Here is a 256,651-nt window from a genome sequence, read left to right on the forward strand (position 1 = left end):
CTATCAGAACAATAGCATCCCCCCTTGAGCATCTCATAAACTAAAGGTCATAGGAAATTAATGTGCATATTTACATTGATGTCAATGAGCATAGGGCAATTACTAAGTAAATCAAGGAACTTGGAAAGATAGTACATTTTTTATTCTTTCTTGTCTATATCCTCCAAAATTGTACTTTCTAGTTTCAAAACAAAAATTAGGAGCATTGTGAGTGCATTTAAGATAAAAACAGTGGTATTTTTTTTAATTTCAAAATTGGTCCTTGTTTTAATATATGAGTATTGATTTCATGATTATAAAGTAACATTTTATAAAATTTGAGAGAAACAAGCTCACTTTAATTCAATCATTTATTAATATTTTTATTCATTTTTTTTCTATATATGTATGCATGTATATACCTCATGGGCCCCCAATTTTTTCTCAGGTGCTCATCCACAGAGATGATAGAGAAGACAAGCAGACAATGTGAATTATGTAAAACTCTTCATGCTGAACAAGTCACAAAATGGGATTGCTAGGATTTCTCTAAGCCTCACTATTGGAGCAAATAGAATATAACAAGGAGACCTTGACCCAGTTCAACTGAAGATATCTGAACATTGAGAGCATATTTAAATTGCTGGTCTTTCTCAAACCCAGAAATCCCAATTGGATATACCAAAGTGAAAGGATGTCACTTTGAGACATGACCCAGTAAGATGTCACAGTTTTATGGTCCTAATAAGGATGGACTCATTTTATGAGTCTAAAACCCAAAAGGCATTACTACTACTTGCTAGCCCCCATGACATAATCTGAATGTTATGTCCATTTTGCCAAAAACATACAGTCAGAATGTGTTAAGATAGAACAGGGAACAATGAAATCTAGGAACATGAAGTTGGTTGTCTGCACTAAGATAGCAGTAGGGAAGTCAGAAACCAGGAAGACATTTTTAGGATCTGAAAAGAAAGAAGGCTAACTTGCCCTCTCATTCACGTTTCCTATGAAGTATAAGATCTTAGAAGAAGACCGTCCAAGATGATGTTCTGAAAAGTACATGATCACAACTTGAAATAAAGAAGTTAATCCATGAATCATCTCATCGACCCCATCTGGAAATACCATACCTCCAATCACACCTGAATGGAAATAACTGCTACATATGCCTCATCTCTGTGCTTGTGCCACCACTAAGCATCACCTAACTGCAGTTAATGAAGCATCCAGCCTCGGGATCTGGCTCCCATTCATAATGAGTAAAGGGTCACATCTCCACACTTCACAGCGAAAACTCCCTTTTACCAGTAGGTTATAAAATCGAACTACTTTCATGGAGTTTCTCTGTTCAGGGAATGTTCATCTTTTGTAGATGTCAACTTTGAAAACCCCTGAGGTTCTTCCCTACATGATATGTTCAATCATTTAAGCAATATGCAGAAATGTATTGATCACTTACATATCAATCTTTGTGTATGTGCTAGGAGGAACTACAAATTAAAAGGAATTTTACTCTTTCTGCTTTCCACAAGCTTGCATACAGGAGCCAAGTATATAAGTCAAGGGAATGTGTAATTAAATAGTGCATAGTGAGGAGGCCACTCTGATATACTAGAAGAGGATAGGACCCTGTGGGTTATAGGCAGAGTTGTCTAGTGGAAAACATACTGAAGTCAGAACCTAAGTTCAAGTCCTGGCAGCACTATTTTCCAGTTGAGTGATCTTGGGCAACCTCTTTGAGCCTTTGAACTAGATGGCTTTGTCCTCTTCCTGCCATAAAACGCTATAACTTTCCATGACTCATCTTGAGTTACAATGAAGGTGGAGTAAACTTTGTGTAAGTAGAGTGGAACAAAAGGGCATTTAAGATGGGAACAATGTAAATCAGTAGAGCAATGGATTGTGTCTGGAAAGGAAGACCCTAAGGCGATGACAGTAATGCTTTCTGGATTGAGAGTTAACAAAAATAGACTAATGTCAACACCAGGGCTGCCATTTGCTCTCTTCTCCCAACCCAGGGCCCTCCCTTAAGATTACCAGATCCAGATATCAGAAACCTTACCCAGCCATGCCTAGAAAGCCACCCAGATAGGCAAAAAGGCAAGTTCAGAAGGGCTCTGGTCTGAGAAATATAGCTTTGTCAGGAATCATTTTGTTGTTTATAACAGAAACCCATTCAAACTAGTTTAAGTAGAAAAGGGTTTGTTGAAATAATACAGGAGGATCCTATGAGATCCAACTGTAGAATATAACAACGAGGCCTCACATGATCTAGAAGGTCATCATGCACCTTCTTGGTCCATCTGACTCTCTAAGCCTCATGGTTTCTTTCTCTGCTGGGCATCTACTTCACTCTCCTCTTCCTGTATACCTGTATTCTTGCCCCAACCAAAACATGGCCATAGCATAACTCCATGACTGGAATCTCTCAGGATCCAACATAGTTAGGCTGCAGTTTTTATGACTCATTTCAAATTCTAAGGAGAGCATTGAATTGTCCAATGGCCAGCTGATGGGTTTATCATTTCTCTAAAATTCCTCTACTTAGCCAATGGATAGATTTATAAGTTCTCTAAAATTTCTCTAATTATGAGAGGCTAGTAGAACTTGTAGTACCCGATTCTGGCTCTTCCAGGGCTTTGAGTGGGATAGGGTAAACCAGAAGGAGAATTTAGTTATGCTGAGCAAATCAACTACTGTTTTTGCTACCAGCTACTGTTATGGCTTAGACGTCTTATGGGTTAAAAAAGATTTGTGTGAACAAACCTAATGACCTAACTATCATTTATAATATATAACATAATTTTTATGAGAAAACATGCCTCCAGTTCCAAATTTCAACAAACTTTGGGGACAAAATCTATTTCTAAGTTGGGGGCTATCTCCATACAATGTCTACCAACTAAACATGACATGAAATGAAGGCATTGGTTAGACTGTCTCAACTTACTCCACAAGAACATTCCTTCATACCACAAAATCTCTAACACTCATGAGCACAGATCTATGCCTTCATGTAGAGAACAAAGGCCAATCACTTAGGAAAAGAATTTATTTTTAGAATGGTAGATGAATGACTGAGAAGAAGGTAAGATGGCCAACCTTCCTCCATGACATTAGGCAGATCTTCAAACAAAGGAAACAAACCTTTGTTTTACGGCAGTCATATGCCAAAAACTGTACCCAGAGCTGGACATGCTTTTTCTTATTTAACCCTCATAAGATTTTAAAAGAAGGCTATTGTTAACCCCACTCTCCAGATAAAGGAACTGAGACTCAATGAGGTCAACTAACTTATACAAAGTCATAAAAGTTGTGATAGAGTCAATACTCAATACAGAGTGCATCTGACTCCAAAGGACATGCTCACTCACTTTCTTCACACTCTAATCAGCATAGCGGTTATGAGCATGGGCTCTGAAGCCAGACTACTGGAGTCCTACCCATCTCCATCCCCGACCAGTCCTATGACAGAGGCCAAGTGAACCTGCATCTCAGTTTCCTCAGTAAAATGAGTTATTTAGAACCCATTCCAAAAGCTGTGAGAAGGATTGAGTGAACTTTGAACAATGTGGTAAAATGTTGTTATGGTGGGTGAGCACTTGAGAAAATATTTTACAATGTAAAATGTTTAAATCTGTGAAGTGTTTAGAAAAATTCCTGATACATCTTAAGCTCCTCACCATTCACTTTGGTGGATCCAACTGGGACTCCTGGGCTCGAGGAGGACCAGCAACTTAGGTATGCTCTCAAGGTGCAGATATCTTCAGCGGAATTGAATCAAGGTCCCCTTGAATACCCTATTTGCTCCAAAAATCAGATTTGGAGCAATCCTATTTTGTGGCTCATTCAGCATGCAGAATTTTACATAACTCAGATGGCCTGCTTGTCTTTTCTTCAGCCTTGGTTGATGAGCAATCTGAGAAAGAAGTTGGTGGCCAATGAGGTACATACAGATATATATACATACATGCGTAGAAGTGAAAAATCCATCAAAGATGTTGTTATTATTGCCCCCAGGTTGCTTTGGAGGCTATAATCCATGAGCAGATGATTAATACCATGAAAATCATTTGCCTAGATCTGATGACAAGCACACAACATATTTGCAAACTAGAAAGTATATCTAAATGTTGAAGAAATGTAAGGAAATCCAGGAGAATATACTTACCCAAGGAAACAAGGTGAAAAGCCTGTCAGCACAGACATTTTGGAATGAGGGTGGACCGAATACAGAAGAAGTAGAAGAAGGAATAAAATATGCTATCAGAGTAATCTTCCATGCTGGCCCTAGGGGGATAAACTAAGTAACCTAATAGGTGTTTTCCATCTTTGAATTCTCTGACTAGAATAGCAATGAAGGTTTTAGCTCAGAATTGGGATGCTACAGCGAACTTAGGAGGTCTGCAGAAAGAGGCTTTTATATTACCTACCCACACCATGCCTGGCTTAAACTCGTGCTGACTGATTTCTGTTTTCATAAGTGCTCACCCACCATAACAACATTTCTACACACTATGTGCAATCATTGTGCACACATGCATACAATTATGGCTCGAGATACATGAGCGTTTGTGTATAGATAGATTTTGAAAGGTAATCTTCATCCCTGATGCATTGGTTCTCTGATTTACATTCAATACATAGAGAATGAAAGCATATTTCTTTTAGAAGGGAAAGGGGAAAAAAACAGTAGCTGATGTAGTTTGGAATTTATGGGTCAAATATTAATTCCCTGAATATTTCAGTAAATGAGTATTATACATGTAAGTTGCAATGCTTATCAAAAATGATAGTGTGTGTTGGGGGAAAGAGGCTGGCGGGGAGAGAAAGCTATAACCTCCTTCAGACTTCATTATCTACATTACTTGGCCTACCTATTAAAATTATTATGATTATGTCTTTAAAGGTAAAAATATGCTCATACCGATCACATTAATTTCCTTATGGTGGTAATGAGTTTGAATTACAATGTAAAAATATCAAAACCAAATAACCACTAGTGCTCTTGCAAAGGTTATTAAGAACAGAAGATTTCTCCAGATGGTCTAGAAATTATGCCAGTTAAATCATAGTTAAATAATGTATGGGTCAAATTCCATGATCTCAAATTCAATAAAAGTATTTTTTGTTATACTACTTTTTATGATATTATATGAGATAGGTAAATATAATATTAAATGAACAGATTTTATGTTGTCAAATGAACAGATTATTACCTGGGGCTTTTTTTTTTTTATCTTTTGCAAACAGATATTTGTTGAAGTGGAATCTGACCCACATAAACAAATTTATCTTTATGGATGTGAATCTGATATGACAGAAACCCTTTCAAAGTTCTATGCCACATGTTCTTTCCATTACTAAACTCTTACAAGGATATGTTCTAAGTGCATGTAAAAGTTATTTCCATTGAATAAGGCATTAAATTCTATATGAATCTCAAAATGTAGTAAATTATAATAAAATACTAACTCAAACTGTTACATGTAAAGACACTCATTGTAAAATATATGGGCACATGGAAAACTGTCTGAACAACTATTTCAGCATTTAACTCCCTCAGATTAGAATCCTTAATTTTCAGGAGATGATTATTGCATACTCAGACTTTTTTCACTCTTTCCTCTTCCAAGGTAGTCTAGTGACATTAAAAATAACTTTCTTGCTTAGTCTCCCACCTTGGATTTTCCCCCAAGGTACTTAAGTTTACAAAAAAAGTCTTAGGGCATTTTTTACCGGGGGACTATCATTGTACAGTTTATAACCAGCTAGGATCCTCTTCTGAAGGCACCAGCCAAATGCTGTATTTAGAGTTTGTGCAACCCTCATTCATTCATACATTTTTTTTCGACTAATAGTTATTCATTGTGCCAGACACTGTTCTAAGTGTTTCATGTGGCTAGAGAGAGAATAACAGTCAAGTAAGGAGCAGAGAAGAAATCCTACATTCTTGAAGCAAGGTTCTGATTATACAGTACTTCCTTTGTTAACAATAATTGCTTGTTACCTTACGACACTATCCTTTAATTAAAAATGCCAATACAGGAAAACGTTAACTAGGTCTCGCACCTATTATCAAATGTAAGATACGTCAAAATTACAAGAAGTTGTAGAAATGCACACTCATAATAATAATGATAATAATAATATTATAATAATAGTAACATCTACCACTTATTAGTGCTGAGCATGTACTTGACACCATGACAAACACTTCACATTTAACCACCAGACTGTCAAAGCTCTTAGGGCAGGAACCTTGTATGTGTCTTGTTGGTGACTTCATCCCCAGTGTCATGCAAATTGTAAATATTCAAAAAGTACTTTTGTCAAAGGAATGAATAGATGAAGGAATGAGTCTATTATCTCATTAAGTGCCTAAGAGATAGGTAGTATTACCTATCTTTACAGATGAGTAAACTTAGGGACTCACGAGAGAGATGAAGTGTGTGTGGCAAAAACTAGGATTTCAATCCAGTTCTGATTGACTCCAGAGTCTGTGGTTACAACTGCTCTGCAGAGTGCCTCCTGGCATTGTGGGTCCTGTGTCTCAATTCCTCATTAAATTAAACATATTCTTGATTAGACTGACCATATAATTCTCTTTCATTTGATAAATCGTTTAGATCACCTACTATTTTTTTAAGTTTTTTGTATCATCCCTCTATAAACACTAATTCAGACTTTATGCACAATACCTACAATTAACTTTCAAAATAAATGTTTCTAAGAACAAGTCTTCTCCCTGCCACCCCCAAAATTTAGTGTTTGCATTACCAAAAGCAAGAGAGCCTCTCAGAGATGCACATATGGTTTCAGTAATCCAAATCGCGCTTCTTTGAATTGAAACCTGGTGTAGTGAAGGTAACATGAGTCTGCGTGAGGCAAACTTGGGCTCAAGGGCTCCCTCCACTACTTCATCAGGTGTGTGACCTTAATACTTTAACTGCACGTGAACCTCAATTCCTCCAGTATAAAATAGGAAAAATCGGAAGAAATAATGATACGGTATCTGCAAAGCTCTGAGTACAGTGTGACATAGAAGAGGCAAATTAAATAGCAGATTCCTTCAGAGAACATGTTGAAAGGAAGCAAACTACAACAGCCAGAAGCAGATAGAAAACACTGGTGTGTGGTAGTTATGCCACTCCCCCCAGGCAGGGGAGCTAACCTGGGGAACTCTCTCGAATGGTACCTACTGCTGGCCCTGGCCAACTGATGGGTCAAATGGATGCTTTTCTCCAGGAAAGGTGCCCGGAGTTCAGTCCTTCAGGATGCAGGGTGGAAAGGGAGAATTGTCCCCTGATACTGGGGCGGAGTTATTCTTTTTGAGAGGTCAGTGCCATCTCAAGTAGGGGAAGTCTCTGGAGTAGAAGCTGGTGGAGGGTCTAAGGTTTGAGACTAGATGATCTCTGAGTTCAATCCAGCAACTACATATTAAGATTCAAACTTCTGACCAATTTGCAAAAGTCATCTAAATGATCTCAAATGGCCTCTAAGTGCATCAAAGCAGAATGCCACAGTGTTGAGGAAAAGAAGGGAAAAAGAGATGGGCGCCTGGGTGGCTCAGTTGGTTAAGCAACTGCCTTCGGCTCAGGTCATGATCCTGGAGTCCTGGGATCGAGTCCCGCATCGGGCTCCCTGCTCGGCAGGGAGTCTGCTTCTCCCTCTGACCCTCCTCCCTCTCATGCTCTCTGTCTCTCATTCTCTCTCTCAAATAAATAAAAAAAATCTTTATAAAAAAAAAAAAAAAAAAAAAAAAAAGAAGGGAAAAAGAGAAACTTCACATCACCCAGAGTGCAAAACCTCTCATGCTGATGAAATGATCTTAAATGAAACTAGGAAGCAGAGCCAAACAGACTTCAGAAAGGTCAGTTCTCTCTTCCTCTTCTCAGCACCCCAAGAAAAATGCATTCTGTGCTCATTGAATCTTCCTAAATATATGTGAGTGCAGCCTCAGATAGAATATTCTAAAAGCATACAAGAAGAATAACCTATCAAATTCCACATTGAGAAGGGAAAGCTCTGCTCTCTAGCTTGGCAAGGAATACCAACAATATACTGAATATCTGATCTGTGCCTTTTACTAGAGAGAGTTTAAAAAAAAATAAGAAAAGGTTTTTACCCCCAAAACCTTGTCATTAAGTGGGAGAAGATAGCAACCAACATGGCAGAGTAAACTGATCACTAAGAGGAGGTACAAATAATGTGCTACAGAAAAACAAAGATTCAAACTAAGACACTAGAAGGAAGTTTCATGGAGAAATTGTGTCTTAAATTGAACTTTGAAGAATAAGCAGGATTAATAATAATAAAAAAACAACACAGAAAAAACAACCTCCCTAATTAAAAAATGGACAATGGCCACTGACAAGCAATTTCCTCTAAAATGCAACATAAATGACCAATAAACATGAAAAAAAGAGATTAATCTTAACTAATACCCCAAAGTGCACATGAAAATAATGCAAAACCATTTTTCATCTATCAGACTGGCAAATATTTTGTAAATGATAATATCCATACTGGCACAAATAGGGATATTGTGTATAGTTTTTATGAGGAACCAAGCAATATTTATCAAGGCCCTTAAAAATGTTAATATAATTTCACCCAGTAAATCCAAATCTAATATATGTTCAAAGGGAGAAAAAATCAGAGACACACACAAAGACCTATATCAAGGCATAATTTATAAAAATAAAATATTTGAAACTTTTAAACGTTCAACAATATCTATATAATAAAATGTAATGTATCCATTACATGTATTTTAGAAGAATATTTAAAGACATTGGAAATTTTTCCTTATACATTAAGTGAAAAAGAAGTGTTCTAAATACATGTGTTTCTGTACATAAAATTTGTACATGTGCTTTGAAATAAACACTGGAAGATACATATAAAGATATGATACTATTTCTGGATTATGGGATTGTGTGAGTTTATTTTATACTCAGTAACCTCTCTCATATTCCAAAGTTTTAATCAGACGAATGTTATTTAAAAACAAATTTTTAATGAGTTGAATTTAGGCAAGTAGAGAAGTGAAAATGACATCCTAGGCCAAAGAAATATGAGAGGCACTTTTGGAAAAGATAGAGTAGACCAATAAGGAAGAATGTAACAGTAAATGAGACTGGAAAAGTTGTTGGAAGCAGATGCTGAAGACCTTGACCATCATGCTAATGCATTTTTCCTATAAGTAGCAGAGATCCTTAAGGAGGGTGATTGTGTGATCACATTGGTTTGTAGGAAGACTATTTAAATGGCAATTTGGGGGATGGAGGATGGATCAAAGGGGGAAAATCAGAAGCAGAGAGAGACTGTTGTCTATATGGTCTAACCTAACAGTGGCTTCCAAACTTTTTTAGACCATGACCCACACAGTAAGAAATATGTTTTATACTGTGACCTAATACAGTTATATTCACACACAATTATTCTACATATGACTGAAACAAAGGTTTCATGAAAAAGTGATACCCTTGGGCGCCTGGGTGGCTCAGTTGGTTAAGCGACTGCCTTCGGCTCAGGTCATGATCCTGGAGTCCCTGGATCGAGTCCCACATCGGGCTCCCTGCTCGGCAGGGAGTCTGCTTCTCCCTCTGACCCTCCCCCCTCTCATGTGCTCTCTCTCTCTCATTCTCTCTGTCTCAAATAAATAAATAAAATCTTTAAAAAAAAAAAAAAAAAAAAGTGATACCCTTACCTTATGAAATCTACTCTAATACTTTCTGGTCCGTTGTGTTCTATTCCTTTACAGTCTATAACACTATATTTTTTTTAAATGCTGGTCACAACCCACAAAAATAATTTCAAGATTCATATGTGGCAACACTACTCTGGGATAAATCCAAGTCTCCCTCTCCTCTCCCCAGCTCCATTCCTGAGGAGTGGACCAAGCTCCAATAATGGGTTAAAACCAAGAACCCAGAGCTGGGCCATAATACTAGGAGCTGAAGATTTTGGGGGAAAGAGCAAGGGGGAAACAGCTTTTGATCTCCTGATGAGAAATATTTTGGGATATCTTGCTCCCTTGGCTTCCCTTTTCTTCCTAGGAATGCTTCTTCCTGTAAACCACTTCCCATATAGCCAGTAAGATAAGAAGTCTTAGGCCTTGTCATCACTTCTGCCAACCTACTCCACCCACAGAAAGCCAACAGAAAACAAAGGTTAGCCCAGAAGAAAAGGAGCCTGAAGCAGATGAGCAGCTAGCCCAGACATAAGCAATCCTTTCAGCTGGCATGTCATCCAACCTAATTCCTAATATAGGAATTTGGAACAGAAACCCAAGCCAACAGGAAAATATGGTAAATTGGTGGGCTACTTTTGGTACAACTTTCCTTTGGACACAAGTTCAGAGTGACTGTGGATGGAAGTTGTGCTTCTACCTATCCTGACAGAAAAGAATTCCCTAGTCTTAGTAAGGAATGATCCAGGTCTTACCCAGAACAGTGGTTGTAAGGGATGCAAATGGAAGATACATCAAATGAACATATCTATGTTAAAATCTGCTGGATTTGAAGACCAGCTGGATGGGGAAGGGAGGAATGACAGAAAGAGAGAGAGAGCAAGAGAGAGGTTGGGGGGCGTGGTTTGGCAGGGAATAGCTCTTGGATTTCCAATTTGAGAGGTTGGGATGGAAGCTGAGTGTATTCTGACATCATTAACAAGCAGAGAAATACGAGAAGAGGAATAGGTTTTATGAAGAAAATAATGAGTTGTGTTTTGGTGGAGGTCCATATCAGAGAAAATTCAAATTAATGGGACAGAGGTACAGTATTCTCCTCCCTTGAAGTTGTCCTATTTCCTGTGGAAGAAGACAGAATATGAAGGGCAGTCGAACCAAATAATAAGTCAATTTATTATTACAAGCGTCTGGATTTGGAGCGAGCTAAGGTATATCCCACTTCGCATGTCAAATGCCAACAGCAGCACATATACTGAACCAAGTTTTCTTGTTTACCTGTTCGCCTATCTTCTCACAACAAACCTCACAACTGGGAGATACAGGGGTCATTACTTCCAGTTTGTAGATGAAAAGCCGAGACACAAAGAGTTTAAGAGGCTTGCCTGAAATCACATTTAGTTCTGGCACTTTTTTTTTTTTTTACTACTGCCTCTTTTCCCCTGCAGCCCCCTCTTATTAAACAGTGAGCCTGTAAATTTGATCATGAGAAGAGAGGGGGAAAACGCCAGCTGAAGAGGCCCAAGTGGAAGAGTCATCTCTAAAAGGAATTTGGAATATTCCAGAAGCCAGGAGGAAAAGACATGCCTGACTCAGGTTGTGAAATAGAATAAAATTGTTGAACATAAAATCCAGGCCATTAGAAAACATTTCCATAATTTGATGCTAGTTATGTTATGAAATACAGCCCCAATGAAATCAATCTTAGGGCTTTACAATCACTCAGGAAAATCATTTCAGATAGAGAAGGATAGTAAGGGAATTTAAATGTTTCCTGCTTAGAACACTCTGTTGTATTTTCTTAGGCAGAAAAGGGTTTTCTTTTTTTTTTTTAAAAAGATTTTATTTATGTATTTGACAGAGAGAGAGACAGCAAGAGCAGGAACACAAGCAGGGGGAATGGGAGAGGGAGAAGCAGGCTTCCCGCTGAGCAGGGAGCCCGACGTGGGGCTCCATCCCAGGACCTGACCTGAGCTGAAGGCAGACACTTAACGGCTGAGCCACCCAGGCACCCCAGAAAAGGGTTTTCAACCATTTTTGAAGCATGTTGACATAAATCATACATGTTTCAGCAATTTCAGCAAGTTTGTATATATGAATTATATTTTTATTAACAATTAGTTTAATCCTTTTGATCTAAAATGACTGAGTCATATTTTCCCCGGTAGACCAGTGTAGTGGAAAAAGAACTTCAACATTCAGAGAGGTCAGGATTTTAATTCTGGTTCCCCCACCTACTAGATTGGTGACTGCAACTGGACAAGTTATAGCAGAATATATCTGAGCCTCGATTCCATCACCTAGTAAATTAAAGTCACAGTACCCATCTTACAAAATAGGTGTAAGGATGAAAAGAGAGAAAAATGTATATAAAGCCCCGAGTCCAATGCCTGATATAACAGAAGCTCAATGAATAGTAGCTATGATGATGAAAAACAATGAAGAAAAAAAAGCACTATACATCAGCTTTGGAAAGATGTAGTAATTTTTTTAGTAACTAGGGTAAAATTCTTTCTGCGGGTTTCAAACTTTTAATAAAAAACAATATACCCTTGCAAAATACATGTTTAGTTCAAACACTCATATTTTGGGTGACCCTGGAAAAGACACCTTGTCTTCTTTGGCTCAGATTTTGCAAAACACCAGGATGAGAACACTTAACTCTGACCTTTCCAGAAATATGGTGAATATTTGCTTTTCAAAGATCAGTCATGGTTAGAGGTTTCCTATATCAGAAGTTAGTCCAGCTCTTTTCCTCCAGTAAACACATACCAACTCATAATCATGCATACAAAACCAAACCATTTCAGGCAGATAAGAGGTAAGGCTTTTTGTTCTAGGTTTTCAGAAAGGAAATATGGCCATCTTTCTAGGGAACCCTTCAATGTATTCAGAAATATACACTCTTGGGAAATTCTTCCTTAAAAATAAACAAAATGTCCATGTTTTGAATGTATTTCCTCATGTTCTAGCCTTAACAAAGTTGAAGTATGATTGGTTGCTACTCTCTGAACAACACCTCTTTAAATACTGGAGGATTTATAACAGCTCCCTTTCACTCTTCTCTTCTCCAGGACAAATCATCTTAGTGCCTTTCAGCTCTGCAGAGCATGCTAGAATGCCCTGACTCTATTAAAGTGCTTGGCACCCCATAGACCTTAATAAAATACTCTGGACAAACTGGCTAATGGGTTGACTTTTGCCATAGACCTTATTTCCCAAAGTTCTAAACGTGCTTGTAGCTTTCCTGTCCAAGTTCAAATATAGTCTAACACATCACAAGTGCCAAGAAGCAGGAAGTCCATCACTGAATCTGGCACTAGAGTCCTGGGTGGAAAATACCATTTGTTTCCTTGACAATCTCTCCCTGGTAAACTGGACAATGTGGGGAGCAAAGGGTTAATAGTGCTCCTATGGAAGAGCCTCTACACCCTGCCAGTTCTCTGAGGACAGGGAAGGGTGATAGTGCCTGGAAACAGGTGGAATTCCTGGTGCTGTTCAACAGGAAGTTGGGGAAAAGGTCTAAAGGTCTAACGGCCTCATAATTAAGGGCTTCTTCTCCATGAGAAGTTTATAATCAGGAGTTGTCCTGCAGGAAGAAAAGGAAAGGACAACAAGTGGGAAAGTCACTTTTGCATTGAGAATTGGCTAGCACAGAGGATGGAAGGCAGAAGACCTTTCCAACATGTTAAGAGCCAAAAGAGTACCTTTTAGTGTTTGTTTTGATTATATTTGCCTGTAACCCAGCAACTGGGCCCAGATGCCAGGAGCCCAGAGAACACTGCTGAGGACTGGTGTACAGAAAGAAAAAGAATTCCTTTTGTTTTCTTTTATGGTTCTTCTCAAGGTGAGTGAAAAGGGCTAGTCAGGACCTTTTGAAACTGTTTAGAACCCTTACTCATTTTTCTAACAACAGTCAGGATGATTTATAACACCACATGTTCTCATTGGTGGTTTCCTCTTTTTTATTTTTGAAGACAAGACACAAGTGGGAAATGTGAATCTTGAGCCAGAGTTAAGCTGATCTTTTAAGCAACCAAATGAATTTTCCAGTCACTATCCCCCCCATCTTGAGGCTTTCCTCCCTGAATCACTGAGCTCTCCCTCTTACAAGGGCAATCATTCCTATGCTCAGTGTCACTCTAAACTTTTGGATTTCAAGAACTCCATGTTGCTCAATATTCTAATTTGGTTTTGCCTAATAGATTCTCCTTCTGTGTACTGAAAAGAAAAAGTAGCATAGTCAATGTCTGAAATGTATTAGATCTATTATAAAATCACACCAAAATGATCTCAAACAGCATTATATTATTTCAACAGATATATAGAAAAAGGACAACACAAAACCAAGTCATTCTTGATAATTTTTGCAACCAGTTGAGTCTTCTTTCTTCTGGCTAAATCCCTCCTCTGTTATTATTTTCCCTTGTTACTAACTTTATAGAAATAGGGAAGAGAGAGAGAGTGTGTGTGTGTGTGTATGTGTGTGTGGTGGTGGTGGTGGTGGTTGTGGTGGTGGTAATAGTGGTTTTATTCTTATTTAACCATCATCACTCAGACATTCAAAGATAATTATTAATACAATCCTTGACCTCTTCTTTTCTAGATGAATCAATACAAGTTTTATGATCCTGCCCCCACCCCCACCATGGGTCTTATTTATATATTAGAAAATAACTTGGAATTAAAATACTTCATTATTTCCTAGTTAATGTAAAGATCCTATAATTTCCCATAATGTGTTAATTTAAATGGAAAAATTACAAGTAAATTTCATTTGGCTGACATATTTGGAGAATGTAGTTTTCTGATTAATCAAATATTCTCTATATGTTAATGTTCAAAAATTTGGAAATATATCTAACAATAAAACTATGTGCTACAGAATTTAACCGCTAATGATTCAGATGGCATTTTAGAATCCTGTACTGCTTCCATACCCGTTTTCAAGACTCTGTCATGCAACTTGGTAACCTGAAATCAGCCATGATGGGAGTATTTATAATATAGAAAGCAGTCAATTCTACAAGGAGGCTCAGTTGTTAAACATTCACTAGCACAACACTGGCTTCTGGTCATTATTACAAATAAAATAATCATTACTTATAAAATACTACTTCTAAAATCTGTGCCCTCAAATATACCACAACATAGTAGAATAAACAGAGAAAAAGTGAATAACCAAAGTCTATAATTTTCACTCATGCTTAAAGTCTCAAAAATGCAACCTGATTTTATTTATCTTTACTAATCATTTTCTAAGTTTTTATAACAAAAAAAATTTCCTCATGAACTTAAAAGTGAGCAAAACAGTGATACATGCTGAAATGACAGAATTTTTTAACCTATTTAAAAAGTTAAAGGAGCATATTCTTTACATAGCAATATGTAAAGACTCCTTGAAAATCAATAAGTAAAAGATGTGCACCCAATAAAATTTTGGCAAAGAAATACAAATGGCTACTAATTTTGAAAAAAAAAAAAACCCTACATATTGTAGTAGACAAAATCAAAATAATAATAAGATTCTATTTTATCTACAAAATCGGTAAACCTTAATTTCTTAATAAAACATCCAATGTTGGTACAAGTATGGAGAAACAAGCATCCCTACACTGCTAGTGGAATGTAAAATACCAAAACTTTCTAGAAAACTTAGCATTGTGTGTCAAAAGCCTTAGAAATATATATACTCTATAACCCAGAAATTATCTCTCTAGGAATTTATCCTAAGAAACTAACCAAAGTTTGAAAACAATTAAATATTCAACAATATTAGATTGCTAAAGTAAATTAGATTGTTAGTATTCCATTGAATTGCATCAAGGAGCTCATATAGCATTTCACATTTGCAGTTGAGGTAAAGGATAGGGGGTTAGTCTGATGTCAACAATTTTAAGGAACCAAGTTCAGGGCACATTTGAGACTAGCATAGAACCAATTTATGACTCCAGATTCTTTACATAAAAATTAATATAATTCGTTTTAACTAAGAGCCTTCATTATCAAAAACAAAACAACTAAAATGTGTTGCTCTGTTTACCAAGGCAGGAAACCATGCCTTGGGTCTTAAAGGTTCTAAATTCTATTCTTCACATTATATACAGTCTTTCCTTCTACAGTGTTTCCAATAAACAGTGTGTTTGTCACCCTTTTTTTTTTTAAGATTTTATTTATTTATCTGAGAGGGAGAATGGGAGACAGAGAGCATGAGAGGGGAAGGGTCAGAGGGAGAAGCAGACCCCCCGCTGAGCAGGGAGCCCGATGTGGGACTCCATCCTGGGACTCCAGAATCATGACCTGAGCTGAAGGCAGTTGCTTAACCAACTGAGCCACCCAGGCGCCCTGTTTGTCACCCTTTTAACATGTTTTTATTAAACATATTTAGAGATCTTGCCATGACCCAGACTCTGCTATCATCATCTCTTGCTCATCACGGCAATAGCCTCCTTAATTTGTTCTGTATTGCCCTCGCCCCTCCACAATGCAGACACTTGCCACTCTTAAATACTTAATCCTTAATACAACCCAACGGGATCAAGTTTACTTGCTTGGCCCATAAATACCGCTCTGACCTTTTTCATCTTTCTCACTCCCGTCCAGCATCCTTCCTTCAGCTTCTCCAAGGCACGATGCACATTCTCTTTACACAAGCTGCTCGCTGTGCAGTGAATGGGCTTCTCACTGCCCTCCCCACCCACTGTTGCCTCCATCTCTCTTGATCCTTTTTTTAAATCTTTTTTCTTCAGATCTCACTTCATTGGTTATGCTTTCCTCCACGAAAACTTCCTTGACCTCTCCCAACGGCTGTAAGCTCTCTTGGACTCTTTCTTCAGGGCCCCTGTTAGCCCACCTTTGTGAAAATAACAAAAATTTATCACTCTTCCAGATGCCTGCAGGAAACTCAGCAGCCTGGTTGGTGCTCAGGTACCATGAACCCCTTGGCCTGGTGTTTTGGGTGAGGCCCAGCCTGAGAAACTGTCCTCCTTAACATGTCTCATGGCTGCAATGGAACACTTTTCACGTGGAGCCATATATCTTCCTACTCCAGCCCCTCCTGCTCTGCCCTATTAGAATATAACTCCCAAAGGTCGGTGATACTGTCTGGATTTGCTTACCGTTGTATTCCCACTGTCTAACACATTGCCTGGCACCCAACGAGCACTTAATCGGTATTTACATTTTCAGTGACGGAATCTAATTTTCCTTTCCCTCACCGTCACTATTCTTTCCTCCACTTACCCTTGCCAGTTCCACCTGCGGATAATTCACAAACAAAGATCATCAAAACCTTCCTGGAGGTCTCCACACGCGACTTTTTACACCAAAATCACACCAGGAATGGAGAGACATGGAGATCCTCAAAAAAAAACCCGGAACCACAGTTTTCACAAAAGATCCAATACATGCATTATCATTATTCAGAGTTCCTTTGTTTTTAACGTGTATTTAGTTTTTGTCATTTCTACATTTTAAGTGTGAAATGAATCATGGGATATTTAGAAAATGATAAGGATCAACAAGATCTCAGTTCGGCTTGGCAAATAATCATAAAATACTTCTGAACTACAAAAAAAGGGGGGGGGATTTACAAAAGAAATGACTAGGTCAAAATCATACTAAGAAAAGGAAGATCCTAAAAAATGAAGTTTAGTAGTCAGTCACCAGGTGCACTTAGGGCTGAAGGGGGATTTATGAAAGAATAAAATCTAGTCTGCATCCTGGCAGATTTCCTGGCAGATTTTCATGTTCTGGTAAATATGAAAAAACCTGGATTTCAGCTTTAAGCAAAGAATGAAAAGAATAATGACGTGTCTATAAGCTTTAGATAGATATGTTATAATTTTATAAATTTCTCAGATGAGAAATGAAACAGTAATTAGTTAAGATAGATGGAGAAAATATAAGGCAATAAGTACATATCGGTTTATGCACTTTAATAGACATTCCCCAATGAATGGAGAAATGTGAGAAAGGCAACTTTTGGAGATTAATAAAGATAGTGAAAAGTCTTCCCTCTGATGAACAAGTTATAGCATGTCTTTTATCCTTTCATAGTCAACTTAAGATCATGTGGCATTTGAGTGAAAGGGAGATGAGAGGTCTTGTAGGCCAGCCTCTCCCAATTTACAGCTGGCTTCTTACATCATTCACCACATAGGTGTTGGGTTTAGACAGCCAAAGGAAGGAGTGTGGGGACTGAGCTTAGATCTCTCCAAGAGATCACACTGGGAAGATGATGAGGGTCCAGCAAAGGAGACAGAGTATATGGCTTGTGATATTGGAGGAGAATCAAGAGAATCAGAGGTCAACTGAATAGTATGTTCAAAGAGAAAGCAGAAGAAGACTGAGTTTGAGAGGGACTGAGATTTGATTAGAGGTCATAGGTTAGATGTTCTGGTTCTAACTTCCATGTTTTTTCCATAACGCCATCTTCCCTCCACTCCATTGTTACCTTACCTGAGCTACAGATACGATTCCCCCTCTCACTCTGGGGAGCGGCTTACTTATAATCAAGTTCACTGAAATTTCAATAGAAATGGTGAAAGAGGATGTCTTACTTTGTGTTTTTTTGAGACAAGGATAATCAAGTTCACTGAAATTTCAATAGGAATGGTGAAAGCGGATGTCTTACTTTGTGTTTTTTTTGAGACAAGGATTTGAGGGAGACAGATAGAGGGTGTATTAATAAGCATGTTATTGCTATGGGCAACTGGCTCAGTTTCATAGCGACCCTCTGAGGAAGCATGAAGGATATGCTTCAGCATTGTCAGGAGGTCATGCTGGGTAGATATTCACAGACTCACTGGTTGAGAGTTCCCACCTGGGGGAATAAATATTTAGCATGTCCTAAGTTGCCTTGTGCATGTTCTTCAGTGCTAGCAAAAGTCTCCAGGCAGAGAAACAGAGAAGCATGGGTACTTAAGGTGGGAAGCTGTCTGCATGCCAAGGAATTTTCATCACTGCTGCAGGTGAACCCAGAGGTAGGCTGCGTAAATATGGGCATCTGCTATTGAAGACAATGCACATCTGATTGTGGTAGCACTGTTCATGCACTTGGTAGATTGGCTGGACTTTGTTTCTGTTTAAACTATAAGCTGTTTGGGCAGATGACCAAATAATATTCTTCTTTCTTTTTAAATTTTTATTTTATTTTATTTTATTTTTTAGAGGGATAGAGGGGGATGTGGGGTCGAGTGAGAATCTTAAGCAGGGCTTAAGCTGGAGCGTGGAGCTGGAGGCAGGGCTCGATCTTACAACCCTGAGACCAAGAGTTGAGTCAGACGCCCAACCGACTGAGCCACCCAGGTGCCCCAAGTGGTACTATTCTTAACCACTTGCTAAACTGGGAGAAAATATATACTAGGTGAGAGATTATTTTTTAACAATATTTATCATATCTTGAGAGTAATAAAATACAGCTTGATAAATATTAGAAAGAATAACACTCTGCTCCCTTTTTTGTATTCAGAAATTTCTGGAAAATCAGTTTCTGCTGAAACTGAAAACAGAACAAACAGAAAACAAAGAAAAATATTGAAATATAAATATTATAAATAGCATTCTATTCTTTTTATTTTAAAATGTATTATTTAGATCACCTAGTACCAAAAGGATTTCATCTGGCTAAAATAAATATTAATATTTTTGTGTGTTTTAATAATGTGCAAGTCTATGTAAATAGCTCATTAAAATGAAATCATTCCTAAGTTCATCTAGTAAACTACTGTCATTGTCTCAAGAAGCTATACTTCTAACCATGATAACCAATGGATCTTAATTAAATAGATGATAAACCATTTCTTAGTATAGTTTCTTAACTTTCTATAGAGAACTTATTCACACAGATATACCTTTAATTGGCGACACAGACGATCTGAACTAGGTTCTCACTAGAGGGCCCAGCTATTCCAAACAAATAAAAAACATGGTTGCAAGCAATGCCATTAATAGAGGATTGCCTGAAGCACAAGCAATATATCCTACCCTCTGGTTCTCTGGGTTGTCCTGGATGAGGTCAGACCATGGGAAACATGCCCACACAGACAGCATTGCTTTGGCCCTTCTAGAACTACTCTTATCCAATCAGGATTTGATATTATCCCACTGCCCTACTGAGGGGCTGCAGATAAATCCACAAATGGAAAGGCTCTCTTAAATGTTTAAAAACAAACATAAAGAGACAAAACCTTGCCTTTATCTTCTGAGTGCCTTGTCACTAATACTGTGTTTCACCTGCTCTGGCCTGCCCCAAACACACATGTAGGAAGGAGTCTATGTCATGCATTACTCTATGTTAATTTACCTCTGCTGTGATTACCTGTCTACTCCTTTTTACCCTTGTTCCCATTTCTTTAACTATTTTCCCGTTTTTATTGAATTTATTTTTATAATTTGACCTGAATCCTTTGTATAACTTGAAGAGAAATAAAAAAGAAAGAGGGTAGGTCGGTAGGTGGCTGGGATAAATGATTTGTGAGCATTTAGGAAAGAATACAGTGATTATTGGATCTAGTATGGGTTCAATAAGAATAAATCAGGCCAAATTAACAAGTACAGGAAAATACCATGCATGTAATGTATCCTAATTTCAAGAACATATTTTCTGTTTCTCATAATATAATACATCAGATGCTAACTTAGCTAAGTGAATTCAACCCTGATTGAACAATGATAACAAAGGAAGATTGATTGAACAATGATAACAAAGAAGGATTGATTAATGAAACCTATTCCAACTTGGAAGAGGTCATTAGTAACACAATTCAAAACTCCCTCCTTTGCCTTGAATCTTCAAAGAGATCACAAAAACATTGGGCTTTGAGGATTGAGGATTCCATAAAGCTGGGTGAAATATCTAATAAAATGGAAAACAATATCAAGACTGAAAAACAGTCTGGCAATCTGAAATGGTAGACCAATTATTGCTTTAAAGACTGTATTTAACAAAGATAATAATAAAATCTTGATTTAAGAATTAAATGTAAAAGATAAAAATTCTATTTCACAAATTCAAGACCTGGATGGGCGAATATTTGTTAAAATAAAAATGTGGGGGAACTGAGTGGTATTAAGTTGGCTTAATAGAAGTATGTAACATTATTGCTATCAAAAGCTAGAACCATTATTGCAAATATTAATTGAAGTCAATATTCAAATGAAAGTCAGTTAAACTCCCTCTGTACTACCATTAGCATTACACTGTTTAGGTTCAATACCCCATCTTTTAAGGACAGGATCAAATACACAGTTGGAGAAAGAAAATTGCGATGGAGAGCCTCTGGAAATCCAGCAACAGGTGAGGGAACTAAGGATATTTAGTGTGGAATAACAACAAATTCAGTCAGAAGTTGAGTAGTTTTTATTTAGATGAGTTGGGGGATGGATTTGTTTTCAGACTTTTGGAAGGCGCTCTGGTAAAAAAGAACACACATTTTGTGCTTTTCTAAACAGAAAAAGCAAGATTATAAGCTGTTTGAGGGTAGAAACCATGTCCGAAGGATTTTAATATTCTTGGCAAGTCCAATTATACTGCAGGTGTTATCTGATACTCACTGAAGTAAGGAACTGATGTTATTAGAAGACAGATTCCACGGGCACCTGGGTGGTTCAGTCGGTTGAGTTGCTGCCTTTGACTCAGGTCATGAGCCCAGAGTCCTGGGATCGAGCCCCATGTTGGGCTGCCTGTTCAGCGGGAATCTGTTTCTCCCTCTCTTTCTGCCCCTCCCTCCCCGCCCCTGCTTGTTAGCTCTCTCACTCTATCTCTCATATAAATAATATCTTTAAAAAAAAGAAGAAAAAGGAGAGATTCCAGCACTATATAGAGAAGAACTGTATAAGAAGTAGAACAACAGACTTTCCATATATTGAGTTTCATATCACTGGAAATATCTCAGCTGTAAAAACAGTAGGGTGTAGTGGCTCAGATTAAGAACACGGGGTTCTGGGGTAGGGCTCAAATTTCAGCCCTGTGAATTAGCTGTGTGACCTCAGACAAATTACTTAACCTCTCTGGGTCTTAGTTTCTGTCTGTAAATTATGTATACTGTTAACTAGCTTTCAGTTTTGTTGTGATGTTTAAATCAAGACTACGTTTATGAAGAGTTAGGACGGTATCTGGGACAGTAGTAAACATTCAATAAATCATTATTTTTCTGGCAGAAACTTACAGTCTTCTAAGAATGTTGTGGAAGGAATTCCTGCATTGGATGGGAAGTTGAATAAATGATCTCTTGGTCTTGCTCAGTTCAAACATTCTCTGATTCTGTGATATCTCAGCACTATTCTTTTCTATATCTTTAGCATTAATAAATGTCTCTAGATTTTCATTTATCTCTCTAAACTGAAAACATTAAATTAAGGCAAACTTCAAGCTCCTCAATAGAAAGTATTGGCTCTTGTTCATCTTTATACCCCAAGTGCCTAGCACACTGACATATAGTAAATAACACCATACTTACTTTATAAATGAATGAATGATCAAACAAATGAATATTTAATTCATCTCAAAATGTAGATTTGCCATCTTTCAATGAAAATTTCAAGTACAATGCTTGAAAATATCTGCTTGATCCAACATGCTTCCTTTAAGGCCAAATAAGAAAAGCAAATGATGAAGATTACAATTTATTTATCTCTAACCTTAGCCATTTAAGAAACCACATTTTGAGCACCTACTACGGGCCAGGTATTTTCCTACATAATCTCATGGGATCTGCTAACCCATCTATGAAGTAAGTATTATTTTACCTAATTTGTAGATAAGGAAATTGAGTCTCTGAGAACTTAAAAATATTCAAGTCATAGAACGATTAGGTGATATATACCTAGATTTGAAATTCAGTCTATTTCATTCAAATACTAAGTTGTCCCTTTTAAAACATTTTTAATTGCAAAAGCACATGCTACATGCTTATTTTGAAATTTTTGAATTTAGCAATACACAGATTAAAATATTAAAGCTCCTTTATAGCTTTTTCCCCAACCCTGCCAATCTCTGCATTAATATGCTCTGATCCATAAGAAATCATGTATAAAAGCATCCTTTTAAATACTGTTCTATGCATTTACATACTTATATACTTTCATGGTGTATAAACATAACATTAATACTATAATATGTAATATTAAAAATGTAGCATTTAAAAATAAATACAACAATTTTTAATGTAATGATGCAAATAGGTCTATCTTAATTGTAATGAAAACATAAAAACTTGTAATAGTGTAAATTTATATGCTACAATTTATAAAATAATTCCACTATTGTTGGATATTTAAGTAGCTTCAGATTTTCTGTGATAGGAAACAATACTACACAAACCATGTGAGACTCTTGACTCTGGGAAACAAACTGAGGGTTGCGGAAAGGAAGGTGGTTAGGAGGGATGGGGTAACTGGGTGATAGGAGGGCACGTGATATGATGAGCACTGGGTGTTATATTCAACTAATGAATCATTGAACATTATATCAAAAACTAATGATGTACTATACCTTAGCTAATAGAATTTAAATTTAAAAATTTAGGGGCGCCTCGGTGGCTCAGTCGTTAAGCATCTGCCTTTGGCTCAGGTCATGATCCCAGGGTCCTGGGATCGAGCCCCACATCAGGCTCTCTGCTCAGCGGGAAACCTGCTTCTCTCTCTCCCACTCCCCGGCTTGTGTTCCTTCTCTCGCTTTGTCTCTCTCTGTCAAATAAGTAAATAAAATCTTAAAAAATACATATTTTTTTTAAATTTAAAAAAAGAATACTACAATAAATACCTTTGTACACATATGCAAATATTCTTATAGGATGAATTCTTAGAAATATAGATTTTGGGCCAGAAAGCTATGACTATTTTAAATTTTGTTAGATATCACCCCATTGTCCACCAAACCGCTGTACAGATTTACATTTCCACAAACTCAGTACTTGTATATCCATGTCAACACTGGACAGCACAAGTTGAAAAGATGTTTGACAATCTGATGAATGAAATTATGGTTATTATAAGTTTCACTTCCATGATTATTAGAGGTATAATGTCTTTTTAATATGTATTTTGCCCATTTTGTATGCCTTCTGTGAATTGTTTGATGATATTCTATGTCCATTTTTAAAACAGATTATCTTTTTCTTTTCTTTATTTTTTAAAGATTTTATTTATTTATTTGAGAGAGAGAAAGAGAGAGAGAGAGCACAAGCAGGGGGAAGGGACAGAGGGAGAAGCAGACTCCCCACTGAGCAGGGAGCCTGATGCAATGTGTGAGATGCAGGGCTCAATCCCAGGACCCTGGGATCATGACCTGAGCAGAAGGCAGACACTTAACTGACTGAGCCACCCAGGTGCCCCTAGATTGTCTTTTTCTTAATGAATCATTGGAACTCTTTGCAAATAATATTTATTTTTGTCATATATGTTGAAAATGTCTTCGGCAGGTCTGTCATTTGTCTTTTAACTTTCTTCACCTATAAAATTTATTATGTAAATTAACCGGACAATCTATGACATTTTAGAAAATCTTTTCACACCCAAGATTATAAAAATATTACCCCATGAGTCCCAGTATGTTACAGTTTTGTTTTTTCATGTTTATAATTTTAATCCATCTGGAATTTATTTTTGTACATGGTGTGAGAAGGGAATATAACTATTTCTTCTCAAGTGGAGACATGTTTCCAAAATTAAATCTGAAACAATCGATTATTTCCAACTGATCTGAAATACTGTATTTATTATATACTAACCCTCACACGTACATAGGCTGGTTTTGGATTTTGCATTCTTTATTGTGTTCCATTCTGTATTCAATTTGTATTCAACACTTGTCACTGTATCTGTATGATAAATTTTATGATATACGATGAGGCATTAGGCTTCATACTAGTCTTATTTTTTAAAATGATAATTTCTTCTTACAGATAAGCTTTAGAATTAGGTATCAAGGTGAAAAAGAAAAGACCATTTTGGTTGGGACTACTATGGATTTGTAGATAATTATAAAGGGAATCAACAATATTGAGGCTTTTCATGTAAGAACGTGATGTGTCTCTCCCTTTTCATGTCGTAAGTCTTAAGTTCTTTCAGTAAAATTTTTAAATATAATCACGTGGGTTTTGCACATTTCATTGTTTGCTTATTTTAGCTACATTATAGATGTTTTAAAAATTGTCATCTGTGTGATTGGGATCTTCTATCCCCATTGTATTTCTAAATGGTACAGTGACATACAGTGTGAGTCATCTACCAAGTAGCCCTCTGATCATTCCTTTCTTGCTCATTTTATTTGGGGTCTGCAATATGCCCACTCCCAGAGGATGAATCATGATAAGGTCTAAGCCAGCTATGGCTAATCTAAATGATTGTGCTTTTACTACATGCTCACTTTCTCTAGCACTTTCGCCACCAATGCTGGCCATATTAGCTACTATTATACAGTGTGTGAGGAGAGAAATTCTGATACTATTTACTCCTTGATACAAGTAAAATCCCCTTTGCTCCTGCCCCCATTCTTTCTTCTAACTTTCAATGCTGATGAGCAGGTGTGACACCTGGTTGTGATAAACCATAATGTTGCCATGTGAAGACAAAAAAAAAAAAAAAAAGCAGCATGTTGAGATGATGTAGCAGAAAGATAAAGTGTCTGTCTCGGTCCCTGAAAACATTACTGAGTCACTGAACATACCAATGAACTGATTCCCTTTTCAGGAAATAAGATTTAAACCTTAACTCAGCATTCTCTAACTGAAGCTGAATGCATCCAAATCTATTTAGATATTACTGGCATATGGGAAAATTAATAGATTTTTGTGTGTTTCCCTTGTCCTCGCTTCCTTTCTTGAACTCTGAGTTCCACTCATTTTTAAGAAGATTGTTTGAGAGTTTCTAATTTGCATTCACAAATGATGATGGTTTGGTCTCAATCTTTTTCATATTTATTCTTAAAATTTCTTGAATTATCCCAAAGACCAAGACCTCAGTGAAATGTTGAATTGTATTGGTGAATAACAGGTATTTTCCTTTTTAATTCCTGACCTTAATGAGAATGCTTCTAATATTTCAGTAGTAAGTTTTGCTGTAATTTCTTGGTAGATATCCTGATAATGAAAAAAGTACCCTTCTAGTTGTGAATTACTGAAAATTCAATTTTGTTTTGTTTTGTTTGTAATCAGAAATGGATATTAAATTTTATTAACAACTTGTTTTGGCATCTATCAAGATGCTCACATGGTAATTCTACTGTGTTCAGTTAATGTAATGAGCTACCTCAATGGATTTCCTGGTTTTGAGCGTCCTTGCTTTTCTGGGATAACCTTATTTAGTCATGGTGAATTATTTCTTTGATACACTGTTGGATTTTTATATGAAATATGTTTTTCAGAAGTTTTGCATTTATATTTACAAGTCATATTGATATAAGCTTTCATTTCTGTATTTGGTTTGCTTTTTTGGATTGTGGGTTTATAGAGTAACACTAAGACATAAAGAATGAGTATAAAATCTTTAAACAGCAAAAGACTTATACTTTGACGTCTAAAACTTTCTGTATTCTTTAAATTTTTCCATGAATGTCTATTACTTTATAATAAGAAGAATTTAAAGATAAACAAATAAGTACATACATATATTTTACAAACAGGAATTATCATTTCTATAAGGTGTAATAGTTTACCTGGTGCCTCTGCAGTGGGAGTTGGGGATTTAACTATGCTTTCTGTTTTTCTGTGGTAATTGGTTTATTTTTCTTTTCTTCTTTCTCTTGAGTCAATTTTCATTATTATATAGATTTTTGGAAAATTAACCTTTTCACCTAAGAAATTCAATTTTATTGATATAATATTCTCATAACTTTTTAATCTCCTCTGTAGTTATGTTTCTTTCCTTATCTTAATGTTATATATTTGTGTCATTTTATCAGACTTATCTGAATTTTCTGTTGATAGTTTAATTGATAAAGTTTACTTCTTAATTTTCATAGAGTTCTGCTTTTACCACTCAATACATTCTACTTAAAAAAAAATTGGTGGAGGATTTTTAACTCCTTCAATTCAAAGTGTTTGTGTATTTTAAATATGTTCTGCTTCTAATTAATGCACTTGAAGATATTAACTTTTATTTGACTAAAACTGGGTCACATCACATAAGTTTTCATATGTAGTATTCTCAGTGTTGTTTCTATTTAAATAGTCTGTAATTTCAGCTTGATTTTTTTTTTAACCAAAGATTATTATGAAAGGTATTTTAAAGTTTTTCAGTAGATAGTGTGTGTGTGTGTGTGTGTCTGTTCTTCGGCAGTTTATTTATAGTTTTCTTGCACTCTGTATTCTGCTTTCAATATTTATTGAGATTATAGAGCTTTTATTTTTGTGGCTGAATGACTGGTCATTTTTAATAACTGCTCCATGGGTATTGAAAAAGAATATCAGGAACACAGTTCTACACATATATCTACAATCAAGTTTAATGAGTGTGTTATTCAATTCCTCCATATCCTTTTGTATTTGAGGGCCACTTAATTTGTCACTTTTTGGTGAGGCATGTCAAAAATCTACAATTATCGTTATAGTTTTGTAAACTTCTCCTTGTAGATATAAGAAATTGTACTTTATCTATTTAGAAGCTATATTATTAGGTACAAAAGTGATGAATTACTCCTTTTACCAATTAAAATGTTTTTTTCATTTTAGTATTTTAACTTTGAATTTTATTTTGTCTGGTATTGCTATATTTTCTCCTAATTCCTTTCTTTTTTTTTTTTTTTTTAAAGATTTTATTTATTTATTTGGGACAGAGAGAGCACATGAGAGGGGGGAGGGTCAGAGGGAGAAGCAGGCTCCCTGCTGAGCAGGGAGCCCGATGTGGGACTTGATCCAGGGACTCCAGGATCATGACCTGAGCCGAAGGCAGCCGCTTAACCAACTGAGCCACCCAGGCACCCACTCCTAATTCCTTTCTGATAGTACTTGTCTGATTTCTGGTTACTCCCTTTTATTTCCAAAAATTCCTGGTCTTTTACTTTTACTTGTGACCTATTTATTTTTTATTTTTTTTTTTTTAAAGATTTTATTTTATTTATTTATTTATTTGACAGAGAGAGACACAGCGAAGAGAGGGAACACAAGCAGGGGGAGTGGGGGAGGGAGAAGCAGGCTTCCCGCAGAGCAGGGAGCCCGACGTGGGGCTCGATCCCAGGACCCTGGGATCATGACCTGAGCTGAAGGCAGACGCTTAACGACTGAGCCACCCAGGCGCCCATTTGTGACCTATTTAAATAGCTGTTTGCATTTTTTGTTTCTTAGACCATCATGTTACTTAACACATCTCCTTCTGGAAACTGACAGATTCTGTGACCCTCAGATAACAAACAGGATATAGAGGAATTGTACAACCCATTTAATCAACCTCAATAAAGTTTATGGTTATTAATTTGCTTTAACAGTATGAGATTCTTTATATCTCAATAGAGAAGCTTCGTCCATTAATATTTATTCTAAAAGTTGACACAAACATATTAACTACACAATTTGATTTCTGACTTCTTATTTTTATTTCTGACATTGTGTTTGTGTTTTCTATTGTCAAATCCTCTTGTTTATTTAAATCTTTTATTTTCTTTCACTGTATTAACTGATTTTCTCCTTTCTCTTTCCTTCCTGAATTTTCAAGTCACTGCTCTAACACCTTAACTACTTTCTTAGTGAGATGAAAGAAATTTGAACAGTGAATAGTCGTATAAGATATTAGACTCAGACCTGAATCTATTTTAAGAGCCAAAAAAACAAAACAAAAGAAAACAAAAGAAAAACAAAAAACAAAAAGCTGATGTAAAGTTTTGAATGGACTGGTAACCCAGTAATGGGTCTACAGTTTTGTAAAATGATAAAGGGGCCATATATGAAACAATAACCTGTGTATACTGAAGGAATTTGGACTAAGTTAAATCACATAGAAATTTACACAAATATGTATAAATATGCACATACATATTACACTTATACATTTATACATATAAATATGCATATAAACATTGCATTTATGTACACTTATACATATACATATATACATATAAATTATTACATATTATATAAATTTACACATATATGTATAAATTACTACTTATATATATGGAGAGAGAAATTCTGCTCAAATATTTAATAAAACCTCAACAATATTGTAATCTTTTCCAGTTTACAGGGATAAATCTGATAATAAGAGAGAAAATTAGAACCAAGAATAAAACAGACATGTTTGCTAGAGTAGACAGATAAATGGAAACAAATGGGGAGTCCAGGAACTTATTTTACTACATACAAAACTATAGTGTGTGATGAAGGTAATCCTTCATAAGTGGGTAAAGAAAGGGTATTTTTAGCAATGCTGTGACAATTAGTTAATGATTTGGGAAACAGTTGTTTGATCCCTACTTCATACCACATATTAAAATAAATTATACAGAGGTTGTACAATTAAATGTGAAAATAAAAATCTTGAAATTTATGGTGGAAAAACACCCAGGTAGATAAGTAGTTGTCCCATTAGGGATTTTGAAGGCTTTCCAATATTATACCAATGGTAGAAAGCCAAAAGAAAATGAGTGATAAATTTGAACACAAAATATTTTAACTTCAGTATGTTAAAAAAGCAGTATTATCAAAGTTAAAAGCAAAAAACTAAAAAATATTTTATTCCATATTATAAGGGGTTAATATCCTTATTCTATAAAGTGCTATCACAAGTCATTGTAAAAACACAGACACACAATCATACCAATAAAAAATAAGCAAAGGAAGGAGCACCTGGGTGGCTTAGTCAGTTAAGCGTCTGCCCTGGGCTCAGGTCATGATCCCAGGGTCCTGAGATCGAGCCCCACGTCGGGCTCCCTGCTCAGCGGGAAGCCTGCTTCTCCCTCTCCCACTCTCCCTGCTTGTGTTCCCTCTCTCACTGTCTCTCTCTGTCAAAAAATTAAAAAAATTAAAAAATCTTAAAAAAATAAGCAAAGGATATAAACTATCAAATCACAAAGGGAAAAATAGAGAGGAAAGAGTAAACGGTAGGTCTCTCTGTATTTTCAGACTAGGTATTATCTTATTTTTCCTTTTGTTTAACTTTTCTGTATTTGCTAAGTTTGCCACAATACATATTACTTTTATAATCAGGAAATATAGATATATCAAGAGGTATATATATAGACATAATGCCAAAAAAATATTACTATGTTATATTGGGAGTTTAATACTTGGCAATGAGGAAAGATGGTGCTATCTGAAATCAGAAGTGCTGAGTTCAAGTCCCAGGGCTCATTGAATGATCTTGAGCAAGTCACTGAACTTTGAGCCTTGGTTTCTCCAAATAGAAAACAGAAGAAATAATACTCATGTCATAAATTATTATGAAGAATAGATTTTTTAAAATGTATGTGATAAATGTTTTGTGAGGATCACTTGCAGATGTCAGAGATTCCCATCACTGATCCAGTGTTCGGGCTTTTCCCAGCCTCCAGACAAAATCTGTGCATCTTCTCTTACAAACACCATATCCCTTTGCCTGATGAGGGCTTAGGTTCTTAAACTGAGGAGGTGACACCTGGACATGTCTTGGATTTTGCAATCTCCTCAGTGAATGGGACAGGAACACCTACTAGAGCCTGGCTATATGCAGGTTTATAGTTAAATGAAACTGTAATGATAATCACTATTGCTTTCCTTTTTCCATGTCATTCAGTTTTATCATTCAGTTCTAGTATCCACAGAGTTAATTCAGTTACCAAACTGATAACTACAATTCCATTTATGGAATTCCACATATGGAATTAAACGTTTATGACGTTTAAAAAGTCTCTACTGGGGTACCTGGGTGGCTCAGTCAGTTAAGCGTCTGACAATTTCAGCTCAGCTCAGGTCATGATCTCAGGGTTGTGAGATTTCTCTTGATTCTCTCCCTCCCTCCCCCTCAACCTCCCTCTCTCTTTCTCTCCCTCTCTAAAAAAAAAAAAAATTCTTTTCTGAGTCTAAACCTCTGAAAACCCTTTTAGATTGAAAGATGATAAGGAAAAAGTGGAGAAAAACCTTAAACATTCTCAAGGAAGAGAACATGTTGATATAGGGAGAACATAATTAACTGCTCTGCTAATCCTGAGTTTACAAAAAAGATGAAATGGACTGAAAGACATCAAAATAATTTAGAGAAAGTATAAAAATTATTTATTGGTTGACTAAGCTGTTAATCATTGTTGGGTATGTAAAGTATAAAATCTCATTTCTGGGAAACCTTATGAAGGAAGGGAAGGAGAGAGAGAGGGGGAGAGAAGGGACCGAGAAAAGGAGAAAACTGAGTTTTTGGTTCAATACCAGTTCAAGGAAATCTCTTTTGCTAGGATAGGCAAATTGGATGTAGTTGAAATAGCCATGAAGAGAAATGGAGTAGGTGTGGATCTTCAATAACTTTGATACGTAATCCCAAGCATTTTTTGTGAGACCATTTTCTCATCTGGAATAGATCAGTGGTTTTCAAATTGTGCTCCAGCAGAACATTGCTGATCCAGAAGCTAAACCAGAGAACAGTAGTGGTGTCTATGCAATTTACAGAAAAATGAAGAAAAATAAATTCCCCCCTTTGCTATAGTTTATTTATTTATATTTCCTTTAACAATTCCCACACTGTATGAATTTTTCTGAACATATACAACTGTCCCTTGGATTTGAGATATCAACAAACAAAATATTCTTGATTTTAAGATTTTCTCTTCCATTTTTATTTATTTTTATTTTTTTTAAAGATTTTATTTATTTATTTGATAGAGAGAGACAACAGCGAGAGAGGGAACACAAGCAAGGGGAGTGGCAGGCGGAGGGAGAAGCAAGCTCCCCGCTGAGCAAGGAGCCTGACGCAGGGGCCCTGGGATCATGACCGTAGCCGAAGGCAGACACTTAACAACTGAGCCACCCAGGCGCCCCTCTCTTCCATTTTTAAAAAACCTTTGGCACTAAGGTCCTATGTCTGGTAACCGAGTTCTAGCAAATAAAATGGAACCAGCAAGCAGCAAGTAAATAGTAACAGGAGAATTTAAGTACAATTAATTTGCTTGGGTTTTTTATTAATAATTCTTGTTGATTTTTAAATTTTGTTTCAATAGTGAAGGATTGGTTTTTGACAGGGGTGTGTGTTTTGGTTTTGAATTTCTGGACTAGAGAACCGTCTTTTGACTTTAGAGCTTTCCCTTCAGCTGTGCCATCTCACAGTGAAGCTTTAAGGACTTGGATCATATTAGCTTACACTTAAAAACTCCCCTGTTCTTTATATGCATTTAAAAAAAGCTTCATAGCAAACTTATAAATATTTAATTGTTCTTCTTTTACAGATAGAGAAACTGATGCATGGAGTCCAAGGTCATCATTAGTAAGAGCAGGGGCTGGGAACTAGTAAGTAGATGTACATTGCTGGATTTGGTTTTGTCTTTCTTCTGAACATTAAATCAATAAATACTTAAAACATGCTCCTTGGAATGAGCAGATTTTCAGGATAAACATTAGAAGGATACTTAAGAGTAAACTTGTTCTGCATTTTAGACACTTAAAAAAACATACAACCAATACTCAACTTTTAAGAAACCTTGATCTTAGCAACTTGCTGGGAAATCAAACCTCAGCCCAGTAGATAGGAGAGAGTATGTGTAGATTCCACCTTATGGTGAAAAGGGCAACTAATGTGAAATCTACAAGGGGTCAGTCAAGGGTTAGTGGTTAGTGGATGAAACAGTCAGGTCAATTTAATGCTGGCAGTTATTTTCCAAAACCTGAACATTGAACTCTTGAGTAAAGGCTGTTTAGGAAATCAAATGAATATATGCAAGGACTTCAAGATGTGTATGTTTTAAAATAATGATTAATGAAACCTTACGATTAAAATTTACTTTATACATTAGACAAACATTTGGTTCGGTCAGTGATTATGATATAAGAGAAATTCTGTGCTGGCAAAATTTACTTGCAAGTTCTAAATTTTCTCCTTTCTAACTGCAAAAAAGATATATTCATTGGAGAAATGTTTAAAAATCTGAGAAGTCGGGGCTCCTGGGTGGCTCAGCCGACTAAGCTTCCGACTCTTGATTTTAGCTCAGGTCATGATCTCAGGGTCATGGGATTGAGCCCCACGTTGGGGTTCTGTGCTGGGTGTGGAGCCTGCTTAAAATTCTCCCTCTCCCAGGGAGCCATGAGAGACTCTTAACTGTAGGAAACAAACTGAGGGTTGCTGGAGGGGAGGTGGGTAGGGGGATGGGGTAACAGGGTGATGGGCATTAGGAGGGCACTGATGTGATGAGCACTGGGTGTAATATACAACTGAATTCTACATCTGAAACTAATGACTACTATATGTTGGCTAATGGAATTTAAAAAAAAAAAAGATTCTCCCTCTTCCCTCAGCCCCACCCATCCTGCTCTAAAAAAAAAAAAGAAAAATCTGGGAAGCCACAGTGAAAAAAAATATATATATACCCATAATTACATCCCCTAGAAAAATTATATCACCTGGAAAAAACTACTAACACTTTCATTATACTTTCCTAATCCTTTTTCAATGCTCAATACACACATAAACACACATACTCACATACACATGTGGAATAATGCTATATATATTGTTTTGAAATCTGGCTTTCTCTTATCAAAAAATCATGTAAATATTTCAATGTCATTTAATATTTCTTATAGAATTTGATAGCTATATATATATATATATATATATATATATATATATATATTGTTTTACATAGATGAACATATTTTCTTTAACCAATCACTTGTTGGGTATTAATGCCACAATGAACCTCCTTGTACATAAATTTTTGATGATAGTCATGAATATTTAAGTCAGTTTCTAAAAGTTAAGTTTCTGGGTTAAAGACTTTTAATATATCCAGAAAGACTGAAACTTGCCATAGTCGCACCAACAGAGAACTAAAGGGTCTATTTTTCCATATCCTTCTCAACTGGGAATTATGTATACTCTTAACAATTGGTAAATGTAAATACACACACAATGCAGTATATATTTCTGCCAACTTGTAAGTATAAAAGTATCATAGCTTTCATTTTCACAACTGATGAAGTTGAACTTTATTCATATTAGCCATTAGTAACTTTGTTTTGATAATATTTGGTAATATTTTGAGAGTATAGCAGAATTCTAGATTTCAAAATGCAAGAGTAAGAAGTTAGGAGACCTGGATTTTAGTTTTCTTTACACCACTAGCTTTGGAAGACCTTAGGTTAAATCATTCAATCTCTTTGGTCTTAAATTTCCTGTTGTATATAAAATATACTCAAAATGCCCACTCAAATCTTCCTATTGTCCCTGTGAAAAGCAAATTTGATTATTTTTATTAAAAGCAGTTACTGCGCTGTGAATTATGCAAGACTGTTGAATCACAGATCTGTACCTCTGAAACAAATAATGCAATATATGTTAAGGAAAAAAAAAAAGAAGAAGATAGCAGGAGGGGAAGAATGAAGGGGGGGAAATCGGAGGGGGAGACGGACCATGAGAGACGATGGACTCTGAAAAACAAACTGAGGGTTCTAGAGGGGAGGGGGGTGGGAGGATGGGTTAGCCCGGTGATGGGTATTAAAGAGGGCACGTTCTGCATGGAGCACTGGGTGTTATGCACAAACAATGAATCATGGAACACTACATCAAAAACTAATGATGTAATGTATGGTGATTAACATAACAATAAAAAATTAAACAGTTACTGTACCACTATTTTATTAACAATATTAATTAGCTCTTTGAAACTCATAAATTACAAGACACATAAAAGGAGGTTCTATCATTTAACTTTAAAATGTTTTTAAATACTTAAACAGATAACTGACAATTCAGTTCAAACAAAGCAGTCAACTCCATAGCAGTATATGTGTGTGTGTGTGTGTGTGTGTGTATATACATATATGTATATATGGTTTATATATAATTATATAACATATAGATTATATATGTTCCACATTTTCTAAATTTTTAATGAGAAGTCAACTTACTATTGACACATTGGTATATTTCAAGGTAATTTGCATGTGTGTGCATGTTATAAAAAATAACCAGTGATCATAATTTTGTATCTAGGTCTTTTATCTAGCAGGAGGCCATTTTTCTATTTAATTACAAAATCTTCCTAACAATTTTAAGCTGCCTAATACATCATAGTGGGGATATATTCTTATTTATTTACCATTCCTCTTCTCTTAATCACAGGTTATTTTCAATTACTTACTTTACCTGTACCATTTTTTTGTATAAGTTTTTTCTCCATTTCTGATTGGTCCCTTAGGATAGATTCTGAGGGGACAAAAAGTGTGACCATTTTAAGACTTTAAATATATATTGTTAATTGTGCTAAAATGACTTGTGCCAATTTTTAATTCCTACTAGGAATATATAATGGCAGGGCTTAATTTGGGGGTATAGTAGTCACCACTAGACCATATTATTATTATTATTTTACTTTTTAAATTGTAAAAGTGATTCATGTTTGTACACACAAAAATAGCTCAAACGTTTTCCTTTCCACTTCTCTCACCTCTTACCATTTACAATTTGTAATGTATACTATCAGACTGTACTTTAATCCAAAAGTTTTTTGTTACTTTAATTTTAATAATATATTTACTTTGATATGTATTGAAAATGTATATATAAAATAGCCATCAGACCTGTGATATCATGGGTATTATTTTGATAAAGCTAAATTATTTTAAAGTTGATTTAAAAATAATATATATTAAGTAAATAACATGGCAATATGTAAAAAAAAAAATCTTGAAAGTGATCTGAGAACAGTGACTTCAGGAAAATCCCACAGAGGCATAGCTTCTAGAGTTGACTGCCTCTGACCAGCTCTGTGGTCCTGACTAAGTCATGTCCCCTCTTTGAGCTTTAGTTTCAGGCAAGTAGCAGGAATCTGGAAATACTGGTCTTTCTGCTAGACCCCAGTGGAGTTATAAACTGGAATTTTTTTGGTTTTTTGTATAGTTTTCAGTAAGGAGGACTTTTCCTTTTTTATATGATATACTGTAAATGGGCAATCTTTCAGTTGAGTCTTTTTCTTCTGAATTTTGGTTAATCTAATCATAGCTGAGCTAAGGTTGCTCTCTTTCCTAAAAAGATCTTCTCTATTAAGAAATTCATGTAAAAATATGAGTTAGGCTATTGGCTTTAAAATGAAGTCCCAAAATTTTACCTTAACAAAAATTACTTCTCAATAACTCCATAATAGGAGCAGAAATGTTAGAGTTAATCATGGTCTCCAAATTGGCTAAATTCCTGTATTGCTTTTGAGAAAGTAAAAAAAAAAAAAAAAAAAAAAGTTCTATAACCAAGTAATGTGATTTCAAAGCTAGTGGTTCAACAAGTAGATCATGCATTGAGACTCTAACCTATTGTCTCCTATTCATCTTTGCATCCCTAATATTCAGCTTTGAGTGTGGCACTTTGTAGCTGCTAAACAGATATTCAACGATTGAATTTTACATATGAATGTTCCATATTACGGTAACTAGTTTGATAGAACTGTAAGTTTAACTTGTACTTATGGGAAAAAGACATTTTTTCCTTTTTTGGAATGTTAGAACATTGCTATTGAAACATCCTCTCTGGTATCCAAAGGTATATATACAAATATTCATACAGAGTAAGCTTAATATAAGTTATTGCAGTTTCTCTTCCTTTGAGAGCTGTTCAGAATCATGAATTATCCACCTTTGTCTCCTTTTCATCACTCCTCCCTAGGCATGGACACTAGTCAACTAGTTATACATATTTGGATATGGGTTTATGAGAATATATTGATTTTTCTGTAAGGGCTCAGAAAGAAGGTGTTAGTGACTTAACTTTTTGGATATTTGGTGGATCCATAATTACTGAATTTGAAGTTTAAAAAAAAAACTTTTTAAAGACGAAGTAATTTCCAACGGCAGTAAAAGATCTCAAGGATTTAGAATAACCCTTTGAAAATCAGAAACTCAAATAGTAAAAGACTATATTGAACTGCATGGAAAAGGAGTTTTACATAGGTGGGAAAATACCAAGTTCAAGAGGCCTATCACAATATGGTCAAATGTTTAAAGATGGAATAATTGAGACTTCTGAAAAAGCCATACTCAATTCATTTGCTCTTTGTTTTGCTAAAATCCTCAGCATGAACAGTTTTCCAGCTGGAATTTAGAAAGTGGGGTTATAAACTGGAATTTTGGGGGTTTTTTTTTGTTTAGTTTTCAGTAAGGAGGACTTTTCCTTTTTTATATGATATGATGTAAATATCGTAACAATGACAGAATAAGAACAGGAGTGAATAACTCTTGTTTCAGTTGAAATTCTGTCTTTTTAATGTAGCCTCTGGACCAACTCTTCTTTCCATGATTCTTTCCTGCAGGTGACAGAAGGCCGTTTTCTTCCCATAAACAATTTTGTTTGAGAGATCTGGGTGCCTTCCTTTCCTAAACCTTTAAAACCCAAAATGATTTATAGGCTACCCCTATCCTGCTGGAGGTGGGCACGTAAGTGGATCATATTTGCATGGGTCACTCTGATTATAGGACTCCACTGTTTCTTGAACTTAAATTGCAAGATTTATTATTCTGTTAATGCTCATAAAGTCACTCTTTTGATGAGCCATAATTTCCCTTTATGAAGAGCCTGCATGCCAGTCACCCGTGATAAGGGAGAAGAAAGTCCAGACTTCCAACATGTTCATATTTCCTTATGAACATTAATAAAGTCTTGAAATCCCATATGACCCCGGGGCATAATGGCATGGGATACAGCAACAAAAGGCAAATTTCATGCAGTCAACATGTCCCCATGAGACTTCCCTCACATTGTTGGCTGTGTACAAAACCTAAGCTTTTCCATCTTTAATGCAAAAAATTTAGAAATTAACCTTCCTGGGGAGAAGATACCCCACTAACTAGGCTTGTGTTATCCTTGTGAATATTCTTAAGGAATGACATAGCAGGAGGTGCGAACTTTCTCCTGTTATCTTAATTGTCCGCTAATGGCAATGCATAATTACAGTTACTTAAGTGCCAACTTTATCAAGGTTTTCACTAAAACCTTCAGCCACAGGGCTTTCCTTGACTGACCCAGCTTTTATTTATCCGGTTGCTTTACTATCATTTGAAAGAAAACTGCCCCCAATAAAAACAATCAAATAAAAAGCCTAATCCCCAACCGTGTTAAATTTCTTTGTTATTTTAGTTGGAGAGTTAAGGCACTTGTGACTCCAAAAAGAGTCGAAAAAATTGTGAATGGCATCATTATTTGAAAATTTATCCTTCCTACATTCAAAAAGCAGGGCTTTGCGGGAGTTTTGGAATAGTTCGCTTCACGGCTTGGGGAAGTCAATTCGCTGCTCAACCAGAAGATGGTCTTCTAAAGACTGTCCTGTATTTGGAATGGAAACTTAAGCCATTTTACCTTTCCCCCAATGCACCCACATGAGAAGCCCGAAAGCCACCCATCGGTCTCTGGATCTCCTCGCTGCCTTTGTCCCTTCTAGACGTGGAGGCTTGGAGAGGAGGTTTAGTTTCCAAGGATTGGAGCGTTTGAAGGGCGGGGCCATCTCCAAGTCCATCTCTCCTTTTTGTCCTCTTCTCCTGGGACGGGAGGGAGGAGCCAGGTCCCCCCGCGGCCGGTTCGGGAGCTCTGTGTTTCGGTCGCTGGAGGTGAGTCTGAAAGGGCGGCAGCCCGTTTAATTGTAGCGCAGGTTAATTTCTCGAGTTCGCCGCAGTCGGTCGGCCAGCCGCTTCCCGGGTCTTTGCCAAGTGGGTTTATGAGGTCTGAGGCGTGTTGGGGCGCGCTCGCATTCTCGCAAAAGGCTCCTCCCCAGGGCTCATTCCCCGACTGCGGGCAGCCCTTTGGTGCCCCAGGAGCCTTGGGTTTCCTCTGACCTCGGCGCTTCCTCCTCCCTCCCCACCGCCTGGTTCCGTGCGACCCTGCCCCCGGGGAAGGGCGGCCCCCATCTTAGGACTTCCGACCCAAGCCAACCCAGAAGGTACCTTCACGTCGAGGAAGATTTTTATCACAGCCTCCAAAACCCAGCGGTAATAGGGGCTTTCAACCTGAAATACGATTGTTATTTTCCCGGTGCAGGGCTTGACAGAGAAAGTCAGCTTTTTATTAAAGACAAAGAGGTAAATTATCAGTTGGGGCACTGAAGGGACGGCGGAGACCTGGCGCGCTTCCTCTCGTTGCCACGAGGAATTTTGTGGGGGAGCGGCAGCCGGCGCTCAGACACCCCTGGGGTCCCGGGGGAGGAGCTCGGGGCAGGAGGACTTCCCCCGGTCCCTCCGGGCACCTGGAAGGGGGAGTTCTCCCAGTTCTGCACAAAGCCAGGGGCATTTCACTTCTGAGCAAGCCTTACCGTCCTCCTCTCTCCTTTCTTCTTTCTCTTCTCTTTCTTTGACTCCTGTCTCCCTTTCGCCTCTGTGCTTTCTCCTCCTTGTTCTCCTCTCGTCTCCCTACTTTTTCTCTTCCCTCTCCTCGCCCTCCCCCCTCCTTCCCCACCGCACGCGTAGAGTGTCATTTATTTATTTATTTATCACCCCCGCCATCAACACCCTTTTAGGGCTCCCAAGCTTTTCAATGTGAGTGGGAGGAGAAAAGGGCAGGAAGTGTTGACTGCAAGGGGGTGAAATCGTGCCTCTCGGTGAGAGATTCTGCCCCGGAATAAACGATTGGGAAAAATCTTGGAAAATGAGGATTCGGATCTGTTTATGAAAGCCCGCTATCCGATGGGAACCAACTCCGCGCGCGTCTCCTCCTCCCCTTTATTGTATGGGTTTATGGGTCTATCTTCCCGGACTGTTGTTTGGGGGGGGGGGAGGGAGTATTAAAGAGGACGATCTGATCTGGATCTTCTACACCGCGCCTTCTCCACCGGATGCGCGCTCCCCAATGCAAAGGAATCCAGCAACATCCCCCAATTCAGACGCGGACAAAAGAAACTTTAATTAAGGTCTTTGCCCCGCGCGCTGTGTGTTTCTCTCTCCCGATGCTGGTGATGTCCAACTCGAGGATGCGAGAAATAGAAATGATACAACCTGCCCGTGCCCTTGAACTTCAATTGCTCCTGACTTGCTGTATTGATTTTTCTTTTTTATAGTGTAGGCATCCCCCCCCCCCCCCATCAAATTAAAGCCTTAGGAGACATTCGACCTGGTGAGGGGTGAGGGGGGGAACCCATTCCTTTGCAAAAGAGATAGTTCAGAACCATTTGGGGGAAAATTACACTAAATAAAAATTCAAGGTGTGAAAGCCTCATCTTGGTTCTCTTGTCTTCAACACCATGACACCTTATCATTAGAAGCGCTGATTGTTACTTTCCGAGCCTTTAGATGATCAACCAGAAAGTGCAAACAACGCGGGGCTGGAGGGTGTAAAGTTATTTAAGTAGGCTTTTTTTTTTTTTCCCCCTTTTGGTGCTCCGTCAAAACATTTCACAAGTTAGGAAAATAAAGTGGTTGTTCCGAAGCTCGGAATGATGGGTTCCTTCCCTCCCCCAACCCCCGTTTCCATATCAGAAAAGAAATAAAATGCACAATGAGCCTTTATTTCGGGGGAGAAGACTTCAAAATACGTGCCAGTAATGGACAATTTGAGCTTTTCACTGGAGATACTCACACCGCAAGCTGGAAAGGGATTAAAAAGCCCCACGTGGTTGATCTGGGTTTAGACTTGCAACCTCTAGTTCCCCATGTATGTTCTTTGCAAAGATTGGCCTCTAGATGGATGCGTGTGAGGGACTCTCTGGGGCCGGGGCCCGGCGCCTCGGGCTGGGCTGATGGTGGGAGAGCTATGAGCCGCGGGGCAGGGTCCTCACTGGGGGCTTCCTCTGCCGGCCGGGGCGGCCGGGCGCCTCCGGGACGCGAGCGCGCACGCCTCAGCCCGGCCGCCGCGCTCCTCGCACCGCCTTCTCCGCAGGTCTTTATTCATCTCATCTCCCTCTTCCCCTTCTCCTCCTCCTTTGCCTCCTTCTCCTCCTCTTCCTCCTCCTCCTCCTCCACCACCACCACCACCACCACCACCACCACCACCACCACCTCCTCCTCCTCCGCCGCCACCTCCTCCTCGTGCATCTCACTGGCCTGGCTCTGTGTTGCTCTGAGTGACAAAGACAATGTCCCAGCCTTAACTTTGCAACCACCTTGCCTCCTTCTGGGGTTCAGCCGGGGGGAGGGGGGACAGCAGCCGCAGCCTCAGCATCTCCTCCAGCTTCTCCTTCTGCTCTTCTTCAGCTCTTGGATAATTCTCCCCTTCCCCCCCCCCCCCCCCAGCCCTTTTCTCATTTCTTTCTTTCTTTTTTCTTCCTGTCTCCTGCACGTTGTTGTTGTTATTAGAAAGGCTTCGCGCACCCCCTGGTGCTCCGGCGTTTTGTGTGGCAGGAGAAGATTGTCTTCCTTCTCTCTTTCTGTCTTGCTTTCTCTCTCCCTCTGGTTGCTCATTATTCAGAGAGAGACACAGAGGGAGGGAGAGAGAGAGCGCGCGAGGGAGAGGGAGGAGAGGAGAGAGAAGAGGAGAGAGAGGGGAGAGAGAGAGTGAGAGGGAGAGGGAGGGAGGGAGAGAGAGGGAGAGGGAGAGAGAGAGACGGATATCTCAGGTCATCTGCAGCTGCAGCGAGTCTGAGGAGCCGAGGAAGGCAGGGAAGATGGCGATCCTCCATTGCTGAGACCCGGCAGAAGCACATGAGACTCCCAAACAACTTCCACAACAATAACCCGAGCAGGAAGAGGAGAAAGAGAAAGAGGATAAGGAGGCGGTGGGGCTGGAGAACCCGAAACACCTCCCGGCGCCGGGACGCTTCTTCTGTAAGTTACTGCAATTAACAACCACCTCGAGGTGGTCCGAGTGCTCCGGGGAGGAGAGCGCGGGGCGGTGGAGGCACAAACGCGCTCATTCATTCGGCCAAGGAGGGTTGGTGGAGCCGGGAGGAGAGGAAGTCCCCTGCATGGACTGGCTGTTGGAAGAGGAGAAGAAGCGAGAGAGAAGAGGAGGAGGAGGAGGAGGAGGAGGAGGAGGAGGAGGAGGGGGAGGAGGGAGAGCAGGAGGGGGAGGAGGAAGAGGAGGAGGAGGAGAAGCGAGGGAGGAAGAGGAGGAGGAGAAGGTGGTGGTGGTGGCAGTGGAGGTGGCTGTGCTTTTCCTGCTGGCTGCTCCTTCTGCTGGGGGGAGCGGAGCGCTGTGGCTTAATTAATTTCGTGTAGTTCTATGGAGAGAAGAGAAAATGAAAGATGAGTGAGAAGAGAGCTGGAGGCTTAGGACGGATGCTCCGAGTGTGGGGACAGGAGTAGGGACAGAGAGGGGGGCGGAGGGCGGGAGGCGAGGGGACCTGAGCCGAGAGCCAGAGGGAGCGAGCGCTCCGAGCCGCCCCGACCTGAGCGGGTTGACCTCTTTCTTTCTCTGTCCCTCTCCTTCCTTTCCCCCTCTCTGTCTGCCTGTCCCCAGCCCGATGGCAAAGCCGTGCGGATTGGCACCCCCCTCTTCCTCAGGTATTTGGCTCTCTCTCTCTCTCTCCCCGAAGTTGGGATGCGGGGTCGGGATGTGTCGGGGGGTGGCTGCTGCCGCGGCTGGTGTTGCTGGTGCTGCTGGTGAGGAGAGAGGCGAGGAGCGGGGGGTGCGGGCCGGGTGGGGGGCGCAGGTTCAGGAGCAGCTGAGGAGCTGTCTCCAGGCTGGGGGTTCAGAAGCGTCTGGTGGAGGAGGACAACGGTTTCTGGAGAGGAGAAGCCATTACACACGCTTGGCTCTCTGAGGACGGGAGAAAAGAAGGCAGGGGCCTGGGGGTCGCCTCACTCCTGGTGCAGTTCCCAGGGGTCTGCCCTCCTTCCAGGCACGCGGGGAAGCCGCAGCCGCCCCCCATTGGAGCAGCCCCTCTCTTTCCCTTTCTTTATCTCCCTGTCCTCCATTTGCAAGCTGTCTGCTTTGGTTCCAGTCCAGACTCCAAAACACAAAGCTCCTTCTCACGTTCATTCTCCAGGCTTTTCACCATTCCTGAAGGAACCCTCATTTTCTTTTCATTGTAGCTTCTAACCTACAGAGAGGGAGGGAGGCTGCCTGGAGTTCCTTTTATATTCCTCCTCTACCCAAAGGGGAAAAAAAAAAAAGTTTTATTTTTCAGCACGCGTCTGGGATGGGAAAAGACCAACCAGTTGGGGCTTTCTCCCAGGGCTCCCGGGGGTTGTGTCTGAGTGTCTGTGTTGGTTGTTTGGTTTGCTTTGGTTTTGTTTCTGGAGGTGGCTTGCAGGTTTTTGGAGGAAGTGACTAGTTTGGTTGAGAGCTGGGAACTGAGTCAGGTAAGCCGTGTCATGTTGTAACTCCACCAGAAAATGGAGGAGAGCGGGTTTCCAGGAGACAAAGCTGAGATGAGAAGTGTTTATAAAATTATGGATGTCTCCATTTTGAAGCTCTGTTGGTGATGCTGGAGGAGGAGGCTTGCCTGCCTACTCCTTCTTTTCCAGGGTGAAATCTTGTGGTGGTTCCTCACCATCTATTCATTATGCAAGGAAATGAGGGACTTGTAAGGGCTGCTCAGATTTTTCTCCCACCAAAGGAGTGCTTTCACAAGTTATTGAGGCATTTGTTTCCATTTTAAAGTAAACTTTGGAAAATTTTTTTCTTCTTTTGAGTGGACCTGAAGGGTTTTGACCTCCTTCAGGAAAGGCAAGGCAAAACCTTAAACGTTTTCCACCGAGGTCCTCACCCAACTTTTAAGCTGCTCCAGGTCTCCTGAAAGTCACCAGGAATTGTTATTTCCTCATTGTGAAGATGGTGGTGGCCCTAAAGCTGAGATTTTGGAGTTCTGGGGCTTGGTTATCATCATGATTTGATGCATGGCAAGACTTTATTGTCTGGTTTGGGCTGATTTCTGCAAAAAGGGAAAACAACAACAACAACAACAACAACAACAAATCCTGCAAGATCTCAGAGGAACTCTAAGACTGACTGACCCCAGTTTCTCCAGAGTCCACATTTCTCTTCAGGTTGTTCCATTTGTGTATAAGGCCTTCTTTTAGTTCCTTTGTTTTCCCTCTTCCCTTTCATTCTGCTCTTTTTCTCTGTGTTCTCAAGTACTGTAAGTCTTCAGAAATATCAGATGTCTTCTTAACAATGTCACTATGGAAACAAATTTTTAAAAGATTATGTCTGTGGAGAAAACCTTATGTCCAGGTATCTTCACCTTTTTAATTGGGAAGAATGTAGTAGTCCTACAGGAAGACATTTTGTAAGGATGATTTGAAGGAAGGACCCAATACTACCCCAGTCCACACACATTGATTGGAGTTCTTCACAGATTAGTTCTAGGGAATGTATGTAATTGATCCAGGTAAAGAACAAAATCCTGAAATGCTTGAGGAATTTATAAAAGCCACCCATGAAGATGTTGCTTTACCATTAGGTAAGGTAGCCATCTTGAGGGTGAGGGAAGATGTTGGAAGAATTTTAGGTGGACTATTGATAAGATAGGTGAGGAAGCCTCCACGATGGAATGAAAACTTGGAGGAGATTCAGAACCAATTAATACATTGTAAGGAGGCTGATTGGACCTTGTTTTCAACTAAGGAGAGACATAGAAAGGTACCAGCTTCAACAGAAATAAGGAACACATTGGTGAGCGACTTACACCAGCTTTTTTCTTGCTCTGCTTTCTCATTATGTGTCAGATTTGTGTGTGTGTGTGTGTGTAAAGTTCCTGTGTCTACAGTATTATTGTGCATATTGAAGTGGTTTTAGATTCCAGATGTAATTATATTCTGTTGAGTAGTTTGTAGCATTGTCATTCAGTAAATGCACAATGCTGTATGTGACAACATCACATTTTTCAAACCAAACTGTTGTGTCATTAATTGAGGGTTATTGTTCTTCTGAGGAGTGTGAAAGGAAAGGAGAAATACATGGTTCTTTAGCTGATAATTGTCCATGGTCAATGAAGTAAAACCCTGTTTTTGCAGACGAAGATGTATGGTTTTCAAGATTTTCAGTTGATGTGTGTGCTCATTTAAAAATACTTCTCTTCAGATCTCTGCTTCTTTATTAAAAAGCTGGGCTTCTCCAGGAGCACTTGAAAAATCTTACTTCTTTTATAATTCAGTTTTGAATGTTTTTGATACCATTACTTTTGCTCTTAAGTGGAATGTTGTCAGTGTTAATACTTATAAAATTTGCTAATGCGTGTATGGATGCTACTTGTTCAAACTCGGAAGTTCAAATGCAATGGAATAAAAAGAGTTATTTGGGAAAGTAATTACCAGATAATTTTGCATCTAATTAACCATATTTGTGTATGTAAACAAATACATTATAGGTTGATCTTGAAGCAAACTTCCATGATATCTTTGTTGTTGTTGATACCAGGACAACCGGTTAATTACTTATTTCAGCGGGGGGAAAAAAAAAATCTGACAAACTGGTTGCTGGTCCAGCAGTTTGACTCACCACATTTTTTACTTTGTGACCAAATGTTTTGGTGTCTTTATAGACAGTCTTAGAGTTGAGCTTTCCTGGAGGGAAAAAATTAGGTATCTAAGAGGCATTTTGGAGTTTGAGAATATGTTCTACTGGTTACCTAAGAAACATATTCATCTCTGATGCCCTTCATCAACATGGGAAGCACCTAATATTAAAGATGTGGTTTCTTGCATTTTTCCAAACGTACACATTAGACATGGGACACGTATGTTGGGTAAAGTGCTATGAGAGAAATACAAAGAGTGTCAAATGGAACCTTTTCATTTGATACCAAGGCTCAGAGATTTTTTTGTTGTTGTTTTTGAGACATCAAGTTGATGAGGCTCGTTATGCAAATTTTTTTCCTTAGCTCTAATATATCACATTCTGGAGAAATGTATGTGAGCTATGAGGCACATTGCCATAGAAAAGATTCTTGTTGGATCTTTGTATTCCATAATATTTCTCATATTAGATTTATGTCCATCTAATTTATTGACCATATTCCCTGAGGACTTTTTTCCATACTCCTTGGAGTTGGAAACAACTTTTAGATAGAAAGAAAAAAACATATATGTACACACACACACACACACACACACCACACATACACACACACGTGTGTGTGTGTGTATGTGTGTGTGTTCTTCTTTCTTTCTAATGAGTCTTTTGGAAGATAGTAGGAGAAAAGAAATCCAACCCTACTAATGGACTTTAGAGTATTTGTGGTCAATTTTCCTGAAAGAAAAGAATGGTAAAATTGCCTCAGGAAGAGTTCTGCTCTCTGTATGATGGAGTTTAATAGGGTCTAGTCTGTCTTGAATTCTTTCCTGGTGTTGTGAGTTCTTGGTTAAGGTAACCTTACTCGTCTTCTTTGTGCTACGTGCCTTCATCAGAATTAGCACTCACCGCCTCCTGGGGCAGAGCATTGACAAAGCCGTGTTGACTGTTTTCAAGTTGCTATTACACAATGCCACATTCACAAATTAGGAAATACATAAATGATGAACTCAGATTGCAAAGGATCTGACATGAGTCTATGATTGGATGATTGGTATGTGGAAATTAAGGAAATTCAAAAGAAGTGGAGGAAAATATTTCTAGGGTCTATCATTACAATCCCACAAACTGAAAAAAAAAAAAAGTCAGCCTGTGTGTGTGTGGAGGGGGGGCAAGTATCTTTTGAGGTTCATATAGTTAGGAAGTTGGTGGCTTTGAGAGAAACATTAGCTTGTTGTTGGTGACCTATTAATTGATTATGAGAAAATAGAGAGGAGAGTAGATAATGCTAGAAGAAAATTCCTCTTGTGTGATATGCCAAGACATCTGGCAGATGTTATGTTGGGCCCTAAGGAATGGACAGTTTAATTTTAGCCCTAGCAAGGAAATGGGAAGTTCTGAGCTCTTTTAATAGCACAAGCCTTAGTTTGGGGAAGGTTGCTTAAAAAAATAAGAAAGGAAAAGAGGCATTTATTGTAATATTGAAGAACTCCACGGAGCACCAAGATTAAGCTGAAGTTTTGGGGTGAGGGACAAAAATCTTACTTCCTAAGTAGAAATGAATATAAAAATCACTTAAAAGTTGACTAATAGGTACACCATAAATGGTGACTATGCAGAACTTCTAATTGAGAAGCTAGTTGTTTTGTGCCTTGGAGAGATCATCTACCTCAGATCTCCCCTTCCCCCGGCATTTTATTGAAGAGGAAACTGGCAAGGAGACAGGCAGTGACTTGCCCAAGGTCAGAAGGTTCAGTTGTAACAAAGCCAGGCCTAGTGCTCAGGTCGGCTGACTCCCAACCCAGTGCCCTTTCCACCACCCCACTGCCTCTGGTTGTAGCGGTTTGTGAAACACCAGCTTTCCTCTCCAGAGTCCAAGCTTCTCTGAGAAACTCTGTAATCAAACCCTAGTGGGGCAGGAGTATTGGTTTTTGTTAGTTGAATTTATCATGTTGGGGCTGAGCATGGTTTCATTCATAGAAGTGATACACTCCGGAGGCCAGTTTTGTTCATGGGCCTTTCAGTCAAGTTGTAGCCAGTGGGTTTGAGACTGTGCTTTTCTTTCAGTTGGCCTACTCTCTTCTATAGTTCTGTCATCCAGGGCTTGGGAGTCCTTTTCAAATGCCCTTCTTTGGAGGTTTGTCTGGGTCTCTTGCAACTTACCAAAGTGCCCACAATTGGACTCAGAGGATCTATTTTGCAACATGGTACAGATTTAAATTGGCTTCTCTCAGAGATGCCATTTTGTAATACTGATGAATGGCCAAGGGAGTGAAATCCAGTCTAAAACAATTACCAGTGATTTTCCAGTATTCCAGACTCATCCGAAAATGTGCCCTCCATATTTCTTCTTGGAGCCCGATTCTCTCTTGCAGACCAATAGCTAGCTATTTACCATTCCCCAATGAAGTCATGAAGTCATCCCTAAAGCGAGTTTTCAACAACACGGGGAACATTTAACCAGAGAGAGCTAGAGAGATAGGACAGTACTTTGGGAAGGGTGTGGTGGGTTCCATTTCGGATTCCTCTTGGACAAGCGAAAGTCATTTTGTATAAAAAGAAGAGTGATGTTTGGAAGTTTCCACATTTTCTAAGCCTCTTCCAAACTAAAGCATAAATTCTTAATCCAGGAGGCAGTCTGGAGAAGGTAGTGCTGGATGTGGACTTCTGGCAGAAACACAGTTAACGCTATAAACAGTTGAACCTCAGTGTGGCACTCCTCCAAATGAGTTGACTGTCGAAAATAAAATGTTCCAGAAGAACTGGGAGAACAGGAAAGAAGTTAAAACAGCATGGTTTGCATGCCAGTACTAAAGGAAGAAAAAAAAAAAGTTGGGGTTGGGGGGTGGGGGCATTGGAGAGAAGATAATCCCAAATTGAACTGTCTCCTGGATTTAGAAGACCTGGGAATAGAAGTTTCCAAGTGAGGGAAAATGGATTTTTATGAATTTAGATTGTATTTGCAGTTTACTAGGAAGCTCTTTTGAATCTTTTGTCCCCTTGAACTTTGTCTCTGGAGAACTGCGCACACTGATAAATAGAAAGTCAATCGGAAGTGCTTTGGACTTACATTTTCTGCTTAGAAATACTATCCTCAAATTTGACTACTTTCTAAGGGCTCCTGCCCTTATCGGTTGAAGCATACGTAAGCTTTTTAGCCTTTGGAAGTGTGGCTTCAACTCCAGGTTGGTTTTTTCAGGCCTTGGAAAGACAAGAGGTAAGGTAGGGAGAGTGAATGGGGTAGGAGAGGGTATGAGTATGGTCACCTGCAAATGCATTGTCTTTTAATCCTGGTTGAGCAGATTACGTGGAGTCTTCAAAGCGTTCTTGCCTGATTCCTAGCTGGAGACATTTTTTCATGAGTTATTCTTGGAGGAAAGGTTTCTTTTTGTGCCAGGTCATGGGTATTTTGATATTGATTTCCTTGCTTTCATGTGTTTGCTTGTTCAGTTGCCTGCATGTTGCTTCTGGATATTAATAAAATACTTCTGCTGTGCCTATCCACATCTTAGCCCCAACTTCATTCAGAGAACACAGTACTGCTCTTGGGGGTGAAGGGAAGGTTGGTAGGTACTTATTTGTTCAAAAAATAAATCCTTGAAGATGAAGACGGCTTAATTCAGGGAAGGATTTGCCAGGCTTTCAACTAGACTTTTAACAAAGACCACGCAAGGAAAGATGGGGAAAATTCTACCAGGGACCAGTAGATCCTGATTAAAATGTTTTAGGATCGCTTCATAGGAAATTAAGCATTTGTCCAAGATGAGTAAGCAAAGACTTACCTTTGGATTCAGATTGGTTGGAGCACAAAAGGAGCTGGAGGCCCAGACGAGACAACTGTGTCAGAAGTAATTAAGCCCGGGATTTGTGGAGAGGCTTATCTGCCCCAGAGCCCAGCTGGGGAAGGCCAACCTCGCTCCCTAAGCCCTCATCTGGCCAGTTGAACCAGAACAGGAGCTAAGGCCTTCAAATTTTGGAGTTTCTCTCTTCCCTGTTCAGATTTAAGAAGGTAAAGTTGCCATTATTCAGTTTTGCTCATGTCAGCTGAGTACTCGCTTCTCTCTTGAGCTGGGAAATGCCAGAGGCTTGCGGGGGGGGCGGGGGGGGGGGCACTGATTTCCTCTGAGGGAACATTCTCCCTTTTGACACTATAAATGTGCCTATAACATTGTACTTATTACTCAGAAAATAATTGTGCGGTGGCACAATATGGGATACTTGAAAGATGTTTGCTGCACAAAGGTTCCAATACTCACCTGCAGATTAAGAAATGGGTTTCTAAACCATCTCATTTCTATTGCTAATGAAAAGCTTTGGAAGGCACCTGTGAATTAGAGCTCCAGCTGTTATCATGGTAGGGGAAGTTAGGCCTTGAAAGGATACACGGATTAGCCCGTCAGAAAAGCAAACAGTAGCATCAGCACAAGTAGGAAATAGACAGGGTTGTTAAGCTAACAGAAAAGTAGGCTAAAGCATTGCCATAATTATGTGGTGGAAATTTGCTGGGAAGGAGAGACGGCTTTGGATGGGAGAAGGGAAAGCAGAAGAGAGGCAGGGGAATGATTGGCAAGTCCCAAGTAGAAGAGGTCTATCCACTGGGAAGAGCCTACAGGAAGAAGAAAGGCGTTCCTTTAAAGAAAACAATAAAGCAAGTGGGAAAAGCCCTGGTAATTTGGAACCTATTGCACGTGAGAAATGAAGACCAGTGCTCAGACCCACAGTCTTTGGTCAGTTCTTACTGTAAGGAAAAAAAAAAGAATTGAACTTGGAAGACCGTTTATGTGACTTCAGGGCTACAAATTGGCCTTTCTGATAGAGGACAGATGGACACTTAAAGGAACTGGTTAAGTAGGCCTAGGTGGAGCGTTTCCTGGAAAATGAACGAAGTAGAGAATAGAGCACAGCAGAAAATCCAGAAAATCGCTGCATTATTAATGGGCAGGCAGTGCGATAGTCCTCTCTACACTTACCCATAGAGCTTCTCTACCTACGCTGTGGGGGTTAGAAGGAATGAAGGAAGAACAAAGACACGCTTCTTTCCGAGGGGAAAATAGTGGACTGTGACAGCTACCTGGAGTCCGGTTTGGGATTAAGCCATTTGCTAGAGCCAGGAGTCGCAGTCCGGTCTGTCCATCCGATCCTGGCATTTAAAAATCCAAAATAAGGCCTTTGTGGCCCAGAGTGGTTAGCCATTCTAATCCCTAATTACGTCATCCTTCTGTGTTGTGACCAATTAGTCAGCAATTGAGTATCAGTCACTCAACCCAGATGGGGCCTGGTCTAGGGGTCCTTCCTGTGGGGTAAAATTTGAACACTGGGCTAAAGCCTGAAGATGGCCAGAGATAGATGCCAGCTAGAGATTACGTAAGGATTTCACTAACAAGTACTTATCACCCAGAAACTTTTCCTCTTCAGTGGTTTCTGTTTTATACAGTCTTCTCTGAAGACTGGTAATTGGTACTGAGTGTTGCTAGCTGGGGAGGGATGCTGCGTGGAAGAGACCATTTTGATCTGAACGTCAGAGTTCAGCTGTCAGAACTTCTCCCCCTTCTGCTGTCAACTGAATATCACCCCTTCGGATACCGGGTAAGAATACCATCTATAAGGAGAATAAATGTGATGGCTTCATCAAAAAAATGCTGCCAGCTCATCTAGAGTAGGAATATCACACAGACCTTCCACAAAATGCTCTTTCTCCTTCTGGAGAGACTCATAGTTATTACCAATACTAGGTAGCATTTGTTTAACATTTAATCTGAACCAGGGACTGTTCATATGGTAGAGAAAGCTGAGGTTTGGGGAGGTAAAGTCATACACCCAAGGTCGTAGAGCTGGAAAATGGGGAGCCGGGATTCACACCCAGGGGTACTACCTTCTGGCCCTCAGCTGGTGGGAACTGGCCTTGGGTAGTACTTAGTATGCTAATAGCTTATAATCCTGATGGTTTATCTCTTCCAGTTGCTTATGCCAGTAGTATGTCCTGGTGTTCTAGAAGGGAAATTTGAGCATAATGGAAAATTAATTGTAATATATTAGTTGATATGAGAGAGATAACTTATTGTAATAGCTTGACAAAGTGTGTTTAACTAAAGAGTACCCTGTTTCTGTTTTTCTGAGTTATAGAGGAGGGTGGTGAAAAACAGCAAGAGACCATGTGTGAGGAAATTTAGAGAATCAATATTTTTAAATTGTACTGTGCGAAGCTCAGAATTGTAGTTATACATTTGGATATTTAAAAAGGAACACCTACCTGTTACAGCAGAAAGATACGCTGTGTGACTTTTTCCTTTCTTTTTTTTTTAAGTAAAGGAGGTGTCTTACTTTTTTCCTTCTTAGGGCTCGTGTTAAAAGTCTCAGTGTCCCGTATTGGCTCTGGTTTACTGTAAGCACGAGACATGTTTCCAAAAGCCACACGGACGTATTTGAAAAGTAGTTGCGCTAATGGTCACTTTTGGAAAATAGCACAGACACTCTTCAAAGCATGGGTGCTAGTATCCCCCACGCCTTTGAGTGATCACCATGTGCTCTATTTAGATCATAGAGACATGATGAATGTTTGGGTTTTATTTGCCTCTCCCTGAAACATCACAGTACAGTAAGGAAGCTGCTGTTCATGGATGACCACAAATGCCCTTAATAGAGTAACAAGCTGTACTAAGGGAGATGGAGCAGGTCCAAATATCCCGAAGATCCCCAGGACAGTAGCTTTACTGTAAGACAGGCAGTTGGGATATTAATTGCTGAGTAGACTCTTTAACCTCAAAACAACTAGTCGTGGTTTTTAAAATCTTAACTTTGCTATGGATCTGTTCAGGTGATCTCCTGTTCCCAAACCAGACTCATACCCAAAATCTTTATAGGAGGATAAGCATGTGTCCTGTTTGTAAAGTGTGCTGAGGAGGCCACACAGCCACCCCCCTTTTTTTTTTTTAACCTGCCCTGCGTATCATCTACCAAACTTATCACCACCTTTGTTTTCTTAGATAAAGGTCCTTCATGGGGGGAACAACCTCAGAAAAAAATAACTACATTGTGGAAAAGAATAATGCTGAGCTATACCAAAGCATGTGGTTCTCCAGGTGGAATTTCTGATTTAAGAGCCTTAAGTAGCATCTGTTGGGACCCTAATCAGTAGCACCCAGCCTTCTAAGATACTCCCTCAAACCAGCTTGTCTCAGAGACCAGTTCTTAACGTGGTTCCCCAATTTTCCTCTTACTTCCACGAGGAGAAATCTACCCAGGTTACCCTCAGGAGCTTTGCAGAAAGCACAGGTGAATTGAGTCAACATATCTTTGCAGGCGCAGTGACATCCAATTGGGACGAGGACTTTGAATTTGAGAATACACTCCACCTGAGAGGCGGGGTGGCAGAGGGACCCTTGGAGCATGTCCACGGAGGTAACTGTAGAAAGTCTTATGTATTTAGGCCTAGTGGAGGACTCTCCCATTATACTGAACACAAAAGAAAAGAGCCTCTTCAAAGGCATATCCCACTGTAATATGAAAAAGCACATTGTAGAGATCACATAAAATGGCATGCATTCAGGAAAGCGGAATTGTTATCCTTCCTTCCACTTGCATGGAAGGTCTCATCATGCATTCCATCTTCTTCTGTGGTTTTGCCTCTGATTAGTAATTTGCCGGGGGGGAGGGGTGCTGAGAAGTGACGTGATTTTGAAGAACAGATGTCAGCTGTCCCTGACATTCCTCCCGACTCCTTGGTTGACTCAAGTGTTTTGAGTACTTCACCCATTCTTTCTCTGACCAGTGGCTGTAGCTTGTTAATAATGAAGGAACATCACCCATAGGTCCTGAAATTAGCAAGTGTTAAATGTTATGTGATTATTAGGGGGAAAACAAGGTAATCTAGTCAGTGGGCTTAATTAGGTTGTGATTGCCCAATTGCTGCTTCATGATAATTATATTCATAACCCCGTTTCTAGACGTCAACTACAATTATCAAAATTGACCCTAGCACAGGTAAGCGTTAGCGATCTTATTTGAAGCAGCTACTGAGCGGTGAATTTCCAGTGTTCCCGGGTGTTCCTTTTGCCCCTACTTGCCACGTTCCCATCTTTTAGCATTTTTAGCAGAAAGATAGGTGGTAACATTATTTTGTCTGTGACCGTGTACATATTGTATAGCTGGTGTTGATGTCTACAGAACAATACTGAAGTTTTTAAGGGTCAAATATGAGTAAAAGAAAAAAAGAGTAAAACATTAATAAATCAGCAAATAGGAATCTTGAAGCATAAAGATCCGAAATGGGCTAGATTTTTTTTTTTTTCAGCACGAGAAACCTGTTCGGTAGATCTAATGTGATTCATTTAGAACAGAGCCTTTACTTTATAAGGCATAGTCCTAAAGTGGAAAAGAGTCCATCTGTGTTTGAGGTACTGTCTTATCAACGTGGTCATTAAGGTCTGAGGAACAGAGGGAGAACTTTTAACTTTATATTAACCACACCCTCCTATCCCCCAAATTCATGACATTTGCCACTAGAGTATTCTAGTAGAAAAAGAACATGTCATTGCTGGGGACATTGTTTACTGTTTATCGCCCCAATGAAGGCAGTGATTTCTAGGAAATGCAAACAACAACCTGTATCCGAAGTGGGTATGTCAGTGTGACACCATGAATCATTGGGGCCAGATTGTCACTTGGCAGCTTTCCCTTTCTGACATTCAGTTATATGAAAAAATAAGGCACTTAAAATTTGCACACCGTGGCTAAACTTCAATGCAGTTGAACTGTCTGAACAATAGGAACTTGGTTACTGTATATATAGGTGTGTGTGGGTGTATGTGTGTGTGTGTTTATATATACATGTATATATATATATATAAATATGTAAACATTTATGTGTATATTCTCTCTGGGAGAAGGTGCTTATTTTTTGCTGAAACATCAGGAGTGCAGATTTTGCAGAATTTCTGGGTGAACGTGCAGTTCTTTGTGCAGGGGTCTTCATTAAGAAAGTGTTGTGTAGTGTGTAGAGCAAACTCCCTGGGACTGCATGAGCACAGGATGAAATTTGTCTGTCCCTTCCTAGCTGTGTGACCTTGAATAAGTCACTTAACCTCTCTGTTCCCATGATTTCCTCCCCAGTAAAAGGAAGATAATAATATGAGTCTGTAGAACTGACATAAGGACTACAAAATACTATGTGGATAAGGGTCCTGGTTCATAATGGGCACTTGAAAAATGATAGTTTCTTTCTTCCTCACTGATAGAGAAACTGGGGCAGAGATCTCCCAGGGCTTTGCCAGATATGAATTGTTTTGTCCTTGGTCTTAAACTCCGTTTTTTGAGTCCCGCCTGATTAACTTTGTGCCATGCCTGCCTTAACTGATGAATGGTCCTCAATGCTGTTGCTCAGTCACAGGGAGGTTTCCCAGATTGTGAACCTCTGCTCTGTGGTCCCTGTGGTGCTCCGCATCCGTGTGGGGGTGTTCAGTAGGGATCCGTAAACTACCTGAGGATGACGCCGTGGCCTCGGAATAGTGTATTTTCATGGTGACAAAGGCTATCCCAACCTTGCAGAGATATATTCCCTAGAATGTTATCGGGGAACAATTTTTAATCAACGTGAACTTCCTTGAGCATTTTGGAAGCAAGATGTTACTACTGTTCCTATCGTTTGGCATCATTCTGGCAAAAATGATTTTGTCTTTTTGAGAACGCAGAGTTTATTGTGATGAAAATCGTGCTATGGACACCTCTCTTGTAGCTTCACTCATATGGAGAGCTCTGAGCCAGTTCGACGACCGGCCGGTGGCCTTGCCTAGAATTGCTTTGGTCTTCTCTGTGCAAATGTTTATTTTGATAGTCCATGTGTACTTGGTCTTATTAATGTACTGTAATATCAGATGCTTTGAGATCTCAGGGGGAAGGAAGCTAATTTTAGAGTGCTGTAAGGGTAGATGATATTTCAAAGTGTAGAGTGGTAGGGCCTAACAAGACTTACCTAACCTTGTTTGCTCCAAGTCAGAAGAACATTTATTGGTGGCCTCCGTGGTGACAGCGTGGTGGTTGGTGGTGGCCGGGGCAGAAATGAAGAACGTTTGAGTGGTTCTTTGGTAAAACAGTACAGGGACTTTTCCCCCTTTAAAAGCAAATTACCTATGATGATTTATTATTTATCTTCTTTTAAAATTTTTACATTTCAAGAACTTCCAGAGAGACAAGGGTGTCAATGGACTATTTTTTTTAATTATAAAAATTTATATTTGCCGCCTTAAAATTGTGTCCAGAGATATTTGAGGAGAGAAGACGAGACCATGCATTTATTTACTGGTGTTCAGATCTCTAGAATGATCTCCAGTGGGAGATTTTGGGTCTCCAAAGGTGGAACCCAAGACTAAAGGGGTGGCGGTGTAGCTGGTTCTAATCATGTGGAATGCCCTCAGTAAAATAAGACATACAGGGAGAAACAGTAGGAACTGAAACTAGGACTTCTTAGGATGCCTGAAGAGCTGGGAGTGGAAAGATTTCTCCAATTTCCTTGAGATTTTGGTCAGGGGTGTATTTGGGAGTGCCGTGTTCACATGGGTTGGGTTCTTCACAAGTTGTAAGATCCTTACTCAGCGGTGGCTACAAAGTAGTAGAATAGTGATTGTTTTAACTTGGGTCAAGCTCCTAACTCGTCCCGAGCCTCCAGCTTATCTTTAAAATGGAATTCCGTCTGTGGCAAAGGCTAAGGGGCATAATGTATGTAAAGCACCCAGCACCCTGCCAGGTACCCAATAAATGGCCACCTCTGCAGTTCATTTGCAATGATCAATTAGTAGCCGTCCAGTGCATCTCGTGAAGATGGTTTGCTCCTTGCCATTCATCTGCCGCCTGGCTTTGCACGCCTAGTTAGCAGTTGTGGGATGATGTAGAGTTGGAAAGAATGTAGTGTCTTCACTGCCCTACAGTGTGTTTTATGGATGCTCTTGTATTTCAGAAATGGGTGCCCATCCGTCTCTCCGTTCATCAAACATTTATTGAGCACCTTTTGAGTACCCTTGGCACGCCTGCAGCATGCCTGGGTGGTCGATCCCAGGGCGGGTGTGGGATCTCTCAGCTCTCTCAGTCAAGTTGGGTTCTTTGTTTTGGTAATTGAAATGATTATGATGGAGATGGTGTCCTTCGCCACATTTAAATAGGTTGGAGCCAGGGGCTGGTGAACTGTGGCTTTAGCCAGTGGGAAATGGATTGCTGTTGAGATGCCTGCATTTCTGAGTCTTTGTGTGTATGTGTTTACAATATCATTTGCTAACCGTGTAGTCAGTGCTGCTGGGGTACGTAATCTGGCAGATCATTTAAATATTTACTCCAAAATATCTTGTTCTCTGTTGGTGTGAAGTAGAGTTTCCAGATATTTTTAGGTCATTTTCATCTTAGCAACCCCGTTGGAGAGGAACCAGACACGCTGCTGTAAACTGTCCCCACATTTTGATAGAATTTAATAAAGTAAAGTTTAATGGTTTGGTCCCAAGAGGCCAGCGGACCATCTGGTTAGCAGAAGGTTAGGTCGAGTCCTGCACGGCTGCCGGGAGGGCCCACAGAGCAGCGCCGACGCGCTGGTACCCTGTCTAGTTGCTGAATGCGTGAAGCATTGCAATGGTGCTTTCAGGTCTGCCGAGCCAGCCGCTCTGTTAGCACCGCTGTGACGCAGGAGATAATTCAGCTGGGCAAGCGGCAGCATGGGGGTGGGTCTCCAGTACAGGATGTGTAATGTCAACATGAAGGATTGGAGCTGGCGGAAGTAAGGGAAGCACTCATTTCATGCCAGTGCAGGAAGCCTAGAGAGGTGCTTCCCACCCCCTTGCATCTTGTCCTCTTCTGGAGCTTTCACATTATGTGTTAAATGATTACCTTGTGCGGGGCCCATGGCAAAACTTCAGCTGATTTTCTGCCTCTTTTGGAACCTGCCAGCATAAACAGAGTGAACCACATTCCACACACATGGAGGGCAGGCGAAGGCAGGAGTTAGCTGCACAGCCTGGGAGGAGGAGAGAGGGCCTCGTTAGGCAGGAGCATCTTTGTGCTTGAGATGGAATCCCATTGTCCGGCTCTTTGTGCTCACATTTGAGACTGGCCCGGCCGTTCAAAGGCTGCAATCATCCCAGAACACTGGGCTGCAGCTGGAGCCCGTAGAAGCCCGCAGAATGGTCCCAGAGATTCTGCAGGAGCTTAGCAATTACATAATTGCCATGTAATTGGAGAGAGAGCCATCAGGACTGTCTAGTTCCCCTGGAAAGAAAGCTTCTACAATTTGAGGGATAGATTGTTTTCCCTTGTTCAACCTGAAAGCTGATGAGCAAGGACATCAAGCCACCAGGCTGGAACCGGCTCCTCTCACTGGTATGGGACAGGAGGATGTTCACAAGTACACTTGGCCGGACATGCAGTGGACTTCACAGCTGCACTCAAGGGAGAGAGGGGGAGAGAGAGAGAGAGAGAGCGCGCGCGCGCGCAACTCACCAGGTCTCAAAAAAGTGGATTCTTGTATTAGTTGAACACGGTATCTGACTTGTTTCTAATCTGTGAGGCGACATTCCGTATGCATTCAAGGCGTGGAGTATTCCAGAGCTTTCCTAGGAATGGGACCAGCGGAGCTGCACTTCATCATGACCAAGAGCCCTCTCAAGTTCTGCTGCCTGCTCTGGAGGATTTTCACAGCCTCTCTTGAACGAGCACTTGCCCAGACGCTGCTCGGCGGACGCCCTGCAGGGCCTGACTGTCATCCGATGTTCCTAAATGCTGGAATCCCCTCAACATCAACCATGGTAGTGCCTCGGCCGCCCCAGGGGCTGGAGCAGACTGGACACTTTGTCTGTGAAGCCCTCACAGCGCAGGAATGAATTCCTTCTTTCAGCGACCTGACCACTTGTTTTCCATCGTTGAGGAAATTTTGAGGTGGAGTTGGTTAAACGCAGGCATGAGGGCTGCACTCAACCGGCGAGAAGTCCAGGCTCCATTTCTTCAGATATGAAACAGTCACCGAAAATTAGCTGCATCTCCTGACCCAGGTGTGGACTTGATGTTTGTTTATGTTAAGTAGCTCTGCCCTTCAGCGGTCCTGCCTTTCTGGGGTCGGTTCTGTGGGGCAGCTGGAGTAGAGAGTGGTTTTATCAATGGCTTTCAGTTGGGCCTTTGATCACTATGATCTTCATCTGTATCTCTCAATTGAACTGTGTTTGTAGTCAGAACTCCGCAGAGGGCAAATAAAACATTTTGGCTCCTTTGTGAGTTAAAAAAGGAACGGCCGGCGGGCACTGTAAGGAGCTGGACCTCCAAGGTGGATTGGGTCCACAGACTCCTAGACCTTTTACCTTTAGACCTGCTTTATTCTTCACCTCCTGGGTTTAACTCTGAGGTTGATGGATGCAAACAGTTTCTTTCGAGAGTTTTGATTCCTGTGAAACAGTGTTGGTGGGTTTTCAAGGAGCTGGGCTGTCTCAGCACTGGGCTTTTATTTTGTAGCAATCTGAAGGGGGGTATAGGATCACCCATGGTGACCCTTTCCTGCGTCATTCCAGGCAGGCCTTGGCATGCTCCAGCAGATGAGTAAGGGTGAGGGCAATTGGCAGGAGGACCTGCTGAGTTCATCTTGCTTCGTATCTTAGAAACTGGCCTGACCTTGTTCCATCATCAGTGTTTGGGCACTCTGAGAAACACTGGACCATCTTTCAAGGGTCCTGGAGATGGTGTTGGGAGCAGTGTGCTCTCATACTAGGAAGGGACACTTGACTCAAGTGCAGGACCACGTGTAAGGGAACCCTTTGCTATCAGCGTTGGGAGGTCTGTGAAGACCTTGGCAGTGAGGGCCATGGTATATAGTAGAAAGAACGGAGACCTCAGAGCCAGTGAGTAGCTGTGTGACCCTGAGTGAATGATTTCATCTTTGATCTTCAATTTTCTTATCTGGGGAAAAAAAAATCTGCTTTGTAAGCTTCACATGGGGAATAAATGAGATTGTGAATGTAAATCTCTGGTGTGGAGCCTGACGTATAGTGAGCACATAAAAAATACTAATTCCTTTTTCTCCCATCCTTAAGTTTTCATAAAACACTTACTATAGGCAGAGCACTGCTAACAGTGACTATCTGATTAGGAGTCAGAATACACTTGAGTCCACATGAAATCCCTGTTAGGGGGCTTGTACTGGTGGGACTGAACATTTAACATCTGGGCTTTAGGGGCTGGAGCAATATGTTTTATTATATGGTGACTTTTATTTATTTATTTTTTAAAAAGATTTATTTATTTGAGAGAGAGAGAGAGAGAGAGAGCATGGGGGGAGGGGCAGAAGGAGAGAGAATCTCAAGCCGACTCCGCACTGAGCACAGAGCCCAATACGGGGTTCCATCCCACGATCCTGAGATCATGACCTGAGTCGAAACCAAGTGTCAGATGCCCAACTGACTGCACCACCCAGGTGCCCCATGTGGTGACTTTTAAAAGCCAGTGTGCTCCTCTATGAAACATGACTCTGAATCTGGTAAAGGGGGGGAAAAAAGGTACCTTAACCTCTGTTTGCACTATCTTGAACATTCTGTAATAGATTATTTATTAAATTCCTCAGATGAGGTTCTATTTTTGTTTTTTGTTGTTGTTTTGACTATGGTTGCACAACTAACTCCTTTAAAAGAAAAATCTGATATTTCCCAAGAATAGCACAGATGGGAGATAGTTGGGTGTCCAGAGCCCAATAGACGAATTAATGACCCTCACAGCCTCTTTTCTCTGACCTCTAGCCCAGTGTGCCATTCCTTATGTTGTGTTCCATGAAGCCTTGTTGACTGTTTTCAGGGGAAAAGTTAAAATTTAGCCAAGTCAGCTTCGAAGGCCAACCAGTGGTTTCTCATGATCAATTACTGGACAGGACTTGACTAGAAGCGACAGAAAGGCAGGCCCAGGCTCTCTTCTTTTCCTCCGTATCATCGGTGCCTTGCACCGTGCCTAGGACAGATGTACAGCATCAGTAAGTAAGTGTTGAGTCCGTAAACCAAATCCAACACTTTTTAAAAGGTCCTGTGCCTTTTAAATATCTGTTCCCTAATTACACCTAGATTTTTTTTTAAAAGACAGAACCGTATCTTAGTTTCTTCTCAACAATGATTGCTACTCCAGGTATTACTAGTATAAAGCATTCAACTTGAGTAAATGGAGATTTGGCCCTGACATTTTAATTTAAAAATGAGAGTTAATGTAAGTTCTTAATCAAGGGGAAACCTCCCAACTCTGCAATGCATATTAAATATATTCTGGAAGTAAGAACGACTAGATTGCCATCTAAGGTAAAGAAGCCAAGGAGAGTTTGGGTATTGGTGGTTTGGGAAGGATACTAATTTGAGGATGACAGTTTACTGGTGTGATTCTGAATGACCCCTCGGGGCTTTGTAAAGTTAGATTTTTGTGGAACTGAGTCTGAGACATTGAGAGGAAAAGGTCAAACTCAGGAATACTCAACGGCTCAAGGTCGGTGGTTCTGGAGGAATCTCATTTGTAGTTTTATATGAAAAAGAAAGACACATCTTTTTCCAAGACTTGATTTGACCTATTAAGTCTACATGGATCATGGCATGTTTTTCACGGGGCAAGTGGGTGGTATGGAAGCCTCAAGGAATATAGAAAAAAATGTTAGAGAAAGAAAAGATGAGTATGGAGTGTTTCCTGTCAATTTAACATAATTGGAAGAATGAGGCAATGGAACTGGGATAATAGTCATGCTCTTTGAAGATGGTCAAGCAGGTTCAGAAAACATGCTTCTCCACCTTTGACTTTAGTTCTTGAACATTTCAGTGGAATGATTTAGACCATTGAAAGTCTAGTATGTGCAGAAGCCTTCTAGGTATGAGGTGACCTTGCAGTATTAAAGAAACCCACGGATCCTGTTAGTTCCAACCTCACTGAAGGACATATTCTGAAGAGCCAGCTCATTAAGCAAGCTTTTGAAGGGTGTGCGCTGCAGAGCAGTTTCCTGTTATTTGGTTAATGGTTGACCTAGTTCTATTGCCATATGCTTCCTGGAACGCATTCTAATATAAAGTATGTGTTAAAGCAAGAGTAGGATAATAGCAGGAAAGTCAAAGCCTTTCTGAAGCAGAGACCATGTTAATGCTGGCCCAGTGAGGGCAGAATAGTGTATAGGTGGAAAATGAAAAGACTTTTCTCTTCACGGTCCCGTTTACTAATTCTTACAGGAGTCCTCACATTTCATCCCAGGGCATTCCAAGGAGTTGCCTTTTCCCAACGTACCTTGTATGTATATAGCCTGCATTGTTAGTTCATTGCTCCTGCGTGTTAGACCCAGTTAGATGTTGAAGTACCCTGAGTAAAATTATTACTGCAAGGAAAGATTAGATTAGATTTGGCTAATGGCAGGTGATTTTGTTTTTGTATTATTATTTTTGTATTGCCAACAAGGGATTAGTAAATCTTTTTGTCTGAAGTTTGGATGGAGTCCAGAGTCTAAGACTGAGGCTTCTTTGACTTATTTTTCATTCTACCTGGAATCGGCAGCCTTGGCTGTTCATTTAGATGGATAGGAGAGTCCGCACAGTCATGGGGGCTGCTGAGCAAACTGTACCAGACACACGGTGTTTGTTTTAACACCTTCAGAATGTGAAGAATCTGTGGGTCTAGTCTGCTAATTGCTGGATATTTGGGTGGTGGTAGAGGAAGCTGTTCTCTTCGTTGCACATAAAGAAAACATTTGAGGAACCACGAGTGTGTGGGGTGCGGGTGGGACAGGGTGGACAGTTCCTTTTAAATTCGTTTTTAAAAAAATCCCCGTATTGTAGAATGGGACAATGATTCCTAAACCAGGCTGGTGTTCAGAATCATTCTGAGAACTTGGAAACAAAAAGGAGGTTATTAAAAATAGATTTTTAGGTTCTACCACAGGAGAGGGATTCAGTAGGTCTAGGGTGGGACCCTAGAATGTGTATTCTTAGAAGCCTGATTTAGGAACCACTGGTCTTGGGAATTCAGTATCATTAGGCAGGCAAGGGAGGAGGAAGCAGCCACTGTGCTTTAATGTCTCCTATGCAGGAAGTAGGAAAAGGAAAAGAGATGCTGTCAGAACTTGGTATTTGTAGCTGCTCATAATTTGAGCTATGGAATAGGCTTTCGTCTTTTCTTCCCCAGGAAGTCAGTACCCCCAGGGCACCTTAAGGGTACCGTATACTAAGTGATTTGGGTTTGGGAAATGTCATCTTAGTGGCATGCCACTCCACCACCGTCCCCATCCTCCACTACCCTGTCCTCTCCCTCCCACCGTGGAGACAATGTTAGCAGAGTATCTGTCATTCATCAGTTAAATTGGATGGTGTTTTTTTCATAGTAATACCTTTGGCTGAAACAAAGGGAGATTACCTTATGTTGATTTCTGTATACAAAGAAATTGCTCCTGATCCACCCAAATTCCTGCTTGCTGCTGCTGCGTTTTTTTTCTTTTCTCCTATTAACAATAAAGAGTCCACATGTTGACTGTGGACTTGCTCCATATAGCTGGCCTGGTTTGAAGCTATTGACTCTGATACTGGGCCACAGCTCAATCACCCATTTATGAATCAGAATGGCTTTGACGTCAGGATCACCCTGATTTGGGATCTAATAGTGTGCCTGATAAATAGTTGATCTCCAACGCACAGTTAGTGGATGAATGAATGACTGAACCAGCTAAGTAAACAATGCCCCCAAGAGATAAGAAGTAACTTGGAAAGAAGAAGACTCTGCTTCAAAGCAATGTGTGTGGTCAACAGAACCTTTTTAAGGCTGTTCTCTGCATTCATCTCAACAAAAAGGAAAATGACCCTCTTTTAAAATTTGACAGACCAGACACTTTGGCTTCCTGAGAAAATGCAGGGAAATTATTTCTTTATGTGTTCTCTATCTCCTAAAACAACTGTCACCACTACTACCACCAAAAAAAAAAAAAAAAAAAAAATCAAATCCCTGCACCACATTCAAGAGAGTGGCACAGAACAAATATCATTAAGGCTATTTGATGTTCTTTCTCCCCTTCTTCTTTCGAGCTTGAAAGGTCTCATAAGGAGTCAGAAGAATGTTGTTTTGGAAGAGTAGAAGAGAAGAAACAATTGGGTAGAAAGAAGAGAGTTGAGGAAATTTCTCTTCTTGATGATAATCTGTTGGTAACAGAAAACAGTGGTCATGGCCTAGGAACTCATAGTCATGTCCTTGGCATGCTTAGAAGCTCCAAGAATGGAAGATCGTCTTTTCAAAGTTATTTTGAGGAGTTGGACACTACCTACTAGGCTTCTAATGCTTACCCAAGTTAAGAGGTTGAAGTGCCTCCAAGGCTTTAAGTAGCAGCTGAACATGTGATCTTGTTAACCCTGAGATGTTGTTGAATAGTGACTCAGATCACAGAGGCAAATGATCCTGCCCTGTTCCAGCTGCCCCAGCAGAAATCGGCGTTAGGGTCACCCTGTGGGCAGATGGTACAGAGTTCATATGAAAACTTTAGAAGAAGGACAGCTTGAATTGGCTGTCCTGCACATGGGACTTAGGTTGAGTTGGTGGACTTCTGTTGCTTGGTGTTTTGGACCCGTCTGATTCATAAGTGTTGCCAGTTTCTCCCTCCATCCCTACCCCCATCCTCTCATGAACCACTTGAAGAGAAGGGGAGGATGCCAGAGAGAGTCATGAGTTCTCCTAATGATTTGCTCTTTGGATGTTTCCTCATCTAGATAGACGGAGGCTTTTGTTTTCCCCAAGAAAAGGTAAAGTATGCCCAACGTAGCCTAGAAAATGTGTGATGCCTATTTTGAATAAAATGACAGATGAATAGATTGCATTTTTACTAAATAATAATTAGGAGGTAACTTATACCCAAGAAGCTGGTTTGTTGGCCCTTCTATGAGAGGAGGTAGCTGCATAATGATTCGCTGAACATGACTGATTTAGTACAAAAGGAAAATGGGGGTGGGGTGGTAGGAAGGTGGTTGAGCTTGTTAACTCAACAGACCACTCTTTAAACTTTGTCTGTCTTTTCATGACTCCAGTATGTTTATGTAAATCCAAAATTATTTTAAAGCTTAAAATGTCTTTCTGTTCCGCTGAGTGAATGTGCTGCCTATTTCAAAAGTTGATAATGACTCAAGGGTATCCAGCTCTCAAGATTCAAGCCACTGCATGTTGGCAATGATACTGAATCCCAGTTTTATAAATAAAATGCCGGGGTGCCGCCTTGAAGATCCAGAGAGAGTCTGCAAGCACATTCTAAATCTTGATCCATGGGTACGCAGCATTGTCAACTCCCCCCCCCAAAAAAAATTTCACCAAAAAACAAAACATACACACACACACCCAGAAGAGAGGGTCCAAAAGGGAAGGAGTTACTGTCATCTGCCCTGAACATAACGTTACTAGCTATATTCAAAGAAATGAAATCCCAAGCCAGAATGGATCTGTGAAATCATCCTGTCCAACTCCTTCATTTTGCATCTCTGGAAAGGCTAAAGTGATTTGTCCAGAGTCCACGACGTTAAGAAGTTAGTTAGGGAAGCCTGAAATGCAATTTCAATTTCCTGCCTCAGCCGTCTATGCTTATTCCCACTAGAACGGTGTTGGCAAGGAGCTTGTATTTCTTGTGCCCGTTTTGATTGATTGGTGGAGACTGCCCGGAGCTCCGCTTTGAGGATTCTGCGCCTTGTCGAGGCTTGTTGGAGAGGAACGTGGAGATCAAGCAGAGAGGGCTGCAGTAGGCGGGAGAGGGTAAATGATAGGCGGTGGCACTTCCCCATACTTGCTGTCCCTTACAATTATGTGTTTTGAAATCATAGACTCCACTCTCCACCAAAACACTTTCTCACTTGGTGTTCATGACGTCTTCCTATTTCCAAATGTTTTAAACCCAAGAAGAGGATATTCAGTCAAGAGGTGACTCTCAGGCAGAATAGCTTATCCAGGTGACTTATCCAGGGTCACTAAGTTGTTAGGTAGCAGTTGGAACCAATGATTGGGTGTTTGCGGTGGTTTTTATCCACTAGCCCGAGAGCCCTCTTTCTGCATTGTTCACATGGTCTCACCTTGATACGGGTGAGGGGTCACTCCTCTCCATTTCACTACCACCTTCTTGCCCGTTCCGCATGCTGTCCACAGTTTGCCTTTTATTGCCTACACCCTTTGTGGGCCCTCCTATACCATCTGCTAAATCCTTGCCCTCTGTGGATGGTCAAAAGAGGTCATTAACTTGCGCAGGGTCACGCAGTCAAGTTGTGGAAGGGAGCCAAGCTAGAACCCTGATCGTGATCGTCACTGCTCCAAGATTATTTCCTTAGAGGTTTCCTACCTGCTACAGCACATGTGATTTTGAAACTAGAAGGAACCTTGGAGGTTATTTATTTAATCTGATTTTATAGCCAGAGAAATGGAATCCAAGAATATTTAAGGGACTTAGTTCAGGTAACTAAGTTGTCAAGGAGCACAAAACCCCTCTGGGTCTTGAGGAGCAAAGCCAAACCCATGGTATACTTTTTTTTTTAACTTTCTTTTCTTTAATTTAATGAGAAAAATGAACTTGCATCACAAAGTTCATAGAGGGCATGACTGCCTTGCAACATATTAGAATCTGTAGATGTCATATAGTTAGAAGGATGAAATTGGTTAGAAGAGGACTTTTTGGATTTTCCTTACATGATGTATGTAGTAAATTTAGAAGGAAAAACTTTGGTCATAAATTTCTTATCATAGGACCCTCACAAGCTTTTATGTATAATTTTGGAACCCTTTCAGCTTCCAAAGATAGGCTGATGTGAGGACATGTGAGGGGTATAAATGTGCCTAGCAATCTGAAGGGCGCTGTGAACTTGAGATTGTTGGGCACGGTGCTAGGCGCATGGGGGTTGTTCTGTCACTGTGATTTTGTCTGTCTCCGGGATTTGGAGCACCTACTGCCAGAGCTGTGTCCTGCTTACCGCCTGTATGAACTAATAATACTTTGCCCTGGATAGGATCAGTGTTTGGTGGGGAGGGAGCTATGTTTCACAGGCAGAACAATCTGTTCACGTCTCATGTGAGGTGAATGCCATTGGTAATATATAGAAAAGACTGGCAATTTCCCATGCAGGTGCAGCCATTTACCCCTCTTGGCTCATCTGGAAAACAGAACTGAGGGTCTTCCTATTTTTCTTGCATCTTCAGCAGCAGACAGTTCCTCTTGAGCATGCTCAATGCTACCTCCATCTGTTCCCATTGGACGAGTCATATCTACCCCTCTCCCAACCACATTAGCCCATGAGGAAGGAAAGCGATCTAGATTTCGAAGGGATCTTGGTGCTCAAAAGGGTGTCGACCCATGGACCGCTTAGCAAGGAGGCGAGGTGGCCCACCTTGGAGCCGTGGCCCTCTGCTGGAACATTTCCTTTTCAAGTGCCACCATTTATAGAATCATCAATAAAAACATTTGCCTTGCTCCTTGGGGAACCTCAATCTAACCTTGAGCCTTTTGTTTTGGAAGATAATGGTATCAGTTCTACACAAACCTGAGAACAAGCCACTCTTAATTCCTTTTCCTCCCAGTCAGTTGTTTTAGCAGAATGATCCCCTTTCACTTTAACAAAAAGATTCTCTTTCTTGCTTAAAATATTCCGGATGTGCTTTCACTTGCCTTGGGGTCATAGCACATGTCTTCCAGGACTGATGAGTCTTGTCAGTTGCCCCAGGGTGAAAACTTTAATAAGCAAATGGCACACACCTGCTTTTGCAAAATATTGGCCTAATGGGGCACCTAGGCGGCAGTTCCTCCTTCCACTCTCTGTGTACACACCCTCCATCCCCGCCCCTTTTAAAAGAGAGGCCTCAGAAATTGCTGCCTCTTCATTTATCTTGTAAAACTTTCCTCTTTGCTCGCCTGTTGTGATCGTTAAGGACTCTGGTTGTTGCTGTCACTGCTGCTGTCTTGGATTTGAAAGTAACAGCAGTGATGGCATGTGGTATAGGTATGGGGGAGTCTGGTTAAAAGGGAACAGGGCTGGCGAGCCCTCTGTCAGGCTGTGTATCCCCCTGCCCTGCTCTTTGATTTGCCGCTGCGGCCATGGCCGTTTGCCCAGCCTTTCCCTGCTCGGGCTCTTCTTGGTTAGTTGAAAAAAATGACAGCCTGTTCCTCTGTTTTTAGAGACTGGACACCAGGCTTACCTGTCTCTCACTTCTGTGCATTCATTTGATCATTCATTCAAACCTTTATGGAGCATTTGACTCCTGGCCAGGCTTAGTGCTGAATATTGGGGGCTACAGAAAGGAACGACCCAGACCCTCACTGCCGTCTAGAAGCTCATAATCTAGTATTTACGTCTCTGGTAGTTGGCAGGCGAAACTCACTGACACACCTCACAGATGCATTGTAATGCAGTTCTTTCAGATTCTGTGCTCTCTCATTGCCAAAGATCAGCTTCTCCAAATAAAGCTGTTTGGATGTCTCTCTTGTCACCCATTCCTTTGGATGTGTTGGGGTACCCAGGCGATCCGGATGCAGGATCCCTCCCTTAAAAAAAGCTGCAAGTGGCATTGATGTATATGTATATCCAGACCAACTAATGGGCTTGACCGTTTGAGTGCTTTATGCTACAGACTAGATTCCACATTGATCTCAGATTACATCTGCCATCCTTCCAAGATACATACAGGATTCGTAGAGTAGGCATTTTCTGCACTGGTCAACCTGTGCGTCAGTGGATGACATTCTGCCTAAAAGTTTATAAAATCTGGTGATGGCATTTAGCTCTTAGGCCATGAGAACGTATGGCTTTCCTGGCTTTGACTAGGCTGTGGATGACCTCACTCTTCAAATCTGTTCTCAGCGCCTGTTCCACCATGTATATTCCTCAGAAATTCCAGTCGTCAGCCCAGAAGCACCCGAAGTACTTTTTCCAGGAACACTGGTGATCTTCTAGTCTCTTGGTTTGGAAGAGTTGCCCAAACATCTTTAGAAAAATTCTTTCACGCACTCCTAGGGTCCCTTTTTGAGCATATAAAAAGCCAGCACAGGAAACCACTCAATCATGGCCTAGCATATCTACCTTTGGCAGTTCTTTTTTCATGTCCATAAGCATGGCTGTACATTGGTTGAATTACGCAGTTAGGCTCAACGCCGTTTGTGATGAGACATTTTTGAGGCCTGTCCCTACCCAAGCTGACATTTAGGATGACCTTCCTAGTATGGGTAAATGACTCGGGTTAGCCAGATGTGTCTAGGTCAGAGGGCATATGCTTTGATATGGAATTCCAGAGGTCGTTCCCTGCCTTTGTCCTCTACACCAGAGCTCATGTCACTTGCATCATGCTGTGGCATGAAACAATATTGCATCGCAAGGAGTGCATAATAGACTGTGTTGTCCAATTATCATGAGATTACTGAATACTTTTGCCTGGAAACTTGCCAGCAATAGTGAACAAAGAGATGCCCCAAGCCACTTTCTCACCTTTATTCTTGAAGACTAAATGGCATTCTTAATGTCTGATGGTTTCCTCTGTACCCTTCTTACTGAGTAAAGAATAAGGCAAGCTTTTTTTTTTTCTTTTGACAAAGAATGTGGCTAGTACAGGAAACCAAGATTTTTAGCTAATTTGATGAGAATTGGTAAAAAGTCAAAGGTGGAACAGAGAATACATAGGCTGGAAAAGGAGATGACCAATTTCTAGGAAATGGGAGATTGTTTGATATATTTAGAGTAATAAAGAAAAGTTCTTCCTGGAACAAAAGTATTGCAGAAATAACAAAAAGAGGCAAAAAAAAAAAAAAAGTGCATTTCCCTAGCACACAAACTGTGAAGCCCATGCTTCTCGTTATTGGAAGTTCTGACATTTCTTGAATTCTCCAACTTTCTTGATTTTCAAAATCTAACATTTAATTTCAAAATCTTTATTCATCTCTGTGTTTTCGTTCTCCCTAAGTTATCTGTGTCCTCTGAAAGTTTAAAAACAAGTGATTTTTTTTTTTTCTCATCTCTGTTGGCGGAGACACACAATGAGCTGCCTTTCCCCTTCTCTGTGGAAAGAATGGAAATATGGTCAGGAGCCAGCGGAGCTCCATACGGATTGACATTCCTTGCTTCTGCTTTTGAAGTTAAGATGGTCACGAGAGAGAAAAATATTTTCGGTTCCAAGCCTAAGAAAAGGACATTCCTTTTCGTCTTGGCACTCTTGTTTTCATGGTGTCGATTTCCCCCAGAATCATCTTCAGTCCCGTTAATAAGTCACATCTGAAAATGAAATCACTTTTGTAAGTTCTTTTCCTCTCCACACCCTTGGTTATAGAGAAGGTGACGTTTTCTTAGACTTATCTGAAGTAGCTTAGGATATATTTTCCTGGCATTTTTTGCTCTGGGTGAGTTCCCATTGTTGATCAAGCATATTCAAGAGAGGTTTCCAGAGCCCTGAGAGACCCATCCATGCATTTTGTTCTGTTAAACAAAGAAAAAAATTAGTAAAAGGAAAGAGTTTAGTTTTCACCTTGCTTTAGAGAAGGAAATCTCAGAGGAATCATTTTCCTTTTAGGAAGATTGGGGTTTGTAGGTTAAATTCCACATTATACAAATTCCCTAATGACAAAGAAGCTTCGCGATCAACAATCTTTCTTCAAAATGCATTTCTGTATTGAAAGAGGGGATTCCATTCAAGGCTGTTGATTAAGACATGAAGATGAGGTCTGAAATTGGTGGTGGCCCAAGGTCATTGGTAGAACTAATGGACCATTTGAAAATTATTAGCAGCTGGTTTAATAGAGTTGTAATAACTACAGCTGTGTGAGAAAATCCAAGCACAAGGTACTTGGAATGTCCCCTTTGAGGTCCTTTCCTATTGTTCTAGAATAATCCTGGCATCCATTTAACAAATGTGCAACTTGGACAAAAGATTAGGGAGCTGTGTACATGAGCATGCAATACAGGCTTTATTTGCTTTAGGTCTTTGACCGTATTTTAAAAAAAAAAATTTTTTTTTTTTTTTTTTTGGCATCATTCAGCTTCTCCGGCAACTAGCACATCCCCATGTCCCCACCAGTAGCACCACAGCGTTGGAGTGTTACACTGTTTGAGAATTTTAATGGTTTATCTAAGGAGTGCTCTTTCTTTCCAGTTTACATTTTTTATTAAAAATTTTCATCATATCAAAGGATTTATGGGGTTTAATTTGCCAAACTCCAGGGCAGTGGAGAAAAAGACAACTGAAAGAGATGCCATACTTTCTAAAACACACCTTTTCGTAAAACATAAATGTTTCCGGTTTTCTACAACCCCATAGAGGAATAATTTGCTCAGATCATTGTTTTCATACCTAGAGGCACACATATGCACGCACGTAGGCACGTATGTATGCATATATAAATAACATTTGGTCTGTACAGAAATATGCCTATTTCCTCTGTCTGTCATCGGTACCTTGCTAACCCAGACACTTGACATGGAAGGGAAATGCAGAGAGCATTCTACCCGTTAATGAGTTCCACAGCCATGAGTCACCCTGGCCCCAGGCTTCTCTGCCTCATCCTATTCCTGCTCTCAGAGTCAGAGGTCTGGATCTCCAGTTCCTCACTTTGGAACTGGGGAAGAAGGTGGGAGATGACACAGCTAACATAAAGCAAGAGTCCTCTTCTGCATCTCAGAGCAAATTCCCCAAATATACTACCAAGACACAAAAGGGTGGAAGTCAGGCTTAGATAAATCCCTGCCTTATGTTGATTTGCAAAGCTTTTTATAAATTAGACCAAGGGCTTTCAGTATACATCATGTAAATGTGTTCTCCACAACAACTCCGTGAAGCAGATGTGTTCTCTGTGACCCACAGAGGTCAAATGACTTCCCCAAAGCTACAGCTGGTTGAAAGCCAGGATAAAGTCCCAAATCTTGTCTTCTGACCAGCCCTTTCCAGTACACCATGGATGACTCACCCATGAATGACAAATGCTTTGTAGGTTTTTAAAGGAAGTTGGGGATATTCAGGAGACATCCTCTAACCTTGTGAGGATGTATCATCATGGAAGGAAATCACCATGCTCTTCATAGAATAGTCCTCCTCAGGGTCAGTGGCTGAGATGGCTTGCTATGGCTTATGTAGGATAGATTGGACACAGGTGAGGACACCGTAGAGATTTGATAAGATAGCAGATGTTCCTGAAACAGTAAACAAGACTGTCGTGGTAGTTTCCCTTTGCTTTGACTTCACTCATAAAGGATGTGCTCCAGCTCATCCCCAAAGTCATATGTTCAAAGCAACAGGCTGTGCTGGAGAAGGGGAAGGGGAAATGCTCATGGTACTGAAGAGAGGACAGACACTCTATCTTCTAAGGGCCGAATTACCTACCAGGTTTATTGTCAGATCTTAACTGTATTATTGTGCAGTGGATCCCATTTTATTGTGGCTCCTAAAATGAGTATGAGAAAACAAAGGCTCAGACAGGTTAAGTAACTTGCACATGGTCACATCAGTTAGGTGTCCATGCAGGGATGTGAACACAGGTCAGCTGTGATCTTTCCATTGCTCAATACTGCCCACGGACCTCTCAGATTGTTGAAAAACAGGATACTGGCATTGCTGGAGGAGGAGAGAGGTCTATGCAAATAATGGCTAAAAATTACTGGGCATGCCCAAATAATTTTTATGTAGCACCTCATTTAACTCTTACTGTAATCCTATGAAATAGTGCTACCATTTTGAAACCTGGATTCAAACTCAGGCAAGTGGGCTCAAGCCCATGCTCTTAACTGCCATGCAGGTTACAGCTCCGCAGGCCAACTGCCAGGTTCAAAATAGCCCTTGTTGGCCCAAGGTGTTTTTCAGCTGGATCTTCTCTGGGGTGGGTACGTTATGAAAACGACCCATTTAACAGTTCAGGCAAAGAAATCGTGGTTTGAGGAAGTCCTTTGTATCTCTCTTATTACCGAGATAGCTACCAAGATATTATTTCAATAATCCACAAAGCTTGATGGGACACCTTCCTTGTTGAATGGAAGGGATCTCTAACTGGTTCATCTTTATCTTAAGAAAAATGTAAAGATATTGCAGGGCTGTAAACCAGGGAACAGATGTGATTAGCATTTTTTAATCTCTCACTCCAGATGTTCAGCTGCAGTAGGTGACTACCTCAAGGTGAGTTCCAATGCAAACTCTATGGACTAAGTACTTTGTCCCAGTACTTGAAGTACCTGGCGGTTGTCTAAGTCTATGCTGTCCACTACAGTCGCTCTGAGCCACATGTGACTATTGAGCATTTGAAGAATGCCGGGTCCGAATGGAGATTTTGCTATAAGTCTAAAACATATTGAATTTTGAGACTTAGCAGATAAAAAAAAAAAAGAATGTGTAAAGTATCTCATTAACATGTGTTTATATTGATTACATGTGAAAAAATAATAGTTTGGAATATATTAGGCTAAACAGAATATATTATTGAAATTAATTATAGCTGTTTCTGGCCACTAGAAATATTTAATTTACATACATGGCTTGCAGGATATTTCTTTCTGGTCCAGGTAATTTCCTTGCTATCTAGTTAAATAGAAAATATCTAAGAAGGCCATTATCATAGGTTGATGCGCTATCTCTGAGTACCATCTGGCTAAAGTATTCCAACCTAAGGACTCTTGCTTCTTAAAGTTCTCGGTTGACATTCAATGCTTTCATTGGCACTGTTCTTTTTAAAATACAGTTAAGAATATAATTTTTCATCTGTCACTGAAGAACTAACTGTTCCTGACATTAAAAAAAAAAAAAAAAATTGAGCTCGGACCACATCTCATTGTTTAGGTGGGTCAGAAAGTGGTGAACTGGTTATTAGATAGAGTTCACAGAAAGAGCGTTAGCTGCTCTCCTTTCTCCCTTCTAAATGTTTAGGTTTGACCCCCTGCTCTTCACCTCCTGTGCATCCTCCTAGCCCAGACCCGCTTTCTCCCATCCCTGGACCATCTCAGCACCTGCTTTAGCAGCTTCTATCTCACCACCCTCCCTGCTTGCCCTCCCAGCCTCAGAAGTCCTTCATACTGCTGCCAAACAATCTTGAGAGGACACAGCTTTCATTATATCACATTCCCCTGATGAAGGATGATAAGAGTTCCCTGTTGCTGTCCCAAGGAAGGTAGAGGGGGGAGGATCTGACATTTGAGACTCCATAGATGTTATCTGTTTAATCCCTAGGGGATGGATATTTTTAGCCCCATATTTTTAATCCCTAGGAGATGGATATTTTTAGTCCCATTATACAGGTGAGGAAGCAGTTCTGTATCGTGCCTAAGGTCAAGGGGTAGGCCATAAAGCTAGATCCTGACTGCTAGGGTGAGGTCCTGTTGTATTTCTTTGCTAAAGTCTATGCTAGTTCTACTGACCGTGCTGGCTCCCTAGCTTTTAAGAACATTTATTATCAAACCCACGGACTCACTGTGTTCTTTGCTTTCCTAGTTGTTCTAACCATCTTTGTACTTGGAAACCGTACCGTAACAATCCATGCTTCATTGTAGAGCGTTTAGAATTCTTCATTCTCTAATTTTTTTAAATGTTAGTCTTGTCTATTTTTTAACTTCTATGAGAAAAAACATGACTTTTCCCTGTCTTTTGTCATCCCCCCCCCATGTTTCTTGTTTTTATCTTATGTCTAGAACCATACCAGCTACTTAGTAGGCACTCAGATGTTCAATAGATGGGTGGAATTGGCACATGGTTGCTGATCAATAAATATGTGTTTTTGGCCCAGTTGAAAATGATTTTTCTTTTAAATGAAGGCAGAGAACACCAGGTCAATGACTCCCTCTTCACTAGTCTAGATGTGTGATGAAATGGCCCTTGGCAATGACAAGACACTTCTAAGCCAAACCTTACCTCATTGAGTCTCAGATTTCCCACCTTATCTCAGTCTTGGGATGAGATGGTCATGACTGGTGGCCCATATCTCTCCAGGGCGTAATGGATTATATTGCTTCTAATATATCCTGGAGGGACATTTAAGATGTTCCTACCTGTTTGGGGAGAATTGTTGCCCTCCGTAGGGACTCTTGGAACAAAACTCAACATTAGGTGGAATGGTCAGTCAGTGGGGTCCACCGATTGATTAAGGTTTGTGTTCAGTTATGTGTTCCTGCCCAACTTTGCTTTTTCAAATCGTGTGGGACACATCTGCTCCTGTCCAAAGTTTATGAAGAGAGCTAGCGAAGCATTGACATTTGGTCTGTTTGCTAATCGGCAGTTAGTGTTCTGTGATCAGTCTTGGCTGTACGCCTTTTGTTCACGTGCCCACATTATTGCGTGGACACATATTAAGTCTTTAAAACACCAAAGTGATCACACACCCACATGTTCCCTAAAATGCAGGCTGACTTGACTTGTTGGAACTGGGAAACTTTTTTTTTTTAAGGGAGACCGTTGAGCTTGTTTACTTATTTCTCTGAAAACACTTAAACCTTAAAAAGAATTTCCAGCTTGTAATAACCAAAATATATACAAACATTATAGAAGTTGGAATTCAAAGAAAGTGAAAGTTCTTTTTAACCCCACCCCCAGAGAAAACTTTTTAAGGATTTGGTACATATATCCTCTCTTTTCCTATATTTATACACTAGCATGTTGTTATTACCATTGTCATTTAAATAGCAATAGACTATGCATTCTGCTTTGCAACTTACTTTTACATTTATCTGAAATGTTAAGAACACTTCCTAAGAATTCCTTAAGGAGAAGTGCAGGTTTTATAAGGCGGGTAAAGGAGCTGGATGCCTGGGGTTCTTAACCTTTGGTGACGAGAGCTTTACCTAGCAGGTGCTGAACCTTGGCCATCAGTGACCTCATTCTACTTTCATATGTGGGTCTTTAAAGACTTTTTTTTTTTTTTTTTTTAAGTAATTCCAGAGAAATCAACTGTTTGGAGACCAGTTAGTTCTTTTCAAACCTGACATTTCTCATCCCCCCAAATACACCAGCCTTCTGGAATGCAGTCATGTTTTATGAGTGCAAGTGGTATTTTGTAAGGACACTCTACTTGGTCAGAAATTTCATTGCCAGAGGCAGGAACAGTATAAGGAGCATGGTAATGTGCACAAGGAGGATGAAGGTAGAAACGTATCATTAAGTTAAAAAAAAAAAAAAAACCCAGATCAGCTGGGAAGTCTTAAGACAAGGACAGCATTGAGATTAGGAAGTGGATGCCTTGTGCTTGAGAACAGCGAGGGAAAGAGGCGAGCAGAAGGGTCCTGCTGATCTCCCTGAGGATGGCCTCTAGCCACAAGGCCCCTCGTCACAGCCAGTGGGACTGAGGCTAAAGCCTTTCTCTATTTCTGATCCCCAGCTCCTCTGTCAGCAGCCCCCTTCACACATGTACACACAAATGCACACAGCCCACCAGTCCAGCTTGATTCCTTATTCCTGGGTACTCAGACACACTCTTCTCCACCTTTATAATTTCTCAAAAGGGATGCATGTTACAATTCAAGTTTATATTTCGTATGCATGGGTTTTTTTTCCCTTGAAAATCTGTGTCAAAGGATGTCTTATATTAAGTTTGTTTCCAAGTAGAGGAAGGAGAGTACGTAGGTTCCAGCCATTGGCCAAGGTTGGGATTGAACTACACACAGTCCTAGCTTTCAAGGAACTCACAGTACACTGTGGGGGACAGGCAGTTAAGCATAACTACCTAGTGTTATATGAAAATTATAGTATAGCACATACTACCTAATGCTATATGAAAAATGCTTGGGAGATTTAGGGACATCCAGGAAGGGTCTCAACCCAGCCCTGAGGGACCAGGCAGGGCTTTTTAGAGAAAGTGGTTCTCAACTGGGGGTGATTTTTCAGACCAGTGAAAAACACTGTTGGTTTTGTTACTGGGGTTGTTGGGGCCAGAGGAGGGAGACGTTACTGGCATCTAGTGGGTAGAGGCCAGGATGCTGCCAAACATTTTGCAGTGCCCAGGATAGCCCACCCCCCCACCCCCAACAACAATCAATAATCTGGCCCCTGTACCAAGGTTGAGAAACCCTGGGCTGAATTGAGACGGAAGGGGGTCAGGGTGGAGAGAGTCCACGGTGTCCAGGGGAGAGAGTTACTTACAGAAGAGCGTGGGCTCTGGTGGAGAATGGTATGGAAGTAATGGTTCAGTTAGATAAGGAGTCAAAGTGTCCTTTCATTGGCCCTAAGAAGGCTGCTCCTGACCATAGAGAATTGGTTTTAGCAGAACGCTACTTAGAAGTGCCAGATGTAGAGGACTGAATAAGTGAGGAGCAGGCAAGCAGTTTGTGAAAAGGGGGAATTTATATGTAGTAATGGCGGTTATAATTAAGGCTTCGTGTAGGTCAGAAGCGATGTCAAATGTTTCATGTTCACTGTCCAGATTATTCCACACAACAACCCTGAGATGTGGATTTCTTTGTATGGATGAGGAGGTAGACGTTTGGAGAGTTTAAATAATTGGTCAAGGATTCACAAAGCTCATAGGTCATGGAATTGGGATTCAACCCCAGGCATCTTGGATTGGACCTGTATTATTTCCCGAGGGAAGAAGATAGGCCAGGGACATGGGTTGGGTGGATGTCCTTGTGTGTGTGTGGGGGGGGGGGTGGTTTCCTCTCCGATGACAGAGAGTTTTCAGATGGGAATGACTTGGCTAGTAGTCAGAAACTGAACGTGCCGATGAGGTGGGCTCTTGGATGAAGCAGGAGAGGACTGGATCAGGAGCCCAAGGTGAGGAATCAGCCTGAGAGCGGGGGAGTGGGAGCATGTCTTCTAATTGTGGCAAGAGAAGAGGGAAAGGATGGGTGCCACTTGGGATGAGGAAGGGAGAGGCAGACAGAAGATGGAAACTTCTTTTTCTTCTCAACTAGACATAACGAAGAATGGAAGGCAGGTAAATATCAGACTACGGGGTAGAATTGAAACAAGGAATTTGCAGGGACGCCAGTCCAAGGTCAAAGAGAAGTTGGGAGAAAACACTGATTTAGACAGACCCAAGGTTGAGTTTTTTTCCAGGTGGTTATGAGGGAAAGACAATGAGTTGGGCTTCATACTTTGATTTCAGGAGTTCATTTTCACCGTCTTCCTTTCACCTGCTTAAGTTCCTTTAGGGAGATCAAGGGTAGCTTTTCTTCTCACAGAACTAAAAGTTTTGTCAGTGCATATGGTTAGAGCAACTTGTTGCTTGAAAATTGATTATATGTGGATATAATCAATTACAGATTATCTGCATGACCTCAAGCCTGGAATTCCTAAAATCACTGGATATGGCTCATCTGAGATTATTGATTTAAGGAGTCATTAAAGTGTTCCAAACAGGGTAGAAAAAGGAATGCCAGGGTTGGCAGAAGAGTTAACATTCTTAGTAAGGTGAGCTGTAATAACGCCATTGATCACCAATATCTTGTCACATCACCCCAGTGCTTTACAGTTGATGAGTGTTTTAAATGTTCAAGTAATAAAGTCTTGTTGAAAAAGTTCTAAATTATTAAGTAGAAAATGACAGTGTTGTGCGCCTGGGCACACATCTGGGTCACTTACCTTATTTATAAATTCTGGAAACTATCTCATCTTTTCCAAGTGTTATTTATTTTACTTTATTTTATTTTTTTTTTAAAGATTTTACTTATTCATTTGAGAGAATGAGTGAGCACAAGCGCATGAGTGGGGGCGGGAGGGGGCAGAGGGAGAGGGAGAAGCAGATGCCCCACAGAGCAGAGACCCCCACTCCCTTTATTTCCTTGTACAAATGCATTGCTAGCATTTTCACAACAATGCTAAGTAATTATAATCCTTGTCTGGTTTTTAACTGGAATTCTTTTAATGTTTTATCATTAAGCATGATGCTGAGTTGTGTGTATGTATCCATATATTATCTTACTAAACCATTTTTATTAGAAATGGATCCTGAATTTCATCAAATGCTGTCTAGCCCGTTCTGTATTGATCAAATTATTTTTTCTACTTTGACTGCTTAATGTAGTGCAGTATAGATTTTCTGGTATTGAAATACTGCCTTCCTGCAGTGAATCTCGCTTGATCATAGAGTTATATTCCTTTAATGTGCCCTTGGATTTTATTTGAATTCTTGCCTCAGTATTTATATATATATTGGTTGCTTTTATTAACATTATGATTATTGTTTTGAGGTAAGCTTTGCTATCTGTGTTACACTAGCTTTGGAAATACATTGATGAAACTCTTAATGCTTTAGACTTTGGACCAATTTCAGAAATATCTGATTTACTGATTCTTTGAAGGCTCTCTGGTGATTGGGTTGGCTCTTTGTCTCTTTCCTAGTCTTCCATTGGTATGGTTTCTTCTTGGATTAATTTTGGTGATACATGTTTCTAGACAATCATCCATTACTTTTAGGTTTATAAGTATTACTGAGTTGCACATAGAAATTTCTAAATATAGTTTATTTTTATCTTCATTTACGTTTGTGAATATTTTCTGCTCCTTATCCTTAATTCTCTGTATTTGTGGCCCCTCCCCCCCACACCTTTTCTTTTATTAGGCTAGCTAGAGATTTTTATTTAATACGGTATTAGATTTTTTTTTTTACTGTGGTTACTTGGTCAGTTTTATTGTTTTTTGATTTTCTAACCCCTGATTTTCTATCTTAATCTTAATTAAATCCTTCCACTTTTCTTCCTTTTTCTTTTTACTTGTGTTGGATGTTTAATTCATTTAGTATTATTTCTTTCTTTTATTTAGTATCATTTCTTGATTTTTATAAGAATTATTTCTTCTTGATTAGCAATTTTCATAGAGCTATGAAATTTCCTCTAAGTACAGCTTTTACTAAATTGTGTGTTTTATATACGTAACATTTTAAAAGTCACATTCTATAGTTGAGTTTTCATTTCTGGTTAATCCGGAAATTGTTGAGGAGAATGTTAGACAGAATTTTCCAAGTGTTTGGAATTTTTTGTCATTCCCCCCCCCACCAAGTTTTATTGCATTATAAGTAAAAGTGATGGACTTTTTTTCTATTTGTAATTTATTATCTGCTAATTATGACATGATAGACTCCTGTAAACCTCCATGGGCATTTGAAAATCTTTGTAATGTCCCACAGTTGCTTGAAATGAAAATGTGTTTTCTATACCTAGGATATAGAATTTGAAATGTATCCCTTAACTGAATTCTGACTATTAATTCTTTTCTTAGTTGGCTTTCCTCATTTAATCTATTAAGTGCTTATGTCTATTTCTTCTTTTATTTGTTGCGATTTTTTTCCTTTATTTGGTGATGTTAGGGGGCGTAAATATTCATGATAAATCTTCATTGTGGATTGTACTCTTTTTCATTAAGTGTTCATCTTTCAACTTTTATAATTATAATTTATTTTCCTTTATATTGTGAAAATTTTCTGCTTCTTATCCTTAATTTTCTTTAAAAATTAAAGGTAAGCCTAAAAGCTTTTTTGTGAGTTTAACTTTGAATAATATTAATCATGATCTCTACTTTTTCTTTTCTTGATGTATCTTTTACATTATTACAACTTTCAAACTTTTTTGTCTTTTTGCTATGTGTGTCTCTTATACACCAAATGGAATTAGAGTTTGTCTTTGAATCTACTCTGGGGATATTTTCCATGGGAGGATTTATCCAGATTGCCTTTACTGATATAACATATACACTTGATTCTAATTAATTTCATTACTAGTATATTTCTGTGCAATGTCCTTTGTCCTCGTCTTTTACTACATGGTCTGTGTTGATTAAAAAAATTAAAAGCACTGAGGGTTCTAGAGGGGAGGGGGTTGGGTGGATGGGTTAGCCTGGTGATGGGTATTGAGGAGGGCACGTTCTGCATGGAGCACTGGGTGTTATGCACAAACAATGAATCATGGAACACTATATCTAAAACTAATGATGTAATGTATGGGGATTAACATAACAATAAAAAAATTAAAAAAAAAATTAAAAGCTACATTGTCTGTTTTAATTTTTATTACTAATTAAATTTTTGACTTTAATGTGCTTTATACCTTTATCTGGGGATTTATTAACTTCAGAAGGAAGCAATATCTAGTATTTTTTTTTATGGTCTACTATGAGAGCTGAGAATTTTCCTCCCACTTGTATTTATCCTCTAATGCCTACCTCTTTGTTTCTGTTATTATGCTTAAGGATTTTTCCCAATTCTACGCAATTTATTGTTATTCTATGGGGTAATTTATTGTTATTATAATTATTACATTGAAGGGTTTATAATCTTGTTTTGCAATTATTATGAATTATTCAGTCTTAGTTCTAGATGAAAGAGGATTCAGTGTTCACATCTGTTTACCTCTACATTCCATATTCTTGAGATCTCAATTTTGAATCTTCTCTTGGTTGGATATCTTCCATCATTGAGTAGATATTGAAGGAGAGTTATTAGTAAGTGCAGCATCCCTTGACTCTGCTGATTGGAAAATGCTTTCTTATTACTTGTATACATGGTTGCAGAGTTAGTTGGGAACTTGAATACTAAAAATGCTCCTCTCTTTCTCAAGCCTCTGTAGACATCCCTTCACTGCTTTTTGTCACTGAATGTTTCTGTGAAGAAAAAGTCCTGAATTTCCCCCCTGTAATTGACTAATTTAAAAATATCTCAATTTTATGGTATTTAGTGTTTATTCTTGAAATTCTGTAACTTTACCAATATGTCTCAATCTGATGATTCTCTGTTATATTTTCCCGAAACATCAGATATTTCTTTATTTCAACAAAATTATTTCCTATCACAGATTTGAGCATATTTTGTTTTGCTCTGTTTTGTTTTGCTGTCTACTTCTAGAATACCTTTTATCTTATGTTGGATCTCTGTTTTTTCAAACCTTCTTATCTGTCATCTTCTCTACCTGCTTTCATCTGCTTGTCCTTTTCCTCTGCATTTTGTGCAGTTTTTTGAAGACTGTTTTCCACATCATCAACTTTGTTTTTGGTTTGTGGATTTTGTCTCTTACTACTTTAATATATTTATTAGTTCTGCAATGATATTATTTTTGTTGTCAGTTTCTTTCTTCAACTGCCAGCTCCCCTTTCATCTCATTCTGATGTCTTATCATCTTATGTTTGATCTCTTCTTTCATAGGATCTCTGTTAATTGTTGTATGTAATTTTCTTCTGCATCCTGTTCTTTCAAAATAGATTATTCATTGGTCTTTTCCATACCGTTTCTTTCTATCACCTTTTTTTTTTTTTTTTAACCTGAGTTCATTTTTTTCTAATTTATCTCTGGTTGGGACATAACTATCAGAACTTGCTCTTGGCCCCCAAACTAGGGAGGGTAGTATCTCTTTAAATTTTCTCCTTGAGTCCTGCTCAATTCTGCTTTCAGAGCCTGAGTTTGGGTCTTGATGGGTTGTCTTAACTTCTGTGCCCTTTGAGCAGTCTACCATGGTCCCGTGGTTAGGTTCCTAGGCAAGACACAGTTGATGAATTTTATCTCTGAACTCTGTGTTTCTAAGTCCTGCTTTTGATTTGAGGGCCCCATTGGTCTGTTGCTTTGGTGTTGCCAAACTTGTTTCCCCTTTGTTTTATGTTGTCCTCCTTCTTTTCCTTCAGCCAAGGCTTTGTTTGCATTTTGAGACAATTAGCCACCATTTTTTTCTGGGAGTCCCTTGGTTAGCTTAAAGCACATATCCTTCCTTTGAGGGATTTCCAAACACATCTGTGTTTTCAGATGTTGATTCTTACTTCAGATTTAGCTCTGCACTCTAGCTTTGGTGAGATAATCAAATAACCACTCCCAAGTTTGGAGGTGTTTCCTAATAAGATTTTGTTGATCACGAAAGCCTCCTGTCATGGAAGAATCTCGGGTTTTGAGGATTTACCCAGCTCTTAGTATTTTCTGGATAAAATACTCTTAATTCTTTCCTTTGTGGATTGCCACATCCCACTTTACAAATATCAAGGACACCATGTCATTGAACTGTTCTGAAGTTTTTAAGGGAGATGAATATCAATACGAGCATTGTATTGGCCACAATATTCACTGTTTCAAAGACAGGAACTCTGCCTTTTATGAGTGTGCTCTCCATAGTTTCTGATGCTGGATTCTTCAACTTAGTGTTTTCCCATTAACTGCTAAATAAGAAGTAAAATATTTGCAAACATTGGTCCTTTCTTAGGCTCTTTGAAGACTGCATAGCTATTATTGTAGTCATTCAATCAACAGCATTTAGAAGTAGGGTTCCCTGTACATTGGAGAAGGGGATTTACCATTGTAGCCCTAGTCTCAGGGACTGTTTCATAGGAGGGAAGATTTGAGCTTAATCTTAAGACGTGAGTGGATATCAGAATCTCCCTGAGGGCTTGTTAAAATACAGATTGCTGGGCCCTTTTGGACACATTAAGTCTGGAGAGGAACGTGAGAACTAACTAATTTCCACCAAATTCTTGGATGATGCTGAGGCTGCTGGTCTAGGAACCCCCCTTTGAGAATCATTGTCCTAAATGAGGGGGATTACTTGGACCATCAAAATGTAGGTAAAAGTATTCCATAGGGAGGAAAACATGAACAAACGTAGAGATCTCAGCATCTTCTTGATTTCTAAACCATTCTCTTCGTTACGATAAGGGACCCTTTGTAAGAGACCCTTATGGGGAATATTTGAAAAGTTAAAGATGGATTCCCAGCCTTTTGACTTTTTTGTATCCAATACATGAGTATAGATGTCTACTAGGAATATAGATAAATAGAAGATAAATACATATGTATATATGTATATGAGGTAAAATATTCCAAGCTGTGGTTGTATAACACAATGTATAATTTGAAGTAAAACCTGGTATCAGCAATGTTCTGGAATTAATTGGTCTGAGCCACACACTAGATGTGCCACGAGGAGACTGGCTTCCTTGCCAGGCATTCGTCCAACTGACTGCTCTTCCCCTTCCCATTTTAAAAGAACTGACCCTGATATTTCCAGATACCCCTAAGACTCATTCAGCTGGCCTCTGCAGTGACTTTGTTGGCAGTGCACATTTTCCAGAAGAAACAAGACGGCGTTTCTCATGGGGTAGATTTGGCAGGCGTAAAGCTACTACATAACCTTGTTCCGATTCCATGAGGTTGGATTCTGAAGAAAGATAATTCAGTGTTATAGCTCTTGTTCTTCTGTGTATACCTTTGTCAGCAACTTTCAGTCTTCCAAATGTGTTTCCAAAGTAGGAACACACTGTTTGCATGCCTAAGAAGGTCTTTGAACAGTCACACTGCAGACGATGGATTTTGCACCTTTTCGGTTACTCTCCTGAGTGTAGAATTCAGAGCAGAGGAAACACGGGAGGTTATTCTGGAGTTGGCCTCCCCAGTGAAGAAAGGCTCTTGTTAGTGAGGATATATGGGGCATGGACTTTAAGTGTGAATAGCTGTTAATGAGCTGAATAACATTTATAGAGTGTCTTTACTGCTGATTTCCTTTCCCAAATTATGGAATTGGAAAGATTTTTTTTTTTTCCCGGCTTCAGAGAATTTGTGTTCTAGAAGCCCTGGGCAGGTTATTTTTCATGAGGCCTCAGTTTCCCTACCTAAAAAGTGAAGACATTGGACCAGGTTGATCTGCATGGTCTTTAAGATCTCCTCTCTAGTGGACATTATGAACGGATAGGTAATTAACTTTTAGAGTGAATTCTTCCATTTGACTTAAGGAAGGCACGAGTAATACATTGTTTCAATATTTTTCAGGGACGCAGAGGAGAGAAAATTCTGCTCCTACCTAATTCCGTTATACTTCCCTCCACTGAAAATGTTTATACAGTTTTGAGCTATAGGGGAGAATTTTTCCTCAGGCTTTCCAGAATCCTTGCAAACAAGAATTAAAAGGTTTTTGTGGAGGGAAGACAACCAAATCATCTCAAGAATAGCCCCAGGTGATGATGCCAGGTGTCACATCAGCTCAGGGAAACTTAATGGTGTTATAAATATATGGGTGGAATGATGCAGCCAGAGCACCTTCCCCATGGATGATGAGGAATAGGAAGATGGTCACTTACTCAAATACAAGGACAAGTGAAGACTTAGAATTCCTGGTACCCCAGTAGTTAGCTAATCATTATGATGTGGCTTCTTGAGTTTCATCAGTTGGAGTGGGGAGGAGTGTTGTATAACACTCAGTTTTGTTTTTCTGGTCATTGGAGGTTCTCTGGACTTGCTTAGGTTCCTAAATGTTTAGCTTTCAGTTGGTACCCCTGGCATGTCTTCTCCTGGGAAGCAGGCATGCATACACTCGTGCATACAGCAGTTCTCATCAGGACCACACCTGTGCTGGGCTCTGGGGGTATAAGAACCGAAAGGAGCCCATGGCTTGTCCTCTGAAGAGTGATTTTGAGTAGCCTGGGACCCCACCACTTTGAAAGAAGATAGTTTTACATATTGAAGAGGAGAATATGTGCATGATGTTTTCCTCAGAAATTTTAGTTGGAGGCCACATGTTAAGTGTAGAACTTGACCATTTTTAATGACATTGGCCCCTTACCCTCAAAGCCCATGCCTGGGACCATCAGCAGTGCAAGGGCCTTGTCACTAAAGAAAGATGGACCAGTCACTCACCTTAATCTTACATTTTTTCCTTGAAAAATTTTTAGTAAAATACCCAAATCAGAAAAATAAAACTAAAGACTCGTGATCTATGACCTGAAGACTAGGTCATTTAGAATTATAGAATCATAAAATCTTTGAGTTGAGAGAGAATTTGCTGATCATCTAGGTCAGAGATTCCCTGGCCAGGACCCCATGCAAGGACTAAAAAGGCAGGTGGGTTATATACGGAGACTGAAAATAACCCACAGACCGACCACTTGTGAAAAGGTTTCCAGCCTCTGCGCCATTGACATTTTGGACCAGATCATTCTGTCCACAGTTGTGGGGACTGTCCAGTGCTTTGTGGAATGTTCAGCCACATCCTTGGCCTCTACCCATTAGGTGCCAGTAGCACCCCAGTCTCTGGTTGTGAGAACCGAAAGTGTCTTCAGAAACTCCCAAATATCCCTAACCTGGGTTTTTTTGGTGGTGGTGATGGTGGTGGTGGTGGAGTGGGGTGGTGGTGGTGGTGGAGTGGGGTGGTGGAGGGGTGGGCAAAATTGCTCCTGGTTGGGACCACCACTGCTCTATGCTAACATAGGGTTAGAAGAAGAATCTAATTCTCATGACCACTCTTTTTATGTTTGATTGGAATCTTCAGAAGCTCTGACTCATTCATTCATTCAACACATTTGCTGAACCCATTATGTGAACTGTCCCCAGTGCTGAAGATACCAATTTGAGTAGATAGGCATGGACTTGCTCCCAGAATGCTTATGTTTTAGAGGAAGACAGACCACAAATAGGCATCATGTCAACAGTGAAGGAAATAAAGCAGCGGAATGTGGTAGAGAGAAGGTGAGTGTGGTCAAGGTTGTGGAGAGGGGGCTCGATTTCAGGGGAGTCAAGGGGGTCAGCAAATGTTAGATGGAGTTGTCAGGGAATGCCTCTTAGAGGTTAGAACCTTTGAGCCCAGACTTCAATGATGAGGCATCAGCCATATAAAACTACACATTTATTTGTCTCTGAATAGTAATAAAAGTAAAGGAGTGAATTAAGTCAGAAAAAAAGTCTTTCAGAGATGAGAAGGAAAACTTGTAAAACACTCCCTTTTTGTATAAAAAGGTTGACTATCATAATCTAATGTCTTCATTTAGCAAAATGTCCCAGTAAAGGCTTTGAAAGATTTGCTCAAGGTGAACGGGACAGGCAGAGTCGTCACATCTGCTGGAAACATTCTTTCACTTGCTGGATAGGCATTTCTGTATCCTTGTCATTTTTTCTTTTTCTTTTCTTTTCTTTCTTTCTTTCTTTTTTTTTTAGAGCAACCCAATAGTAAATAAACTGAAAAAACTAAATTTGTTGGGCAAAAATGAGATTTATCATTAAGGGTTTACGGAATATGGGGCTTGGCGGAGTATAGAAGCATTCTAGTGTTTTCACATGGTGATAAGCTCTACTCTTGGGTTGGCAAACAAATGTCTTAACTTTCTGTGTAGAAGTTCTTGGGGTGCAGTGATTTTTAGGAGTAAACTTGCTGAACGTAGATTGGAGATTGCAAGAGAAAAGAAATTCCTTGCCTGTCATTTTTTTTTTAATTCCTAATTCTTGGGTATTTGCCAGTTCCATACATAAATATATACTGTGTTTTCCCTATTATAAGATTCTATTAGTTTGTTGGAACAACCAATGGATATGAATGGGCCAGGTGGTTAGCTTAATAAGGAGGAAGGCCAGCCTCTGATAGCTTCTGCTATAGGTGGAGGCCAGAGGAGAAAAGAAAAACAAACAAACAAACAAAAAACAGCCCACAGTCTCCTTGGGCAGGAGGATCTGAAAGTGTTCATGATCCACACAGCCCAGCCATTGTTTACCTTTCTAGAAAGGAGTCTGCTGAGGGCTTTCATCCTGACAGGGTAGTTAAATCAGGAACCAGGGTCTGGAGAAAGACAGACCCAAGTGCCAGGCTTGCGTAGTCAGTTTTGTCAGATAGAAGAAATGAGGCTGGAGAGGTCATCACAGCATTTGGATCTGGCCCTTGTGCGCCACTGATCTGGGCAAACTTGGGATAATTCTCATCCAAAGGAAGCGACTTGCCTGAATTTTCTGTGTACAGAAGGCAATGTGCAAATGTCTGAGGGATTAGATTGGGATTTTTGTGGGCTTTTCCCCTAAATAAAAGAGTTCTCATAGCAAAACTTTCTTATCCTCTCCACAAGTCAACAGCCATACACCGTTTTTGGTTTTGTTTTGTTTTTTTCTGAGTGGTCATAGAGAACAAGGTAAATTGTTAAGATGGTTTCTGGATCCATTCACTGAAACTGTGGAATTTAGACTTTGTGTGTTTGGCCAGACCTGCACCAGGAACAGTTATGGCCGCGAAGACATGCCCAACGCCTGAGGTCAGTCGGGCTTTCAGACCCACAGAGGAGGTACTACTCGATGCATGAGTTGGTCTTTCATGATGTGAAAGATGAGTTTCACTGGTAACTTCTGCTTACTCTGCGTCTCAATCAGTTCTGTAATGAAGACCCAGCGGTGTATCTGCAACTTCCCTTTAATTTTACAATTTTTATAATGAGGGTTCTTGTAGTGTGAAAGAGTCTGTAGAAACCCAGCCAGCATTCTGAAGAGTCTCTAAAGGAACACCGTGATTTTCTGTCTCTGCCGTTTGGGTGCGGATTGGCCCTCCAGGAGAGAAATAAGTTAATTTCTTGGTCTCAATGCTAGGGCAAGAATGGCTTCAAAGTTTCCATGGAACTTCCTCATGGGCCCATGACATTTCAGAGAATTCACTCAACACCAAGAATGCCTTTCCGTCATTTGAAAGAACAAGATGAGCTGGGATCTCATTTGTCACGGTTGCGTTTTGAGCATTTTAGTGTGAGGAGGCGTCTTGGTTTGTTTTGTTTCTCAAGGAGAATATTGTCAGGACGCTTCTCAGAATTAGACTTATCTAGCCAACTGCAGGTTCCCCTTTCCAGACAATGAAGTCTAAAGCTACTGAGATACCACCCTGCTTCCTCCCTTTCTTTTCTAGTCCCTTCTCTCCTCTTTTATCTCCTTGTTCAAATCACACGCTTCCTTTTCTAAGGATAGGAGAGCTGGCAGGCTGCCGATTGGCTTGTTGGCCTCAATTAGCCTTATATCATTGCAAAGGAATGCATGAATTCTCCAGAAGGTATGTACTATCTCTTTCTGTGTTAGACACTCACTACCTGCTTTCATAACAGGTCACTCAGCCAGAACTGCTTCTTATTTACATATCTGACAGTTTTTTTAGTCACTTAGATTATATCCCTGGATGCTCATCTCATTTTAATGATGATCCCAAAGGCATCTGTTATGAAATACCACTCAACATGCCCTGTAACACTTGAAAACTTGATGCAGAACAAAGCTGAAACAAGAGATAACCTGAAAAGGACCATCTTTGGCCAGAAAGCGAGTGGGTTATTAATCTGTAGATTGCCTGCTTCAGACTTGTGCTGGTGTGCAAGGTCCACAGATGGACCAGGCTGACCACATAGAACAGAGGTGACGCACATTGGCAGGACTCGGGGTCTCCTGGTATTTCTCTGCTAGTATTTAAATCTAGTCTCATATTGGGGGTTACATATGTGATTGCAAATTAATCCTTTCTCTTCTGAAAATTTGGTTTTGAAGAACAGCTGTGTCTCCCTTCTGAATTCCTTAATTATTTATCCTCCCTGATATGTTAAACCTTTCATTAGTGTGGTGAATTGCCAAGAGTACACAGAACTGCTTAGATCATGTAGCAAACAGTATAAACATTTGATAGGACATTTGAAGACACCACATGGCGAGCCAGGATCTATAGTGGTACTGAATGTTGTGGGCTCGATGGAGATAGCTTGTTGTCAGGAGTTCTTTGCTGGTTTATTTTGCTGGCTTATTTTATTTTTTTTTAACTAAACATGGGAGGAGTACATAAATCATTTGTGCTTGTTCAGAAGGGGCTGATTCTGCTCTGATAGACAGAGTCCCTGTCAAATTTGGAATGCACATGCTCATACCTGAGGTCAAATGAAATCAGTAAAATTAATTATTTCATAGAGAGAGAGAGAGAGAGATAGTCTTCGTTTGCATTTATCACCTTGATCCTGCAAATACTGTTCCTGTTCCTGAAAGGAAGTTTCACCTCAGTTTCTTCTCAGTCCAGTCCTGTTTGGAAAGATGCTTTAAATGATTTTTAAATTACTAGAACTGCCACTTTGACCGTGACAAGGATAAGTGATAAGTAGTGACATAGAACACCCCTTGCTGTCAGAGTAGCAACCCACATCCCCAAGTGGCTGAGTTAGTTGTTTTTCCCCCATTTTTCATCCTTGGCATGAAAATTCTTCTTTCCTCCCAATGGCAGTGCTGGGGCTTAGGGTTAGAAGTGCTAACCTCCTAACATGCCCCATAGCTCTTTGACCTCACCCTCTCGGCTCTTTCCGATCTGCAAATACATTCGTAGACTGATCTGCAGGTTCCTGATGTTTCTGTTTTTCTAGCTGAACTATTCCAGAGTTGATGCATTCCACTACCAGTCCTTGGATAATTGGTTTTTCCATTCACTGGAAAGTAAGAAAAGCACAAACAACAGGTGCTAACTAAAACCTTTTATTAGAATTGTGATTCAGGAGAACTGGGGAGCTCGGTGTCTTATAAATGAAACTAGGTTTCTGGAGTGGACAGAGGAAAAGCACCTTATGGTGTTTCTGGTTCTATTTCTCAAAGGCTTTGAAGGTTATAATTAGTTGCCGCTGAATCCCCGTGGCTGTGGCACTTCCCGGCTTTATTTCTGGTCTGCAGTCCTTCAGTCAGAGAACAGGTTCGATCTAGGCAAGGCCTGTATGTTTTAATTCGGGCACTTCCTGGAGACAGTTGGGACTTTGACTTGAAGACCATGTTTATGCAAGCCTGGAGAACCGTGCTCGCCAAGCTGCCCTGGGCGAGGGTTGATGGTGGCCAGGTGGTGAGAACACTGTGAACCATCAAGGGTGCCTCCCCCTCTCCAGGTACGTCTGGGCTGTGAGCGGGAGAAGGACATGCCATGACGCTGCGCATCGCCCCCTTTCACCTTCACTGCGGCATCATGCTCCCTGGGATCCTGAGCACAGAAAGTGGGTGTGCAGGTGGTGTAAACGAGAGAGCAGCCTGTGTCCATCATCTCCCTCTCCCCTTTCGCCTGTGTATATTCCAGATCTTGAGCAAGATCTCTCTGGCTTGTCTTTGACTATGTCTTCAAGAGCTTGTCAGATGTGGAGAATTGGATTTAGGGTTTCTCATCAAAACCCCACCTTTGGAAATCCCCAAACTAGAAATGGAAACGGAACACACCAGCAACGGGTAATAAGTGGTACTGAAGAGCAGTGAATATTCGAATCGTCTCGGGGTTTCATGCGTGTTAGGAGGACTGACCACGTTCGGCACTAGGGCTTTAGAGAAGAATCCATATTCACGGAGCAGGTCTCCTCATGGGTGGTGTTTAGAGTCTAGTCCTTGATGCCTATTTGACCTTGAGGGCCCTGGGAATACTGCCTGGGGGAGGGGTGGTAGGAGATGGGGGTGATTGTTTGATTTGTAGACTCACCCGATGACCTTCTGAAATAGCATTTCTTTTTAGTTAGTTCTAAAGCTTCCTCTTCTGCTTTTGATTTTGCTGATTGGGTCAGTGGGGGGAAAGGGGGGGGAGGTATTGCAAATCTCATTATGACAGTATTTTTAAATGAAGTAAGTAGATATAAGATCAAGGCTTTTAGCCTTAAATCATAATTTTGGAGCAGATCAGTGTCTAGCTGAGTCTTTGAGTGTTGCTGCTCTCTCTGGGTGGATGAAGCAGTCAGATATGCAGAGCTTCTTTCTCCTCTTTTTCCTCGTTGTGAGTTTCTCAGAGGATTACCATCTGCTGTGAAAACCTACTCTGGTTGATGGATGGGTCATCCTCCAGTCTGGCTTTCTTTGTCTCCTGTCCTCCCCCATTCCTTTCTTCTCCTCCCGCTCTTACTTCTTCCACATGTGCGCGTCCTCGGTCTCATAAACACATTGAGTTTCTGTTTCTTTGATTGTTTAGGCCATGCTGGAAATTTGTTTTCCTCTTCTGTCAGCGTCTTCAGGAGAAATGTGTACACAAAGGCAAAATGGCTTTCCAAGGAGGCTCTGTCCTCCTTTACGTGCTTGGTGCCGACATCAAATTGAAGGCCATTCAGCTGTACCTGACGCTGGTTCTCTCAGCAGCCTGGAGATTAACCTCTTCTAAGGCTCTGAGCTATTTTTGAGGTAGAGACTGCAACAACATTAAAGCTAGAACCCATTAGGAAATCACTTTCATCATCTCTTCTTTTTCCAAATCAGTGGGGTTTGGTTTTTTTTTTTTTTTCTGATCTCATGACCCTTTAATCTCCTTTGTAGCAGAACAAGGAGACTGTTGGTTTGTGTTTGCATCCAGCGAAGTTCGAATCCTTGATAACAGCTTCCGAAGACACCAAGATATTAGAGAACTGCATAGAGAGATGAATTTCATGTCTGGGTGGATGACTTAATGCTGAAGGTGCCCTGCTTTCCTTGTGCAGAACCATAATTTTTGTTGATGTTGTGCAAACCAGGCTCAAAATTTCCAAAAGACACACAGCAGAAAGCCTTTTGTTGCATTATTTCTAAAGGCTTGAAGTTTTGAAGGGAAGAGATTTTGTTTTCCTCTCGGGCTACACAATGGAGCTTTCAGAGAACCTCTTTTAAAAGGAATAGCTACAGCCTTTGTGTTGAAGGGTGTGTCTGTTGGCAGGGTCTGCTCATGCAGACAGACTGGCTGGTGATTAACAAAGGTCATTAGACTTTGGAATCTGGCAAGCAGAGTCGGATGGTATGTCTTCTGTGTGTGGAAGGACGACTCCCAAGAAGCCAAGGCATTCTGGAGGTCCCCCCAGCCCACCCCCAAATCCTGCTGTAGAACAGGGTCTGGTCCAGGATCGTCCTGCAATAACCAGTTAGCTCTGCTGGGACTAACGAACAGGCTTATCAATCATGGGATAAAAGAACCTTCGGAGATCTTGGTGAATGACATTTGAGGAGGAGAAAGGTGCTGCTTTTCGGAAAGCAATGAAAACAGTTCATTCTTTGTTGAGGAGAAGAGCATAGGAGGAGCCCAGCCTGTTCTTCTACTGCTCATTTCTGATTGTCAGCCTAGCAGAATCCCAGAGAAGCCATGTTGTGCACGGAAGAGAAGCTCCGAGCTAAAATGGCTGCTCCTAAAGCTCAGAGGACTAGGGCAGCTTAGTGAGTCTTAGAGCTTCAGTGACGCAGGGGCTCCTATCTCTTGAAAGTGTGATAAACACATTCAGCAGAGCTGTGGCTTGTTTGGCTGAGATGAAAGGGCTAGGCTTGGGGGATGGGGAGTGCACACTGGATGATCTGCTTTTTTCTGTGAAGTGTTCTAAATGCAGGAGTCGTCTGCACCATGGAAAAATTTGTTTTCAGGTCTAATGGACTGTGCGAAAGGAGAAGTGGGGTGGGGCCTCGGTGACTGCTGTAATTTGATCCAGAGCTGATAGCAACCTCTTCCACACAATTTGGGTTGGTGCTTAGGCATAAAAGCTTGTGTATCTCGAATATTGAGACTTCGTTAGCTGAAAAGACTCTGGTGCACAGTTCAGTGTTTATTGGAAAAGGATAAATTGCTGGGTGAAAGAAGAGGAGGTACATATCTGTGTCTCACTCTGCAAGCTCAGTCTGTCCAGAGCTGGACTTGCCAGAAGTTATTTTAGCAGGCTATCAGCAGCAGCATTCTTTCATAGAAAATCCGCCCGCAATGGCTCCTTTCTCTACATTTGACATATTACTCGACTTTGTTCCTCCTGCAGAAACAATTTACCCTTTGCCATAAAAAGTATTGAAAGTTGCTGTACAATGAAAGTATAGAGAGATTTGGCTTCAGCTTTAGTTCTTGGACATCTGGTTCTAGATTACAGTGACTCAGTAGAGTTTGTGGTGAGCTCAATGAAGTAACTCACTGATTAAGATAATAACCGGGTATCTCAACTCAAGATGTGTATTGCGATGGGACAGACTACACCTTCTAATACATTCTTAACGGCTTAATGGTGAGCCTCTCCATTGAGTTAGTGGGAAGCTATCTGTGTCTCTCAATCACCTAGTGAAGAACAGAGTGAAGGTACCTGGGCAAGTTTTGCTTTTACCCCAGGTTTATGGCTCTTGGCAGGCAAGTATACACTTCACGTTTGTGAAGGAGAGACGTAGGAAAAGAGAGAGTCACAACTTAGAAGCCCCTCTTCAAAACTGTGTCTGTTATCTTAATGTAAACCAAGGTACCAAGGTGCAACTTTAAACTAGAAACCGGATTGTCATCTGAAGTTGGTGGTTGGAGAATCTCGTGAGAAATAGTTTATGACCTAATTAGATTGGAGAAGCTGTTAGGTTATAATTGGTAGGTAGTAAAAAGCAAAATAACCATTTAGCTTATGAAACACATACACACATGCACGCACGCACGCGCACACACACACACACACAATTAAACTGTTTGGGGAAAGGAGGAAAGAAGCGTACCCCAATATCAGTTAAGATATTAGAATAATAAAAGGCAAAATAAAAGCTCTCTCTACCACCAGTGCAAGATTCAGTACTATTTCACCATTTGGGGATGAAACATCAAAGTTCTCATATTAAAACCGCTAATGATGATTGAAATTTGTCCTTTTTTCTGTACAGACATCCTCTTTACTTCTGAGAAGGTTCTAGTTAAAAAAAAAAAAAAAATTGGGTCCAAGCCAGAATCAAAGTCAATATCGACTTAACAAAAAATTTAAATTCAGTCAAGAAACTCAGAAACTACTAAAACTTTTGAACTGTTATGGGTCTCCTTGACCAGTGGCATTTGGAGATGTATTTATATCAAACTGGAAAATGTTTATCTGGGCCCCCCCCCTTCTTTGAAGTTAGGAACTCAAGGACACTATCCCTAGTATGTCTGGTTGCGTTTCTCTGGCCGGTGTTCCAACTGGCAAAGTTCAGTGAGAGAAATCTGCCGATACTAGACATTTTTCTGTTAATGGACTTGTAGCCCTGTCGACTTGGGATGGGCAGCCAGGGCAGTTCTTCAGACGGTGTGTTCTGACTTCTGTCACAGGTTCCTAATGTGAGAAGGTAGGCCCAGATCATGGAGGTGCTGCAGTGTGATGGCTGTGACTTCAGAGCCCCATCTTACGAAGACCTCAAGGCGCACATTCAGGATGTCCACACGGCATTTCTGCAGCCAACTGATGTTGCTGAAGACAATGCTAATGAGCCACGATCCGGGTCCATGAATGCCAGTAATCAGACAGAGGTGGAGTATTCTTCTATAAAGGACGAATTTGCGATCGCAGAGGATTTATCAGGTAAATCTTCACCGATTCTTGGCGTATCTGGTACATCCTATCACTCTCCTCTAGTTTTAGCCTGTAGCTGTGGGCCTTGGTGTGTGTGGCTTCTTCAGAGTTTCTTGCTCTCTGCGAGCCATCTTTGCGGTTTGGGCGTCATGTCTCTCTTCTTGAGTGTCCTACGTTATTGTCCTTTCGGCTTCCTTATGTCTCTTAGTTTCCTTTCAATTTGGAGAACGGGACAGTATCTTGCAGAATTCTGGGATGAATGTCGCAGTGTGTGAAACGCATCTTTTTATAGCTGTAGGGCACATTAGTGGAGATGAGGTGAGTATCGTTCCTAAAGCTGAATGCTGCGTCTTCATCTGTGAGAAGCGATATGTGTACGTTCATGAATGCTTCGTTAATACTCTTCAGGGCCTCATCTTGAGACGTTAGGACTTTTGAATGTGATGTTTATTAATGAAGAATAATTGAAAAGAAAAATTGATTTGCGTGATGGAATTTCTTAATTCTCTTTTGTTTGCTTTTCTGTTCTCACTTACCTCATGCTTTTTCTTTAGGTCAAAATGCAACTGCATTGGGGACCGGAAGCTACTATGGCCACAGTCCAGGATATTACGGTCAGCATATTGCCCCTAATCCCAAACCAACAAACAAGTTTTTTCAATGCAAGTTCTGCGTACGCTACTTCAGGTCAAAAAACCTCCTCATCGAACACACAAGGAAGGTCCACGGAGCTCAAGCTGAAGGGAGTTCGGCGGGCCCCCCTGTTCCAGGATCCTTAAATTATAATATCATGATGCACGAGGGATTTGGAAAGGTCTTCTCTTGCCAGTTTTGCACATACAAGTCACCTAGGAGGGCGAGAATAATTAAGCATCAGAAGATGTATCACAAAAACAATTTGAAGGAGACCACTGCTCCCCTCCCTGCCCCTGCTCCGATACCAGACCCCGTGGTGCCACCTGTGTCCCTGCAGGACCCCTGCAAGGAACTGCCAGCAGAGGTCGTGGAGCGCAGCATCCTAGAGTCCATGGTCAAGCCTTTGACCAAGTCTCGAGGCAACTTTTGCTGTGAGTGGTGCAGCTACCAGACCCCCCGCCGAGAACGCTGGTGTGACCACATGATGAAGAAGCATCGAAGCATGGTCAAGATCCTTTCCAGCCTCCGACAGCAGCAAGAAGGGACTAACCTCCCTGACGTGCAGAACAAAAACGCCCCCAGCCCCACTTCCAATTCCACCTATCTGTCCATGAATGCTGCAAGCCGGGAGCTGCCCAGCGCTAATGTCTCCAACTTCCGGGGCTCCATCAGTAACTCCATCATGAGACCCAATTCTTCATCTGCTTCCAAGTTTCCACCCGTGTCTTACCCTCAGATGAAGCCGAAGTCCCCTCACAACTCTGGCCTCGTTAACTTGGCGGAGAGATCGCGTTATGGAATGGCTGACATGACCAATTCCTCTGCTGACCTGGAGACTAACAGCATGCTGAATGACTCCAGTTCTGATGAAGAGCTGAATGAGCTAGACAGCGAGAATGGCTTGAATGCTATGGATCACCAGACATCGGGCTTGTCTGCAGAGCAGCTGATGGGCTCGGACGGCAACAAGTTGCTGGAGACCAAGGGCATTCCGTTTAGAAGGTTCATGAATAGGTTCCAGTGCCCCTTTTGTCCTTTCCTCACTATGCATCGACGTAGCATCTCCCGCCACATAGAAAACATCCACTTGTCTGGAAAGACCGCCGTCTACAAATGTGACGAATGTCCGTTTACCTGCAAGAGCTCGTTAAAGCTCGGGGCTCACAAACAGTGTCACACGGGTACGGCGTCAGATTGGGATGCTGTGAATTCCCAGAGCGAAAGCCTCGCTTCTCCACTGACCGAAGGGGTCGTGTCTTACGAGAGCTCAAGCATCAATGGCAGAAAGTCAGGAGTCCTGCTGGATCCCTTGCAGCAGCAACAGCCCCCGCCGCCGCCGCCCCCGCCGCCGCCCCCGCCGCCTGCGTCTCAGCCGCCGCAGCTACAGCCCCCCCACCAGGTGCCACCCCAGCCGCAGCCCCAGCCCCCGCCGACACAGCAGCCCCCGCCGCCCGTGCAAGCCCCGCCCCTGCACCCTTACAAATGCACCATGTGTAATTACTCCACCACGACTCTGAAAGGGCTACGGGTCCATCAGCAGCACAAACACTCGTTCTGCGACAACTTGCCAAAATTCGAGGGGCAGCCCTCAAGCCTGCCGTTGGAGAGTGAGACAGACAGCCACCCCTCTTCCAGCAACACTGTGAAGAAAAGTCAGACCTCAATTCTTGGGTTGTCCTCCAAGAACAATTTTGTAGCCAAGGCCTCCAGGAAGCTCGCTAACGACTTTCCCCTCGATTTATCGCCCGTGAAGAAGAGAACGAGGATCGACGAGATAGCAAGCAACCTGCAGAGCAAAATCAACCAAACAAAACAGCAGGAGGACGCGGTGATCAATGTGGAGGACGACGAGGAGGAAGAGGAAGACAACGAAGTGGAGATAGAGGTTGAGTTGGACAGGGAGGAAGAGCCGACGGAGCCGGTCATGGAGGTGTCCACGTCCTTCTCGGCCCAACAGATTTGGGCGAGAGATGCCGGGGAGCCCCAGAAGGAGCCCAGCTTCAGAAGCGTCGCCCACGACTACAACGCCACCAACGGGGCTGAGATTGAGCTCACCCTTTCTGAAGACGAAGAGGACTATTACGGCTCCTCGACAAACCTGAAAGATCACCAGGTTTCCAGTACCGCTCTGCTGAACACCCAGACTCCCATCTATGGAACTGAGCACAATAACGAGAACACAGACTTTGGTGACTCCGGAAGGCTTTACTATTGCAAACACTGTGACTTTAATAACAAATCTGCCCGGAGTGTCAGCACCCACTACCAGCGGATGCACCCGTACATCAAGTTCAGCTTTAGGTACATCTTGGACCCCAACGATCACAGTGCCGTGTACAGGTGCCTGGAATGCTACATTGACTACACCAACTTTGAAGACCTGCAGCAGCATTACGGCGAACACCACCCAGAAGCCATGAACGTACTCAACTTTGACCATTCGGACCTGATCTACCGGTGTCGGTTTTGTTCCTACACGAGCCCGAACGTCCGAAGCCTGATGCCACATTACCAAAGAATGCATCCCACGGTCAAGATTAACAACGCGATGATATTTTCCAGCTATGTCGTGGAGCAGCAGGAAGGGCTGAATACGGAATCCCAGACACTGAGGGAGATTCTGAATTCGGCCCCCAAGAGCATGGCGACTTCCACTCCCGTGGGTCGCGGGGGCGGTCTGCCAGCTACGTTTAATAAAAACACTCCTTCAAAGACCTTTACTCCAGAATGTGAAAATCAGAAGGACCCCTCAGTTAACACTGTTGTCGTTTACGATTGTGACGTTTGCTCGTTCGCAAGCCCCAACATGCATTCTGTCTTGGTTCATTATCAGAAGAAACACCCAGAAGAAAAGGCTTCCTACTTTAGGATCCAGAAAACCATGCGAATGGTGTCTGTGGACAGGGGCTCTGCCCTTTCTCAATTATCATTTGAGGTGGGTGCTCCAATGTCTCCCAAAATGTCCAACATGGGTTCCCCACCCCCCCCACAACCCCCGCCACCAGACCTCAGTACTGAGCTTTACTACTGCAAACACTGTTCCTACAGCAATCGGTCAGTTGTGGGAGTGCTTGTCCACTACCAGAAAAGACACCCAGAAATAAAGGTCACTGCCAAATATATCAGACAGGCTCCTCCCACAGCTGCAATGATGAGAGGGTCCGAGGGGCCCCAAGGCTCCCCTCGGCCACCCGCCCCCATGCAACAGCTGAACCGTGGCAGCTCTGAGCGAGACGGCCCTCCTGTGGAGAATGAGATGTTCTTTTGCCAGCACTGTGATTATGGGAACCGGACGGTCAAAGGTGTCCTCATTCACTATCAGAAGAAGCACCGAGACTTCAAGGCCAATGCAGATGTGATCCGGCAGCACACGGCCACCATCCGAAGCCTCTGTGACCGGAACCAGAAGAAGCCTGCCGGCTGTGTGCTCGTCGCCCCCTCCAGCGTGGAGCGGGACAAAGCTAAACTGCGAGCGCTCAAGTGTAGGCAGTGCTCGTATACCTCCCCCTACTTCTATGCACTGAGGAAGCATATCAAGAAAGACCACCCTGCCCTGAAGGCCACAGTCACGTCCATCATGCGGTGGGCATTTCTCGATGGCTTGATAGAAGCTGGCTACCACTGCGAGTGGTGCATCTACTCCCACACAGAGCCCAACGGTCTACTCCTGCATTACCAAAGGAGGCATCCGGAGCATTACGTCGACTACACTTACATGGCTACCAAACTCTGGGCTGGGCCAGACCCGTCCCCTCCCTCTCTGACGATGCCCGCGGAAGCGAAGACGTACAGATGCAGAGACTGTGTCTTTGAAGCCGTGTCCATCTGGGACATCACCAATCACTACCAGGCCTTCCACCCCTGGGCCATGAACGGTGATGAGTCGGTGCTGCTGGATATCATCAAGGAGAAAGATGCCATTGAGAATCCCCTCCCCCCCTCCGCGGAAGAGCTGGTGGGTCCTGTGAACTGTGAAAACAGTTTGCCCCCGCCACTCCCCGAGCAGGATGCCGAGTGCCCGGACGACGCGAGGCTTTCCCCAGAGAAAAGCATCCAGCTGGCTTCGGCCAACCCGGCCATATCATCCACCCCGTACCAGTGCACCGTGTGCCAGTCTGAGTATAACAACCTGCACGGCCTTCTTACGCACTACGGGAAGAAGCACCCCGGCATGAAGGTGAAGGCGGCCGACTTCGCCCAGGACATCGACATTAACCCAGGCGCCGTCTACAAATGCCGGCATTGCCCGTACATCAACACCCGCATCCACGGCGTCCTGACCCACTACCAGAAGCGACACCCGGCCATCAAGGTGACCGCCGAGGACTTTGTGCACGACGTGGAGCAGTCGGCCGACATAGCGCAGAACGACGTGGAGGAGACGAGCAGGATCTTCAAGCAAGGCTACGGCGCCTACCGTTGCAAACTGTGTCCGTACACGCACGGCACGCTGGAGAAGCTCAAGATCCACTACGAGAAGTACCACAATCAGCCCGAATTCGATGTCTTTTCCCCGTCGCCCCCGAAGCTGCCGGTCTCCCTCGAGCCCGAGATGACCGCCGACGGGAGCCCCTCCCAGGTCTCCGTTACCGAGGAGGAGGTGGGAGAGGAGCCCGTGTCCACGTCTCACTTCTCTGCCGCGCACCTGGTCTCCCACACGGTATTCCGGTGCCAGCTGTGCAAGTACTTCTGCTCCACGCGGAAGGGCATCGCCAGGCACTACCGCATCAAGCACAACAACGTGCGCGCCCAGCCGGAGGGCAAGAACAACCTCTTCAAGTGCGCCCTGTGCGCCTACACCAACCCCATCCGCAAAGGGCTGGCGGCGCACTACCAGAAGCGCCACGACATCGACGCATACTACACGCACTGCCTGGCCGCCTCCCGGACCATCAGCGACAAGCCCAACAAGGTGATCATCCCGTCCCCGCCCAAGGACGACTCCCCGCAGCTCAGCGAGGAGCTCCGGCGGGCGGTCGAGAAGAAGAAGTGCTCGCTCTGCTCCTTCCAGTCCTTCAGCAAGAAGGGCATCGTGTCCCACTACATGAAGCGCCACCCGGGGGTGTTCCCGAAGAAGCAGCACGCCAGCAAGCTGGGCGGCTACTTCACGGCCGTCTACGCGGACGAGCACGAGAAGCCAGTGGTGATGGAAGAGGAGGAGAGAGGCAGCTTCGAGAAAGCCGCCGAGGTGGAGGGAAGCGAAGCCCCGGAGATGGAGTGGCTCCCATTCCGCTGCATCAAGTGCTTCAAGCTGTCCTTCAGCACGGCCGAGCTGCTGTGCATGCACTACACTGACCACCACAGCCGGGACCTGAAGCGGGACTTCGTCATCCTGGGCGGCGGCCCCCGCTTGCCGAACCCCGCCTACCAGTGTAAGCACTGTGATAGCAAACTGCAAAGCACGGCGGAGCTGACCTCACACTTGAACATTCACAATGAGGAATTCCAGAAGCGTGCCAAACGTCAGGAGAGGAGGAAACAGCTTTTGAGCAAGCAGAAATATGCAGATGGTGCTTTTGCAGATTTCAAACAAGAGAGGGTAAGGATATGTTTTGATTTCCCTTCCCCCAGGAGGCCTCTCATCACTGGTGCCCACACGCACTTCTTCGTTGCCAGCCAAACTGCTACAGGCTTCCTAGTGACTTAGCTTGCCAGAGAGCTCAATAAGTCAATTAAACATTTCGAGCTTGATTATCCCCCGGTCTCTGCTCCCCCTCCCCCACGGCCCCGCTCCCCTCCCTCCCGCTCCTCCCAGGGCTCCCCAGGGGAGGGCCGGGGTGGTGGTTTCTCTGGATCTCCTTCTGCCAAGTAGCCTTATCCAAGGCCTAGTTACACGACAACGCTCGCTCTCTTTCTAAAGCAGCTGTGGGCCGTCTCTCGGTGTCACCGGCACCTCTCAGCCGTGGTTCTGGTCTGCAGTGTCTGCTACGTGAACCTTAACATCTCCAGGAGTAGGTTATTTTTTTTTTTAATTTTTTTAATTTTTTTTTTTTTTTAATTTTTTTGGTCAAGACGTTCACTAATGGCGTAGCTATGCAACGTTTCACCTGCGTAGTTGACGTTGGTTTGAAAACCACACACGACCCGGTGGCCGTGACGATGAGGCTTCTCCACAGAAATCTTCTCTCCTCACAAGTCGTAACACATTTGGGTTCCGGAGACTTTTGCCTAGTAGGCAGCGTGCCACGGCTCTGACGAATTCGTTCTGTAAAAATACTCACATAGCTCTCCCTTGGTTTTTAACCTGCTAATCCGCCTTGAAATAAAATCTGCTAGTAAGCTACGAGCGTAAATGCCGGCGTGCGAGGGAGGGCTCGGAGTACTGATGGCTACCACTGTATTTTACCAGCCTTTTGGTCACTTAGAAGAGGTGCCAAAGATCAAGGAGAGGAAGGTGGTGGGCTACAAGTGTAAATTCTGTGTGGAAGTGCACCCGACGCTCCGAGCCATCTGCAACCACCTCCGAAAGCACGTCCAGTACGGCAGCGTCCCGGCGGTGTCCGCCGCCGTGAAGGTGAGGACCGGGGAGGGGGGAGGTCTGGATGAGCATTCTTGTGTGTGAGCCATTCGAGTTACTGATTAACCCCCGTTGCTCAAAGCAGCTCAGGAAAGGGCGTCCCAGAATGTGGGCATTCCTGAGCTGTGCTTGGATCGGTCTGGCTTGTTTTGATTTTTTTGCAGGTTGGACCCTCTTCTCATCTTTCGTGTCTCGACCTGGTCGCGTTTCGATCTGGTTCCCTTCCACGCGGATAGTTTGGTGGAAACGGAAGATCCGGGCCTCTCGGTACAGGAGGCTTTGGGTCGCCCTTCTGTTCTGCATTTAGTGCCATTAGGTGTTTGCTCTTCCAAGTTGCCCGAGCTCTTGAGAGGAATCAAGTGGGTCCTGCTCCCATCATCTTCTTCTGCTCCTCCCGCTGCCTGACTTCTTAACTGTTCTCATCTGGCTGACGCTGCAGAGAGCCCAGGAGAATCTTTTACTTCTTAGCCTGGGTCCTCTGAGGAGCGTAAGACACGTGAAATCTAACACTACAAGCCTCCCGGTCACAGTAGGGCCCCAAGAACCCCTTGACCTGATTTGGCTCTTTCGTCCCCTTTTCCCCCGTATGTCGCTGACCAGTGCCTTCCCTCCTGCCCCTGACTTCTGTTGGGCCACCTGTTTTGAACATGAACATCGGAATCCCCTCAGCAGCTGCAGTTTCAGTGACCGAGCCACCATCCCTGCCTTCCAGGATATGGCTAAGCTCTGATTTTTGGGCAGAGAACTTAGTTCAGGGCTCAGCTCTTTGTCTCTAGCTACGTGAATACGTTTTTGTCATCGGCCCTTCTCGATCTGGTGTCCTGTTGTGCCCATGTAACATGGACGTAAAGTCTCTGCTTTCCTTCACTAAGACTGAAGCCCCTCTGGCTCTCAGCAGCACAGGGGCCCCCGGGGGCAGCGCCGGTCGGCCCCTTCCACGCCCCCATGGTGTGTCCCAGGCTTGTTTCCTGGAATCGCTCAAGGGAAACGGGGCAGCTCTTCGTGTGTAATCAGTAACCCAAGGAGTCACCTCCAAACACGGGTGTCTTAAGCCCAGGCTGCTTCTTAAGTTTTTCAGTCGATCATACGGCAGCCTCCCGAATGATGGGTGAAGTCACCACATGCAGGGTGGGGAGGAGCCTGGGTGGCGAAGGGCAGGGTCCTTCCCGTTCCTTCATTTCCCAAGGATGGCCCATGGCTCCTAGGTGCCCAAACTTCTCCGCTTTTTTTTTTTTTTCTTCCTTCCTTCCTTCCTTCCTTCCTTCCTTCCTTCCTTCCTTCCTTCCTTCTTTCCTTCCTTCCTTTCTTTTCTCTGAGCCATAACCCTAACCCTGCTTTATGTCAGCTCAGGTGGGATGGCAGTGTGAATGTGCTTTCTAAGATGGGAGCCAAGTGAGTGAACGGTCTTCACAGTGGGAAAGCCCCTCTCTTGTGTTTCCTGGGCAGTAGCAGCCTGAGCCCGGACATGCCCTCAAAACACCAGCACTGCCTGACGAATGGCAGGCGGGTTTGCCCTCCCTCTAGGGGGAGCCCGAGAGGCAGGGGAGGAAGCTTGAACAGGAGATGCTGATGAGTTTGGGAGAATGAAGGGAGAGGAGGAGAGCTGGAGACGATGATGATGGATATTTATTTTGTTGGTGGGGCATGTGTGTGTGTGTGGTTCTCTTAGCAGGAGGCTGAAGACCCTTCCCACTTGTTCCTGGATGGACTGGAAGCAGCCAAAGATGCCAGTGGCGCCCTGGTGGACCGGGTGGATGGTGAACACTGCTTGCTTGATGGAATGTTGGAGGATGAAACCCGGCCGGGGGGATACCATTGTAGTCAATGTGACAGAGTCCTGATGTCCATGCAGGGGCTGCGTTCTCATGAGAGGAGCCATCTGGCCCTGGCCATGTTTACCCGCGAGGACAAGTACGGCTGCCAGTATTGCTCCTTTGTTTCTGCTTTCAGGCACAAGTAAGTGCTGCCGCGTGCTCGCAGCTAGTGGTCGGGAGGGAGGGAGGTGTCGTGGTGGAAGCAGCGAAGCTGGAGCAGCGGAGGCGCGGAGGAGTCCGAGAGCCCCGCTCAGGGTTTGCACCTGCTGCTTAGCTGCTTAGGTTACCTTGGGCCTCAGTCCCCCCGTCTGTCAAAGGGGGTCAAGAGCACGAGATTGCTTAACATTAGACTTGGCAAATACCGGCCTTTTCGAAAAGTGCCTATTTTGGAGGCATTGCTATGATTTACAAAAGACTAGAAAGTAGATGAATTTACTGGTGTATCTGTCAAACGTCCATCCAGAACCTCATCGGCATTCGAGGAAGTAATGGGAATTTGGGAAATTGAGGGGCCTGAGGAGGTAAAATTAGGACTCTTCCGTCATGTGACCAAAGAATCATTGCTTGAGATTTTTTTTGAAAAAAATACCTTGAAAAGTAAGGAAGTTACTGATGCCAAGAGGTGCTTGAAGTACAGGGAGGTTGAGGTGAAGAAGCTGCCTGAGGCCATCACAGCTTTGGAGTTGTAGATTTGGAGTATTGTGACCGGCTTTGGGGGGTGATGGGAAGGGGGGTGGTTCTGAGAAGAAACGACCTTCTGCTGCCTTTCTCTTTGAACTATCTGAGAGAGATACGTGACCGATAATGTGTGCCACCGTCTTGGATGGAGGTGACTGATTGTAAGACTGACAGGCTGTTTATTTTTAGGATGATTGAAAATAAATGTTGGGCTGGTTGCTTCTTAAAAAGACAAAGTGCTAGTTAGTTGTTGAAATGCAGGAGGAGGCAATGCTCTTCCAGTGGGTAGGATGGGTTACAAACCCTGAGTGCCACAGAGCCTGATGTCTCGTCTTTGTCGTCACATGCGTGCACTGATGTAAAGCTTGTGTCGTTCTCGTCAGTTTAAGAAGTATTCATTCCCCAGCATCTATCCTGCTTTCTGACACCCAGTAGAGTCTCAACAGATCCCTGTGAATAAATGGATACTCCCTGGGCTAGGCAGTGTGCTGGGGACTTGGTGGGGGGGTATCATGATTTGGATATAAAGATGAAGAGGCCATGGTCTGTGAGCTAAGGGAGTTTAGGGGCTAGGGGAGTTATAAACAAAGCAAGCACACAAATGAGGCAAAATAAGGCACTTTATCTTTCCCCAAAAATTTATCAGTAAAATGCTATGAAGTTTCAAAGAAGGGAAATGTTACTTCTTCCGCTGTGGAAGAATTGGGAAGGTTTTACGGAGTAGGGAGCATTTGAGTCAGGTCTTAAAGTCAGAAGACAGGACTTGAATAGTTTGGACAGGACGTACAACATGGTGGAAGGGATGAGAGCAGAAGCCTGTGGAACGGAGCGTGAGGCTCGTGGGGGCCCAGCTGGTGGGTCCAGTCTGACTAATCTTTAAGTTATAATGTAAAAGAATAGTGGAAGATAAAGTTCAAAGACTTGAGTAGAGCCTGTATTTGGAGTCTTTGAACGCGGAATTAAGACTTTGTAATTTACATTACTGGCTAAAGGAAGACTCTGGAATGAGTAGTCATCATAATTGCTGACGTTTATTAAGACGTACTATGTGTCACGCAGTGCGCAAAGTACCTTCAAGTATTATTTCATTTTATCCTTAAGTCAACCTTATGAGGTGCGCGCCCACTACCGTCTCCATTTTGTGGATTAGAAAATTGAGGAGGTTTATGTAACTTGCCCAGGCCACGCGGTTTATAAGCAATAGCTGGGATTTGAACCCAGGCTGCCTGACGCCATAGCTCATGCTCTTGAGTTGAAAAAAAAGATGGGAGAAACCAATTAGGAAGCAATAATAGTAGGTGATCCAGGGAGTTAGGATGGAACTTTGGGAATGGTTAAAGGAAGCAGGATCTTCATGATTTGGAAAAACTGACTTTAATGTAGGGGCTGAGGGATGAGAAACAAAGTAGAGGACAAATGACACCTAGCTGTTCGATCTGGTTGACTGACAATGGTGGTGTCCTTTGTAGAAGCAAGGAGATGAGGAAAAGCATCTTTTTTGGAGGGGAAAAAACCAATGGTTTTGTTTAGGGCTGAGTTGAGTTGAGTTTAAGAAAGCTAAAGGACACCCAGAGGGAAATGTCCGGAGGCGACTGAAAGTGCTGCTTTGGAGCTCAGGAGAACATTATATGTTTAAATGGTAAGCAGCAACCATTCCCAGATGAGTCATTTAGAATGGAATCTAGTTCTCTGGGGTACCGGTACAAATTAGAACTCCTTCCCACACCTTGTTGGGGAGATTTATTATTTTTTTAGACTAGTAATTATTATGAAATACTGGGAGCTCACCGTAATTAAATAACTTCTTTATAAGTTGCTCTGGAAGACTGAGGTACAGCAAACATTGTGGTGTTTATCAGAAGGGATGAGTGGCCTTTGGATCACATGACTTCTTTGAAACATACCTGTACGTTGCCTCCATATTTACAAAGACAGAGACGTGACAGCCCATTGCAAGGAGCTCAACTACTTTGAAACTTCCCTTCCCCTCCTGAGTGTTCACCACGAATGCAGAATTGAGATTTAAAAAGAAAGCCCTTTTTAAATGCAAAATTTCTCTAATGCCTTTTTTTGGTGGGGAGGAATAAGTTAAGGGACTATTTGATAGGCACTCCTCACCAACTTGGCAGAAAACTTGCATTCCCTGGTATTTCATCTTTTCTCTTTGGATGCCCTCTTCCGATTATACGTGCTTCTAGGGAAGGGAAAATGAGAGTCTACTATGACCTGTTCCCATTGCCATGTCTCTCAATCCAAAAAGGCTCTCGATCTTTTCCTTCCTTGAGCCTCCCTTCCCTTTTGAGTAGGCATGACCACTCTTGTCATTTTTGTTGTTGTTTTTGGTTTGGGTAAGCACCATCCTTGGGAAGTAACAAAATGACTTTGAACAGCTTCGTGGGATTGCTGGAAAAGGGCAGGGAGAAAAATGTATGTAATTGTTAATCCTGTCGTTTTTCTCTCTCCTTTATTTTTCTTTTCCATCAAGCTTGGATCGCCATATGCAAACCCACCATGGACACCATAAACCATTCCGGTGCAAACTCTGCTCCTTCAAGTCCTCCTATAACAGCCGGCTGAAAACACATATACTCAAGGCTCACGCTGGTGAGTTGGCCTTCCTGATGCATGAGTCCTCTGGATTTGAAATCCTATGGTCCCTGAGCGAAATTCAAAGTCTCTTATCCCGCACATGAGAAGAAGTTATTCTTGACATGGTTGCATGTTCATTTGTATGTTAATCTAATGAAAAAACATAAAGAAAAATTATAGAATCTCCTGAAGCCAAAATAATACCAAGCCCATGTCACCCATGTCATAGTTGATTATGTGCTAACAGGCTTTTTTTTAGAGAAATTTCTAAATTACCCAGCCTTTCTTTTCTTTTCTTTTTTTTTTTTAAGATTGTATTTATTTATTTGAGAGATAAAGAGAAAGCATGAGCAGGGGGAGGGGCAGCGGGAGAGGGGGAAGCAGACTCCCGTGCTGAGCAGGGAGCCCAATGCGGGGCTTGATCCCAGGACCCTGGGATCATGGCCTGAGCCAAAGGCAGACGCTTAACCACCTGAGCCACCCAGGCGCCCCTACCCAGGCTTTCTAATGGAAATGCATGAATTGTTAGCATCTACTGAAGATAATTCCTAACTAAAATAAAAGTATAGTCTTGAGAAGTTCAAAGCGTCAGAGTCCTCAAGACATGCAAGATTTCTCATGAGATACCCTTAAATACATTTCCTTACAGCAGATAAGAAATGACTTTGGGTCATGAGTGTCCAGGAGCTGTGCTGGTCCCTGTAACTCTTGTTCCATCTCCTCGTGCTTCCGTCCTGAGCATCCCTCTCCTACCAGGCTGTGTACTAGGCGTGTTATATTCATCACACTAGTTAATCCTCATGACAGTGCTAAAGGGTAGGTGCTATCCCCTTCAGTGTCAGAGGAGGATACAAAAAAAAGTGCCCTGTTCAAGGCCACATAACCCACTCACTAAGAATTCGACTCCAGAACGAAAGCCTGCATCCTTATCGCTGACAAGAGGCTGCTGGTCTCTCGTTTTTGCATCTGCTGGAGGATGCTCGCGGGTAGCACATCAGAGCTCAGCCAAGAGAGGAAAGAGGTCTGATGCAGGGAGGGTGGTGCCGAGGGACCTGGGGGCCTCTCCGTGGTGTTCTCAGCCACACTCAGAAGCCCAACCCCACAGCACCCAGTGGCCCGCTCAGAGGTTTTGACCACCTTTCCTGATGATGGGTCCTGTCGAACTGGCTTCATGGAGTAAAACTCCTGAAGCCATCCAGCTGCCCCAAGGCCCACTGGGCTGTGGATGGGGATGGGACAGGGAGGCTGGCTGTTCGTCTGTTAGTATTTTTATATTTTCGGGAAAAGTCTACTAAAGGCTATGGAGTAAGAGGCTTCAGGGTTCAGACCGCTATTTTGTAATGTGTGTGGGTATTGTAAATTCTTCAGCTGGGACACCCTCCGTCTTTCTCACAGGTCTCCGCCTTGGCAAAAGCAGCGTAAGCAGTGGGAGTTGGGTAAATGATTTGGCCTATGGGAAGGACTTTAAGAAAGTACCAGAGGCTGCCCGCGGACTCCAGGGCACTGAGCTGACCACACACACGGGCCTTCTGTGCTCGCTGGTTGGCAAGAGGGAAGCATCCAGAAAGAGATGGGGGAGCGATATAATTTGTTTCTCTGCACACCTGGGAACCTTGGTGTCCGTGTCTTGGGTTGGAGAAAGCCAATACATTTTCCAAAACACCTGAGTCATCTTGTCTATGCTAGATGGATTGTTTTATTTTAAAAGGTAAAAGTCACATAGACGAATCAAATAATCTGGATTTGAATTCTCTCTCAGGTTGTGCTACTTGCCACTACCCCACCAGGTTCATGCAGCCAGGCTTGCATTAAAGAATTTAAAAATGGAATAAGAAGGGCATTGGTATTCTGTACAATGATTAATATGTATTGACACATACATTTCCACGTTATATGGTAAATAATATTCTATATATCCATATTTATTATAGTAATAGATACCACTGTTGACAACCGGACTCCCAGATGACAGCTGGGGACTGACTGAGGTTCTTGTTCGGGTCCTCTGACTTTGAACTTCTCTTCCACCTTGGGCTGTAGTTTGTTGCGTCATTCAAGGTTCTCTTCAAGGCTTTCGTGGCAGTACGTGATCTGGGAGTCATCAGGGGGCAAGCGGAGGCTCAGTGCAGAAGCTGGGGTGCTGCGCTCACCTCACATGTGAAGACATTTAGTCATTTTCAGGGTGGCTGGGAACGACCCATCTCAGCTGGGTCAAAGCGAGGGCAGAGGTTTACCTTCTCATTCCTGCTCTGCAGCTCTCTCCACAGTTCCTCCTCCCTGGCCCACAAAACTTTCCTTGCTCAAGGTCCTTCCTGCTCCTTTTTTCCCCTCTACTTCCTTCTCTTTCCTCTCCTCTGGTTTTAAAATTTCACCTTAAAAAGAAATGTTAAAAAAAAAAACAACAACTCCTGCTCATTAGAGAAAATTTGGAAATGAAAGAAGAAATAAGAGTCAGTCACCCCATAATCTTATTCTCTAAAGACCACTGTTGTTAACATTTGATAACACTTCCTTTCAATCATTGCCTCTATAATTATTTTTAACAGCTGTGATTATAATTTAATCTAAAATATATTGTGCCTTTCTCTTTGTTTTTCTGAGTATCACTATTTTATTTTCTGTTATTTTTTTATATTATTACAAGCCCTTCAAGAATTTATTTTAATGAATGATCATTCATCAAGAAGCTGTGTCCACTTTTACTTAATCATTTCCTAATGGCTGGAAACCCTGTGTGTTAAAGGATATTTTCTTTTTTTTTTTTTTTTAAGATTTTATTTATTTATTTGACAGAGAGAGAGAGATAGCAAGAGCAGGAACACAAGCAGGGGGGAGTGGGAGAGGGAGAAGCAGGCTTCCTGCCGAGCAGGGAGCCCGATGTGGGCCTCGATCCCAGGACCCTGGGATCATGACCTGAGCTGAAGGTAGACGCTTAACGACTGAGCCACCCAGGCGCCCAAGGATATTTTCTTAATATCAACCCTGAGCAGTACAGATATTGAGCTGCAAGCATGAGCATTCAAAGCCTAATGTTAGAAAAAGCAAAACTGCTTTCTGAGTCAATCAAACCAGTGTTTGTCCAACAACATAAGCATGCCCATTTCACAGCCTGGCCTTTTAAAATGCACTTAATTTAAAAGCTGACTTAGAGCAAAGGTGAACCATAGTCTCATTTGGTCACTGTTTCTGTGGTATAAAAATAATTAAGATAAAAGTGCCTACTTTTACTGAAATGTCCTGTTTATCAAAGAATATTGGAAATACACACACGTGCTTATACATATACAACTCTCTTTCTCTTAGTTAAAAAAAAGAATGACTTATTTTTACCCATTTCTTTCCTATTGATTAGGTAGGGGCATGGAGTTTTATGCTGAGGTTTGTGAACTGGTCAAAAAAAAACAAACAAATGAGGATGTGTGGAATCGAGGAGGTGCATAGTCAGCAAAGAAGTAAAGAATGAAAATAGCACAATAGAGTTTGCACTTAGTTACCCTGTGCTTGGAAAGCCACTGAAAGGCCCTTGGAATAAGAATTAAGTATATTATATTCTGCAGATGATAAAAAATATCCTTGAATGAAAGCTGACATGGTCATTTCTAGTGGAGAGAGAGAGAATGAGAGACTGGGAAACCTTCCTGAAGGAGGGATCATAGACATTTGGTTTCACTCCCTGTTGGGGAATCAATCCATGGGCTCGTCCCTGTAAGTAGAGCATGAAATGAAAAGGGACCAGGTCACTTGATTATGGAGCTCATCGAAGAGTTTCAATCCCAGAGGAGCATTGTGGTTGTGGGAAGGGGCGGGTAGTTTGTCTGTGAGGCTTCTTAGACCATGAAGCTTCAGAGGCATTTCCCTCGCTTGAATTAACTATGCCAATTCTGTTTTCTACCCCACCTTATACCCTTCCCTCTTTTTCCTGTTCTGCCCCTTACCGCCATCTTTTTCCAGGTGAACATGCCTACAAGTGTTCTTGGTGCTCCTTTTCCACCATGACAATCAGCCAGTTGAAGGAACACTCCCTCAAGGTCCACGGAAAAGCCCTGACTCTCCCCAGGCCACGGATTGTCAGTCTGCTCTCCTCACACGCTCACCACTCCTCCCAGAAAACTACCCCAGCTGAAGAAGTGGAAGACTCTAATGGTAATAAGGGGCTTCGGAGTCCTAGCTAACCACCCAGTGTTGGGGGGCGGGGGCGGGGACGGGCCGCTGGGATTAATTGCCAGTCATTCTTTCTGGAGGAAAATCTAATATAAAACCATGACGGTTCAAGTGAAGGAAGAAACGTGGGAAGGTTGAAACAGTATAGAAATTGGAGTGGGAAGGTGAGATGCCCTTGGTGAGTGCCTGGTGCCGTGGCCAAAACGTCAGTCTGGACTCATGTGAGCATTGCTTATGGAAAGAGCACTCTGTGTGCATGGACTAGTGTTGGAGTCTTTCGTGTGTTTGTGAGCGAGAAAGTGGATGTGATACCAGGCAGATTTATTTCTTTGTTTACTTAATTACTTATTTATAGCCTGTGTTGTTCTAAAAAAAAAACAACAACAACAAAAAACCCGAAAAACAAAAAGACGTGTGCCATGAAGAGTCTGGGGGGGGCCACACTACGCTACACAGAATTCAGAGGAGGAGAGGGAAGGGGGGGGAACGGGTGTGGCAAGTCTGTCTGATTCTGTCGCAATTTAGGGGTCGTGTCGTGATTTCTGATAGCCAAAGGATGTTGAGGAAGCGGCAGCTGGGAAGAGGGTTTAACTGCCGAGGTTTGGAGCTTCAGAAATACAGAAAGCCATGGAGGGGTCTCCTTGCTGACAGTGTACCCAAAGCTGTGGGGTTCGGGGGGAGGTTGCAGGTGTAACTCAGTGAGCCAGAGGACAGCTCATTGTTTTGACCAGACCAAGAAGCAGAAGTGTTTTGACTGCTCAGCTCACCTCAGGGGGGATTGCAGAATCAGGTGCTTAGGACAGGAGGAAGCGTGCAGGTTCTCGGGAATCTCCCTTCCCTGCCCCTCCAGTAACCAGACATCTCCTACCAGCTCGAGTTCTTCCCAGCCTGGGAACGCAGTGTTCCCAAGGTCTACTGTTCTGTTCTCGGGAGGACCTTAGTGGACTGGAAGGAAAGTTCGTGGGCTCTTGGCAACAGAGGATTGGCTTTGAGTCTGACTTCTCTCAGTGCCAGTTGTATTTTCCCGGACAGTCGTGGCTTCCATACTCACGTAGAGTTGGATAACGAGGCGTCTCCACTGACCATCTTGAGAGAGTAAGGAGTAAAGGCGCACATGTTAAATGCCTGGCACAACATCTGACACATGGTGGCTATTGAATGAATGGTCATTTTATTGCTGCGATTCTCATCCTTTGCAGTTTTGGCCTTGGGGGCCATTGATAACAAGTGTGAATTTGGGGTTATTTTTAATGCAAGGGTTTAAAAAGAGAGCCTCTTCAGGTAACCTGAAGATCTGACAGCTCAGCATGTCCACATTATGAGATTATCCAAAGAGTAAATGAGTAATCTTCCTTCATGAGGTCTGCAAAGAGACAGCTGTGGGAGGAGAAGAGAAGGCGAGTCCCGAGGCTAAAGCTGCCTTTACTGAGTTAGGGAGCTTGGTGGCCTCGCCTTTCCAGCCATCAAACGCTATGGTAAACCCCAGGGCTCCTTACCGGTATTCCTGTCGTAAAGGACTTTGGCTTAACAAGGAAGGCTTGTTCTTTGGACTGTGGCTTGTAACGAAGTGAATCTCCTCAACTGTTGTGTAGTAGTTCAAAGTGTAGGAGGAGGCTGGGTGCGTGTTGTTGTTTTCTGGGAAGACTTCGAGTCTCGGAGCTCGGGGGTGGCGGGCCGGGAGCCTATGCAGAAGAGATGCTGTTCATTAGAAAAGATGGGTATAGTGCAACAAAGGGCAAAATGTCATTTGATGTGAACTGTAATATCTTAATTCACATGATTTTTAATTAATTGCTTTCTTTTGAAATGGGAGCTACATCTGCAGAGCCATTTGGGTGAAATTGATGTATCCAACACCAGTTCCAACAAGGGCTTTTCCTGGGGCATTTCTGTCAATGTCATGCCTTTTTTTTTTTTTTTTCCCTTTGCCTTCCTCCCTTGAAAGGTGGGCCTCAGTCACAGGGCAGGGGAATCCTACCAACCACTCACTTGACCTGAGTCCATACTCTGCCAAGAGCTGTGCTCTGCACAGAAGAATCATAAATGAATACAGTACCTTTCTGGTCCTCCGACAGCTTAAAACCAAATATTTAGAAGATGCTGTCACCGTGGGTTTGAACCAACCATAACCCTAAGCCTGAGGTCTAACCTTTTCAGGGGTGATTTCAGAGTCTTGGAAGTGAGACGAGGGTTGGGACCTTGGGGTGGGTGGTCACGGAAAGATGATAGTAGGATGCTAACTCTCTGCCGAACACAGACAGTCTGTCTTTAGTCAACCACAGGAAGATAATTTGCAATATATAAAAGTGTTTTCTGTTCCTTTCTATAGAAAGAACACAGGAACTGCGAAAGCCCTGGGTGGCAACTATTTAGTGAAGCCCACATAGAAGTCCTTGGACTTGTGCTGTTTTTAATGTATATAAATAACCTTTATCAATGGGTCAGCAGTGATTGGTTTAATTTGATGGAAAAAAAAAAAACTTGATTAGAAGGTGGGTAAACAGAAAGAAGTCCTCAAATGGGCTGTTCTCATGAATGAATAATCCCGTGGACAGAATCATGGTTTATTTGTTCAATAAATGTTTTCTCGAGCCCTTACCGTAGGTCTCACTTAGTTTTGGATGCCCAAGAATGACTGAAGGGGTTGAAACTGGGAGGACTATTTGCTAGGGAGCTGAGTGGTGGATTCCTAGAAAAGACTAAGTCTGGGGGATGAAGAAACAGCTGTGGGGCTAGACAGTAGCCTGTAAATCATGCCTCGAATGGTGTTTGAAACACGCATGTGAAATCCAACACATTTTAATAGGGAGAAGCTCTGGGGCTGTTGGCTCTCAGTTCGGGTTTCCCACACTGCAGATGCCAGGACACAGGGAACACAAGCACCAAAAATGTGTTGCAGGCCTGGGGGGAGTAGAGAAGCCATAAAACCAGGGAAATCACCAGTGTGCCCTTGGCTTTCTGATTCCCTAGCGAGGGATGGGAATAAAATGAGTTGATATGCTCACTGCTATGTGCCGTGGTCAAATGCTTGCAGTCTTGAGAGCGAGCCAGTCTTCTCTGGCAGGAGGAAATGGGCTGAAAAAGAAGGTTCTTCCAAAGCTGCTCTCCCTCCCAACCCAGAGGGAAGCACTGGAAGGGGGGGAGAAGAGCCGGGAAGGCAGAAATGAGAAGGTGGAGGGGTGATTTGCCCCCAGCTGCCCGGCCACGCACCTGTTCCGCTCTTGGGCTCTGGGCTGTCCATCTTGACAGGTCTCACCAGCACGTGAATCCTTTCTAGATTCTCCATGATCGGTTGTTGGATGGAAGAGCGACGGCTGCGTGCTGGTGGTTCTGTGTGTAGGATAATGGGAAACGACGCGTAATTGCTATTCTAAACAATGCATTAAGGGGAAATCATCAGGTTGTCAACAAAAGGAAGTGCTCTGCTGTGTTTGTGTTTACTGGGTTCCTTCTCCTGCCATGGAAAATGTAGGACTGCATTTTATCACACTTTTTTCCCAGTCTCTGCTTTCAGGACAGAGAAATACATGGACACACACTTCTATAACATAACAAAGGAACTAGAATAGCCTAGTTTAGTTAGGAGATTTGGTGAGGTCTCAGAAGCTACACGATACACAGGCGGGTGGCCATGTCATTGAAAATTGAGCTATATCCTTTCCACAAAGTCGGGCCAATGGTGACATTTCATTATTTTCCTCCCTTGAATGTCCCCCAAAGAACAGGTTATTTTCTTTCTTCTGTCTACCCAGTTATGCTGCATGGAATTGCCTGCTTTTAGGAAATAGCTACTGTGTTGCGTTTAAAGCAAAAATGAGACGCTAAGACCAGGGACAAAATAAATAAGGTGAATGAGGATAACATAGTTCTATAGTCTATGCCCTAATGGCAACCTAAGGAGAACGCCATGAACTTCTGGTCATGGTACCTTTCTACTCTTTACAGTATAGGTCTCGATACAGCCCACCCAATGAAGAAGTCTTTGCTGTTACGAATTAGCAGAAAAATGTTGTAAGGAGCTTTGTGATTTTTTTTTTTCTGTTAGAATTTTTCAGTTGGTTTTTCTATTCTAAACTCTAGAATAATGCTTGATAAGCACTATTTTTATCCAGATACCTCTCACTAAAGAACTATAGGCACTTCTTGTCATAGCCAAGTCCTGTGCATTGTGTGCGGAGTGTACCATTGGGTCATGCTTTCCCCGTTCCAGAGTGGCCTCGCTAGCAAATACTGATGCATGCTACCATCTCTGTGCTTGCTCCCCCCCCCCACCCCCCGGCATCTAACTTCTGCTTTTCCACTCCCATGCCTTTGAATAGGCTCTCCTGGGAGCTTGGAAGGATTTCCTCCCTGTCTGCTTCTGTCTGTGAGCTTCTGACTTTCACTTTCTCTGAAGACTGACTTTTACTGGCCCAACCCTCTACTCTGGTAACTCTTCTATTCATGATCTTCTCAGGGCTCTCTTTGTACTTGTCGATATGCTGCTGGTTCTGTCCCCTAATTTTCTGATGGGAGCAGTTAGGTGTAGGTACATATGAAATACTAATAACTTCTTTTGAATGACCAAGGATTTCTTGGAGACATCACAATTTTCAATCCAGTTAATTGTATTGAGTCTCATGTCTAACTAACTCCACAGAACCAAATTAAGAGGGCACATTTCTTTCGTTTCCATTTAAGACTAAAGTTCAAAAGGCAAACATTCTAAAGATGAAACCTCAGGGACTGCTTTAACAGAAGTTTCCTGATACGTTCTGCAAGAAGACGAGATCTACCTTGATGAGGTGTCTTAAACATTGTCATTGTTCCCCACATAACAAGACCTTCTGTAGAGATGGGAAACCGAAGGTTGAAACAGAGCATAAGCCTTTCCACCCTCAGAAGGAGACCGAGTGTAGTAGTAGAGAGGTGTCGCGTTACTGAAGTGGTCACTTGTTTGCAGAGCCAAGTGTACACGATCATTGACCCTGGAGCGGGCTAGCTTGTTCTCCATCTCTCTATAGTATTCGGTTGCCGAGTATTCGGTGAAATCCAAATTCAAGGAAGCTATAGAATGAAACTGACCAACAAAACTCATGGATTAATAACATTGTCTATTCTACCTCAAAATTTGACCCACCTGGATTTTAACATAATATATTCGTTAGAAGAGACTCTTTTTATGAGACTTACACCAGTCCATTTCTACACAAATCAGGGATTGGCCAACTTTTTCTGGAAAGGGCCAGATAGAAAATAATTTCCAGCTTTGTGACCATCTCTGTTACAGCTACTCGGCTGTGCCATTGTAATGTGAAAGCAGCCATAAACCCTATGGAAATAAAGGGACATGGAGGTGTTCCAATAAAACTTCATGTACAAAAACAGAGAAGGCCAGATTTGGCTCATGGGCAGTGTGTCACTGACCTCTGCCCTAGATAATTGGGGGTGGAGGGCGGGGATTACAGCCATACCCATGAAATTAATCCCGTCTTTAACAAATGTCATTATCAACCTTTATATTTAACACGGAATACTCCTAGATGCCACTTGCAATGTAACTTGACCTAAATATATTCTTTATTTCATGTATGAAATGTAGGGCATTAGATAGAATTTTTAAAATATTAGCACGTACATTACATTTAAGCTTAAAAGAAAATCTTCTCTAAGAATTATGTTGAGTCTAGCGCCAAACGATCAACTCATTTAACCTTGACTGCGACAATACTTGAGACTTAAAAATTAAGATTTGAGATGCCTGCTTTTCAAAGAGAAGCTTTTCAGATTTCTAAATAGGTCAGACATAAAATTCAACCTTTAAGAGGATCCAATTAGTTGCTAGGGCATCAGACCTTCCACACAGGTTCCAATTGCAATCAGATTTCTCTTGAGGTGAAGGAAAGAAGAGGTGGTTTCTTTAAAAATGACAATAACGAAGTGGAGACTCTAGAGTGAATAATTGTGAAGTACAAAGATTTACATCGTTTCTAGCGCATGGGATACAAGGCATCATTTTAATGGCTTGACCGTAATTTTTCATAGGTTCTGCTGGTCACAAAAATTATCTGACCAGAGAATACTAACCTTCCCTTTTTGACCTCAGAACTTCTACATGAAAATGTGATCTAGAGTTTATTTTAATGCTTGTTATGAAGAACGGCATTTCCACCAGAAAGATGGAGAGGTTTACAATGCCGGCGATGCTGTGGTACGGTGATTCTGGATCTTCTGTCATATGCCCAGCGGTCTTCAGGCGTTAAGCTCGTAGGACTTGGCATCCATGGCAAACACGAAACCCCCAGAATCACCACCACCCCGAAGTCACGTGTCACATGATAGACCCTTCCCAAAGAACCCACCTGCCTGAGATTTCTGTGACTTTTTGAATTAGCCACAGTTTCATGTGCCAAGGATTAAAAAACATTTCAAGTGTAAGCTTTTCGTGTCCTGGGAACTTAGTCAACTAACCCATCTCCCTCTTCTCATGCCAAGAAAAACATTTGTTCATCAGAAATATAAGCATATACTGCTGAACTCACTCAGAGCTAGTTCCTAGCAACACTGGAGGTTTGCTTCCTAACTCCACGTCTGATTTTTGCATCTTTTGGTGGATGGCTTGGATATTACCGTAAGTCTCCTAGAACCTATGGTGTGGAAAGTAACTGAAAGAAAGAAGGAATCTATTTTATTCTTTGGCAGAAAATATTTTCTGTTACTGGTCAAATCATCTAAAACAACTCCTCTCGGTTCTTTTTGGAAAGAAAGAATTTTCCTGGTCTTCTCATTGCCCTCATCAAATTTTGTTTCTCTGGAACTGGAGCCAGATATTTTAGCCCAATTATATTTGAGATAAAATCCTCTTCTTGAGACGCGTGATTCCATAGGTCCTCTCCTTGCTTTCTTTTTTTTTTTTTTTTTTATTTAAAGATTTTATTTATTTATTTGAGACAGAGAGAATGAGAGAGAGAGAGCACATGAGAGGGGGGAGGGTCAGAGGGAGAAGCAGGCTCCCTGCCGAGCAGGGAACCCGATGCGGGACTCGATCCAGGGACTCCAGGATCATGACCTGAGCCGAAGGCAGTCGCTTAACCAACTGAGCCACCCAGGCGCCCCCTCTCCTTGCTTTCAAATATCGTTCTGCTCTAGAGGATTTTACGCAAGCAGAAGGAAGAGTATCGTATCTTGGGGGGACCGGCTTGAGTGAGCCATGATTCAGAGGTGGAGATCCTGGGACAGTCTTATTGGATCCAGCAGAGGGTATGTCCTAAGCAAGTATGAAAAAGATTTTTTTTTTTTTTCAGGTGCAGAGATAGGAAGAAGATGCTAGAAATAATATTTTGCAAACCACTATTATTTATTTTTAGAAATAAATTATATGAGTTTTGATGATACATACCAGGAAAGCATGTCCAAATAACATACAACTTTCCCTGTTAACTCATTCATCATCCTAAATAATATCCTATGGAAAAATCTTGGTTGTGGTGGTTAAATAAAAATGGACATGAGAGGTTCAAGTAGTAGGGTCTGCTTCCTTTTTGCTGGATTCACTCCATTGCAGTCTGTGCCCGGGACGGGATGAGTTCCTGCCATAGGGGCTCTTTACTTTGCAAGCAGTTTTAGAGCCATCTGCTCGACCCAAAGGAGGTGTTTGGCTGCGAGTACAGAGCCCAGCTAAGGTTTTATTTACCAGAACACTACTCTTCGAGAAGTCATTCCAGGGCTAGGTTCTTCAGCTTCCTCAGGGACACAGAATATTCTTAGATGACTCATGCAAGCCACCCTCCTTATGTCATCTTTTATTTTAATGCACTGTGAGCCCTCCACCAAAGTGGCAGTTGATAGCCAGTCGAGCAACAAGGCCTTCTAAAGAACCCTTAATCTAGTCCTTGGCTTTTTAGCCTTGCTACCTATTTTTTCCTCCTTGACCAGTTTGAAAGTCATCCATTCTAGTTTTGCAATAAAGGGTTCTACCTGTCTCTTTTTTAATTCCTAAGCTATAAAATTCATCATTATTTTTATTTTTTAAATCCTGCTGATTGCCTTAAATTTGTCATCTGGTTTAATATGTCTATGAATCAGGAGTACAAATTATTAGTTTCATTTTATAGAGCAGGAGACGAATACCCCGAGGAGTGACCTCATGCGTCTAAGAGTCACAAAATGTGTGTGTGTGTGTGTGGTGGAGCTTGTCTGAATCCGAAGCTTGTGCCCTTAACCTTTGTGTCGTCTGATGGCATTCTTGTAGCAGAATGCACATCCATACATGATCCAGAGTGGCTAAGGGACAACCTCCTCTTCCATGGTTGGGGGTCCTGAAGTCTTCCAAAGGAAACTAAAGTCAAGTTTTTATTATTGATTGATATTTGGACCTTAGGTTAATAGATATATAGGTAGTGTGACGTTAGAACAGACTAGAGTGAAGTGAGAAATTGTGCATTTGGTTTTTAATAGTTATAGCCATGGAGAGGAGAAGAAATTGAAGAGTCATGGAAGGCTTCTTGATGGAGGTGGGGCTCAGGCTGGGCCTTTTAAGGATGAGTGAGTTTTGCATAGGTGGAAGCCCGTTCAGGATGGAAGGAGTATCAGAAGTGAGCAAATATACAGAAGGAGGAATCCTGGGACACACAGAGACCAACCTGGCTAGCGCGGAGGGTGTACGTTAGTGAGAGGACAGTTGGTGAGGTGAGCAGATGTAGAACCAGACCACAGTGGTACTTAGTTACCAGGAAGAGGTCTTTAGATTTTAGAAATGCAGGTTGAACAGGGAAGACCAGCAGCAAGGTCTCTCTCTCTTTTGGAAGGGGGAGGGTACTTTTGAACTACAGGTGTGATAAGCTAGCATCTATAGTCTTTGAGAATGAACATGCATTAAGAACAGTCATGAGAAGTAGTTATCTCCTTTTAAGATGCCCACATATGTTATTCTTTTTGATTACAAAAGTAATACCTACTCATAATTAAAGAACAGCTTTATGGCAGTACATAATCTAAAATGTAAGAGTCACCCTTAATGCCAGGCTTTTTGTTTCAGTACCTGAAATAATCTCTATTAACAGTGTGCTCTACAGTCATCTAGTTGTTTGTTCTATGCATATACAAACATAGGTTCTGTTTTAATATTTTTTTCTTTACAAAACTGGGACCATAGTATACACACATTTTTTTCATGTTTTTGCTCTCACTTGATAAGTTCTAGCACTACTTGACTCACACTATATTTTAAAATATGAGGATCTAGGGGCACCTGGGTGGCTCAGTCGTTAAGCATCTGCCTTTGGCTCAGGTCATGATCCCAGGGTCTTGGGATCGAGCCCCACATCGGGCTCCCTGCTAGGAGGGAAGCCTGCTTCTCCCTCTCCCACTCCCCCTGCTTGTGTTCCCTCTCTCGCTGTCTCTATCAAATAAATAAATAAAATCTCTTTAAAAAATAAATAAATAAAATATGAGGATCTATATCTAAAAAAAACAAAACCTAAAAACAAAACCGATTCCCCTTCATATAATAAATATAGGTGTTTAAAGGCTTCAGTTATTTGTGTGAGAGAGAGAGAGATACATGTTTAGGATGGGATTCTCAAGATTTAGATAAGCCCTTGAAGTTTTGCCAATCAAAAATCCATTAATTGTGTTAATTTTAAGGCTCACTCATTGCCTAAATAATTTCTTAAGTTTTTTTCCTGCTGGTTGAGGCTTAATACATTTGAAATATTGGCAAATTGTCCATAAGTTAAATGACAAAATCAAGATTACAGACTGTCTAGACTGTTCTGAGTATGAGCTATAATGAGATTTTGCTAGGTGATAAATATAAAATATGCTGGGTAGCTTCTGACCCTCATATTCTCTTCCAGTACTAGACTTGCCAAATATTCTTATAATTGTTGCTTATCATATCTGTCTCCCCAGCTAAACTGTGTGCTCTCTGAGGTCAAGGACTGTTTCAGATCCCTAGCGCTTGGCAAGCCATTCAATAAATATTTGTTGATTTGAATTAGGGCAGCAAAACGAACCACACACAAGGAGAACTGGCAGAACAGTAGTTTCTATGTGGAAAAGCCTGGGACTTTCAGTGACTGTGAGCTCAGTTGTGCCACGTAATGTTTGGAAAAAGCCAGTGGAATTGGGCTGCATCAATAGCGTGATGTGCCGTCCTACCCTGATCCACGTTTCCTTGGTCACACCTGTCTCCTCCAGTTAACTAACGTTGGCCTTCTCCCCAATGACAACACCATGTCCCTTTCAACTCTCTATAACCAAAGTGACTCATCTCTTTCCTCCAAGTGGCCAAGAAGAGGGAGCACATACCTTACTCGCTGCCACCTCTTGAGAGTATTTCTGCTTCCTTCATTTAATGGTCCTTCTCAAATGCTTGCTCTCTGCTTATTTCCTCGAACTCCTGATGTTCTGGAATGTTCTTTCACTTTTCTCAGTGAACTCAGTGCTGGGTTCACAGCTTTCCTATTTATTCCAACCGTGACCATCATGCTCTGGAATTCCAGTATAGTAGACTCAGTGATAATGACCCAACAAATAGTTGGTCTCTTCGGGTCGAGAGACTTAACCTCCTTCCTGACTGTGCTCCAACCACCATTCCCCTGTGCTTGAATTCACCCTAACCGCCTCACCTCCAGCATCTCAAGCTCTGAATTCTCTATAAACAGGGCACCTGGGTGGCTCAGTTGGTTAAGCATCTGCCTTTGGCTCAGGTCATGATCCCAGGGTCCTGGGATCAAGCCCCGCGTCAGGCTCCTTGCTCAGCGGGGAGCCTGCTTCTCCCTCTTCCCCTGCTTGTGCTCTCTCGCTCAAATAAATAAATAAAATCTTTGAAAAAAAAAAATAGATTCTCTATGACGTCTCTACCCAACCCAGGCTCTGGGTTCCCCATTTCAGAGGGACTTTCCCCAGCATCCTGTGTCTCTAACTTGCCAGACCCCAACCCTAAAGAACCCTCACTCCACGTCCTCTGATTTTAGCCAGTCTTTCTGGCTCCAATCCCAAGCGTTTCCGATCTGTTTTCGAGGTTATCTTTGTTAACCACAAATCTGATTTACTTTTAAGAATAAAGTTGAGCTTATTCAGATTTCTCCCTTTATAATGCCAATTTCCCTGCAAGTATACCAAGTTTTCTCCTGAGTGAAAGAGCCTGGAATGGAGTCACAACCACTGCGCTGGAGGTTGCTGGGAGCTGCAATCTGTCTAGCCAGCCCTAAAGCTAATAGTGGATAAATGGCGGGAGCAGCTATGTAGTTAATAACTGTGGCAATCACAAATGATTGTACTTGTGCATTGTGATTTTGCTGTTAACTCTGTTTTACAGTTATTTTAAAATTTTGCCCATGGGTAAGTTTTTAATTAGGAATACAGAGAGGGGAAGATGAGGAAATCCACTTCTACCTTGCATGCAAGCAAGAATAATGCCACCAACATGTCCATTAGAAGAGCGAGACCACAATTGTGATAACTAAATCAAAGGCAGTGAGTTTTAAGTAAAATTCCCAACTGACACATTGAAAGTGGTAAGTCCTGTATATTGTTTTGTCAATAATAAGGTCATTTTTCCTAACACAGCTATAGGATACTTTTGCATCTTGCTTAGGTTACTTATGTAGTGAAAGACTGGAAGGAAACATCACTCTTTAAAAATTTTAATTCTATGTGAAAGATAGATTTATTTTTTTTCCTCTTTATTATTTTTTCAATGGCTTTATTTTTGTGTGCCTCTCTACCCCGGTAGCTTAACAGAAAGGTTTATAATCCTTTTCACTATATTTCTCCCTCTTCTAATTTTCTGGGATATTATCTAAATCAAGTTATGCCTTGGGAAGAACGTTAAGAACGTAGATGTTCACCTCTCATGTGTTGCCAGAGTAGCAAAGAGTTTGAGAACTATAGGACAGAAGGCTGGTGGTTCCAGGCAAGTCAAGGACAGGCTTGAGATTTGGTTTATTTATGTATTTATTTATTGGCCATTTTCTAAACTGAGAGAAAGCAAAAAAAAAAGGTATGAGAAAGAAGTTTTGTAAACTGAGCAATATACTGAGCAAATTGGTGGTTTGCATGCTAATCATCATAATCCCAATAAAAGGAGGTGACTCTGCTTGAGCTGGCCACATCAAGTTGAGAAGTGCCCAGGGCCACGGGACTGGACCCTCCTTGCAGACCAGGGGAGTGGCTCTGGGCTTCCGGTGTCCGGAAGGGGCGTGAGGGTTACTGATACCAACAGGTCAGCGACATCCGGTGACACATTGAGCCTGTCCCAGGCCTGCCCGGACATTCTGGCGGTCTTGGCTCCCCTCAGGCACTCACCCTCAGGGGAAGCATCCAAATGTCCCAGGGAACCTCTTGCCCAGCTTGTAACCGTTTATTTTCAGTGGAATTTTGGAGGCGTGCTATGGTACTGGCAGTGAGTGTCGACTCTTCTGTGTATCACGGGGTTCATTTTAACTGAGCAAAGCAACTGGAGCTTGTGAAAATTAGGGGCAAATGATCTTTCGGGAACCTAGTTCTCTGTGGAGATCCTCTTTAACAGTCTGCATGGGAATGTTGGGCCCCTGAGTTTGAGGTCCAGCTTGAGAGCTGCTGTAGGCCCATATCCAGGAATCCATCCACACAGTAGCCCATGAGACACCCACCTGTGCAGCCTTTGGCGGAGGTCCTGTCCACCCCCCTCTTTCCTGAGTGTGCTACGATAAACCATTTACCTTCTCCAAGCCTCCATTTCTCATATGTAAAATAATGATGATGCCTCCTTTGTGGGGTTATTTCAAGGATCAAGTGAGATAACATATGGAAATGCTTTCATATTCTAAGTTACTGTAGGAATATTAGATAGAAGCAAATTTCTTGTCAATTTATAATCAGTTCTCCTCATCCAGAGATGGATAAGGATTTTTTTTTTAATAAGACAGGAAAAAATTTTTCATGTTTTGCCTTAGAAGCTGAATGAAATCTCTTTCCATCATGAGCTGTTTCTTGGGAGTCTAAAATAATTTGAGTGTTTGGAGCATGGTGTTTAATCTGGAGCCCTGTTGATATAAATTTATTTGAACTTTGGGGCTTAATTGAAACCATCCACACAAGAAAGTCCTTAGCAAGGGATGCCTTAATGGGCTGGTGAAATGCACTGATAAGTCCCCGTGTCAGATATCATCAGTTTTGTTATTACTGGCCCTAATCAATACATATCTTTAATTAATGATAACTATTATTTACTGAATGTCTGTTGAGTGAATACAAACGTCATCTCATTTCATTTCATCCACACAGCGATCCCACGAGACAGGAACTTCCATAACTAGCTTCCTCCTGTTTGCAGAAGGAGGAAAAACGCTTAAGGACGGTCATGGTCACTTCCTGGCAGATTTGGGATTAGGCTGCTTGTCCACCTGACTCCAAAGCCCTGTCCCTTATGTCACACCATTTCCTTAAACCTCAGTTAGATGTATTATTTTTCCCGTGGGAAGTCTGAAAAAGGGGAGCTCTCGGAGCCCCAGGAAAGGGCTCTCTGTTTTGAATATTAAAACCATTCTTGTATATGACCCTCTGCCGTTTGATTCTGCAATCACAGTCTTAGCCTCCAGATCTCTTGAGAGAACCAATATGCCCAACTTACACTCCCTCGCCACTTAACTCTTTTCTTCAATGGCTGGAATTCACCGTCTGCCTTCAGCTTTTCATTGAAACCACTCTCATGAAGACCTCATATCGGCTAATTCCAGTGGGAAAGAGTGGGTCCTTCCTTGTTCGCACCTGTCATCACCTCCTCCTCCTCCCTCTCCCCGTCTGGCATCCCCGACACCGTAATGAAATGGCTTGCACAAGGGTTGACGACGACTCCAGACAGACAAGTCCATGGCCTCCACCCTGCCTCGCCCTTCTTTTTTTGACCGTGGCATTTAAAACTGCTGACTTTCGTCCCAGGGGAATTCTCCCGTCGTCTGGGACCTGCTGTCTCCTTCAGGCTCTTCTCCGGCCTCGCTGGTAGTACCTTGTCTTTACTCTGCACCGCTCTTCCTCCAGCTGCTGACACACAGACCTTGGGCCGGTCCTCGGAGCTCCCCCTTCACAAACACATGGAATCAACTCACTATTTAAATGACGCTGCCAAAATCTCAACCTCCAGCCCTCACCTGTCAGGTTCAGCTCCAGACCTTCTTTTCTGTCTGCTTCTCACCTTCTCTCCCTGGGGGTCTCATGCAACCTTCACCTCAGAGGTCCCGAAAGGGAACTCCTTACCTTCTCGCCTGTTTACCAGCGCTCATGGTAGCCAGCTGGACTCGTCTGCGTCTTCGGGTCTTGGCCCACAATCCGTCAGCTGCTTGGCTGCCAACAAAGTCCTGTTGTCCCCTGTCCCCTGATGTCCTCTCACCCCCCCTTCTTCCCCTCCTTCGCACACCCTCTCTTACCCAGGAGCCATCCCCGTACCCCCTCCACCTGCCAACTCCTCCCTTCGTCCACTCCATGCATGGTTGAGTCGCATTATTCTCCTACTCCAAAATCTAACTGCTCTGCATAGCCCGTTTAAAAAAAATTCCTACCCTCAACATTCTCCGTGCCCCTCCCCAGCTGCCCCTCCTGGCTTCCATTCCCACATGTCCACACCCTACTTGTCCTTCAGAGCCATGTGCAAATTCCTTCACTTTCATGATGCTTCTCATGATGTCCCTGATGTGTCAGCTCTCTCTTTTCTGAAATCCTCTGGTGCTATGGCCTGCCTCTCTTGGGGACATGTGTGGTCCATCCTGCCAACTCTGTAATATTGCCAGAAAAGGAGCTCATTAGAGACAGGGTTTTTGTTCTGCTCATCTTTATATTCTAAACATCTGGCATAGGGTGACTTTCTTTCAAGAGTAGATGTCCTATAAATGTAAAATGAAAAGTTGTGCCCTATAATAGCTATTAAATAGTTTAAAGCAGCAAACCTAGATTTAAATTTTTTTCTCACTGCAGAGCCCCATTGTCTTCCAGCCATTCTGTTAACAACAGATCGAAATGTCCTCGGGCATTTGCTCTTTTCACTGGGGGCTCACTCATTTGCTGTGTGGGCCCGGTAGTAATCTCTCGTAACCTCTCCTAACAACCTGAGAGCTCTTGAAATAAGAGATCTGATGATCTTTGTATCCATCAAAGACCCAACATATAGTAGTTCTATTTGTTATGAATAAGTAAACCATTTCTATAAAGCTAACAAATCCAGAAGAATATTGGGTCACTTTACAAAATAATATTTTGACCATTGAGTTGAGTCTAAATGAATGCAAGAAAATATTGGGTCCTTGGCTTGATACATGGCTTTTAAAACTAGGGTAAAATACAGATCTAGGAACATTTTGGATGTTGCGGAGGCCCTGTGTTGGGAACATAGACCACAGGATTCTGCCCGACACCAACACGTTTCTCGTCTTTGCCAGCGTGTGGATGTACCACTCAGTGTCCTGTGCTTCCTTCTTAGTTTTTTGCACATGAAGGGCCAGTAGGGAGCAGAAAAGATAGCCTGTTGAGTTTCTGTCTTTCCTTCCCATAGGTAGGGCCATAATCTATTCCAGATGTCAGTGTAGAAACAGTAGGAACTGAATTTCAGATGAATGCTTACAACCTGCTAGTAAAATCCAGAGCAGAAAAGGTACTACCTAGCTGTTTTCTACTTAACAAAACAAAGTCTATGGAATCACAGCCTTCTGCTGATCTCCCCTCGGCACATAACGTGCCGCCGGTTGGTTTTTCTCACAGTGGGAATGCATTTATCCCAAGCTGCCTTCCCCATCCGAGGTCATCGGTCAAGGGCCGTAGGGGCAATTTAGAGACACAGAAGAGGTAAAAATGTGAAGCCTCTGTCTCACCTGGTTCCAGCTTAAAACCCTCCAGGGGCCATCTCCTTTGCGTTGAGAAGAAATTCCAAGCTCAGCATGAAAGTTGTTTTCTGGGCCCCGCGTTTCCCTCTGGGGTCATTGCTCACCCCTCGTCCTGGCGCGTACCGGCCCTGTGCCCTGCCTTCGCGGACGCCTGCTATCTCACACTGCAGGCCCTGCTCTTCCTTCTTCCCAGAACGCCCTTCTCCGCCTATTTTTGCCCTTCCTCCTCCGCCTATTTTCACCCTTCCTCCTCATTATTCCATTTACTTGGCTAATTCCGGCTCATCCTTGAAAACTTGAGTCTTGTTTCCTCCAGAAAACTTCCTGTCTGGCTGAGAGGCCTCCTTTGTGCTCCTTCCAGATCTTTGAGCTCTCTTCTAGTGACCCGGCACTGATCCTACTCTGCTCTGTCTTTCCATCTCCCCCAAGACCATTGGCTTCTTGAAGGCAAAGGCCATCATTTTATGTTTGGGTCCCCTAGAGTACGGCAGATTCCCTTGCATGCTGTGGGCACTCAAACAAGTGATTTGAGTGACTGAATCTAGAAGTGTCGGTGTTCATGGTGCCACACACTGGCCGCGGCACCCAAAAGGCCGAGAGGTATAGATGCGTGATGGCAGGGCTGCTGCCTGGCACGAGCCCTTAGGTTTCTCATACTGAGTACTGGCCAAACACCCCGGCTCAGCCAAGCCACAGGTTCCCAAGCAAGCTTAGATGTCCTCATTAGTCATGAAATTAAATCCAAAATCCATGCAAGCTGAGAAATTTGAGACAAAATCCCTGACAGCTAGTAGGGAAAACCAGATAATTGAGCGGTACACATCTACGATAGATCAGGTGGCAAGAAGCGCTGTCCGGAGGGGAACAAGGGAAAGGGGAGGGAAGGATGAGGCTGCAGCGTCAGGTGGGGTGGTTTGGGAGATGATCAGTGGTCATGAGGATGATTGCCACCCCTCTAAATCAGATACCCAAGGACCTTGCTCAAAGCTGGAGGTAAGCTTGAAAAAAAAAAAAAAAAATTGAACGGAAGTCAACCCCCAGAAGGCTGGCCAGAAAAGTGTTTAAAGTTTGGAAATGAAATTCGCTCTGACAACTCTTTTTGCAGCAAGTTGATTTGTGACCATGCTGTGTGCATTGTGATCTGACAAAATGGGGCGAATCATGGAGTCTGTGGTGTTATTCAGGTCAGGCCCTGCCTTAGAGCCGCATCCAAGCCCCACGATCACGCCCCTCCCCGCTGCAGCCGTCTCCACCTTCCAAATAAGCTGGTGGGTTGTTGCCAGAAGTACCAGTGCAGTTGGTTCTGCCCAGAATCAGTCAGTCCAAAGCTGGCTGCCGAGCTCCTACTACGTACCTGGAGCTGGGATGAATGTTCGTTACATCTGTTTAGAGCAGTGGAACTCCGGTTAAGGAGCCCAAATTCGTGCGTGGATAGAAAACGCTCCATAAACTTTAGAAGGCAATTTATAATGCAGTGCAAAATTATGTGATGTCGACTTTAACTGCTGTGGAACGGAGACCCTTAAAGCCCTGCTTTGTGCACCAGGTGCTGCGCTTCCCACTCTGGCCTCCTCTGCTTCACTCTGCTTCACACCGTATATGCACTGTGATGCTTGCCGGTGTCACGCTCTCCCGTTTCACCCGTGAGGAAGCAGAGGTCTGCGTAACTACGTGTCTTCCCAGGGTTCCCAGGGGGCCTCGATGCACCTCTGGAACCGCTTGTCCAGTTGCTCCCTTGGTTTTCCCATTTCAAGGTCATGGTGAAGATCAGCAAGAGACCTCGTAAGAAGCCCTTGACACAGGTGCTAGCCCAAGAGCTGGTGGAGACAATAGAGGGTGACCCTGGATCTCACCACCTGTCCCTCTGCCTTCTTGGAGGCTTCCACTCGACACCTGAGCCCAGCCCCACTGAGCAGGCGAGTTTAGAGCAGGCAGAAGACCCGTCTATCCGAAGGGAAGAACCTACTGCTTTAATGGTGATTAAAAAACGTAGCTTAACCCAGAGCCAGGATTTTCTTCCACAGCATCGGAATAGGGAAAAAGGAAAGGAACAATGGTAAGAAACCCACCAGGTTTGTTGGTTAGGAGACTCCCACTGCTGGGCAACGGTTTTAGAAAAACTCTGTGCTTTGAAGTGTGGCTTCTTGTTCTATTCTTGATAAACCATTGCCTTTCTCACCTGATTTCCATATCACTTAGAGCTCTACACGTATCTAAATATATATGCTTATACTCAGATGTGTTCTTTTCTCCTGATTATCTAATCTTTGAAGAAATCGCTACAATTGTTTCCTGCCCGGGCTGACTGCACTGTTCCTAGCAAGCCGTCCATTGTGACCAACTCCTTGAAGTCAGTAGGCATCTTCCCTCCAGTCAGGTCTTGAGGAGGAAGCTCTGTGGCCTTGCCCACGGCCCGCGAGCTCTCAATGCCATCTGAAGTTGCTAGCAAGCTCTCTGCGGTTGAGGCCAAGTCGCTGATATAAAGAGGCTTTTGTACTCCAAGTTTTGCGTTGGATTTTCAGTGTGGTAAAGACATCTATATGATCTAAACGAGCAGCAGGAAACATTACTTCCTCATCACGCAATTCAAAAGAGTCACAGGTGAATTTTGCATTTGGTATTGTAAGAGCTTCTCAATTAACAATGGCAGATGCCACCCAGAGTTTCCTCAAAAAAAAAAAAAAAAAAGAAACATTAGAAAAAGGCTCCATTACCACACATTCATTGTTTCCCGACAAATTTCCAGCCAGCTTTGAGGAGGCTTTTTAAGAACACACACTTTGAGTTACAAATAACGTCTAGTGCGGAAGGAATACCTACAATGTTTGCTAATGACTGTGGCAGAAAGAGAACGTGTTTTTGAAACTGGGGCACGCAGGAGCCCCAGGTTCTCTTCCTGTTTCTCGATGGACTGGCCGGGGAACAGGAGGTCATCTCATCTCCACTTTGCTGAGCCGCCAGAAGTCTCTATGCAAAATGCCTCATCTCTACGCTACATACCTGGGATGAGAGTGCATTCCCGATAGAGGAAAACTGGTAAAACAGTTTGTACGGTGAAAATATAGTGATAAATGTGTGCAAGGAATCCATGAATACTTTCTCATGAATTACAGAGGGCTCCGTTTTCATGGCCGTAGAAGTTGACCGTAGAAGAGTCAGGGTGCATTCAGATACGTGGTGCCAGTTACACCTGTGCATTTTACAAACCTCTGTGCCTCTCACTGGGTGCAAAAAAGGAGGAGAGAGTTGCATATGGAATCAACTGAAGTGCTCCCAGGTAGCCTGATACCAGCTGTTTCAAAGTTTAGACTTCATAGCTGATTTAGGGTCAGAAGCAGAAATGATGCCTTTGGCTTCTTGGGATGGCCATGGATGATGAATCTCATGCCGTCCAAACTCTCAAATGTTCCAGAAGCCATTCTCCAGGTAATTAAAAAAGACCCAAGTTTGTTTCAGTAGAAGTGGGTCAGTGTTTCAATGGGAAGCCTCTGTCAACCTCGGTGTCCCAACGAGAGAGTGCCATTTGATTCATTGGATTTTCCTTTTAAATCCAGTTTTCCAGAGCACTTTTTTCAGTTTGAATGCTCTTTGGATCCTAGTAACACGTTTATTGAGCACCTGCTTTGGGCCAGACCAGGAGCTCCGTTCTGGGGGGATATGAACTTTAAAGAAGTTACGGATGGATGGATGGATGGATATCTTACTTTCAAAGATATCCTAGTTCGGCAGAGGTAAAATAAATTAATCTCATGCCCTGTCTTGGGCACTAGTAGGGATTTTAATACTTGTACCTAGAAAGATCAAGGCAGATCTTTGTCATGATGGCTGATTTGAACTGAGTTGGGTTTTGAAGATGGTAGAAGTTGAGAAGGCTGAAAAGTAGAAGAAAGGCATTGCAAGATGAACAGTGGTGAAAGGAAACACACAGCGAATGTTAGGAGCCCCTGTGTGGGTGTGGGGTTGGGTCGGTCTGGGAAGGTGCAGGAGGGCGGGAGCACCAACAGTGCAGAGTTTGGACCTTTTCCTGTCAGACACGGTGATGGTCATGTTTGCTCTTAGAAAAGAGAGGAATCTTAGGAGGAGAAGAAACTTGGAAACAGAATGCCTGTCAGGAACATTTTGCAGTGGAAGCTGATGCATGCAACCACAGGACCTGAACCAGAGCTGTGGCCATGGAGTAGTGGATGGGTCACAGAGGAAGTGCCGTTCACGAGGTTGACCCAACAGGGCCTTCCACTCATTGACCACATAGAGCGAAAGAGAGAAAGGAATCAAGGAATTGATCTAATTTTGTTGACTGGGTGGATGGTGATGCCATTTGCAGAAAACCACAGCGAGACAAATGTTTTTGTCCCCCAAATATAGGGCCTGGCGAACTGCAAGTCTTAACAGATTTAGGTCAGACTTGCCTGGATCCCCTCATAGAGAGAGAGAACATGAATGTTCATGTAAAATCAGGCCATTGTGAGACCCTTTCAATGAACTTCAATAGGATGGGACACGAACTCTCAAAAAGAGAAGTTGGCCTTTTTATTTATTTATTTATTTATTGCTGTTTTTGTCATTTTGAAGACTAATTTTTTTGTTTTGTTTTGTTTTCTCATCTATTCCCTGATCATATTTCAAGGTTTTGTTTTTACTCATCAGAATGACAGGAAGTTTTCAAAGTGTGTTTCCTTCAAGTTTGGCCTCAACCTTATTTTCAGGATTAGGCGTTTGTTTTTCCATTTGCCTCCATGACAACCAAGCCCAGAATTCCTATATATAGTCATCCAGCGCCCATTGTCCCCCTGGCCATTGTAGCATAATCTTGTGCATCCAGGCCAGAGAGCTTCACTGATGATGGAAGATGAGGAGGTGCTGGAGTCCTTGGCCTGGAGATTTTCAAGGCATAATCAAAAGAAGGAAATAAAATAGTGTGCCTGCCTTTAGAGATTTATGTTCCCCTTTAGACACTATCCAGAAGTAGTTGAAATGGCTCGTGTTCCATAGCTTAGTTTCTAGTTTTCTTTTGGAATGGCCCATAGATGGAGAACATTTTTGAGACTCTTCAAAGGAAATGCTTGGAAAGTTGAATCAATGATTTGTAGTTGGTGGTATTCTTCTGGATGTCAAGTTCTGCTCTGTGTTAATAGCATGAAGTAAACAACAGGTATCTTGAGAAACAGAGGGAGTTACATTGAGTTTCAAAGGGATTTAGGTAGAACCTAAGAAAAATTATTAAATAAGTAAACTTTTTGAGTCTGAGAATCATCTTTTTTTTTTTTTTTAATGTTTTTTATTTATTTATTCATGAGAGTCAGAGAGAGAGGGAGAGAGAGGCAGAGGCAGAGGGAGAAGCAGGCTCCCCGCCTAGCAGGGAGCCTGATGCGGGACTCGATCCCAGGACCTTGGGATCATGACCTGAGCCGAAGGCAGACGTTTAACCATCTGAGCCACCCAGGCGCCCCGAGTCTGAGAATCATCTTGACAGCATATTGTTTTTGTAACTTAAAATGGTAGGTGATGGATGGATGGATGGATAGACAGACAAGCAGGCAGGCCTGGATTTAAGAAAGTTGTCCACAAATTCAATCTAGCAACATTTTCATAAGTACCTTTTTTCATAAGTACCTTTCTTTATGAAAGGACTGTGAGTCTCTGTGGCTATAAAAGCATGTGAGGTACTATTCCTGCCAATCTAAAATGTAAGCTCCACAAGGATTCTTGTTTTTTTTGCACTGATTTATCCCAAGTGCTTAGAGGTGCCTGGCACGTAGAGGCCTCTGAATGAATATTTTCTGAATTAATAGAAAATTCGGAGCAAATATATAGACTGATACAGTAGAAACCCTCTTATTTGATGTGATCAATACTCACCTTCTCGGTTATAGTTGAAAGTTTCTAAATGCAGGGAATCCTTTTTAAAATGTCTTAAGCATTTTATTTTCACCTACAAAATAGATTCATTCACCAGTATTGGGATGTAGGGTCCAGTGTATGTATTGGAGTCCTTTGACTGAAGTTCCCCATTTCTTCTCTTGCATAAACCACAGGCACGTACGTTGTATCATGTGTTACTTCCAGATTCAGCTTCTTTTAAGTGGAGTGGTAATTTAGACATTTGTGGAACAGTCTTAGAGCAGAGTCCTTCTAGATTTTTATGTTCTCAATCTTTTATAGTTGGTCTTGCCAAAACATAATTTGTTGGAATTTTTTTTTAGCAACTTGACTTTATCAAGTCTTTCCAAAGCATTCAATGTAGCTTTCATAGAAATGACACTTTGTGCCCATATTCCATCATTTTAGGTCATCTTAATGACATCAAACAAGCTCATTGGCAAATATAACAGGTACAAAGAAGTCTGGGAGCGAGTCCAGTGGATTGTTGTTAGCATCAGCTCAACTGTTGGAAGCAGAGATGGATGGGCCTGCTGGAGGGTGACCCCCAGCACCAGCCCAGACACTGCTGCCTTCGGTCTTCTTGGGTCAGGATGTTTTAAGGTCAGAGGCATCGATCTGGCCAAATGTGATGGTGGAGGTTGGTTAGGGGAACGTGTGAGTGTAATGTGAGGTGTAATGAGATCAGGGTGAGAATCCCGATGTGTCTGTGCTGACGAAGCACCGAGGAGATCAGCATCCTATCTGGATTGTTGGGAAAAGTCATCACAGTGTAGATGACATTTCAGCTGAGCTCTGAAGGATGGGTAGATATTTGCCAGGCAAAAAGAGGAAGAAGAGAGCTCAGTAGCCCTGGTCAAGGACTCCCAATGATGAAATAGGCAGAATGTGCAACTGGGAATTGGGAACGAGCTAGAAGTGAGGCTGAACGCATGCTCTGGGGCCAGACCGAAGAGCTCTGTGTACTGCACTCAGAAATCAAGACCTCACCTTTGGGCACCGCAGCATAATCCTATCATGACCATGTAAGTGATCACATGTCTGTGATGCGCATGCCGGCTAGACTAGAACAGATCTCTGAGAAAGGAAGACCAGATAGGAGGCTGTTCAAGCTGCCCGTGCAGGATATGAGGGCCTGAATGAACAATGGGAAGGGAAAGCCCAGAGAGGGAAGTGGTTGGAGCTGAGCGTGACACCGGTCTCTAGGACGGGGTACGGGCTCAAGCGCTGCTGCCAAGGACAGTTGGGAGGAAGAATCTCACAGCTGAAACTGGAACGAAGAAGCGAGCCATTCACTAACATTCAGACACGTGGGCAAAGGAGCAAAAGGGCAAAAGGAGAAGTGTGGGCAAAGAGGAGGTCGGTCTTCAGCGCCTCAGGTTTAAGGAGTCCGACATTTTAGCGAGCTTAATCATCTCAGAGCTCACTGGGTTTCTCATGGCGGCAGGATTCTCTCGTCCCCACAGATACCTGGGTCACTAGCACAGACGTGAAGACACGTAGACTATTTTTGTCCTTTGCCCACGTTTATTAGCAGTTGTGTGATAGAGGTTGCATGGCATTCCAGAAGTTTCCCAGCTATTGACTAAAGTAGATCTTTAAGTGCTCTCTTGATGTTGTTAATGTGCCCTTCTCCAGTTTTCTATGATTTCTTGATGGGAAATAATGGGCTGTATTTACAGCATTTCGGGGGTCCCACCCTCACCACCCCCATACTCTGGATATTTACAATCGTTGCAGTTAAATTATCCACAGGTAATATTCTGTTTCTGGTTCCTTCTGCTACCAAACTTGAGTTGCTAAATCACCTGCTTTTCTAAAGAAAACTACAATTTAGGCATTATTTTGAACTTTCTATGCTATTTTAGAAGATTTTAAATTCTCCCTAATGCAGTCTATCCCACTTTCTGGCATACATATTTTTCTGTTCACACTCATCCTCTGATCTTCATTCCTTTTCCCTGTTGGAATTAAGTGACTTTTTCTCATTGTGATAAGAATGGAGTTATTTCATTTCTATTTACGACTTAAGGTGGAAGTGTGGTGAATTGAACGTTCCAGCATCTTCATGTCTAGTGTTGACTTCATTAATGAACACACTAATGCTAGTTATTAGTGGGCACTCAAGTTTCTCTTGACGTTCTCCTCCTTCTCTCTTCTTCCAACATTCCATCAGTTACCACATACTGATTTTGCTTCTTCTCCACTAGCTCTTTATGGATGCCTCTATCAGGACGTTTATTTCTTTGCATTTATCACAATCAGTTATTTACGTGTCCATCTGAGACAGCTGCTTGAGGACAGGAACCAAATCCTATGCCCCAGAACTGACTCTCCTGTTGACTTAGATGCTCAGTAAATATTTGCTGAACAAATGGATATAACTGAAGCATTTGCCCCCCTGGGCACCCCTGATTTGCTTCCCTAAGATCCTTTGTCTTTTATTTTCTCCTGGTACTTGGTTCGCGCCAACCAAAGAGCCTGCCTCCCCAGGTCTGCATGAACATCTAGCTCAAATAGAATTAAGTGTGGTTGCTGGCGCCAAGATCCTTCTGCTACGTTTGTACCTTCACTCACATCCTCTCTGTGGAGCTGTAGAAAATTGAGAATTGATCTTCCTGTACAGCTCCCTTTTCGGATCACTCAGTGCATAAGGGGGCTGTCCTCTGCAGCGCCCACAATTTACTGCCCAATTGATTCTTACTCTTCCTGTGTCTCCCTTAATCCTCCAATAGTTAAATTCTCCTGCTACTGTTCATTTGTTCTCCTTGCCTCTTGTATTCCTTCAATCAGTGGAGTAAGTTTGCCAGACGTGGAGAAGGCTTGTGTTGTCACAACAGCTCTGCTCGCCCCCCTGCTAGACCCCAGCTCTGAGAACGTACCCCTCGTGTCTTCTTGGACTTTCACTCCCTAGAGCCCGCGCATAGCCTGGCACTAAGAGGGTGTTAACTACATGTTTGTAGCCTCAGAATATTCAAGAACACTTCATCCTATCATGCTTATTGTGTTCCCAGAGTTCACTTGTTTGTCATTCGCCTTTATAAAATCCAGTTTCTTGTGATTGTTTCTGTGCTGGCTAATTTTTAGAGAAAGAAGAAGGAAAAAAACCCCTAGAACTGATAGTCACCTGGGTTTGGTTGGCATTCTGGGAGATGGACTATAGCAAGAAGAATTTCTCTGGGAACATGGCTAAGTGAGAGGCCTGGGAGGTTTCATCCGGAACCCAGCCCTTTCCCTGGTTTGAAAGCCTGTCCAAGAGCCACCGGAAAGCATCCGCCTCCCGTCCGTGTACCTTTCTTTTCCCAGCCAGATTCCACCCGAGGAATTTCAGAGCAGTATTACTTGAGGGCAGTTTATCAGGCGTCTATGAAAGCACGGGCCGGCGGGTTCCCGATGCTGGGCATCTGCTGTGTTCTGCTGCACAGCCTGCCTGTGGACTTGTCTCCTATGTGATCCCGTGTTTTCGTTTTTATAAAGCATCTTACAATTTTGGATATTCTTTTTCTTTCCCACGAACCTTGCTGTATTCTTCCCCCACGTGTTCTGAAAGGCTTATTTTAGTGTTTTCTTTCACATCCCGTTCACTGTTACTCCCTATCTGTCCTGTTTCCATTTCTATCTATTCTAATGTTATTTCAATTTTTCTGTCACCTTTTCTCTCTCCTCTCTGCTAAATATTTATTGTTGATGGACAATAGATACCTGATGGGCAAAATTCAGATTTTAGAGTCAGACGAATCTTTGTTCAAACCCAACCTCTGCCTCTTACTAGCCGTATGACCAACTGCCTCAACTACCTCATGGCTAAGATTGTGATGAGAACCTACACGGCACACCGTAGTTGTGAGAATTAATTGCTGGCTGTTCAATAAATTCCAAACCCATTTCTATAAGCACCATGACAGTCCGTGCTAAAATTCTATTTTGATCCTGATTTTACAAAATATAATTATTTTTATAGACCGTTGACAAAGTGGATAGCTACCCGTGACTTAGATTTATCTTACAACTATAACTGTACCTGATAACGTAATTTCTAAAACTTTGCACATGAATATAGTCACGGGTCAGAGAATTAAACCTCTAGACAGCAGGCATGTCTCAGGGTTGGGTTAAGAACGTAGGGACCAGCCTGGTCTCTGCTCATGGTTCCTCTTTAAGGATTACTGGCCATCCAGGTGATAAAGATGTGACCTGGGTGAGCACCTCGGGTTCAGTTTCTCCCCTGAATTCACACCCCTGTGCTTCCGCTGCTGTATTTCTCAGTGACCGCAAGCCCGGCTGTTGAAAGCACAGAGTTTTTTTCACTTTCTGTAAGCTTGGAATGAAGAAAATAGCCTTAATGATGATTTTTAACCTCCGTGACGTGTCCTTCACCACTAACAATCTGTTTGCCTTTCTAACCTGGGCACAAAAACGACCCTCTTCCTGTTCCTCAGGCTGTGCCTCGTGAACAAGCTAGAATGTTCTGTAGCTTAGCAAGTGGGCTTTTTTAAGATCGGTGGAATCATACACGCTCACGTCTTTGTCACTTTAGTGCCCAAAGTGCTAAAATTGTACATTATTCACAAACTCCCAAGTGAGAGAGAATGAGAGACATAGTGTGTCTTGGCACCAGAGAAGAAAGTAAAGCTCTAAGAAGACCCAAACAGTTGTGAGCTGGGCATTATTACCAATGTACTGTAAGCGGTGGGATTTGCCTATTTTTGTAAATAAACCTGTCCATCAGATTTTAACCAGGAAAAAAAAAAAAGGGAATTCATAACACGGTACATACAGCTGGCCCTTTTGCATTGCCATTTACGAGGGAAGGGCGCTGAGCCTCCCTTTCTTGGAAGGCTTTCCCTCACCACTTCTTGCATTTCTGTTTCTTCAAGTTTCATGTAACATATATATACCGAAGTTAAAATTTAGAATTCATTTTTTGGGATGGATGGAATGAAATGCAGTAGACCCTAGAGATAAGAAAAATGTGTTAAATCAAAGGAGACTCCCTTCCCTCGGAGGGAGTCTCCCTAAGAGATTAGTGCAGGTGTGAAGTTGGGGTGGGTGGAAGTTAGGGGAAGATGAATTCACCTGGCTTATGATCTGAGTCGGAACAACGGACTCCTTTGCAGGTTCTGCTGTAAAGGGGTCGAAGCTGTCGGGGGCCTGTGTCTGAGGTGACAGCCAGCCTCCATGCTAGCCTGCAGGACTCGCTGAGTTGGGTGCTGGGTCTTGGAGGGAGCTGCTTTCTGAGAAATGGACTGTTCCTTGGGACGTTCATTTTGGTCTCTGGGTAGATTTGTGGGCGGCCGAGAGCTCACACGCAGCGGGACCCCGCCTTGGCCTTGTTGGTGCCAGGATTTCGCTCCTGTAGAGTGAAGAGCGAACAAGAGGACAGGGGCTTGTCAGGGATGCTGACGGAGCAGTGCTCAACCTGCCGCTCAGGCCCGTGTTAACAAGAGAGGCGGAGTGTGTTTTGTGCTTCCTCGTGCGTGTGTTTTAAGCAGAAACTAGTCTTGAGAGCTTAAATAGAAAACATCTTGAACAATCCATGCAATGGTAAACAAACCTGCTATTGAAAGGAAGAATGAGAAGTTGACAATTGCATTATTGTGATCCTGAGTGGGTTCATCAGCTAGGGTTGAGGAATAAAGAAACCAGAGATAAAAGACTTGAGTAAAATGAATTCGGTTGTGTCATTCCTTTCTTCCTTTGTCTTCAGTTTACACCTGGTAATGAACCCATGGAGGCTTGGAGGTATTGTTCAAGTTTCCTTTTGTTTTATTTTTGTGTGTGTGGCAGGTTTGTTTACAATTTCCAAAGGGGTTTTTTCTCCATCTTGAGGAATACAAATTGAAGAGGGGGAGGAGGAGAACAAGCAGGGAAGGTATTTTAGTATTTTGAAGACGGGAGGTGGCCTCATAATAAGGGAGGCTGCTCTGTTTTTGTTTTTCTTCTCAAAGAGGCCAACGGGATGGATGGTCCTGGTTTCATCAAATACGGGTTTTACAGAATTCCTCCGTGTCCTGCCTCGGGGAATCGTGCTTTGGAAAATTAAGTGTCCATCAAATCAGGAGGCTGGTACAGTTTCTATCCCCTTTCCCACCTTGCTTTTTGAAAGGCTTAAAAAAAAAGAGCCCTTTGTTTTCAAGGAAAGTTACACTGAAATTCATCTGTGGGGTATTCACAGACTTCATTTGCGTCATTCCTAGGCAGCTCTGGGTTGTGCGGGACAATGTTGCCGAAAGCGTAGCCTCTACATTCAAAGCAGCATGTTTGGAAAAGGGTCAAGATCTTTCTTTCTCCCTCTCTCTGATTTTTTAAGAAACCGAGATTTTCCCCCCTCCCATCTAGATCACATTTCTCCACCACATTTCTCCACTGAAGCTTCTCAGGGTTAAGATTTATGGCTGTCATTTCCGACATTTTCCTCCGAATTGCAAACTTTAAAATACCTTTCAGGGAAACTTATTTGGAAATTCATTTTAATGGGATTTACGAATAAATCTCCATCTTAATGCTGACTAAGCTTTAAACATCCATTCCAGGAGAACACTATTAGATCTTTATATTTTAAATTTTAAATCACTTGACTGTGAAGACATAAAACATTTTTGTATTTGTGAGTGCCATGTGCTCGAGCATTTCTGTTAAAGACCTTCTTTCTGGGGGGCGGGGGGTTGGCTTGAATAATTCTGGGCTGCAGAGGAGGAGATACGACGTCATCTGCTTTCCTTTCTCACGTCGGTGCCTGTGTGCTTTCTGTACGTTCATTTATCTCACCTACAGGGACGGGTGGGTACTCTGTGGCAGCCGTTTCCTCTAGACAACAGTTGACTTTCTTTCTTCCTTCACTTTGAAACCTTTCACCTCAGCGTTTTAGTTTTAAATGCCACGAGCCCTCAACGTCACATGAAAAGAAGCGACACTTCCTTCCCACCTGCCCTTCCCCAGATCTGTGTGGTAGGATGTAAATGAAGATGAAAGGTGGATCGTAGTCATCATCTGTAGGGAAAAGAAAAACAACTACTCCAGACTAATGTCGGGGGGTTTTCAGGGGTCAAAGCTCCACTGTGGTTCTCTGTGTCCGGTGTCCTTGTCCCCGTCTGTCCGCAGACTCCTCCTACTCAGAACCTCCAGATGTTCAGCAGCAGTTGAACCACTATCAGTCGGCCGCGCTGGCGAGGAACAACAGCCGAGTCAGCCCCGTGCCCCTCTCCGGGGCCGCCGGGGGTGCCGAGCAGAAAACCGAGGCTGTTCTGCACTGCGAATTCTGTGAATTCTCCTCTGGCTACATCCAGAGCATCAGACGCCATTACAGGGACAAGCATGGCGGGAAGAAGCTCTTCAAGTGCAAAGACTGCTCCTTTTACACAGGCTTTAAGTAAGTGGCGTGAAGAACAGCCTGGAGAAACAAGGTGGCTGTGCCTGCCCCACCCCTCACCTCACGCTTCCCCGTGCTCTCCTACCGGGAGCGCAGGGAAGGCCCTGCCCGCGGGATCCTGCAGGGATGGGGTCCAGTCTTCACAAAAGGAGGCTAGTTCCAGAAGACTGCTTTGGGGTTTGTGGAAGGGGGCTTGGGGGCGAAGCGCTCGCTCTGTCAGAACAAACGAGTTTAAACGTCAGAGCGAATGGGCAGCCAAGGAGTGTGAGAGCGTGGTAAGGGATTTCTTGGGCCCAGTGCATGAAGCAATGAGTGGTTTTTTCCCCTTCGAAAGACTATCCTCCCTTTTTTGAATTTGTCTTTGGGGGAAAAAAAAAATCTGTGTTTTTGAAAGCAAAGTCAAAGCCAAGAGAGAACATCCAGCAATTGTGATTTCCCTGCTACCCTTATAGAAAATTCCTATTTCTTAAGATCATATTGTTGAGAGACACCCAGAGAACCAAGACTCCAGCACTGTGAAGACTAGAACTGAACACTTGTAGAGAGATTGTTCCAATCCAGAAAAAGATAATCCAAAGCCACCTCTGCTCCTGTGTATAACAGAATCGGTGAGCTCAAAGAACAGAGTGCTTCCTATCATGTGCTCTAGACTCTTGTGATTTAATCTCATCCTGTGCAATGCTGTTTAGGTCGGTGGTTATGAGTGCAGAGTGTGGAGTCTGACTACCTGGGTTTGAATCCCAGCTTTGTCACGAACTGGCTGTGTGACTTTGGACAAGTCCCTAAGCTTCTCTGTGTCTCCTGGTCCTTATCTGCAAAATAAAGGTAGTAATACTACCTCACTTACAGGACTCTGAGGAGGAGTAAATGAACCAATATATCTAGAGTGCTCAGAATAGTGCCTGGCGCAAAGGAAGTACTAATTAGTATTACAGTATCATTGAAAGCTATTATAATAATGTAATATTAGATGGCTCTATTACAGGTGTAAAGCTATCATTATCTCTTCCTGTTGCTGTTAGGCCCTGAGCCTTAGGCCACTCTAGTACTTCAAGACAGACTCCACACAGCCAGGCTGGCAAAAGTAGGCTTCATGGCCAACAGAAAACAATCGGAAGAAGAACAAGGTTCTTTTCCACCCACACCTTAGTTGCTGGGATTCGATGGGAAATGTGTTACTTCTCTGACTCTTAATATTAATTTGGTTCAGTTGTTTCTCAGGTAAATACGTATGTGACCTTAGAACTGAGAAGAGGCTGAAGACCCAGATAACAAGGGCCCACTGACAGGTGTACATGTCTCCCCGGAGAGAAGCACTTGAGTTAATAAGAAGGGGAACTTGCCTGTTAGACTCTTGGTTTCATCCATTTTTATGAGACACTGAAGGCTTTGTAAATGATGAAGTTTTGAAAAGGATGGAGGGGCAGACAACAATAATCGCTTTCCTCCTTCAAGCTGGTACAACAGCTTTGAGTTTAGTTTACCTGAGCGTCGGCCGCCATGACGTCCCAGCCAACTTGCCCTCAGAGTCACATAGGCAGCTGGGAAATGAACCTGACTCCAGTCCCTCTCCTTCCAAGCACAATGAGAAAGAGGTTCTCGTGGGGATTTTGGCTTTATGCTTTTAATAGGCAGCTTCTCATCTTCAAGAATAAAGTGTTTGGGGAAGTCCATTTCTTTTCAAAGTAAGCCCTGACCCCGGCCAAGTGGCAGAAATTTTCAAAGAGGAAGTTAGCACTGCATGACAAGGTCCAGTTAGTGGATGAGTGACCAAGGAGCTTGTGGTCAGCAAACATGATGAACAACTGTGCTTTGGGCCCTCAAGCAGGGGCGTCACACACAGAAGCCCTGTAGTGAGGTAGCCAGCAGGGGATGTGTGAGTGACATGATCCCTTGTCACACTCATCACCTCTCTCCCCCACCTCTCTCCCAGATCTGCTTTTACTATGCACGTGGAAGCCGGGCATTCGGCAGTTCCCGAGGAGGGCCCCAAAGATCTTCGCTGTCCTCTCTGCCTCTATCACACCAAATACAAACGCAACATGATTGACCACATCGTGCTGCACCGAGGTAACCTTCCTAAATGTGGTTTTCTTGGGGCAGAGGGCTGCGGGTGGCATTTCAAGGACTCCCCTCTCGAAGTGGCCACTTTGCCCTGGTCCCTGGTTCCTCAGCTTCTGTCCAGGCAGGAAATCACAGTGAATGACCACAGTGATGACAGCCCACGATAAAAACCCCTTCCTGCCACAAGATCTGCTCCACGTGGAGGGAGGCAAAGGTGATGGGTTTAGCAGTGAACACTTCTCTGGGGCTTCCCAGCGTGAGGGATTTTCACATTCTGATTCCTCTGCCCTCACCGCCTTGCTAAGGAAGGAGCGAATGAGACACAGAACGGGTGGGTGAGGACTCATCATAAAATGTCAGGAGCTATCTGGTTGCAGGCAGTTCGTTGGAGGGAGACCGAAATGATGATTTCCAAAGCAGAGCGTGGAGTTTCCCATGAAATGGATGGAGAGAGAAAAATTCTTAAAAATAAAAGTGGTCCGATAGGTATTAGAAATCCCAGAGGTTTCAGATTTAAGTTCTGGTTTTAAAGCCTCCTGTATTGACCTGCTCTCCCATCTGTAAGAAGAGAGGACATGAGCCTATGGAACAATGCGCCAAGTAGACAGTCTGGTGCGTTCCCTGGTGGATGCACACTGGGTGTCGTGTACATGTGGCTTCCTGTTGATAAACAGGGATGGTTCTTTCAAGTCCTCTTTGGTTTTTCTTTCAGTTGAGTTTACTCTTGGCCAATTAAAACACTGTTAAACAACAGGCTTCCTCTGCATTGGAAGGAAAAATATGTTTATGTAAAAACTTTGTCCAAAGAAGATTCGAGCCAGAGGTAGATGGAAAAAGGATGACCAGAATCCTGGTTGCCAGTCTCTTGTGCTGTTTCTGTCCACTGATCTGTCATCTTTCCTTCGTGCCTTCCCTCCCTCCTCGTCCCCCTCTTCGTTCCTGTCTTCCTCCCTTGGCCTCTAACCCTAGGAGGCTTTTCCGAAAAGTCTTTGCCACGTGGGCCTCAGAAACAGTGAGTGTGTCTTCTGCTGTCCTGCTGAGAGAGGTCGCTCACCCTCACATGCTGGATATTTTTGGAGCATTTTCAAAAGTTTCCAGCATGTCCCCAGTGCCACAGTCTCGGGCCATTGCATTTTGTGACAATTTGCCCATCTCTGCTGCACACCCCGTGGAAGGCCCCGCTTAGCGCCCTCAGATTTCCTTCCTCCCCAGGCCGCTCTGAGGAGACGTGAGGTCGCTGCTGGCTGGGACATCCGCCTGCGAGCTGAGAGAAGCAGCATCGGAACATGGAGGCAGGAATTCTTGGCCAGAGTGGTGCCACCCAGTGTTTCACCTCAGTCACCTGGCTTCTGGTCCCCCAGCCCATGTGTGGTGGTGGCTCTGTGCCCCCCTCACAGGGTGGGGAGGGGCCATGAGTAGTGTTGCCACTGAGCAGACAGGAACGATGAGAGACCTCACTTCTGTGGTCGATGCCCTCCGGCTTCCCATGCTGCTGCCTGGTGGGCTCAGAGCTTCAGTGCCTAATGCGCTCAATGATTTTCCTTCCCTGAGCTGGGCTTCAGGAAGAGGATGGGGACACAGAGAAAGAGTAAAGCCAAAGCTGAGAAAGGCCCTTGGAGTGCTACACTTGACACGAAGTCACTCCTATCCAACAACCTCCTAAGGGCTAGGATTACTACCTGTGTTCCTGCTTTGCGTGCGGGAAACGTGAAACTGAGAAAAACTGCTTTTTCTTTGATTTGGTGTAGTTATTTTGTGGCCATCTCACAAAGGATTTAAGCTATCTTAAAGATATTTGTGCAGAACCGTAGGATTAAAACGAATGGGCAATTGGGGCAGATGCAGAATAAGGAGAAACCAGTTGCAGGTGCCCTGCAGGTGCAGAGACGTTCACCAAGAATTTGGTGTCCCGTGAACGCCGTGGGGCGCTGTGCGCCTGGAAGCCGCGGGCTGTGGGTCTGGCCCTGAGATCCCGGCCTCCCGCGGGACAGACGAAAACAGAATCCATTGGATTTCAAGTGTTTGTTAGACTTTTGAAATTGCATTCAGGAGATTTTCAGGAATCCTAGACACCGAAACCTGAGAGGAATTGCTCCAGTGGGGTCTCCGAAGGGGGGACCGTGTGCGATCCGGTGTGTATTATGCCCACCACAAATGCAGTGGGAAGGCCCACAGGGACGATGAGAGCTGGCCAGCGGAACCAGACTCGCCCGAGCGCTCACAGTGCTGTGAGTGAGTCAACTCTGGGCCTCTGATCCCGTGACCCATCCATCATACTGCCCGTCACCGGTTACTTACAGTCTCTGCTGTGTATTTGTAGAGGTCATTTATGTTAAACGAGCCATCTAAATACCGTCCTTACCGGGGTTGGAAAGTGCACGATCTGGAACGAAGGGGCGTTTGAGGATCGGCAGTAATCATGACAACATTAACAACAACAAATTACTGTCACTGAGTGTTGACTAGGACAGGTGCTGTACTAAGTGAGTCCAGTATGTCATTTTATGGAACTCTCACAAAACCCTATATGGTGTGGGTATTACTGTTATCCCCCGAGAACAAGGGTAAAAGGTTCAGAGAGACTGACTGTGACCCAAGATCCAAATGACTAGTAAGTGACCCAGCTGGGTCTGGACCCAGGCTTGTCTGCCCCACGGCCCATGCCTGTAGCCACCAGGCATCACTGCCTCTCCCCTGGGAGGGTGGCTGGTGTCACCGTGTTGAGCGTTCTCGTGGTGTGGCAGCTGCGTCTGAGGACGGAATCACCTGTGGGGCTGGAGGTCAGAGCTGAGGGCCACGGAACCGCAGATGGCAGGGTGTCTCAGGACAGCCGTGTCTGCCATCTGCGTCCTGGCCTGGCTTTGGTGTCCATCTCAACCCAAAATGGCATCTCAGTGGGAAGCTGGTCTTGACAAGTCAGGAGACAGGGCTGGGTGTCTGCCTTGCAATTTCGAGTCGGGGCTGATCTCAAAGTAACAAGACGTGACTCTTCCTGCACCTGGGCTCTCCTTGCTCTGGGGATGAGTAAACATCGTTGGTCTCTGGGGCCTGCAGTAAGAGAGCTTTCTGAGGCCTTGGTTAATTAAAATACTTGGGATGAAAGGGAAGAAAAACAGCTTCTGAACTGGCCCTGAGACTGAGATACTGCTGGCAAGAAGAGTTGCCTTCGCTTTTCATCCCAACAGAACGATATATTTAAATAGGGACGAAAGGGAGGAGAATTCATTTCACTCATGGGAAATCTGAATGAGAAATGATCGTGGGTTTCTGTGGGTTGTGGCAAAAGAGCATACTGTGTGTCCATGCCTGCCCCAAGCATTCATTACTTGCTTGTGCTGCACTCTGCTGGGTTCTTGGGCAAGATGAAGAATATAGAAGACCCAGGACCTGCCCTCCTCAAGGAGATGAAGCATGTGCGTGAGTCTCCGTAAGGTAGCGAGTGATGGGTATCTAGGAGTTTCACGGCGGCAGGTGTATTTGTGTTTGGCGTAGAGAAAGGTGGTGGAGGGGTGGCTTTCAAACTGAGCCAGGATGACATTTCAGCAGGCAAAAATGATTGAAGGTGGGGTATATTAGTTAGCTGGGTAGCTTAAAACAACAATGTGCTGTCACTGCTCTGGGGCCTAGAAGTCTGATATCAAGGTGACAGCAGGGCCGTGCTCCTTCTGAAGGCTCTAGACAAGAATCCTTCCGTGGCCCTCCCTCGCTTCTGGTGGTTCCTGACATCCTGGCCTTGTAGCTGCGTCATTCCGGTCTCTGCATCTGTCCACACATGGCCGTCTTCCCTGTGTGTGTCTTCTCCGTGTCCTCTCCTCTTCTTCTAAGAACACTACTCATTGAATTTAGGGCCCACCCCAAACCACTGTGACCTCATCCTGACTAGTTACATCTGCAAAGACCTTATGTCCCAATAAGGTTCCATTTTGGGGTTCTAGGTGCACATAAATTTCTGGGGGACACTATTGGACCCCCTACATGGGGGGGAGGAAAAATTTAAATCAGTCAGGTAGGTGGGAGCAAGATGTGTTGACAGAGTGTATTCAGGTGTTCTGAGGGGGGCTGAAGGGAACAGGGGGACAAGGCTGGTAAGGTGTGTCCCGGCCAAATTAGGTAGGGCTTGGATACCAGTGTAGGAGTTTGAACTTTACTCAGTAGGCAGATGGGAAACCAGGGTACCTGCTGAATACCAACTTAGCAAAGATTGAAGCCAAGGATTGGTAGACCCAATTCTTTGAGAAACTTAGGTCAGATCAACATTTGGTGAGATTGGCCATGATTGGACCAGTTTGGAAAGGGAAAAATTAAGCCCTGAGATTTTTGTTTGCTGGAGAAGTTTGGAGGTAGGACTTTTGGTGGGTTTTCATTCAATGCAACAAATATTTACTGAACATTCACTATAATGCTAGCATTGTTTTAAGCTCTAGGGGTATAGCCATGAAGAGTCAGGCAAGATCTGGGTACTGAAGGAACTTGAACTTGATAGGAAGGGAGACCGTGAACAGGGAAGAGTTTCATGAGTACATTTCCACTGAGTCTATCAGTTTATCATCATCATTGGAAGCATGATGCCTCGTGCACAAGCTTTGCCTGTATGTACCTTACACACCTATCGTGCACCTGGAAAATTGGGTACAGATTGAATTACAGGGATGAAACACAGTTTTGCCAGATATTTCTATTTATAATTCTGGAACTGTGTAATCCCCGATTCTGGTCTCCAGTTGGCATATTAACTTAAAGCTTCTGCTTCCCAGCCCATAACCCCAATACATGGGCAAACACTAAATTTAACTGAATCCTGCTGGTGGGCATCTTTTGGGAACAAAACTAATCTCCCTTAATTTACCTGATGGTATCGTTTTTCTTAAGGAAAAAAAAAAAAGCTGCAGTGAGATTGCCAGTCTTTCATTTTATTCAGTGAAATTGCACATTCCCTTCCATCCCCACCAAATACTTTTGCCGGTTAGAATGAGAGGTGTGGTTCTTTGGTGCTCAGCTTTCTCTGGCTTGACGGTGGCAGCCTGGGTAACATCAGGATTAATAACGTCTTACCAGGAGCTGTTGTCCTTACGTTTATGTGTGCCTGTTTATGGTCAGGTTTTAGAATAGTTGTTCTTTAGGAACTATTGTTATCTTCTTAATGGCTTTCTAATTCTCAGCTTTTGTCACTCATTTGGCCGAGAGTAATGGGTGGGGCTTTGGTTTGGCCCAAAGAGGGTCTCAGGCCCGGAGCAGGATCATTTGCATACGGAGTTTGTTGGTGTGAATGACTTCCAGACCTCTCCCTGCTTCGTTCAGACTTGGCACGTTGCGGGGAGGAAACCCGTGTGTTGTGGTCTGCCTTTCAGGAAGAATTTTTACTTGGTGACTCTGGACTCCACAGTGATGTGGTTTTTCTCTGTTTTGAGCAGAAGTGACCCTCCGCCCTCCTGGTAGTTGCAGTTTGGCAGCTTTTTCCACTGAGCACCTCAGGAGTTCGACAGCACGCCCTTCTAGGCTCTCTAGCACCTCAGTTCCCACAGGCTTCCGTGGGGCTTTCCCCCTGGGTTTCACGTCCAGCTGCAGCACCAAGCGGCTTTTGAGTAGGAAGAGATGAGAGACACAATCTATCTTGTAGTCAAACTGGTGAAGTCATAATATTTTTGCAGCCAGCTCTGGAAGCTGAGTCACAATGAGTGTGATTCAAGCCTTGATTTCTTACCCAAGGTAATTTTGAGAGGTGTGAAGTCAAGAAAGACCCACAGTTGTCACTGCTTCCATAGAGAAAGTCCTGAGCCCTGGGCTTCTGTAGCCAAGACAGGGCTCCGTCCACACCTGGAAACATTCCAGTCTCTAACTTTATGTCCTTGACTTGCCTCAATAATGAATAACCTCATTCAGAAAACCCTGTTAGTGATTTGCCCACCTTTCCAAGTCTCTCTTGTTTTTTTTATCTTGGTCGTGTTAGCCATGTGTTTAGAAAGGAGAAAAATTAACTTTTTTTTCCTAAAATGAAGATCTTAGTCAAAATCCACATAGCCCAGAGACTGGGAATGTTGGTGATGTCTTCGTTTGGAAATGGGAAGAAGTCTGATGTTTCAGAGTGAGTAAGTAAGCAGGAAATTACCTCTTATCTGATTGAGAAGATACTCGAAAGAAGTCAGAGAGAAATGGTTGCCTTAGACACTCCCGTAGCTTTGGTACTCTTTGGTACTCTTAAACGATTAGGAATCAAAGGCTTATAAATAAACAGCGTGCAGATTGGATGTTCCAAGAGAGTTCTTTTCGGGGGTGAAGGCGGAGGGCCCTGGCACAGGTCAGGCAGGGGACCTGTGCTCCCAGGTCACAACTTTGTTCTGAACCAGAGGCGTGACTTTGAGGGAGGAGTCCAACAGGCCAGTCTTCAGCTTCCACACCAGTAAACTAAAGGTAATAAAACTGACTTTGCAGAGTGTTTCGAGAATAAAAAGTTAACCGTGAGGGTAGAATGCCTAACAGTGCTTGAAACAGTGAGCTCCAGGCAAATCGCCATGGTCATTTCCATGAATTATTATTATTTAAACTCCAGAGTATTTTGAGTGCTCCTGACTTTGTGTAAAATTCACTTAGACACACATAGTGAAATGGGAAACTGCAAAGAAAACTAACCAAGGTGGTAGAGGAATTGAAAGGGAGGCCTATAAAAAAAAAAAACCCCAGTCTGAAAGAAGCGATTCTTTACGGGGAGAAGCGAAGACAGGAGGCTGCTTGCATGGCTGTCTCCAAGGTGTTGGAGGCATCGTCCCAGGGACTGTTATCCAGCTGTGGTCCATCTCCACGGACGTCAGCAGACCCAGAGCGCACAGCACGGGCCAGAGACGGAGCGTGCACGAGGCAGAAATGACACAATCCAAAGCGGGAGCCAACACAGAGCAAAGGAGGGGTGCAGTCTCAGGGAAGGTGCCAGAAAAGTTCGTGTCAGCACAGTCCGTGAGCTCCTCAGGCATGGGGCTGGTCCCAGGGGTTCAGCCTGCACCCCTGTCTTGTGCCGTGGGCGCCGGCTTGCACGCGTGTCTTACCCAGAACGTCTGTGGGGGTAATGCTGGGCACTTGGTGTAGAGCAGTGGTTATCAGCCAGAGTCAGGGTGCATTTGTCTGGAGGCATTTTTGGTTGTCACCCCTGGGGAAGCGGGGTGCCATGGCAGATGGTCGACAGAGGCCAGGGATCCTCATAAACATCCTACAGTGCATAGTACAGCCCCCAGAGTCAAGCCTTATCTGGCCTCAGAATGTAAATAGAGCTACTGTTGAGAAACCCCGGGCTGGAGGAGTTGAACAGCGTAGCATGGGCTTTCTTAAGGCTCCGGCTGGCTTCTGCCAAAGCATTTTTTTCCTCCGATTACACCAAACCATAGAACTGAATGGTTAGAAGACTGTTAAACATTTGCTATTCTAAGAAAATGTGTGGATTACATTATAATCATGTGTTTCTTAGCTGTCTGCTCTACTTTGGTTTAAAAATATTTATATTTCTAAATAAGCGACTGACTCTTTGTATAGGGAAAATAACATATGCATTAGAGCTCCAGGGAGTACGTAGCAGACCTCACGTTCCACGCTCCCTCGGGCCAGCTTCTTGCGGGCCAGTTAATCGCAGTATTCAAGGACTCCCTCGGCAGGGACTGCCCTGCGGTGAGAACGGGGTGGCTGAGGCTACAGCATGGCTTTGGGTGGGGAGAATTCTCCAGGGGCCAACCCCGGCCAACAACAAAGGGAGGGCTCGCAGGGAGCGCCGCATCAGTGCACAAAACACTGATGTCTGGAAACGGTGCTACTCAGTGACTCTGAGACTAAATCACGCTTTCTTGACTTAATAATACATTGCTGTTTCTAAATAATATAAGTATATGTTGTGTGCGTCCATTTGTAAACTTCCAGAGTCTTCCGAAATCCAGACACAGCATGAAAACACACGCTATATTTGATCCTTGCATAAATAGCACAGATTTTAATTTTATCCCAGTTATGGATATCTGGCGCGTGCGCCGATACTCTGGGCAGACTGGTGTGAAATTTAATTTGAGCAGTTAAACACAAGGGTGAGAGAGTGCAAAATAAACAAGCACACGCATTTCCAGCCCTACAGCATTTGGTATGTTAATGGGAAAAGCACCCAAATCCTCTCTCTTTTATTTTTTTCCCTTGTGACAATCAGATTACAGATTGTCTGAAAAGGCACAAATCCTCCCTATCTCCCACGCCACCCCCATCTCTCCCTCCACCCCCCGAATGTTGCCCGCAGCCATTTCATTTGTGAGCTTCTCCTACTAGAGCTGGAGTTTCAGGGAATGAAAACATACAGGTCCTTTGCTTTCAGATTTGTTATTAGAGATTCCCTTGGTTTCAGGAAGAGGAAAACCGTCTCCTTGAGAACATCTCGGAAGGGGAAACAGGAGTGGAACTGGCAACAGTGGGACATGAAGGGTTTGCTTTGTGACAGGCAGGGATGCAGATCGCAGCAGGGCCAATTACAACATCTGTGAGCTTTGGAAAGTTATTAAGAACCCCGTTCCTTGCTTTACTGATTTGTAAAAACAGGAATACCTCCAGCCTAAGAGGGTTGCCAGGAAGGTGCACTGTCGGGGCACACAGGTGCTTGGGAACTGTCCGGTCCCTTTCTACTTAGGGATGTCTTCTAGGTCCAGCCCAACTAGCACCTAGTGAGGAAGTGGGAGGTGCTAATAGTCAGTTATCATTACTGTGGGTAAACCGTGGCCGCCTCCATTCAGGAATGAGCGAGCACCTTTCAGCCTGCCCACCTCGCTGTAAAGATCACTCTGGGGATTAAGTGCACCAAGGGCTGGTGGTCTTACGAACACTTACCTGGGCCAGAGGAAGATGCCGTTTGGGGAACGGAGGGCGGGGCGGCGTGCATGTGAGTTCACGGACGCGGGCCCGTGAGAGGTAGCAAAACCGGCTGAGTTTCTTCCTGTATTCCAAAGAGAGCGCGTGCAGACCATCAGTAAAAATTTCCATCTTTCCAATTCAATTTGTTTCCACAGAAGAGCGAGTTGTCCCCATCGAAGTGTGCCGTTCCAAACTGTCCAAATACTTGCAGGGAGTAGTTTTCCGCTGCGATAAGTGTACCTTCACCTGCTCCAGTGACGAAAGCCTCCAGCAGCACATAGAAAAGCACAATGAACTAAAACCTTACAAATGCCAGCTCTGCTATTACGAAGCCAAGCACACGGAGGAACTGGACAGCCACCTTCGGGACGAGCATAAGGTACCTGCCCGTCTTCCTGCCCCCGACTCTCGGCAGCCCTGTGGGGACGGGCCTGGCGGGGAGCCAGAGCTCAGGGTGGGCGAGGCAGGCCTGCGGGCTAAATGTTGCAAGGGCGCTTCTGATGAAAGAAAGGAAGAGGTCATTTTAGAAAAACTGGAACACAGAGATGGGGATAAGGAAAATCCCCCCTCATGCTGCCACCCAGGTCCACCTGCTTAGCGTTTGTTATCTCTTCTCTGCCCATTTTCCCTTGTTTTACGTAAGTCTGGCGATAGCACACGTGAACTAGTGTGTCACCCTTTTAAAAAAAATTTTTTTTTTTTTTACTTAACAACCTAACAGGAATATTTTTCCTGTTAAAATAATATTTTTTAAAATGTTATTTTAAATGTATCATCACAGAAATTGACCAACTTTTTCTGTAAAGAACCAGAGAGTCAATGTTTTAGGCTTTGCAGGCCAGATGGCCTCATGGTAACCACTCAACTCTGCCCCTTGTAGCAAGAAAGCAGCTTACAGACAAGACAAATGAACGGGCATGGCTGTGTCTCCGCGACCCTTTATTTACGGAAGTAGGCGGCAGGCTGAGGGCCCGAAGTGGCTGGTCCCTGTCCTGATGGCCAGCCACCTTGTCCCTCAACCATGTAGGTCGTTTCCAGTATTCTTGCTAACTACAGAGATTTTCCAAAGCCTTGCTATTTGTGTCTAAACACTATAAGGGCTGTAAAAGACGTGTTTTGTTTAGGGAGGAGGATTGATAACAGATCAGTACCAGACCTAAAATCAAGGGTTTGTGAAAAAAACTTCTCTTCCAAAGGTCTGCTGATCAGAAGGCAGAATCCTATAGGGCAGCTTCAGAGGGCTTATGTGGCACATGGGGGAATTGAGGTGCTTGCTTCTGGTTTTGTGGATTGCCCAGAGTGCAGAGGAACTACAATTTGTATTTGTTTCTTGAAAAAGAAGCCCATTGAAAAGTTTTCTAATTAACCCCAAAATATCGAGGGAGTGTTTACTTAAGGCACAATGAGATCGTTTCCTTTTTCTTTGCTCTGTGTCCTCCTCTTTTCTGGCCTTGCCAAACCCCAAGTTATCAAGACTTTAGTCCAAATCATCTGCGCCAAAGGGTTAGAACTTTTCTTCGGGGTGGGAAGAGAGAGAGAGAAGGCTGAGCTCCATCACCCATCCACAGTGAAAGGGTTTTGTGGTCACTTTTCTGCTTGGGAATGCATTCATTTTCTAATGTGTCTGCCCAAAAATGAAAGCAGAGAAGAAAAGCCTGAGTTCACCTCACTGAAAAAGTTTCATAGCCTGTCTTAGTCAAACTTCCTGGGCATCTCTGCTCTCAAACTCAAAGGATAATCACTCATACATTTCAAACCAAGCTTTCTACAGTTATGCACATGGATCTTATTTATGCACCCACCTCACATCTTTTTATTATAGTGTTCAAGCCTTTGGGCTGGTATTTGGGAGAGAGCAAACCAGGAAGATAAATTCTCCCGTTGTTACACAGTTGCTGTGGGTCACTGGTGAGAAGGTTAGAACCATACACGTGTGGAACCGGGGGCTTCCCGAGCAGGCATGGAAGGTTGGGGCTTCAGGAGACCTGTCAGGCCAATGGGTTGCTCCGGAAAAGAGGGCCCCAGTTTAGAGCTTCTGGAACCAAACACCTGAGTTTAAATCTTCTCTCCACTGCTTACTATACAACTTTAGCAAGTTACTTAAATTTCTGTATCTATTTTCTGGTTTCTAAATGGGAATCGTTTTATCTTTCTCAGAAGTTGTGTGAGATCAAACAAAGTCCTGGTATATCCCACACTTTGATGTGACCCGGTGTGTTCCTCAGTCTACTTACGAATTGAGCTGTGGTACCCATCAGAAAGGTAGTTGGGTTCCCAAAGAACTAAAATATATTTAAAAATCACTAATTATACCTTGCATCTTAGATACGGTCTTTGATGTTCTATTTTCACTATGCCATGTTATGTTCTTTAATTTTACTCTTTCTCGTGGTTGACCAGCTTAATAAGTCCAGTGAGCACCTAATTGAGGCTAAAGAATTACCACTTCCAGCCTGCGTAGCGATTTTCCTGTCGTTTCAAGTGTTAAGTTTCAAGTGTTAAGTTTATGAGACTTGTGCTTGTTACTGACGGCAGCACTTTCTATTTCTTCGTTTCTAAATGATGAGTACAAAATGTATTTCAAATTTTTAAAATAACTATCCAAACACTTCTTTTATTTTTCAAAAGATTTTATTTATTTATTTACGAGAGAGAGCGAACACGAGCCGAGCTGAGGGGCAGAGGGAGAAGCAGCCTTCCCGCTGAGCAGGGAGCCATCGTGGGGCTCGATCCCAGGACCCTGGGATCATGACCTGAGCCGAAGGCAGACGCTTAACCGACTGAGCCACCCAAGGCGCCCCCAAACACTATTTTATAAACAAGGATAGCAGTGCTGCTGAAACGGAAGTTTTGACTGGTAGGCAGTGATATACACTGGTTAAAAACCGTCATTCATTGGGGCGATTTCAGCATTTATGAAAGCAGTATAAGAGTGTCAATGTACAATGAGCTAACGTGAAGTTTGCTAATAATCCAAATAAAAGTCAAGGACCTGGGCACCTGGGTGGCTCAGTCAGTTAAGTCTCTGCTTTCGGTTCAGGTCATGATCTCGGGGTCTTGGGATTGAACCCCGTGTCATGCTCCCTGCTCAGTGGGGAGCCTGCTTCACCCTCTCCCTCTGCCGCTCCCCCCAGTCCTGCTCTTTGCCTCTCAAATAAATAAAACCTTTTTTTAAAAATGTCAAGAACCATAAGGCAAAAAAGAAATTAAAGGCGTAAGAATTGGAAGGAATGAGACCACTTGCATTCACAGACAAGGTGACCTTTGCACGTAGAAAATCCTAAGTAATCTATATATAAAAAAAAAGCTGCGAGGATATTAGTATAGCAAAGTTGCAGGATATAAGGTCAATATGCAAAAAATCAATTCCATGTCTAATACTAGAAATGGAAATCTGAAAATGAAATTTGATTAATTTCATTTACGATAACATCAAAAAGAATAAAATAAGGATAAATTTAACATAGGAACTGTGAAAGCTGTAAACTGAAAATTACAAAATGTTGTTGAGAGAAATAAAAGAACTAAGTTAATGGAATATATACTGTATTCCTGGATGAGAGGACCCACTATTGGCAATTCTCCCCAAATCGATCTACAGATCCAACGGTATCTCTATCAAAATCTTTTTTTTTTTTTTTTAAAGTTGACAAACTGATCCTAACATGTAAATGCAGAGGACCTAGAATAGCCTAAACAGTATGGAAAAAGAACAAAATTGGGAGGACTTCACCCTTTCTGATTTCAAAACTTCCCTTAAAGCCACTGTACTCCAGAGCGTGTGGTATTGGCAGAAGGATAGATGCATGGATCAGTGATGCAGAAGAAAAACTCCAGCAATCAACCCTCATCTAGGTGGTCAGTTGATTTTTTTTTTCCACCCAAAGGTACCAAAGTAATAAGGAAAGGATAGTTCTTCCACAAATAGTGCTTGAACAATTGGATATCCACATACAAAATAATGATCGCTGACCCTTAATTCACTCCCAACACAAAAATTAAATCAAAATGGATCATTAACCTCAGTCTACAAACTGAAACCATAAAACTTCTGGAAAAAGAGTAGAAAAACTCCCTTGGGTTAGGAGAAATTTTCTTAAATAGGATACAAAAGATATGGACATTAAAAGAAGAAAAATGAGTAAATTAGATGTCATCAAATTTTTGCTCTTCAGAGACACTATTAAGAAAACAAAAAGGCAAGCAACAGATTGGAAGCATATATTTGCAAAGAACTTTTACAACTCTATAGTAAGAAGATAATTCAATTACGAATGAGAAAAAAATGTGAATAGACACTTTACCTGTGAGGATACACAAATGGCAAATGATCACATGAAAAGAGCCTCAGTAAGATTCATCATTAGGGAAATGCAAAATAAAACAACAGTAAGATAGCACTACCCACCCGCGAGAACGGCTAAAATTAAGAAGACTGATAGTGCCAAAGTGTTGGCAGGGATGTGGAAAAACTGGAAATCTCATTCAGCACTGGTTGGAATGTAAAATGGCATATTCACTGGGGAGCACTTTGGCAATTTCTTTAAAAGTTAAACATACACTTACCATCTGATCCAGCAAGTTTACTCTCACATAAAGTGGATGGATAAACAAAATGTGCTATATCCATACTATGGGATACTACCTATCAATAAAAAGAAATGAGTCTATGGATACATGGAACAACATGGATAAATCTCAAGACCATCATGTTAACTAGACAGGAGCTAGACACAAAAGATCACGTATTATATGATTCCATTTACATGAAATTTCTAGAAAAGGCAAAACTATGGAGACAAAGCAGGTTGGAGGTTGGGAGATGGATTGCAGAGGTTATGAGGGAACTTCTCAAAGTAAGAGAATTCGTAAACCAGATTGTGGTGAGGGTTGCACAAATGCATAATTTACTAAAACTCACTGAACTATTTATTTAAAACAGATGACGTCTATGGTGAGTAAATTATACCTCATACCTAAAAGATTCAAGTTTCCCAGGACCTGACCCATATAGTAGATCTTCAATAAATGTTAATTTCCTGCAGGCTTTTTTTTATAAACTTGATCCTGGGAACAGATTGATCTACAAGATGCTAGAGATCCAGATTATTGTGTAAACCGCCAAAAATAAAGCGTGCAGTAGACTTAGCCATTGGTTTTAAATTAAGGTTTACTATTTTCCCCCTAATAAGACTGTGTTGTGTGCATTGCTCATTATATTCTTCCACTAATAGCGTGAAGTGATTTTGTGTGGTGGAGAGAATCTATAGAAGAAACTAAGAGACAATGTAGGATGTGTTTTCCATCAAAGGATTTTATAGATATCCAAAGCTGGGCTTCTGAATTCTGCCTGCAAAGCCCGGAGACCTCAGGAATGCCTCTATCAAGTTGTCACACTGTATCATTCATAGACTGGATGGAATCCTGGTACAGCAGGAAGGATCCTTGAAGTCAAGTATACCCTTCTAGTTAAGAACCAGACTCCCAACTGCACTGGATGCATGCTGCCATGTTTATCCTCAGAAGCCCAGGTGAAGTAGAAGAGGGATGACAGCATCTCTCATTTTGTACATGACACACAGCATCTTGTCTTCCTAGACCTTTATCTTTGCACCAGTGACCAAAGACTCACTTGCAATCTCTTGGAATCTAAAGTAAATAGTACAGGCTATTTAAAAATTTATTTTTCATCCTTCAGTTCCATTTTTTTCAATCTTACTAGGTCTTCTAGAGACAGACTGCTCTATGCTTTCAGTCCCTCCTTCATGCCTTCCCTCCCCCCAACCCTCTCTCTCTCTCTCTCTCTCTCTCTCTCTCTCTCTCTCACACACACACACACACACACACACACACTGAAGTCCTATGTCAGTAGCACCATTTATTAGTAATGCTGGTGAAAGATGAAGGGGGACAACATTTTTAAGAACCTTAAAGTCATGAAGAAAAAAAAACCCAAACCTTGCACTTCTCACATTTAAAAAACACATTTTTTTAAAGAAAGTTTTTAAGTATATGTGGTACCTTGTTAGTGTTCTTTATGGTTCTGAAGTCTCTTTGCTAGTTTAGGGAACATAAAAATATATTATCTCTAACTTGGTTTGCTCATAAAATTGTCATGTTCGCTATATTAAATTTAGAAGGATAGTCTATTCAGGCAATACACATTCACTAATTGAATTTACTTTGAAATGTTTTTAATTTTTTATACAAATGGAGCCTCAGGCGGCCGAACTCTAAGGAACTCGTATCTCTTACTCTTACTTTTTGCCAGTTTGGGGGAAGCAGCAGAACATTAAGCTCCGGAGGCATCACCAACATTTTAGTTATGCCAATAAAATTGTTCAGTTTTCCGGACCAGTGAAATCCATAGTGGCAAAAGAGTCACATAGAATATTTGTGTCCGGCAAAGGAAACGAGAAGAAATAAAACAAAAGAAGAACCTTCCCTTGATTCCAAATCATAAAATACACCTCTGGCCACATTTTTGGGGGATTGTGTTTAATTTTGAACCTGAGTGCCAGCAGCTTTATCTTGATCAACTCTGAGGATTTCTGCAAGCCGGAGGTTTCTCCTGAAGATTACGTCCCTTCAGCTCTGCTTTCCTTTATAGTAGTCTTGCTTCTTGGTTTGTCAACCACAGGCCCTGTTCCTTTCATGGAGTTTGGACATCAGAAATAGAGGAACAAGAGGTCTGACCATTTTTCAGAGGGATGTGCCTGGCCGAACCTCGCATGGTATTTTTCAAGTAGACATTTGAAGACATTCTTTGCCTATAACTTTTGCAATTGTCCACTAAATTCTCCAAAGGGACCTGCTCCTGCTTCCAAGCTTCCATAGGACTGTTCTTTCTCTGTGAAGGCACTTATTTCATCCTGCCTAAACTTCCACTTTTAACAAGTCTCTGTCTTGCAATTGGATGCAACGTCCTTAAAATGGAAACCATGTTGTTTTTATGTCTTTTCTTCCAAAATCTAGTCAGAGTACCCTGCATACAGTAAAGTATCCAGTAGCTGTTTGCTGAATAAATCCATGTATGAAATCACTGTTCAAATGGGAAATTTTAAGTATTCTGTTTGTTCATATAAGCTAGATGTGGCAGCACCATCCACATCTTTGCCTCTGGATTTCAAGTTCAAGAGATTGAACAGCTCAGTTGGCAAGCAACAGAGTTCTTTGACTTTCTTAATGATGCCTTTCACTGGGCTTTTTTTGAGTACTTGTGACTGCAGTTATCCTGAAATGCTCAAAATGACTTGGTTTTTGTCTGGGCTTCTGCTAAGTTACGTCTAGCAGAAGCATGTTTTCTGCTTCTGACTCAGTGATTTACAAAAGAAAGTAGATATTCTCCTTGACCTCTGTGCTCTATACCCTCCTGGGTACTTTTCCACCCTTTATTCTTGTTGTTCTTAGAAAGGTTTTTATTTTGAAGAAAAATTCTCAAAAGATTCTACTCCTCTAGTCCATCAAAGTTTGCAACATTATAGTCACAGTACTTTTTTCTGCCACCTTCTTGTGTTCAGTTGGTATCCCATGGGTAATTTTTACATATTTTGTACGTAATTTTGCATTTCTGCAGGTGATTTGCATAATAATGGGGAAAGCTGGAGCCTTGTCATCTGAAGGTGTGAGTTCTAATGCCGGCTTTATCACTTAGCTTCTTTTGCATTGCTTTCCTCGTCTACAAATATGGACGGTAACACAGTTATCTCTCCGAGTGGTCATAAAGGTTAAGTGATCCATGTGAGAATGACTGGATTTTTAGTACATGATAGATATTTGATAAGAATGGAAACAAAATCTTTTAGAAAATGTCCAATCTTATTCTTACTAGCAAGCAAATTTTTGTCATTGGTTACGACATTATGAAGTTCTTTATACTGTATGGTCTCCCATGGTTTTTATGTTACCAGTAAATTCAAACAACATTTACCAGGTGTCAACGAGATGACCAATCTCATACTCTACACTGAGCATATAAAGCTAAATAGGAAATAGTTGCTGCCTTGGAAGAGTTTATAAGGAGAGGACACAAGCTTAAATAAAGAACCACAAGCCAGCATGTTAAGTGCTTGATAAAGGTACCTATGCAATAGGAGGGCAGCACGATGCACAGCAAATATGGTGTCACGGCTTATCTCCCATAGAACTTTAATATACTTAGCTGAATATCCCTTCTAGAAGCTTCTACGGGAGCTCTGATCAGAATGTTCTGATCCGAGAATTCAAGATTTTTACCTGCACCTTTGACTGTCTTCCTTAAGAAATCGTAGAAACAATGCTTTGCTTTCTCCTCCTGATTTCATTCCCATTCTGACTTTCAAAGATAGGCAAAGATCACTGGGTAGACCACCCGATAGGGTAAGTCAGAGGTTGGCGAACTCTGGTCCATAGACCAAATCTGGTGCCCCGCCTGTTTTTCTGTGGCCCACCAGTTGACATTTTTAAATGGTTGAAAAAAATCAAAAGAGAGCTGATTCGTGACACGTGATTTGTCTTGGAGCACAGCCCTGCTCATCCGTTTCCATGCTGTCTGTGGCTGCTTTCAAGATACAGCAGCAGGTGAGTAGCTGTGACGGAAACTAGATGGTCCAGAAAGCCCAGAATACTTGCTTATCTGGCCCTCTGCAGAGAGTTTGCCTGCCTGTGCTATAAGGCCTTTAAAATCTTTGCAGCGCTACACATCCTCGGTGTGGGCCTGAGATGGGCATTTCTGATGTAAAAGGCAGTTTTTCCGTGTTCTTTGGTATCACTTTTTCTGGAAATGTTCACTCTGGCCTTTCTTTTTAACATGAACAGGCAATATTAGGTGATGTGCGCAGCCTGACAGCATGTCCCTTTTGAAGGTACAGATGTTAAGTGAGAAGCGGGGGGAGCTCTGGAACCCTGGAGGGATTCTTCTTGATCACAGTCTCCCCTATTTAGTGTGTGCTAAGTAATCTGAGGACAGGGGTGTCCTATTTCCTGCTTTCATTAGCCAGCAAGTCCACACCAGTCTTTCCTGTAAGACTGGGTTTGCCGCAGTAGTAGGAAAATGCATGTTCGACTTGGTAGTGTTTGTAAATCACAGAATGCTTCTCCCCATAGAATAAGCCTCAAGTATGGAAATTCGTTCATATGCTAGGGAAATTCATTCATTTTGCTGAATGGTTAAAAACCAACAAGCAAAAAGACAAACAGAGTTGTGGAGCTTGAATATCAAGCATGAGCACAGAAGGGTTTACAGCGTCAGCTCTCCAGTGTTAACAGGGAAAGCCTCTTGCTGGTTGTTGGTACTTCATCTCACATTCTTAGGGGCGAGTGGCCTTCACAGGGGACTTTGGATTTGCAGGCAATCACAAATAACTTTCACAAGATATGAGGATCTATATATAGTTTTATAGTCTGAGGGATTATGTATTTGAACAGTCCAACCTTCAAACACATGTATGGTTACTTTTGCCTTCCAAAGGCTGCGAGGAGCCAGGTTCTAAATCTCAAACTCTTAGCCTTGCTGTTTCTCCCTCTCTTGTGGGCCTTTTGGGAAACAAGGTAATACATTTCTGTGCACCTCCAGAGAAAGAAGTGAATTTCCCTCAATATGTCCTCTGCACCAGATACCCACCAATCTCCAGGTCCAGAAAGTAACTTACTGGTATGATCACTTGGGATGCCAACCTAGACATCAACTGGAACTTGAATAAAAGTCTGTGGCCTTTGACTTTGAACTCATAATTTCACATCTGGAAATTTAGCCTATAAAATTAAAGCTAAACATGAAAGAAACTATAATTTATATACAGTAAGATTTATTGTTGCATTTTTAATAGTGAAAAGCCAGAAATAGCCAAAGGTAAACTCATATGGGAGGAGTCAGGTAAACTATAATATTATTTACTTGATAAGATACATATATAGTGATTAAAAATGGTATTTATACAGAGAATGATACTTTTACTGTGCCGGGCATTAAAAAAGCAGGAGACCCACTTGTGTTTTAGTATGATTACAGCAATTAAATAATCTATGCCTAGAGAATAGGATTACGGAAATACAATACCTTGTTGACAGTTGTACGTGTAGGTAGGCGGACTTGAAGCTTTCTTTGCTTTCCAATTATTCTTCGTGACCTGTATCAGAAAGAAGGCTATATTAAGCTAAAAGGAAGGCATGCAGGTGAGCACAGCACCAACTCTAACAGAGACACAGCCCTGGTCGTGGAGCCAGCTGTGAACAAGAGCACCGAGTGTCTGTCTGTCCCCATGGAGCCTGCAGTTCAACGGGGGCGGCAGGCCATAGACAACCACTGAGTGGGAGGAGTTATAAAAGGGGAAGGGAGAGCGCCTGGAAGCACAGAGTAAGGATAACTAACCAACGAGGAGTTTAGGGAAGGTCCCCCAGGTGTAGTGACCGACACAGAGGTGGGGCTGGAAGGCAGGAGTCACCGCATGAAGCAGGCAGTGGAACTTCAGACAGAGAAAGTGGCACGTGCGGAGAAAGGCCCAAAGTCAAGAGCATGGTGTATCCTGGGAACATCTGTCAGTTCGGGGTGGTAGCAGTGGGCTGGAGAAGGTGGGCAAGGTAAGAAGATAGCTGGCCACTTCTAACGACAGTGAGAAATTCAGATTTTATCCTCAGGGCAAGCAGAAACGGACATGAGTAGATTTACATATTTATTTTTACTCTCAGACCACACTGGGGAATAGAGGCAAGAAGGGGCAAGAAGGCATGCTGGGAAAGCAGCGAGGAGGGAGGGGGAGGGAGGCTTGCCTTATTCCAGGTCAGAGGTGGTGGCTCCACGATGCAGCAAGGGGGCACCTAGAGGGTACGACGCTAAGTGAGATAAGTCAGACAGAGAAAGACAAGCACCAAATGATTTCACTTATATGTGGAATCTAAAAAACAGACGAACAAACAACAAGCAGAAACAGACCCATAAATATAGAGAACAAACTGACAGTTGTGAGGAAGGATGGTGGGGGGTGGGCACAGTGGGTGAAGGGGAGAGGGAGATACAGGCTTCTGGTCGTGGAGTGGGTCAGTCACAGGGAGGAGAGGAACCACATGGGGAATACAGCCAATGGTACTCTGATAGTGATGTATAGTGATTGGCAGTAGCTATGCTGGTGGTGAGCAGAGCTTAATGTAGAAAACAGTTACTATGTGGTATGCCCAAAACTAATGTAGCATTCTATGTTAACTATACCTCAAATTTTAAAATCACTTATTATTTTTTAAAAAAATGAATATGATAAAGTTCTACTATCTTTGAGAAATAATTAAAATTCCAAATAGTTCAAAAAAAATTTTTTTTAATGCCACAAGGAGGGCGCCCCTGGGTGGCTCAGTCGGTTCAGCGTCTGACTCTCAGTTTCAGCTCAGGTCATGGTCTCAGGGTCACGAGATCAAGCCCCACATCGGGGCTCAGCAAGGAGTCTGCTAAAGTTTCTCTCTCCCTCCACTCCTCCCTGCACTCACTTTTGTGCACGAGCTCGCTCTAATAAATAAATAAATCTTTTAAAAATAAATAAATAAATGCAGCAAGAAGTCTTCCTTTTGTATTAAGATTAATATTGGATGGCTGATTTGGGGATCTGTAGTAAGAACCCAACACTATAAAGGGTTTTTATTTTAAAATCTTCTAATTAAGGGCGCCTGGGTGGCTCAGTCGTTAAGTGTCTACCTTCGGCTCAGGTTATAATCCCAGGGTCCTGAGATCGAGTCCCGCATCGGGCCCCCACTCAGCGGGAGCCACTCAGCGGGAAGGCTGCTTCTCCCTCTCCCACTCCCCCTGCTTGTGTTCCCTCTCTCGCTGTCTGTCACATAAATAAATAAAAATTAAAATAAAAAAATAAAATCTTATAATAAGATAACAAGATTTTTAGTTTTTACTTTTAAATCTTTTAATTACCTAACAAAGATTTTAGAAATCTTCAGGACAGATAAATCCTGGGTTAGCCCCGCATGAACGTTATAACGTGGAAATGTCATGTACTCTTTTAAAATTGTGCAGAATCCAAAATGTTTCCCAATGAAGGGATGATGGTGATGGGAAAATGGGCAAATACAGGCCTCAAAAAAAAACCCAGAAGGAGGAAAAGAAAAAAATAACATTTGGTTTTGTGACAGATCTCCTTCTGTCACCATGAGTTCCTTGAGAAGCAGGGGCTCCTGTACCTCCCATGGGGCCGGGGGGTGGGGGTGTACTTGTGGAAGGAAGGAAGGAATGAACGAATAAGCGAACAAATGAATGAATACATACTGACTAAAGGCGTTTGAGGATTCTTTTTGATCTTTCTTGGTTTTGTTATTTTCATTTCCTGGCAGGGGCCACCCCTCACGCCTCTTACACACACCTGCTGTGGCCCCGGCAGAGATGGGAGGTGGAGGGAGGTGGTCAGAAAAGGCTCCCTTCTACGTATTGGTCACTTAAGGATGTGTTACTTTGAGCATATTTCAAAGTTAGGTAAATTGGAACCTTGCCTCGTTTTCCTGAAAAACTGGCAGCCCAGAAAACTTTTATTCAAATATTTGTCATAAATGCTATTTGGTTAAAATGTAGACTTTGTGGCTAAACATAACTTCATAAATATGCATTTACGATGCTTGTTGTAAGCGTTTCCAAAAGCCAAAATTGGAAAAGGCCACATTCCCAGAAAGGAGAAGGAAACTACATTTTGGGGAACTATTGTGTTTCAGGTAGCACGCTGACCCCCTTTTACGAACGGGGCATGGAGGCTGGATGTTAAGCAACTTACCCACAATCGTGTGGTTAATGGCAAACTCTGAACTTGAACTCAGATCTGTCAGACTTCAAAGCCCATGCTCCTTGTGCTCTTTTTGCTTTCATGTCATAAAAACAAAGTCAGTATGGGTCTGTAGGAGTGAGGCATAGTAGATAAATCCAGATAAGAAGGTGCTAAAGCCAAAGCTCTTTGAAGATTGTTACTGTGAACTCTTAGGAGGGAGGAATGAGAAAAAAGATTCTGAACTCGACTCTTCCTCCTTTGCACCTTAGTCTATTAATTTTTAATTTTAATTTTACCAATGACCAAAATAAGACCTTGCCTTCCCTGAACGCTTGGCATTGAGATGAACAAAAACATCTCTCCTCCCTCCTGTTGACTTGTTTTCAGAGTCAAGTGTTAACAGAGTCCATGGATTGCATTATTATAGTTAGATCAGTCCACTGTTTCTCTCATTTTAAAAGAGCTCTTATCCTGAGTTTTCTTCCTCCTTTTAAATGCTGCCTACCTTCTACAGGATGTTGTTGGGGCAATATTAAGTCTTTTCACAGGACTGTCTCTTGGCCCTGGTACTCTGAGTCTCTTTCTCTCCCATTTGTCACAGTTGATGAGGATGTTCCCATCTGCCAGGCATATGGAATTGGTGGTGCTCAGCAAATCTTTGTTCCAGTCTGGTCCCAGAGAGTATTTTGGGATTATCTTGTAAATTCTCTCTTTCCTCTCCTGTGCCCTCAATATGCTCTATCTCTACTGTAGCAGCTATGGAAATCTACCTTGGAATCGAATTGATGATGTCTCCTTTCCCTCTTCAACTCAACTGTGAGCCTCTGGAGGCCAGGACTGGGTCTCATTCATCTTTGTGGGTCCCTTTCCTGACCCCCAACAGGGGGAGCACAGCACATTCCACAGAGGACTAAGCCCATAGCTGTTGATTGGCTTGAGACATTTTGTTGGCTTGAGTCCATGCTAACCTGTCATTCCTAATAATTCTATGCACAAATGGAGAGGTTCTGAAAATAGATTAGTCAAGAAGGTGAATTTTGTGCTACTGCCGATGTGAGACCCCTAAACATAGCATCATTATAAAGTTTTCCTGGTGTGGATTTTTATTTCCCTTGGGCATTATTTGGAAGAGAGTGTGGATTCCCACATTATTCTAACCATGTATTACATAAATAAAAATAAGCCGTAGTTAACACTCAGAGGGCTTTTAGGGGTTACTCTAGATTTTTCCCAGGTAATCGCAGCCTAAATCAATAGGTTATGGTCAGCTTCAGAAACAGTAGTACAGTAACAGTGTTGTCTTCATTTATGGAGTCAGGAGTCAGATAGTTGTCATCTGGCCTAAGCTGGGGCAGCCCACAGCCCTCCAGCTTGATAAGATCATGGAGAAGGTTGTGACTCTCATGCTAGTTTTCAGGATACTTACAGAGCCTTTGAATTCAACTCAAAAAGCGTTATTGGACACCTACTCTATACCACAGGCTTTGTGATACTTTGATTTCCTGCTGACTGGAGTGCCTATTTTTTACTGCATTTGGTAAGGAAGGTCCAATGTTCCTTTAAAAACATTGGAACGTAGGGGTAAAGGACAGATCCACCTCTAGAACAGTCCAAGGGAGGAAAAGAGCCTCTTAGGCACTGGTGTTGTTTGGTCCTGGTTCCAAAAACATGGTCAAGGGAAAATGACGGTGGAAAGATCTCTCCCCCAGGGAGAGCCCCGTTTGGTCTGTGGTTCATGATTCTATTATTTGTTTGGACCTTTTTCAGGTGAGCCGTAATTTTGAGCTGGTTGGACGGGTTAACTTGGATCAGCTGGAACAGATGAAGGAAAAGATGGAGAGCTCCAGCAGTGAGGACGAGGACAAGGAAGAAGAAATGAACAGCAAGGCTGATGACAGAGGTTAGTCCCAGCCCTGCCCTCGGAGGCCCAGATGGCATCTAGCACGTCCATGGTGAGACAGAAGGGAGGCAGAAGGTTGTTGGAGGAGGAACAGAAGGAATGATCCTTCTTAGTTAAGTAGCAGAACAGACTGACTTAAGAAACATGTCAGGGGCCATGTCTTCGTAAACTATTACCAGCTATAGGAACTCCAAGGAAAACAGACATTTTCTAACTATAGCTGTATGTTTGTTAAAAAGTATATGGGGGTGATTTGTTTTTAATAAGGAAAACTGGTGTCTAGGGAAACTTCACAGTAAGGACAGGCAGACAGAGGACACTAAAGCTATGGGGGAATGTGAATGAACTTCCCATTGAGCACTTAAGTAATATTGCTGCTGCTGGGGTAAAATTGAGGCTGTGTGAGGAGGGGTGGGCTGCAAAGGACTTGAGCCCTGAGCTTTTCCAGAAGTCCCTCTGCCTGGCCCTTTTCTAAACCCCCTCGCTGCTCTTTTTGCTCTGTAAAGAGGGAGAAAGAGGCCAACAGTTTTCATTCAGCCGTGTGTTTACAGGGACAGGTTTCATGGGATTTTTGTACTATTTTTCCAATTTCCTCTGAGTCTATAATTACTTTCAAAATAAAGTTTTTCAGAAGTATATTTAGCTGTAGACATACATTTATATGGTCTAGAGTTGGTGTTCTGTATTGTTCAACATCGAACGTTGTGGAAATCCCAGGACGGTGCATATAAGCATATGGGTTTGGGATCTGTTAGGTTAGTTACTGTAGATTCATCAAAAGCACATGGATAGGGCGCCTGGGTGGCTCAGTCGGTTAAGCGACTGCCTTCGGCTCAGGTCATGATCCCAGGGTCCTGGGATCGAGTCCCACATCGGGCTCCCTGCTCTGCGGGGAGCCTGCTTCTCCCTCTCCCACTCCCCTTGCTTGTGTTGTCTCTCTCTGTCAAATAAATAAATAAAATCTTTAAAAAAAAAAAAAAAGCACATGGATAACAAACATGAAAAATAGACATTATAGATATGAGAAGAATGATGTTAGTTACCAGCATTGAGCTTCCTTATGTGCCAGATCCAGTGTTGGTGGGTTTTATATAACCCTTTTTTCTTTAATCTTCTATAATGTAAAGGGTTCTGCAGTTGGCTTTCCTGGATTTGGCTCCCAGTTATGCTACTAAACTAGCTGTGACTTTGGGTAAAGTATTTTATCCCATGTGCATTCATCATCTATAACAATAATAATATCACCTACCTCTTAGAGTTGTGGAAAGCTTGAATGAGATCATGTACAAGACTCCAGCCCAATTCCCAGAACATAGTAACCGCCACATAAATGATAACCCTGCAATGTACATGGTATTATTATCATTTTACAAATGGAGAAATAAAGGCCCAGAAAATTAAGAGCTCATTCAAAGGAAAGAAAAAAACATCATACCTTGGAGGCTGAATTTCGGTCTTCTGGCTCCAAAGGCAAGATCTCTTTGTACTACATCCCCTTTCCCCAACCCTTTGGCAGTGGAATGTTCTTCATCGAAGGGAACCTAACCCTGAATGCCTTCAGGCCTCACTCTGAGGTGCACTTCTGCAGAATATCTTTGCTTTTCCTCCTTGCTCCGTCTACAGGCCTATGAAAGCCTATTTGGTGGCCATTTCCCTCGAAGGTTCTCCCTGTTCTTTTTCCTGACCTGCCCCACTTCCACTCCATTCCCACCATGACACCATAGCAGGAGACCACAGGTTTGCAACATGAGGGGCCAATTGGGCCCCTCGATCCCTAGTGAAAGAAAACAGCAGGGACTGCCAACTCTTCAAAACCCCCATGCCCATGGTCAACCTGAAAAACGAACAGACAAAGAACACATCCTACCATATAGGTTGATTGCCCTCGTAAAGTTACAACTTTTATTAGGAGAGGCCACAGTGATCCATTTCTTGCAAGGAAAATGGCTATGATCTAAGGAAGCATGGTTCCCAATTTTTTTTTTTTTTTTTTAACATTTCACAAATATGTTCTTAGTGATGAATTCTTTAACGTCTGTGCACTGTTACCAGAGTTCTCTGGAAGAGGATGCTTTTGACAGAGGGTACAGAGGCTCCTTTTGCTTCATGATGCTCTGTGCCCTGCTGTTCCTCTCCAGGAAATAAATTATTCCTCGTTGGATGCTATGACTTTTTTTAATCTCTGAAGCTGAGCACATATGATTTTAGAGGTTATAAGCATGGCAGAGGCAAGAACCCCCTTTAGTCCTCCCCTCCTCTGTGATTCCTCCAAAATGAAAGCATCGCAAATTAGAAAAATAGATGGCAGTTAGGGATGGGGGGCACCAGGCAAATTCCCTTGCTTGCCTGGCTTGGCTGTCCCCTTCGCTTGGGCACTGGGGCATCAGACCAGTTCCGTTTGACTGGAAAGAATTTCATGGTGTCTGATCGCTTCTCACCAGGAAGTGTAGTATCCACATTCGTGAGCCCTAACCACATGGGGAAAAAAAAAAGTCTTGGGGTGGAGGAGCCTGTATTCCTCTCTCTGAGGGTCGGGGATCTATGTGAGTAACTTCTAGTGATGCTAATGGGCTTTCCAAGCCTACCCCCCCCCCAATCCCCCTCGCCATTCTTGAGAGAACAGCCTCCTTTGTCTCATCTCCTTTGAATCAATTTTCCACCATCTAGGTATATTCTTGCCAGCAAGAAGAAATGGCACACAATAGCCTCGGGGTGTTTTTGCCAGACGGTCTGTCTTCTAGGAGTAGAGCGGGAGGTGGCTTTAGTACAGCTCTCAGGGCTGATGGAGAGCTATTTGATGTGTGACAGGTAATGACTGGCCTCGTCCTTTGAGGATGAAACAGCATGAGCCATTGGAAAGAATAGATGACTGGTTTCATGTTTCCTAAGGGTAAAGGAGCAAATGTGCCAGGAGCATGCCCCTCGTTGGCATTGTAGACTTTCATCAGGCACACTCAGTTCGGGGGGCTCACGTCCTTGTAGCTCCCCCACTCTCCGCGCCCTTTCCAACACGGGAACTGGAGAGGAGACTGACCGCCGCCACGCTGCAGGTCCTGCCTAGGCAGCTCGGAGGGAATTTGAAAGAGAAGAAGCCAGGCATGAAGAAATCAAAATTAACCCAAGCAGAATCTTCCCCACCCCCTCTCATTATGCAGTTGGGAGGAGTCAGGAAGGCATTCTGTTGATTTCTTGCCCAAGATAATCCCTGCTAAGGAATTAATGCGCAGAGCAGATGGTGCTGTCTCATTTCCAATGAAAAGAATCAAGGAAGATAGTCTGTGCAATTATTTTTAATGGCTTGTGTGGTGATCTTCTTAATTTGTGAGAAAATGTTTCATCTTTTGTTAAAACTGGCCCTATTCACATAGCTTTTTGTGCTAAAGATTAAGGCAGCACAGAGACACCTATCCTGTTAACATCATCCTGAGGATTTTATTAGATGGAGTATTTCAACCAGGAGACATCCTCCTGTACCATCTTGTATGTACAGGCATAGAGTGATCAGATATGTAGAGATGATAGACATTTCCTTGTCCACTGCCCTCATTTTGCAGCGTGGCCGCAGGCCTGTCTCGGTCCTGCTGTTATTCCCCACGGGAGGATGGGCCCTCTGTGGTATAATGAAAGACATATGGGCTTGGGACTCAGGAGAACACAAAGGCCATGTGAGCTCTCCTCTTGGAGTTTGCCAGGAGGAGTGGTCTGTGAACAAATAGCTGGCCAGTCCACATTTATCAGACCCCTAGCATGTGCCCAGCGCCATGGAGAAAACAAAACAACAGTCAATATTTGATGTTTACAACAGGCCTGTCCAGAAACGTCTATATCCCCACATTCATGAATACCACCAATTGAGTAGATACCAGGCAGCCGGCCAGGGTCCCTCACCAGCTGAGGACATGCTTTCACATACTGGCCTCCCTGTCCAGGATTCTAGTTCACGCTAGGCTCTTTGCTTGCAGATCTCATTCAGGGCTCGTAGCCACCCTGTGAGGTGTTGATTATGACATCCGTGACAGGTGAGCACAAGTTGTGAGCCCCCGGCCTTACTTGGAACCAGCCAAAACTCTGAGGTCTGCTACACGGAACCTGACCCAGTGCCTCCAAGTTCTTTTCAGTGAGCAAAGATAAACCTGTGTTGGATAGGAAGTGAATAGGTGCTAACCTGGGAGGCACTGACAGAGCATCCCAGAAGTGATGTGGTAGATAAACCTGCTGAGACACCGTTGGAATGGACAGAAGGGGTTCTTTGGGCCAGAAAGCCCCAGATTATTTGTGATGGAAGCAGGTGGGGCTGTGAGGAGGCATGGGGAGGCTGGGGGCCTGGGAACCAGGAGCGGTTCTTGAGAACTAGCCAAGAAACACCCTTAGGTGAGAAGCCAGTAGGAGAAAGAGTAAGGAATCTGGAAATTGCCTTCACAGATGGTCTTACAAGTGAAGGTAGGAGAGGAGGTTTCCTAATGAATGTGGACTAACCTCTTCTGCCTCCTCCCACAGCACACAGGTAACACTTCTGCTTTCTCCTCACAGATCTGATGAGATTTTCCGACCGTGGCGCTGCTATTAATACCGAGAAGCGTTTTCCATGTGAATTTTGCGGACGGGCGTTTTCACAGGGCTCTGAGTGGGAAAGGCACGTGCTGAGACACGGCATGTAAGTTGAGCCATCCCAAGCCATCACTTGCCCAGAGAAGTGAGAAGTGGCAGGGAGTGCAGGTTCTTTTTGTTTTTTCGTTGTTTTTGTTGTTGTTTGTGGGGTTTTGGTTGTTTTTTTGGTTTTTTGTTTTTGGGTTTTTTTTGGTTCCCCTGACAATCCAGAGACCCCTCCCTCTGTGTCACACTTCTGGGCATGGGAGGAGAGGCAGTTGTCAGGAACTAGGTTTTGTTCTTTTCTGTTGGTTTTTTAAATGGTCACCCATACACAAGTCAAATGAGGAAAAAATCATCTTTATGAATGACAAATCCCACCCAAGCCCTCACGTGGAAGTTTAGTGCTATTCTCCAGCCAGTGTCCCTTCAGCTTTCATTAGCGTGACATTCTCTGATAGAGCGTGGACCGGAGTCAAAAGATCTGGCTTCTGTTCCTGCCTCTGTGATGACTCATTCCCTGAGTGGCCTTGAACATGCCCTCGCACCTCTTGGTGCCTTCAGTGCTCTGCCTCGGGGACAGAGCCAGCTTCTGCCTGCCTCCCAGGTAGGTGGGAGCATACCCGTAAAACACTTAAAAAAATCCTTGAACATAAAATCGTCCCCTAGACAAGGCACTCTTAGCCCATGAGACACAGAGAGAACCTAGGAGTTGGTCCTCGGGTAGAAAATGCCCCAGAAACCCCAAGCATCTAAACTTCAGAGAAGATTAACTAAGCTTCCTGAGACCTGGATTCCATCTTCAGGTTTTTGCTCTTTGTTTCTCTGATTTGTTTCTGGACCTGTCCATTAAATCTTCACCTGAGTTCCTCTTTTTTAGTCTTATTAAATATGGCCAATCTCCAAGCTTGTGGGTTCCATGGATGAGCTTGAGTGAAAGACAGTTCTTGCTACTACCACTTGTGACTTATGACCGACCCAGTAGATGAGGGAACATAAAATAATTATGTTAATGTGTCCACATTACACATGGTGTAATTAAAACATAGTATAATAATGGATACTTTTGTAGATTCACATCTTCAATAAGATGCCAGAAAGAAATGACCTAAGCATAACATGTAGCAAGGATAAATCACTGGCAATTTAGTCCTACATTCATGGCATTTATGCAAAGGAAACCCCAAGGTCTTTTTAGGATCAGGGAAATAAGGACACTTTTTGGCTTAATTAGAAAAAAATGCATACTCACCCATCTCTCCCATCAATGTTTTTCCAGGGCATTGAATGACACCAAGCAGGTGAGCAGAGAAGAAATCCACCTGAAAGAGAGTGTGGAGGACAGTATTAAGATGCCCTCTATAGAGGAAAAGGAAGATGACGAGGCAATCGGGATAGACTTTTCCCTAAAGAATGAAACAGTAGCCATCTGTGTAGTAGCTGCTGACAAATCTCTCCTGGAGAATGCAGAGGCCAAAAATGAATAAGCGTTTGGTGAAATTCTTAATCAAACCGTACTTGAACCGTGATGAGAAAGTGGGAGGGCCAGCTTGGGCTGAGAAGGGGGAGGGGGGGGACAGAAAAGAAGACAGAACAAAGCTGCTTTTTAGGACTGAACAATCTATTTTCAAAGCACTGGTACCTGTGTGAGTGAGTATGTAAATTAAAGTTATTTAAATGGTTGGAATATGTGGCTCCTTTTCCATCACTACACCTTTCCTTCCGGATCTTCATCATGGAAGCGTCATTTGTTGTGGAATATGGAAGCACCTCCCGTGCGCACGGTGTGCTCCGTGGCGGTCTTTGGACAGGATGCGGAAACAGAAGCTCCATGACAGTAGAAGACTTCTCTTAGGGGAACAACTTTTTGACGCACATCTTTTGGTGCGTTTTTCTAGTTTTAATACCTTAAGCTTTTTCAAGACCTAACTGCAGCCGCTTTGGGAAAAAACAAACAAACAAAAACCACAAAAAAAAAAAAAAAAAACAAAAACAGAAAACAAAAAACTGCTTTGCATAAAACAGTCACCTGTTTCCTAGTACCTCAAACTTAACCAAGGGAATTCTCTGCATTTGTCAGTACTACCTGTCGTCGTCGTGGTTAAATGTAGAGAGAACTGCTGGGCAAGACGGTGAATGGATTAAAAAAAAAAAAAAGAGTTTTAAAGAAAGGAACACAAATTGTGCTTAAAATCCCCACGTGGGTTTTATTTCTTAAAATACTGTGATTTTTTTAATTATTTTAGTAAAAAACAAAACAAAAAAAAGAAACAGACTTTAATTATTAGATAACTGTTTGTGAATTGTCATCCTTTATTCCAGGTAAGCTGTTTATTAGCGTTCAACTATAATTTAGAATTTGGTAGATTCATGTGAGCTAATTTTACGGTGACTGTGGATTTTTGTTTGCCATATGTTTATTTTCTATCAATTTGAGTGTTACAAACACAGCACAATTCAGTTTTCACATAAATTGTTTTTTGTGTGCGTGTTGTTATTGTTTTAATTTGGGGGGCAAGGGAGATTGAGTTTTTTTTGTGAATAGGAATGTTTTTATTTTAAACATGGAAATAACAAAGAAGTTAACTTTTTTTTCTTAATTTAACTAAAGAACCAAACTTTTTGGCACAGCTATGCAGCTTGTGGGCCAGACGAGGAAGTCCTCTTCACCCTTTTGTTGCTCGTCAAATTAACACGTTATCCGTCTCACACAAATAATTTGTTAGGATGGGCTGGCTTTTGTGTGTGATTTTAAAATGTGTGTTCTGTTTTTGTTTGCATTGTGTTTGGGGGAGGGTTTTTCATTTATTTTGCGGAACAAGGGGATGTGCTAGAATCCCATCCCTTTGGTGAGAGTGGACAAGAAATACTTATATCCTACAAGGAGCCTGGAGAACTTTTTTTTTTTTTAAACTCTAGCTACCAGCTGCTCTGTTTCCCCATATTAGCTTTTTCAGGAGGGAGCAGCTTAGACTAAATCTAAGTCTACATTTATAATATGTTCTGATTGTGAACAAAGGGTTTCATTCCAAAAAAGTAGAACTTTCCTTGAAGCCTAGATTATAGAGAAGCCTGTGTGCGCGTGCACTTGGATGCGTGTGTGCTCGTGTGCGTGTGTGTGAGTCCTTTGGTTTTCATGTTTTGTTTTGTTTTGTTTTTTACTTGGAAGGGTTGCGGGAGGGGGAGGGAAGAAAGGGACAGGGAATTGCTGAGATGACAGTGTCCCACACAGCTTCAAATAAAATCCATGGAAAGATAGTGCATTTGTGGAATAAGTGCTTACTTGAAAAGCATGTTCTTCTTTTATTTTCTTGCTGTTAAGAAATTTTATTTGTAGGGAGTTTAATTTAATTTTTTTTTTTTTTAGGGATGGGGGCCATCATGTGGAAACCAGAAAATGGGGAAAGTGTGATCTAGACAAAGATAACATTTTGTGTCCATATTTGTTTTTAATTGGCCTCATTTCAAATGTATTAAACAGTTGCATACCTGGATTGGGTGTTTGTAATGGTTACCAAAAAAGAAAGAAAAAAAAAAAAAAAACCAAAAGAAAAAAGAAAAAAAAAAGAAAGAAAAAGGAAAAAAAAGAAAATAATTGTGACATGCTTTTATCACTACTTTATTTTTCAAATAACATGTAAATATTGTAATCCATTGGATTTTGTTTTGCTAACCTGTTAATAAAAATATGGGACCATTACCCTTTTAACAGGGCTAGAATGTCATTTTTTTCTGTTTTCAAACATATACCTGATATTTTGTGGCCACACATTTTGGATGCATTATTATAATTCTGTTGACTGTAATGACATAGAATTTACAACATTCTTTTTTGTTTAATTTATACAGAGGACATTTTTTTTCAGAGCTTGAGAGAAGAAAATAAATAGCAAAATGAGAACCTGTTGACTCCAATAATCAGTGTTTCCCGACACTTGATAGGAGAGAGGGAGATTCTGAGTTCTTGAAGCCAAGGGTTTTAAAAACAACAAAAACACACAAGTAGGTTATTCAAGTTGTTTGCAACATACATTTTTGTAATGAAATGTGAGAAATTAATAAAGAATTTTTTTCACATGTGTCTATGTGCATCTGTTGTAGATCATTTACAGATATGACCACAGATATGAAATGTAGGAATAACAGCACAGCGTTGCCTTTCAGTGCATGTACATGAGAGCTAATTCAGGCCACTGAATCTACACAGGTATGGAAAACAAAGGTCATATTAAAGTGAGGTGTGAGCTGGGGTTTTAAAAGTTAGCATTTCTGCATCAGATATTTATCACCAATTGGAATTTTATGGAGGGAAGGTTTTCCATCAAAAATGTGAATCAAAATGTTGTATGAAGCTTCAGAAAGAGGAAGTACTAGTGATTAAATGTCATCTGGGGACCCTGAATCCACGGGGAATTATTTTAAGCTAACTGCAAGACACAACCACTGCCACAAACTTACTTCGCATCCTGCACCAGTAATTATTATCGTTAACATATTCTTTGAGCTATGCTATTATAAGCCAAAGGAAAAATTAATAGTCATGAAAACTAGAGGAAGAGTAAATTAAAATCATCACTGACTGTTAAACTCAGAGCTGATTTATACTGTCTTGTCTTCACCAGGGTTAGGAGAAGAAAGATTCATGGATCTCTTGTCCAGAGCTTGCTCTAAAAATTTGGTTCTCACCCTTCCTTGTCCTCTTTATCTCTTCCACAGAGGAAAGTTTTTAAGACACTTACAGGAGTATAAAACAAAATGGGAAATTAGATAAGTCAGAACCCAAAGGGAAAATGAGGACTAAGTAGCAACATGATTATAGTAGAGAATTGGCAAAAATGCACCCCAAGAGGCCGTGCATAAGCCATATATTTGCCTCAGAGCTTTCTGGTAGGCAAGGCAATGAAATATCAATCAAGAATCACATTCTTAGTAACTTTTTATTACCCAATGCTCAAGAGATACTCAACCTTTTCTAAATCTGCAAATTGGGAGTTTCTTCTGTGTGTTTTTCTAAAGGAGAGAAAGCTATGTAGAACTTGTCCATTGCAAAACAGCTCTTATGGCCGCCATCAAATATTTAATGAACAATGTTTTTACTGAGTTGATGTCTACTCCATATTCCCACTTTGTTTTGTGGAAATGAAGTGGAATTTACTGATACGTTAGTCATGGTAGGGGCTGCAATAAGGCAACTCCTTGGAACCATAGAGGTACGCCTCCATCTGGTGACTCAGGAATCCATGCTCCCCCATCTGATACTGCCATCTCAACACATGAATCCTGGGATCATTGTTGAGAGCTTTGGGTAGTCTACTTACTTATATGCCTCACCCAGGAAGTAGCACACATCACTTCTAGTCTTGTTTCAAAGGCTAGATCTGCTCACAAAGCCCCACCTAATCAGGAGAAAGCTAAGAAGTGTGTGGTCTTGTCTACCTGTGTGCCCAGGAAGGACACATGAACTGACAAACTACCACAATCAGGAACTTAATAGAAGTTTCCTTTGGAAACAGGGACAGAAACCCTCTATTCTTCATAGAGCACAAGATGCTGGTCTCATCACCCATGCCCTTAACCAATATTTTTGAGCAAATATTTGGTGCTAGCCACTGCGTAACAACAAACGATCAACATGGCACCTTTCTCCTGACAGCTCATGAATAATGAGGCCAGAGTTGCAATGTGGGAAAAATGAGCAGCACAGGAGGTTCTAGGGCTTGCTGGACCATTAGCTACCTCTGTGGGTACTGGTAACCCTGGGGAAAGATGGCCTTGATTATGAATGCCTTTTCTCTGTCTAAAATCTCACATTTGATTTAGGGAAAGCATACGAGAAATTGGTTCCCCATACACATTTGGAGGGTCTTTAGCCCTAAGTTTAACAAACATTACTATAGGACATGCTCTTCCCTTGCAACTCTCCCTATTTCAGGGCCAGGGGTGTGACAGGGGACAGCACTCGGTCACAGAGACTGTAAGACACTTCAAGGTACTATGCTCATTATTCCCTGAAAATGTCAGTTCTTTTCCAAACACCCTGCTCTGCACATGCCATTCCCTCTGCCTTCAGTGAACGCCTTTTATTACCCGAAATTACCTGCCCTTTAAGACCCAACCTCAATATAACTTCTGATGCGACGCCTTCCCTGACTCTACAGTCACCCTACTTATCACCTGTCCCCTGCCTTAATAAACATTTATTGAAGACTCTTCTCCCCACCCCCCACCCCAGCTCAGACTAAGTAGCTGAGACACATTGCTGTCAGATGCAGCTAGCCTTTTTAAATTCAAATATATTCCTGTTGATACCAAGTGTTAGTTCTCATCTGATTTGGCATCAATGTTACATTTTCTTTCAGAGCCTGAGATTGCTTTTTTAAATATCTAAGTAAAAATAGGCAGTTCAGATGAAAAACGTCTTTGTCTGAAACTCTAGGCTCTCTCTCTGAAAAAACATCAGAACACTGAACACCAGCACTCCCCCTCAAGAGGTCACTTTGGCCAACCCCCTGCCATCTTGCACCAATGTGAAGAGGAAACAGATGGGGAGGTCTGCTAGGTCTGAAGAGTAGGCATCGGTGGTGCCTGACCAGGGTATGGGGTAGGGGAGGCAGAAGCCAGAACTGGAGGTGTGTGGCAGTAACAAGGGGGTAGACTGTGTGAAGATGCAGAGTAGTGAAGGCAAACCTCAAGGATGGGGAGGGTAGCTCCAGAGGCAGGGTTGAGGGAAGACATTTCCTTGGAATAGGAGAGAGTCGGACATGTTTATCATCCTGAGGGAAGGAGCCATGGTAGCGGTAGGGTAACTGGCAAGCGGACTCATCCTGGGATCCAGGCCACAGGAGGGCAATGGACTTTGCAGATGGAGAGGGACTCTCTCCTCCTGGGGGGCGGCGAAGTAAGAGGAAAGGAACGTGCTCTCTGTTTGCATCCACAGGTGGAAGATGCAGGTGGGGACTGGGTTCATGCTGATGAACCTTGTCTTTGAGGTGGGATCCAAAGTGACAGGTGGGGAATGACCTGGCAGATAGGTGGAGATCTGGAGCTGCTATGGAGGGCCACGTAGAACTGAGGGGAGGGGTCAGGGAAGCAGAACAGAACAGAGCACAGTTATTATGTTCTCCATATGACAGAAACTGCTTACTCCAAGGGTCTGGGGTAATAGATCTTTTGCTAGGACTTCCCTCACAACCCCCACTTCCTCCCCCCCCCCACCCCCCACACACCACAACCACCATCACCACCTAATAAAGAAAGGAAATGGGGAGACAGAGAGAGCCAGAGCTTGGAATCAGAAGGGATACTTCCTTTCTCCGCCTACTTAATTATCTGGCTTTTTGAATTAGCCGTGGAAAGCAAACTTGCCTTGTTCCTATTCACAATTTCTCTCTTGAGTTTGCTTCCATTAATGAAACAGCTTAGTTTGGTTTAGCTAACTGCATGCATGACTTCCAAAAACCACATCACAATGCGGGAGGAATGCAGCCTCTAGCAATGCTACAGCAGCTTAACCACATTGTTTAGAGAGAGGAGCAGGGCAGTGCCAGTGGCTCTGAAATCCATTTAAGATGTGTGAAAACACAAGATTGAAATTCTGACCTTTCCCCGAAGCTGAAAGAACCTACTCCAGGGGGCTGTTTGGATGACTGCGGCTGCAGGCCTGGGCCCATCCACAGCTCCCCAGGACCCTGGCTGCCAGTGGCCCATCCAGCCGGGAAGCCCTGCCTCTCTGTGTCCATCTGTCCCTGACGGGGGCACCGACCTGAAGGCCACTGGGCACTTTGGATGGGGAGATGCTGCTGAAAGAATAGCATTGAGGCCAGAGGAGGAGGGAGGTCGTCAAAGGGCAAAGAGAGGAAACCCTTATCTCAACCCTATGGGTCCAGGTCAATGGTCACCAACTGCCTTTTCAGATTTGCATCAGAGAGGAGATGCTACCCCATGGGCTTGCTGATGCTAACCCAGATGTCAAAATGTTTGCAGCATCCTGGGGCAGGAGGAAGGGCATGGAACTTGGAATTAGTCACATAAATGGTATGCACTTAGCACAGCACATTTCTCATAGTCTGTGCCCAACTGATATAAGCCATCATCATCCTCGTCATGTAGTCAGCTCCTTAATGACTTGGAATCTTTGCTTCCCCATCTGTTGAGGCCAACGAGGTCTCTTCCTTAAAGTGGCTTCAGATGAACGTAGGTGAGAGAGAATGATATGTTTGGCCCCTGAATCTATGAGCTACTGATTTTTCTCCTGCTGGACCCAACAAAAATGTAAAGGGTATGGGTTCTTTAGACAGAATGTGTCGTAATCGAAGATCTTTAGCTCACGGTACAGGCTCTGGGGTCAGAGAGAGACAGGTTTGAGTGCCAGGTCCTTTTCTTATTTGCTTTGAAAGCTTTGACACATTCTCAGCCTTTCTGGGCCTTGGTGTTTTCATACGGTGAAGATGAGCAGTGTGTACTGTGAAAATGCAAGGAGATGAGGCAGAGTTGAGCAGAGGAGGTCCATGTGATGGGAAATACTGCTTCTTGAGAGCAGGGGCTCTCTTCGGCTTCCTGTGGTATTCCTACACCTCTGAGCACACCTGGCCCATTGGAAAGGGGCTCAATAAGAATTTATGGCCTGACTGAGGGATGAGGCAGGAGAACATTGGTGCCAATTTCTGAAAAGAGGCGTGGCCCAAGGGGATCTCTGAATTTTACTAGTAGCTCAGCGGGGTCAAGGCAGTGTTTACACCCTCAAAGCCTTTGGTATGTGCCTGAGTCTTTTTATTTTTTAATGCAATTCTTTTCAAGCCTTCTGAAAACAAAAGTATTCTTCTGCAAGCCTGTGTCCTGCAATCTACCAACTCACTTCTTAGGGAGGTGGTGAGGGCAGATGGTAATACAAACTTTTGGGATCTGAGGGGTCTTAGAATGCTGCCTCCACCATTGACTAGAATTGGGACCATGGGAAAAATTACTTACCCCCCCCACCCCCGCCCCAGCCCCATGAAGGAAAAGTCTTCTTTTCCTTACCTGTGGAATAGGGTGTTCATAAATAAAGCACTGCGGGGGACTAGAGCAAGATGGTGGAGGAATAGGGGACCTAAATTTTGTCTGGTCCCAGGAATTCAGCTGGAGAGGGATCAAACCATTCAGTACACCTACAAACTCAACAGAAGATCGAAGAAAAGAATGGCAGCAACTCTATAAACAGAAAAGCGACCACTTTCTGGAAGGTAGGACGTGTGAAGAAGTGAATCCGAGGTGATATTCGGGAGGATAGACGGCAGGGGTAGGGGCCTCTGTCAGCCGCTACCGGCAAGTAATAGAGCCGCGGAGCACAAAATCGGAACTTTTAGAAGTCTGCTTCGCGAGTTTGGGAGCAAGATGGCGGAGGAGTAGGAGACCTGGATTTCCTCTCCTCTCAGGAATTCAGCTGGATAGGGATCAAACCATTCTGAACACCTACAAACTCGACAGGAGATCGAAGAAAAGAATAGCAACAACTCTCTGAACAGAAAAACGACCACTTTCTGGAAGGTAGGACGTGCGGAGAAGTGAATCCGAGGCGATATTCGGAAGGATAGACGGCGGGGGAGGGGCCTCCGTCGGCCGCTTCTGGCAAGTGATAGAGCCACGGAGCACAAAATCGGAACTTTTAGAAGTCTGCTCCGCTGAGGGACGTCACTCTGGTGGCGAAGTGGGGGGTGGAACCCTCGCGGGACAGTGTGGTCTCAGGACCCTCGGGGTCACAGAAAGACCGGGGGTGCCTGAGTGCGGCAGAGCTCCCAGGTATCGGAGCAGGGAAGCCGGCTGCAGAGACGGAGCCGAGGTGCAGGCTCTCAGCTCGGGGTTGCTATAAACCGTGATCCGCGGCACAGTCGGGCCACTGCTCCTCCAGCAGGGACCCAACAAGCGGCAGATCCGGGGAGACTCACCTTCTTCCCCCGGGAGGAGAGGTGTGGGAGCGCACCGCGGGGATCTGCTGGGTTTGGAGACTCCACCCGGGGTCGGGTGATAGATAGAAAGGCGCGGTCACAGGCCGGGTGAGCGCGGAGTGTGGCCGGAGACCGGGGAGACGGGAGTGACTGACGGCTTTTCTCTGGGGGCTCGCTGAGGAGCGGGACCCCGAGTTCTCGGCTCCGCTGTGGCGGAGACTGGGAGGCCGCCATTTTCACTCTCCGCCTCCAAAGCTGTACGGAAAGCTTGCAGGGAACAAAAGCTCTGGAGAGCAAACCCGAGCAGATTACTTAGCCCGGACCGGCAAGGGCGGGGCAATTTTGCCTCCGGCAAAGACATTTGGGAACCACGGCAACAGGCCCCTCCCCCAGAAGATCAGCAAGAACAGCCAGCCAAGACCAAGTTTACCGATCAATGAGAACGGCAGAACTCCAGCGCTAGGGGAATACTGCACATAGAATTCATGGCTTTTTTACCATGATTCTTTAGTCTTTCAAAGTTAATTATTTTTTTTAACTGTCTTTTTTTCTTTTTTTGAATTTTTCTTTTTCCCTTTTTCAACCAACATCTTATCAATCCCTTTTTTAAAAAAAAAACATTTTTATTTTTCATTTTTAAAGTCATATTCTATCCCTTCATAGTAGTTACCCGTATTTTTGGCATATATATATAAGTTGTTCTCTCTTTAAAATCTTGAGATAGTTTCTTCTAACAGATCAAAATATACTCTAAATCTCTAGTGTATGGTTTTTTTCTACTCCCCTGCCTGATCACATTCTCTCCCTTTTTTCTTTCTTTTTTTTTTTTTAATCCTCTTCTTTCTTTTTTCAAACTTATCAAATCCTTTTTTAAAATTTTTTATAATTTCCATCCTTACAGTCATATTCCATCCCTTCATCATATCAACTCTTATTTTTGTACATATATAAGTTTTTCTTTCTTTAAAATTTTGGGAGGGACATTCTTCTCTAGTGCCCATGGAACATTCTCCAGAATAGATCACATCCTAGGTCATAAATCAGGTCTCAACCAGTACCAGAAGATTGGGATCATCCCCTGCCTATTTTCAGACCAAAATACACCCAAAATCTAGTGTGTGGCACTGATCTATAATCCAGCCTGATCATATTTGATCACATTCTGTTTTTGTTTTGTTTTGTTTTGTTCTGCTTTTGTTTGTTTTTATCTTTATCTTTTTCTTTTTTCTTTTTTTCTTTCCTTTTCTTTTTTCTCTCTTTCCCTTTCTTTTCCCACTGCTTCAGGTCTTTTCTGATTTGTTTAGAGTATATTTTCTGGGGACGTTGTTACCCTGCTAGCATTTTGTTCTCTCATTAATCTATTCTCCTCTGCACAAAATGACAAGACGGAAAAAATCACCTCAACAAAAAGAACAAGAGGTAGTACCGACTGCCAGGGACCTACTCAATACGGACATTAGTACGATGTCAGATCTAGAGTTCAGAATCATCACTTTAAAGATACTAGCTGGGCTTGAAAAAAACATGGAAGTTATTAGAGAAACCCTTTCTGGAGAAGTAAAAGAACTAAAATCGAACCAAGTAGAAATCAAAAAGGCTATTAATGAGGTGCAATCAAATATGGGGGCGCTAACTGCTAGGATAAATGAGGCAGAAGAAAGACTCAGTGAGATAGAAGACCAAATGATGGAAAATAAAGAAGCTGAGAAAAAGAGAGATAAACAACTACTGGATCACGAGGGCAGAATTCGAGAGATAAACGATACCATAAGACGAAACAACATTAGAATAATTGGGATCCCAGAAGAAGAAGAAAGAGAGAGAGGGGCAGAAGGTATAATGGAGCAAATTATAGCAGAGAACTTCCCTAATTTGGGGAAGGAAACAGGCATCAAAATCCAGGAAGCACAGAGAACCCCTCTCAAAATCAATAAAAATAGGTCAACACCCCGACATCTAATAGTAAAACTTACGAGTCTCAGAGACAAAGAGAAAATCCTGAAAGCAGCTCGGGACAAGAGATGTGTAACCTACAATGGTAGAAACATTAGATTGGCAACAGACTTATCCACAGAGACCTGGCAGGCCAGAAAGGACTGGCAGGACATATTCAGAGCACTAAATGAGAAAAATATGCAGCCAAGAATACTATATCCAGCTAGGCTGTCATTGAAAATTGAAGGAGAGATAAAAAGCTTCCAGGACAAACAAAAACTAAAGGAATTTGCAAACACGAAACCAGCCCTACAACAAATATTGAAAGGGGTCCTCTAAGCAAAGAGAGAGCCTAAAAGCAACATAGACCAGAAAGGAACACAAACAATATACAGTAACAGTCACTTTACAGGCAATACAATGGCACTGAACTCCTATCTTTCAATAGTTACCCTGAATGTAAATGGGCTAAATGCCCCAATCAAAAGACACAGGCTATCAGATTGGATTAAAAAACAAGACCCATCGATATGCTGTCTGCAAGAGACTCATTTTAGACCCAAAGACACCCCCAGATTGAAAGTGAGGGGGTGGAAAACCATTTACCATGCTAATGGACATCAAAAGAAAGCTGGGGTGGCAATCGTTATATCAGACAAATTAGATTTTAAACCAAAGACTATATTAAGAGATGAGGAAGGACACTATATCATCCTTAAAGGGTCTATCCAACAAGAAGGTCTAACAATTGTAAATATTTATGCCCCTAACATGGGAACAGCCAATTATATAAGCCAATTAATAACAAAAAATCAAAGAAACACATCAACAATACTACAATAATAGTAGGGGACTTTAATTGCCCCCTGCCCCACTGAAATGGACAGATCATCTAAGCAAAAGATCAACAAGGAAATAAGGGCTTTAAATGACACACTGGACCAGATGGTCTTCACAGATATATTCAGAACATTCCATCCCAAAGCAAAAGAATACACATTCTTCTCTAGTGCACATGGAACACTCTCCAGAATAGATCACATCCTGGGTCACAAATCAGGTCTCAACTGGTACCAAAAGATTGTGATCAGTTCCTGCATATTTTCAGACCACAATGCTTTGAAACTCAAACTCAATCACAAGAGGAAAGTTAGAAAGAACTCAAATACATGGAGGCTAAAGAGCGTCCTACTAAAGAATGAATGGGTCAACCAGGAAATAAAAGAAGAATTTAAAAAATTCATGGAAACAAATGAAAATGAAAACACAACTGTTCAAAATCTTTGGGATGCAGCAAAGGTGGTCCTAAGACGAAAGTATATAGCAACACAAGCCTTTCTCAAGAAACAAGAAAGGTCTCAAATACACAACCTAACCCTACACCTAAAGGAGCTGGAGAAAGAACAGCAAATAAAGCCTAAACCCAGCAGGAGAAGAGAAATAATAAAGATCACAGCAGAAATCAATGAAATAGAAACCAAAAGAACAGTAGAACAGATAAATGAAACTAGGAGCTGGTTCTTTAAAAGAATTAATAAGATTGATTAACCCCTGGCCAGACTTATCAAAAAGAAAAGAGAAATGATTCAAATAAATAAAATCATGAATGAAAGAGGAGATCATAACCAACACCAAAGAAATACAGACAATTATAAGAACATATTATGAGCAACTCTATGTCAGCAAATTAGATAATCTGGAAGAAATGGATGCATTCCTAGAGACATATAAACTACCAAAACTGAACCAGGAAGAAATAGAAAACCTGAACAGACCCATAACCAGCAAGGAAATTGAAGCAGTAATCAAAAATCTCCCAACAAACAAGAGCCCAGGGCCAGATGGCTTCCCAGGAGAATTCAACGAAACATTTAAAGAAGAATACCTATTAATACCTATTAAATGGAAGGAAAACTTCCAAACACATTTTATGAGGCCAGCATTACCTTGATCCCCAAACCAGACAAAGACCCCATCAAAAAGGAGAACTACACACCAATATCCCTGATGAACATGGATGCAAAAATTCTCACCAAAATACTAGCCAATAGGATCCAACAGCACATTAAAAGGATTATTCACTACAACCAAGTGGGATTTATTCCTGGGCTGCAAGGTTGGTTCAACATCGCAAATCAATCAGTGTGATACACTACATTAATAAAAGAAAGAACAAGAACCATATGATCCTCTCAACAGATGCAGAAAAAGCATTTGACAAAGTACAGCATCCTTTCTTGATTAAAACTCTTCACAGTGTAGGGATAGAGGGTACATACCTCAATATCATAAAAGCCATCTATGAAAAACCCACAGCAAATATCATTCTCACTGAGGAAAAACAGAGCTTTTCCCCTAAGGTCAGGAACGCGGCAGGGATGGCCACTATCACCACTGCTATTCAACATAGTACTAGAAGTCCTAGCCTCAGCAATCAGACAACAAAAAGAAATCAAAGGCATCCAAATCGGCAAAGAAGAAGTCAAACTCTCCCTCTTTGCAGATGATATGATACTTTATGTGGAAAACCCAAAAGACTCCACCCCAAAACTGCGAGAACTCATACAGGAATTCAGTAAAGTGGCAGGATATAAAATCAATGCCAGAAATCAGTTGCATTTCTACACACCAACAAGACAGAAGAAAGAGAAATTAAGGAGTCGATCCCATTTACAATTGCACCCAAAAGCATAAGATATCTAGGAATAAGTCTAACCAGAGAGGCAAAGAATCTGTACTCAGGAAACTATAGAATACTCATGAAAGAAATTGAGGAAGACACAAAGAAATGGAAAAACGTTCCATGCTCATGGTTTGGAAGAACAAATACTGTGAAAATGTCTATGTTACCTAGAGCAATCTACATATTTAATGCGATCCCTATCAAAATACCATCAACTTTTTTCACAGAAATGGAAAAGATAATCCTAAAATTTGTATGGAACCAGAAAAGACCCCGAATAGCCAGAGGAATGTTGAAAAAGAAAAGCAAAGCTGGCAGCATCACAATTCCAGACTTCAAGCTCTGTTACAAAGCTGTAATCATCAAGACAGTATGGTACTGGCACAAAAACAGACACCTAGATCAGTGGAACAGAATAGAGAGCCTAGAAATGGACCCTCAACTCTATGGTCAACTAATCTTCGACAAAGCAGGAAAGAATGTCCAATGGGAAAAAGGCAGTCTCTTCAACAAATGGTGTTGGGAAAATTGGACAGCCACATGTAGAAGAATCAAACTGGACCATTTCCTTACACCATACACATGGATGAAAGACCTAAATGTGAGACACGAATCCATCAAAATCCTTGAGGGGCACACAGGCAGCAACCTCTTTGACCTCAGCCGCAGCAACTTCTTTCTAGACACATCGCCAAAGGCAAGGGAAGCAAGGGCAAAAATGAACTATTGGGATTTCATCAAGATAAAAAGTTTTGCACAGCAAAGGAAACAGTCAACAAAACCAAAAGACAACTGACAGAATGGGAGAAGATATTTGCAAATGACATCAGATAAGGGGCTAGTATCCAAAATCTATAAAGAACTTATCAAACTCAACACCCAAAGAACAAATAATCCAGTCAAGAAATGGGCAGAATACTTGAACAGACATTTCTTCAAAGAAGACATTCAAATGGCCAACGGACACATGAAAAAGTGCTCAACATCACTTAGCATCAGGGAAATACAAATCAAAACCTCAATGAGATACCACCTCACACCTGTCAGAATGTCTAAAATTAACAAGTCAGGAAATGACAGATGCTGGCGAGGATGCGGAGTAAGGGGAACCCTCCTACACTGTTGGTGGGAATGCAAGCTGGTGCAGCCGCTCTGGAAACCAGTATGGAGGTTCCTCAAAAAGTTGAAAATAGAGCTACCCTATGACCCAGAAATTGCACTACTGGGTATTTACCCCAAAAATAGAAATGCAGTGATCCAAAGGGGCACGTGCACCCCAATGTTTATAGCAGCAATGTCCACAATAGCCAACCTATGGAAAGAACTAGATGTCCATCAACAGATGAATGGATAAAGAAGAGGTGGTATATATGTACAATGGAATATTATGCAGCCATCAAAAAATGAAATCTTGCCATTTGCAACGATGTGGATGGAACTAGAGGGTATTATGCTAAGCGAAATAAGTCAATGAGAGAAAGACAAGTATCATATGATCTCACTGATATGTGGAATTTGAGAAACAAGGCAGAGGATCATTGGGGAAGAGAGGAAAAAATGAAAGATGAAACCAGAGAGGGAGACAAATCATAAGGGACTCTTAATCTCAGGAACCAAACTGAGGGTTGCTGGAGTGGAGGGGTGTGGGAGGGATGGGGTGGCTGGGTGATGGACATTGGCGAGGGTATGTGCTATGGTGAGCGCTGTGAATTGTGTAAGACTGATGAATCACAGACCTATACCCCTGATACAAATAATACATTATATGGTAATAAAAAATATAAATGAAGGAAGAAAGGAAGAGAAAGAAAGAAAAAGAAGAAAGAAAAAGCAAGCAAGCAAACAAGGAAGCACTGCCTCCCTTACCTCAAAGAATGGACTTCTGAAAACTGCCAGAGTAGAAAAATTGTGGTTTGGAGAAATAAAGACCTCCCAGAGAACTGGGGAGAAGGGAGGGTCCACATTAGCAGGAAACCTATGAAAAGTCTTATAAATATACATTTTTAACTTTTTCTAAAATAGAGTATAAAAAAAGACACAAAATGTCTGTGACATTTAACACATATTAAAACACTAATAGCAAGTGCTATCCAATTAATTTCTATTTACCATCCCTTGCTTGTAAGAAGATTTGCAAGGGCTCCTTCCCCTTAAGTTTTGAGGAGGATGCTGAAAATTCAGATGGCGGTTCAGAGACAGATGAAGGGGAGTCTGTTGGTTGGCTTGTTTGTGTTCATGTTCAGGTCTCCATCCATATATGTATTATCTTCTCTTGGTTTCCCTGGGCATTGTTCTCTCTGTTCCCCTGAGACCCAGGCTCAAGGCACCTCAAAGAACAAGCCCCAGGCACCATCTGTGTGCACAAGGCGTGTTCCTCCCCTGAGGTACCCAGCCACCTGAGGAGAAGCCTGGCCTCTGGCCCTGGCTCCTCCCTCACATCAGCTCCTCACCTTCAGTCCCCAGGCACAGTCGTCCACAGTACAACACCCCTTGAATCCATCTGCCACTTGAACCCAAGTGCTATAGCTTAGATGTCCTTATTTATCAAGACTGCTATGACCACTTCCTGTCTGGTTCCTCCCATCTAACCAGGCCACACGAGGCAGCCAGAATGGGAGGCAAATCCAACTCTGTCATTTCCTTTCTTAATACCTCTCAAACCCCTCTAGCTCCGTCCAGCAGGCCCCTGCCCTACAGACGCCAGTCACAACCAACACTGTGCAGTCAGTCTCCTGGTTACTCCTTGTGCTCTACCGATGGAAGCTCCACACTCGTCCACGTGCAGCTCCAATTGCTTGCAACTCCTCTCTCCCCCTCCAACCTAACTAACTCCTCTTGCCCTTGCATACTCAGCTCAGATTTAACCACTCTGGGCTTCAGGTTTTTATCCCATAAAATGAGCATAATAATGGTACATACTGCACAGATTGTTGGAAGGAATAAATGAATCAATCCATAGAAGGCTCGAAGATCCGTGCCTGGCAGTTTGACAAATGCTAGCTATTATGTATCCTTTCCGGGTAGCCTTGACCCAGAACCACACTCCCCAGGTTATGTGTTTCCATATTGCCCCACACTCCCCTCCTCACGACCCTTAACAGATGGAACTCAAACAATCACTGGAGTAAACATTCCTTGAGATCCTGCATGGGGTCGTATTTATCTCTGTCATGGCTCAGAGTGGGGCGAGCAGCCTTGCAGGGATGTACTCAATGTTAGTTGAATGAATAAATGTTCAGGCCAAGAGGCCCTTTTACCACCGCCTGAAAGTCAACCCAGACGACTTACAGAAACCTCTTCCCACTAGGGCTTCTGACAAAATACCCTGCCCATGCTTGAGCTCCTGCCCCGGCTATCCCTAACAAGAGACAACCTCGTCAAAGCGCTGTGTTGGTGGCATGATAGGCAGGGTTAGCCTCTCTTTCACTTAAAAAAGGAAAAAAACAAAACAAAACAAAAGCCACGAAGAGGAAGATGACTTAGTCATCACCGTCAACCTTGGCAAATAAACATTGCTATTACATACTGCAGAACTCAAGGAGCAACACATAATTAGGCACAGGTTCAATCAGCGGCGAGATGCAGGATGGGTGAGCATGGAGGGTGAGTGGCTCATTTGCACTGCAGAAGAGGTGGGAATGTTGATTTTCATGCAAACACTGTTTCTAAGATTCCCAATTAAATAAGCGCATTAATATTTTTAAGGCCCAACCTAGATGAAATGTTTTTGCTGAGAAAAGCAGCAAGAAAGTTACGTGGCTGTGTTTCTGAGTGGCAGCAGCAGATTTATTAGGACTTTACCTGTTTTTCTGATTATAAAAGTAATATATTTTCATTTTAAGTATCTTTGAAAATGAAGAAAACAATCAAGAAGAAAATAAAAATCTCTAATAATCATATACTTATGGTCCTATCATCCATTCGATTCACTCTATTTCCATTCAGTAATTCACTCAGCAAATGATCTCATTAGTCCTGTGGTTTTAAATGCCATCTTTATGTTCATGATTCTCAAATTAATATTTCCCACCCCATACACTCCAACCAGCTCCAGGCCTAGATGTCAAAGAGACAGAGCCTTGTGGATATTTCATAGCATCAGAAGCTCAGATGGGCCACAGTAAACCTCTTAATCTCTACCTTCTCCATGAAAAACTGTTTCTGACTCTCACCTGCGCCATATTGGTAAATGCCACCCTTATCCACCTGGATGCTTCCACCCAAAACTAGAAATCACACTGAGGAAGGGACAGGTGGGGCTAGGTAGGGAGCCACGGGATCAGGCTCACAAAATTCCCCAAAAATGCGGAGGTGAAAGGAAACCAGAGATAAAGAAACAAATCAGACCATCCTGCCCTAGGTGTCCTAGGGGTTTTGTTATAACAGCTACTTGTGACCAACAAAAAATTATTGGTCCCTAAAAAGCAAGTAAGCCATTAAAGATGTTAAATCACTAATCCTTGCTCAATGGTGATTTCAATAGAGATGTTTAAAGGATTGAAATTCCCTGATTAGGTTTCACTGAAAGACCAACCCTAAAAGCCCCCAGTGGCAACCCTGTCAGGACCCCTCTCACTCCAGAGAGCTTTTTCTGTATCCTCAAGGAATAAAACTCTATCGTTTTACTCACTCTCCTTTGTCCACAAGATTCATTCTTCGACTCTGAGAGGCAAGAACCTCATTCTCCCACTTCAACACCCTACTCTTCACACCCAGTTAGCCCATCATAAAGTCTTAATTCTAAAGAACACCCCAATCTCCCACGTGCCTTCGATAGCCATTGCCATCACCCAAGTGCTGGAAGTCAGTATTTGGCTCGAGGGATAGGGTACAACCAGGGCCCTAACTTGTGTCTCTGCTTTCTCTGTTCTTCGTATGGCAGTCAGAATGATATCTGGTTATTTTCTAAAGCCTGATACCTCAAAAGTAGGATTGCAAAAACAAATAATTTAAGGCCCTGATTATATATATATAGATATCTGAGCAGATTTACAGAAATCACCTCCCAGTATCGACCACTCCAGCAGGGTCTGAGGGTCTGGATTTTAAGATAGCGTCCGTCCCCAGCTGTACCCCACACTTGGCCAAGAGCAAGCTTGATTCTTTTCATTGGTTTACATTTCTCTCTCTGCTACTGATGGAAGCAATGATTACCTCTTTGATCATTTCCTATCTATATAGCAGTATGAATTTTCAATCTATGGCACAAGCAAATCAAAAATACAACTTTTAAAATATTTCTCCTCATAATCAAACTTGGCATCTGTCTGGAACCCCCACGTTGTCTAGTGGCACAAAACTCAAATCTATTTAATTCTAGATAAACTCAATCACTTGCGGGTTTTCTCTGTCTCAAGTTTAAACGCAGTCAGTTTGGATTTTCTCCAACCCGTCTGCTCATGACCTGGGATTTATCTAAATCAATTGGGATTGTGGGATGGGGAGGGGCTTTATAGAAAAGCCCCAGACAGAAAAAAAAGGGAGGTGATCTGGGTACAGCTGTCATCTGCCTTTGCTGGAATCTACTAAAAAGAACTTTACCTTTTGTGAGCTTTAGTGAATCCCACTTTTATCAGCTGAGATGTCCCCTTCACCACTATCAATTCCAGTGTCCATTGGCCCAAGCAGTCCATACCTGAGCCTCTTCGGGTCACAGAGACTTTTCAGACACTCCTCAACGGCAGTCTGGGGCCATGCAAGACAGAAGGAGCTATCTTGGGCTCTCTGTGCGTCTTGAGGCCATTTTCTCTTTACTTCCAGCCCACTATTCTGCCTCTCTTGGGTTAAACTTGGGATGTTCTGCACAGGTCCTTCATGCAGGTTTTCTAAACCTCTCTAGCTGTTCTATCATCTCCCTGCCTAGCGTTAAGCTCAGGGAGGAAAGGAGTAGTGTGGTAGACCTGGAGACCCACAGCTGCCCTGATCCTTCTTTATGGAAGGACCAGCTGCAGGGAGTGAAGCCAGCAGATGTCTCCAGCTCTCAGCTCCTCTCAGATACTCTTCCCACCTGGTGCAAGGTCATGCCCTTCTCAGAGCGGCTTGCACCAAAGATTGACTAAGTTGAGGGTATAAAGTCTGGCCATTCTGCCCAGCAGAATCCCCTTAGTGAGTAATATTTGCTCCAGAGTTCCCTACCAGCGAAGGCTTGTCTCTCGGTTTAACTTCTCCCTCTGCAATCCTGCTTTCTTTCCCTTCCTTTCTTACGTGTTAATTCCTAATCAGCATTTTGCACCCCAAACTTCATCTCAGGGTCTACTTGCAGAGAACCCAATCAGTAACGTTCACTAAGCTGAGCCATATTCAAGGTCCCTTGTCAGAAACACTCACTGCAACTCTCCTTCCCCGTAAGAACCACCCCCCACTTCTCAGCTCAGCCCCTGGAATCTCTACAAATTCTATAGAGCTAGATCATTCACTTCAAAAATATTTTAAATGTTTTTATATTTAAAAAATTTTATATTTCTTTATAGTTTCTATATTTTTATATATCACATTCTCCCCAAATCTATTGTAAATAGCATAGCATATGGCTTTTGGCACAAGAAAAGCCAAGCTTTTGAAACTCAAAAACCTTTTCTATTAACCTGTTTTCTTTGCCAGGACTTTGAAAAGGCTCTTTTTGAAACTCAAGATTGAGAATTGATGCCTTTGTTCTCTTTTGTTTGGCTATGGCCTGCCTTCCTTGAGGCAATGAATTTAGCCGGCCCTAGCTGGTGCCTGCTAGGATGGAGGGTTCCCAGGGTCTAGTAGAAAGGTGGAGGTCTGTGTGTGTGGAATATGGAAAATACTTGGGTTAACTCACAATCTTATCCTAACTTATTTGCCAAATACCTGTTGTCCTCTAAACACCACTGAAGTCAGCTGGAGCTCAAGTCTGTGCTGGTTCTGAAAGCCAAACATGGAAGGTGAAGCCCCATCAAGAGTGCGAGTGCTCAACAATCACAAGTGTCAGTAGTTAAAGCTAAAAGATGTCCTACCAGAAACTTGGAAATAAATTTTCTCCCGAAAAAGATATGCAAAGTCACCTGAAAGGGACCATAGCATTCCGAAGAGTAGAGCTCTGTTATATCTCAATATAGATAGGAGAGATGGTTCAGAAGATGGAGTTAGAAATGTTACAACAGGATCAAGAGAAAGAGTCTGAGAAGCAGAAAGAGGCTGAGAAGCAGTCGTATTGGAAAGCCCTTACCTGTTGTGTAGGCTGATGGATGCAAAACATTTGTAGGATCCTATTACAGGATCCCTCAGTGAAGCTCTGTTTCACCTCTTCCCTTGAATCTGGGCTGGTCCTGTGACATGCTTCAACCCACAGCCAGCAGAAGTGATTTGGTGCCAGTCGTGGGCTTAAGCCTGAAAAGATCTATCAGCTGAGCCCTGAGCCCCCAGGGTAGGGGTCTGGCAACACTGCTGGGGAGACCTATGGAAAAGCCACATGGAAGGAGGGCTCCTGAGATTATATGAAAAGAGAGGAGGTCCAGCCATCCCAGCCTCCCAGCTGAACCAAACCCCCACTGAGCAGCAACTACAAACAGCCACCTGTGTGACCTTCAGCAAGACCAATAGAAGAACTGCCCAGCTGAGCCCAGCCCATTTTGAAGAATTACATGAATCAATATCATGATTTAAATGTTGTGGTACTTTGTTATGTAGCTTTAGTCAACTGCAAGGAAGTTGTAGCTTATAGACCTCAAGTCTTAGAATTATGAAGTGGATTTATTAGGCATCTTAATGCCATTAGGTAATCAATTCATCTTACTCCCTCTGTACTAATTCCTGGTTCACCCAACAACCTTTCAACCCATCCCCAATCCCTCCAGTCCCTGCCCTGCCAAGCAGTTCTGACTTAGGGGAAAGAAATCACTGGGAAAAGACTGGTGAGAGCTTTCTTCCTGGCTTGCAGATGGCTGATGCCTGTCCTCACATGACCTTTCCTCAGTGTGTGCTGAGAGAGAGACAGAGAGAGAGAGAGAGAGAGAACACAAGCAAGCTCTCTATTCTCTTCTTATAAGGACACAATCCTATCAGATCAGTGCCCCACCCTTGTGACCTCATTGAACCTAATAACCTCCTCATCGGCCCTATCTCTAAATATAACCATCCTGGGCATTAGGGGTTCGACATATGGATCCCGGAGACACACATTCAATCAATAACAATGGGTAAAGACAGAGCAGTTAGAAGCAGAGAGAAAGGGAGTTAAAGAAGTTCCTGTTTGGTGGCCATCATCTTGTGACCCAGGACGCAAGACTGTTGACAATGAGTGGTATCAGGAGGTGACAGAGGCCAGAGGGAAGGAACAGAGTGTTGGAACAGAGCAGCGGGCAACAAGGGAAGGAGGAGGCAGAGAGGATTGAGAGCCCTGTTGCAGGTGAAAGCATAGGTTTGAAATGAAGCTAATCCAGAGCACCGCTAAGCACTTTAATTCGGGAGCGATCAACAGTTCAGATGCAAGAGCAAGGGAAAGAGAGCAGTAAGTGTATCCCAGATAGAAGAGCTGTGCGTGCGTGTGTGCGTGTGTGTGTGTGTGTCTGGGGTGGGGGGTGGAACGAGGGCGTTAAATGCAGTTGAAATACAGTCCATGGGATCCAGGCTAGGTTAGGAAAGGAGCAAAAATGAGCTGGGATTTCTTAAGAGCAAAAATTTGGATGGGATCAGAAATATTGGGATAAGAGTAAAGAGGTAGCTTAGGAATACCCAAAAAATAGCCTCTCATTTCACAAGAACTCAGGAAGGTTAATGGTTCCATTTGTGTCTCCACCTGACAAAGGTGGGTCTGGAAGCTGCTTGATCCCCCGTTCCTACTCTGTGCCTTTCTCTCCTTAGGATGGACTGCCTAGCCTGCGTACTCATGCACTGGATCATTTTTATTGCAAAGCCAAAGAGCTAATGGGAGATTTGTATGAAATTGTATTTATAAAGAGAGGCTCCTCAAAAAGAACAATTCTTGACAATTTCACCAAGTCAAAGAGATACATTTCTTCAGCAGAGAGAGAGGATTAGTTGAGGTGCTTGTGATATAATAATTATGGGTCAGTGGTGGGAGACCTCTCCCTGGATTGCCTCCAGTCATGCCCGGAGCCCTGGCATCGTTTAGAGGCCCCTAGCTCTCCCACTCTAGACAGGTGACCTCGGATAAGTCAATTAACTTTCCTAAGTCTGTTTCCTCATCCTGAAAACAATTTCCCTCCCAGGCCTGTCACGTGGGCAGAATGAGATAATGAATATGAACTAGTGCAAGGGTGAGTCGTCATTCCTTTGTTCAAATGGCCAATCCTCATAGGTTTCTTTGAGGCTGATCTTTTTCAGAGCAGACTTACCTAAAAGGATGATGGGGGATGGGTTTTCTGCTTTAAATGAAGTGGCTTCATTTCCCATCCAGATCCACTGACGACCGCCAAAAGGTAGTAGAGTCCGTGAAGGAACAAAAGCTTGGTACCCTGTCCGAAGCAGCTCCTGGGTCGAAAGCAGGGTTTCTCAAGCTTTAACATGCCTCAGAATCACCTGGAAGGCTTACTAAAACATCGATGGCTGCACTCCACCCCCAGAATTTCTGGGTCAGTAGTTCCGGGGTGGGTCCCAAGTATTTCCACATCTAACAAGTTTCTAGGTACTTCTGCTGTTCAGGAGACCACACTTTGAGAATCACAGACCTAAACGAACTACAGATCTGAAACAGTGCGTTGTTCCCATGCTGCCCCTTTCCACAGCAGAGCCAGAGGGAGATGTGTTTCATTTCACAAATTAGTAAGAACGCTGGCTCCTTCTCTCCCAATCAGTGGTCAGACGCTGGCTCTTAGTGATTAAACTCTAGAGCTGGCTTGGCCAGTCGGCCTGGGAAGAGGGTTTCACCACTCACCTAAATGAATGGGTTTGATCAATAATTAAGTGAGCTGTTTCTGGAATGATTGTGTTGGGGCCCCGGTCATGCTGCACAATGTAGGAGGCGGTTAGGAGCGGTTCTGTTTGTTCATGCTGGGTTCAGAGGGGCTTTGGGAGTCACAAACTGAGCCGCCCAGAATAAACACGGTTTTTTAAAGCAGGGAAATCAGCACTACTGACTGGTGATTGGTGAAGGAAATAGAAAGTGTTGCTAAGTGTTGGCTTCTAAACCTCTTTCTCATGCTTGAAAATTACCAAACTTGTGAAGTTGTGTCCAATTCCCACAAAACTAAAAATACCAGTGCTTGCCTCCCTGGCCTTCCCTGCAGTTAGGGGACCTGCTGGGGACTCTGTCCTTCAGTGCACTAATTTCAGACGCCCCCAGAAGTTAAGGACCCACGAAGCAGGTATCATTGAGAACCCACCTGCCAATGGGCGGGTCAACTCTACTGAGTTTCTAGAAGCATCCGGGCAGCAGTCCCAGAGACATCACAAGGCATGCTGGTGGTTTCAGGCGTGCGAGCCATGGCCCCGAATGCCCAGGGAAGGCTGCACCTGTGCATTCACCGGGCCGGGGCTGGGCCCGTTTGGGCGGTGGTATTCCTGCCCACAGAGTGCCCAAGCCTCATGCCAGAGGTTTTTTGGGTTTCTTGTTTTGCTGTTGTTTTATTAACTTTTGCTTGCAGTGAAGAGCCCTGTTCAATTCAGAATAAGTTCAAAACAAACTCTGAAATAAAAAACCTAGCTTTGAATTCTGCTCTTCCATATTGGGGCCATTTTGTGCAAATCTCTTAGCCTGTCTGAGCCATAACTCCTTACACAGTAATAGGGAAGAAGAGGAGTTTTTTGCCTATAGGTAGTGGGAGAATAAAATGAGATAAATATGTGAAAATGCTTTGAAAACCAAATTGTGCTATAAAAATGTATTTTTATATAAATATGGACTGACACACATGGCCTCTCTGAGACTTTATTTTGGCCCTTCCTCAAAATCAGTGGTCCTTTGCTTCTCTGTGTCATCCGTACCTCAAAGTGTCTCTACTGAAAGCATTTTCACAGTGAATTTTAGTGAGTTGTTTACTATCTGTCATCCGACTAGACTATGAGCTCCCCAAGAGTAGAGTCTTACTGATCTTTTATTTTCCCTCTGCTGTCTATTGTTATATAGTAGGTTTACAGTAATTGTCAACAGGATGAAAAAAATAAAAAGTAAAAAATTGCTCGGACCTCCATGCGTGTACCAGGAAGTTTCCAGCTCAGGTGCAACTCTCATTTTCTTCCTTTGCAACACTTTTTGAATCTGTTGCCAAGTGCCCCAATGGACAAGGGAGAGATCAGATGGAATATGCTCCTGGCGAGGCGACCAGTTGTCCTACAGGTGCAAGTGACGGACACAGCAGAGGAAATGCATCTTAATTGGTAGCGTGAAAAACATCTCCCAGGTGCGAGGCTGGGTTGTAAGTGCCATCTGTCCTGCCACAGAGGATTAAAGGAAAGAATACCTTTCTCTGGATTGCAGGCACAGTGTAGGCATCAGGATGAGCTGTTGATATTAACTTGTCTGTGCTCCACCTGGATAACTGCAGGCAAGGGAATCTGTCTAGGGTTTCCATTTTGAAATCAAATGGATGATGCAGTGGCAGGTCTCTTGTTCCCAGGTGTTTGGTTGCATTTGTTAAAGGGTTTTCTGGGGAGAACAAGAATTAAACATTTTCGGTCTTTCCTGGAAGGTTTTATGTCAATATGTTCCACACTATTTGATGTTTGATCTCCCAGTGGCAGAAGAAATGAAATGTACTTCTTCATTCTTGCCCTGTCTTTTCTTAAATAGCCTTTTTCATTCATTTTATTCACCCTACTATTGCTGAGCTCCCATGAAATGCCAAGTACTGTATTGAGTCCTGTGGTCACTAAGGAAGATATGACATTGTTTCTAAAGTCAGGAAATTCACTGTCTTGGATGTTAAGAAACAAAACAGATGAACATAGAGGAAGGGAAGGAAAAATAAAATAAGATGAAAACAGAGAGGGAGGCAAATCGTAAGAGTCTCTTAACTATAAGAAACAAACTGAGGGTTGCTGGAGGGGAGGAGTGGGGATATGGGGTAACTGGGTGATGGGCATTAAGGAGGGCACTTGATGGAATGAGCACTGAGTGTTGTATGCAACTGATGAATCACTAAATTCTACCTCTGAAACTATTAATACAGTATATGTTAATTAAATTGAATTTAAATAAAAAAAAATTTTTTTTTAAAAAGGGTCCCTCTGAGATTGGCTATAAGGGCACTGAGCAAGAGAGGGTTGCCGTCTACTGAGACTGTGCCCTGTAGCTGGCCATAGAAACGGAGAGCTGCTGGAGGCCTGTGTTAGGTAGGACTGGCCAGGCTACATTGTGGTAACAACTTCCAAATCTTAGTAGCCAGTAGCAAAGAATTATGTCCTGTGCATGCTACCAGTCCACTGTGGGTCAGCTGAGGGCTCTGGCCAAATCCCCTTACGTGGGACTCAGTAGCCTCTAATTCAAATTTTGCTGGTCACTATAGCAGAGGAAAAGAAAAGATCACTGGGTGTCATGTGTTGCCAATTAAATGTCCTGCCCAGAGGTGACACATATCCCTTCTGCTTACAACTCATTGGCCAGAACTATTTATATAATCCCACCCCATCACAAGGGGTTCAGGAAATGTAAATCATCCCTGTTCCCAGAAGGGGGGATAATCAGAAATACTTGGAGGACAGAAGAACTGATATACGGGAATCTGTGTGGGTATATATAAATGTACGTGTATATATAGACGTGTATGTATATTTGTGTATATGCATATGCATCTCAACATATATATCTCTTTATATAAATAAATGCATGTGTATATATATGGGGGAAGAATAAGAGAGAGAATGAGAGAGGTGTATATGTATGGACGGATATAAGAGGGAGAAAGATCCCTGTTGGCATTATAAGCTAAAAGATCCCTTTCGGCTGCTTTGGCCAATAAATCCTCTCTTGTCTAAGCTAGTTTGCTTTTGATTTCTCGCATAGGCAACTCAACGAGTCCCGACAAACACAGTAATCACATAAGGTGCTCAGCTAAATCCACGTTTGAGCTTTGGGTTCTCACCTCATGGAGGGTTGGGTGCTCCAGAAACGCGAACGGCAGAACAGCACCACAAGAGAACGAGACGCACCTCTGTACTGCGGAGATGTTTCATACGATGGCATTTCCACTGCACGGTCCGGATGATTCTGAACATGCACGAGTTTGACAACCTCTGCTTTAGAGAATACCCAACTCTTCACATCTCAAGAGTCTCCCGACTCTGTTACTTCAGTACAGCAATATCCTAAAAACTTCATGTCCCTTATCCATCCCACTGACCCTGTGAAAATGTGCCTTTTAAACAAATTTAATCACATAGCCTTGGATTTCAGTGACTGTCAGCTTCTTGAAAGAAGGGCTAAACAATTTATCTCCTTGTTTTTCCTAAATTAAGGGAATTCCTTTCTCCGAGACAAAGGCCGGCACCTGTGGTTGAGCTAACGCTTTTCCCTGATACCCACAAACGGAGGGTCAATGAATAATGAATACGTGCACACAAGTATCACTGCTAAGTTGTTTCGGTTTGTTTTTTGGTGGGAGGGGGCATCATATGCATTCATAAACATCAGGATGTTGATGCCCCTTTGCCTAATCCATGTGTGACCCTCATGCCTTACACCGCATAAAGTAAATAAAACTCAATGAAGAACAGCAGCTTCATCTTTAGTAATGGGAATAAAAATAATAACATCCATTTATTATGTAACTTCTCTGTGCCCAGCTCTATGCTGGGTGTTCATATGCTTGATCCGATTCTGTTTTCAGAGCACTCCTGTGATACGTATGGTCATCCCCATTTTAGAGATGAAGAAACTGAGGCCCCAGAGCATTTAAATACTCTGCTTGCAGCTCGTGGAAGTCAGGATGGGAATCCAGGTGTTTCCAACACACTTACCTCTCTGCCTCTCCAATTCCCCAATTCCCTAGCTCCAAAACCCACTCTCAGAGTGCACTGCTGGGGGTGTGAGCTTCTGGCATTTTCTGCGGTAGGAGGTGAGCTTCCGGCAAGGAAGCTGGGGAAGAGAGGGGATGGCTGTTAGGAGGGGGGCCAGCAGCAGCTGCCCCTCCACGTCACATGGGACAAGGCTGAAGATATTTGAAAGTGTTTACTCCAATGGGGAGAATAATGAAGAAGGGTGGCTGTCCTCTTCAAACATCTTTAGTCTCGCCTACAAGCGCTTTAGAAGGTAAGCCTAGGACAAAGGTGGAGATACCAAGGAGTATCTTCTAACACCCGCGGTGAAGAGAATGGGCTTAAACAATGGGGAGGTAACTCAAGGTGTTCAGAGGGACAGAAAGGGGGCAAGCCATGGGGAAGGAGTGAGCATTCTGCGGTCAGACTCACCTGGATTGATCCAGGTCCGGCACATCTCAGCTCTGCAACACGGGACAGATCATTTAAACTTTGAGTCTCTTTTCATTAAAAATTAAGCCCAGGGGTGCCTGCGTGGCTCAGTCAGTTAAGTGTCCGACTCTTGGTTTCAGCTCAGGTCGTGATCTCAGGGTTCTGATATCGAGCCCCACGTCGGCTCTGCACTCAGCGCAGTCTGCTTAAGATTCTCTCTCTCCCTCTCCCTCTGCACCCCCACCACCCACTTGTGCTCTCTCTCTTTCTCTTTCAAATAAATAAATAAATCTTTTTAAAAAATTAAGCCCAATTATACCTATTCTACAGGATTAGAGGTAATACACATTCAGAACCACCATAGAGCAATGTGAAGAATGATACTCCAAACATTGCCATAGAGCAGACCTGCCTCTCTGTTAGCACAGCCGGTTTACATTTGAGAACCGAACAGGAAGAGTGCAATACTGAAATGTATTACCTCTGGAGATCCCTCGGGGTAAAAGGTCTTTATTAACCACAACTTCCCAAAATGTGAACGATTTTCTTGGTGATTCCAGGACACTTTTGAGAGCCGATGGGTGGGGGTTCTTTTTACAAGAACTTTTCTTTTTGTGTGTGTGTTGTGGGAGAGGGTGGAGAGGTTCCCCTATTATGTAAACCTTATCTCCAGTAAGGGATCAAGTTACTCTTGGACATAACCGCAGTGAGCCTGTTATCTACCCTCGATCTCTATAAAATTCTCACCACCGAGTTTACAGTTGATTGATTGTTCATTCCACATACTATAATTGCTTCATTAGAGGCTTCAGATGGTTCATTGTGTTGGCAACTTCCTATAAAACTGTCTGCACAATCAGGGCCAGACACATGCCACTTGAGTCATCAGGAACTGAAGCGTTTGTTTGTTTGTTTGCGTGCATGTGTGTTTATTTCCAAAAGGCAACCTATGACACGGGATTTAATCCTAAGGCCAGGTGGGATCCCACCAGATGGGGAGCAGCCCGTGGGCATACAGAGTCCCTCACTGCGTGATCTCAGCCACTGCGGGGCGGCAGCCTCCATTCACTTAGCAATGACTCCCTGATTCCTAGCTCCAGCCCCTGCCTCTCCCGAACGTCACACTGAGATAGACGCATACCTTCAGACGATCCCCGCTCGCCCGCCCCCCCACCATCACCTGGATTGCCCCACAGGTGTCCTCTACTCAACATCTGCACTACTGATTGCGTCCTGCCCCCCCTCCCCCAAAGCCTGTATCATCTCCAGCTCCCCATCCCAGGGAGCCGAGCGGTCCTCCACCACTTGTGCACAAGCAGGTGTCTACTCATGGTCTACACGGCCACCTTTCCCTTGTGCTCTGTGTTCAAGTGCCAAGCCCTGTGAACTACTTCGACTCCATTTTTCTCAGTGGGTCCTCCCGCATTTCCATGGTCACGTCCTTGGCCTAAGCTACCACTTTTTCTTCTGTGGAATACAGCGACAGCCTCTTACCCTTCACTTCCCCTGGAGCCACGGAAGGCAGAACCATCATGTGAAGCCCTTCCCAAACTTTCCAACATACTTAGCAAAAAGTCTGAAGAGACCATGTTACACCAGATGATACTTTTTCTTAGCACCATGCATTCCTTCCTCTCCTTCCTTTAAAAAATTCCTTATTTCTCATAACCCTCTCTACCCTGATGTTGGGGCCGCGTCTTTCTCATTCACCTCGGATTAACCTCCGGATTAGCAGGCTTGCAGCCACGGAGAAGGAGCCAGCGACCTACCCCCTGACCTGTGGTCGTGAAGAGCAAGCAGGTGGTATTCCTGTGAGCCAGCTCTACACCCCCTGTGCCAAGGTGACTTCAGGGAGGCAGAGAGGGACACTTTGCAAATCAAGTGGGCAAAACGGAACAAATCAGCCTACTCTGAGAGTGGGACACAAGGCTCCTCACAAATGTGCCTCTCCGGCCTCAGCCCCTCTATCACTGTGCGGTGTGTGCTCATGCGACAGGAGCGTCTCTGTTCCACAAGCACGCCCCATGAACTCCTAGCACTCCAGCTTCCACATATGTTGTTCCTCCGCCAAGAGGGCCTTTTCCTTCTTCCCCACCTGTGGAAATTCTAACCGCGCTCAAGATGTCGGCTCGGTTCTCCTCCCGTGTCCTAGTCAGCTTGGGCTGCCAGAAAAGAATACCATAGATTGGGTGACTTCATAGATATTTATTCCTCACAGTTCTGGACGCTGGGAAGCCCAAACTCAAAGTGAAGACACTGTGCGCTTCTGGGGAGGACTCTTCCTGGCTTGCCTTGTCCCTGCCTCCTCACACGGTGGGAGGGGAGAGAGACCTAGCAAGCTTTCTGGGAGCTCTTGTTACTACGGCACGAATCCCATCATGAGGGCCCCACCCTCATGCCTCATTTAACTCTGCCTCCCAAAGGCCCCACCTAAAAATACCATCACATTGGGGGTTAGGGCTTCAGCATATGACTTTGGGGGGATACACAACATCCTTCTGTCCTACCTTCATGCTCTACTATGTACAATCATTCGAATGCCTATGAAAATCAAGCCCTTGCTATGGGCTTCATGTTCTTTATTTCATTTAATTCCCACTGCTATCCTAAAAGGTGGTGCTTTTGTCTCCACTCTAACTAAAAGTGAGGACAAAGTTTCCAAGTGGATAGACCACTTTCCCAAAGTCACACAACCACCAAGTGGTGGCCACAAGCCTGGAATCAGGAGCTCCTGACTTCACAGCCAGGGTTCATCCACTCTCCCCGAGCGCCAAGAACAGGAGTCTGTGTTCATTGGAGAGGCCCAGGTAGACGATATTTTGGGCTTTGTGGTCCATACATTCCTTGTCACAACTACTCAGCTCTGCCATTGTATGCAAAAGCAGCCATAGATAATAAATAATGAATGAACATGGCTGTGTGCCAATAAAACTTTATGGACTCTAGACTTTGAATTTCATATAGCTTTCATGTGTCACGAAATAGTCTTCTTTTGATATTCCAGCCAACCATTTAGAAACATAAAAACCATTCTGAGCTCACAGACTGTGCAAAAACACACAGCTTGGGGCGCCTGGGTGGCTCAGTTGGTTAAGCGACTGCCTTCGGCTCAGGTCATGATCCTGGAGTCTTGGGATCGAGTCCCGCATCGGGCTCCCTGCTCGGCGGGGAGTCTGCTTCTCCCTCTGACCCTCCTCCCTCTCATGCTCTCTGTCTCTCATTCTCTCTCAAATAAATAAATAAAATCTAAAAAAAAAAAAAAAAACAAAACACACAGCTTGCGGATGGATCCCTGTTCTAAAGAACGACAGTGAACGTGAATAGTAATTATTTTTTGAACCACGTCTCTCCTCTCCAGTATCTCTTCATCCCCTCAAACAGGGACCCATAATACTCTTGCCATGTCTCCAACGGCCCTCTTAACATTTCCCACCTCAGGGTCTTTTCACTTGTCACTCCCTCCGCCTAGAATGTGTGCCCCACGTATGCGTCAGGGCTCCTTCCCCACGATCCGCCCCCCGCCCCATTCGGAGTGGCCTTCTCCGTGAGGCCAGCTGGCTGCTCTGTCTAAAACTGTGGCAGCCCCCTCTGTCACTCCTTGTCTCCTTTATCCTGCTTCATCTTTCTCCTTAGCACTTACCATCATCTAACCAAGCATGTATTTTCCCCATTTGTCTTGTTTATTGTCTCACTCCTGTTAGAATGTGGGCTACCTGTAGGCAGGGACCTCTGCTTTGCTCACTGCTGCAGTCCCAGAAGCTAGAAGGGTATGCAGCACATAGTAAGAGCCAACAAATATTTCATTAATCCATTCATGCATCTAAGCCATTCACGAACATCCAACACGGAGTAGATTCTCAAAAAGCTTGGATGAATAGATTGATGAGGTATGTATCAAGTTTCTCCAGAGATCTTACATTTTGGGTTTGTAGAAAATCTCTCTCATTTTCTGTGGAGTCTGTACTGGGCAGAAACAGAAATACTGGCCTTATTTCTCTGGCCTCCCCCTTAAGCAATGATCTGTGCTGAGATTTCTTTGAGGTGTGAACTCCTGACCCTGATGCTTCTGGAACGTGGAGCTGGAGGGTCTCAGGGAGAAGGCAGGACGTGACTGGGGCCTGGGCATCAGCCTCAGACGGGAGCAGCAGATGGAGCTGGGGACAGCTTGGTGAGGGAGGCACAGAATTCTGGCAGAAAAGGGAAAAGGTATGTGCCAGGGCTCCTGGGCGGGCTGGCAGAGGAGGACGGGCTTCTTGTTAAGTTAATTGAGGTAATTTTTGCTGCCACCTTTTGGATAGTAACAAAATTCTCCTTCTACCAGCCACTGATCATACCTCTACCTCCTGCCACATTCCATTGTAAAGAGACCGTACTCTAAATTTAGCTACATTTATTTAGCTATTCCTTAAAACTTTGTCACTTAAAAAATAATTATAGGATTTCTCTGACAGACCGTAATACATGGAGTGCACCAAATTACAGGTATAATTTGGAGATCCAGCTGAGATCACCAAATAAAATTGACAGCAGGCAGACTAATTCCAGAATAATCCATGGGGCAGCTGGAGAGACTTTGTTCCTTAGGCCCCTCTCCTTCATCTGCATATTGAGCCAAAACGTCAAAGGAACCGGAAGAAACTAAAAAAAGCCGTCTCCAGGCCAAGGAATGGAGCTCAGGGATGGCCAGGCTTTCATCTGCTTATCAGAGCTGAGAAGATCACTCAGTCTCCAGAAAAATCAGATGCGCTCACCCTGAGTGCAGAGAAAGTTACAAAGAGTGACCCTCTGCCTTTCTACCCAGCCAAGGGTTTGACATAGATGACCTCTAGAAGCGGACTTTTTTTCCTCTTCTTTAAAACAAACAAACAAACAAATTCCTTTGCGTTTTCTATGATTGTTAACTGCAGAAACCAAAGTTAGTCTCCCAGGGGGAAAAAAAAATGATGCCCAGGAGGAAAAGAACGGGTCCCTCTGGGAAGTGACGACCCCACTCAGCAGAACCCTGCTGGACATGAAAGCCACAGGGAGATGAATAATTCTGTTTCTGATTCATCCCGCAAACAGCGCTGAGCTCCTGCTGAGCTCCCACTTTGGTACAGAGTCCCCCTGCCCCCACCCCCCAGCAAATCAGAGGGATATGGGAGATCCATTCAATCTGAAACCTGTAGACTCCACAGAAGAAGGGCTTAGGAGGGGCAGAGAGGGCCCAGGGAGTAGTGCCTAGGAGAGCAGTTGGGTCTAGAGACAAGGAACCGGTGAGGACAGAACCACCCAGCTGGTGATCAGTGAGATCTGTGGCTTTCCCCATCTTTAAGTCACACTCCTTTCTTCACAGAAAGTTCATCATGGCTTGCTTTGGGGTAGGAGGGAAGGGCTCTCTGGCCAGGTGTATTTCCTGGGGTTCTGGGTAGAGGCTAGGGTCCAGGGCTCTGACTAGCCCTTCTGAAGTTACCCCAGCCACACCTGGTGGCCCAGAGCGCCCCCAGCATTAAGACTGCCGGCCACACCAGTTGGAAGGAATCTTCTGGGTTTTCTAATCCAAGCTCTGTGTTTGGCGGGGTGGCTGACTCAAGCCTAGAGCAGTTAAGAGACTTGTCAGACCACAGAGCGAGGTGGTGGCCACATCGTGAAAAGAAGGCAGCTCTCTGTGTCTACTATTATTTTTTTTTTAAAGTTTTATTTAAGTTATCTCTATGCCCAGCGTGGAGCTTGAACTCATGATTCCGAGATCCGGAGTCGCACACTCTTCCAGCTGAGCCAGCCGGGCACAGGGCTACCTTTTTACAGCAACTCCTGGGCTTGCAGAAAGAGCACCGACATTGGAGCCAGCTGTCCTTAGGTGTGAATCCAGGCCCTGCCACACAGGCTTGGGTAGGTCTTCCAAAGCTGCTGCTTTCCTCATCTGTAGAGTGGGGATGTCATCCCTGCCAAGCCTCCTGCACACTCCTCCTGGATCGAATGATCCAGCTCTGTAGCCTGCAAAGCGCTGAGCAAACACTGCTCACCGTTGTATTTTCTCATCCCTGGCTCAGATCCCAAAGGGACCCAACCTGCTGACTTCAGCCAGAAAGAGAACAGCACGATGCAGCAGAGGTGTGGTGGCTGGGCGGTGATGCTGCCAGAGCAGCGAAAGGAAGGAAGCAGGTCCCTGCACCATTCCGCCGTCCATCCCTCCCTCTGCCCCTCCTTGTCTCTCCCAGATGGGGCAGGGGTGAGAGAGAGTCACGAAGCTGTCCACTTTCTGGAGTAGCTCTGAGGCCCTGGCTGGGCAAGAGCCAGGAGGCAGATCTTGGGCATTTGACCAGTTCTTTCCTGCCGGTGTGAACATCTCAACTGTCAGCCTTTTCATCTTGACTTTCCGAGGGTTGAGGACATGCAGAGGACCCTGTCTCCCCGGCTATCTGACCCCTATGAAACCTGAAGCTACTCTGGATTCTACCCTGTATCCTGGGAGGGGTAGCAGCCACCCCAGCCACCTGAGGGTCCCAGGTGGGGATGACTGATGGTTGATGACCGGCCCACAGATTTCCCCAGCCCCAACCACTGCTTCCGCAGTCTGTGACCAGAACCACCAGCCCTGCTTGGGGGAAGAGGGGTGAATTGCAGAAATCCCAGGACTCCATGTGGTCACAAACCCTGCTAGTATCTGAGGAAGCAGAGGAGGCTTAGGCTGCCCCTGCAGACAGCCTTCTAACCAGCGACCACCTCCAAGTCCGAGGTCCTGCTCTAACTCGACACAAAATTAATACTCACTGAGCACCGACTATGTGCACGACCACATGGGTCCCCCAGTACCTGCTGAGTAAGACCCTACTCCTCCTGTTTCACAAATGAGGAAATGAGGGTCCAGAAAGGTGCTGAAATCTGCACAAGGTCACGTAGCTAACAGCAGCATTCATAACAGCCACCATGAGTGCTTTTAATGAGCCAAACGTTTTATGCACCTTTCCTCACCAGGACCTCACAGTAACCCTGCCGTGGTCGTTGCTCTCCCTGACTCTCAGAGGAGAGGGCTGGCTTGGAAGCCACCGAGGCCCTGCCCCACCACACAGATAGCAAGCAAGTGGTAGATCTAGAGTCACACCCAGACCCCACTGGTGGCCTCCTGCTCACGTGGGCTGTGGCTGGAGATAGACACATGGCCCCTGACTCTGAGCCTGGAGATAGACACATGGCCCCTGACTCTGAGTCCGGCATTCATGCTACACGGCCAGTCTTTCAGGATTCTCCCTGTAGAATCACCAAGGGACCTTTTTACAGACTGGGTTCTCAGGCTCCACCCTCAAGATTCTGGTTCCGCCGATGTGGGAAGCCCCTGTGAGCCTGTGTCTGTGACATACGCCCGGGCACGACGTTCCCATTGCTGCCTACCGAACCGTCAAGGTCTCCAACTGCGAGGTCTGGTTGGGCTCCATCTTCCATCCTCAACTTCTGTCCTCACCCCAACTGGTGCTGTCCTCGCCTGTCACTGACAGACTCCCCTCGTTGTAAATCCGGGGGCCTCACCCCTTCCAGCCAGCACCAGTGACCACGCCTCCTCTGTGAAACTTTCTCTATAACATCCCTTTTCTCATGGTTTTCCTCCACCACTCTGGCCTCCCCCTCTTGGCCTCTTTTTAACTTCTCTGCCTCCTCCTATCCCTTTAACTTTGCTGTTCCCAGAACTCTGTGCTCAGCCGCCTTCTTTTGTCATTTTCCTTGCCCTTGGTGACCTCATCCACCTTTGTGGTGGTGATGCACCTCACCTGCTCCGAGCTTTAGTAGAGCCCCAAGCCCACGGAGGCCCATGTGCATCCTGACTGTCCACCTGGCTGTCCCACGGGCCCCTGGCAGGTCTGTAATGGAATATACCATCTTCACCTGCTCCTCCTGGTACCTCCTCTCTGCGAAGGATCATTCTAGGTCACTGAAGGCAGAAAACTGGTGGTATTTGGGGTGAGGGTACATCCCTAACTCCTCCTGTGTCCTGCTATTACCAAGGTCTAGAGATTCTAGCTTCTAAATATCTCAGAAGCACCCCAGCTCCCCATCCACATGGCCACCATCCCATTCTTCCTGTCTTCAGTGCCCTGGTGCATGACTCTGGTGTCTCCCTAACCAGGCTCTCAGCCACCCAACCCACTCTCCAGCCAGAAGCCAATTAATTGGGCTATCCCACTTCCTTACTGAAAACCATTAAGTATTTCCCATTACCTTCAGCATAAAATCCGAGCCTTTGATTCCCGCCCCCCCCCCCAAGCACTTCCTAAGGGGCTTTCCTTTCCAGCCACATCTACAACTCCCCACCAAACAGGCCTATCTAGCTCAGGCACTTAGGCCTGTGCATAGTTCTGGGAAAGCGTCAGGGTGTTTTGATTTCTTTGCACATGCTATTCCTTCTGGCAGGAAGACTAGCTCCTTCTCCATGCTCATCCTGCCAGTCTCCCTAAGGAGGCACCTCCTCCAAAAGCCCTCCCTGACCACTGGCTTTCAGCAGGCGGTACTCTCGCCTGCCATAGCACCTAGGCTTAGCTTTTTGTCAGGTGCTTAGCACCAGTCCTGAGCTATCACAGCTGGCCTGCCCCTCCCACCAGACAAGCAACATCCCACCTCCTGCACCTTCTACTCTCCAGGGCCCAGGATGGGACCAGGGGCTCTTAATGTATGCCTGTGGACTAGTAATGATAAAAATAAGAACCACACCATTCACAGAGGATGAGACCGTGATGCTATGCCCATTCATCGTATCACTGAACCTGCACAAGAACCCTAGACAGTACCTAATTTTTATTCCCATTTTACAAATGAAGAAACTGAGGTGTGGGAATATTGAAGGTCACATGTTTAGCCAGTGACAGAGTGGAGACCAGAGCCCACAGCCCAAGTAAATGAATGAATCCATGACTGAGGAAACCATGATTTCAAGGGGCACAGTGATAGAGCCTCTGCTCAGAATTTAGATAGGACCACATTCCAGGAGTAAGTTAGCCATGTAATCTTGAGTATCTCCCTGGGAAATGAACTCTGAATTCACCATGGCAGAGAGAAGACCATTAGCTCTTTAAAACTAATCAGCCATCCCACAACTCTGAGGGCCTAAGGTACCCATATTCCTAGGAGAAACCAGATGAGAAGGCTCTTCCTCATCCGTTCCCTTGCCTGCCCCAGCCCTGTCCTCTGTTCTCCTGCCTGTCCACGTGATTCCCCTGGAAGCAGCACAGGCTGTGGGCTGAGCACCACAGACCCCATTGCTCTCTTCAATTACCCCCAATTCCAGGCTATGCCAGGAACACACGAGGGCAGAAAAGTCTTGAAATCTGTGTGCGGGAGAGGTTGGGAAGGTTGAAGAGAGCAATTTTTGTTTCACATCATTCCTTTGTATAATGTTGTATCCTTCTGACAAGTCCGCATAATACAGCTTAACTTCACCAATTGCCGCCTTAAGAGAAAACAGTGAAGACCTATCTTTAATGTCAAATGAACAATGGGCAACCTTCCAGAGGAGGAAAATGACTTGCTTTGCAGGAGCTGGAGAAGAAAAGTGCACGATGTTCCAGCTTAACGTGAGGGGGGAAGAAAGTCAGCAGCTGTGTGTTGGCATGTCAGCTCCCCGGCTGCAAGACGAGGGCGGCCTCCGCCAGCCTCATCTGTCTGTCGAACCACAGGCTGAGGAGGAAATCTCCTAGCATGGGTGGGTCTAGACAGAGGGCGTTTATTCCTGGGGAAAGTCGAGCTAGCGCCCCTCAGCCCAGGTGTGTCTGTGGGTAAAGGCATAGATGTAGAACTTTCCCTTCATAGACAATGGATACTGGAAGCATAGGGGGAGACCCTGGGGACTTTAGCCCCTGGTTCTCCTTCTTCTGCTAGAGCATTTTGTTTGCACCTGATTCTCCTCACACGTGGCCACTCTCCATGAGGCACTGAGATGAGGGTAGATTCTGACCAACCTTGGCACAAGGGCTTGGCCAACAGAACAGTGTTTAAGTGATTTAAACTCTTGAGGCTTTTCTCATGAGATAGAGAGCATCTCAGGCCACCTTTCTAGATTCAGATTCCATACCTGCCACCTCATTTCTGATACTTCAACCACAGCAAGCTTCTTACAATTTCCTGATGGTGCAATGTCATACGATCTGCTGTATGCCACAGTGCCTTTGCACACACTGCTGTTTTGGGTCTGAAGAGCCCCTGGAAAGACTTACTCATCCTTCAAGGCTCAGATCAACTATTTCCTCCTTTAGGAGTTCTATCTGAGCTCCTCGGTGAGTTTGCCACCCCCCTCCTTTGGGCTCCAGGCTACCTCTATCAGAGCAGACATTACCTTGTATGAAATTTATCAACATACATGACCTCTCCCCTATCAGGTGATGTCTGTTGCAGGAGCAGAGACTTTTAGTCATATATACATGCACATAAGCATATGAATTCACATATATATTCATAACCATGCCCTGGACCTGGCTCAGTGCTTGGCACATAGTTTCTGCTCAATAAATGCTTATTAGAGAGTCTAAAATTCGGCTTCTCAATCCTGGCTGCAAATTAGAATTACCTGAGGAATTCAAAACAAAACCAAACAACCACAGCATCCACAACGACTTGTTAGAAATGCAAAATCTCGGGGCGCCTGGGTGGCTCAGTCGGTTAAGCGTCTGCCTTCATCTCAGGTCATGATCCCAGGGTCCTGGGATCGAACCCCACATCGGGCTCCCTGCTCATCGGGTAGTCTGCCTCTCCCCTTCCCCCCGGCTCATGCTCACTACCTCTCTCTCTCTCTCTCAAATAAATAAAATCTTAAAAAAAAAAAAAAAGAAATGCAAAATCTTGGGTCCAGGTCAGACCAATTGAATCAGAAAGTCTGGAGTGGGGCTCAGCCATTTGTGCTTTTATAAGCCTTCTACATGATTCAGATGTAAGCTAAGTTTCCTTTGTCTAGACACTCAGGGCTAAGTGACGTATTTCATCACCCCCAACACATGATACACAGTGGTAATGAAAGAAAAAGGTAAGTACAATTAAAAGCTCCTTCTTGGATAAGAAGGAAGAAGGGGCAGCACCATAGTGTAATCACTAGTGTACAGCATGTTCACAATAGCATGAATGGGTGGGGGTAATAGAGGGAAGACAGCGGGATCACCAAGATGCCTTTGCCCCATGATGGGGGATGTTCCTTGGCCAAGCAGGCCAGCCTCCCCTGGTTCTATCTTCTGGCAGAAACTCCCTCGTCTATTGACCCTTAGCCGGAGCTAAGGTGGGTAGCTTGCCCTTCTCAGGGCTGCTCACGTTCTCTTAGCGAGTTCATGGGTCTGGGATGGCCCTTGGAGTTGGTCACTTAGTTACAGATTATCATTGGTCAGGCTTTGTGTTTTTCAGGCATCACAACTTTCTAGAACCTTAAGAAGCTCTTGGTTGATTTGCACCCAGTCAAATCCTAAGTCAGAATTACAAGTCCTTGAATCTGGACCCACTGTCTGAAGATTTCTGTCCCTTAGCAGCAGGCACTCCTGTCCTGTCTACTGTGCTAATGATGCACTGAGGTGGGGGTGTGGGTGTAGGTGTGTGTGGGGGCAACACTAAAATTCCTTTTGCTTCCCTCTGCATCCCAGAGGATGGCTTTTTACACTCTAAAGATATTGGGAAAGGTTGGAATGTCGTGCTACTTCCAGGTTCCCATCTTTACCCCCTCTGTGTTTTTACCTCCCGTCACTTCACTTATGCCAAGGTTAGCATGAATAGAGAATTTAGCTTTTCCCAGTCACAGCACTCCTCTCAGCCATCCTGGACAACGGATGGAGACAGTGTGGACTCCCCTAAGAAAGGCTGTTTCCTTCCCACTCAGCTTGCTTTATCCTTACAGGCTATTACTGAAGGCCATAAGAAGTGGCCAATCTTCTTGGGGTGCCTGGGTGGCTCAGATGGTTAAGCACCTGCCTTCAGCTCAGGTCATGATCCCAGGGTCCTGGATCGAGCCCCGCATCAGGCTCCCTGTTCAGCGGGGAGCCTGCTTCTCCCTCTCCCTCTACCATTCCCTCTGCTTGTGCTTTCTGGCTCTATCTCTCTGTCAAATAAATAAATAAAATCTTAAAAAAAAAAAAAAAAAGAAGTGGCCAATCTTCTCCAATATAATTGTATTTTCTATCTCTAGAACATAGTTTGATATGTTCTCAACATAGTACATGGGACAGTTCAGCCCAGCTGCCGTGGAAGACCTGCCTGGGATTTCTGACTCCCTAGCCAAGAACAGAGGAGTTCTTGGTGCTCTGCACCCCACTGTGATTCAGCCAGTTCCACACTTTAGGGTATCATGTATAAAACCCCACTTCCAGAAACCAGTGTCATTATTATTTAGGACTTATTTTGTTATAAGTGGAAGAAACCCAACTTTAAATGGCTTAAGCAAAAAAGGGAATATATTGGCGTACCTGAATGGGAAATACAAGATGTCTGCTGCCTTCATATGTGGTTATACCTAAGGCATGGAATTATGCCATCAGTCCATTCTCTCTTGTCCCTTAAAACTTCAGCTCTGTCTTCCTTTGTATTGAGTTCACTCTCTACTGCTAGTCCCAGGTTGCTATTTAACCAACAAAAAAGAAAGCACCACTTTCCTAATAGTTCCATGAGAAGTGCCATTGCTGACTCTCATTAGCCCAACGTTGTCACAGGCCCATCTTTAAACCAATCACTGGGGCCAGAGAGGATGTAATACAATGACCGACCATGTGCCCAAACTTGGAGCCAAGAAGTGAAAAGAGGCCCAAGCTAAAACACACAGTCTGAGCGTGGGAAAGATATTTTCCCAAGAGAAAAGAGTGGTTCTGTTAGCAGCAGAAGAAGAAATGGTGGGTGGGCAAACAACAGAAGTTCACTTAAAGGATCATGACTGTGCTGGCTGTTGTGTCCCCAGAGCTCAGTACAATGCCTGCCACATAGGGCATGCTCTCTCAGTATTTGTTAAATGAATGAATGAATGAATGAATGAATGAATTCAGACACTACCTTTATATTCCATTTCCTCCTGGGGGAGCTCAATGGACGATGAGTTCTTCAAGAGCTTCCAGGAGTTCTAGTGGATAGCCTAATTTTAATGACCCCTGGATTTGCCCAGTTGGAGAAACAATCCTCTTCTCCCCATAGGGATCCCTTTTCCCAGCATGGTCTCAGAAGGAAAATCTGGCAATGTTCCACCAAACTTAAAAATACAACAGAAACTTCTCTGAAGCAGCTGAGTGGTACACTGATTCTTTTTAAAATTCATTTATTCTGCAAATATTTACTGAGCATCTATTATATGTCAGACACGATGCTAGGTACTAGAATATAGGTATAAAAAGTCATAACCTCTTGCTTTAAGAAGCTGCAGCCTAGTGGAGAGACCAAGTGATCAAAACACTGGAGGCAGCCTATGGAGTAAAAGATTATGGGCTTTGGTGCCTGACCTGGATTTGATATCTGGCTCCACCACTTAATTACCATATAACATCAGGAGAGTTATTAACCTCTTCAAGCCTCTTTTTTTCTTACTGGTAAAATTAGCTACAATAATATCACCAACTACACAGAGGTGTCGTGTGAATTAAATGGTAATACACGTGTACAACATGTAGCTAGAGCCTGGAACAAATGAGTTGATGCTGTAGAAGTTCCGAAAAAGAGCAACTCATCCCGGAGAAGTCAAAGATCTGATGGCAGAGATAAGGTTTGAGCTGGTTATTAAGAATGAGCTGGGGATCACAAAACAGAGGGCCTAAGGAGAGTGCATTCTGAGAGAGGGAATGGTTTATTCAAAGCTTTGAAAACCCGAAGAAAATTGGTCATTTACAGAGCAGCAAATATTTCCTGATGCCTTGTATACTGCTGGGATAGTGACACTCGTGGAAAGATACACAATACTGACATTCAGAGAAAGAATAAGGATCCTGGGACTTCTTTGTCCACTGGGAGTATAGGGCACCTGGGGATCCTTCCCAATTACCGCCAATTATCGGTGTCCTAAGTAAGTGGGTGTCAAAATCGCCAGTATCTCCCGTACACACCTTAAGATGGTGCCTTGCAGATGGTTGGAGAAGTTGAGGGTCCATTTAAGGTTCCTTCCAAATGACTTGCAGTCATTCACAATATTCATTATTCAGAATCTGAGTGAAGCAGGGATGGTGAGTTGGTGGAAGTTGGGGGAGTAGGGGATGGCTTGACTCCTAGGGGAAAGGTTGGGGGGTTTAACGAGATAATATCCATAAAGCACTTTGATCTCACTGAGGCGCCATGCCGTACCTCCTGTTTGGGGACTATGAGATCTGGTGAGATAGTGTTTCTAAGTAGAGATGCCAGAGTACAGGAATGCTAGACCAAACAAAGGGGAAGAAAGATTTGCTCCTTAAGTAGTTTCCCTCATCAGCATCAAGGCTAGAACAAGCCATCACAGAAAGCACAAAAAAATGCCAGTTTGCCAATTCGGGGCCTTGGGTCCAGACACTCAGGCCGTGTAATGGCATCTTTCACCAGGAAGGAGCCCACCCCTTCCTGACGCCAGCCAAATGCCAGGCTCACATCAAAGAGACTGACAGGGCTCTTGAGCCTTCCTTTCAGCTCTGGTCCTGACCCTTTCTCTCTAGCCCAGCTCATATCCCTCGTCCCCACCTAATTCAGATTGCCAGTTGTGACAGAGGATAAGAGGGCCAGCTTCCAGAATTCCAAATTTCTGACTAGCTGGGAACTGATGCCAGAGGTCCCTCATGGTTGCATACCATAGCAAGAACACATGCTTTGCCACCAGGATGGGTGGAGGAGGGTTGGGCTGGGCTGTGTGAGGTAATGGTCTTCTCTTCTCTTACCCTGCTGCGTGCCTCCTTTTTCTAGACCATTCCCTCATCCCTGCCTGGCATTACAGAGACACAGGAGCAGCTCCAGTCCCATGAAACTCTGGATGCTCAACTGTGTGCCCTTAGAGCCACATTCTCACGTCATGTTCCATATGAATCCTTTCAGATCCATATCAGGGCAACTGGCTAGCTCTTCATCCAACCTATTCATGTGTCCTGGGGAGAAACTTAAAGGGTGAAACAGTAAAATATTCACAAGGAAGGGAGAAGTTTAATTCTCTTTATTCCCTCACCCAAAGTTTGCCCCCTTTCACCATGACCCAGTTTTATGTCCCCAATGACTCAATTTGAACAGGATCCATTTTAGAATCCCTTCTTACACATTTCTATCAGTTAGAATGAAACTAACTGCTGCAACAGATGAACTCCAAAATTTCAGAGGCCTGACTTTTCAAAAAGCTTGTTTTTTATTCACAGTCAATGTGTGTGTTTTTCTGCCATTATGGGAGCATGTCAAGGGGCAGGGAGAGGGGGTGGTATCACCGAATATGTCCCCAGCGTCATGGCATTAAAAGATGGGCTTTTGGGTGGTGATTAGGTCATGAGAGCAGAGCCCCCAAGAACAGGATTAGTGCCCCAATAAGAGACACAAGAGAGATGATCTGATGCTCTACCATGTGAGGACACAGCAAGAAGACATCTATCTGCATCCCAGGAGGTGAGCTCTCACTAGGAACTGAACTGGCTGGCACCCTGATCTTGGATCATGAGGAAAAGATTTCTGTCATTTAAGCCACCCAGCCTATGGTATTTTTGTTATAGCAGCCTGAAGTGACTAATACAGAGGGGGGCATGTTTCCTTCAGAAATTCAAGATTGTCACCTTGAATAGCTCTGCCATCTTCATCAGGTGGCTTTCAAGATCATCCTGGGTGTCAACATTCACTTTGCAAAGGGGGAGGAGCATGAAGGATTAGAGATGAGAGACCATTGCAGGCCAGGCCTTGAAGGGGTGCCGCTCATGCCATTCATACCCCACGGACTAGAATGCAGTCACATAGCCCCAGGTAATCACAACAAAGGCAATTCGTTGCTGTAGTCTTGCCACAGCAGCAGAAGCAAGAGTCAATAGGTTGGATGAAGAGCTAGCCTGTTGCCCTGATACAGATCTGCAAGGATCCATATAGAAGATGATGTGAGAATCTGGCTCGAAGGGCACACAGTGGAGGTGTTGGAAGGAGGGCAGCAGCACCTGCAGATCTGAGTTAAACCCGTGGTAACCAGCAAAGATGTAAGGAAGATGAGATGTTAGTCCCAGGTCTCAAAAGCTGCTTGCAGGAACCTTATGAGCTGGGGAGTTGGACACAGGGCTGAGGTCCTAGAAGCCCAGGGCAATGGGGACCTGCCACATGCTGATAGTTCCAGGCAGAAACAAGAAGCGCAGCCACAGAGACAGTGGGACAAGCTTAGGCCTCAATAAAGGAACTGGTTAAAGAGCTCATCCTTGCATATTCTAAGTCTTTGAGGAAGATGACAGACATGTGGGAGGATAAGAGGTCTGTGAGTAGGTACAAAAACCCTCTATGTGTGAAGGGGAGTGGCACGGGGGTTGGTAACTAACATCCCTGGGGTTAGGCAAAGAGCAGTGGGATTGCCTTAAAGAAGGAGGCGCAGAAGAAAAGAGTCAGACGGTGTTCTGGACAGGTGAGTGGGAACGTAGGGGGTCCCAAAGTCATTGATGGTCCTGAGGTGGAAGGGGTGAGAGGGCCTTCGCTTGAGAGGGCCGTGGAGCAGGGCAGCTGCCCAGGGTCTGGGTCCAGGTGGGGCAGTGGAGGCTCTTACAGAGGCCCAGCACAGAGCTCCAAGGGGAGAATGGCCTGGCAGTGGGCCAGGGCTGAGCTGGGTGGGACTTGGAGAAAGTGGAGAGTGCAGGTCCCCAGGTGGACCTTGGGCTGAGGGAGGCCATGAGCCCAGTGGGATGATTGATGCATTCCACCATATGTAAATTACATCGATTTATTAAAGAATGGAATAAAAGCTCCCAAGGGCAATTTTTCAAATTATGTAAATTACATAGAAAAGTATCAGCCACTTCCCCCCAAATGAAGAGGTTTGTGTTATATACACATTTCTGTAAAGGCATAAAATGTGAAGAAGATAAAATTACTTTAAAAATGTATATAAACTGCTAATAGGTGAGCAATAATGAATATTTCAAAAAGACCCGAGACTCAAAGAAACAAATCGTTCTGCTGCTCTTTTTCTCACTCACATTAGGCTTATCCGAGCTGGCAAATGTTTCATCTCAGGTTGGAAATGCCCGACAGAGAAGTAGAAAGCGACTTTCATTGGGGGAAGGAAAAGGATGGCTTCTACTTTAAAGGTTAAATTTCGATCTGGGAGCTGTAACAGCACTGTCAAATAATTATTATTGTTATTTTTACAAATCTATTTCCCTTTAAAACAAGTTGGGAAATTTCTGACTTAGTTTAAATGAGACCTCAATTCTCCCAGGCCTGATCAGCCACCTGAGGCAGGGTCTCCTGCTGGAAAAGTGCTGTGCTGAGTCATTAAAATGGCAGCTCCCACTGAGAGAAATAACGGAGCCAGATTCTCCAGGCAGAGCTGCTGAGCGGTAGGGGGAGGGAGGGAGGGAAGCTAATTTTTCCAGGCAGATCTGAATGCTTCTTTTTCTTAGGCACTCTTAGTCAATATTTATCTAGCTATTCACGGAATTATAACTAATCATTTATCTCTTTTCCTTTTCATTATATTTCTCTGCCTCTTTGTGGTATGCTGAACTTAAGCAACAGAAGGAAGTTCTGGCTTCTTCGTTGCACATCTGAAGACGTCAGAAGTTAAACTTCTGGCTGAGGCATAATCAAATTGTGTAACTCAGTTGGTGCAAGACCTATGAAAAATAAGCCTTATCCATCCCCCTCCTTCTGTGTGTGGATTTATAGAGAGTCAAACTTCAGGAAGTATGATTTGTTTTTCTAGAGCCTTTTTTTTGTTTTGTTTTTTGCCATGATACCATTTTGGGGTGTTACTAGCCCAGTCGTTCTCTGACTTTGGACATTAGAATAGTTTCCCTGGGAGAAGAAATTTTGTTTGCCATTGTGAAGTGCAGCAGGATGCACTGCAGATGTCATCTTGACAGTAAAAGGTCGTCTCAACTTGCATTTCTGTGAGAATCCTGGAGGAGCCAAGGCCTTCGACCAAGCCCTTTTGGGGGGATGGGGGAGACACCGAAGTGCTTGATCATAGTCCCTAGAGGACAAGAAGCCAGAGGATAAGAAGTTAAAGGTGAAGCTCCCCGGGAAACACTGTGAAAGGCAGTTTGTGCACCGATGTTTTCTTGGGAAGGAAGTGAAGGGAGAAGGGTTGGGTGAGTGGAAGGGAGAGTCAAACTGGGATGCAGATCCAGTGGACCCTGGGGGAGCTCTGAAGTGACTCTTCGGTGAGGTCCAAGATGGAGAAGACAGGACTGGGCCCCTGTGTCCCACCCTGACCAGTGATCGGAAGGAGGCTTTCCCAGGGAGGAGCTACCTTGGGAGAGGCAGCTCCCTCTAGCTAAGGACCATTTCCGTAGATGGCAGGCATCACTCCCAGCAGCTGGGGGGAATCCGAGAGGCACATCCCAGCACCCACTATGGGACCACTCCTTCTGTACACGATGTTGACTGCTGAAGCCTTTCTTGGACGCTAAGTGACTCTTCTCTGTCATTTACATGATCCTTCCACCTCTATTGTCTAGTTTCATAAAGCATAATAAAATGCTAGATGGGAAAGGAACATGATCTAATTCAACAGCCTCATTTTATACATGGAGAAACGGAGGTCAAGAGAGTAGAAATAACCTACTCGAGGTCCTGTAGTTGTAGCAGAGCTGGGGCTGGAATCCGGGTCTCTGACTTCCACGCTCCCAAGCTCCTCCCCCTCTCCGGGGCCACTGCTGCCATTTGATTCCCACAGCGCCCCTGAAGCCGAGGCAGGAGAGGCATTGCAGATGGTGATGAAACAGATACAGATAGAGACATATGAAGACGAAGGGACAACAAAGCTCACTCAGCGAGAAAGTGGAAAGATTCCCAGCCAAGTCCGTTTGCTGACAGAGCTGGTTCTCTGTCCACCACAGCACACTGAGGCCTCTCCCAAGGGGCCCCACCTCTATTCAGTTCAGCTCAATGATCTTTTTTTCTTAGCACATGGACATTGTGCTAGGTCCTGGTGATATAAAGATTAATAAGCTACTATGTCAATTTTCAATGAGTTTGCTGCACTTAAGTGGGAAAAAAAGAACAAAACTGCAAATCAGTTCTCTGTCACTCAGGAAATGTTCTGTTAGAACTAAACAATGCGGGCCACTGGGTGGCTCAGTCGGTTAAGTATCTGCCTTTGGCTCAGGTCATGATCTCAGGGTCCTGGGATCGAGCCCTAATGGGGCTCCTTGCTCAGCGGGGAGCCTGCTTCTCTCTCTGCCTCTCTCCCCCACTTGGGCTCTTACACTCTCTCTCTCAAATAAACAAAATCTTTTAAAAAGAACGAAACAATGCCATCAGGGTACGACAGATGACCCTAGCTCAGCCTCAGGGCTTCCTGGAAGAGGCATACCTGACGGTGTGCACATTTGAACACCTCATTTTCCTCACACCTCTCCACCTGCTCTTCCTTGGCATTCCCTAGCTCAGGCAGTGGCTCCATCATCTACTCAGTGACCAGAGCTGGGGACCTATAAGAGGGGGCCAGAGCTTGACTTTCTTCCTCCTTCACCCTACCTGCAACAAGCCATCTGCTGCTGAGGATTCATTAAGCTGTCTCCACACCTCCCACCAACCCTCACCTCTGACCTAGTTTATATACCATGACTTCTTAACTTGATGAGTAAAACCACCTCCTATCTGGTCTCCTGCCTCCAGTTTTGCTCTGCCCTTTCCTTTCTGCCTGTACCATCTTAATAGGGCAAATAGTGTCTCTGCCACTTCCTGTTAAAAATCTTACTGCGGTGCTCGCTTTGGCAGCACATATACTAAAAATCTTACTGCGACCCCACACAGCTTTCTCCTAACATGAAGGCCTTGACACTTCTAGGGTTTCAGATACTGCTCATTTGCCTGGAAAGCCCTTAATTGAATCCCCTCCTGCTCTTTCTTCAACGTGCTCCTCAGACACCACCTCCTCCAGGAAGCCTTCCCTGATGTCCCCATTGCACCCTGTGTTTAACTCAATTGAGCCTTTACCACACCCTTCTGTACTCATTGGTCTAGTTTCACGTCTCTCCCACTAAGCTGTGAGCTCCTGGAAGGTAGGAGGTTGTGTGTGGGGGTGGGGTAGGGAGTGCTTATTTGATGTGTATTCCAAGCCCCTGCACGTGGAAGCGGATTGGTGGTTGTGCAAGAGAGGCAATTTTGGGCAGCAGGAATAGCTTGAGTTAAGGCTTGATGGCATGCAACGATGGTGCACTTAGGTTTATATGACAAATAGTATCATGGTAATGTAAAGCAGGAGACAGTAAATTTTTCCTATCATGGCCAGAGAGTACACATTTTAGGTTTTTCAGGCCAAGAGACAAAATTGAAGACACTGTGTTGGTACTTGTATAACCATTTATATGTAACTGTTCAGAAATGTACAAACTATTGTTAACTTTTGCTCTGGACTTGGCCAGATTTGGCCCGTGGGCTGTCATCTGCCAGCTGTTGCCACAGAGGATGAGTAGATGAGGTCCACAGTGAGGGAAGAGGCTGGAGAAGTAAGCAGTTGCCTGATGTGGAGAACTAAAACAGCAGGTGTAAGACCTCGGATTTGATTCTATCATCGATGGCAAGCCCTCAAAGGATTTTAGGCATGAGAGTGAGCTGATCGGATCTGTATTTTATAAAGGCTCAGTTGTCTGGAAGGGAGAAGGAAGTACCTTCATCTGGGCAGGCAAAACTGCACCAACCCAGTCACCACCTTCTGACTCCAACACGCAGGCATCTCAGATGGATCCCAACACCATCTTGTCTGACTCGGGGCCTTGGGTTGGAAGAACATGTGGAATGGATCACTTTCCTCTGCCCAAGGAGAATGAATCAGATCATTTATCACCAATGGGACAGGGCCCACGAAGACCATTTCCTGTGGATCTGCAGATCCAGTTCTGCCTGGATCTCCTCATGACAATGGTTATGTACCTGACCTTGACTTCACATCAGTCCCAACTCCCACACTTAGTTCCAAAACAGGTCTTAAATCACTCAGGAGCCAAGCCAAGCCAGGCTGAAAGAGGAAACAGCTTTGGCCAGGTCTGTGTTCCAGCACAGTCTACAGACATCAAAAACAAAGACAGGCTAAAATCTAATGAAATCACTCTCAAACAATGAAAGCAAGATGTTGACATCCTCTTCAGGGTCTGGCCCAAATTAAGATAGTAATGTCCACGGATAAGACAGGCAACTGAGTCAGAAGCTTTTCCAGGGGGAGGTCTTAGCCACTAAATCAGATGATGGCAATTACTGGATATTACCCGTTTGTGAGTTAAATGGTTATCTGCTTTGGGATGTCTGTTTTGACACTGTGAGGCCACCCCCAGAATGATTAACTTAACAAAGGCCTCTAGGGTGACCACACCCACTTTTATTGCCTATATTAACTTTCCTTTACACACTTCCCTCTAAGAAAGCAACCTTGAACCTGACTCTACTGACTGGCTGAGGTCGTGGTAAGCATACTTCACCATTGTCTTTCTGCTTCTGCATTCATATTCAACTTCCTATAGAGGAAATGCGTTTTAGTGCTGGTGTGAGATCCAATCTGTTAGCTCCAGGCTACAAGGAGACCAAATTAGTCATTCAAATGCTGAGTCTTCACCAACTCGTTCCCTCCCATCCCCCCTCACTTGATTCAGGTAAAGTGGCTTCCTTAGGGTTCTGCAAAGATCCTCTGCAGGTTATGTCACCAAGGAAGGACAGAGGTCAGACTTGACCAATGTTCTCTCAAGAGCTTTTGGTTTTCTGAGTTCTGTTCAGAATTGGGCTTTAGAAACATGGCTAATATGTATTAAAACTTGAGATTGGCCAACTGCAAAAATTTCAAATTATCTTAAGAAAGCCATCATGAGAAGTGTCTACAATTCTCCCAGAGTAACCTACCCAATATTCTGATGGTCAAATATTTAAGATGAAATATAATAACAAGTTGCTAGGTCCCTTAAGGATCTTATAGTCCAGACCCTCCTATTTTCACATCTAATATCAAACTTTCAAATGGGTATCCTGGTGGGGAATGTGACTGAGAGTTTGAATTAAATGGAATCTGGGTAAAATACTGTGACTATAGCAGATTATCCCACTAAACCCTTGGCTACTTGGTGACCTGCAGAGCATTTATTTATTTTGTGCTGCAGCAAGATTTCTTCTGTACATCTTCAAGGAGAAGACCTTGTCTGACCGGTTACATTTAGTTGGCGAGTCTTTCTCAGAATCACAGGGCTCTGGGAGTGAGAGGTATTATAGGACATTTGTAAAGGATTATTTCTGGATTGCTAAACCACTTAGTGACCTATTTTGAGGTTATCCGGTTAAGACTAGGGTACTATCCTAAGAGGAAGAGGAAGCTCCAGGGGTAAAGATAACCCAGACATCCCCCACACACCACTGCCACCAGTCTCTCAAACCGTTTGAGAACCGGTGAAGGGAGGCTGGTGACCAGGTATTAGAATTCTGCCTTCACAAGATTTTGCTAAGTCCTTATTTTATACCCAGAGGTCAGCTTTGAGGGCCTGGGCATATATTATAGTAGGGTAAAAATGAAGAGAAAAGTCTACAATGCTCACTATCAAAGGCCTATATAAATGAGAGACCGGGTCCCCAACCCACAAATCGGAACTTCTGGCCTTAAGATAAGGAATCATTCATAAGTTTGGGGAATCTGTGCAGTGGGTCATGGGGCGCAGTGACTCAGAATGGGAACCTGCACTGGTTCGCACATCCTCCTGCTTCTGCGTCCACTGGCCGGTAGATGCAAGGAGCCAACACGTAGGAAATACGTGGGTGATGATAATCACTGCACCAGCTATGCCAGGCTCAGCCCACCATCCAACGTCACCCGATTGTAGGAGGGAGATTGTTTTTAGTATGTGAGTTCAACACCAGAATTCACCTGATGCAGGAAAATGCTGAACGCCACTTGCTGGGAGAAGGCTGTCAACTAGAGGAAGTACAGAAGTCCGAGAAAACCCCAAAGTGGAGATTGTGGCTTCTGCCTGGCAGACGCAACTGTGTTGGGCTCTATGGGGGCAGCTCTCCTACCCAGATGTCTGGACGGTCCAATATTTCACAGAATCACCGTGACTTCCCCTGGGCTCCTTTCCTGCCGCTGAACACATGCAAGGGCCTGAGTCTCTCTCACCTGAGTCAGGGAGCTGTCCTCGGCAGTCAGCTCTTTTGTACTCTCTGTGTCACCCCAGATTCTGCAGCAGCACTGGTTCCCCTTTCAGACGTCTCTTGGTGCCTCAGCTTGGGATCTTAACTTGAATGAAGGTCATAACCAAGAGCTCTGGTAGACAAAGGCCCTGACCACGGCCCCACAGACTGGCCAGGGCAGGATGGGCCATTGTGGGAGCGTAGCCATCACTTAGCTTGGCAACTTTGCCGTCCCCCTGAAGGAATGTCGCCAACACCCAATCTTTCTAGACCTTGCAAGGCAAAAATCTAGTCACTGCCTGAGGGCACCTCCAGCTACACCACCTGGCAGTCATCGACTCTGAGGGGCACTGCATCATCTCTTGGTATAGGAAAGAAGCTACACTTTGGAGCTGGCCCGGTTCGCCCAAGTGGCCCTGAGTTTGGAATGGAGGGAGTGGACACAACTCTGACACAGCATGAAGATGAGAAGGCAGGTGGAGAGCAGGGCAGTTCTATTGCTTTCCAATGATGGCAAGCATGTGTCAAGTGTTTAATATGGGACAGGCATTGTCTAAGCATGTAGGACGAAGTCATTGGAGCCTCCCAACAATCAGACAAGGTAGGTACTGTTTTTGTTTCTACTTTATAAATAAGAAAAGTGAGGCACTGAGCAGTGAAAGAATGTGATGCAGGTAGTGAGGGGTCCGTTGGGGAGTCAACCCCTGGCTGGTGGCTCTCGCACCCCTACTGCTACGCGATCCATCCCCCTGTGAGGACTCTATTTCAACTCTACCACAGAATCTTTCCAAGTATTCTAGAGCTTTACTAGCCCCACTTTACACAGAAGAAGTTGAGTTTCAGAAAGGTTAAGTAATTTGTCCAAAAAGCAAACGGGTAGACAGTACCCAAGCAGGGATTTTAATCCCTGCCTCCAAAGCCCACACTCCTCGCCCAGCCACCCCCTACCATACAGCACACTCAATAGGTTCATTTTCCAGAAGTTTTGAAGCCAATGAGGATGAGAGAGAGACAGGGGCGGGGCGGGGGGAGGAAGAGCAACTGAGAAGGGAGGAAAAAAAATGGCTATTTAGGGAACAATTAAATTAATGAAATATTTATTTTTCACACATGTTCCGGATCTGAAGTTATATTGCATGAGGTTGGGGACGTAAAAATATATTATGTGTTACTTGTTTGCAAATCAAATGTCCATGCCTCATTCACTTAATGACATAAAAGCCTAGAAAAGGATTGAAACAAACTGGGACAATTTAAAAATAAGCAAAAAAATAAGCCCCTAAGGGGATGCAAAAAACCCCAAAACATGTTTTCCGCTCATTTAAAAAAATGGTCATGGTTTCTCCTCTTTGGTTGTTAAGGGCTCTGCAGCAATCACAGACAATTTGCCGTTGACCATTTGGGAGAAAGGACTTTGGCCCCACTGTGCAGCCTCCCTGCCTCACCCACAAAGGGTGGCACACTCCGGGGAGCTACTGCCATTCATCAAATGGGATCGGCTTTTAGACTCAGCTTTTAGAGCCACCCCACGGGGAAGAGTAATTGTTCCTCATGGTCTCAAGGGAAGACATCAGTTTGGCAGTGACAGTCCCCGAATCGCATGCATAATTGTTCTGAGGGAAGTATTATAGGACCAACAAAAAAGAAATCTGTGCTGTATTATTTTGCAGGTTCCAACTGGTTGGATATAAAACAAAACAAAAAAGAAATTACATACTTGATGCGAAATTAGAGCATTTAACATTTCTGTTTCTTTTAGACATTTTAATCTATTCCTCCATGAGGATAGCTAATGGTTGTCTAAAAAGCTTTTGCCACTTTCCTACTGCATGTTAAGATGCCTATTTTCTTTAGCTGGTCCTTCAACAAAACCATGTTCATTTTGTTCTTAGGATTTATTTCCAAGGATACAGTTCTTAGAGTAATTTAGGAATTATCCAAAGAATTATTAAAGGATTTAAGAGTCTTAATACAGCAGTATTAATTTACTAAGGGATCCTTCAGGAAATTTTTTTGAAGGTCTGGTGGTGAGAAAAATCTTAGAAAAAAATATCAGAGCCATAGGCTTCGAAATAATTAATAATAAGAGAGATGGAGAAATATAATTGTTCTAAAAAGAAGTTTTTTCATATACAAATGTATATGTGTGTAGATTACACTTACATCAGGCAAATTTCCTTGATAGCATTGGGCTAATATTTTTCCCCAAATACATTATATTTTTCCATCATTATGAAGAGATACATGATGTGTAAGGTGATCCACAAGGAAGGGTGATGGGCTTGCTCATGAACACTTTTTCTATTTACAGTTCTACTCCTAAAGCTAATTCAGTTCTCCTTTGATCCTAGGCCTAATAATAAGAACTATTTGGGTTTGAAAAGTCATATTTAATATCAGAAAACCAGTCTTTTAAGTATTTCCGTGTGCTAGCTACTGCTGAATGAGCCAGATGGTCTTAATTAAACAATCCACTCTGAGCCTAGAAGAGTAACTAGAAGTACAATCTGACACTCTGCCGAGTCTTCTTCCCCCTTGTGCACGTTTGAGTGTTTTCATCCATAACGTATGAGGTGCTTCATCGTCCCTCACATGTCACCCAGTAATGAGCGGGACACAGAAATTCTTCTCCACAGAGCATTTCTATAATCTGCGGGAAAGTGCTGTGAAAGCTATGAATGTGGGAGCAAGAGTCCAGAAGGCATGCTCCAGTGTGAAAGAGGATTCATAACTTGCCTTCGAAGGTGGCAGCTCTGTTACCTGGCCAGCCTTCTCTTTCACAGAACACCAGGGGGTATTTTAGAGATAGCATCTGGGGCGGAGCGGAACTGTGGGAAGAGAGAGGGTGGCTACCTTTCCCTTGATACAAAAGGAGAGAAAAGAAGGACCCCTTACAGGTGGGCAATAGAAAGAGGACCAAAGGGAGGGGAGATGTCTGAACTTGGGGTTCCAGGCCGAATGCTGCTTAATGTATGTGCCAACCCCCTTTGTTCATTACACAAGGAACAGATTGCTCACAAATGCTGTCAGATGTGTGAATTCTACAGAGGAATTCAGAGAAGAGGACAGAGAGCTAATATCCTGGTTACAGTCTCATGAAATCAATACAAGTAGCCATCCCAACCCCCCAGATCTGCAGGCTAAAAAATGAGTTGAAAAGCTGCAAATGGTGTTCTGCTTTCTCAAAAATGAATGGCAGAGTATTGACCCCAGATTCCTTCCCAAGTAACTCAAGAGGAGGATCTATTTTATACTGAAAGTGTTAGAGATTTAAAAAAAAAAAAAGCATATCATTATAAATTTGTTTAAACCCATAGAGTGTACAACACAGAGCATGAACTCGAATCTAAATCATGGACTCTGAGTGGGAATGACATGTCAGTGTAGGTCCATTAAATACACCACCGTGGTGGGGGATGTTGATAACGGCCATGCACCTGTATGAAAAATCTCTGTACTTTCTGCTCACTTTTGCTGTGAACCTAACACTGCTCTAAAAATAAACTCTATTTTTTAAAAAAGCAGCCTCTGCCTTTACCTTAATTGACTTTGTTTCATACTATTTCTCATAGCATTTATATTATGAATGGCTAATGTTTTTATTATTTATTATTTGATTTGTTTTTCTCTCTCTCACTACAATGTAAGAGAGGGACTTTGTCTTTTTTACCATTGTATTTCCAGTACTTGGAAGATGTTTGGTACTTCGTAGGTGCTCAATAATATTTTTTGAACAAACAGATAAATGATAGTAAGACCATCAATATATGTGATCCCAAATGAATGATCTTTGGTAGAATTCAATGATTTGGTAGGCATATGACCACAAGCAAATCACTTCCCGTCTCCGGGCCTCATTTTCCAAGTTGTCCAATAAAGAGTTTTGTCTAAATCAGCAGTGAGAAATCCTTGGTCTGAAGAATACATGTGGCCACCTAGTTACACAGATGATCTAATTTGTGTGTTAATTTATGATAAGCAATATCATCTTTGATCTAATTTACGCATGAAGTTAGAAACTAGAAAGCTGTTTCCTTGTTGCAATTTCTCCAATATGAACAGAAATTAACATCTTAGTGACTAAAAGACAGTGCCAAATTTTTCATTGGCATTTTTCTATTTAATAAGCAGCTAACTTGAGTTATTAAAATATACATTTCTCCACAGGAACCAATAAAACTATTTTTTTTCATTCTGACTGACAGAAAAACTGTGCATACCTTTTTTCCCCTCAGTTGGTCCTGGTGCAAAATAAAAAGGTTGCTGATACTTTGGTAGGCTCTCTCTTTTCGGAGATAAATGACTAAGGTTTATCAAAGTGGACTTGGAGGTGGTATGCAGCCAATAAATCTCAATTAGTCTACAGTAACTCTGTACTACCGTTACAAATCAGGGGCTCCTAACTAAATCCCCTGGAACAATTTGCCTCCTACATTTTGTTAACTGTAAGGTAACGGTAAAACATCTATTCTTCTTTAAGGTGACAGGAAGAGGGGTCGAAGAGACAGTTGGCAGAAACTTGTTTCTTTGTTTTAACTCTATATTTGAAGACCCTTGCTCTGTGAACTTTCTTTATGGATTCTGAACTTCACGTGTAATTAAATCTCCAAAGACTAGAATGATGATTGGCAAGTTGCCACTCTAGAAAATATGGTTGATTAAACAATACATTTCCAATTGTTCCTCTTCCAAGTCATACTAAACACAGCCATCATGATACTCTACCCAAGCCTAGATCTGATCATATTGCTTTCCTGCTCAGACACCCATGAAATCTCCCCAACACCTGGAAAATCCAACCTGGGGTTTTAGCATGGCCTTTGATGCTTCTGGTCTTCACAGAATGAATGCTCTCCTCAAACTTCATGAGGCTCTGAATGGATCCTAGATGTTCCTCCTTCCTTGTGTCTCCTCCCTTGCTCCAGACTGAACATCCCTCTCTGTCCCCTCACCCCTGCCAATACTCCAGAAATTCATTGCAGTGCCCTCCTTTTCTGGAAATCTTCCTATAGACCTATAATCACACATTCACTTAAGTGTTTTCTATCTCTCAGATTGACAGTGACTCATTTTGCCTTATAATAGATGTAATTATTTGTATCTTATTACCCTTTCAAGACTATAGGCTTCCTAAAGCCTGGAACCAAGTCTCATTCATCTGATTCCCAAACTACATTCTTTCCACTGCTCCAAACTACTTCTTTCCTTAGGAGGAGCAGCTCAGCCACTTGGAAGGAGTGTGTCTCCTCGAATAGGAAACATTCCCCCAGTGCTGTAACTTCTCTTTAACATATAGGTGGCCCTTAAGTCTGTCTCCTGTCGTCCATTAAAGAAAGACTGTGAGTCACAAGAGCAAGACCCCTACCCTCCCACCCCCCACCGTGAGGCCAGCACATGGTAAGAATGCCCAGTAAAGACTGTCTAAACCAGCCCATCCCCCTAGCTGAGCAAATGCATTTGCAATCCAGAAAGGGCTGGAGGGGGTCCCCTTGTTGTCCCCTTGGCAATTGTATAGTTTCCTGCAGCTGCTGTAACTAATTACTATGAACCGGATGACTTATAACAATAGAAATTTGTTCACTCACAGTTCAGAGACCAAAAATCCAAAATCAAGGTGTCTACACGCTCTCTCCGAAGGCTAGAGGGGAGTCCTTCCTTGCGTCTTCCCTAACTTCAGGTGGTTACAAGCAGCCTTAGTGTTCCTTGGCTCATAACTGCATCACTCCTACCCATGATCCTCACCTGGTGCTCGCCCTGCATGTCTCCTGTCTCTGTGTCTCTTCTCTTTTATAAGCACACCGGTCATACCAGATTAAACCCAATCATTTCAACTTGATTACATCTGCACAAACCCATCTTCCAAATAAGCTCACGTTCACAATTCCTGGGGGTTAGGACTTGAGCATACCTCCTTGGGGGACACAATCCAACCCACCACAGCATCCAACCTCCCTCCCCCTTGTAAAGCTTACTACTCACAGAGTTATGTACATCATTGTTTGTGGTCTTGCGGATGAGCTTCAATCTCCCACTCTCCACTTTCCTGTCCAGAGACAACACTAAAACCAAAACCTTTGAAGAAAAACAATGATTCCTTTTTAAAAAATAGAGCTATCGTTTTTAGATTATTATCTTTAATTGTGGCAAAATATATATAACATAAAATTTACCATCTCCACCATTTATAACTGTACAGTTCAGGGGCATTAGGTACATTCACATGGCTGTGCAACCATCACCACCATCAACATTCAGAACTCTTTTCATCTTGTAAAACTAAAACTCCGTACCCATTAAACAACTTGCCATTCCCCTCCCCCTTGATGGTTCTATTAAATGCAGAATCAATCACAAATGACTGATCATTGAGTTGCTTTAACCCAAGGTTTTGATTATATATAATATACACAATACAGTGATTATATATATATGTATATATATATACAGACACACATACACTGATTTTATTTATATATACACACACACATACAGTGATTTTATATATATACATATATACACACACACACACACATACAGTGATTTTATATATATACATATACACACACACACACACACATACAGTGATTAGAAGTAAAATAATAGTCTGGTGATAAAGTCACCACTAGAGGTAGGTATAATAAGCTAGACTGGTGCAATTGAGAAGAGTTTTATGCTGCTTGTCCCAGAATGTGACCCAATTCCCTCATTTGACTGACGAAATTATTGCCTAAGCAAAAGTGACTAGGGCCCCTTGGGGATGTTTGTGGTAAGCCCTCATGGGAAGGTCTTACTGGCCCTATTTGAAAGTGCATTCAAATCAACGTTACATTTGTTTATAGCTCTTATCTGTGCCAGACATTACTCTAAGCACCGGGACACGGAAATAATACATTCCCAGCTTCCAGAGCTCAAGTCTTTAGGAGATAGAGATAGTTAATACCAGGAATATCTGGTATTTTTCTTTTTTTAAATACAGCTTTTCTATCTTTAAATATTTTTTTTTTAAAGGATACTACATGTCAACTGTACTTCAATTAAAAAAAAAAAAAAGGATGTTAAAATCTTCCTTTGGGCAACTTCCTCTTCTTTACTCCTCTGCCTCATCAGTCCCAAACCCCTGGTATTGTACTTTTTAAATATTTTTCATCGGGGATCGGCTTTGCAAGGAAGGATGAAGTGTTTGTGGGCATTAAGGAGATGCTGGAAAACACAGATCTGAAGTTCAGGAGAGTTCTGTGTTGGAAGAAAGGTTTGAGAGCAGTTAGCTGGAATTGGTCAGAGGACAGCTAGTGGAATTGTTCCCCATGAGTGTCCTATCTAGTGCTTCTGCAGCTTTTCCTGGCCTGGGGGAGTGTGCACTCCTTCCCAAAAGTGTACCGCCCAGAAGATTGTAGTATACCCTTTTCCAAGAAGCTCTTGGACATCCCGAATCTTCTCTTTCTCTGCTTATTCTTAGCTGTTGATATTCGGTCCTCGGTCCTTTTTTGATGGTCACTTTATACTGTCTTCCTGGTCCATCTCATATAATCCCGTGGCTGAAATTACCGTATATAATCTGATGAGTTCAAAATGTAAATTACCAATACAGACTTCACTCCCCAACCTTAAAACCACAGATCCAATTGCTTAGGGGCATTTTCACTTAGAACTTCTACTGGCATATTCCTTGAGCAAGTCTAAAAGTTACCTATCTCCCACTGCCAGATCTCTCCATCCCATGCTGTGCTCTGTGTATGTGTGTGTCTGTGTGTGTGTGTTATCTTGGTGAATCACACTGGCATCCATGCCTTTTTTCCCCTCTCTTTATCAGTGAGACATGGAGGGAGAACAACCTAACTCAGAGCTTCAGGATTCTCAATGCTTTTGGAATTAGATTGTCTTAAATTCAGGGATATGTAAGAACACATTAAAGATTAACAACACACTCTCCAATTCCCATGCCCTTAATGTTGTGTTCCCCAATTGCAGCAGTGCATCAGAAATTAGGCAAGATTGAGATGTGTATAGACTACCATTCCAAGAATAGGCATGCTAGGAAAAAACAAAACAGATCAATATTCTATACTCCAAAGCCAGGATTTTCAGAGCTGTTTACTAGTGAGGCAGTGACTTTTAGTCCTTAATTTGATTAATGGGTTTTAGCGACTATCTATAGCTAACGAGAAGACCGAGAAAAAATGTCTTTATATAGCTTGCGGGATTTTGTCAATTTGATTCCTTATACTTTTCAATGTTGGATAAAATAAGGCAAGCTGGACAAGAATTATCTGGAGGGGCTGATTTATTTGGATGATGCACTTGTTTCTGGTATGAACTTGGTGGAATGTACCACTGGAGGAAAGTATATCTAATATTGCTCTTTGATATTATTCTGTTTGATCTCACTCAATGATGTTGAATATTAAGTGTCACAAGAACTACCTTAAACAATTGACTCTACCCTTCCAATTACAGAAATTTAAAGATGTTCCTGGAGTTCCATGGAGGAGATTTTGAAAAATGATTCCATAATTATGAAACCATAAATGAGTTTATTCAGAGCTATCAGGTCAAACACCCAGAAGCAATAAGGACCAGAGCCCTGGCCTCTGCATCATCAGACCGGAAGGCTATGGCCAGGCCTTCAGGCCCCTGGTGGATCATTTGAACTTTGTGGGTCCTGGGTTTCCTTTTAGGATAATAAAAATGTTTTGGAACTAGATACAACATTATGAATGTACTAAGTGCCTCTGAATTGCTTACTTTAAAATGGTTAATTTTATGATGCATAAATTTCACCTCAGTTATATGTTTAGAAAGTCCTGTCAATTGATAGTGGTTGAATTCTCCTGCTCCAACAACTTCCTAGTTCTTTGGCAATAAATCCCCAATGCATTACCATGTGTCATAAGACACTACAAATCCAGCCCTGCCTACTCCTCTCACCTTTCTTTGCCCTCATGGCTGCTTGCTGTATGCTAGTCACACGGTGTTTTGGGTTCTTAAACACAGCGAGTTTGTATTCTTTTCTTTTTTTTTTTTAATGTTTTATTTATTTATTTGAGAGAGAGAGAGAGAGAGAAAGAGAGTGCACACAAGCAGGGGGCAGGGGGAGGAGCAGGGGGAGAGGGACAAGCAGACTCCACACCAAGCTCAGAGCCTGACTAGGGGCTCAATCTCACGACTCTGAGATAATGACCTGAGCAGAAATCAAGAGTCAGACGTTCCACTGACTGAGCCACCCAGGTGCCCCTCAGGGTCTTTGCACGAGCTATTCCCTCTTCCCAGGATGCCCTTCCCTTGGCTTTGTGCAGGACCATCATTTTCTTACCACTCAGGTCTCAGCTCAAAGCCACTTCCTCAGAGAAGTGTCCCCTAATGATCACATCTAAATCTGTCTCTCCTTAGGCACTATCATTCCACTTGGGTTTGTTTCCTCTTGAGCACTTACACCATACAAAATTATTTTTCATTCATTTTTTACTCATTTAATATCTGTTTCTCTCCACTAGAAAGTACATTTTGAATGAAGAGGAATTTTGTAGATTCTGTTCATTTCTCCATCCCCACTGACTGACACATGAAGGCATCAAAGATTCTTTGCTGCAGCAGGGCACCTGGGTGGCTCAGTCAGTTAAGCATCCAACTCTTGATTTCAGCTCAGGTCATGATCTCAGGATTGTGAGATCAAGTTCCACATTGGGCTCCGTGCTCAGCGTGGAAGCTGCTTAATATTCTCTCTCTCCCTCTTCCTCTGCCTCTCCCCCCTCTCTCCCTCTCTCTCTCCCTCTCTAAAAAAAAGATCCTTTGCTGCATGAACAATTGAAAGGAAGAAAGGAAGGAAGAAAAGAAGGAGGGAGGGAGGGAAGGAGGGAGAGAAGGAGGGAGGGAGGGAGCAATGAATGATCCAATGAAGGAAGACTGTTAGGTCACACCTAGGTAGGGGTGGCCCAGAATTCTATGATAGATTAACAACATCTGCCATGAGTGCAGAACAGCACTGGTGTGTCATAAAGGCGGTGGTGTGCTGATAAATGTTTAATAAGCAGTTCTCAGAGGGGCTGGGGTGGGAGATGATGTCCTGACTTCTGGCATTTATCAGTTTACATGGTTTAAACATTCTCACCGTGGCTGATTTCAAGCAATCAGTAAGTTGTGACCTGGCTCATGAAATTCCTGGAAATTTAATAATCAGCCCTTATGAGCTGGGACAAGCCAATTCCAGCACACCACCAGAAGAAACAACCTGTATCTGCCGCCCCTGAGATAGTCCTATACTTGCCTTTTACAGAGGGAGAACCTGAAACCCGGAGAAGAAAAACCACTGGATCAAGATTACACAGCAAATACACAGCAGAGGCCAGTTCCTTGTTTAAAGGCTGTTTTTCTTTGTAAAGACCTTCAGATGCTGTCAAAAGAAAAGCACCAAGAGGCACAGCACAAGTTTCTGCCTTGAGAGGGCTTTATTGAAAGAGCTGTAAGGCTGTGTAGCTAAAGCTTCTGGCAAGGACCCAAGCAGGTTGACAAACTCCTTGCTTGCCAGAAGTTTGGCTAGCCAGAGGGTTTTTCAACACTTGCATCTGCTCGGGGAAGGCTCCACAGCACACCTTGAGCTACCCCCCACCCCCCCCAACGCGAGTTGCTTCTTCAGGCCCCATGGACCTCAGCAAAAGGGCTAAGGAGCTGACCAGCTATAAATTCAACTCTTTTATCTCTAGGAGTAAAATTGAGGGACATTCTTAAAAGTTGGTTTTTGTTATTCAAAACAGAATTTAATGCAGAATCCAAAAGAACACCTAGGGAACACACACACATACACAGGGAAAGAAATACCAAAATTCACCCCCCTGCAACTGCATCCCTTATCAAGCCATGCCTCCTTCTATTGTAACACGGAACACGGTGTTTGTTTCCCAGGGATATTCGTGTGGTGGACGGTTGGCTCTTTAAGCACAGAAAACTTTTCTTACTCATCTTTGTTTCTTTCCTCAGTTTTGAACCCTCAGAATCTCCCAGACATCTCACACAGAGCCTGGTTGGTTGACTTGCTGAACCGAGAAACGTGGAACCCTGTGAGCAAGCAGAAGGACACAGCAGGTGGGAGTCCTGGACTATAGCCCCTGCTCTCTGACCTGAACGCTAGGGATTGAGACAACCCATTTCCTCTTACAGCCTCAGTGTTCTCATCTGTAAAATGAAGCCATAGGACTGCAGAATTACCAAGGTCTCTCTTGTCGCTCAAAATCTTGGAGTATGGAACAGTTTTCAGATCGCTTTATTACATTCCCCGGGATGCAAGGTAGTGAGCTAGTTCAGAATGCAGGGAAGGGAAGGAAGAAGTGGAGGGGGAGGAAGATGAGGTGGGGGGGGTGGTGGGCGGGGAGGAAGCAGGTGGAGAGATGGCAGGGCATGGCAGCATCTGGCCCCCTCTGAATGAGAGTTGATGTGTGGGGAAACATGCCGAGGAGGAAGGATCTAAGCCGATGACATTACTTGAGTGGACTCTGGTCACTTGTCCTTGTATTTCAAGGTCAGCAGATAGAGATTCCATCTAGAACCAGCATCTTTTTTTGTTCCTTTTTAAGGTTCTGTTTCATGTGATTTTAAAATTATTAGACCATTCACCATGATGAAGCACAGGAAAATAATAAGAAGAAAAAACCATTATATTTGCTTACAATATTATATTTGCTTATCATTTTTACTCTGCATTTAGATAGCATTACATTGACATCAGTGGGATTACACTCGATGTCATGTTTAATGACTTGCCTAGCCTCACTCAATTAGGAACAACAGTTTCTCTATCAGTAGAAATCAACATTGCCATCCATACGTTCAGTGACTTATTATGATGTCATAGGGATGTAGAAATAATTATTTAACCAGTCCCCATGACAGGGCATTTTGGTGTTTTCACGACTGCGCAGGCCCACAGAAGCACTTTGAAAGAAGTTATACTGCTTCTGCAAAGGCAGCCCCTACCCAAGTGGAGAGGACAGACTCCAGCTGCAGTGAGCCTTGGAACTCTGCTCTTCTGAGCGTCCGGCACTCTTTCTAACCCCGGAGTGGGAGAAGGGCGAAGGGAGTTTCTGCAGCTGCCAAAAATTCTGCAAGAATTTTCTCCTTTTTAATGCCATAGACAAGGAGTTCGCCAAATCCAGCCCTCTACCTGGTTTTGTATGGCCTGGGAGCAAAGAATGGTTTTTACATTTTTTTTTAATGGCTGAAAAAAATAAAAAGAGTAATACTTTGTGACACACGTGAATTACAGGATTCAAATTTCAGTGTCTATAAATAAAATTGTTTTTCACCTAGCATAGTTACCAAAGTTTTATGGGGACAGGGCCATGCTCATTCATTTATGTGATGCCTATGTTGTTTTGTGGCCAGGATGGTAGAGTCGAGTATTTGCAACGAATGTCTTACTGCCTCTGGTGCTTCACATATGCCCTTCGCGTAGTCTGCCAATGGCGGCCAGGGTCTATTTTCTACTCAACATGACAACTTCTTGTGTTCACAATGATGTCTAGTAGTCATTAAAATCTGGGGCTTTATAATAATTTCTAGGTTTGGAGAAATCTTGGGCTGTAGACCCGCTCTGTGGGTCTAACTGATGAATTCATGTGACTCATTTCTCTGCTACCTGCCTCAGTTTCCCAGTCTGTGAAATAGGCAACTTGAATTAGATCTCTAGGGCACTTCATTCATTTCTCTACTCAACAAACACGTTCTTTGTGCTTACTATGTGCCAAGCCCCATGAAAACTCTGGAGCTTCCTGATAATGTTTATGATGTGGGACAATATTCTGTGGTTTTCACTCAAATGTAAATGACTACAGATAAGAAAAGGAAATGTGAAGAAATCTACCCGGAAGAAATCCAGGAGGGTCCCTTGCTGTAAATGCAGGCAAATGACTTCTCCCTGAAATTAAATTTAGAGGCTCAAGGACTTCCAAATGCAATAACTTCTTGTAGGAGACTCTGACGAGAAAAGGGTGTATCTTGTGCCAGGACCCTCTCTTAGCCTTTCACCTGCTCCAATTTGCCAGAGGAGCTTTTCCTGAAAATACAATTGTAAGATGTCACGACTCAAAGGGACAGCTTCATTTGATGGAGAGGAGCTAGAACACACCTCTTGTTCACTGAAGTTTCAGATCTTTGTGACTTGCCGATTCAGCAATCACTAATTGAGCTCCTGGTGTTGTGCACATCCATGGCTTGGGGTGTGCTGTGTCTGGGGGGAAATCCTGATATGGCTTCAAAGCCTAAAGTTTCTAAAACTCTGATTCTCTGTACCCAAACAGGGCTCCTTGGTGGACACCAGCTCAGGCTAAGAGAGAAAGGCTGACCTTTTCTTGATTTCTCAGGCATTATAAACCAAGGACCCTTTGAAGCCATGAATGCATCTTTATAATTATTAATATAATAATCATAACAGCTAATATTTATTAAACATCTATGTTCTAAACTCTGCATTAAGTATGTTATATGCATTTTTGCATTTAATCCTTCTAATAGCCCCCAAGGTAAGTATTATCCATTCATTTTCCAATGAAGAAACCAAGGCTCAAGGAGCCTAACTAAGTAACTTGTTTAAAGATGCTCAATTAGCTGGAGATATACCAGAACCAGAAGTCAAAACTCTCTGGCTCTGAAGTCCTTGTTCTTAATACTATAGCATATTACAGTTTTATTATCCTCTTTCCTTTAAATGCATACACTCCTGATTCCTTCAAATTGTCTCCACCTTCTGCAGTTTGATTCAATTCAATCCAACTAATATTTAAGTTTCTACCCAAGGTTCCAATAAACAGCACACCTCTGATTGCTTTGAACAATTTTCTGCTAAGACTTTTCATGTATATGTCTTGACTAACAGCTGGTTTGCAATAGACACACAGAAGATCTCAACTGAATGATGATCTAGCGTCCCCCATCCACTAGACCATGCTCCTTAACTGCGGGGGCTCCCTTGACTTCTCTATCTGCAGAGCTTAGCCCACTGCAGGTGTACTACACTAGAAAATCATGGTAACGGTCACATCCTTGAGCCCCTCCGAAGGGCTCCTGGACCTCCTGCAGACCCTGCTGAGGGCTCAGCCATAGGCAGCCATGTTTTACGATGTGATCCTCTCTCTTTCATTTATTTATTTTTTGTGGGGGGCTTAACAACAGAAGTTTATTCCTTACAGTTCTAAAGGTTGGCCAATTCCATTCAGGGTGAAAAGCCTCTTTTTGGTTTTCCGGCTGTACCTCCACATGGCACCTTTTCTTTATAGTCATTGGGAGCTTAGAATGGGGTTCAGGTGTGACAGGAAGGCGGGGAGGAAGGAGAGAGGAAGACTGAGAGGAATGCAATGGAGATAAATGTAAAACTTAGAATGACAAGACCTAAATTGGATTGTTGATCCAAAAGATTGGATGGAGAGAGGGAAACAGCATAGCATCAAAATGTAGTTGAAAGGCCTGCTTGTCTGTGAGTGAGAAAAACCAGAGAGGGCCCACAGAAGGGGGCCTGGTGAACCCCCACAGGGCAGAGAAAACCACTATTTACAAGGCCCTAGAAGAGGTGGGCACAGAGCAGTCAGGCTCATTTATAAGGGACAGTGAAATGCATCATAAGGAAGGGGGACTTGTCACCTAATGACAGACTCATTAGATGGACCTGGAGCACTGGATCACTCCGAGCCTCTGTTTCCCTCCTCTGTCAAAGAGCTTCTAGTAATAGTTGCTTGGGGGGTTGCTGTAACAATCAAGAGAGAGAAAGGGCTTGCACCCTGTGTACACCTGCTTCTTGCTTTTTTTAAAAAAATATTTTATTTATTTATTTGACAGAGAGAGAGATAGCGAAAGCAGGAACACAAGCAGGGGGAGTGGGAGAGGGAGAAGCAGGCTTCCCGCGGAGCAGGGAGCCCTACTCGGGGCTCGATTCCAGGACCCTGTGATCATGATCTGAGCCAAAGGCAGACACTTAACCAACTGAGCCACCCAGGTGCCCCAGGCATACCAATTCTTAAGACAAATTCTAAAACAAATTTGTTACAATGAATAATGCGACATCTTCAAAAATAATTTTACAGCAAATGCAGAAATATTTTGAAGATGGCTGCTTTTCAAATCTGCCTTCAACTCTTTCCTCAAGGGGAAGATTTTAAAGAATAATTCCAAACCTTTTGATCATTAAGAAGCTAATGTCATTATCAAGGATAATATGGCCCAGTAGCTTTTACTGGTCCAGCTCCCTACAAGGACAGAACTCAGAATATGGTACAGAACCAACAGAGTGTAGTGCCATCATTAATTAGCCATATCCAACCCTGGATGCACATGTGAAAGATGGGGCCTGGAAATAGCATTTTCTCTGAAGTTTCGCCTAGTAAGGCTGATGTGAAGCCAACATTTAAAAACCTCTGATAAACTATCTTAGCAAAGAAGTTAAGCAACACTCCCAGGGAGGTCAGGTCCTCCCAAAAGGACCATGAAGCATTCATTGTTGGTAGCTAACCTTTTAAAAAAATATAAACATACCCTTGCTTGCCCAGATAATTTGAAAGTGCCACCACCTGCATTTGATGAACCTTGTGCCCCTTCTTTCCACAGTTTTTTCAAACATGAGATGTTCGGGCAGTTTTGCACTTAGAATACCAGCATTGGAGTGGTCATGCTCGTTCATCCTCGAGAACTTCATTCATGCTACTACCCCATCTAATACCTCCTTTTCCTGCTCACCTGACCCCACTCTACCCATTCCCATCCCCCACCTTGCCAACTCCTACTCATCCTTGTGACCTCCATTTATTTTTTTAAAAGACTTACTTATTTGAGAGAGAGGAGCGGGGAGGGGCAGAAGGAGAGAGAGCCTCAAGCAGACTCCCTGCTGAGCACGGAGCCTGACGTGGGGCTCGCTCCATGCCATGACCCTGAGATCACAACCTGAGCTGAAATCAAGAGTTGGACACTCAACCAACTGAGCCACTCAGGTGCCCCGTGGCCTCCATTTAAATGTCATTTCATACAGGAAGGCTTCCCTGGACACATACCTGGACAAGGCCTGCCTACCATTGGCTCCTTCCTGACCCTCCCAAGGACTTGTAACCTCCTGTCTAGAGGTATCTTCTCCACTCTCCTGTGCGCTCGACAAGGGCAGACCCTGTTTGGTCTTCTTCACCCTGTATCTCTGGTGCCCAGCATAAAGCCTGGTGCATCGTAGATGTCTAATAAATATTTGTGGAGCGGATGAACGAATATCTGGCCTGCCATATTGTATACATGCAGAAACTGAGGACCAGAGAGGCACTTACTCAAAGTTCAGCTGAACATCAGTCACAGAGCCGGGACTAGAAATAATGAAGATGATAAAAACGCACTGAGCCTTTGCTAAGTTCCCGGCACTGTGCTGAGTGCTGTTTATCCATTATCTAGGTCAATCCTCATCAGATGACTATGAGGTAGTTCCTAAAACCAGGTGCTGTCCTGGATTCTCTCCCACGCCCTCTCATCTAATCCCTCATCAAATTCTTCCAGCCCTACAAAATACATTTGCATCTGACTCTTCTTTTTACCTCCACCACAGACAAAGCCTCTGTAACTGATTTTCCAAACTACTGCAACAAATAGCCACAAACTGATCTCCTGGCTTCTGCTCTTGGCCCCTCCCAAACTATTCTCCAGCAACAGCCAGAGAGGGGCTGCCATTGCCAGGGAGGCCATGCTCTTCTGCTTAAAACCCTCTGGTTTCCATCATCCAGGATTGAGATAGAAGTTCCTTACTGTGGCCTGTGAGACCCAAGAGGATCTGGTTCCTGCTAGCTTTCTGACCAACTCTACTGCTTTCCCGTTGCTTGCTTCTCTCACCACACTGGGCTCCAGCACCCTGACTTCACCAAACGTGTGCCTGCTTCTAAGCCTGTGCCCAGACCGTGCCCTCTACCTGCAGCTCTCCTTCTACTTTCTCACTGCCCAACTTCAGACCTCATAAAATGTCACCTGTTCAGAGGAGCCATGCCTAACCCACTCTAACCTAAAGGAGGCCCTTACTCATCACATAACACTACTGTTTTTCTTTAGAGTACTCATCACTATGTAACATTTTTCTTGTCTAACTCTTTATTGGCCATCTGCCTCCACTGTCATATTGCCCTCCTGAGTTATTAGCCCCCAGGATCTCATCTATATCATTCACCACTCGACTCCCATACCTAGAACAGCACTTGTTCATTGCTTATTACAAACTTTCTGAATTAATGAACCAACACCCATTTTTTCAGATGAGAAAACTGCAGCTCAGAGAAATCCAGTAAGTTGCTCAAGATCACACATTTATAAAGGGGCAGCACTGGGATTCAAGCACATGCAGCTTCTCTCCAGAAAATTCACTCAACCCTGAAACCTAGATTCTATAGCTTTGAGCCCAGTGTCCAGTTCTCTTCACCATTCCCGATTCTTAGAAGGGAAGACCTATGTGGTTTTTCCCTCTAAGGTGGCTGAGATTCCCAGATGAATCGGGCTTTGGGAAACCATTCCCCTCACCATGGACTTTGAGAGGCATGGGACCAAGGCTCCAGCAACCAATCCCTGCTGCCCAACCCATATGTGAAAACATTTTGATGATCCCCATTGTGCCATTCAGAGAAACAGCCCTCATATAACCCCATGCCTGGGCCTTGGATGGTAGGACTATTTCCATTCTCCCTGTCATGGAGCCACTGGGGAGATGGTGATGTGTATAAATAAGACATGACTCTACCTGAGGTTGCACGGGGCTCTCCCCCTCCAGAACATTCAGGGTGTGGGAGGGCTGGAGGTCACCAAAACAGAGAGGTGAAGTGGAGTGGTGAGTGAGGGCTGTCCTGGGGATGAACTTTGAGTTCCAGAATCCAGGCTCCATTTCTGCTGTCCTGTGACCCTGTGTGGTCACAGCAGGGGGCAGCGAGAATGCTAGTTCCACCAAACATGGTGTTTATTAGCTCAAGAAAGACATTTCACCAAGCCTCAGCTTACTCATTTGCAAAATAGTGATAGCAATCCCCATTGCACAGCCCCAGATGGTGGTTGGCATTCTATTCACTCAGGTGATAAAGCTGGTAGGGAAGAGACAGGAAGGAAAGTTATTGCTGAGGATATATTTGAAGGGGAAGAGAAGATGAGGTGGCAGGAATTTAAATAATAATATTGCACTCCCTGGCATTGCACTGTTGCTTTACAATGCACTTTCATGTCTCCATCTATGTGACGACTCACAGCCTTCTAATATGCACAATACTACTACCATAATTACCCCTAACTCACACAGACAATATCCTCCAAGGAGAAGATACTGAGTCTGATATATAGAATCAGGTAGTAGGAGGTAACCATAAAGAGCAGATATTTGCAGTTAGAAGATCTGTATTTAAATTTGCATTCTACCATGTCAATCCTTGTTAAAGTCTCTGAATATCAGTTCCCTCTTCTGTAAAATGGGGACAATAGTTTCTCCCAGAGCTGTGATCTTGTAGGTGAAATGCTTTAAGATGAATGCCACAGCTCTATAAAGTAATGTTGTAACTTGCCCCCCTGGGGGATGCTGCTGGCTTCCCATCTCTCCTTTTTATGGAGGAAAACTGATTCTTTTGGAAATCAGTACCTCCTGGCTGCCTTTCAGGATCTGGGCGAAGGTTCTAGCATAATCTGGCCTAGGCTGCTAGTCTGGGGGCAGTGTGGTATAATCGTAGCCTTGGGAAGACATGAACGTGAGATGTCAGAAGCCTCCTAGCTACGAGCAGAGGGCCCTGAGTCCCTGCTGGGGCATCCCCCAGGTGTCAGCCTTTGTCCACTTTTGCAGAGATCTGGGAAGACCCAGGGCCACAGTCCTGAAAGCATCCAGAGAAGAACAGCTTTGCACAAAGCCAAAGGACCTGTGCCTCTGCCGTTGGAGAGACCAGGGTTGCCTCTGTGAGCTGAGTCTGCTCATCATCAGGCAGAAGGGGCCAGAATCACTTCTTGTCTGCCCCCAAGGCTGAAGGTGCTGTCTACTAGCCCCACAGCGACTGCTCTGTGCTCAACCTCAGGCCCAGCACACAGTTGCCCCTGACCTCCTCATGCTGGCAACCACTTTTTGTGCTGTTTCACAGCAGTGAGAGGAGCTGTGGCCTGCCCTGCCCTGGGGAGTGTCTGCAGTGAGAGCAGGCACTGAATTGATTTTCAAGATTAACTGTCATCCCCAGCTGGGAAGCAGCACTCACAGGAACTGAGCAATCTTTCTGGGTTTTCTCCTGCTTCAGAAAGCACTTTCTCTGCCAGGTATCTGGGAAGGCAATGGATTGGTGGGTCCTAGGAGGTCTTTTTCTGGCCACTGAAAGATAAAGCCCTCCAATGGTGAGTACGAGGAGGCACCGAGAGAAACTCCAGTAAGAAGGGCTCCCCCTGTGGATGTGAGTTTCATCCTCTTTGCTGTGTGGTCCTAGGCAGATTGCTTAACCTCTCTGACGTTTCAGATTCTCGCCCCTCAAAACAAACTATTCACACTTACCTTATCAGGTGCTTGTGAAAATTAGAGAAAATAGAGATGCACAAAAGTGCCTGGCCCAAGAAAGCACTCAATAACATGGAAGGTGGCCATTTTACAATTCCCACCTCAACCAGGGCTGTTCCCCCAAACTGGGGGGAAATTTTTCAACAGGAACTCCACCAAATAATAAGGGAAGTCAAAAAGGAAATGAACAAATAAATATCTTGTTTGAATTAGAAAAGTATGAAATTTTCATAGTCCAACTTTCTGTTGGTTTCAGACCTTGGTAGCTGAGATCACCCTCCCCACCAAGCTCACCTGCCCATCTCATCTCTACGTAATCCCCAGGTCATTCTGGTCTCCAAAACAGATCTAGAGATTTAGCTTATCCTGTTTCTTGGACCAGTGCCAAAGCTCCTCCTTGTGAATTTCAATCCATTGCCCTTGGAGTCTTGCCCACCCCAGGAACGCTCCCTCTGGCACGAGATCTCTGGTGCCCGAGTTACTTGCAGGACTCTGAGGTCCAACCGTTGAGACCCAACGAAGGTCTGGACTATTAGCCATGCCTGCATGGGATGTCACAGTGTGCTCACTCCTGTGAAAACCAGCTTCCCTGACCCCATTCATAACCCAGCCCTCAGTGCATCTCACCTAAATCAAGATCACACCGGATGCTTGCTAAAGATGCCAAGTCCTAGGCCGCCTCTGGGCCGACCCACAGAGAATCTCTAAGGGAGAGGCTAGGAATCTGCCCATACAAAAAGCCCCCAACTTACTATTATGCCCATGAAAGTTTGAGAACCACTCAAGCACAGGAACAGGAAGGACTTTTAAAATTTTGTAGTCCTCTTCACTTTTATCTGAGAGGAAGAGGGTGTAAACATCTGAGTGAGGCAATCCACCAGGCAGAAGCACCTGCAATCTGTGAAGTGCCCCACATGTTTAAGGAATCGTGATGAGGAACCTTAGGGCAAAGGACTAGTTCCATATTCCATTGATCTTTATATATCATTTCATGTAGTGCAGCACTGGCCAGCAGAAGGCATGTGCTGAATGTTGAATTTTTGTCCGTATGATGGGGAAAGGGGATAGAGGTACTTACTTGATTTTTATTTGAATGTTGCCAAAATGAATTTAGTTTTATAATATTACAGATGACTTGATATCCACAGAGAAAGGATTTGTATATACACGCACACACACGTGCGCACACACACACACACACACATTGGCTAGCAGAAATAAAGACATAGTCTTTCAGATTTATGGCAAAAAGAAAGAAAAGAAGGTAATATTGAGGACCTACTACATGCCTCACATTTTTATAAAATTATCTCATACAATTCTCCCAATTCCCTTAGGTAGGTATTATTAGTTCTATCTTCAGATAAAAAGTGTGGCACAGAGTTGAATAATTTCCCCTCTTTCCTTTTGCTATCAAGTGGCATGGTCCATCTTCAAACTGGAATCTGGCTGAGTTAAAACCCTTGGTCTTCATCCTTTGCTTCTTTCCTAATTTATGGTTGTATGCCTCTTTATACTTAACAAAGTATGCCTAAGGAGATCAGGGTCTATGAGGGAGTATAAAAGAAATGGATGAATATCTATATTAGGAGTTTGACCTGGATTTGTAGAGAGATGTGGTGTAGCAGGGGTTCCAAGGAGGTGGCATTTGCATCTCATTGCAGAGATTTGGGATTGGCCTGGAAGGACAGGAAAGACCGCTCTAGGGGAGAGAGTGAGAGGGCATATCAGCTGACAGGAACAGCATGAGTAATTGTGTGGAGGTGGATACAGCAAAGAGTCTAGATTGATTGGAGCAGCAGCTAAGGCCTCAGGAAGGAAGAAAGCATGGGCTTATAATATGGCCATTGGGGGTAATTTTATATTTCTTCAGCAGTACCCTGCAGCCCTGCAGACTGGAGCCAAAGGAACAACATCGGGACTGTTTAGGTAGAAATGGCCAAATGGCAACACATCATGGTTGGCCGGCAGTGTCCTACTACTGGAACAGCTGACTCTGGAGCCCTGCTTGGGCTATAAAGCAAGGAGGATAGCAGGAGGAGATTGGGATGGATCATGAGAACGTGATAGACTGATGACTTCAAGAGTAGGAGCTCATGAAGTGTTTAGCAATTTGTATGTCTCTAGCTGCAAGGAACAGAAAACTCTAATCAAATAGGCTTTAATAGCAAGGGAATATCTGAGTTAACCCCCATAACGAGAAGTCCATAGGTAGGGCATCACTTGATGAGGACTGTGAGGGCTATGACTCTGCTTCTCTTACAACCTATGGACTCTGCCCTTCTCCAAATATTGGCTCAGCCTCCGGCCAGTAGCTAAATAACCACAGGAACTGCAGAGGTCAGCTTCACAGAGGACAGTATCCAGAGGAAAATGAGGATTGTCTCTTTCTTGCCTCTCTTATCAGAAAGAAGAAAAACTTTCCCCCAAAGAGAGACTTCCTCTCATGTCCCATTAGCCAGAATTAGGTCACCTGCCTGTGTCTAAACCAAACACAGCAGAGGGCGGGAATTCTCATGACTGACATCATCTGGAGTGGAATAGGTATTGGGGACTCAACTAAGCAGCCCCTACAGGGGACAAGGAAGGAACCCACATGTTCCTTCTAAGCCCCTGGATGTTTCTCACACATGCCCTCTTTTAAGTCTCTCCTCCACTCTCCAGGCGTGTGCCTTTTCCGTGTTAATAAGAAAACAGAGGCTCTGGGAGGTAGTCACTGCCCAGGGTCCCACGTCTCTACTGTGCTCCAAAGCCCCTGCTCTTTGTATTACTCTACACTGCAGACTCAGAGTAAAGCAGAAAGACAGAAGCTGTGCTCAGAGAGGGGATTTCAGTGTTAGATACCTTACATGTGGCAACATTTCTTTTGAAGTGCTACATGCTTGGTTGGCTTCAATGAAGACCTCGAAGACTGAGGACTGTGAGAGCAACAGTTGAAAACATCATCAAAACAGACTCCTCAAACAGGTAGTCTTCCCTGGGGAATAACACTGGAAGGTTGGAGACAGCCAATCGGAGTGAGGAGGTTGGGTCATGTTCCAGACGCTGAGGGGTCCCCATGACAAACCACACAAATTGAACGGTGGGTGGGGGAGGCTGCGTGAGGAGCCGACTGGCCTGAATAGGTTGGCTCAGACATCGACTTTCTTTCCCTCCTCCTTTTACATCACACCAAATATGGAAAAGGATACCCGCCTACAATCTGTCCCGGAAGAGATACAGTTCTCCAGTTCATCCTCTGGAAGGTGGGAACCAGATGAGGTGATGTTTTCGTTTTTTCCTGGGCAGTCACAGAATGGGAAATCTGTGAGCTGGAAGCAACATGAGTGGTCATCTAGTCATTTGGAAGTGGAGAAAAATCAGGATCCAGAGAAGCCAAGTTACATGTCCTGGGGTCGTAGCAGAGCTAGGCTTGAACCAAGTCTTTCATCCCCCAGACCCACACCCTTTCTACTGTACTCTGCTGCCTTCCATTGCCCAGTTGACAATCAAAACTGAAAGCAGATGTCTTCTTTCCTGAGAGAATCCCAAGCTCACTGCAGTTGATGTCCCAGTATGGGCGAGCATTCTCCCAAAGTCCCTACTGTATTGACCGTCGACACTTCTTGGGGCTGATAATGGCAGAATATTCGCCATCTCTGCACATGAGCATTTATAGAGCAGGATCTGCATGGAGCGCATTTCACATTTTACTCTACAGTTACTTCCTGTGTTGTGCCAATAGTGTCCCCTCATCTCTAGGAACTAAATATACTTTTGCTCATTAGATATTGAATTTCCCCTACATATTAACAACACAAGGCTAAGCCGTGAGTATTTATTAGGGTTGAAAACATGCAGGCAGAAGTAGCCTGGAATGACAGCTGCTCTTTATTTAGGGGCAAAGGTGACCATAATTCCTAAAGGGCAATGAACTGCATTTTGAACTCATAGTCAGTCAAAACAATGGGAAGAGTGGAAGGATCCTCCACCTTGGATACTAAAACTTAGAAAATTATAGGGGATGTTCTGCCATCCTACACTCATCCCAAGCAGTCGAGCTCCTACCTAGCTTGACTTCGAATCCTAGTGGGTCTTGGTGATCAAAGATGAGCCTGTATTGTAGGAATTACCAGAACAAGCCTTCAGGACTGTTGTGCCAGAGGCTGGTACCTAGTCAACAGGGAAAAGCAAATAGAATTAGTAAAATCCTATCACTCATTTAAGAAGACTTGCAAAATGCTGTCAGGAATATCTGATGTTGAGTTCAATTGAGAGTGACAGTAGAAGGACATGGGCAGAGTTTGGTTCTCCTCTTCTCCCACAGGAACGCTGACAATGTCTAATACTCCTGAAGTCACTTCTTCAGTCAGTGCCCTGTGTAAGGGTTAATAGTAACTCTGTCTACTCCCCTCCTCCTCTCCTCACAGTTCGTCATGCTTCAAGGGTGTTGATCCAAGTTGCATCTATCCTTTACTTTCCCAAAGCACCCTCCAGGGTCTGGACTAGGATGAGGCAAGCCAGGCAACTAGACCACAAAGTATAGGAAGCAGTCACTCTGAGTGCCATTAAATTCTAAGTGCCTGGCATGCCTCACCCTATCCCTTACGTGGTCACCCTCACGAATACGCAGGAGATGAGTAGGGAGTATTTGTTTGCATAGTGTTCACTTCATTACTGGGAATCCTCAAATGTCTCCCCATCGCCTGCGAGACATAGTCCAAATTACTGAATGTGGCCTATGTAGCCCTTTCTCTGTGAGCTGGCTCCTGTCCCCATCCCTGCTTCAGAGACCTATACTCTTTGCCTTATATTACTCTCCAGTGATCCTCAACTCCTGAAGGTCTCCTCCCAGGGGATCTAGCACAGACTTGGTACCCACTGAAAGATTGCCAAATGAATAAATGTATGAGACCTGAAGCACCATGAATACGTTAATGCTGAATGATGGAAGAAATGGAAAACCCAAGGAGGAGGTGTGGCAGTGGCTTAAGAGGGCTCTGATATGACATTGTCTCCATCAGGAGCTGTGCCCATGGACAACTGATTTTTCTCTAAGCCTCAGTTACCTCCTTTAAAAAGGAAAAAAAAAGGGGGGGGCGCCTGGGTGGCTCAGTCGTTAAGCGTCTGCCTTTGGCTCAGGTCATGGTCCCTGGGTCCTGGGATCGAGCCCCGCATCGAGCCCCTCATTGGGCTCCCTGCTCAGCGGGAAGCCTTTTTCTCCCTCTGCCACTCCCCCTGCTTGTGTTCCCTCTCTCGCTGTCTCTTTCTCTGTCAAATAAATAAATAAAACCTTTAAAAAAAAAAGAAAAGAAAACAGAAAAAAATGCACCTATTTCATTGGTTGCTGTGCAGATTAGGAAAAAAAAGTTCACGTAAATCCTTAGCACAGTGGTTGACACCTATAAGTGCTCAATAAGTGGCCGTTAATGTTCTTACAAATTGGAAACAAAATCCAATCTTAGAGAAGTATTTATAAATCTACTGACTGCAGCTGAATTTCAGGAGGTGACAATGACATATAGGTAGCACTTAGATGCAGCCAGTCATCCTGAGAAGTCCAAGTTCTCTCTTTAACAGGTGCCTGCCAAGACCAGGATGGAGAGATACCTTTCCAGACCGCAGACCTGTGTTGGAAGGTATCACCGAAGAGTAAAGGTACAGAGTCTGGGTTTCCGTGTATCAGTAGCAAGACCCCACACCAGAATTTGTTACCTCATTACTTAGTGTCTGAGCCTTGAAGAAAACATGTAAATTATGCAGAAAGGCACCATATTGTTGGAGGCAAATGAGACCTTCATTATCCCTGTGTGAGCATGGCTTAGCCAACAGAGCAGAGAGAAACAGTAAACCCATCAAGGTCTGGCAGCACAGATGGGCGCTCAAAAAGGTTCCAGGGACCCTCAGAGTAGGGCCAAATGCTGTCGTTATTCAAACAGTTAACACATGGCTAGGCACGTGGTGTGTCTCTAATGATTCTGCTTCTCTGCAGTCTTCTCTAGGGGAGGCTGTTCATCTGCCCACAATCCTCACTAGCATGCCCTTAAAACACACAGCCTACAACCCAGGGGGTTAGTATTCTCCCAGTCACCCACTGCCATTCACAGGAATTTCCATTCCCATGTGATTTAAAAACCCTCCTGTCTCCATGGTCACAATATTAGGCTACGCCATTGTCTCCAACTCCTACCCCTTTTACACATTGACTATATTCAAATTCATCCCTTGTGTTTACTGGGTACCATGGCATCCAGTGCCTGGCATGAAGTAGATACTCACTCAACATTTGCTGAATGTTGGCATTAGTTCAGAGCCTTACTCTTCACCCCCAATCCCTATTGCCGTCTCAGATGCCCTCAAGATCTGTTGAAGGATTCTTACAGCATCTCCTTCCAGAGTCTAGCTTTACCTATTTCCACAGCCTTCTCTTCCAGTCTAGGAACTTGGATTTATGGCCTGCCAACATCTACCTCTAAAGTCTTAACCTCAAAAATTCATCCATCAATCAATCTTTTAAAATTAATTAATCAGGGGCGCCTGGGTGGCTCAGTCGGTTAAGCGGCTGCCTTCGGCTCAGGTCATGATCCCAGGGTCTGGGATCGAGCCCCGCATCGGGCTCCCTGCTCGGCGGAGAGCCTGCTTCTCCCTCTCCCTCCATCTGTCACTCTGCCTGCTTGTGCTCTCTCTCTCTCCGTTAAATAAATAAGTAAAAATCTTTAAAAAAAAATTAATTAATCCATCTTTAAAATCAATCTTTTATTTTTTCTTGTCTTCCATTCTACACGAACTTGATCCAAACCATCACTGCTCTTCTCAAGTCCTGTGTTACATCTGTTCTCCCGTTACCCCAATTATCTCTCACTTCATACAGTAAAGGCCACCACATATAAATTGCCCCCAGATCCCTTCCCATTCACTTCCAAAATTAACTATATTTTCATCTATTATTATTTCCTCTCTTGTGGTCCCTTAGGAAGGAAAGCTTCTTTGAAAGCGAATCCCTCTACTCTTGCATTCTATCATAATCTTCCTGAAACAGTATACATTTCAGCAACCTGACTTTTTCTTATAACATTCCATCTAGAAAGTTACCTCCTATTTGTCAAACCCAATGAACTTTAAGTTCTTAACCTTAGCTGGTTAACCTGAAGCATTTGAGAAGGTTGACCACATCCTTCTTCTTAGGAACCTCTTCTTTTTCTTCTGATCTAGCACTCACCTTGGGTTTTTCTCTTTCCTCTATACTCATCCTTGCTGGTAGATCCCCCTGCCTCCTCTACCTTTATTCTCTCTTTAATTTTGATGTTCCTGGGGCTTTGTCCTGGATCCCCTTTTCTTCTTAGTTTGTACCCTCTTCTCAGGTCATGGTACCCACTCTCATGGTTTCTACTGAATCTGTGCCCATATCATGATTCCCAAGTCTGTCTCCAGCCAAGACTTCTCCCTTGAGCTTCAGACCCATATACCCAACTATACACAGAAACCTCCACCTGGATGTCTCTCCAGACCTCAACACACTCAAGACTCTGGGCAGTCTCTTCCCCATCATATCCACTCTGTTCCTGAATTCTCCATCTCACTTAGAGGTGCCATTGTCCATCTAGGTGAGGCTCAGACATGTGAGTGACTATGCCACAATCTGGTCTAGTGTTTTTCCTTCTCCCACTGAGACTGGGTGAGGAAGCTCTGGGCCTGCCATGGGACTGACTGCAGCAGTTAGCTGTAAAGTGGCTGACCATTAGGTCAGCTTTAATTTAAATAGGGAGATAATTTTAGCCTGGATTGAAGGGAGGCTGTTACTAAGAATTTGGCTGGGATGTAGGGACGTCTAGGGTTTTGCAGAGAGAAAGAAATAGAAATTGAGAAGTGATCCCTGGCATCTAACCATCAGGAGGCCCATGTGATTGACCAACATCATTGAAAGCTATTCTCTTAAGAAGTTCTATCCAGTTTGGAAGATATACTTTGTTTTTTAAAGATTTTATTTTATTTGAGAGAGAGAGAGGGAGAGAGAGCATGAGTGGGGGGAGGGTCAGAGGGAGAGGGAGGAGCAGACTCCCCACTGAGTGGGGAGCCTGACATGGGGCTCGATTTCAGGACCCCAAGATCATGACCTGAGCCAAAGGCAGATGTTTAACCGACTGAGCCACCCAGGTGTTCTGGAAGATATATTTTGAATGCCTCAGTATTGAGCTCTCAGGTGAGGTTAGGGAAGACCAAATTCTGGTCAGCTTCTCCACACTCTCCCACCAATCCTGTCCACTTACCAGATATGACTTGTGACAAGCAAAGAAAACTTTGTTTATACATGAAGATCAAAAGTAACTAGAGCCAAGGAGATCAGCAGGAAAGTCATATGCTAGCAAGATTAACCTTTCAGACTCTACTTTTGTATCTTTGAATAGCTGATTTAAATGCTCTGCCTTTGTCCTGTTGCAGATATTTCTAAAAGGATTCAACAGGATTGATGTAGCATTATTAATTTAGAGATGAAGATAGCATTATTATTTTAGCACTCCATATCAGTCACAGGTAATTCACTTCTTCAAGTGGCCAATGTTGCATATAAAGTGCCACATCAACTTGCAATGCAGCCCAGTTTGAGGACTCTGAGAGCAGCCTCTGTGTGTTGATAGAACTCTATGAGTTCCAGTTGACCGAATTTCCTCATGGTCTGAGTGATCCAAACATCAGAGAGTGATGCACATTTACCAGAGTGCAGGTTATCATGACTATTTCTGCTGTGATGACATGGTAGGAGAGTTATGTATCAAACAGAGCACATACTTTTTACTTTGCTTTAAACAAATAGCCAGCTGAACAGATTATGGGAATGAAGTGTCCCCAAACACATCTCCAAGTAAAATGGGTAGGCCTGTATATAATAGCCAAGGAGGTACGACTCTCATTTCACATATGGAAGGTTACAAGTGAGATCACATTTTTAAAATGTCTTTTAACCAATGATCTTAGTAAGTCTCCACTCCTTCAAGCTGTGGAGAATTCAACTTCAATCTTCCTCTCAAAGGGCAGGGTACTGGGATTTTATGTAGTGCAATGGAATGTCCTCTCTCACCCAAAATCATTAGTTAGCAGTTCACACTGTTAGCCTAAGACACCCAGTGACCAAATGCACATGGTCCCTTTGGGTCCATTGCTTCTGCTGCTTCTGGGGCAAAGTAATATTTATCAGGTCTGGAAATCATGCAGTCATTCTCCTCTGAGGCCTACCCAGATCAAAGTGCTGCTGCCCATTCTCATGAAACCCACTGTCCTCTCTTTCTTTCCCTGATTTCCATAGATCCCTTCTTTGGTCTCTCTTCCAGGGTTTCCTTGATAATAGCACCTCTCTGACCCCTCCCTCAAGGAAACGGGGCATAGTCTCCTCAGTGGATTTAGACTTTGGGAAACAAAAGCCAGGAAGGGAAGTCTCTTGCAGGCCACTCCTGCTTTCTCTTCTATCCCAAACCTCTGTTGAGGCAAGAAAACACAGCTTCCTCCCTACATAAATGAAGGGAAAGAAGAGAACACACAGGAGAAAAGTATCATTTTGCATCTCCAAAGCTGACTTCACCATTTGGAGTTTCCACTGGTGTGTACTCAGTGTGACAGGTCAGTTACCACAGGACAAATAAGATGAGATCCTTTGGGGACCAGCTCTTGGACAGCGTCATGGTGGGCTGTTACCACTACTGGTGAACCTACTCTGTAAGTTGGCAATACAAGTGACAGCCTGCTTTCCGTTCCAATGTAAGACCTGTGTCTTATAGGAGAATTTTCTCACGTATATTATTTCACCAGAGCTCTGACAGCCCCACTGTGAGAAAAGCTGTATTATCCCCATAACACTGATGGAAAGACTGAGACTCCAAGAAGTAAAGCCATCTAGCAAGTGTGAGGTGGAGATGGGATGTGAACCTAGGTCTGTCTGACTGCTGGATTCCCTGCTCCTTGTGTTCCCTGCATATTTATCCCCTTCTCTCTCCCCCCATACTTGACAGGGCTACCCCATAACAAGGCTCAGAGCCCAGAAAGCCAGGCGGTCATCACTCCACCATGTGAGGTGAGGTAACACAGCTTCCCTAAATGCCCTGAGTGCTGCTACCTCACTTGGAGCATCCTTTCCCCACCCAAGTCCAGCTCAATGCTCCTCCCTCTTGATTCCCCTTTCAGTTGGCTGTGAACTCTGTCTCCCTTTGTATCTCTAACTTAACCAACCATCCCTCCATAGTGATCTCCCTTATATTTTGGCATTTACACACATATCTCATGTCCTCTAGGACCGTTATTGACTCTGGAGTGGCATCACCATGTCTGAATAATTGCTACCCTCCCAACACTTAAGGCCTGACCCCAAGGAGATACACAAGAAATGCCTGTGAAATAGAAGGGTGAACTGGAGATGAATGAATGTAAGAGGAAAGGAAGGAATGAGTGAATGAACTAGTGGATTGGGTTGAAAATGAAAACCCATGGATGATGGCAAGAACCCAAGTAGCCATTATAGATAGTGATGAGCTAGTATTCACCACAAAACATGAGAGAAGAAACACACTGAGATTAAGTTGGTGCCAAAATGCAAATATGATTCAAGGTCTGTGAAGTGGGAGGAACACTCCTCAGGCCCCAATAATTCCAAGTTTCACTCTGGATTCATTTTATGGGTACCGGTTTCTTGAACTATTCCTGTTTATAAGGCCCTAAACCTTCTTTCAGATCATTAATACACAGCCATGATGCAATAATGCCACAATGGAGAATAATTTTGGTGCATCCACACTGTGCCAGGCATTCTTCTAAGTATCTCATTTAATTCTCCTAACAATATGAGACATGTACTTTATTTATCCCATTTTAAGGATGGGAAAACTGAAGCTTAGGAAAGTTAAGTAATGTTTAAGGTCACTCATCTAATAAATGGCACTGTCAGAAGGCAAACCCATGTCATCTGATTTCAGAGCCATCCCTCCTAATCACTCTCCCATCTAGCTTTCCAGCAACATGGCACCATGGCTGGCTATGACAGCAAGCTTCCATTCATGGAGCACTTGCTATGTGATGCACCAAACACTCTGTGGACATTGAATTCACAGCAATCTCGTGTCTAAGGCACTGTTTTGATCCCCATTTTATAAACAAAGATACTAAGGCTTGTGTGACTGAGTGACACCACTAGAAAGTGACAAAGCTGGAATTCGAATGTAAGTTGACTTATTCCAAAGCCCATGCTCCTTACCATAATTACTGTATCCCAGAAGCATTCATAGTTTTCTCTCTCGTTTAGTAGGTGGATGTGGGATCCTAGGAAGCACCCTGTATTTGAAATTGGATTACTTATGTTCTAATCTTGGTTCTTCCACTTGGGTTTGTACCTTGGACAAGACATTTAACATTCCTGGGCCTCAGTTCATCATTCATAAAATGGAGCCAATGCCCCTTGTAGAGTTATCGTGAAGGTTAAATGTGGAGTCAACACTGATGAGCACACTGTGCAAACCTCTACTTCTGTGAAGTAGAAGGGGGTCAATAGATATGATTATACTTGCCTTGGAAGTGGATAAAATGTGTCTCACAGAGATGAGGAGTCTGGTCTAACGATCTCACAGAGAGTCCGTTCATTAGGCCAGGAACAAAGCCCAGATGTCCCTAGGCAGAAGTCCATGTGCCTTTTGCTAGGTGGCCAAGGATCATTATTTGCAAGGATGACATTCTGCCAGCCCCACAGTGCTTCTTTGATTTCAATGCGCATCATCTTTTCCCCTCCCACACAACCCAGCTCTTCTGAGGTCCCTTGATATTTAGGGTAGAAGTCTTTTTCCATCATTCCTTGACTTAACAGTTGAATTAAGTGGTCTTGTTCTGTGAAAGGGGTCCACCCAGAACGAGCAGTTAGGAGAGAAGGCAGCGTGAGCCAGGTCAGGCTTGCTTGTCAAGTGCTTGAGATCCCCCGCTAATGAACACTGTTTCGGAGCTGCTCGGGATTAAGCCATTATCTGTGCGATCTTCACCTGACCCTTTTTTGGACCAAAATTCATTCATTCCAATTTCATGCTTAACTAGGAAGGCTTTACAACTCCTCTCTCCCCTGGTATCATTTCTCTTCAATCTCCAGGACCCATTATGCAGCAATTTTGCTTTCCCCAATTTCATTTTCACTTTCAAAGTGAATGTCATTTGTCAGGCAAACCACATATTCTTTGGATCCCTATCTGTTAAATTATTTCTGAACTTGACTTTTTGGGGCCCCATTCTGGCTGACCTAAATTCTTCTCTGTCTTCTACCATTTCCCCCTTCTCTCTGAAGGCAGCCATTTGAGGCTTCATTGCCTAAAGAGGCCATTTCTGGAAGCACTTATCTGTTACCCCAGTTGGATAGTTATCATTCCTATCTAAATTAGCTAGTGTGATCTTTTATCTGAACTCCAGGCAGAACCAATCCTTTGTATGAGAACTCCCCATCAGGTTTCAGACCCATCTGCAGCATCATTCTCAGATGATTCTCTTTGGAACTAAGATTCAAGTCCTCAATGTTTCGAATGCAATGTTCATCTCTGTAGCCACTTTTCAAAAGGACATGCCACTCTTGCAGGGATGGTGCCTGGAATCCCAATTAGGCAGTTTCTTGCCTCAAGACCATCTCAGAGGAGGTGCCCTGCAAGGACCCCTGGTCGTTTCTGTCCTGGTGTTGCCAACTGTGGAGAGAATGTGCGATGGTGGGGAGGGGGGGGTGTGAAGGGGAACAGTTACAGAGTGGCAAAGAGTGACTTCATACAATTCACCTTCAGAGCAGGAGCAAAGAGATTTTGCAGTGAAACCCATGACTGTTAACACATGTCAAAACTGATCTTATGAGGAAACAGGCAGCTCTGCTCTACCCCAGGTGGCACGGACCATGGATAGAGTGTTGGGCTGGGTTTGAAATACCCCAATTCCAGAGGACCCAACCACATGCAAATTGCACAGAATAACCAAGCTTGTGAAGAGGCCAAACTATGTGAAGGACGGTTAAGAGAACTGAAATGTTTAGCCTGGAAAGGAGAGCCTTTTGCGGGGTGGAAAATTCTATCTCAGACTCCTGTTTTACAAATTAGAAACCTGAGACTTGGAGAGCACAGACCCAGGGAATAAGCAGAGTGAACTTTTTAAAGAATAAATGAGATCATTTTGCTTTGCTGCTTAAAACCTGCCAAAGACTCCTGCTGCTGTTAATATAAAGGGCCAACCCCAAGCCATGGCCTCCAAGACCCCACATGATGGTGCTGGTCCCCCGTACAAGGAAGAGGAGCAGCTAAGCTGGTACAATCAAGAGACCCACCCCCCACCCCCAAACCATGGCTTAGACAAGGTAGAAGCTTATTTCTTTACCTTTCAATAAATGATACCACAAGTTGCAGACCAAACCACGATTCAATAGGGGCCAGTTAGCAGCAACTGTCAGCTGATACTTCAGGAATATACCCATGAATGAAAAAGAGACTCCTGCCTACTTTGTCTACATGGTGAAGAGAAACAAGAGTAGACTGGACCAGAAATTGGAGGGTGACCAATAGCTCGAGTGAAGACAAAGCACATCTTAAAGGAATGACGTGTAATGCTAATGCTAATGTGCTATGTGCCACAGTTAAGCCCATGAAGCCACTAAAGTTTACTGTAAGTTGAAGAGTTTGAATGATGAAAAAGTCACAGATGAGCCATCAAGGGCAGGCAGGGACGCTCTGTCATCCTTAAGATGGAGCTTCTGTATCTGGGTGCAGGATGGCACCAGGAGCCATCATCTTTCAGCGTCTGCTTCAGTGGTGGCTCTTTGGGGAGCCACTCCCTGCCCACCCTCTCTGAAGGAGCTGGCCCATCATATAATTTATCTCAGCTCAGTACCCTGCTTGCTTCTTTCAGAGCACTTACCACAGTTTATACTTATTTATTCACTTGGTTTATTTTTATCTATCCTTCCTCTTCATCCCCAGCCCACTGGACTAGAATCTCCATGAGGGTATGAGAGGGATCTTGTATGTCCAGCTCACTCCCGTATTAGCTCTCTATCCCTGCCTAACAAAGTACCCTACAACAGAGTAGCCTAAAATAATGAACATTTAGTATCCATCATTTCTGGGGGTGAGGAATTCTGAAGCAGCTTTGATGGGCTATATTAACAGCAGCAGGAATCTTTGGCAGGTTTTAAGCAGCAAAGCAAAATGATCTCATTTATTCTTTATAAAAAGTTCACTCTGCTTATTCCCTGGGTCTGTGCTCTTCTGGATTGAAGTCTTTCATGACATTGTAATCAAGCTGTCTGATGGTCTGCAGCTATCTGAAGGCTTTGCTGGGGCTGAAGGGTTTATTCCAAAATGGCTCACTCATATGGTGCTGATTGTTAGTAGGAGGCCTCAGTTTCTTCCCACATGGGTCTCTCCAAGCTGCTTGAGTATCCTTATGACATGGCAGCTGGCTTTCCCCAATGTGAGCAATCCAAGAGAAAGCAAAGCAGAAGCCTCTATGTCTTTTTGACTAAGCCACAGAAGTCACAGACTGTCATTTCTACAATACCCTATTGGTTACACAGGTCAACCCTATTCACTGTGGGAGGGGACCACACAGGAGTGTGACTATCAGAAAACAGGGATCACTGGGGGCCATCTTGAAGGCTGGTTACCATAACTACTCTATCCCTCAACAGCCAATATAGAACTGACATATGGTAGGCACTTAATATATGTTTGTTCAGTGAATGAAGGAAGGAAGGAAGAGAGCCCAAGTAAACTCAGAATTATCAAGATTAGTAACTGAACTCAGTCTTGAAATCAAGTCTTCAGTCTCCTGCTGAGTGTTCTTTCCCTACACCACAAGTCCTTCTCTAGGACTTGGCCAAACATGCCCTCTTTTTTCCAATACTCTGACACATAGCCCTGTCTCTCCCAGCCCATGTCAGCCTGTAACCGACCCTGGTGATGGCCTTTCCAGTAAAGCCACTGGAGTACCTGGCAAGGAGAGAGCAGGAATCCTGGGAGGCTGAGGGGATGTGAGGGTCTGTCAGATCCATAAGCAGCATTTGGCAATCTAAGGCCATGGTTTGGAAACTTCAATTTGCAGAAGAATCAGCCAGGGAGTTGGTGACAGTCCAGAGTGGAACCCAGGATTCTGTGGTTAGGAGGGCTGGTGGGATGTTCTCATTGCCATGGTTACCGGACAAGCACTCCCATTCTTTGGACTCCTTTGCACCACTGAGCACAACCTTTCAGAGGATCCATAGAGGATGGGTGGGAGGGCTTCGGGAGGGGAAGCCCAGCCACAGAACTGCCAGGGTAAGAAGATTCAGACAAGCTCAGGACAAGCTGTCACTCCCCAGCCAGCAAGAGGACAAGAGGTTCCTTAGTAATTTATTTGTAAGTAACACGTGTTGGGTAGTTGGGGTTGTTTTTTTTTCTCCCCTGCAGGGTGTGTGTGTGTGTGTGTGTGTGTGTGTGTGTGTGTGTGTGTGTGTG

The 256,651-nt window shown here is 43.4% G+C and overlaps 1 protein-coding gene and 1 long non-coding RNA gene across 11 annotated transcripts; one reads left to right on the top strand and one right to left on the bottom strand.

Moving 5' to 3' along the window:
* The first annotated feature begins 37,465 nt into the window (after positions 1 to 37,465).
* On the top strand, positions 37,466 to 174,119 carry ZNF462 (zinc finger protein 462). 10 transcript variants are annotated; one of them, XR_004301151.1, is made up of 14 exons: positions 41,248 to 41,517; positions 93,769 to 94,018; positions 94,564 to 100,184; positions 100,995 to 101,159; positions 103,015 to 103,118; positions 106,140 to 106,258; positions 110,195 to 110,386; positions 139,222 to 139,489; positions 141,423 to 141,559; positions 150,574 to 150,797; positions 164,911 to 165,043; positions 169,574 to 169,697; positions 170,910 to 171,952; positions 172,998 to 174,119. XR_004301151.1 is itself a non-coding variant. In XM_032418884.1 (14 exons), exons 3-14 carry the CDS (start codon positions 93,799 to 93,801, stop codon positions 171,115 to 171,117), a joined length of 7,515 nt encoding a protein of 2,504 aa, XP_032274775.1. In that variant the 5' UTR covers positions 41,248 to 41,517; positions 42,152 to 42,195; positions 93,769 to 93,798; the 3' UTR covers positions 171,118 to 174,119. The 10 variants fall into 10 exon arrangements, 9 of the variants coding, with proteins under 9 accessions (XP_032274779.1, XP_032274775.1, XP_032274780.1 ...); XM_032418884.1 differs by adding an exon at positions 42,152 to 42,195 and having other exon boundaries at positions 170,910 to 174,119; XM_032418889.1 differs by adding an exon at positions 52,448 to 52,546 and having other exon boundaries at positions 170,910 to 174,119.
* Positions 169,815 to 229,213, bottom strand: LOC116641246. The gene is made up of 3 exons (XR_004301152.1): positions 229,098 to 229,213; positions 227,678 to 227,770; positions 169,815 to 170,952 (listed from the first exon to the last, which is right to left on the bottom strand). It is a non-coding gene; the product is annotated as an uncharacterized LOC116641246 (long non-coding RNA).
* Between the last annotated feature and the right edge of the window lie 27,438 nt (positions 229,214 to 256,651).

This window comes from Phoca vitulina, unplaced genomic scaffold (genome assembly GCF_004348235.1).
Source record: "Phoca vitulina isolate PV1807 unplaced genomic scaffold, GSC_HSeal_1.0 scaffold21, whole genome shotgun sequence".
NCBI classification, from domain to species: Eukaryota; Metazoa; Chordata; class Mammalia; order Carnivora; family Phocidae; genus Phoca; species Phoca vitulina.

Bases quoted from the DNA above. Each gene is read 5' to 3' on its own strand.
- ZNF462 (XM_032418888.1), top strand. From the start codon at position 93,799: ATGGAGGTGCTGCAGTGTGATGGCTGTGACTTCAGAGCCCCATCTTAC. The intron at 100,185-100,994 runs GTAAGGATATGT...GTATTTTACCAG, and splicing joins CAGATTTCAAACAAGAGAGG to CCTTTTGGTCACTTAGAAGA. The intron at 103,119-106,139 runs GTAAGTGCTGCC...TTTTCCATCAAG, and splicing joins GTTTCTGCTTTCAGGCACAA to CTTGGATCGCCATATGCAAA.